Source organism: Scyliorhinus canicula, chromosome 4 (genome assembly GCF_902713615.1).
Source record: "Scyliorhinus canicula chromosome 4, sScyCan1.1, whole genome shotgun sequence".
Taxonomy (NCBI): Eukaryota; Metazoa; Chordata; class Chondrichthyes; order Carcharhiniformes; family Scyliorhinidae; genus Scyliorhinus; species Scyliorhinus canicula.
The window spans coordinates 204378883-204622675 of NC_052149.1; the positions used below are offsets into that span (position 1 = coordinate 204378883).

Below are 243793 nucleotides of genomic sequence, written 5' to 3' on the forward strand. Positions count from 1 at the left end.
GAGGGTCCAGGCAAGTATTGAGGGGTACCTTGAGGTGAATGATACGGGGGAGGTTCAGGTGGGGATGGTCTAGGAAGCCCTGAAGGCAGTAATTCGTGGGGAGCTGATATCCATCCGGGCACACAGGAAGAGGAGCGAGAGGAGTGAGAGGGATAGACTGGTGGGAAAGATGCTGGAGGTGGACAGGAGGTATGCAGAGGCACCAGAGGAGGGACTGTTGGGAGAGAGGCACAGCCTGCAGGCTAAATTTGATTTGCTGACCACTAGAACGGCGGAGGCACAGTGGAGGAAGGCACAAGGGGCAGTGTACGAGCATGGTGAAAAGGCGAGTAGGATGCTGGCTCATCAGCTCCGGGAGCAGGATGCGGCTAAGGAGATTGCTGGAGTGAGAGACAAGAGTGGGAATGTGGTGCGGAAGGGGGTAGAGGTGAATGAGGTCTTCAAGGACTTTTACGGGGAACTGTACCGGTCGGAGCCAACGGGGGAGAGGAGGGGAATGGAGAGGTTCCTTGACAGGCTTTCTTTCCCGAAGGTGCAGGAGGAGCAGGTGGAGGGGCTGGGTGCGCCGATTGAGCTGGAGGAGCTAGTTAAGGGGATCGGGCAGATGCAGTCAGGGAAGGCACCAGGGCCGGATGGGTTCCCGGTGGAATTTTATAAAAAGTTTGTGGACCTAGTGGGCCCCTTGCTGGTGCGGACACTCAACGAAGCGTGGGAAGGGGGGACTTTGCCCCCGACGATGTCGCGGGCGCTGATCTCGTTAATTTTAAAGAAGGACAAGGACCCCCAGCAGTGTGGTTCATACAGGCCCATATCTCTCCTCAACGTGGATGCTAAGGTGCTGGCAAAAATCCTGGCCACCAGGATAGAGGGCTGTGTGCCAGGGGTTGTACACGAGGACCAGACAGGTTTTGTGAAGGGAAGGCAGCTGAACACGAATGTGCGGAGATTGTTGAATGTCATCATGATGCCAGCGATTGAGGGGGAGGCAGAGATAGTGGTGGCGCTGGATGCGGAGAAGGCCTTCGATAGAGTGGAGTGGGGGTACCTATGCGAGGTGTTGGGGAGGTTTGGATTTGGTGAAGGGTTCATTAGATGGGTACGGCTGCTATATGAGGCCCCGATGGCGTGCGTGGCCACGAATAGGAGGAGGTCGGAGTACTTCCGGCTTTACCGAGGGACCAGGCAGGGTTGCCCTCTGTCCCCCTTGTTGTTTGCACTGGCAATCGAGCCGCTGGCGATGGCGTTGAGAGATTCAGAGAGGTGGAGAGGCTTGTTGCGAGGTGGAGAGGAACATAGGGTGTCGTTGTATGCCGACGACCTGTTACTGTATATGGCGGACCCGGTGGGAGGGATGCCAGGAGTGATGGAGTTGCTCGCCAAGTTTGGGACCTTTTCAGGTTATAAATTAAACTTAGGCAAGAGCGAGGTGTTTGTGGTGCACCCTGGAGACCAGGAGGAAGGAATTGGTAGGCTCCCGCTTAGGCGGGCAGGGGAGAGCTTTAGGTACCTGGGGGTGCAGGTGGTCAGGAACTGGGGGACTCTTCACAAGCATAACTTCACCAGACTGGTAGATCAGATGGAGGAGGAGTTCAGGAGGTGGGACATGCTGCCATTGTCGTTGGCGGGGAGGGTACAGTCCGTCAAAATGACGGTGCTTCAGAGGTTCTTGTTCCTTTTTCAGTGCCTGCCCATATTTATCCCCAGGGCCTTCTTTAGGAGAGTGACCAGCAGTATTCTGAGCTTTGTGTGGGCACATAGGACTCCGAGAGTGAGGAGGGTGTTCCTGGAGCGAGGAAGGGATAGAGGCGGGCTGGCGCTGCCCAACCTTCTGGGGTACTATTGGGCAGCCAATGTGTCAATGGTGCGTAAAATGGGTGATGGAGGGGGGAGGTACAAGCCTGGGTGCCATGGTAACGGCACCGTTGCCGCTCTCTCCTAAGAGGGTTACCACAAGCCGGGTGGTGGCGGCGACCCTAAGAGTCTGGGGACAGTGGAGACGGCATCGGGGGGAAACAGGGGGCTCGATGGAGGCTCCACTGGGTGGCAACCATCGGTTCATCCCGGGGAACACGGATGGGGGATTCAGGGGGCAGCAAATTGAGGGACCTGTTTATTAGCGGGAGGTTTGCGGGCCTTGGGGAACTGGAAGATAAATTTGGCCTTCCCCAAGGGAACATGTTCAGATACCTGCAGGTAAAGGCGTTTGCTAGGCGACAGGTAGAGGGATTCCCTTTGCTGCCCTCGCAGGGGACGATGGACAGAGTGCTTTCGGGGGTGTGGGTAGGAGAGGGGAAGGTGTCTGACATCTATAAAGGTAATGCAGGAGGTGGAGGAGTTGTCAGTGGAGGAGCTGAAGGCTAAATGGGAGGAGGAACTCGGGGAGCAGATAGAGGACGGGACTTGGGCGGAGGCCTTGGAGAGAGTCAACTCTTCCTCCTCATGTGCGAGGCTTAGTCTCATCCAATTTAAGGTGCTGCACCGGGCCCACATGTCCGGGACTAGGATGAGTAGGTTCTTTGGGGGTGAGGACAGGTGCATCAGATGTTCGGGGAGTCCAGCGAACCACGCCCATATGTTCTGGGCATGCCCAGCACTGGAAGAATTCTGGAAGGGGGTGGCGGGGACGGTGTCGAGGGTGGTTGGATCCAGGGTCAAACCAGGGTGGGGACTCGCGATTTTTGGAGTTGTGGTAGAGCCGGGAGTGCAGGAGGCCAAAGAGGCCGGTGTCCTGGCCTTTGCGTCCCTAGTAGCCCGTCGAAGGATTCTGTTACAATGGAAGGATGCAAGGCCCCCAAGCGTGGAGACCTGGATCAGTGACATGGCGGGATTTATAAAATTGGAAAAGGTCAAAATTGCCCTGAGAGGATCAATACAAGGGTACTATCAACTATGATGTGGAGATGCCGGCGTTGGACTGGGGTGAGCACAGTAAGAAGTCTTACAACACCAGGTTAAAGTCCAACAGGTTTGTTTCAAACACGAGCTTTCGGAGCACGGCTCCTTCTTCAGGTGAAGAAGGAGCCGTGCTCCGAAAGCTCGTGTTTGAAACAAACCTGTTGGACTTTAACCTGGTGTTGTAAGACTTCTTACTATCAACTATGGCAGCCTTTTCTGGACTTCCTGGCTCAGAGATAGGTAACTTGGTCAATAGCAGCAGCAACCCGGGCGGGGGGGGTGCATTATTGTAGTGTTTATTCTGTAACTTTATAGTGTGTTAATTTGCATTGTTGTTAAAATGCTGGGTTGTTCATGGGGATGGGGCGAATGTATATGATTGTTAATATTATTGTTATTTTCGGTATTTTACTAAGGTGCGTCAATGTTGTATAAAATCAACGTTTTTCAATAAAAATTACTTAAACAAAAAACCTAGGACAAAAGTTCGGCACAACATCATGGGCCGAAGGGCCTGTTCTGTGCTGTATTTCTCTATCTATGTGAAGGATAACATCTATTTCCCTGAACATAACAATGGTATCAAATGGGTTTAGGGGTCATCAATCCAGGAGAACAAAATTGAAATACTGTAAAGTCCCATCATTCGCAGGGTTTACGTTCCCGCAAAAGAGGAACATGTTTTTGAATGGGACTCAATTGGATAGGTTCCAGCCATGCAAGAGCAGTATTGATTTGCGCAGTTACAATATTCTCCAATAATCTGTATTTCTCTTCACTGAAGCTGTTAAGACCTGTTGTGTATACGCCCCATTTTTGCTTCACATTTCCGATTTCAAGCACTGGCAGTTTTATTCGACACCCACTTAAAAATCACGGTCAAGAAAACCTCAGGACCAACAAGGGTAAAATCCCCACGGTCAGAGAAACCAACCAAATAGGTGACATGAACCAATGATTAAAAATATTTATAAAAGACACTTTACATTTGGTAAGTCAGCACCCACCACACCAACCTGTATTAGTATTCCAGAGCTCTACTGCTTGGAGAAAAATCACCGGACATTCAGTCGATTTATAAATTATCTAATCCCACCCTCAAGCTATGCTCAAAGGATATGCCTGTCAAAGAACCAATGCAAAGATTTGGACATTTCAAACACAGATAAGTGAACAATGCTCACACAATGGGCGATGTGGTGTACAAAGTACAAAGCACAGGCAAGTGAAAAAGCAAACAAGAAAGTCACAAAAGGCAAGACCTTACTGTAGCTTTCCATATCTTGCATATGAGATGTCTTGCATAATATTCTAGCGTTTGCTTTTCTCCTTAGTATAAATCTTAGGTGACGTTTGTGGGTGATATTATGTTTCCAGTAAGTGGAATGGTCCCATTGCAGCTCAACAGTGCATTTGAATTACCACTAACCAACTAAAAAGATACACTGACACAAAAGCAAAATATTGCAGATGCTGGAAAACTGCAAAAAACACAGAAAATGCATGTATTATTAAATCCAAACAAAACAGACTGCATCTGCAGAGAGAAAGATAATTTAAAAGTTCCAGGTTGTGATGACCCTGTTTGGAGTCAATTTTTGTTTAGTTGTTTTTCTCATTTACCTTTGTTTAGTGATCACTTTTTGATCAAACAATGTTAATTCGTTTAGATAACGTCAAAGAGGTACACTAACCAAGCTGGAGAGGGTGATCATATAATCACAAGTGCTCTTGGTAGTCTTCCACGAACCAAAGTTCAATTAATTCACAAACAGCTCCATGCTAGTTTCCTCCCATGAGAACTTACAATGAAAAGACGGTTTTGATTTAATAAAGGGGTGCTGATAAGGAGACATTTTTTAGATTACTTCATGACCAGAAAGCAATGCTATTTCACGTAGCTATTTGCAATGTGGTTCTACAAACAGACAAAAGCAACGGGTCAACATCCCTCATAATAGAGTACCCAAAGAGCTGCTTTTGGGAGTAACAAGGCATACAGATCCTGAGAGATTATCTAATGCATATATGTCAAACTGAAGGCCCGCGGGCCAAATCCGGCCCGCGGTGGAATTATCTTTGGCCCGCGAGATAATATCTAATTACTTTTTTGTTATTTTAATTTTTTTTAAATTTAGATTAGCCAATTATTTTTTCCAATTAAGGGGCAATTTAGCGTGGCCAATCCACCTACTCTGCACATTTTTGGGTTGTGGGGGCAAAACCCACGCAGACACGGGGAGAACGTGCAAACTCCACACGGACAGTGACCCAGAGCCGGGATCGAACCTGGGACCTCAGCGCCGTGAGGCGGTTGTGCTAACCACTAGGCCACCGTGCTGCCCTAATAATATCTAATTACTATTAAAGCTGGCCCCAGCAATTGAAGCGCCTATGGCGTATGATATGGTTGATGCCGAGTTTATTCAAGTATAGTGTGAATCACAAAGTGTTGGCCTGTGGAAAAATGTTTTCATTAGAAATTACTCTGGAAAAGCTCCAGATAAAGCAATAAGAAATAAATGCAACTCATTTTTTTATTTATTTAATATTTAATGTTGTTTTTATAGGCAATAACCTAAGCTTTATTAGTTCCAGGTTCAATAAGTTCATTTCAATAAGTTTTGCAAAACAACATTGAACCAGTCCGGCCCTCGACTTGTCCCGATTTTTTAATTTTGGCCCACGGTGTATTTGAGTTTGACACCCCTGATCTAATGCATAGCCAAATTCTCTAAGTACACGTTTGTGCAGCTTTTAGGAAGGTAGGTTTTGCTGACTTTACTCAGCCTTCCAAACAAACCAAATCACTTGCAAGTGAAATCCACACAAATTGGAGTAACACATCACAAAGATAGAACTGTACAGAAATATAGATATAAAAAGACACAGACAATATGGGTAGCACAGTAGTTAGCACAATTGCTTCACAGCTCCAGGGTCCCAGGTTCGATTTTTGGCTTGGGTCACTGTCTGTGTGGAGCCTGCACATTCTCCCAGTGTCTGCATGGGTTTCCTCCGGATGCTCCGGTTTCCTCCCACAGTTCAAAGATGTGCAGGTTAGGTGGATTGGCCATGCTAAATTGCCCGTAGTGTCCAAAAAGGTTAGGTGGAGTTACTGGGATAGGGTGGAGGTGTGGGGTGTTCTTTCCAAGGGTCGGTGCAGGCTCGATGGGCCGAATGGCCTCCTGCTGCACTGTAAATTCTATGTCTATGTCTAATAAAACTAATAGTGCCTTCCATTTTTTTAATGAAGCTGCCATAATAGGGGCAGCAGGGTAGCATGGTGGTTAGCATAAATGCTTCACAGCTCCAGGGGTCCCAGGTTCGATTCCCGGCGTCACTGTCTGTGTGGAGTCTGCACAAGCCAAATCACTTGCAAGTGAAATCCACACAAATTGGAGTAACACATCACAAAGATAGAACTGTACAGAAATATAGATGTAAAAAGACACAGACAATATGGGTAGCACAGTAGTTAGCACAGTTGCTTCACAGCTCCAGGGTCCCAGGTTCGATTTTTGGCTTGGGTCACTGTCTGTGTGGAGCCTGCACGTCCTCCCCCTGTGTGCGTGGGTTTCCTCCGGGTGCTCCGGTTTCCTCCCACAGTCCAAAGATGTGCAGGTTAGGTGAATTGGCCAGGCTAAATTGCCCGTAGTGTCCTAATAAAAGTAAGGTTAAGGGGGGGGGGGGGGGGTTGTTGGGTTATGGGTATTGGGTGGATACGTGGGTTTGAGTAGGGTGATCATGGCTTGGCACAACATTGAGGGCCGAAGGGACTGTTCTGTGCTGTACTGTTCTATGTTCTAATGGTAATTCAATTAATATTAACGGGCGGCACGGCAGCAGTGGTTAGCACTGTTGCTTCACAGCTCCAGGGTCCCAGGTTCGATTCCCAGCTTGGGTCACTGTCTGTGTGGAGTCTGCACATTCTCCCCATGTCTGCGTGGGTTTCCTCCGGGTGCTCCGGTTTCCTCCCGGTGCTCCGGTTTCCTCCCACAAGTCCCGAAAGTCGTGCTTGTTAGGTGAATTGGACAATCTGAATTCTCCCTCCGTGTACCCGAACAGGCACCGGAATGTGGCGACCAGGGGCTTTTCACAGTAACTTCATTGTGGTGTTAACGTAAGTCTACTTGTGACAATAAATATTATTATTATTTCTAACAAGTCAACGTAAAAGGCGACAAAGAGAGACATACAGTAATTCCTTCAATTCTGCAAAAATGCCCCATTCAAAAAGCATTGGACAATTCATCAGTAAAACATAGATGATACTCGAGTAGCAAGGCTGGATTTTCACATTTCAAGATCAACACAAATTTGCACGCTTCATTGTTTTTAATACTACCAACACAAGAATGCATAGAAACAGCATAGCAAAACACAAACTTGCATGCAAGCAGGCCAAAATTTTACAAAGTAAATTTGTGTACTTCAATCTAACAGAAACATCTTGACTGAGTAAAGCACCAAGATTCCTTAGTGTCACTGAAGACAGTAAGGTTTAAAGCAAAAACTTTCCTGAAGCCACTCATACCTAACTTTTAAAACTTTTGCACGAAGGCAGCAACAATAAACCAGGCTAGACACGTCACACAAAGAGAACAAGAATAAATAAATAAATAAATAAATAAATAAGAGCTTAAAGAATATGATTTGAATTTTTTTTTATAAATCAGATAACTTGGAATCCCTGAGTTCACAAATAATTCATGGCACCAGTTTGAAAGGCCCAAGAAACATAACAAAACCTATAATAAGTTTAAACCATTCACTTTAACTCGGAGACTTTATGGCTATATAACAGGGAGCCCACAAGTAGCTTCGGATGAAATTCAGGAGGGGAATCCAAATGTATTCATCACAGATGTAAAAATTTAAACGGCAAATAAACTGCCTTTTGTAAGTTGTTGTAATCGTTTCACAATTCAATTTTTAAAGATAATCCTGGGGAGGAAGAAATCTTGTCGAGCTTGGTTTTGCCAATTGCAGGTGACAGGGTAAATGTGGATATCTCAAAATCCCAGAGAGCCAAGCTGGATTTATACAGAATGCATGTAAAAGACACTTCAATCATCAGCTGTTTATTATATGGTGAAAATCAATGACGCAGAATGATTCAGCAGTGTGAATAAGTTATATATTTTTTAATCTATGCTTATACAGAGAATAATTGTTTGGGCGAGGTTATACACCCACATAACTGTCTGCCCAGCACAATTCACTGGCGTCACAGGAGGAAGGAACAGAACAGATAAAACTGGGGCACAACACTTTCCATGGGCCGTGAAGAAACAATATTTGATAATGTTGCAGGAGGCTCAACACAATCCACGTCTTACTAAAGTTAGCAATCCAAAGTGTTCTACTTACTTTAATGGGGACAAACCATGCTTGGAGTTTAATAAATATTTCAAGCAAAAACTTTCACAAAGCTGATTCTACAACCATCATATTACTAAACTGTCACTGATTCAGGTTCCAGCCTATCATTTAAGTGCTGGCAAGTCACTCATTTAACACACCAGGAGGATCCAACACCAATTCTGCATCTATCACAGATTTTTTTCTTTCCATCTACATAATACATGAATTAATCGAATCTAAAATGTGCATGTTATAATCTCCCAGGATACCCAGTAAATGCACATGGGCAAACAAACTTAACCCAGTTTAGTCAGCAAAAAGTTTGCATAAATAGCAAGGAAAGCACATAAATAAATATACTGGTGTTAAACGTTTAAACAAAAAAGATCACCAAGGCAACATGAAACCAACAGTACGATGCATTCAGTGAAGTCTATGAAACCAACAAAAGTAAGACGGTGGCATGAATGGTATGCATAATATTCTATGAATTTACTGCTAGTGAAATAGATGGTATCAAAATATTTACACAAACACGTCAGCACATCCACCTCACAATAGCTGCAACTGCTTCCTAATCAGTCAGACTTAAAGCCTGCTTATAGATATTTATTGAAAACGTTTTGCTGCTGGCGTAATGACAAACCTGGCCGATTCATACCTAATAATAATGGAAAAAAAACTTTTAACAAAACAAGTTCTCTCCAACAATATGCAGTTTGCACAGCTGCAGGTATGCTGCCTTTGACCCAACTGCAAACCTTGCCTATCAATATGCTAATATGTACTGGAAGAGGAGGAATTAGATTCCCAGTGGCACTTCTACTCCCTTAAAATCATGTAAAACAGTTCTGAACGTGGAGCATTTATGTTTATAGACTTATCTATTTCTAGTATCTTTCAAATAATTTTATTGACAATTATGCACTTTTTGAAGCGTAGTCACTGGTGTAATGTAGGAAACTTGGTAGCCATTTGTTCACAGCAATGAAATAGTTTTTTTGTGCGATTCTATTTTGGAATCAATCTTTTTTTTTATAAATTTAGATTACCCAATTATTTTTTCCAATTAAGGGGCAATTTAGCGTGGCCAATCCACCTACTCTGCACATTTTTGGGTTGTGGGGGCGAAACCCACGCAGACACGGGGAGAATATGCAAACTCCACACGGACAGTGACCCAGAGCCGGGATCGAACCTGGGACATCAGCGCCGTGAGGCGGTTGTGCTAACCACTAGGCCACCGTGCTGCCCTTTTTGGAATCAATCTTGTTAGGGGTTTAAACTAATTCAGCAGGGGCATGGGAACCTGGATTGTAGTTTTGGGGAGCGAGAGATTGAGAGTAGAGAGGTCAGGAGCACAGTTTTGACTTCGCAGGAGGGCGGCAGTGTTCAGGTCTGTGGTTTGAAGTGTGTCTATTTCAATGCCAGGAGTATACGAAATAAGGTAGGGGAACTGGCAGCATGGGTTGGTACCTGGGACTTCGATGTTGTGGCCATTTCAGAGACATGGATAGAGCAGGGACAGGAATGGTTGTTGCAGGTTCCGGGGTTTAGGTGCTTTAGTAAGGTCAGAGAAGGGGGCAAAAGAGGGGGAGGTGTGGCGCTGCTAGTCAAGGACAGTATTACGGTGGTAGAAAGGATGCAAGATGGGGACTCTTCTTCCGAGGTAGTATGGGCTGAGGTTAGAAACAGGAAAGGAGAGGTCACCCTGTTGGGAGTTTTCTATAGGCCACCTAATAGTTCTAGAGATGTAGAGGAAAGGATGGCGAAGATGATTCTGGAAAAGAGCGAAAGTAACAGGGTAGTTGTTATGGGAGACTTTAACTTTCCTAATATTGACTGGAAAAGATATAGTTCGAGTACATTGGATGGGTCGTTCTTTGTACAATGTGTGCAGGAGGGTTTTCTGACACAATATGTTGACAGGCCAACAAGAGGTGAGGCCACTTTGGATTTGGTTTTGGGTAATGAACCAGGCCAGGTGTTAGATCTGGAGGTAGGTGAACACTTTGGAGACAGTGACCACAATTCGGTGACCTTTACGTTAGTGATGGAAAGGGATAAGTATACCCCGCAGGGCAAGAGTTATAGCTGGGGGAAGGGCAATTATGATGCCATTAGACATGACTTAGGATGTGTTGGTTGGAGAAGTAGGCTGCAAGGGTTGGGCACACTGGATATGTGGAGCTTGTTCAAGGAACAGCTATTGCATGTTCTTGATAAGTACGTACCAGTCAGGCAGGGAGGAAGGGGTCGAGCGAGGGAACCGTGGTTTACCAAAGAAGTGGAATCTCTTGTTAAGAGGAAGAAGGAGGCCTATGTGAAGATGAGGCGTGAAGTTTCAGTTGGGACGCTTGATAGTTACAAGGAAGCGAGGAAGGATCTAAAGAGAGAGCTGAGACGAGCAAGGAGGGGACATGAGAAGTCTTTGGCAGGTAGGATCAAGGAAAACCCAAAAGCTTTCTATAGGTATGTCAGGAATAAAAGAATGACTAGGGTAAGAGTAGGGCCAGTCAAGGACAGTGGTGGGAAGTTGTGTGTGGAGGCTGAGGAGATAAGCGAGATACTAAATGAATACTTTTCGTCAGTATTCACTCAAGAAAAAGATAATATTGTGGAGGAGAATGCTGAGACCCAGGCTATTAGAATAGATGGCATTGAGGTGCGTAGGGAAGAAGTGTTGGCAATTCTGGACAAGGTGAAAATAGATAAGTCCCCGGGGCCGGATGGGATTTATCCTAGGATTCTCTGGGAAGCCAGGGAAGAGATTGCTGAGCCTTTGGCTTTGATTTTTAGGTCATCATTGGCTACAGGAATAGTGCCAGAGGACTGGAGGATAGCAAATGTGGTCCCTTTGTTCAAGAAGGGGAGTAGAGATAACCCCGGTAACTATAGGCCGGTGAGCCTAACGTCTGTGGTGGGTAAAGTCTTGGAGAGGATTATAAAAGATACGATTTATAATCATCTAGATAGGAATAATATGATTAGGGATAGTCAGCATGGTTTTGTGAAGGGTAGGTCATGCCTCACAAACCTTATCGAGTTCTTTGAGAAGGTGACTGAACAGGTAGACGAGGGTAGAGCAGTTGATGTGGTGTATATGGATTTCAGTAAAGCGTTTGATAAGGTTCCCCACGGTCGGCTATTGCAGAAAATACGGAGGCTGGGGATTGAGGGTGATTTAGAGATGTGGATCAGAAATTGGCTAGTTGAAAGAAGACAGAGAGTGGTAGTTGATGGGAAATGTTCAGAATGGAGTTCAGTTACGAGTGGCGTACCACAAGGATCTGTTCTGGGACCGTTGCTGTTTGTCATTTTTATAAATGACCTAGAGGAGGGCGCAGAAGGATGGGTGAGTAAATTTGCAGACGACACTAAAGTCGGTGGAGTTGTAGACAGTGCGGAAGGATGTTGCAGGTTACAGAGGGACATAGATAAGCTGCAGAGCTGGGCTGAGAGGTGGCAAATGGAGTTTAATGTGGAGAAGTGTGAGGTGATTCACTTTGGAAAGAATAACAGGAATGCGGAATATTTGGCTAATGGTAAAATTCTTGGTAGTGTGGATGAGCAGAGGGATCTCGGTGTCCATGTACATAGATCCCTGAAAGTTGCCACCCAGGTTGATAGGGTTGTGAAGAAGGCCTATGGTGTGTTGGCCTTTATTGGTAGAGGGATTGAGTTCCGGAGCCATGAGGTCATGATGCAGCTGTACCAAACTCTGGTACGGCCGCATTTGGAGTATTGCGTACAGTTCTGGTCGCCTCATTATAGGAAGGACGTGGAAGCTTTGGAACGGGTTCAGAGGAGATTTACCAGGATGTTGCCTGGTATGGAGGGAAAATCTTATGAAGAAAGGCTGATGGACTTGAGGTTGTTTTCGTTAGAGAGAAGAAGGTTAAGAGGTGACTTAATAGAGGCATACAAAATGATCAGAGGGTTAGATAGGGTGGACAGCGAGAGCCTTCTCCCGCGGATGGAGGTGGCTAGCACGAGGGGACATAGACTTAAATTGAGGGGTAATAGATATAGGACAGAGGTCAGAGGTGGGTTTTTACGCAAAGAGTGGTGAGGCCGTGGAATGCCCTACCTGCAACAGTAGTGAACTCGCCAACATTGAGGGCATTTAAAAATTTATTGGATAAGCATATGGATGATAAGGGCATAGTGTAGGTTAGATGGCCTTTAGTTTTTTTTTTCCATGTCGGTGCAACATCGAGGGCCGAAGGGCCTGTACTGCGCTGTATCGTTCTATGTTCTATGTTCTTGTGAGACATCAGGAGAACTCCAGTATTTCTACAAAAAATCGTGCCAGAGTCCTTTTATGACCACCCGAGGAGACAAACAGAACCTCGGTCTAAATTGCAAAATATCTCCGTGCAACTCCCCTCTGCACTGTACTGATGGGCAACACGGTGGCGCAGTGGTTAGCATTGCTGCCTCAAGGCACCAAGGTCCCAGGTTCGACCCCGGCTGTGGGTCACTGTCTGTGTGGAGTTTGCACATTCTCCCTGTGTTTGCGTAGGTTTCGCCCCCACAACCCAAAGAGGTGCAGGGTAGGTGGATTGGCCACGCTAAATTGCCCCTTAATTGGATAAAATGAATTGGCTACAAAAGAAAACTGTACCGAATGCAGCAAACCCACAACCATCAGATACAAAGGAAAGGGGTATTTGCTACCAGTGAGCCAAAATGGACACCGACTCTGATTATGTGCATTTGCACAAATATGGTTTTGATTACTTACCTGAAGATATTCAAGCAGTATTGAGACTTCCGATGGAGGCCATGGTGTGAGCCGTCACACACAGGGCAGCTTCCACTCGAAGGTACATAAAAGAGCTCTTTTTACCCCATAATGGGTGGAATTTTGATGAAATGGGGTAGTTGAAGATCGAACGAGTAGCTCCCCCGGGAGGGGCATGTCCGCTGGTTATCAAATGCGGCAGAAGACGGTGCAAGACTGGGCTAAAGAGTTGGAGGAATCCTGTGGCGTAGCAGCCAGTGTAAGGATGGCAGAGGGGGACGGGCTGGTTCAACGTGGAAAGCCCCAGATGGAGCAGTTGATGGCTTTCATCAAGGAGGAATTCCACCAACATAGGAAGGAAATGTGGAAGGATCTCTCGAAGACCATCAAAGGAGTTGTGGTACCCCTGAAGAGTTTGATGGAACGGACAGAGAAGCCTTTTGACTTGCAGGGGTCGCAGATTCGTGAGATCGAAGGAGATCGAGAGGGGGGGGGGGGGGGGGGGGGGGGGGCAGATGACAGACGGTAGAGGGGATTGGAGGCATAAGCCTCTCGTAAGGCTGGTGACTTGGAACGCCCGGGGACTGAATGGGCCAGTTAAAAGGTCGCGGGTGTTCACGCACCTCAGGAGCTTGAAAGCAGGGATGGTCTTTCTGCAGGAGACATAACTCCGCGTGAAGGACCAGGTTAGGTTAATGAAGGGGTGGTCAGCAGGTTTTCCAGTCGGGGTTTAATTCGAAATCGCGAAGAGTGCCGATTTTAATGAGCAAAAAAAAAAGGTTTTGAGAGTGCAAAGGAGGTGAGGGATCCTGGTGGTAGATATGTGATTGTGCGTGGGGTATTGGAAGGGACGCCAGTGGTGTTGGTAAATATGTATGTCCCAAATTGGGACGATGTGGGTTTTATGAGGGGGTTTCAGGCAGCGATACCAGACCAGTTGAGCAAGGGAGGAGATTTTAATTGTGTCCTAGAGCAGAGGATCGATAGGTCAAGCCCCAGGTCGACGGGTAGGGTACGAATGGCAAGGGAGCTGGGTGGTTTATGGAGAGGATAGGTATTGTGGATCCATGGCGTTTTCAGAACCGAGGGGGAAGGAAGTATTCCTTTTTTTCACACATCTATAAAAGGTGAATTCAAGGATTGATTATTTTGTGGTGAGCCAGGAGAATTTGGTTAGGGTGGAGGGGACAGAGTATGCGGGGATACTTATCATGGACCATGCACCCCACTGGTTAGAGATTCAGTTTAGATCCGGACGAGACCAGCAGCTGAGGTTTGATTAGACGGATGGGGGTTTGTGATCAGGTGCGGGTGGCGATTAAGGAGTATGTGGAGTTGAATCAGAATGGGGAGGTGTCGGCAGACATGGTTTGGGAAGCACTGAAGGCAGTGGTCCAGGGGGAAATTATTTTGTTTAAGGCTCATGTGGATTGGGAAAGGAGAGAAGAACAAGACTGCCTAGTGAGCGAAATAGTGGAGGTGGACAGGGAGTATTAAAGTGTGCCCAACTCGAAGGGATTGGCAAGGAGGAAAACGGTGCAGGGACAGGTTGACAATGGGGACGGCGATCAGCAACTGCGTCGGGCAAGAGGGGTGCAATATGAGTATGGGTAGGAGGCGAGCCACATGCTGGCGCACTAGCTGCAGAGGGAGGCCACGTCCAGGGAAATATTGAAGATACAGGTTGGGGATGTAGTGTCGGAGCTGGGGAAGATAAACAAGGCATTTAGAGAGTATTACCAGGAACTATACGAGGCAGACCCGGGGGAAAGAGGAGAGGGACATGGTGCGGTTTCTGAACGAGCTGGAATTTCCCTAGATGGAGGAAGCAAAGATGCAGGCAATGGAAAGACCCTGGGGATAAGGGAGGTGTAGGATAGTATCAGGGGTATGACGTCAGCGAAGACCCCAGAGCTGGATTGGTACCCGGTGGAATTTTATACGGAATTTGCGATGGACCTGCAACACATCTGTTCGGGGCGTTTACCGAAGCGCTGAAGGAAGGGGAGCTGCCAGGGACTATGACGGAGGCAGTAAGCACGCTAATCCCGAAAAAGGGGAATGACCCAGTAGAATGTGGGTGGTATAGGGGCAGCACGGTAGCATAGTGGATAGCACTATTGCTTTAGAGCGCCAGGGTCCCAGGTTAGATTCCCGATTGATGGAACGAATGGCCTCCTTCTGCACTGTAAATTCAATGATTCTATATCACTCCGGAACATGGATGTGAAAGTATTGGCCAAGTTGGGTTTTTGGGGGGGGGGGGACTTCCGGTGGCGGCCATGGAGGAGTAGGTTGAACATTTGATAGCTCCCGCTTCTGACAGAATTTTTGCACCTTTTCTCCTCTTTTTTTCTGAATTTTTTTGGTAAACAGGTGAGGAGTGAATCAGTGAGGAGAAATCCACCACGAGTGTATGGAGAATTGGATTAGAAGTGGCCGTGTAAGAAGACAAAGTTCAACAAGAAAGACACAGGTAGAGCCGGCAAAGCGGGAAAACATGGCGGAGAAACAAGCCCGCAGGGAGACGGCACAGTGGTCGACGGAACAGCTGTTGAAGTTTTTTGAAGAATGTTTTGCCAAGCTTAAGAAAGACACGCTGGAGCCGATTAAGACAGACATCGATTGATCAGGTGGTGCAGGGTCAAGAAACCCACAGGCGTATGATTCAGGAGCTGGAGAAAAAGGTGTCCGAGCGCAAGGAATATATAACCGTGGTGGAGGCCAAGGAGGAGGTGATGAATGATTGCCAGAAAAGAATACAGGATAAGCTGGAGGACTTGGAGTACAGGTCCAGGAGACAGAACTTGAGAATCATCAGCCTCCCGGAGGGCAGTGAGGGATCGGACACAAGGGCTTATGTGGCAAGTATGTTGGAAAAGTTGATGGGGGCTAGGGCGTTTCCACGACCCCTGGAAGTGGATAAAGCGCATAGAGCCCTTGCGAAGAAGCCCTGAATGTATGCGCCGCCTAGGGCAATGGTGGTATGAATGCACCGGTTACTGGACAAGGAACATATTCTGCGATGGGCCAAGAAAGAACGGAGCAGCAGGTGAGAGAATTGTGAGTTGCGCATATATAAAGACGTGGGCGCCAATTTAGCCAACAGGTGAGCCAGGCCGGATTTAAAAATCGGGCAAAAATCGGCCCTCTTTAAGAAGGGAGCGAAGTTCGTGATGCTGTATCCAACCCATCTTTGGGTCACGTTTGGGGACCGGGAATTTTACTTTGAAACACCAGACAATGCATTGGCTTTCATCAAGGACAAAAGACGAGATGGGAACTAAAGACACTGAGAGGGGGGGATTGGCGCCATGGGCGGGAGCGATCAGGTCAGCTGACTCACGGATGCACATTGGGGGGAGGAGCAGGTGACAAGCTTGATATGGGGGGTTGGGTTTCTGGCACTGGGGCATGCCCGAAGCTTAGAGGGTTTTGGCAGGGGTTCACCAAGGCTAACTTAATGGTACTTAAAACACAGGTGGTGCAGAATCCAGAGGTGGCGATTTTTGGTGCGTCAGAAGAGCCAGGAGTTCAGGAGGCGAAAGGGGCTGAAGTCTTGGCCTTTGCCTCCCTGGTAGCCCAGAGACGGATCCTATTAATGTGGAGGGACTCAAAACCCCCAAAATTGGAGACCTGGGTTAGTGACCCAGCTGGATTTCCCAGTCCTGAGAAAATAAAGTTCGCCCTAAGAGGGTCAATGTTCGGGTTCGCCCGGAGGTGACAGCCATTCGTCGACTTTCTCGGAGATGATTAAAATGTCAGCAGAAGCAGAAATCCAATGTTTATGTTGCCGTTATTGTTATTATAAAAAACTATGACTACCCTAATAAAAATATTTTATATTTTTTTTTAAAAAGAGGTTGTTAGCGGGGAGGGTGGAGGATTATGTTCCAGTGGTGAAGATCAAGATCAAACAGGCTTTGTGAAGGGCAGGTAGTTAGTAAGTAATATAAGAAGGTTGTTGAATGTAGTGATGTATCCGTCAGGGGCTCTGGTACCGGAGGTGATGGTGTCCATGGATGCAGAGAAGGCATTTGATCGGGTTTAGTGGTGGTACTTATTCGAGATTTTGGGAAGGTTTCGGTTTGGGTCAAGATTTGTGGCATGGGTACAGTTGCTATATGTGGCACCAAGGGAGAGTGTGAGGATGAATAATATGAGTTTGCGAAGCTTTGACTTACACAGGGGTATGCGGCATAGGTGTCCGCTGTCGTCATTGTTGTTTGCGCTGGTCATGGCTCTTAGGGGTTTGGCGGAGTGGTGGGGGTTATGAGGGGACAGAGGGAGCATCGGGTGTTGCTCTATGCCGATGATGTTGCTGTATGTTCCGGATTCGCTGGAGAGAGTATGGAAAGGATCATTTGGCTTGCTGGGGAGGTTTGGAGGATTCTCGGGGTACAAACTGAATATAGGGGAAAAAAAAAAAAAGAGGTCTTCCCGGTGAATGAGCTGGGAGAGCGGGCTAATTTAGGAGGGGGGGGTAATGCCATTTCCGGTAGCGAGGGATAGGTTCAGGTAGTGAGGGGATGGACAGGGCTCCATAAGTGGAGCTTAACAAAGCTGGTGGAGGAGGCCAGGAGGGGGATCTTAGGAATTGGGATACACTGCAGTTGATGGTGGCGGGGAGGGTCCAAGTGTTGAAAATGAATATTCTGCCAAGTTTCTTGTTTATTTTTTAGGCTCACCCGATCCTTATACCAACGGCCTTTTTTCATAAATTGGACATAATCATTTCGGACTTTGTATGGGCGGGGAAAAGGTTTAGGGTCGGAGGACCCTGCTACAGAGGCAGAAAGGGGGGGGGGGGGGGGGGGGGGGTTTGGCGTTGCCAAACCTGCTTTATTATTACTGGGTGGCGAATGTGGATAAGGTGCGGCAGTGGTGGGAAGGAGATGTGGTAGAGTGGGTTAGGATGGAGGAGGAATCTTGTAAGGTGTCCAGTTTGAGGGCTATGGTGACGGCAGCGTTGTCAATGGCACCGACTAGGTATTCAGTGAGCCCGGTGGTGCAGTCCACAGTGAAGATTTGGAATTAGTTGAGGAGGCATTTTAGGGTGGAAGGAATGTTGGTGAAGATTCTCGCACAACAACATTATGAGTTTGAGCCAGGGGGCAGGGGGTTTCAGCAGGTTAGAGACCTGCGCAGAAGGTCTGGAAGAGGTTCCCTCAGTTGCCGGGATATACCCTGCTGGAACGACTGCTGCTGCCGGATGTGGAAGTGGCTGGGGGAGCAGGGAGGCAAACGGGTGGTGAAGATACAGAAATGGGAAGGGGAGATCAATTGGAGAGCACGAAGTGAGGCACTGCATAGGGTAAACGGGACCTCCTCCTGTGCAAGGATGAACCTGAAGGTGGTGCACAGGATGCACATGACTCAGACGAGAATGAGTGGGTTCTTTCAGTGGGTAGCATACGGGTGCGAGAGATGTGGGCGGGGCCAGCGAATCATGCACACATGGTTTCGGATTGTGAAAAATTGGAAAGATTCTGGGCTGGAGTGTTTGTGGTTCCAGCCAGGGTAGTAGGGGAGAAGGTGAACCCGGACCCTTTGGTGGAGATATTTGGGAATTGCCAATGTCATGGCCTTCATCTCGCTCACTGCACAGCAGCAAATATTACTGGAGTGGCGGTCAAATAGCCACCGGAGGGTCGTGGCTTGGTTGGGTGACTTGTGCAACTTCTTGCGGTGAGAGAAGATAAAGTAGGAGTTATGGGGCTCTGCAGAGGGGTTTGAGAAAAGGTGGGGATGTTGGTGACCCATTTAAGGCGGGGGGGGGGGGGGGGGGGGGGGGAAGAGAGAGATGATGTTGTACAGACTGCATAGTTGACTGCTCGGATGTATGTTTCCCGGGTGTTTATTTGCCTGCAACCTGTTTTCATACAAGTTTGTAATAAAATATATTTTTTAAAATAAATAATTCAAGTAATACTGCTCCATACAAATTTAAATTAAGGAATGACGTGAAAAACATATGGATGACAAAAGTAAAGTAGAACACACTACGCATTCAACTACTTCAAATATAATATGCCCCCTAGACATATAGGAGGCTCTATGCAAATCCTGGCACCACCTATTTTGTTTAACTGGCATCAACTCATATCCCATCATTACGTCTGTTAAAAAAAATACCGAAAGGAGACATGCATGCCTGAGGAGTCATAGAAAAAGCTCAGGTGTGGTGCCCACATGGCAGAATACCCTGCACAAATACTACCTTCAGGAGAAAAAGCGAAAAGAAAAAGTTTTTCTCTCCCCTGAAATAAAAGCTTTAATTGATATTGGAGTTAAAGGAGAAAATATTTTGTGCTCAACATTTTAAATCACTTAATTTCTGAAGATATGTTTTTTTTTAAAATATTTTTATTAGGGTATTTGCTAGTTTTTATAATAATAATAATAATAATAATAATAATAATAATAATAATAACAACAACAACAACAACAACAACGCCATGAATGTGGTACAATAAACATTTGCCCCCCATCCCAACCTTCACACACCCCAAACATGAAACAACAATCCGGCCCTCCACGCCCCACACACCCCCCAACCTTTGGAATACTGCTTCGGCTGACAGTTTAATTTTTCCCGAGAAAGTCAACAAATGGCTGCCACCTCCGGGTGAACCCTACTATTGACCCTCTTAAGGCAAACTTTATTTTCTCAAGATTGAGGAACCCAGCCATGTCACTAACCCAGGTCTCTAAACTAGGGGCCTCACGGTAGCATGGTGGTTAGCATCAATGCTTCACAGCTCCAGGGTCCCAGGTTCGATTCCCGGCTGGGTCACTGTCTGTGTGGAGTCTGCACGTCCTCCCAGTGTGTGCGTGGGTTTCCTCCGGGTGCTCCGGTTTCCTCCCACAGTCCAAAGATGTGCGGGTTAGGTGGATTGGCCATGCTAAATTGCCCATAGTGTAAGGTTAATGGGGGGATTGTTGGGTTACGGGTATACGGGTTACGTGGGTTTAAGTAGGGTGATCATTGCTCGGCACAACATCGAGGGCCGAAGGGCCTGTTCTGTGCTGTACTGTTCTATGTTCTAGGGGGCTTCGAATCCCTCCACATTAATAAGATCCATCGACAGGCTACCAGGGAGGTAAAGGCCATGACGTCGGGCTCTTTCGCCCCCTGAACTCCCGGCTCTTCCGACACTCCAAAGATCGCCACCTCCGGACACGGCACCACTGGTGTTTTAAGTACCGTGGACATTGCCTTAGCGAAACCCTGCCAGAACCCTCCAAGCTTCAGGCATGCCCAGAACATGTGGACATGGTTTGCTGGGCTTTCAATGCACTTGCCCTCTATCCTGAAAAACTTGCTCATCTGGGCCACAGTCATGTGTGCCCAGTGGACTACCTTGAATTGTATCAGGCTAAGTCTGGCACATGAGGAGGATGCACTAACCCTGCTTAGGGCATCCGCCCATCGACCCGCCTCTATCTCTCCTCCTAGCTCGTCCTCCCACTTGCCCTTAAGCTCCTCCACCAGGATTTTCTCTGCATCCCACAGCTCCTGGTAAATATCTGATACCTTCCCCTCTCCCACCCAGGTACTGGAGACAACTCTGTCCTGTATCCCCCGTGGCGGCAGCAGTGGGAAGGCCGGAATCTGCTTTCTCAAGAAGTCTTGCACCTGCAAATACCTATACCGGTTCCCTGCTGGCAATTCAAATGTATCCTCCATTTCAAGGCTTTCAAGCTGGGGAAGCTCTCATCTATAAATAGATCCCCCATCCTTCTAATTTCTGCCCTCTGCCATCTCCGGAACCCACCATCTAGCCTACCAGGTGCAAACCGATGATTATAAATCAGGGTCCAAATCGATGCTCCATCCACTCTCTTATATCTTCTCCACTGCCCCCAGATTGTCACAGCCACCACCACCACTGGACTTGTGGAGCATCGGGCCGGCGAGAATGGAAGATGTGCCGTTATCAGTGCTCCCAAACTTGTGTCTTTGCATGACTCCTCCATCCGTTCTGTAGCCACCTAAAATGGACGCTGAGCTACAAAGTAAGCCAAGCGCTAAGACTGCAGGGAAACAGGCAGTTTAGCCAAAACAGCAGTCTGCAAAGAGAGCATTTTGCATTCTGCAAGTAGCAGAAACCAGTTTGGGCTCAGGTGAGAAGACCTTAGCTAGGTGCAAATGGCAAAACGCTTTGCATGCTAATGAGGCAATCAGACCTGAACACCCACACAATAGAAACATTTGATTCTGAATGGACACATTTGAATCAAGGCCCAGACATCGAGGCACCAGAAACCTCCAAACAAAAGGGCATAAGAAACGCCCCCCCCCCATCACGGAGACCCCCTCGCATTGGGGAATTAAAACAGTATCGATGAGGAATTGACCCAATAGATAACCAAAGGTTAAAGCCCGCCCAAGAAGAGGGAAGGACAATGGGATCCCTATAAAAGACAGGGACCTCGTGTTGTCCGGTCTGTTATTCCGTGCTCCGGCCCTGACCAAGACCTTGAAGATACACTCTGACTCCAGCCGTCGAGCACCAGCCGCCGAACCGTAAGTGCCAGTACGACGCTCGCTACGCGAACTAAGCCCGCTAGAACCCCCAGTGACCAGAACGCTTGCTGAAGGTTGCAGCCCAAGACCAGGACGAAGGCCTCGCTCCCTGACCTTGCCTGTTCCTGTTAGATAAGTATTCTGATTACTTTAGTTTAGTCATAGCTTAGTCTCTTAGTGTGTGCATGAGTATTTATTATTACTGTATAATAAATATTATCGTTTGGACCTTACTAATCGGTGTATCGTCTTTATTACTTTGAACTTGACCTTGGAATACTCGTGACGGTGTCTATACGGCACCTGGCGACTCCTAAGCTGAATAAATACATAGAACAGAGCCTAGTGGTGTTAAGCACTTGGAAGTTAATACACCCCAATAAACACGTTTTGCCCACATACCAAAACGTGCAACAGTTCCCACACCAACCCCTCCCCCCACTACCCACTAATCATGGCTATATTAGCCGCCCAGTAGTAATTGCAGAAGTACGGCTGCGCCAACCCACCATGCCCCCGACTGCGCTCCAGCAACACTTACTTCACTCGTGCCCACACAAAGCCCAAAATAACCTTATTCACCCACTTGAAAAAGGCCTTTGGGATGAAGGTGGGGAGGCACTGAAAGACAAACAGAAATCTGGGGAGGACCGTCATTTTCACAGTCTGTCTTCTCCCCGCCAGTGATAGAGGGAGCATGTCCCATCTCTTAAAGCCCCCTTTAATTTGTTCTCTGAACCGGAATAGGTTTAACTTGTGCAGTGCCTCCCATTCCCGGGCCACCTGGGTTCCCATATACCGAAAGCTATTTCCTACCATTCTAAGCGGCAGCTCTCCCAGTCTCTTCTCCTGTCCTCTTGCCTGAATCACAAACATCTCGCTTCCCCCCCCCCCCCCCCCCATGTTCAATTTATACCCCGGAAAATTGCCAAATTCCCCCAGGATTCGTGTAACTTCCCCCATCCCCTCCAACGGGTCTGAAATATACAAGAGCAAGTCACCTGCGTAAAACGAGACCCAGTGGAGTTGCCTGCCCCTGACAAATCCCATCTGGTCTTCCCCTATCACCCTCGGGACACAGTCCTCTATCCTGGTGGCCAGTATCTTAACCAGCAGCTTGGCATCCACATTCAGTAGAGAAACTGGCCTGTATGACCCGCATTGCTCTGGATCCTACTCCCATTTCAGGATCAATGTCGCAGGCCTCGATTTCATTGTTGGGGGGAGGACTCCCTTCTCTCTCTTGCTTCATTAAATGTCCTCACCAGCAGTGGGCTCAATATCTCGGAACACTTCTTATAGAATTCCACCGGATAGCCATCAGGCCCCGGGGACTTGCCCGACTGCATGCCCTCCAGCCCCTCGATTATTTCCTCAATCTCAATTGGGGCTCCCAGCCCTTCCACCAGATCCTCATCTACCCTCAGAAACCTCAACTGATCCAAAAACTCCCTCAACACCAGCCGGGGGTTCCGATCTCATATAATTTACTATAAAAATCCTTAAACACCTCATTCACCCCCACTGGGTCCAGGACAGTATCCCGCCTCTGCTCTTTACTTTCCGCTCTATCCACTTCCAGGGGCCGAGGGAATGCCTCAGCCCCCATCAACTTGTCCAACATGTCCGTCACATAAGCCCTCGCATCCGATCCCCCACTGCCTTCAGGGAGGCCGACAATTCTAGGATTCTGCCTCCTAGACCCGTTCTCCAGGTCCTCCAGCTTCTCTGCATTCTTTTCTGGCGATCATTCATCATCTCCACCTTGGTCTCCAGCACAGTTATGTATTCCTTGTGCTCGAACACCTTTTTCTCTACCTCCTCGATCGCTCTTCCGTGGGTCTCTTGATTCTGCACCACTTGATCAATCAAAGCCTTAAATCGGGTCCAGCGTGTGCTTCTTCAGCTTGGCGAAGCAATCTTCGAAAAACTTCATCAGCTGCTCCGTCGAACACTGTGCCATCTCCACGCGGCTCTTGCTCTCCGCTATACTTTCGCACGTTGTCAGCTCTGCTCGTGTCTTCCTTATAGGACTTTGTCTTCTCACACGGCCACTTCTGGTCCAATTCTCCATACACTGGATGGAGATTTCTCCTCACTGTCTCACTCTTCACCGATTTATCCCATAAAATCCAGCGGGGGGAAAAGGTCCAAAAGTCCTTCAAAGGTGGGAGCTATCAAATGTGCGACCTACTCCTCCATGGCCGCCACCGGAAGTCTCCCTGAAGATATGGTATTAACATGTGCATAGTATATTAGCATTCAATAAATCCTGCTAACATAACCAATTGTTACGGACGCCCGATCTGCTCTCAACAGTGTCTATCCTGTGTTTTCCCACTAACAAGTTTATGTCTGACTGGGACAATTTAACTGGCTGTGCCAGTAGGTTTCTTATTCCCTCAGTCTGTTTAACCCCTAAATTGCCTGCTACTTGGGGTCTCATTTCTGGACTCAATTTCCTAATATCTCCTCACGTGTTACAGTTACTTAATCTGATTGTATATTTTCAAGTCATACAGCACAAAATATTCTTTAGCTTGTATAACTTTGGGAAATCCTGCATCAAATGAACTACAACTCAACAGTTAAGTGTATTACCAGCACAAGGACCAGTCTAATTTATTCCTGCCTGATCTGGAGGTGCCTCATTATATCAGCACATCCAATGCTCTAAAGGCAAGATGAGAAACCAACAAAGAGGGGGGGGGGAAGCAAGAGAAACAAAGCAACAGTGGCCGGAATTATCCAGTCATTGCGATTCAATTTTCCCACCAGAAGTTCAGATCGGCTGGCAAGTGGGTTTCACAGCAGCATTGGGTGGTTACAATGGGAAATCCCATTGACAATCGGCAAAGAGATAGAATCCCGTCACCAGCGAACGGCGTGCCGCCGAGAAACACGTGGCTGGCGGACTGAATAATCTCAGTGACTGGTCTGTCTCAAATATTTAACTTCCCCACAAGAATTGGGAAATGTTCACGTTTTAACACTTCATTTTAACAAAAGAACCAAGTTAATGACGTACACTGATGGTCACATTACAAGACACTCATCAGTATTTGTTAAATAAAGTGAAAATACACAAGGTAGGTATTGGAATCCTTTAATAATGGCAATACATTGTATACACATTCCAATTCAATCCCATTAGTTCATGTTTCATTTGTTATACCTGATCTGTTATACCTGTTCAGTAGTTTGTTAGAAGTTAGAAATTATTCAGTACTGTAACTTTAGGCTTACTTAATACAGTGCCTACATGTTAGAAACAAAAGAAATTTAAAAAAATTCAAGGCAGATTGCTTTACATTTTTGATAAGAATATAATCATCAGGGCAGCATAGTAGCAGTGATTAGCACATTTGCTTCACAGCTCCAGGGCCCCAGGTTCAATTCCCGGCTTGGATCACTGTCTGTGCGGAGTCTGCACGTTCTCCCCGTGTCTGCGTGGGTTTCCTTCGTGTGCTCCGGTTTCCTCCCATAGTCCAAAGATGTGGAGGTTAGGTGGATTGGCCATTCTGAATTGCCCTTAGTGTCCAAAAAGGTTAGGTGGGGTTACTGATTTACAGGGATAGTTAGATTGTATGGGCTTAAATGGGGTGCTCTTTCCAAGGGCCGGTGCAGACTCGATGGGCTGAATGGCCTCCTTCTGCACTGTAAATTCTATGATGATTCTATAACACATAGCAACTTTACTCTCAGAAGCCTTTAAGCGAGGACCAGATCTTAGAATGATACACAGAAGGAAGCCATTCAGCCTATTGTGCCAGCAGCTACTTACATAAAAACACATTAAGAAATCTTACAACACCAGGTTAAAAGGTCCAACAGGTTTGTTACAAACACTAGTTTTCGGAGCACTGCTCCTTCCTCAGGTGAATGAAGAGGTATGCTCCAGAAACATACATATAAACAAATTCAAAGATGCCAGACAGTGCTTAGAATGCGAGCATTTGCAGGTAATCAAGTCTTTACAGATCCAGAGATGGGGGTAACCCCATGTTAAAGAGGTGTGAATTGTTTCAAGCCAGGACAGTTGGTAGGATTTTGCAAGCCGAGGTCAGATGGTGGGGAATGAATGCAATGCAACATGAATCCAAGGTCCCAGTTGAGACCGTACTCGTGTGGAACTTGGATATCAAGTTTCTGCTTGTCGATTTTGCGTTGTCGCATGTCCTGAAGGCCACCTTGGAGAACGATTACCCTAAGATCAGAGGCCAAATGCCCCTGACTGCTGAAGTGTTCCCCGACTGGAAAGGAACATTCCTGCCTGGCGATTGTCGCGTGATATCCGTTCACCCGCTGTTGCAGCGTCTGCATGGTCTCGCCAACGTACCACGCTTCGGGACATCCTTTCCTGTAGTGTATGAGGTAGACATCGTTGGCCGAGTCGCACGAGTCGTCAGGCAGGAACGTTCCCTTCCAGTCGGGGAACACTTCAGCAGTCAAGGGCATTTAGTCTCTGATCTCTGGGTAAGCGTTCTCCAAGGCTGCCTTCAGGACGCGCGACAACGCAAAATCGCCAAGCAAAATCCTACCAACTGTCCTGGCTTGAGACCATTCACACCTCTTTAACCTGGGGTTACCCCCATCTCTGGATCTGTAAAGACTTAATTACCTGCAAATGTTCGCATTCAAAGCATTGTCTTGCATCTTTGACTTTGTCTATATGTTTCTGGAACATACCTCTTCATTCACCTGAGGAAGGAGTGTTCAGAAAGCTAGTGTTTGAAACAAACCTGTTGGACCTTTTAATCTGGTGCTGTAAGATTTCTTAATGTGTTTTTATGCAAGTACCTGCTGGCACAATAGGCCGAACAAGAGTCAACTCTTGGTCTCAGAGCAAAAAACAAATTAGTGACCCTCCTTCCACCACCTTGTGAAGCACAATTCCAAAGTCACACAACCCTCAGGAAGACGACCCCTAATTTTAAAAGTGCCTCCTCGTTCTGGACTCACTCACAAGGGTAAACACCCTCTCCATATCCACCTTGTCAATACTGTTCATGATCTGTACTTCAATCAAGACACCCCCTCACTCTTCTAATCCCTAGTGGAAGCAAGTCCAATATCCTCATAAAATAACCGGCTCATTTCAGCTATCAGTCTAGTAAACCTCCTCTGAATCACGTCCAAAGCATTTACATCCTGCCTTAAATAAGGAGACCAAAACTGCACATTTGAACTCAAATCATTTATGGCATTATGAACTGCAATGTCATCAATTTGTAGTGCAGCCTCGGCCTTTAGTAGAGAACACAGGAATTCAATTCTGTACCACAATATTGAGCCAATATGATTCAATTCTAGATTATCTGAGATTGAAGTTACAATAATTATGGAAAAGCAGTTAACCATATCCACCAAACCATCAGAAAAGCTTTAAAAACACAACCTGTGGTGTTTATCACAATATTATACCAACTTCTCATTGAGATTTGGAAGCATTAATGTCACACAGGAAGGCTGAACTACCAGCATAACACACACACATATCTCATCAGACTGACATTTTTTAATAGACCCACACAGGGGTAGCCACCCCCACCTACGTCAACACAAGACGATGTATGTTCTTGTAAGTAATACAGACAAAATAAACTAATATCGTGGATAAAACTGAACATTTCTGTTTGAACAGAATAAACTCCCACCACCCAAACTTCTTTCCCACGTCTAATGAATTGCTTGTAACATTTTGGTTTTCATAGTAGAGATACTGAATTCAGCATGTTGCACAAAGAAATGAAAATACATACTCCTTAAAACTTCCAGGACTTGACTAGTTATATTTTTCTTTTAGATCGAGTGACTGACTGTATTTTGGACACATATCGTCAAACACTGAATGCGCTCAATGATTGACTCACATGAAGAGCACTCGGTGTGAACAGGGTGTTTAAATGCGTGTGGGAACAAGCTTCGGAAGACGAAATCTCCACCCTTCCCAAATCTGAGAGAAAACAGATTATATGTCGGCACATAAAGAAACCAAGGCGGAGGGACACTGCCTTTAAATGGCCAGCGTGTGGTGCCTGAGGCTCTCTCTCTGTCTCCAGGAGCAAAGAATGGTTCAAGCAAAATGTAAAGTAAACTTACACTGACAAACAATAAACAGAAATTACCTGCTGGCTTCTTTCCGAAGGCTTTTTCATCAAAACCTGTTTGAAAAGCTGGTCCACGTAGGAAGTCATTATTTCCTCAGGAGTTGCAGACTTTCTCCCTCTCAGCTGAAGCAACACATCTCCCAAGTTTAAAAAATAAATCCAGAAATCCCGCCGCACGCCCAGATCTTTATTATCTTTATTAAATATCCTCCAGGTCTCCTGCAAGCCAGTCACTCAAAACTCAAACAAGGGGGGGGGGGGGGGACGGCTGCAAACTCCATCCGGCCCGGCGGCACATCTTCTCTCCCTCCGAAACAAAAAAAAACTTCAAAATAAATCACCTCTTTTCCCTTCGGTGAAAAAGGCGAATTCCCCCATGGGAAGTCGAAGTAAAATCAAATGTTGTTTTTCCTTTGGGTCAAAGTTCCCTTTTCCCGGTCCTCCTCTCTTTTAAAAAAAAAACACACCTTTTACATGATCAGATCTTACACACACGCCCAGCTGCCCAAGTGGGTCGTTCGGAGTTATTTTTGTTCGTGTGTGTGTGGGGGTTGTTTTCATGACTCTCCCTCCATGGTCTGTCTCTCAAACACCAACTGCCAACTTTACAAAAAAGAGGCGACTTGGCTGGGTGAGTGGGAGCCGCGCGCTCCGGGCTGCTGTCAATCAAACGGCAGGCGGCGGCAACAACATTCCCCCAACTTCACCCTGCTGCTGCTGCTGTTGCTTAACTTTCCCCGGCTGCCACTGCAGGAAATGCAGGCTGTCCGTTCGCGGGCATGGTTGGAAGTTTCCAGCTGACGCTCTCACTGTCTGTGTCTCTCTCTGTCTCTCTCCCCTCGGCGCAATATGCCCCACAGGCTCTAACTGCCGACTTTAGTGCAGCGCCAGCAACTGAAAAGGGCAACGCCTCTCGCGAGAGGTGCTCACTCCTGCAAACGGCAGAGACACGCATTCTTGTCATCTTTGGCTGAGATAGAGCGTCAGATCAGGTGTGATGCCTGTTCTCCTCCAGTATGTCCCCTTTTGAGGGGACTATGAATTGGTGGAGGTGGTGGCTGAGTGGTATCTGTATCTTCACTGGACTAGTGAACCAGAGGCTCAGGTTCAAATCCTGCCATGACAGATGGTAAGATAAAAATTAAGAATTGTCATTTAGTGCAGAAGGAGGCCATTCAACCCAGCACCAACCCAACCCCTCCTAAACTTTTTGGTCACTGAGCGCAATTTATCACGGCCAATCCACCTAACCTGCACACCTTTGGACCAGTGGCGGACTGGCCAGGGTGTCAGCTTGCCCGATGGCAAGTGGGCCCCTGATGAAGTGGGCCCCCTATATCAAATAAAAATGCAGTAAAGAAACAAACACAGACAACTGTTTTAGTAATAAAAAGGAATAAGAAAAAAAAGAGAACAGGACACAAATAAGCAGTGCATGAAAAGGAATGAAGCAGGGGAGGTAGTGGATGTGGAATAGGGGGGCCCGGGTCAGGCATAATCAAGGAAATTCCATGTTTTCAGCAAGTGTGTGAATTTAAAGATAAAGTTACAATTCGTGATTTGAGATGGTCAGCAACTTCAAAGGATATCAAGCAGTAGTCTTGGTTCAGCCGGTACATCGGTCAGGGGCCCAGAGAGCCAAGAAATCCAGTGAAAGTGAAATCCAGTGAAAGCCAGTGAATCTCTGAAGGGCCCTTAAAAATTATAATTAATTAGATAAATAAATCTCCAACTTCTTTCCTGAGATTTATATTCTAACTTAATAAAATATAATTGTTTTTAAAAAGAGCAATACCAAATAAAAATGCAATAAAGAAACAAACAAATAATCACTCAGTGTATGAAGGAATGAAGCAGTGTTAAACGGATGTGAAAAGGAGTGGAGGGGGAGGGGGGAGGGGGAGGGGGAGGGGAGGGGGTGGCTGGTTCACCCGGGTCGGACATAGTTGGAAATCCACGTTTTCAGCAAGAGTGTGTGAATTTAAAGATAAAGTTACAGTTCGTGATTTGAGATGGTCGGCAACTTGAAAGGATATCAAGCAGTACATAGGGTCGTGAGGTCACCGAAAAGGAGAAGCGGTACCTTTGACCGTGAATCATGAGGTCAAAGATATTGAAGTGATAAGCCATGATCGGTAAACTCAAAGGGTTGCGACTTGTAACACTACACTGGTATCAAACTGGACATGTTAACTTTGGTTGTGGGACCATTCTTAATGTCTTACTATAGTCGGACCAAACTTCTAAGTTTCAACAGTTGTCTCCGTTGCTTGCTGGTGTGAACACTGGACAGTGGATTGTCTCCTCTTCTGAAGCTGCATAGGCCACAGTAGTATTGACTAATGAACATAGCCTACTGAAGTGTAAGTAAGTTATTTTATATTTTTTTATCAAGTAGGGGTTTATCTGGCGTTCCTTCAAGTTATTCTTGCAATCATCAATATTAATTTTTCCCAATGTGGGCTATTTTTAATTAAGTTTTTATTTCAGGAATATTACCCCTACCAGCATGGAAAAGAAAAAGCATAAATCTGGGTCACTAAAACGCAAAGAACAAAAAGAAGCAGAAAGGAAGGAATCAGCCAAGCGATGCAGGCCTATTACAGAGTTTATAATACCACAAGCACAATTCACATCAATATCCAGTTCTGCAACAAATAATCAAGAAGCAAGAAACAATGCTCATGGTGATGATGCAATGACATGCGAGTTACAAGAACAGAGAAGAGCTACTTTGAATGTAGAGACAAATACAAGTATATCCATTACTAATCAACCCAGGCCCAATATTTCTTCTGGCTTCCTTGTTCCGGTATCTGTACTGCCTGTAGTTGCAACATCTGAACACATAGCTTCAACTAGTGACAGGGAATCAGATATTCCTTCAAGCATAAATGACTTGGTTTCTAAGCACATCCTGTAAATGAACCTACGCAACAAAATGAAAGACCAATTACTGGAATCTTCCAATATCCATCACGAGCAAAGCTAAAACAGTTTTTTGCTGAACATCCACTTCAGCCATTTGATGCTCGTTTGTATGAGAGGAAAATTATGAATGACTCATCCCAAGAAAATGGCTAACATATAACAAAGAAAATAGATGCTTATATTGTTCATACTGCTTAGCCTTTGAGTTTTCCAACACTTGTAATCCGTCACCCTTTGTATGTGGTTTTAGTGACTACAGGCGTATTAGCCAGAGCTTGACTTTACATGAATCGACAACAACACATGTCAGAAATGCTCAGAAATATATCAGTGTGGTTAATGATGGCACCTTAGATCATTTTTTTGCAGCATCACTAATTAAAAGGAAAGAAGTATTGAAGCAGAGAAGTATTGTCATGAGGATTACAGACATCATAAAGATGTTAGGCAAGCAAGCACTTCCTTTTCGAGGTCACAGAAATGAATCGGCCTATACTCTAGATAATGAGGTTCTGAATCATGGCAATTTTTTAGCTACAGTGCAGTTGATGGCAAAATATGACCCCATTATGGCAGCTCACGTTTCTGCAGTGCAAAACAAGTCTAAAGAAAGAATCAAACGATTAGAGCAACAAGGAAAGGCTCAAAGTAAAGGCTGTGGTGGACTTGTTACATACCTGAGTAAAACAACTATAAACATGTTAATCAAAATTATGAAGAATCTGATACAAGAAAGAATTAGTCATGAAGTTTCTCAAGCAAAATATTATTCTATTCAGGTTGATTCAACACAAGATAATTCATCCATCGATCAGTTTAGCATTATTATTCGGTATGTGCTTAAAGGTATTACCTGTGAGCGACTACTTTCAGTTGTGCCAAGTAATGATGGTACAGGACAGGGACTTTTTGATCTATTGATTGAAACATTACAGTATCTTAAAATTGACCCCCAAAAATGGTGATCTGTTGGCACAGATGGCGCTGCAAGCTACCATGGCCAGTATAATGGTTTACAAAGTAAAATTGCTGATGTGGCTGATCAACATGTTCATATATGATGCTACGCCCATGTCTTGAATTTGGTGATAACTGAAACAACAAAATGTTGTGTGCCTGCAGTTTCTTTTTTCAATTTTCTCCAGAATATAGCAACTTTTGTGAAAGCATCATACAAGAGAATGGCTGTATGGATAGAAGTTGTTGGAAAACATCTAGGACAAGAAACAAATGAAACTATTAAAGCTAATTGGTGAGACCAGATGGTCAGGAAAATCCAATACAGCAACAACTATATTTGGACGTTTTGATGATGCCGCTGCCAGTACATTCGTAAATCTATTGACATGCTTATCAATGATACAAGATTCAGAAAAGTTTGATGCAAAAACAAAACATGAAGCAAATGTTTTACTTCAAAGTATTCTAAAGTTTGAAACCATATTGACAGCATTTACTTGTATATATTCGAAACTACAACCCCGTTATCAAGTTATCTACAGACAAGTGGTTTAGATATGTTTACTGCATGGAGTTTGGTAGATTCAGCTACAACAAAGTTGAAGGAACAGACAAGAACATTTGATAACGTTCACAGCAAGGCTTTGGAATTTGTAAATAAATGTAATGACAGGATTTCACAGATGAATATGGATGAAAATCAAACATTGGAAATTGATGCGTTGGAAACAGCATTGCCAGTTAAGAGGCAGAGGAAGAAGAAAAGAATGGCAGATGAGCTTATTGATGATGAAAGAAATTCCTCAGATTCTCTTGCTGATTTTCGAGTAAATGTGTTTAACCTAATAATGGGTCGCATTGTCCAGTCACTAGAATCACGCTTTGTACAACACAAACAGTTGTATAAAGATTTGTCCTGCTTGGACCCAGCAAAGTTTAAAACTATTGCAGAGAAGGGCCTTGAAGATGAAGCATTGGAAGGTATTATTAAGCTGTTTCCACAAATCAGCAAAGATCAAGTAATATTGGAATTGTTTTCTTTTGCTTCAAACTTTGATGTATTAAAGCTATTGCTTAATGATGGTGAGAATATGGATTCCAGTTGTAACAATTGTAAAATTTGCAGCACTTGCCCATCGTGTGTACTAAAAATTCTGGCATCCAACAGACTTCATGACAAGGCATATGATAACCTTTATGAACTTTATAAAGTCATCTGCACACTATCAGTTACTCAAGTCCAATGTGAGAGGACATTTTCAAAGCTAAAGATCATAAAGACAAGGTTAAGAAATTCGCTGTCTGAGGAGAATTTGGAATCATACATGTTGCTATCCACTGAAAAGGAATTGTTAGATGAATTGGATGCAGAAGCAATTATTGGCAGATTCGCACAATCATCTAGCGAACACAAACGATTGCTCTTAATATAGTGGACTGCATGCAATGCTCTATTGTGCTTTTGAACTATCTGTTAATGTGTAAATTGTGCAGTAAACTATTTAAAAATATCAACCAATTACTTAAAATTTAAAAAAATAAATAAAAAATTCAATTATAACATTCTGTATTTACATTTGATATCTACTGCCAGTAATATGTACAGTACATGTACACTGTAATTACTAAGAAATACACATTTTTTTCCACAAAAATTTTAATTGTACCCTTTTTTCCATATGTATTTTTTGAAAATTTGATTTAATCGTTATGAAAATTAAATGATAGCATTGTAGTTGTGGGTGCCCTTTGTCTCCTGGCAACCAATATTTTTAGACCCAGTCCGCCACTGCTTTGGACTGTGGGAGGAAACCAGATACCCGGTGATGAAAATGCACACAGACCACAGGGAGAACATGCAGACTCCACACAGACAGTGACCCAGTGGGGTATTGAACCTGGGACCCTGGCGCTGTGAAGCCACAGTGCTATCCACTTGTGCTGCCCTGTAGGGAAGGAAATTTGCCACCTTTACCTGGTTTGGCCTACATGTGACTACAAACCCCACAACAGTGTGGTACATTCTTAACTGCCCCCTTAATGGCAATTAGGAATAGGCAACAAATGCACCAGGGACTCCAATGAATAAAAAAAACAGTTCAGTTTGAATTTGAATCGGATCTTGAGGCAAGCAGACAGATTAAGGGCCTGCCCTGTCCTGTCCACTCTGCGCACTGGTTTTGTCACTCTGAGAAAGGGAGAATAAATATTCCACCACACCGGAGATAACCCAAGTGATGCCATAAATTCAATCCTCCCATGTTCTGGCAGCATTGTGCCCGGATGCCAAATCTCACCTCTGCAACTTTTCTGAAAGGGGCTCTTTGGTATTTAAGTGTTCAGACGCAACTTATTATTTCTGGTTTATTTGAAAAATGTCATTGGAAATAAAACATCTTTGAGCCTTCTTTGTTTTCTACTGATGTGGTGCTGCAGCAAGTTGAGACATCAGCATGTGGTCCAGAAAGTGGTCAGCTGTAAATTTACAAAAATACTCTCGTGAGCTGCTGATCACAGACACCTACATCATTGTGGGAAGTGTGGTGGCATTTCACATAAAGCTTGTGCATTTTGGTTTTAAAACATGACCTATTTTGACATTCTGACGAAAATTAAGCAAAAAAAAAATCATTTTTTAAAAAATCTAACACAAAACAGCCCAGGGCCTAATACCATTCAATATGAGTTATTAAAGTGAAAGTGCAGAAGGACACATGACTTGTCATAAGACTTGTACACACAAACGCGCAATTTACACTACAGTGAACTTAGAATTTATTGAGGGGGTTTGTGAGTGCTGATGGTGTGAGCTCTTTTTTATTCATTAACAGGGTGCAGAAAGTACTGGCTAGGGCAGCATTTATTGCTCACCTCTAATTGCTTTCTTGAAGGCAACTGAGTGACCTGCTCAGCCATTTTAGAGGGCAGTTAAGAGCTATGCGCATTGCTGTGGGTCTGCTCTGGAGTCATATAGGGCAGACTGAGTAAGGATGTCAGGTTTCCTTTCCTAAAGCAACTTTAGTGAATCCAGTGCTATCTTTATCACAATCCAGTAATCTCATGGCCACCATTACTGAAGCTAGTATTCTATTCCAGATTTATTTAATTCAGTGGGTTTATATTTTCCAGGCTCCCAGGTACCATGGTGGAATTTAGACACGTGTCTCTGGCTCATTAGTCCAGGCTGGACCACTTGTCCAGTAACATAACTGATACGCTATTTTCAAATGGAGTCAGCAAACATGTGCATCTCCCCGACAAAATTTAGCGTTGGAAACACTCGTCTAAATCTTAGTGTCAGGCCAAAATGCGGGTCCCAAACCCACAGCCAAACCAAAGTGCCTCAACGACTGCTGACCGGTGCCCCTGGCATCTGTTATCATGAAAGCAGCTAGTCATGAGACAGATCAACGCCAGCCTCCCTGATGATCTCGATCCATTGCAGTTCGCCTATCGCCACAACTGGTCCGCAGTAGATGCTATCTCCCTAGCCCTACATTCAACACTCGAACACCTCGACAACAAGGACACCTACGTCAGATTGCTATTCATCACCATTCAATCTTCAATACCATTACCCCGACAAAACTAATAACCAAACTCTGCAATCTTGGACTTGACCGTCCCTATGCAGCTGGATCCTTGACTTCCTTAGCAACAGACCAAAATCTGTCAGGATAGGTAACAACACCTCCTCCAAAATAGTCCTCAACACCGGGCCCCGCAAGGTTGTGTGCTCAGTCCTCTACTGTACTCCTTATACACACACGACTGTGTGGCAAGATTTGACTCCAAATCTATCTATAAGTTTGCGGATGATACGACTGTTGGGTCATATCTCAAAGAATGACGAGTCAGACTACAAAAGGGAGATAGATCACTTGGTTGCATGGTGTACCGAAAACAACCTCTCTCTCTCTCTCTCTCTCGCAAAACCAAGGAACTAATCATCGACTTCAAGAAGCGTAATATGACACACGCCACTGTCTCCATCAATGGCTCTGAAGTGGAGATGGTCGATAGCTTTAAGTTCCTGGCGGTCACCATCACTAACAGACTGTCCTGGTCCACTCACATTGATGCAACAATTAAGAAAGCCCAACAACGTCTTTACTTCCTACGGGAGCTAAAGAAATCGGCATGCCTGCATCGACTCTCACAAACGCCTACAGATGTGCCATAGAGACCATCCTATATGGCTGCATCACAGCTTGGTATGGCAACTGGTCGGCCCACGATAGCAAGAAACTGCAGAGTGTGGTGAGCTCAGTCCAACGCATCACACAAGCTTGCCACCCTCCCATTGATTCTGCATACACCTCCCGCTGCCGCAGGAAGGCAGACAGCATTGTTAGAGACCCTCGCAACCAGGCTTTGCCGTCTCCCAGACTCTTCCATCAGGCAGAAGATACAGAAGTCTGAAGACCCATACTTCCAGACTTAGTAACAGGTTCTTCCCCATAGTTACCAGACTCCTCAATGACTCTCCCTCAGATGGATCTGTTCCTTATGAGACACTATTCACGACCCTCTGTGCTCTGGCTTATGTCGTATTTGCTTTGTTATTTTGCCCTTGTTCCATACTGTAATCAATTATTTATTTGTCGATGTACTATGTACTTTCTCGCATTCACTGTAACTGTCTACTATTTCTTTTTGTCCACCGTGTACGAACTGTGTATGTTTCCTTCACCACGGAAAAATACTTTTCATTGTACTTCAGTACATGTGACAATAAATAAATAAATCGACACTTGCTGGCAGCAGGAACTAACTCAATGACTTTACTGCAGGTGGGCTTCAGATGCTGCAGCCCCAATCAGAGATCTGGAAGCTCTGAAGTCTCAGCAGGCATCACTGGAGGAGATGAATGCTGCTGAGGCAATATGGAGACCTCATGAACATCTCAGGACCGAGGCCTCATCCCTCAGACAAATTAATAAAATAAAAAATTCAGGACAGTCAAGTGCAACCATTTCCGGAGGAATTGTTGGGGCCATGGGGGCTCCCATTCCTCCACCAGTTCCGTTGGCTCCCTGGGCTGCCACAGGGCCGTTACCTCCATGAAGGTGGCAGTCTCTTCAACTGGCAGAGGGAGTGCCATGCCATCAGCAAAATGCGAGCACTCCTGCTTGACGGTTCCTATCAGGGGATTTAATTATGAAAAGTGGCTGTCCGCCTCAGTGGCAGCAGGATAGTGACGGGCTACAATTCCAACATGGCTCCCAATTATGTTACCAGCCCTCCATCTCTGTTGTTAAATGTGGGCCAGTCAAATTTACCTCTTTATTGACACACACTTCAGCTTGCACATCTTCACTCAGGAAAAAAAAATACTTTTCTGACAGCAAAATCCCAATGTAGTCACGCTCGAGGTTAGTGAATAGTCTTGTTCCATGAAATAAAAACAGAAATCACTGGAAATACTCAGTAACTCAAGCAGCGTCATGTGGAGAGAGAAATTATGTTCGCCTAACCTGCTCGGTATTTTCACATTTTCTGTTTTTATTTCAGATTTCCAGCATCTGCAGTATTTTGCTTCTGTTTTTTTTAATGTAGAAACTTTCTCTTCCAGGCTTGGAATGTTTATAGTTTCAATTAAGGTTAAGTATGTACAGGTAGGGCGGCATGGTGGGGCAGTGGTTAGCACTGCTGCCTACGGCACTGAGGACTCGTGTTCGATCCCTGCCCCGGGTCACTGTCCGTGTGGAGTTTGCACATTCTTCCCATGTCTGCGAGGGTTTCATTCCCACAGCCCAAGATGTGTAGGTTAGGTGGATTGGCCACATTAAATTGCCCCTTAATTGGAAAAAAATAATTGGATACTCTAAATTTTAAAAAAAGTATGTACAGGTGGGGCTTTGCGGAGATTGGGATGTGCTGAGCAGATGCACAAAAGGTGGTTCTCCTGAAAACATGGAATTAGGCACTTTAAGCTCAAAATAGCCTGGTAAAATCAGGGGGGGAAACACCCTTCACCTTCTTCCAACAACACCAGGTCTAGATATGCTGAGCAGCAGCTGCTGCAGGGGCCAAATGGACAGAAAAGGCAGCAAAAGCCTGGAGAGATGTATGAAGGCCACACCTGACCGAGAGAGACCAGCAGGCCATGCACAGTGATCCCCCTCTCCAACGAACGGATGAAGGGAGTTCCTTACAAAGAAACTCCAGGAGCTCAATGAGGCAACGGTCAAGGTGGCGATGGCAGATGTTATGTTTGGTCCTTTGTACTTCACGAAGGAACTCACCAAACACTTCGACTTGTCCAAGCCAGAATATTTTATTTAGTCTTGTGTGGGAAGATAGCAATCTGATGCAGAGCACATTATCAGGGAGTTTGCTAACTACTCCTCTGGAACTTGCACCTAGCGTTGACCATTCACTTGTACCGCTTATTACCCTCTCAATCTTTTTCTGTGGATGGCCAGATGTGTCTCCCCTTATATCGGATTCACAACTCACATGACCTTTGGCTAGAGACCGCATGGTGTGTCTGTACCGTCACCTGCTGATTGGAGGTCACACACCAGACAACTACGATAGAGCCCATAGGCATATCACAGCAGAGGCACTGATCACCCTGGAGGGATGGTTGGAGATTTAGGACTTAAGAGAGCTGTAGAACGCCTTGACTGGTCAAAGTGACTGGATCGCCGCATTGGAAATGAAGATTGCAAGGGCCGGGCGGAATTCACCAGAGCCCTCTATAAGAATGGTGTGAAATTTGGAATGCTGCACCCACCCAAGATCTGACTCACCTTCCAGGGCAGAGAACATTACTTCACCACACCGGCGGACGTATTCGTCCTTAAACATGGGCTGGAAAGACAGCAGCAGAACGAGCGATGAAGCAGACACCCTGGTGGACTGGGACATTGAGAGACTGTTTGCGTGGGACTGCAACACCTCATTCTAAATGTTGGAGCTAAGGCTCAGGAAGGAGGGGCAAGAGCAGCAGGGAGCAGGAGGGGATGAGGAGGAGGAAGTTGGAAACAGGCATGCAGCGGGCAAAGGGGAGGATTATACTGACCCCAGGAGGGGGGGGCACATCACGAGCGGGTAAGCTAACGCCAGGAAGTACAAGTGGGGGGAGAGAGGGGATCCTGTGGAAGCTGGGGAGAGAACATTGCAAACGGGCGGTTAGCAAGCAGGGTATATGGGGGTGAAAATGGGGGGAACACTAGCAGGGGCAGGGGGGCGAAGGAGGAGGGAGCAGACTCAGCCGGAGAACAAAGGGACAAGGGGGGGAGGGCTCTAGCCTGGCTATAACAGATCACACATGGCAGCAAGGAACACAAAGGCACTGCAAACAGCCAATTTGGAGGGTCCCCAAACAAAGGGAAACCCTGGAGTGCAGGGACTCACCCACATGGCGTACACATAGTTGTCAGCCATCTTGGGTGGCTTCTGACAAAGGGAAACCCAGGAGCGCAGGGGCCCAGCCTCATGGTGAATAAGGTGACTGCGGCCATTTGGATGGCACCCTCACAAAGGGAAACCCCAGAGTGCAGGGGTGCGTCCACTCTATGTATGGTTGATCCCCCAGGAGGGAATGGCACAGAAACCCCCCATCAGAATAGTCACCTAGTGCATCAGGGGACTTAACAGCCCAGTGAAAAGATCCAGAGTCTCTGCTCACCTGAAAAGTATGAAAGCCAACATAGTCTTCCTCCAAGAGACACACCTGAGGGAGAAGGACCGACTACGGGTCAGGAAGAACTGGGTGGGACAGACTTAGCGTTCGTGCTACGGACAACAGGTAAGGGGATAGCCATACTGCTCAATAAGAAGACGGTGTTTACAGCAACAAAGACGGTTATGAGGCCAGGGGGGCGTACGTCATGGTTAGTTGGGTCCTGGAAGGGGCACCAGTGGTCCTTGTTAAGGTGTACGCCCCCAACTGGACAACATGGAATTCATAAAGAAATTCATGGCATAAATCCCCGACATAAACACACACTGACTCATCATGGGAGGGACTTAACAATGTCCAGGACCCACAGACAGACGGATCAAACCCGAAATTGGGGGTGAAAAAAAATCAAACATGGCAAAGGAACAAAGGCAGTGCACCAACTTCGCCAAGCATGGGATAACTTCTACGAACACGGAGATAAAGCTATTCGCCTGCCGGCTCACCAGCTGAGAAAGCAGGCAGCCACAAGGGAAATAGCGCAGGTTAGGTACAAACGGCTGGTTGGTAGCCAAACCGGAAAAGGTCAACAAGGCATTCAAGGCTTCTATCAGGGGCTGTACACTTCCAAGCCTCCTGAGGATACGGACTAATACCACCAGCTCTAAATACTTCCAGCTGTACAGAGGCATGAGGCAGGGATGCCCGCTATCCTTGTTGCTGTTTGTCCTGGCAATCGAGCCGCTGGTGATCATCCTCAGAATGGTGAAAGGCTGGAGAGGTATCCAGAGGGGTGACAGAGAGCAGAGAGTCTCACTCTATGCGGATGGTCTGCTCCTCTACATCCCGGACCTGCGAGCCAGTATGGAAGAGATAATGAAGTTCTTAAAGAGGTTTGGAGACTTCTCAGGCTACAAACTCAGCCTGAGCAAATGCTAAATCTTCCTGGTGAACCTGCAAGGGAGAGGTGTTAGATTCTGGCTGCTGTTGAGTAAAGAGTCAACAGTTCTGCTCTTTTTCAAAAACAGCCTAATTTTCCTTGAACACACTCAGTACAAAACTCTATCACCACATCACATGCCACAAAAGCCACCTGCAACCCCTCTACATAATCAGTGTCAATTATTGGATACTTAACATCAATGAGACATCTAATTGGAATGTCTCTTAACCCATTTTTTAACAGTCTCCCCTTCCTTGGAGAAAAAAAGTAATTTGGTAAATATTGGTTTCCCCGGAAAAACAAAATTACAAGAAACTCAAAAATATACACAATTCCCCCAACGTTTGTTTTGAAAAAGTCACAGAAACAGGCGCCATTCATTAATAATATCCAAATGTTTCTGTGAACTAGCCCCTCTTTTTCTAAAACAATCGGACAATTGATAGCTACTGTCGGCCCATTGAATTTTTCCTATCACCCTCTGTCCAACATCTGCTTCAAACTTGCGATGTCTATCCTTAACCTTTTCTCATTCACACCTTTTGTACAGTGCACATTTTCCCACAGGGATTTATTGTCAATGTGGCACTCAATGGATATGTTCCCCAAATCCCCTAATCCCAAAATGTCTGTCAATATCTGGGATGTATAAAAGGCTTAGCGTCTCAGCAGCCAAAGTGCTTTTGACCACTCTCCTTATTTTCTTTTTTTCCCACACAAGAGGGCAACATTTACCCAAAAGGAAAATTATAAAACCTCCTGCGCTTGAAACTTAATCACATAAATTTGCATAGGACGCATCACTATAAACTATGAGTTTCAAGTGCCTAAGATCACCTAAAACCGGGAACCTCAAAACACACACCTGCATTTTTAGTTTGACCAACGCTTTATTTGCCATCATTAGGTCTTTCACTTTAGGATCGTTAATTTTTGTATTAAACTCTAAGACATCAAAACTAACGTCCGGTCTAGTCTGTCTACCTAACCAATTTAGTTGCCCAATTAAACTACGCAGTTGCTCTTTTTCTATCTTGGAAACCAGTGCGTCTTTTTGTGAAACCCGACTACGACTAATTGCTATTGGGTTGACGCTCTCCAAATAAGATTGCTGATGTAAAGTTGCACCTAACTTAGTCTGTCCGATTTCCAGTCCAATATATTTAAATGCACCGGAAGCCTGACTTCCAACCCTGAATTCTTTCCTCAACCCAGAGATTAGAATAGCTTCGAAATCACGAGTCCCACCCCACACAAAATCATCGATATGCATCAAAAAGATGCCAGAAAGATTTCCATTATAGTGCCAGTAAAACATTGCCGGATCCGCTTTCAACTGGCAACAGCCTAACTTTAACAAAACTGACCTGACCGAAAAATACCGGATTCTAGATATGGCATTTAATCCATATACACATTTGTTCAACTTCCAGAGTACCCCTTCTGTGTTGGCTGCCTCTTGAAGAGGACAGAAAAAAATGTCTCTGTGAAGCTGATGCCCCTGCAAAAAGGCAGCTTTTATCTATATATTTGCATTCCCATACCTTTGTGGCTAATAGAGCCACAAAGATCTTTAAAGTAACCTTTCCTGCTGTAGGTGAATCTACCCTTAAATCCTGGTCTTCTATGTTTTCTTCAAATCCCCTTGCCACGAGCCTGGCCTTTGCCTTATAAGTTCCATCCGTGCAAATCCATCTGTGGGCTAGAGCTCTTTGTCCCCTATCAGGTACTTCCATGGATTCCCCAAATTCACTCCAACTATGCAGTTCTTGCTGTTTGTCACCTTTGATAATTTTTTCATTTAATTTATTGCAAGCCACCAAAATCTCACGTGCATGTGGGCTTCTACTCCTAGTAGTATTCGTAGTCTTAGCCATGTTCCGAAACCTTGACAAACTACGCCCCCTATCCTACTGGTATCTCACTCTGTACTGCTACTGCGTGATCTTTCCCTTCTGCTGTGGGATGTCCTTTCAATAATTCTCGACCTTTTCCTGCGAACCTGGTCACTATCCAATGTACTATCTGAACTGGCACTGTGTTTCTGTGACCTCCATTTTTGAACATTGATTTCCCAATCCATTGTCTTGACACCCTTCCCTGAATGCTGTACAGTCAACTAGTGGCCTTCCCTGCTCTACTAATAAATGTTGTATCCTTCCATTGACTAGACCCTTCAGGCAAGTATGTCACTTTTGTGCCAACTTTTGACGATTATCCTTTCGGAAAAATGGCCTGTTCTAATTCATCAGAAGAATTGCAAATGAAAATCGCTTATTGTCACGAGTAGGCTTCAATGAAGTTACTGTGAAAAGCCCCTAGTCGCCACATTCCGGCGCCTGTCCGGGGAGGCTGGTACGGGAATCAGCTGGCCTGCTTGGTCTGCTTTAAAAGCCAGTGATTTAGCCTTGTGAGCTAAACCAGCCCCTTTTTGTGTTCCTCTACAGAAAACCTGGACGAAATTCTTCCCTACCCGGCAGGGCGGGGGGGGGGGGTCCCGGTGTAGCGGAGTGGCGCCAAACACTCCGACGTCGGGCCTCCCCAAAGGTGTGGGAATCTCTGACGTCACCACCGGCGCATGCGCGCTGGGGGATTCTCTTCCGCCTCCGCCATGGTGGAGGCCGTGGCGGCGGCGGAAGAAAAAGAGTGCCCCCCACGGCACTGGCCCACCCGCCGATCGGTGGGCCCCGATCGCGGGCCTTGCCACCGTGGGGGCCCCCCCCCCGGGGTCTGATCGCCCCGCACCCCCCCCCCCCAGGACCCCGGGGGCCTGCTCGTGCCGCTGATCCTGCCGTCACAGAGGTGGTTCAAACCACGGCGGCGGGAGAGGCATCAGAGCGGCGGGACTTCGGCCCATCCGGGCCGGAGAATAATGGCAGCACAGAAACCCGTAGCCTCCCGCCGGCCCCCGCCATTCTCCGAGGCGGACGGCGGGATTGGCAGCACGCCGATTTTTTGCGGGTGGTAGAATTCTGGACATGGCAGGGGCGGGATTTTTGGTGGCCCCGGGCGATTCTCCGGCCCTGCTGGGGGTCGGAGAATTTCGCCCCCTGTCTCTATCAGTTAACTGATCCTCATAGTTCTGTAACATGTGCGTACCAGATGACCCTGGTTTCTCATCATGTCTGCCTGCTCTATCTAAATTTGAAAATTTATAATTTGTAACCTTTATCCTTGATGAATGTACCCCAATAGTCTGATTGGCATGTTGCAAAACAATTGTTTTGCCATCTATGCCTATGATCTTCCCTGGGCATTTCTATTCATTACAATTGTCTTTCTTATAGAATACTATGTTTCCTTGCTGAAAAACGGCATTTGATGGCCATACATTATGCCTTAAAGCTCTGTGAATTCTTTTGGAGACTTTTGCTTCCAAAAAGCTTTTCTACTGCTATGTAACTATGTCATGCATTTAAATGCTCAGCAAAGGCAAAGCTAATTGTAGTCCCTTCCCAAGCTGGAGGCTGGTCATCCAAAAGGGATGGAATTTTAGGATTTCTACCAAACATTAATTGATAGGGACTATAGCGCCCAACCATCTGCAATTAATTCTTTGCATGTACAGCTCATGCTAAGGCTGAATTTCACTTGCAATTTGTTCTATCTGCCAACATTTTCCGGAGCATGTCATCTATTACAGCATGGTTTCTTTCACACACACCATTCCTAAATGGGCTTTCCGCTGACATATTCATAATTGTGATATTCACGTTTTCACACATATCCCTAAACTCACCATTAGCAAATTCTCCCCCATTGTCTGTAAGGAATTTGCTGATGGGCCCATTCCTGTCCCTATCCATTTTTCCACGATCTGATCCAAAATAACTCTCTTTTCTTTACTTCATACAATGGTTGATTGACTAAACCTTGTTGTTAAATCTACAAAATGCAAATTAAATATATTGTTAGCTTTATCCCAGATCTTAAGGTCCATGGCCACAATGTCGTTAAAATTCCTGGCCAAAGGTAGGGTTACTATCGGTTGTGATGGTGTACTTCTGTACTTTCTACAAACCTCACATCGATCACTAACCTGTTCTATCAGCTTAGTATAGTCTTCATCCCTTACCCCTGCATCCGTTAATAAATTTTTCAGCCTCTGAGGTTTCGGATGCGCAAATTGCCTACGCAGTTTTAATACAACAATCTTTTTATTTATTTATTTTTTAAATTAAATTTAGCGTACCCAATTTATATATTTTTTTCCAATTAAGGGCCAATTTTGCATGGCCAATCTACCTACCCTGCACATCTTTTGGGTTGTGGGGGTGAAACCCACGCAAAGATGGGGAGAATGTGCAAACTCCACACAGACAGTGACCCAGAGCCGGGATCAATACAACAATCTTTTTATCAGATAAAGTCCCATTTCCAGCTGCCAATAACACATCCTTAACAACTGCACCTGAAATATTATTTGCCAGTAATGGAATAAAGTAGTGTCCCGACTGTGTAAATTGTAAGTCTACCGTCTTTCCAAAAACTGTTGCCTTATCCTGTTCCATATCCAGTTTCATATGTGCTTTCTTCATCGACAGTCTGCTCAGAAGTAAAGGTTCTGAGCACTCCAGCAATATTGCAAGGGATCACCACTCTTTTCAGTTACTTCAGAGTATTATCATCTGCAAACCGGAAACTTGTGGAACTTTCAAATTCCTTAACCTTTGTTGTCGATTTATCTCTACTACTTGGTCTTTTCTGTGGCTCTGTTCCAATTAGGGCAATCAGTGGTTTTGCCTTCTTTCTATATTGTTGATGTCCGAATGCCAGGTATTGAATGATACCACCACAAGTTTCAACTGGCGATCGATCTAAGAGCCAAACACCAGTTAGTTAAAGGTCAAGGGTGCTTTATTTACATACAATCAATCATGCAACATAAACGCTACGAGTTAACTACACCAATTAAGACAACCTGTACTTAACTTCAGGCACCCGGTTTAGGTCAGGAAACAGTGGCCGCTGTTCAGTTCTGGATCTCTCGGGTTCGAAGTGGTAACTGCTGCCCAGCTAGACTTATCCGTCTGGTAGTGGGCATGGAACTCGAACTTGCTTCTGGTGTTGCTGCAGTTGGCAATGGCCGTAATCGGGGTAGTAAGGCCAAAAGAGAGAGAACATATGGTGAACTCTTCCTTTATACGCCCCCCGCTTTCGTGCTCTTTTGGGCGGTCCTTCAATTTGGGCCTTACTAATTGGGTGATCCCTGATCACTCCGTTCGATTCCTTGACCAATAAGTGGGCGGGGATTTGGATGGCTGGGCGTGTCCCAAGCGGTCATTGACCCCGTTGTTCGCGTTTCCCTTGGACAGGGAGTGGCGGCGAAATGTCTGGAACTGTCCCGGTTGCTGGAGTCCTTTGTGTTCGGGGAGATGGGCCATCACCTGCTAATTGGCCTGATTAACATGCTAATGGCACAGAGTTTCGATGCCGTCTGGACTTTGCTGACCAATATGCATTTCAGGCTCTGAGCCGGCCTGACTCTTGGCTTGTCCATTTTACCCATCAGTCTTTGCGAGTTGCGCTGTACCTAGTTGGAAGTGGCCATCCCAAATGGCTACACCTTGTTACGATTTTCAGCATTCAAAGAGTCCAGATAACATTTTAACTAGTCAATTCCACACACAGTAGATGTACAGCCACTGTCCAATACAGCACAATTGAAAGATTCTGCAACCAACACTCTTGTTACTGAAGTAAAACTGCTCGTTGATAGGACAATGCCTTCTTTCTGGTCACTATCTTTTTCCTCTTCCGTGTCATGTGTAGCTTCAAGCACTCTATTATAACATGTTGGACAGTTGAAAGCATAATGGTATTGAGAGTCACATCGAAAACATCGATTTATCATACCCCGGGCATTTCTGGGGTTAATTTTCCTATTACCATTCTCCATGTCTCTCCTCCTGTTATAGATTTTAAATGGGTTTCTATACTCATAATGTCCAGGTCCCAATCTCTTTCCATATTCTCGTAACTGTTTGTAGCCGTACAATATCGCCATCCTGTCAGTAGTGCATCTTCCATAGTCTGCTTTATTGCTGACTGACCCATTTGTGTCAAAGGAGACATAAGAATTGAATGTTTCTTTAAGGCTTCTATCATCTGATCAAATAAGGTATCATTATTTGTAAACTTAACTCCTGTCAAAACTAGGAGCCTAACAATATTGGTCACTCTCGCATAGTCCAGTAACTTAAATGCCAACACAGACTGTGGAAATTCCAGGCAGTGTTTGTGCAGCCTTTTGAAAAGTCTGCTAAATTCCATTATATAGTCCTCAATAGAGATATCCTCTGTTTTCTGGAATCGATCAAATTCTGACCAGGCTTCAGACGCACTTAACAAGTCATTCTTTTGATAAATCTTATCCATAAAACGCAATAGAATCTCCAGACTTTCTTCTGAGTCTAACTCTTCCAATTCCAGTTCAGAAAACACTTTGCTTCGAATTTTACTCTCATAAGGTAGAGAAAGAGCCAGTGCCATACTTTGTTTCCTCCTTCCGCATTAGACCTTAGTCCACATAACAACTGCGCTTCTCCGTTGGTCATACGATCCCCTTTAAGAAAATAATGGTGGATAGTCATATCCAGACATCTTTATTCTAGTGTCAGCCATATATATATATATATATATTTTTTTTTCCTTCTCACTCACTCCTTGGTTAATGCAGAACATTTTTTTTCTTCTGGGAAAGTTGTATCTTTCAGCCCTTTACATTTGCACAGCAACCATCCTCTGCTACCACTGTTAGCTTCCGACTGCTGTTGAGTAAAGAGTCAAGAGTTTTGCTTCTTTTCGCAAACACCTTTATTTTCCTTGAACACACTCTGTACAAAACTCTATCACCACATCACAGGCCACAAGAGCCACCTGCAACTCTTTACATATCAGTGTCAATTATTGGATACTTAACATCAATGAGACATCTAATTGGAATGTCTCTTCACCCATTCCTTAACAAGAGGGGCAGAGCTGGAGGGATTACCATTCAAACAAGCCCAACACAAATTGCACTACCGGGGGATTTCAAAATGCTCACGACTGGATCCTGATGAGTCTGGTGGGCGGCACAGTAGCACAGTAGTTAGCACTGTTGCATCACAGTGCCAGGGACCCGGGTTCGATTCCTGGTGTGGGTCACTATCTGTGCGGAGTCTGCACGTTCTCCCTGTGTCTGCGTGGGTTTCCTCCCGGTGCTCTGGTTTCCTCCCACAAGTCCATAAGACGTGCTTGTTAGGTGAATTGGACATTCTGAATTCTCACTCTGTGTACCCGAATAAGCGCCATAGTGTGGCGACTGGGGGTATTTTCACAGTATCTTCATTGCACTGTTAATGTAAGCCTACTTGTGATATGAATAAAGATTATTATTATTGGTGGAGAAAGTTAAACACACTCCTACTCTTATTGGCAGGGAAGGTGCAGGTGGTCAAAATGAACGTACTGCCCAGTTTCCTCTTCCTGTTCAGATTCCGACTGATCAACATCCCCACGACCTTCTTCAACACAGTAGAAGATAAACTAATCATGGCATTTGGGCAAGGGTGGGGTGGGGGTTTGGGGGGGGGGGGGGGGGGGGGAGAACCCGAGGATCCAAAAAAGGGTCCTACATAGGAAAACAAGTATGGGAGGCCTGGGCCTTCCGAACCTACAGTTATACCACTGTGCGGCCACAGCAGAAAGATGTGGAGATGCCGGCGTTGGAATGGGGTGAGCACAGTAAGAAGTCTTACAACACCAGGTTAAAGTCCAACAGGATTCACCTGAGGAAGGAGCTGCGCTCCGAAAGCTCGTGTTTGAAACAAACCTGTTGGACTTTAACCTGGTGTTGTAAGACTTCTTACACAGCAGAAAGAGTGAGAGGATTGGTGAAGGAACCAAGAGTGGAATGGGTAGAGATGGAGGAGAGTTCCTGTTTAGGGACATCCCTCCTCGACAGCTCTCCCATCCCCCCCAAACAAACATTCAAGAAGCCCAGTGGTGGTAGCCACGCTCTGAACGTGGTATCAATTGAGGCAGCATTTCAACCTGACTAAAATGTCCACCATGGCCCCCATCTGTAACAACCACAGATTCACGCAACAATGGACACCACCTTCAAAAGGTGGAGAGAGGATGAGGGGACACTGACAGTTAGCGACATGTACATAGACGGCAGACTGGCGTCTCTGGGGGAACTCACGAAGAGGTTCCAACTACTCAAATGGGTGGTCCAGGCGAGTGGTCAGGAGCGGTGACTGGGAGAGCTGCCGTTTAGGTTAGTAGAGGAAAGCTTTAGGTACCTAAGCATCCAAGTGACACGGGAATGGGACCGGCTGCATAAATTGAATCTGGCTCGGCTGGTGGACCAAATGAAGGACGATTTTTGGAGATGGGACGAGCTTCCATTGTCTCTGGCTGGGAGGGTGCGAACGGTGAAGATAACGGTCCTCCCGAGATTCATATTTGTATTTCAGTGTCTCCCTGTCTTTATTCCGCGGTCCTTTTTTAAGCGGGTCAACAGAGTGATCACGGGCTTCGTCTGGGCTGGCAAGAGTCTGCGAGTAAGGAGGTAATGCTTGAGCGGAGTCGGGGAGGGGGCAGGCTGGCGCTGCCAAATTTGAACAACTATTACTGGGCGGCTAATATAGCCATGATCAGGAAGTGGGTGGTGCGGGAGGTGTTGGCATGGGTGCGTATGAAGGCGACTTCATGTAAGGGCACCAGTTTTGTAGAGTTGGTAACTACGCCTCTGCCGTTCCCACCGGCATGGTACTCCACCAGTCCAGTGGTGGTGGCGGCCCTGAGAGTTTGGGGCCAGTGGAGGCGGCATGTTGGAGCAGTGGGAGTATCGGTTTGGGCCCCTATCTGTGATAATCACCGGTTTGCCCCGGGGAGTATGGACGGGGAGTTCCGGTTATGGCGGAGAGCGGGGATTGAGAGGATGGCGGATATGTTCGTAGAGGGGAACTTTCCGAGAATGAGGGCATTGGAGGAAAAGTTTGGGTTGGCGAGGGGAAACAAATTCGGGTATCTGCAGGTGCGGGACTTCCTTCGTAAACAGGTGTCATCCTTCCCGCGCTCCTACCGCTCAGGGGGATTCAGGACAGGGTAGTTTCCAGAGAGTGGGTAGGAGAAGGGAGCATCTCGGACATTTATAACGAGCTTATGGGGTCGGAGGAGACGGAGACCGAGGAGCTGAAGTGCAAGTGGGAGGAGGAACTGGGAGGTGAGATAGAGGATGGGCTATGGGCAGATGCGTTGAGTAGAGTCCGCAACATGTGCCAGGCTCAGCCTGATACAATTGAAGGTTGTTCACCGGGCTCACATGACAGTGGCCTGGATGAGCAGATTCTTTTGGGTGGAGGACAGGTGCGCAAAATGTGCGGGAGGACCGGCGAACCATGTCCAAAGTTTAGGCGATTTTGGCATGGGTTTGCAGATATCATGTCCACGGTGTTAAAAACAAGGGTGACGCTGAGTCCAGAAGTGGTGATTTTTGTGGTGTCAGAAGACCCGGGAATCCAGGAGGAGAAAGAGGGAGACGTTCTGGCCTTTGCTTCCCTGGTAGCCTGGAGACGGATACTATTAGCTTGGAGGGACTCAAAGCCCCCAAAGTTGGAGACCTGGCTATCGGACATGGCGAGCTTTCTCTGTTTGGAGAAAATCAAGTTTGTCTTGATGAGGGTTAAATGTTAGGGTTCGCCCGGAGGTGGCAGCCGTTCGTCGACTTCTTTGCGGGAAATTAATCGTCAGCAGATGGGGGTGGGGGAGTAGTTTAGATTAGAGTAGGGGGTCAATAAGGGTGGGACCTGTGTGAGAGGTAAATGGTTTTTGCACTATGTTTATGGTTTCATCTATATTGTTTATTTTGTTGTTGTTACTATACCAAAAATACCTCAATAAAATGTTCATTAAAAAAAAACTACTCAAAGGGAACAAATAAGGCACATCCAGATCAAAAACTTACTCCGTAGGGAAACAACGACGCCCCCCCCCCCCCCCCCCCCCCCGGATGGCAAAACACTCGGTAGTTGAGGAACTGTTGGACGCAGCGACTTGTGGAAAGGGAACTGTGGGTCCTGTATGGGTGACTGTTGGAGGAGGTATACTCCCCCCTGAATGAGACTAGAAAATGAGACTAGAAAACGCCCAAAAAATGGGAGGGGGGGCGTGACTCTGGATTGAAGCACTGAACGGGCAAACTCCATCTCCACATGCACAGGGCTGAGCCTAACGCAGCTGAAGGTGGTGCAGAGCATACCTTTTTTTAAAAAAAAATGTATTTATTCAAATTTTACAAAACACTCCAAAAAGGAAAATAATTCAAAGAAAGAAGGGCAACATGCCAACAGAACAGAACAACTTAACCCTCTAAACGATAAACAGTTTAGCAAATTAACACCCAATTCAAAACAGGATAGAGCATGCGCCCCTTACAAAAAGGAAAAGAAATCCACCCTCATCCCCACCACTTTAGACATGGCCTCGAAGAAGGCTGTCCAGTACTCCACAAGTCTGGGGCAAGACCAGAACGTGTGGGTGTGGTTGGCCGGGCATCCTTGGCACCTTTTACACCTGTCCTCCACCTCCGGGAAGAACCTACTCATACTGGTTCTTGTTAAGTGAGCTCTATGTACCACTTTTAGTTGCGTCAGGCTGAGCCTTGCGCACATGGAGGTGGAGTTGACCCAATGCAGTGCTTCGCTCCAGAGTCCCCACCCTATTTCGATCCACAGAGCATACCTAACCAGAACCCAAATGAACAGGTTCTTCCCAGAAGTGGAGATCAAATGTGTGACGGTGCCGGCAACCACACCCACATGTTCTGGGCTTTCCACAGACTTGTCGGGTTCTAGACTCTTCTTTGAGGCAAAGTCCAAGGTTGTGGGGGTGAGGGTGGAGCCATGCTCAAAAGTGGCGGTCTTCAGGGTTTCAAATCAGCCAGAACTATTTATGGGAGGGGGGGGGGGGGGCAATGCCCTCATCTTTGCCTGACTAATCACCCACCGAAGAATCCTGTTTGGGTGGCAATTGGTAGCGCCATCCAAAGCTGCAGACTGGCTGTCTGACCTGTCGGAATTTGTCCAACTGGAGAAGATAAAATTTGCCACCCGTGGGTTGTAAGAGGGCTTGCACAGGATTGGGAAGCTGTTTACCAACTTGTTCGAAGCCCTGTTCATAGCCAGCAACCAGGCGTAGAGGGGAAAAGGGGGGGTTGGTGAGGCGCAGATGAGCCAGGAAATACAAAGGAAAAGGGGAGGAGGGAAAGGGAGCAAAGATATGAGGAAGGGGCAAAAACCCATTAAAAAACACCACAGACACAGGCAGCATCAGCGTAAAGGACAGGCCCGAGGGCAAGCGGGAATAATAGAGACAACATCGGCACACTGGGCAATACACACTGCGGCCAACATTGGGAGCCCAACAAAGGCAGAACGGCCAAATAGGGTCCACAGACACCGGGGGCGGGGGGGGGGAGCATGTAAATATTTCTAATGTTCCTTGTTTGACAATGTGGTTTTTCTCTCTTTCTTTCTGATTTGTGTGCTTTTTCTCATTTTTTCATTGGCCTATTGCATACTTGTAAATATTAATTTCTCTTTGGTTGCTTGGCTCAACAAGATGTGCGGTGAGAAACTCTGTAAACATAAAAGTACTAATTGGGATGTGTAAGATGAAAATGTGAAAACCAATAAAAATAATTTAAAAAGAAATATGTGCAGGTGGATTAATTGGATGGTTACTTGAGCAAATATAAAGAGATACTTACTGACACTAGAGACAAGAGACAGCGACCTGTAATGTTTCATTCTGAAAATAAATCTGTTCCAAGTAAATACTAGATCTGTTTTGTTCCTTCACAAACTGTTCTATCAAAAGCCTAACACAGAACTCCTAGCAATGTATCAGAAGGACTTTATCAGGCTCATATGCAAAATTTAGGACTAAGGTCCATAATTTATGGCAAAAAAGGAAGTAGTTTCAGGGAGGGGGTGCTGACCAATTTCTGAGTACTTAGAATGAGAGGTCAGCCTTAAAAAAAGTTATGAGTTTTATTTTAATTATGCTGACTCCACTGTATCCCTCCTAAAGCTATTTTAAAATAAAGATAACTTTGGATAGGATTAGAAAGTTAATTCAGGCAGGGTGTATAATGCAGTGGCAAAACATTATTTTCCATTTTGTAGCTCTGTTGAAGTTGAATTTTACCCAGAGTCTGCCAATTTAATTACTTAACTGAAATGTTCAAAGGAAGAGTCTTTAAAGCACGTACAGCTCGAGTGCAGGCCAAATATAGTATGTTGTCACGATGACTATTCTGTAACCAGTATTTAAAATAGTATACATCTACTGTATAAATAGAACACGTGTTTATGTAAACCACTCGTGTTGCAACTAACGTAAGTTGCTAATGCCTGCATCAGTCTTCATGGTCACCGTCAATCTCCGGTGCATTTGGAGTAAACTATCAGATGTTGACTTCACTTACATAATGGAGGTTTTTCTTTCATTCTTTGTCAAGAAATTATAAATGAGTTGCAACTTATTGCTGGAGCCACAAGTCAGAAATAACTGTTTCAAAGTATTTAATTCATCCTGTGAATGTATTTTATTTGAATTTCCTTTTTCTGTTGTTTTGTTATTAATATTGGTGTGAAGAAGAATAAATAATGGTAATTGAAGGCAGAGCAGACTGGAATGCACCTAATGGTTATCCAAAGAGCTAATTTATTTATTTATTTATTAAAAAACTTAGAGTACCCAATTTTTTTTTTACAATTAAGGGGCAATTTAGCATGGCCAATCCACCTAACCTTCACATCTTTGGGTTGTGGGGGTGAAACCCACGCAGACTTGGGGAGAATGTGCAAACTCCACACTGACAGTGACCCAGGGCCGGGATTTGAACCCGGGTCTACAGCGCCGCAGACCCGGTGCTAACCACTGTGCCACATGCCCTGTCAAAGTGCTAATTTATAACAATCTATCTTATGATTTGTACGAGGGAGAGAATAGATTTCTCAAAGAGTTGTGCTCTTGATATGCAAGGTGAATTTCCATATGCATGCTCCCAATTGTTTATTGTAGTTTCACCAGTAGAGCTGTGAGATCCATGTAAAATAGTATAAATGTCACTTTTGCAGATTTTCTGTGGTTTGTCACTGAAAATGTAGTGTAACACCAATATTCAAAGAGGAAGAGAGAAAGCAGGGTGATATGAGCTACCTAACCTGGCATGGTTCACCAGAAAAATGTTGTAATTTATTTTAAAGACGTTTTAACCGTACACTTAGAAACTATGTATGATCAGACAAAGTCAACCCAGTTTTATGAAAGGGAAATAGTGCTTGACAGCTTTTTTTCAGGAAGTATCTAGTAGGGTTGATAAAGAGGTGCCGGTAGATGTAGTATACTTTGATTTCAAAAGGGCAATAAGGTGCTACGCAAGAAGTTAATGTACAGAATACAGGCTCATGGAGTTGGTGTAATATATTCGCATAGATAGAGGAATGCTTAACAGACATGAACCAACGAATAGAGATAAATGGTGCATTTTAAGGTTGGCAGGCCGTAACATGTGGAGTGTCACAAGTATCAGTGCTGGGGCCTCAGCTATTTAAATTTATATTCATAACTTAGACAAAGAGACTGAGAGTCATATATCCAATGACAACGCAGAGGTAGGTGGATTTGTAAGCTGTGAGGGAGGTACAAAGGCTGCAAGGAGGTATGGACAAGTTAAGTAGTGGGCAAAAAGTTGGAAGATAGAGTATAACATGGTAAAATATGCAATGATTCGGTTTTGTAGTAAGAATAGAAAAGCAGAATCTATTTTAAAAGGTGCAAACCTTCCAAATTTTGCTGCAAAATCACAATACTGTGGATGCTTGAAATCAAGCGAAAGGGACTTCTGTGTCAGCCATTTGGGCTAAGTCTGAACATTGGTACATGAGGTGGAAAGCCACCATACATTTCCCAATTTGTCAAAACAGGATCTTTGTGATTTGTTTCAATTGATTTATTGGGTAAATATCCTCTGAGAGTGGTATTGAGCCATACAAATTAAAACATCCAGTTTCAGTGCCTGCCACCTAACCCCAGCTGAAGTGGCAGTATGCCAACACTAGGAAAAGGAAAACAATGGCAAGCTTCACAATGGTGATCCCAATTCAGTACCATCTTTAGAATGTGTATATCTGCAGAGTCAGGTAAGGAGTTTGACTGCAATGTCCATAAAGATGAACAACCAGCTAACATTAGCTACCAGCACCATCTCAAGGGTAATTAGGGATGGAAAGCAAACACTGACCATGCCAGTGACACACATCTCAGGTAAGTTTTAATATTAATGTAGATTTATATATGAGGTGGCCACTCAGCAGAAGGTACCAGAATGAATTCTGGAGAGGACAGGAGGAAACAAAACAGGTTTTACTGAAAAAAGACATGGGGGGGGGGGGCGCGCGATGCCGTTAAGTCAGGAGAATAGTGGGAGTGCCACAAAAGGGGAATCGCACTGGGTACCAAACAGTTTGTCATTGTGGCAGCACGGTAACATTGTGGATAGCACAATCGCTTAACAGCTCCAGGGTCCCAGGTTCGATTCCGGCTTGGATCGTTGTCTGTGTGGAGTCTGCACATCCTCCCCGTGTGTGCGTGGGTTTCCTCCGGGTGCTCCGGTTTCCTCCCACAGTCCAAAGATGTGCAGGTTAGGTGGATTGGCCATGATAAATTGCCCTTAGTGTCCAAAATTGCCCTTAGTGTTGGGTGGGGTACTGGGTTATGGGGACAGGGTGGAGGTGTTAACCTTGGGTAGGGTGCTCTTTCCAAGAGCTGGTGCAGACTCGATGGGCCGAATGGCCTCCTTCTGCACTGTAAATTCTATGTAATTCTCCCAAGGGAAGCAAGGAAGTGAGTCGCCCTCTCCATGTACCTCCATTCAGCTCAAAGACACAGTAGCTTCTGGCCAGGTGTTGCTCGGGGGGGGGGGGGGGGGGGGGGGGGGGTGGATCTTATAGAAACATAAAATTATGAATGGAATAGATAGGGTAGGTGCGGGCAGGTTGTTTCCACTGGTGGGTGAAAGCAGAACTAGGGGGCATAGCCTCAAAATAAGAGGAAGTAGATTTAGGACTGAGTTTAGGAGGAACTTCGTCACCCAAAGGGTTGTGAATCTATGGAATTCCCTGCCCAGTGAAGCAGTTGAGGCTCCTTCATTAAATGTTTTCAAAATAAATATAGATAGCTTTTTGGAGAATAAAGGAATAAAGGGTTATGGTGTTCGGGCCGGAAAGTAGAGCTGAGTCCACAAAAGATCAGCCATGATCTCATTGAATGGCGGAGCAGTCTCAAAAGGCCAGGTGACCTAGTCCTGCTCCTGGTTCTTATGTTGATTGTCGAGCTCAAGCAGAGACCTGCATGGTATCTCACAGTCATCCGTCCACACGTGCATCTGAAAGGCGATGGATGCTCTGTATGCCCGGACATTCAGTCACATCACCTTCAACCTGGACCCGGCCCATGATTGTCTATTGGTGGCATGCATGTCTCCCTGAGAGTACTATGATATCAGAGAATGCCCTCTATTAACAGAAAGGGCAGCCCCTCCCTGAATGTACAGATCCTGTGCAATCACCACCTCAGAATCATGCACATGTGTGCACACTATCCTGGAAACATGCATGACAGCTACATCCTAAGGGTCTCCGAGGACCACCCCAGGCTGCCGTGTTGGCTCGTGGGGCACAAGGAATACCCACTGAGGTCATTGGTGATGACGCCAGTGTGGAGGCCCCAGACCAAGACAGAGTCCCATTACAATGAAGCCAACGCTGCCACCCGTACTGTAATTGAGCGCTTCATCAGGCTGCTAAAAGTGCAGTTCCACTGCTTGGACCACTCTGGCGGTGCGTTGCAGTACAGCCCCTCTACTGATATGCATCACTGTATATACACAATGTAAATACACTACAATTAAGTAACCACTAGAGGTAGCGCCAGAGATGTACATATATATATATATATATACACAGGAAGTCGGGACACACTTCACAGGAACAGCAGCTGGTGAGCAGGACACAGACAAGCAGTTCAGATGTAACATAATATAAGCGCTGGAGAGAGAACAACGTCATACAAATAAAGCATCTACTTCAACTGTAAGACTATGAGCTTTATTGAGACACAGGGAATGATACATGATACCAGGAGACTTCAGAATGCTTACTAGAAGGTTACACAAGATGCAGACAAAGCAAGATCAAAAACAGAAGAAAACCCGTACGTGGGGAGACTTTGCTGAGTCGATGAAACTCATTGGAACTCCACCGCAGCTGGAAACAACCAATAATTTAACTCACAGATGGAAAATTTTTAAACAAACGTTCGAACTATATATCGTAGCTAATGAGTTGAGCACGGCCTCAGAAGAAATGAAAATAGCACTTCTACTAGCAGGACAGGAAGCTAGAGAAATCTATAACTTTTAATTATTTGAAAGTTGAAGACAACACCAAATTAAAAGTAATACTTCAAAAATTTGAAGATCACTGTAACACCAGTAACAATGCTGCTTTAAGAAATTCTTTAAAATGCTTTAAGACCATTTTTGCACTACGTGAGGGTCAATTGCCATCTGGATCATGGAGTCATTTTTCAGGAAAATCGCGCCCATTGTATGGGATTTATCACACAACCCGACTCATGGCTGGCAATGTGATCTTCTGGTCCTGCCTTTGTCAATGGGGTTTCCCGTGGAATGCATTCTTTGCTGCCAGGAAACCTGTGGTGGTGGTGTGCCGTCAGCGGGAGCGAAAGATCCTGCCGGCATGAAGGTCTGGAAAGTTCCCGCCATTTTATCAAAACTTTTTGGGCTGGATTCTCTGTCCCGCCGTGCCAGACTTTTGGTTCAGCACGCCAGCAGGATGCTCGTTTTCACTGTCTGTTCAATGGTTTCCCATTGTGGGACAGCCCCTCACCATTAGGAAACCCCCAGGCAGCCGGCAAAACGGAGCATCCCGATGGGGGAGAATCCAGCCCATTGTCTTTCACTCGACAGGACAATCATAAGAATACCAATGTCAGTGAAAATAAATATATTCTATGGTGCTGAGAATGAACCAGCTGATGGTGACAAACATTCCTCATTGTGACTTTATGGTGTAGGTAAGGTCAACAGTGAAGCAGCTGAAGATGACCGGGCCTAGGATATCGGCCCCAGGACCTTCTGCAATGATGTCCTGGCTGAGACAGTCGGTCTTCAACAAATGGAACCATCTTCCTTTATGCGAGTTAAAACCCTGACAATGGGCAGTTTTCTCCCTGACTTCAATTTTGCTGAGGCTCCTTGATGCCACATGCAGTCAAATGCTACTTTGAGATAAGATTTTGGTAATTGGACATTCTGAATTCTCCCTCAGTGTACCCGAACAGGCGCTGGAATGTGGCGACTCGGGGATTTTCACAGTAACTTCATTGCGGTGTTAATGTAAGCCTACTTGTGACAATAAAGATTATTATTAAGTAGGCTTACATTTTAAAAAAATAATTTTTATTCAAATTTTCACATTTTCACAAAAAAGAAAACAATAACAGAAATTCTAAGAACAAAAAAAACAAACAAAAAAACCAAATCCCCCCCCCCCCCGCCGTAAATACAAAAGAGAAACAATAAATTAACGCCCATCATTGGCAAAAAACAGATATTCAACCCAAAACAAAACCAAAGAGACAACACCCTTCACCCCCCCCCCCCCCCGGGTTGCTGCTGCTGCTGACCTTTTGTTTTCGCCGTTCTGCCAGGAGATCTAGGAATGGTTGCCATCTCCTGAAAAACCCCTGCACTGACCCCCTTAGGGCAAATTTCACCCTCTCCAATTTAATAAACCCCGCCATATCGTTGACCCAGGCCTCCACGCTTGGGGGCCTCGCATCCTTCCACTGAAGAAGAATCCTCCGCTGGGCTACTAGGGGCGCAAAGGCCAGAACACCGGCCTCTTTCGCCTCCTGCACTCCCGGCTCCACTGCAACCCCAAATATTGCGAGTCCCCAGCCTGGATTGACCCTGGATCCTACCACCCTCGATACCGTCCTTGCTACACCCTTCCAAAATTCCCCCAGTGCTGGGCATGCCCAGAACATGTGGACATGGTTTGCTGGGCTCCCTGAGCACCTAATACACCTGTCCTCGGTCCCAAAAATCAGGCTCATCCTTGTCCCGGTCATATGAGCCCTATGCAGTACCTTAAACTGTATGAGGCTAAGCCTCGCACATGAAGAGGAGGAGTTCACCCTTTCTAGGGCCTCCGCCCACATCCCCTCCTCAATCTCCTCACCCAGCTCCTCCTCCCATTTATCTTTCAGCTCCTCCACCGAGGCCTCGTCTACTCCTGCATCACCTGGTACACTTCCGAGATCCTCCCCTTTCCAACCCATACCCCCGAGAGCACCCTGTCCTGGACCCCACGCGGCGGCAGCAGGGGGAACCCCGCCACCTGCCGCCTGACAAACGCCCTTACTTGCATGTACCTAAAGGTGTTCCCCGGGGGGGAGCCTGTACTTCCCTTCCAGCTCACCCAGGCTCGCAAACTTCCCGTCTATGAACAGGTCCCCCAGCCTCCTGACACCTGCCCTGTGCCAACTCAGGAACCCGCCATCAATTCTTCCCGGAACAAACCGGTGGTTCCCCTGTATCGGGGACCCAATCGAGGCCCCCACCTCTCCCCTGTGCCGCCTCCATTGCCCCCGAATCTTGAGGGTAGCAGCCACCACCGGGCTCGTGGTATACCTCGTTGGAGGGAGCAGCAGCGGCGCTGTTGCCAGCGCTTCCAGGCTCGTACCCACACAGGATGCCATCTCCAACCTCTTCCATGCCGCCCCCTCCCCGTCCATTACCCACTTACGCACCATCGCTGCGTTGGCAGCCCAATAATACCCACAGAGGTTGGGCAATGCCAGCCCCCCCCATCCCTGACCCGCTCCAAGAACACCCGTCTCACCCTTGGAGTCCCGTGTGCCCACACAAACCCCGTAATGCTCCTGTTAACCCGCCTGAAAAAGGCCTTCTGGATAAGGATGGGGAGGCACTGGAACAGGAACAGAAACCTCAGGAGCACCACCACCTTGACTGACTGCACCCTACCCGCTAAAGACAGCGACAGCATGTCCCACCTCTTAAACTCCTCCTCCATTTGCTCCACCAGCCTTGTGAGGTTTAGCTTATGCAAGGCCCCTCAGCTCCTGGCCATCTGAACCCCCAAGTACCTGAAGCTCCTCTCCGCCTTTTTCAGTGGGAGCCTCCCAATCCTCCCCTCCTGGTCCCCCGGGTGAAGTAGACTTACATTAACACTGCAATGAAGTTACTGTTGAAAGCCCCTAGTCTCCACACTCCCGCCCCCTGTCCGGGTACACAGAGGGAGAATTCAGAATGTCCAATTACCTAACAAGCAGGTCTTTCAGGATTTGTGGGAGGAAACCGGAGCATCCGGAGCATCCGGAGGAAACCCACGCAGACACGGGAGAACGTGCAGATTCCGCACAGACAGTGACCCAAGCCGGGAATCGAACTAAGGACCTTGGTGCTGTGAAGCAACAGAAATCTTCCTTTTTTTTCTCTTTCTTTAAGCTGGTCAGTCATGTCAAGTATTTGACCTATTTGTCTATTTTCATCAAGACATTTCAGGAAATAGTACAGTTCGAAATGGAAATTTGGGGGGTCCCCTCTCACAGTGGATGGACAATTATGCTGCAACCAGGTTTCACAAATAACTTGAGCTGCAGCTTTGGTTTAAATGCAGTTCCCTTCCAATCACCCAACAGACACAACATTGAAACATATCACATTTAGAAGTTAATTTAAGAAGTTCAAATAAAAACCCAGCTCAATGAGCATTTGCTGTTTTTATTCCAGCCACATGAATGCTGTTGGCAATGATGTGTCTAGTATCTAATTCCTTTCGGAAACTCAGAAGTTCCTTATCCTACTACTTGTATCAGTAATCTGCTTCATGTAAGTATCACACTTTTAGTAAAAAATGCACCAGTTCTCATTTCCTTATATAACCCTTTGTGTTTAAATTGTGCACACAGCAGAATAGCATGGGGAAGAAGAATGGCATTCTGGAGCTCTCCTCCCCCCAGAAACTATGTGCTAAAGGAAACCAGGGACTGTGCCTTGAGAAGGACTTCTCAGTAAAACATTGCAGCTTCTGTTGCCAATTTGGCTCGGAGACGCCAATAATGTTGCTCTTTTTAACTGGATACTGATATGACAGTTATAAATGATGATACTGCTTTCAGAGTCGCCAGGTATCAGATGATACCACCACAAGGTTTAACCGGATATCAATCAAAGACCCAACAACCAGTTAGTTAGTTCAAGTTCAATGATAGTTTATTTACACACAAGAATTACTTCGGCATGCAACATAAAAGCACGACAAGCTAAATTAAACCCAACACTACAACAACCTGTACTTAACTTCAGACACCCGGCTTTATGCAGAGGAACAAGGCCTTTGTTTGGATCTTGCGTGGCTGGGTCTGGAGAAGTGACTTCGCTTCTGCTGGGATCATCTGTCTGGCAGCGATTGTTGGTCTTGAACTTGCTTCTGGTCGTGGTTCTGCAGTTGGTATCAGGCTTAGGCTGGGCCAAGAGAGTGCCGGTATGCCAGGGCCAAAAGAGACCGAACACAGGGCAGTGTCTCTTTTTATCCTTCGGGGGTTTCACGCTCTTTTGGGTGGTCCTTAGCTTTGGACCCAATAATTCGGCAGGCTTCGGTTACTACCTTCGATTTTAGCCAATAAAGGGTCGGGTGCTTTGATGGCTGGGAGTGTCCGGAACGGTCATTGACCGTGGCTGTTTGAGCTTCCTGGGGGAAGGGAGTGGCGCCGATGAGTCTGGATCTGTATCTGATACCTGAGTTTCTGGGGAAATGGGCCATTAGAATGTAAATTGGCTGAGGGTTTCGATAGTGTCTGGTTATCTAGTGGCAAATATACACTTAAGCTCTGAGTTCGTCTGGATTCTGCATTGGCCATATTTCCTGTGATTCTTTACAAGTGGCCATGTTTCCCTTTGTAAGTGGCCATCCCAGATGGCTACACTTCTCAGATGCCCATTTGTGAATTTACCTGGATCTCATTTATCCAACTATCTAAAGATTTTAAATAATTATGGTGCATAGCTCATTCTGTCTCCTTTTCCCCTTCCCCTTTTCATCGCCGAAAGATTAAATGCAAAGGTCAGTTCTTGGTTAGGTGGTAATGTAGTCCTGGAGCCTCATCTTTGGTTTTCTCAGACACCCAGAGTATGTGGTTATACTGATTGGTGGTATTGTAGTTTTTTTCTGGCTGGTGTCCTATATGTGGATGACTTGGAGTATTCCATCAGTATGTTCTTTAGTCTTTTGCAGGCTAGTGTCCTCATGTGGATAACCCAAAGCATTCCGTCAGCATGTTCTGTGGGTGGAGGGCTTGCTACGTTGGCCTCTGGAGGAGTCTCCGTGTCCACTCGTGTAAGGGGCCTGTGTCTAGCCTAAATGACTGGAGTGCTGTGTTATCTGTTGGTGCTGATTCCGATATCTGGAGGAGGTGATGGCAGTTGCATTCATGGTGGGCAATGTCTGAAGGGCTGTTCAATTGAAGGGCATCGCTGAACACCACCGCCAACTTGTCATGACCACGAGTCTTTTTTTGAAAACTTAAGAGTACCCAATTCATTTTGTTCCAATTAATGGGTAATTTAGCGTGGCCAATCCACCTACCCTGCACATCTTTGGGTTGTGGGGACGAAACCCACGCAAACACGGGGAGAATGTGCAACTCCGCAGGAACAGTGACCCAGAGCCAGGAGTGAACCTGAGACCTCGGCGCCATGAGGCGGCAACGCTAACCACTGCGCCGCCGTGCTGCCCCATAACCACGTGAAGTCTGCATCCTGACCGTTTGACCAGGAGTCAAAGGGCATTTTGATCATAGTGCGTTTATGCAATCTGCATGAGGGCATCATGCACCTTGGTTTCAAACTTGGGCTGCAGCCTCATCAACAGGAATTGTAGTCCGAGTATGTCTGGAAAAGAGTGATTGGGCTGACAAGGGCAGGTCCTGGTAGATTTTGCAGGCTGAGGAATGCAGCACAGTAGTCTGTGCAATCCTGTGCACATTTCTCTAGAAGATGCTTTGATGAACATACCACCCATTCCACCAGATGTTTGACTGCGGATAAGGGGGTCTGCTCGTGATATGCTTAAAGTCCCATGTGTGTGCAAAGCTACAAAATTCAGTGGAGATGAATTGACGAGAAATGTCTGTCATGAGTCTGTGCGGTGCTGAAAGAAATGAAATGAAAATCGCTTATTGTCACAAGTAGGCTTCAAATTAAGTTACTGTGAAAAGCCCCTAGTCACCACATTCCGGCACCTGTTCGGGGAGGCTGGTACGAGAATTGAACCGTGCTGCTGGCCTGCTTGAAAAGCCAGCTCTTTAGCCCTGTGCTAAACCAGCAAAGTGTCTCTTGGGTTTGACGATGACTACGTGTCATTTTTGGCAGGTAGTTGAGTTCAAACTACATGGAATATGAATAAGCAAACACTAAGGATGCGAACTAACCCCATGGCACAGTGGTCCTTTCGGAAGAGCTCCCGATGCAGATCACATGCCTGTGATGGGTGTCAGCTCGCTGTCAGCAGAAAGATATAGCATAGACTGAGGAGCATCACAGCTTACCGCACAACAGGTTATCATCATCTTGCTTTGTACATTGACCCATTGACAGTGTCAACACAGGCCTATCACTCTGTGGTGATGTTAAACAGATCCTGGGAGCATGGGGGGAGGGCAGAAATGTGTTGGTGTGTGGGGATGGTCAACGGGGGTAGGAGCTGATTGCAGAGGGGGAAGGAGGGATTAAAGGGAATGGAGGGATTAGAAGGGGAAGGGAGGATTGCGAGAAAAGGGGGAGTAGGGACTATGGGGTGAGCTGCTGGGCCAAGCCTCATACTAGGAGCAGGGGAGGATGAGGGTCTCCCTGGCCCTCCGGGCATGCTGGACCCTCAGCGCCATCTTTCCTCCTTCCTCCAGCTACTCTTGCGGGTCTCCCCAGACTAGTCCTCCAGCCTCTCCTGCTCAGGCTCATCCTCATCCTCCTCACACGAGGCCGCAAGTCCCTCCTCCTCCTCCTCCTCCAGCATGCCGCCCACTGCTGTGCCAGGTTGTGGAGGGCACAGCAGACCACCACAAAGCGGGAGACCCTCTCGGGGGTACTGCGATGCACTACCAGAGCGGTCCGGGCATTGGAATCACATTTTGAGCAGTCCGATACACCGTTCAATATGACACAGGGGCAACACTGGCTTTGTTATGTCAGATCTCTGCATCAATCTCCGGCCTATGCACTGACAATATCAGCAAGGACTTCAGCAGGTACCTCTTATCCCTCTTTTTTTTTTTTACAATGTAGAGTACACAATTTTTTTTTTTCCAATTAAGGGGCAATTTAGCGTGGCCAATCAACCTAACCTGCATATCTTTGGGTTGTGGGGGTGAAACCCATGCAGATACGGGGAGAATGTGCAAACTCCACAAGGACAGTGACCCAGGGCTGGGATCGAACCTGAGCCCCGATTGCCAAAGCAAATCTTCTTCGCTCAGCTCAAGGACGTCTCCCGAATAAGAAGAGGACAAAGGTAACACTTCAAAGACACTGTGACGGCTGACCTAAAGAAATGGAAGATAGACGTCAACACCCAGGGCACCTTTGCTCAGAAGAAACCTACTTGAAGGAACCTCCTGACTGAAGGGACACAGTTCATCGAGGACACCCGACGGCAAGAGGAGGCCCGGGAAAGGAGCCTGAGAAAGGAATTCCCGCAATCTAGAGTCCAAGGACCGATCCCACCTTCTGGAAACACCTGCCAAGTGTACGGTTGAAGATGAGGCTCTAGGATCAGGTTGACCAGCCACGCAAGGCCTCACAGAATCTGTAACCAGTAACACGGAGTTTCTTAGGTGGACAATCATATTCGTTAGCGAGTGATTTCTGAAGAACATAAGAACATAAGAACTAGGAGCAGGAGTAGGCCATCTGGCCCCTCGAGCCTGCTCCGCCATTCAATTAGATCATGGCTGATCTTTTGTGGACTCAGCTCCACTTTCCGGCCCGAACACCATAACCCTTAATCCCTTTATTCTTCAAAAAACTATCTATCTTTACCTTAAAAACATGTAATGAAGGAGCCTCAACTGCTTTACTGGGCAAGGAATTCCATAGATTCACAACCCTTTGGGTGAAGAAGTTCCTCCTAAACTCAGTCCTAAATCTACTTCCCCTTATTTTGAGACTATGCCCCCTAGTTCTGCTGTCACCCGCCAGTGGAAACAACCTGCCCGCATCTATCCTATCTATTCCCTTCATAATTTTAAATGTTTCTATAAGATCCCCCCTCATCCTTCTAAATTCCAACGAGTACAGTCCCAGTCTACTCAACCTCTCCTCATAATCCAACCCCTTCAGCTCTGGGATTAACCTAGTGAATCTCCTCTGCACACCCTCCAGCGCCAGTACGTCCTTTCTCAAGTAAGGAGACCAAAACTGAACACAATACTCCAGGTGTGGCCTCACTAACACCTTATACAATTGCAACATAACCTCCCTAGTCTTAAACTCCATCCCTCTAGCAATGAAGGACAAAATTCCATTTGCCTTCTTAATCACCTGTTGCACTTGTAAACCAACCTTCTGTGACTCATGCACTAGCACACCCAAGTCTCTCTGAACAGCGGCATGCTTTAATATTTTATTGTTTAAATAATAATCCCGTTTGCTGTTATTCCTACCAAAATGGATAACCTCACATTTGTCAACATTGTATTCCATCTGCCAGACCCTAGCCCATTCACTTAACCTATCCAAATCTCTCTGCAGACTTCCAGTATCCTCTGCACTTTTCGCTTTACCACTCATCTTAGTGTCATCCGCAAACTTGGACACATTGCCCTTGGTCCCCAACTCCAAATCATCTATGTAAATTGTGGGCCCAACACGGATCCCTGAGGGACACCACTAGCTACTGATTGCCAACCAGAGAAACACCCATTTATCCCAACTCTTTGCTTTCTATTAATTAACCAATCCTCTATCCATGCTACTACTTTACCCTTAATGCCATGCATCTTTATCTTATGCAGCAACCTTTTGTGTGGCACCTTGTCAAAGGCTTTCTGGAAATCCAGATATACCACATCCATCGGCTCCCCGTTATCTACTGCACTGGTAATGTCCTCAAAAAATTCCACTAAATTAGTTAGGCATGACCTGCCCTTTACGAACCCATGCTGCGTCTGCCCAATGGGACAATTTCTATCCAGATGCCTCGCAATTTCTTCCTTGATGATAGATTCCAGCATCTTCCCTACTACCGAAGTTAAGCTCACTGGCCTATAATTTCCTGCTTTCTGCCTACCTCCTTTTTTAAACAGTGGCGTCACGTTTGCTAATTTCCAATCCACCGGGACCACCCCAGAGTCTAGTGAATTTCGGTAAATTATCACAAGTGCATAGCAATTTCCCTAACCATCTCTTTTAGCACTCTGGGATGCATTCCATCAGGGCCAGGAGACTTGTCTACCTTTAGCCCCATTAGCTTGCCCATCACTCCCTCCTTAGTGATAACAATCCTCTCAAGGTCCTCACCTGTGATAGCCTCATTTCTATCAGTCGCTGGCATGTTATTTGTGTCTTCCACTGTGAAGACCGACCCAAAAAACCTGTTCAGTTCCTCAGCCATTTCCTCATTTCCCATTATTAAAACTCCCTTCTCATCCTCTAAAGGACCAATATTTACCTCAGCCACTCTTTTTTGTCTTATATATTTGTAAAAACTTTTACTGTTTTTATATTCTGAGCAAGTTTACTCTCATACTCTATCTTACTCTTCTTTATAGCTTTTTTAGTAGCTTTCTGTTGCCCCCTAAAGATTTCCCAGTCCTCTAATCTCCCAGCAATGTTTGCCACTTTATATGCTTTTTCCTTCAATTTGATACTCTCCCTTATTTCCTTAGATATCCATGGTCGATTTTCCCTCTTTCTTCCGTCCTTCCTTTTTGTTGGTATAAACCTTTGCTGAGCACTGTGAAAAATCGCTTGGAAGGTTCTCCACTGTTCCTCAACTGTTCCACCATAAAGTCTTAGCTCCCAGTCTACCTTAGCTAGTTCTTCTTTCATCCCCTTGTAATCTCCTTTGTTTAAAGACAAAACACTAGTATTTGATTTTACTTTCTCACCCTCCATCTGTATTTTAAATTCCACCATATTGTGATCGCTCCTTCCGAGAGGATCCCTAACTATGTGATCATGAATCAATCCTGTCTCATTACACAGGACAAGATCTAGGACCGCTTGTTCCCTCGTAGGTTCCATTACATACTGTTCTAGGAAACTATCGCGGATACATTCTATAAACTCCTCCTCAAGGTTGCCTTGACCGACCTGGTTAAACCAATCGACATGTAGATTAAAATCCCCCATGATAACTGCTGTACCATTTCTACATGCATCAGTTATTTCTTTGTTTATTGCCTGCCCCACCATATCGTTACTATTTGGTGGCCGATAGACTACTCCTATCAGTGACTTTTTCGTCTTACTATTCCTGATTTCCACCCAAATGGATTCAACCTTATCCTCCATAGCACCGATGTCATCCCTTACTATTGCCCGGATGTCATCCTTAAATAACAGAGCAACAGCACCTCCCTTACCATCCACTCTGTCTTTCCGAATAGTTTGATACCCTCGGATATTTAACTCCCAGTCGTGACCATCCTTTAACCATGTTTCAGTAATGGCCACTAAATCATAGTCATTTACGATGATTTGTGCCATCAACTCATTTACTTTATTCCGAATACTACGAGCATTCAGGTAAAGTACACTTATGTTGTTTTTTTTACCTCTGTTTTGAATCTTAACATCTCCAGTTTTATTCCTTTTGTTATTACTGGGCCTATTCACTGAGCTCCCCTCAGTCACTGTACCTTGTACTGTCGCCCTTTTAGATTTTTGACTATGTCTTCTCTGCCTTGCACTTTTCCCCTTACTTCCTTTTGCTTCTGTCCCTGTTTTACTACCTTCCAACTTCCTGCATCGGTTCCCATCCCCCTGCCACATTAGTTTAAACATTCCCCAACAGCTCTAGAAAACACCCCCCCCAGGACATCGGTTCCAGTCCTGCCCAGGTGCAGACCGTCCGGTTTGTACTGGTCCCACCTCCCCCAGAACCGGTCCCAATGCCCCAGGAATTTGAATCCCTCCCTCTTGCACCATCTCTCGAGCCACGCATTCATCCTACCTATCCTACCATTCCTACTCTGACTAGCTCGTGGCACTGGTAGCAATCCTGAGATTACTACCTTTGAGGTCTTACTTTTTAGTTTAACTCCTAACTCCCTGAATTCCGCTTGTAGGACCTCATCCCGTTTTTTACCTATATCGTTGGTGCCTATGTGTACCACGACAGCTGGCTGTTCACCCTCCCCCCCCCAGAATGTCCTGCAGCCGCTCCGAGACATCCTTGACCCTTGCACCAGGGAGGCAACATACCATCCTGGAGTCTTGATTGCGCCCACAGAACCGCCTGTCTATTCCCCTTACGATCGAGTCCCCTATCACTATAGCCCTGCCATTTTTCTTCCTGCCCTGCTGTGCAGCAGAGCCAGCCACGGTGCCATGAACCTGGCTGCTGCTGCCTTCCCCTGGTGAGCCATCTCCCTCAACAGTATCCAAAGCGGTATATCTGTTTTGCAGGGAGATGACCGCATGGGACACCTGCACTGCCTTCCTACTCTTGCTCTTTCTTTTGGTCACCCATTTTCTATCTCCCTCAGTAACCTTCACCTGCGGTGTGACCAACTCGCTAAACGTGCTATCCACGACCTCCTCAACATCGCGGATGCTCCAAAGTGAGTCCATCCGCAGCTCCAGAGCCGTCAAGCGGTCTAACAAGAGCTGCAACTGAACATACTTCTTGCACGTGAAGGAGCCAGGGACAGTGGATGTGTCCCTGAGCTCCCACATCGCACACGAGGAGCATGACACGGGTCTGGGATCTCCTGCCATATCTTAAACCCTAGGTTTAAGATTACATAGAGTCCCACTCTGTCCATTTTCGTTCCTTTTATGGAATTAACGTCTTTGTGACAAACCAAAGTTTAAAAAAATCTTTCTTTTACTTTCTGTAACTCCAAACTCACTTTATACATGAAAGTACTTTTTAGTGGCCTCATGACAAACTAAAGTAAAAAAAAATCTTTTTCTGCCTCACTGCGCCGAGGTCCCAGGTTCGATCCCGGCTCTGGGTCACTGTGCGTGTGGAGTTTGCACATTCTCCCCGTGTCTGCGTGGGTTTCACCCCCACAACTCAAAGATGTGCAAAATAGGTGGATTGGCCATGCTAAATTGCCCTTTAATTGGAAAAAATGAATTGGGTACTCTAAATTAATTTTTTTTTTAAATCTGTATTTCACTTTATGTACATTTTAAAGACGAAACACTAATATTATAAAACATGGCTCCCAATGTCTCTACCTCTGTTCGACGATTCTGGACCAAAAACAATGCAAATAAAAAGCATAAAAACTTACCTGAGATCGGGACAAGTTGGCAAAGTTTAAAAAAAATATATATTTTATTCTCCTCCTTTTTCACATTTTCTCCCAAATTTACACCCACCAATAAACAATAATCAGTAACGAATGTAATGTCATTCCCCATATCAATAACAACGATCCCATCCTCCCACCAAATTCCAGACATTGGCCCGCATGTTAACATAAACAAATGACAAAAAGGAATCAGGAATCACCCATAGTCACCATTAACACATACAGTCCCCCTCCCCCAACCCTCTCAGCCTCCAACCCCCCTAATGTTCGATGTGATCCAATTCTCGAAAGTGCATAATGAATAACGCCCATGAATTGTAGAACCCGTCCATCCTTCCACTCAGTTCAAATTTGACCTATTAAAGCATTAAGAATTCCAGCAGGTCCACCCGCCACACCAGGGCACAGGGTGGAGAAGTTGCTCTCCATCCTAACAGGATCCGCCTTCGGGCGATCAGCGATCGAAGGCTACACAATCTGCCTCCGCACCCGTTTCCAACCCCGGCTGGTCCGACACCCCCAATATGGCCTCCCGAGGGCCCGGGTCCAGTTTAAGTTGGCCAAGTTAACAGTGTCCCTTGAATTTTCATTGAGCTAGATCAGAGCAGCGCATGAAGAAAACCTAGTTTGAAACAAATGGGTCGGTAGTTTAAGCGTCAGCACGTATGTCCGTGTGTCGGGATGTCCGCACTATTCCAATGCGTATGTGCTATGGAGAATCTCCACAATCCAAAAAATATGAACAGAAGTTATGGGCCAATAAACAGGAGGATAGACCATATGGGCCTGTTCCACGATTCAATATGATTATTGTTGATCTTGGGCTTCAACACCACTCCCCGTTTCCCTCGATTCTGACACACCGTAGAACATAACAGCGCAGTACAGGCCCTTCGGCCCTCGATGTTGCGCCGACCTGTGAAACCACTCGAAAGCCCATCTACACTATTCCCTTATCATCCATATGTTTATTCAATGACCATTTAAATGCCCTTAATGTTGGCGAGTCCACTACTGTTGCAGGCAGGGCATTCCACACCCTTACTACTCTCTGAGTAAAGAACCTACCTCTGACATCTGTCCTATATCTATCTCCCCTCAATTTAAAGCTATGTCCCCTCGTGCTAGCTGTCACCATCCGAGGAAAAAGGCTCTCACTGTCTACCCTATCTAATCTGATCATCTTGTATGCCTCAATTAAGTCACCTCTTAACCTTCTCTCTAACAAAAACAGCCTTAAGTCCCTCAGCCTTTCCTCATAAGATCTTCCCTCCATACCAGGCAATATCCTGGTAAATCTCCTCTGCACCCTTTTCAATGTTTTCACATCCTTCCTATAATGTGGCGACCAGAACTGCACGCAATACTCTAAATGCGGCCGCACCAGAGTTTTGTACAGCTGCAACAAGACCTCATGGCTCCGAAACTCAATCCCTCTACCAATAAAAGCTAACACACTGTACGCCTTCTTAACAACCCTATCAACCTGGGTGGCAACTTTCAGGGATCTATGTACATGGACACCGAGATCTCTCTGCTGATCCATACTACCAAGAATCTTACCATTAGCCCAGTACTCTGTATTCCTGTTATCCTTCCAAAATGAATCACCTCACACTTTTATGCATTAAACTCCATTTGCCACCTCTCAGCCCAGCTCTGCAGCCTCTGTAACCTGCAACATCCTTCCACACTGTCCACAACTCCACCGACTTTAGTGTCATCTGCAAATTTACTCACCCATCCTTCTACGCCCTCCTCCAGGCCATTTATAAAAATGACAAACAGCAGTGGCCCCAAAACAGATCCTGGTGGTACACTACCAGTAACTGAACTCCAGGCTGAACATTTCCCATCAACCACCACCCTGTCTTCTTACAGCTAGCCAATTTCTGATCCAAACTGCTAAATCACCCGGAATCCCATGCCTTGGTATTTTCTGCAATAGCCTACCGTGGAGAACCTTATCAAACGCTTTACTGAAATCCATATACACCACATCAACTGCTTTACCCTCGTCCACCTGTTTGGTCACCTTCGCAAAGAACTCAATAATGTTCGTGAGGCACGACCTACCCTTCACAAAACCGTGTTGACTATCCCTAATCAAATTATTCCTTTCTGGATGATTATAAATCCTATCTCTTATAAACCTTTCCAAGATTTTGCCCACAACAGAAGTAAGGCTCACTGGTCTATAGTTACCGGGGTTGTCTCTACTCCCCTTCTTGAACAAGGGGACAACATTTGCTATCCTCCAGTCTTCTGGCACTATTCTTGCAGACAACGACAACATAAAGATCAAAGCCAAAAGCTCAGCAATCTCCTCCCTAGCTTCCCAGAGAATCCTAGGATAAATCCCATCCAGCCCAGGGGACTTATCTATTTTCACACTTTTCACGGTAGCAGGGGCCTCACGGTAGCATGGTGGTTAGCATCAATGCTTCACAGCTCCAGGGTCCCAGGTTCGATTCCCGGCTGGGTCACTGTCTGTGCGGAGTCTGCACGTCCTCCCCGTGTGTGCGTGGGTTTCCTCCGGGTGCTCCGGTTTCCTCCCACAGTCCAAAGATGTGCGGGTTAGGTGGATTGGCCATGCTAAATTGCCCGTAGTGTAAGGTTAATGGGGGGATTGTTGGGTTACGGGTATGCGGGTTACGTGGGTTTAAGTGGGGTGATCATGGCTCGGCACAACATTGAGGGCCGAAGGGCCTGTTCTGTGCTGTACTGTTCTATGTTCTATGTTCTACCTCCTCCTTATGAACCTCAAGCCCTTCTAGTCTAGTAGCCTGTATCTCAGTATTCTCCTCGACAACATTGTCTTTTTCCTGTGTGAATACTGACGAAAAATATTGATTTAGCAGCTCTCTTATCTCCTCGGACTCCACGCACAATTTCCCACTACTGTCCTTGACTGGCCATACTCTTACCCTAGTCATTCTTTTATTCCTGACATACCTATAGAAAGCTTTAGGGTTATCCTTGATCCTACCTGCCAAAGCCCCGTACAACTGTAGGAAGAATTATTTATTCCTGTACTCCAATCTCCATGCAATAAAGACCAACATGACATTTACCTTCCTAATTGCTTCTGTACCTGAAAGCTACTTTTTTGTAAATATGTACGAGCACCCTTTTGCAAAACATGGCTCCCGATGTTTCTGCCTCTACTCGACATTTACTTCTTTTTAAAAAGTATTTTTATTGGTTTTATATTTATAACAACATTGTAAGGAACATCACACAGTAATAAATAGATACTGACAAATTGGGTACACGAGGAAAAAAAAGAAAAAATGAGGAATATGAAGAGTGGTGTATACAACGGCAATGTGTGTACAGATGCTGGCGCCCTACCTTTGGGGCCCCAGTGATCGGTTACCGCACTGTGCCGTATTAGCTTTGAACACGTTGCCTCCTGGTATTAAAATATACCAGGGGTGTGTTTGGTGCTGCTTGGGCATACCTTGCTGGACATCAACATTTATCCATGTTTTACACATTTAAAACATATTCTGTTTTTCTAGTCTTATGACCAACAACACACTTCCCCTCATTAAACTCCAATCTGCCATCATGTTGTCCACTTTTCCTTTCTGAAATAGGCAAGGTTCCACATAGTGATTTTTACGTAGCTTTTGTTGGAGACCTGTTGATGGTAGGGTTATATCTGCTGCGCACACCAATCCTTACTAAGCAAATCACTTTCTACATTATAGTTGGTATCCTCCATGCTGCTGTTATCCAGAACTATGTTTGTTGACTTTGCCATGATATTCTTAGGATTGTACAAGGTGAAGGACTTAATTCTCTTCCCAGGTGATTTGCCAAGTTGTGTTCTCTTCTGCCAAACTTCCACCAGGTCTACTGTTCACTTTTGAGGCCAGTTCATCTGGCTATTTCAGCGTTTGTTATTGATCAATCCATCAGCCAAAAGCAGTCATTTAACTGCCTGTATTCCTGGGCTCAGGAGCCTTAGCAGGTCCAGCGCCTTGCTCAAGGATGACCTCCAAGCTAAGGTGGCCGAGGAAGCTGATTACTTCACTGGCAGCTCAAAGAGTCAACCCTCTGTGTGGGACAGCGCAGTCAGGATAGAGAATGAATACAGTGAATGGACAGTAAATTGTTCTCTTTCCAGATCTTTTTAACCTTTACAGTAAATTACCACGAACTTTAGTCGGTGGACAAAAAAATAATCTGCGATATGCACAGAATTATGGTGGCTATGACCATTGACCAAACACCCAGGTTTTTAGTGAGAGATGGTTAAGGACCAATAACACATTGTTTAAAGTAGATAAAGTTTGAGAGTCACGACACTTGCTAAGAGAATAACGCCACAAGATTCTATGGGTTTTGAACAAAAATGAACTTTACAATACAATGTCAAAAACATAAGACAATTTACAATATCCAATTTACTCTCTTTACATTCAAGGTTAACACAAGGTACATGTGAATTAACAGACAAACTTGTGATCAGACACATAACACTGTACAATAAATAGCAATGGCAACCAAGAGAGATCTCATGGGTTTCTTTGTAATACACCCAGGTGGCAGTAAACACAACTTGTTGAAACTGTCTCCCTCATGAGGGACTGCACTCTTTCACTTTCAAAGGTCAAGCCTCTGAATTCTCTCAAAGCCGCTCCACTTCTTTGACAGCCTCAGTGACTGACCAGCTCGCAGGGTTTCAGTTTCATCTCCTGTTCTTTTGGATTTCCAAGCCATTTTAATTTGTAAACGGTAGAAATGAGGCATAGTTCTAAGTTGGTTTAATTTAATGATTCTATGTAAGGAAGGGTAAAACCTTTAGTTAGATTCATGCTGGACAAACGATTTTGTATGTGTGGGAGTGGGTTCAGCTCTAACTTTGCTTCTATTCTGCTGAGAGGCGGTTACGGCATGAACAGCAAATAAAAGGCAGAAGCATGTATCTGTTGCTCAGCAACTGGTGACCTTTCAAGGTAGAAAGGTTTATAAATTTAGTTTTAAGCTGAATTTGCTTGCAGTTGAAGAAGGATACCAGGGAGTGAATATGTTTCAACTCCAACAGGAGAAGCTGGACAGGACAAGGGTAAGCTCAGACTTCCCAAAGAGCCAGATTTGGCCCAGATAACTAGGGAAGTGGAACAGAAAGTATATATGAATGAATGAATAAAAATCGCTTATTGTCACAAGTCGGCTTCAAATGAAGTTACTGTGAAAAGCCCCTAGTCGCCACATTCCGGCGCCTGTTCGGGGAGGCTGGTACGGGAATTGAACCGTGCTGCTGGCCTGCCTTGGTCTGCTTTCAAACCCAGCGATTTATTAAAAAGACTGAAGTTACGAGATCAGAGACCAAGGTATTGTTCACGAGAATTCAAGGGAAAAACAGACATGGTGTTGTGAATGAAAGAGACAGTTGCAGTAACCAGAGTTAAAGTGGGAAAGCAGATTTCAAAGATAAATCTTTTTTTAAAAATTGTTTTTATTAAAGCTTTTTTCAACCAGAGTGCCAGCATCCTACTTGCTTTCTCCCCATACTCGTAGACTGCCCCTTTCACTTTCCTCAACTGCATCTCCGCCTTCCCCTTGGTCAGCAAATCAAACTCCGCCTGTAATCTCCGGCGCTCCTTTAGCAGCCCCCCCTCGGGGGCCTCCGTGTACTTCCTGTCTACCCTAAGCATCTTTCCCACTAGCCTCTCCCTCTCCGCCCTCTCCCTCTTCGGGACCTAATAAGAGTTTAACTCCCTTCTGATGACCGCCTTCATAGCCTCCCAAACTGCTGCCGCTGTTACCTCCCCTGTGTCATTCGTTATCACATAGTTCTGAATGCTCATCCTTATCCGCCCACACACCTCTTCATCCGCCAGCAGCCCCACATCCAGTCTCCAGAGAGGGTGCTGCCCCTGCTCCGCCCCCAGTCACAGGTCCACCCAGTGCGGGGCATGGTCCAAGACCGCAATGGCCGAATACTCAACCCCCTCCACCCTTGGGATTAACACAAAACACGCCCTGTTTAACACAAAAAAGTCAATCCGCAAGTAGACTCTGTGGACGTGAGAGAAAAAGGAGAACTCCTTCTCCCTTGGCCACGCGAATCTCCATGGGTCCACGCCCCCCCCCATCTAATCCATTAACTCCCAGAGGGCCCCGGCCGCCGCCGGTCTCTTTTCCGACCTGGACTTAGATTGGTCTAGCACCGGATCCAAGACCTTATTAATGTCCCCCCCCCCATGATCAAGTTACTTGACTCCAAGTCCGGGATTTTACCCAACTTGCGCCTCATGAATTCCGCATCATCCCAGTTCAGGGCATACTCGTTCACCAACACCACCCGGGCCCCCTGTAGCTTACCACTTACCATTATGTACCTGGCCCCCTTGTCCGCCACGATGCTCCCTGCCTCAAACGCCACCGGTTTACTAACCAGAATTGCCACCCCTCTGGTCTTTGAGTCTAGCCCCGAGTGGAACACCTGGCCCACCCATCCCCTCCTTAACCTCGTTTGGTCAGCGAGTTTTAAGTGCTTCTCCTGTAGCATGGCCACGTCCGCCTTTAATCCCTTTCAGTGTGAGAACATGCGGGACCTCTTGACCGGCCCGTTCAGGCCCCTCACATTCCATGTGAATCAGCCTGGACGGGGGGGTTGACCCGCCCCCCCCCTTCCCTGCCGACTAGCCATCTCCCTTTTTCGGCCAACCCCCTGCTTGCTCCAGACCTCCAGCTAGAGGCTCCCCAACCCAACTCTCCATCTATCCCCAACAGTTGGCTCCCCTTCAGTCAGCAAAGCAGCACCGCTTCCCCCCCCACCCCGCCAGCGCCCCAATCCCAACCCCCCCATGCCAAGCACCCGCTTAGCACTGATTTCCCCCCCATTGTGCTTCCGTAAGTCAGCTGACTCATGCTGACCCTGGCCGCTCCCGCCTCTATCTCCAACCTTACTATTGTCTCCTCCTTCGGGTCCCCAGCCCCCCCCTCCCCCACAGGGTAAGAGGGCAAGAGCCATCCCGATCCTTCCTGTGACCAGACAACACAACCCGGGAGTTACCCCGCCCACTGAAACAAAAAACAGGAAAAGAAAAGCAAACAAACTTAAATTCTACGAACAAACTTACACCAGGCCAACACCAGGTTACACATCTCCGCCAGTGTGTTTCACCCACGTGCAGCTGCCCCCTAGTTCAAGGCCAGCTTTTCGTGCTTAATGAATGTCAGCCTCATCCGGCGTATCAAAATAATGGTGCCTGTCCTGGTACATTACCCAAAGTCTCGCCGGATGCAGGAGCCCGAATTTCACCCCTTTGCTGTGGAGGACCGCCCCCATCAGCGACCCCAGCATTGTAGTCACATACGTGCTCGCGTCCACCCCCTCCACACCTTCAGGGAGGCCGAGGATCTGCAGGTTGCGACTCCGAGACCTATATTCGAGGTCATCCAGTCTCTCCTGCCATCTCTTGTGTCGGGCCTCGTGTGCCTCCACCCTGACCGCCAGGCCCAGGATCTCGTCCTCATTCTCGGATACCTTCCTCTCCACCACTTTGATCACCTTCGCCTGTACCTTCTGAACCTCCACCATCTTTTCCATGGAGGCCTTCATAGGGGCCAGCATCTTCGTCTTCAGATCTGCGAAGCAGCTCCTCAGAAACTCTTGCTGCTCTCTCGACAACTGGGCCCACGCTTCATGATCCGTGCCGGCCGCCATTTTGTCCTCCCGGACCCGCTCTTCCCTGCAATCGCTTGTTTCACGGCCCCGCTCCTGGTTCCCACCATACAGCAGTGAGGGAACCTCTCTAGCATCCTTTCCCAAGCCAGTATTAGCCTTCTAAGTGCCGATGCCACCCCATTTAAATGCGCAAAATCCCGATCCCAGCGGGAGCTGCCGTGTATGCGACCTAGTCAGACATGGCCGCTACCGGAAGTCGACTTCAGAGATAAATCAAATGTTTGGTGCCATTTCCATAAATGGGAATTGATAGTTGAAGCAATTGTGAACAGCTTGTATAACAGTCAAGACTTCCTAAATGGTCTTCCTAAAAGGGAACAAAGTTCTCGAGCAAGCCACGTGTTTCTTGGCACTCGCAGTGTCGAGAAACACATGGCTATTCAACAAATGTGCTTTGAATAAGGGTCCTGAACAGGGAACCCTGCACATAGCCCCGTATGGGGAGCTCTGCAATATGGGAAGGTCCCCAACACCCACCCTGCTGCGCCCAACATCCATGACAGGCAACCCCAGCCCAATCACGCGTGTGCAAAGCTGCCAGCTTGGTACCTTGGCAGTGCCAAACTGGCACCATGGCAGTGCCCTGCCAGCTGGCAATGCCATTTGGCAGTACCAGGGTTGCACCCAGGTGGCATTCAGCATGGCACCAGCAGTGGCCAGTATCCCACTTTGCCCAAAGGGTATGCAGCTGGGGGCCTCCGACCCTCTTGGAGACCCCGGGTGCCATTCCGTCTGGTCTCTGTTTGTCAGGACCAGTACCAAACGGTGTTCCCCAAGTTTCCCGAGGTGAAGGGATTGAATCCCAAAGCCTCAGGTACCTTGAGGCTTACTGCCTTGCTCTAATATGCAGATTGCCAAAAAGTGATCCAGCCCATTGTGGGTGGGATTCACCTTGCAACGTCTCGCGAGATTCAATGCATTGCGAGCCGGGTGGATCTCGGGAACAGGATCCCCCGGCTTCGGTCACGCTGCGCTGTAGCGACCTGCTTTTCCGGTGCAGCATGCCCGGAGGATCGAGCCCAAAGAAATTCTAAAGGGGGAGTTGAAAATCCTGGATACTGTATTCTTTGTTAAAAGTGTAGCAGAAGCTTTGTTTAAAAGAGTCATTTGGAAAACCTGGACTGGATTTTGGAATGCAAACCACTGATCGAAGTATTATTGTGAAAGAAGGTATTAAAGCATGTTATTTGGGAGTGGAATTTGGTAACTCTCATGTGACAATCATCTGGGCAATTTTTAAAAATCCACAGGCATTCACTTGGGTTCAGAGTGAAGAGTGTGCTTTACCACAGCCAGTCTGTATGCTTAAAGGAACTGTGTTACTGACACCATTGCAGCTTTAAATATACTTGTAATCCATGTTAATCTTAAAATCTGTGTATTTGTGAAGCAAAGGGGGAAATATCAGAATCCAACTTTTTATGTTTATTTAATGTTTTTTCTTGTTGTTAAAACTAATTGACTCTGTTCCTCCCCGTTTTGTTTTTAAAAAGTAAAGGTTGCGGTCTTTTGAAGCAGAGTCTTCCAATGGTGGGTTGTCAATGGGTCAGTTTTTCTGCTGCCTGGTGGTGGGAATGCCATGTGCTTTATTTTGCATCTCACGAATGCTCATTAAAACAGATGCTCATCGGAATCTCCCCACACACCGCACAATCCTTCAAGTGGGAAATCATGCCAGAGTGACATGTACAAGACAGATCTCAGTTCGCTGGTGCAACATACATAAGCCTATCTGCCATAGCTTTGCGCTGCTCCTGCTGTGCTGAACGCCACTCTGCTGGCAGACCGGTTCCTGCTCTCCAGCTCCATGCCGAGCTGGTCTTGATGGGTAGCACTGTGCTGCTGGACCCATGGACCCCCCGCCGACTTCACCAACATGGATCAGTACTGCACCCAGAATTGGGGAGTGCAAGGGCCTCCTTCACCCAGTGCCACACACCATTTGTCTGTCTGGACAGCACTGTGCTGTGGGAGTCCTACAACCTCCATCCCAGTGGAGGTAGTTCACGGGCTATGTGAACCTCGCAATCCAAAGTCAAAGATAGGAGACAGTGCAAAAGTGCAGCGACCACGTAGCCAGGAGCAAACACTGGAAGCTGCAGGGAAGGACAAGAGCTGTGAGCTCTGCAGGAAAATTGCACACATTGGTGTGCCGGGCTATTGATGCCCTTGTAATTGGCGGGCTGTTTACTGAGCTGCAGAGGTATGGCGATGGCCAATGGGGGAAATATGCAGCCAATAGAAATAGAAGCCACAATATGTGGGTGGGGGACTGGGGGGTGGGGTAGTGTCACCTGTGGATAGAACAATGCGCACAGCCTCCAGGTCGGTTGGGTAGAGTTCCATGTAGGGCATATACACAGGTGACGGGCTTTGAGAGGGGTGGTGGTGTTTATGTTAATGTCCACTTGGGATCAAGTATAATTGGAGGCTGGAGAATAATGGGTGGCATCTCTACCTGCACACTGTGATCCGCCAGGTAAATCAGAGCCATCCGGACAGAGAGGGTGGGAGGGTTGAGCTCCATCCTGTCGCAAATGTGAAGCACCGCCGTTTTGAAGACCTTGAACAATGACGTCGTGCAAAGCCAAAAGCAATATCAGTTCAGCCTGGGAGGGTCATTAGGAAGTGTGGGAGTACCACTGCACGGGCTATAGGGCTCTTCTTTAGGACGCATACTCACTTGTTTCACTAGTGGACAGAATCCAGATCAGCAAAGGACAGAAACCTCGTTGTTCAGGAAGCAACAAGACAATAATGTCATTCTGTGCTGTTAAAGGGATCGGCAGAAGTCAATAGCCTCACCTCAGTTTCACGATTGACAGAGTGGTAGGAATGCAGCCTTGGAGAGTCAAGGTAATAGTGAAGGGTGCTCAGCTGCATCAATTCTGCTATCCCATCAGTGCAGAGGAGTGACAGGTTAACAAATAATCCCATTTAGCAGTGGCCAAACGGATTCCACTTCTCGACCATGAGCAACTGAAAGATCATAATGGAATATTGCTCACCTTCAGTGTGTGCTAGAGTCACAGGGGTAAGGTTGCATTCCGCACAATGCAACCAAGGCTCCCAAAAGCAGTGCAGCCTAATTGCAACCCCACATTTCACATAGGTCTCTCAATTGCAGCTTTCCTTTCTGCACCTTTTAACCATTATTGTCTTGAATATTCATTTTAATAGAGAAGGCAGAAGTGCAAATAAATCCAAGGTTCAATACTGCGTTTCTCAGAGTCCTCATTCAATGTTGGAGGTGAAGGAGGGAGAGGGAGTGATGTAAACAGCTCCAGCAGAAGGCACCACCTGGGGGACATGGCAAAGGGGAACCAGAGCATAAACAGGAGGCAGAGATGACCCACAGACAGCGGAGGAGTTTATTGTCGAAGTCTTCTACTTACAAATGAGTGAGAGGCAGTATCAGACACGTCTGTGATTGTCCAGAGACCTCATATATCACATATGCCACATTCTTCAAGAATACGTGATGCACGTGGGGTTGGAAGCTTCTCCCTTCCAGTTGCCTTGAAAGTGACAGCTGCACTCAAATTCTTTGCTTCTGGGTCTTTCAGGGATCAACAGGGGACTGTTCGGGATTCCTCAGTTGGCAACACATCGCTGTATAAAGGTGTGACCAATGCCCTTTATATAAAGGCCCAGCATGTCAGGTCTTCTCTGGATGATGAGAGGCAGGCTATGAGAGTCACCAACTTCACAGCCATCTCAGGCTAATTAAAAAAAAAAAAATTTAGAGTACCCAATTCATTTCTTTTTCCCAATTAAGGGGCAATTTAGCTTGGTCAATCCACCTACCCTGCACATCTTTGGGTTGTGGGGGTGAGACACACGCAAAAACGGTAAGAATGTGCAAACTGCACATGAACAGTGACCGAACCTGAGTCGTCCGCGCGTGAGGCAGCAGTGCTAACCAGTGCTTCTTAAGAGTACAGGGTGCACTAGACTGCAACCACGTGACTTGCTGGCAGCAGCCACTATTATTTATAAACTGCAAGGACTACAATTCCATCAACATGCTGCTAGTGTGTGATCATTGTAAGTACATGCTGCATGTTTGTGCACATTATGTTGGGAGTTGCCATGACTTGCACACGGAGTCATTCCCAAGTGCCTTGGACTTTCAAGGGACCAGAACGTCTGCAGGGATGGCTGCTGGGGAGGGTGGGGGGGGGGGGGGGGGGGGGGGGGGCAGAGAAGGCTTACTATCCACTTAAACAGTGGCTGATGACTCTGGTGCATCACCCTCAGATCAAGCTGAGGAGAGGTACAACGATACTGACACATCCACATGCTCCCTCATAGGGCAGACCATAAGAGTTCTGAAGATGTGATTCAGATGCCTGGACCTCTCTGGTGGCTCTCTGGAATACACACCGGAGAGGGTTTGCTTAATTACAGTTTGCTGTGTCCTTCACAATCTGGTTGCGCAAAGAGGGTGAGCTTGAGGAAATGAGAGCTCCACAGAAGAGAGATGAGGAAGTGCAGGAAGCTCAGTGGGCTGCTTAGGATCAGTATGAGTGTAGTGATGCTATGGAGGAGGGAGAATGTAGCAGATATGCCTGTGATTCTTTAATAGCTGACAGATTCCAAGAGGAGTAAAATTAAGTCCAGTCACAGAGAAATATCTCCGCTAGCCCTCCAAACCATTTCTGGTCATCTCAGGTGATTGCTGAACCATTACTGGGAGAACAAGTTCTGTATTCACTCTTGGGCGTCCTGACCTCATGACTCACTTGGATTTAATCCTAACTGTGGTCAGTGGTGACCAGCTAATGCTGCAATGAAAGTAACGTGGGAAGAGGCTCGACGCTTTTGACACTATTTAACGATGCAAAGATTGTAGCGATGGCGATGCGGACCAGCATCTGTTCCAGCATCAGTGCTGATGAGCTGCCCTCAATCATTGTTTTCCCTTGAGGAATAAGGGTTTGAAAGTTTGCCTTATACAGCACATCTCCCTGACAACACACAAGGGTCTGGAGACTAGTTGCGCTGAGTTTGACATCATATGATTGGTAATCTTAAAATGGGACATTCTGACTTAGTGAGAGGACGGCTGAACTTTGAAATAAGAGGATTCCAAGAAGCAAAATCAAAATGCGTTCGGCTGACCAGAATATTCTCTGATGAATGTAGGAATTTCAGATATACTGGATTATGTATTTGGTACAGTAAGGGTTAAAAGCCTAGGTTAGTGTGTGACTGCTGCAGTCATGTTTTTAAAAATCCTGGTTTGAAAGGCAGAGGACATTTTGGAGAGAGGTGCAATTGAAGCATCATAAAAGTTTGGTCCAATGGACTTTTGTTTACGTTAAGAGGGTTCCCACAGTAGATTAGATACTGTAGGATCTTCCCACAGTAGATCAGAGACTGTGGGTGCGATTCTCCGAAAGAATTTCTTAAGCGGTAGTGAGTGGTAATTGGAAGGCCAGCAACACAATTCAACATTAATTCATCCACTTAATGAGGACTCATGGGCTTTTCATCGCAAATGAAGGCTCGCCAGCTGATTTGCCAGCACCTTACTTGCCAGACCCTGGTTAACAGGGTCGAGCAGTACATAAGCTGCATTTGCTCAGCCAACGCCAGCCAGCTTGCAACAATGGCACCGAGGAAACTTGCCCCAAGATTCGGGGACGCTGACCTGGGGAGATTTCTGGACGCTGTGGAGGCCAGGAGGGATGTCCTGTTCCCCGGAGGGTGAGCTACAAGGCAATCACTGCTGCCTGGGATGAGGTGGCGGCAGTTTGATGTGATGAGGAGAACTGGCCCCCAGTGCCGGAAAAGGTCAATGACCTACGCCAGTCAGCACGAGTGAATGGACACCAACGCCCCCCCCCACCCAAGGGAGCATCCACCTCACCCAACACCTCAGCTGATGCCCAACCCTCCCTCTACCCCCTTCAAACCTCCCTCCACCCCCACCCTCCCTTCACCCCCCCACCCCACTGTGAGCCATGCTCGTGACTAACGATGTCCTCTCTGCGTCTCCGCAGAAAAAGCTCTCCCACAATCATTCGGAGGGGGCCTAGACTGGTAGTGGGGTGCCGAACATAAGGATCCTCACCTCCTTCGAGGAGTAGGCCCTGGAGGTGGCTGTGGACTGATCAATCACCCACATGGAGGCTGGCAGATGCCGCAGAGGGAGGAACCACCGGGCTCCACCTGTGCGACCGGTCAAACGTGAGTTGTTATTGCCTTACTGACTGACCCATTCCTCCCACTGACCACATGTCCATTCTCCTGCAGGTCCTCCAGCCAATGCCGCTGGCCCATCCAGGGCAGCACCCTCTCCAGACTCCGAGGAGAATCCCTCGGAGGGAAGCTCTGAGGATGCTGTCATCCCCACTCTCCACCAGTGCAGACACACATAGCTCGGTGAGAAATATGTTAGTGGTCAGGCTTCTGGGGCACAGTATGGTGAGCATCAACTGATGTAGATAGAGGCAGAAACGCCCAGGTGAGACAGCAGTCGAACGGCTGCTGGATCCCAGGACCCAGCTGGGCCCCATCCTGATGCTGAGCCAGTGGAAGTGGGTTACCTGGAGCTAATGGAAATGTTAGGGAGCAGCCGGGACGTTCAGAGGAAGTGGTCAGCGTCGCTCCAGCAGATCCAAAGCTTTTTTTTTTATATAAATAATTTTTATTGAAGTTTTTACAAAATACAAAATATAAACATCATAACTCTATTAACGTACACCCGCGGTAACACCCCGTAAACAGTGCCCCCCAGCTGCAAGAGCAACTTCAAACAAAAGGAAAAAAAAACCCAAATAAAAACAGAAACCAAAAGACAGAGAAAAGAGAAAAAGAAAAAAGACCAAGGGAGAGAGATAGCACCCTCCACAAACCCATGTGTACAGTTCTCCCTCCCCCCCGCCCTCCCCCGGGTTGCTGCTGCTGTCGGCCTATTTCCCTACCGTTCCGCCAGGAAGTCCAGAAAGGGCTGCCACCACCTGAAAAACCCTTGTACTGATCCCCTCAGGGCAAATTTCACCCTCTCCAATTTAATGAACCCTGCCATATCCGAGATCCCCAGGCCTCCACGCTTGGGGGCCTCGCATCCTTCCACTGGAGCAAGATCCTCTGCCGGGCTACTAGGGACGCAAAGGCCAGGACCCCGGCCTCTATTGCCTCCTGCACTCCCGGCTCCACTGCCACCCCAAAAATTGCGAGTCCCCAGCCTGGCTCGACCCTGGATCCCACCACCCTCAACACCGTCTTTGCTACCCCCTTCCAAAACTCCCCCAACGCTGGGCACGCCCAAAACATATGGGCGTGGTTCGCTGGGCTCCCCGAGCACCTAGCACACCTGTCTTCGCCCCCGAAAAACCTACTCATCCTCGTCCCGGTCATGTGAGCCCTATGTAGCACCTTGAACTGTATGAGGCTACGCCTCGCACAGGAAGAGGAGGAATTCACTCTCTCCAGGGCATCCGCCCATGTTCCCTCCTCAATCTCCTCACCCAGCTCCTCTTCCCATTTACCCTTCAGTTCCTCCACCGAGGCCTCGTCCACCTCCTGCATCACCCGGTATATGTCCGAGATCCTCCCTCCTCCGACCCACAGCCCCGAGAGCACCCTATCCCGCAACCCCGTGGAGGCAGCAAGGGGAACCCCTCCACCTGCTGCCTGGCAAACGCCCTCACCTGGATGTACCTAAACATGTTCCCCGGGGGGAGCCCAAACTTCCCCTCTAACTCCCCCAAGCTCGCGAACCTCCCCTCCACAAACAGGTCCCTCAACCTCCTAACCCCTGCCCTGTGACAGCCCCGGAATCTGCCATCAATGCTCCCTGGGACGAACCGATGGTTCCCCCGTATCGGGGCCTCCATCGAGCCCCCCATTTCTCCTCTGTGCCGTCTCCATTGCCCCCAAATTTTGAGGGTAGCCGCCACCACCGGGCTCGTGGTATACCTCGTTGGAGGGAGCGGCACAGCGCCGTTACTAGCGCTCCCAGGCTCGTGCCCACACAAGACGCCGCCTCCATCCTCTTCCACTCTGCCCCCTCCTCGCCCATTACCCACTTACGCACCATCGCTGCGTTGGCCGCCCAGTAGTACCCACAGAGGTTGGGCAATGCCAGCCCCCCCATCCCTGCCTCGTTCCAGGAACACTCTTCGAACCCTTGGAGTCCCATGCGCCCGCACAAATCCCGTGATACTGCTGTTGACCCTCCTGAAAAAGGCCTTTGGGATAAAGATGGGGAGGCACTGGAACAAGAACAAAAAAAACCAAAAAAAAAAAACCTCGGGAGCACCGTCATCTTGACGGACTGCACCCTCCCCGCCAGTGACAGCGGTAACATATCCCACCTCTTAAACTCCTCCTCCATCTGCTCCACCAACCTTGTGAGGTTGAGCTTGTGCAGGGCCCCCCAACTCCCAGCCACCTGGACGCCTAGGTACCTGAAGCTCTTCCCTGCTTGCTTCAGTGGGAGCCTACCAATCCCCTCCTCTTGATCCCGCAGATGCACCACAAACACCTCGCTCTTGCCCAGGTTCAGCTTATACCCCGAGAAACCCCCGAATTCCCCAAGGATCCTCATCACCCCCGGCATCCCCCCACCGGGTCCATCACATACAGCAGCAGGACGTCTGCGTACAGTGACACTCGATGCTCCTCCCCCCCCGCACCATGCCCCTCCAGTTCCCTGACTCCCTCAATGCCATGGCCAGGGGCTCAATTGCCAACGTGAAGAGCAAGGGAGACATCGTCCCCCGATGCAGCCGAAAGTACTCCGACCTCCTCCTATTCGTGGCTACACTTGCCATCGGGGCCTCGTAGAGCAGCCTCACCCACCGAATAAACCCCTCCCCAAACCCAAACCTCTCCAACACCTCCCACAAGTACTCCCACTCCACCCTATCGAAGGCCTTCTCCGCGTCCAACGCCACCACTATCTCCGCCTCCCCTTCCACCGCCGGCATCATAATGACATTGAGGAGTCTTCGCACATTTGTGTTCAGCTGCCTTCCCTTCACAAACCCCGTCTAGCCCTCATGTATGACCCCCGGCACACAATCATCTATTCTAGTGGCCAGGATCTTTGCCAGCAGCTGAGCGTCGGCGTTCAGCAACGAAATCGGCCTATATGATCCACACTGCAGAGGGTCCTTGTCCCGCTTCAGGATCAAGGAAATCAGCGCCCGTGACATAGTTGGGGGCAGAGCCCCCCCTCCCTTGCCTCGTTAAAGGTCCGGACCAACAGGGGGCCAAACAGGTCCAAATACTTTTTATAGAATTCCGCCGGAAACCCGTCCGGCCCCGGCGCCTTCTCCGACTGCATGCTCCCTATCCCTTTGACAACCTCCTCCAACTCGATCGGCGCCCCTAGTCCCTCCACCCGCTCCTCTTCCACCCTCGGGAAACGCAACCTGTCCAGGAAGCGCCCCATTCCACCCTCCTCCACCGGGGGCTCAGACCGGTACAGTTCCCCATAAAAGTCCCTGAAGACCCCATTGACCTCTACCCCCCTCCGCACCACCTTCCCGGCACTATCCCTCACTCCCCCAATCTCCCTGGCCGCGTCTCGCTTCCGGAGCTGGTGCGCCAGCATCCTGCTCGCCTTCTCCCCGTGTTCATACACCGCCCCCTGTGCTTTCCTCCACTGGGCTTCCGCCTTTCTGGTCATCAGTAGGTCAAATCTGGCCTGAAGGCTACGCCTCTCCCCCAGCAATCCCTCCTCTGGGGCCTCCGCATATCTCCTATCCACCTGCACCATCTCCCCTATCAGTCTCTCCCTCTGCTCCCCCCTCTCCCAATGGGTTCGGATGGAGATCAATTCCCCCCTCATCACCGCCTTCAATGCCTCCCAGACCGTCCCCACCCGAACCTCCCCGTTATCATTGGCCTCGAGGTATCTCACAATACACCCCCGGACCCTCCCGGCCACCTCCTCCTCCGCCAGCAGCCCACCTCCATGCGCCAGAGCGGACGTTGGTCCCTCTCTTCCCCCAGCCCGAGGTCCATCCAGTGCGGGGCATGATCCGAAATGGCAATGGCGGAGTATTCCACTTCCTCCACCCTCAACACCAGCCCCCTGCTCAGGACAAAAAAGTCAATCCTCGAGTAGGCCTTATGTACATGGGAGAAAAACGAGTACTCCCTGGCCCTTGGCCTCGCAAGCCCCCAAGGGCCCACAAGGGCCCACAAGGGCCCACAAGGGCCCACAAGGGCCCACAAGGGCCCACCCCCCCCCCCCCCCCCCCATCTGGTCCATAAATCCCCTCAGCACCTTAGCCGCCGCCGACCTCCTACCCGTCCGGGACTTGGATCGATCCAATGGGGGATCCAGCACAGTGTTAAAGTCTCCCCCCATGATCAGGCCCCCCACCTCCAGGTCCGGAATGCGGCCCAGCATACGCCGCATGAACCCCGCGTCGTCTCAATTTGGGACATAAACATTCACCAACACTACCCGCTCCCCCTGCAGCTTGCCACTCACCATCACGTACCTCCCGCCAATGTCAGCCACCACCTTCAACGCCTTAAACGACACCTTCTTCTCCACCAGTATCGCCACCCCCTTCCTCTTCTCGTCCAGCCGAGTGGAATACCTGGCCCACCCACCCCTTTCTCAGCCGGACCTGGTCCACCACTCTCAGGTGTGTCTCCTGGAGCATGGCCACAACCGCCTCCAGTCCCTTCAGGTGCGCAACTACTCGGGCCCTCTTGACCGGCCCATTCAGCCCCCTCACATTCCAGGTTATCAGCCGGATCCGAGGGCTCCCTGCCCCCTTCCCCTGCCAGTTAGCCATACCCCCTCCCTTACCCACCCCCGGCCAGCGTCCCACGCTCTGCCAGTTTCCCACGGCGGCACCTCCCCCCCCCCTGCGTCCTCCAGCTCCTTCCTGACCGTTTCAGCAGCAACCCGGTAACCCCCCCCTCCTCTCCCCCACCCAGGCTAGGACCCCTCCTAGCCGTGCCCCCCCCCCTCTACAGCACTCCCGTGAGCCAGCTATCTTCTGCTGACCCCGGCGGCTCCCGCCCTACTTTCGGCTCCTCCCAACGTGGGACTGCCCCTCCTCCATAGTGCCCATCAACCAGTCCACCCTCCCCCGCGCGGGAGAAGAAGACCCCGCCCCCTCCCAGCACGTAGCATATCCAAAGCTGATTGGAGGAGTTCCAGAGGCTACAGGCATAGGAGATGGTGACGGCAATGAATGGCACCGAGGCCAACACTGTTAGGGTGGCAATCGCACTGGAGAGCCTGGAGCACGACGTCGGCACCATTCGTGAAAGTGTCCAAGGCGTCGCGCAGTCGGTGAAGGCCATGTCCGAGCATCTTGGCAAAATGCCCGATTCGTCACCCAGTACCAGTCTGATTTTGAAGAGGTTCTGCAGGACATGTCCGGGTCTCAGATGGGAGGTGCTGCGGAGCTTGTCCCAGTCACTGCAATTCAATGCAATTCAAGCATTGCTCATGGCGTTGACACAATGGTGCGGACAATGGTGAACCGGCAGGGCTGGCAGAGCCAGATGTTGCAGGGGCAGCCAGGGCTCATACCAGCTGCCCCTTCATCCCATGTTAGATCCCAGGGTCCTATGGGCACCGACTGGGAGGAGGGGACGCTGACTGCCAAGCCAGACGTGCCCCATGGAGTGGCGACGGTGGCCACCAGCTCCCCAGAGTTCGACCTCTCTGATGAGGCTGCGCCTGGAATACGGGATAGGGCTGTGCACGTGCGTCCGACAAGTAGGCCGGGGCCCTCCGGCCCCAGAAGAAGCCCGCCGGGGCCACGGGACAAGGAGGCAGCTGGCAGCCTCCACCTCAGATGTGCATCCTGGGGAAACACCTAGACGGAGTGGGAGAGCTAGGAGGGCCAGGCCCACTGAGGGCATCGGGGAGGGGGCAGCACCAGTGGGAGTGAGGTATTGTACAGCACATTAAACACCTTTTTGCACAACCATGGACGCCTCTGTCACGTTCTTCCGCAATGCAGGCTGACCTCCGGCCCCTTTGTCCATCTCTTCAGACATCCCCGCCATCCCTCCTCTTCCCCATGGTGCTCACCCACCCTCCGGCCGTGGACATATCCCCGGAGCTGTGTCCCATCCCCTGGGTGTTCGGATGTTGTGTGTGGTGTTGCCTCCTGCAGTGTTCAAGCATGTGAATGGGATGCTAGGCAATTACTCCCACGTGCTACATGGCCCTCCCACCTACGGGAATCCACTTAGCATGTGTGAAGTGCTCATTTAGCCACGATTGCCAATTCCCGTGAAAGTTTGAGAGCCATGGTCACTTACGTTGGAAAACATGGCACCTAAAGAAAAACAATTTAAAATGAAGTAATTTTGTCTTGCGTGGAAAGGATTTGGGAAGGACAAAGTTAAAATATATTTTACAGAAAAAATGAATTTGGACAGCTTTTAAAAATAATGCATGTCGTTTTTCGGTGCACAATGACAAGAGCCAATTTATGTCATGTCACAGATGAATGTTGATCCCAAACTGAAGCAATGAAATTCACAGATCTCATCCCAGGTCTCAGGCCTGGAAGACCTCTATTCACTTAGAATGGCTGGTGCTTTATTCAAACTTAAATCCCGTTTTAGGGGACAGCAGGGAAGCTTTTATTGACAAGGCTACTGATGTGACTATTGATTGGATAAAGCATCAGAAGGACCTTCCCATTAACTGAGATAATCTGCGAGTAAATTGGGTCTGAGGAAGAAGCATAGCCGAGTGACGACAAACTCAATTGTGAAGCTCAATGCTAAGATCAGAAGACTAAGCAGTAACAAGTTAACAAGTGCAGCATTTATTCATTTTCTTAATCTCAGAGTTTTGTGGTTGGTTAAACCAGGGTGACATTTCTTTATAATTGTTATTCTGAACAAAATCACTCGCTGTTTCTAAAATAAATGAATAGCTTTTGTCTGGTCTCATGTTACTAATCTTTGTAAAGAATAGTGACGCATAAAAGAGCAAGTTTCCCCAGTTCTGTTCATTAAAAGGTTCCTATCATTTAAGGAATTAACACATGATTTACAATAAGTGTATATTCCTTTAAAGAACAGGAATAGAGATGTAACCGTGACTAACCAGAGAAGTTAAAGTTAGCATTAATCAAAGGAAGAGGCTCATAAAGCAACCAAAAAAGCAGCAAGCCCGAGGATTGGGAGCTTTTTAGTATTTAGCAAAAGTGAACCAAGATACTGATGAAGAAAGATGAAACCGAAATGAGAAAAAAAACTAGTGAGAAACATAAAATCTGACTGTAAAAGCTTTGATAGATTTGCGCAAAGACAAATGTGTGTTAATTACAGACAGAATTAATAATGGTGAATGAGGCAGCGAAAATAACCAATAATTTCTGTAGAGTATTTTTTTTTAAAGGGGCAGCACAGTAGCACAAGTGGACAGCACTGTGGCTTCACAGTGCCAGGGTCCCAGGTTCGATTCCCTACTGGGTCACTATCTGTGCAGAGCACGTTCTCCCAGTGGCTGCGTGGGTTTCCTCCGGGTGCTCTGGTTTCCTCCCACAGTCCAAAGATGTGCAGGTTAGGTGGATTGGCCATGATAAATTGTCCTTAGTGACCATAAAGGTTAGGAGGGGTTATTGGGTTACGGGGATAGGGTGGAAGTGAGGGCTTACGTGGGTAGGTGCTGACTTGATGGGCTGAATGTAACAAATTAACAAGTGCAGCATTTATTCATTTTCTTAATCTCAGAGTATCTCTTCTGCACAGTATGTTCTATGAAATTACATTTTGGGTTCCCAAATGTGATTATTAGATAACAGGCACTTCAGCATACTTCCGAATTTAAGCTTCTCACACAGGACTAACCAATAGCACAGTGCCAAAGATAATGTCCAAGGTAGACTTAATCTTTGTAACAGCTACTTCAGAAGAGGATGTACAGTACGTACAATTAGTTCTCACATGAAGTTGAAATCTGGCTCAGATTGTCAGCTGTAAAAACTTCAAATATAATTAGTACGGTTTCAACTTAATTTGTAGCAAGTTTAAATTCAGAGGACAAGGGTGACCAAAATTTTCTTAGCTAGTAAAAATTGGCAGGTTTGCAAATTAATTAATTTCAATTTATAGTTAAGAACAAAAGCCCCGTATATAAAGATAATATAATCAGTATCAGAAGTGTCATATATAATCAACAAGATGAACATTACCTTGATGTTGATAAGCCTGGGATGGCTGGAGTGGGAAACGTGAATCTTATAAAAGTCATTTAAAGGATGTGGGCGTTGCCAGCTCGGCCAGTTTTATTTTTGCACTTCCCCAATTGCCCGCGAGATGGTGGTGATGAGCTGCAGTCTTGAACTGCTGCAGTCACAGTGTTGACGATAAACCCAGTGTTGTTAGGGAGGGAGTTCCAAGATTTTGACCCAGCGACAGTGAAGGAACGGTGATATATTTCCAAGCCAGGATGGTGAGCTACTTGGAGGGAAACCTCAGATGGCGGTGTTCTCATGTGTCAGCTGCTTTTGTCCTTCTTGATGGTAGTAATCATGGGTTTGGAAGGTGCTCCGAAGGAGCCTTGGTGGTTTCCTTCAGTGCATTTGTAGGTGATACACACTGCTGCCGCTGTTTGCCAGTGGTGGAGGGAGTGAAATATACCTTCGTCCAGAAGAAGGTGCCCTTTTAAAATTAGGCAGCTTCACTCCAGTTAACTTACACTTCCAATCGCATGCATTTTTCCTGCCAAGTGTTCCAAATTCCATGAACCCTGATGATTTGTATAGATGTTTCCTAAAATTTATTAAAAACTATGCCTTATTCGAATCGAGTTCCCACATTTCAGCGAACTTCATGGAATGCAGAAAAAAAACTGAACTTTGAAATGCTATTCTTAAATTGGAGTGCTCAACACTGCCTCTGGCATGGAAGGTGAGAACGGAATATTATTTTTAACAGTTAGGTCATTCACTCTGGAAGAAGTTCAATATCCACCTGTCTCTCCCATGAATAATAACTTTTGTAAAATTATATTGGGGTTAATACGATAATAAACGTCCGCCATTAAACTGATATTATGCCAAATGATGAGACAATTTATTTTCTTTTACACATTTATTGCAGAAAAAAATTCTCAAAAAGTAACAAATGGGAAATATTATATAGTGCACACTGAGGGAAAGTATTTACAAAATGCCTGGATGTCTTGTACTATTTAGCCAATAACTTCCATTTGAGTCAAATAAATAAAAAAAAATACTGTAAAAGACATTACAATTGACAACATATTAAATACAATGATATCTTTCGGTGTACAATGGTCTTAAACTCAGCATTCATTGTTGCAATTATTTAGAAATTAACTTGTAATAAAGTTATTTTGAAAAGTTACACAAAATCTCCCTTAAGACTTTAAAACCATGACGCATTAAATGAAAAAGTGCAAGAGAAGTTGTGTTTATACAAGAGTACTGTCTTTGACTAGAGTAAAAGACAAGATCATTAGCATCACTCCCAGAAAATCCAAATATCCCTTATTAAAGTAAACACTCAGATTTGAGTTTTTAAAAAAGAAACTGTACCTTGCATCTTGCACATCATTACCTCAACCAAAATAAATTCATATCAGGTGTTTAATGTTAGCCAATGCCTCTCATCTTATATTCCCTATGATCAAGGCTGTGATTGAAGTAATGAGCACCAAAATCAATTCATACTGCAGCTGGCTTGAATACATAACAGAATAAACTCCAAGCAGTAGATTAAAGATAATTACTACTGTACTTCAGCAACATTGTACCTGTGAAACCAAGACACTAATTTTTAATTCACTCTTACTCCCATCCTCCCACCTTCTCTTATATTCTACACATTATTCCTTGACTAAGACAGCAAAGGGGTAACTGGAAATCAGGCTCCTGACAATACTGCAAGAAACATCATGCTTTTACTGCTCTCCAAATGGCTGCAGCTAGGATACTCAACTTACTGTGAACATTGCAGAGATATGGAGGAAAAACAAAACTAACCCATAGCCGACCAGACAAGGATGCACTGTGCCCACTAGCATAGACATAAATAAAATTCCTTATTAAAAACTTTTCATAAATCTGTACCAGATTTTAGTTTTCAGAGGCGGATGGTTAATTTTACTAGATTACATTTACTTTGGTTCTTTGCCTAAATTTCCCTCTTACTCCAACCTTTGCTCCGGAAAAGGTTTACTTGTAGCATTGGTGGAAGACTGAACTTCAAGGCAGCCGTTGCAGCCTACCAAATCATATCCCAACATTCTATTGAGGCCTCAACTCTAGTGCCAAACTGGGGATTTAAAAAGTAAAAAAAAAACATTATCATTGATTATGTACTAGATGTGGGCAACAGAATAAAGCTATCAGATTGTCTCATCACAATGTCCTTTGCAAGGCACATATTCAACCATCCACAGCCTGAATCACATGTTAAAATATCAATGTTCTGTTCTCACCAGAGAAGCAGAATTTCCGCCCCAACCATCCCCAATGTTTCCACTGTCATCAGGCTCACTCATTATTGTGACGCTCCAGTGCCCAATAACACTATTACATTCAGCACCTTCAGCTGAATGCCATGCATAAAATCAGAGAAGCGCAAAAAACAAAACTAAGCCAAGTTGGAATTCAAGAAACAGAACTGGGAGCAGAATAAAACCCTTGGTACAGCATTAACTGAGGTAGTACAGTACTGAATTGATTTCCCATCCCTATTAAAAACATTTTTTTTTGAATGATAGATTGGGGTCAGATCTGCTGACTGAAGAACTGTTACTGATAGAAACAAATGAATGCACTGCACCCTTGGCTGATGCTTTCCTATATGATTTTAATCGGCTATATCCCCATGTATCCATTGTTTCAATGCTCAAATGATAGCAACAGCAATCATAGATAATGATTTGACCAATTCAAAGGTAATGATTAGCACTGTTTAACTCTGTCAGTTATATCAATGTATTTCAGAAACATTAAAACAGACATTTTTGAATTTATTCTTAATAGGGCTTTTGTAAAAGTAAACGTACAAAACATTTTCTTTCCAAATACTCTGTCCATAAGAGTACAAAAAAATAAAAACACGTAAATATATTTTCAGGTTCAGTAAGAACAGGAGAGGTTAGTCTGACTTCCCTGAAGTCAAAAAGTTTCCAAATGTGCAAGGTCATGGTTCTAGATTAATTAGAAGACAAAACAGCAATTTCATGCTCTTGATTTCAAATAGTGGCTATTCAAACACTCGTACTCTGAAAAAGAATATTTCACTTTCCCTTTTGGTCTCCTAATCCAAAATTCTTCTTTGTTGGTTTGACTGCAGTCAGCATAAAGTGTTGAGAAAGGTGACTGTTTTGCTCTGAAACAGAGCCTCTTTTTCCACCCCCCAATCATGATTATGTGTATAGCATTTCCATGCAGCTAAAACACAGATGCTTTGTCACTTCAGACAAGAATGGCAAAACTTGGAGAATGTAGAGAATTTGGTGCTGTCTTCCAGTCATTTCCCTTGCAATTCTTTACATGACTTGGCAATTGAGCAATTCAAAGCAGTATCTGGGCCACATACGGTGAATGAGTGCTTGCTATAGCTGCCAGCAAGGGCAGGTCACTGGATTCAATCCTAAGGTAGGAGAAACAGAAGCAGTAGTTTCAAATTAGAGTTCTGTAAAGCAAAGCACACCATGCTGCTGCTAGTTACATTTTTACTGATAGGTGCATTTTCAAAGAAAATCTGTAACAACTGACAGCAGGTAAGTTATTTCTTACAGAATATGCTGGTGTTCATAATAAGAAGTTGGGTCTACCCAATGTTTTATAGAAATCAGTTTTTGAATCAGTTTTAGGAGGCTGGTGGAGCAGATGGAGGAGGATTTCAGGAGGTGGGATGTGTTGCCACTCTCCCTAGCGGGCAGGGTCCAGTCGGTTAAGATGATGGTGCTCCCGAGGTTTCTGTTCCTCTTTCAGGGCTTACCCATCATGATCCCGAAGGCTTTCTTTCGGAGGGTCAGCAGGAGTATTACGGGGTTTGTGTGGGCGCAGAAGACCCAGAGGGTGAGGAGGGTATTTCTGGCGTGAGGTAGGGAAGTGGGTGGATTGCCGCTGCCTAACCTGTGTGGGTATTACTGGACTGCGAACGTGGCAATGATTCGGAGGTGGGTGATGGAGGGGGAGGGAGCCGCATGGAAGAGGATGGAAGCGGCGTCCTGTGTGGGCACGAGCTTAGAGGCACTGGTGACGGCGCCGTTGCCGCTCCTCCTGGCAAGGTACTCTACGCGCCCGGTAGTGGTGGCTACCCTCAAAATCTGGGGGCAGTGGAGGCGGCATAGGGGGGGAAGTGAAGGCCTCAGTTTGGTCCCCGATATGGGGGAACCACCGGTTTGTACCAGGGAGGATAGATGGAGGGTTTTTGAGCTGGCTCAGGGCAGGTATCAGGCGGATGGGGGACCTCTTCCTTGACGGGAAGTTGAAAATGAAAAAATGTAAATCGCTTATTGTCACGAGTAGGCTTCAATGAAGTTACTGTGAAAAGCCCCTAGTCGCCACATTCCGGCACCTGTCCGGGGAGGCTGGTGTTACGGGGGTTTGTTTTCATGGTTCTACGCCTATTTCTTTTTCTTGTTAATTTATTGTTTTTGTATTTGGAGGAGGGTGGTTACTGTTTTTCTTTGCTGGGATAAAATTTGAATTAAAATTACTTATAAAAAAAAGTCTTTGCAGGTAATGAAGTCTTTACAGGTCCAGATGGAGAGACTGGAGAGAGGGATAATCACAGGTTAAAGAGGTGTGAATTGTCCCAAGCCAGGACAGTTGGTAGGATTTCACAAGCACAGGCCAGACAATGGGGAGGGGTGAATGTAATGTGACATGAATCCAAGGCCCCAGTTGAGCCGTACACGTGTGCGGAAATTGACTACAAGTTTTTGCTCGGCGATTCTGTGTTGTCGCACGCCGTGAAGGCCGCCTTGGAGAACGCTTATCCGAAGGTCAGAGGCTGAATGCCCTTCACTGCTAAAGCGTTCCCCGACTGGAAGGGAACATTCCAGGCTGGCGCTGGTCGCGTGATGTCCGTTCATCCATTTTTGAAATGTCTGCATGGTCTCGCTAATGTACCATGCTTCGGGACATCCATTCCTGTAGCGTATGAGGTAGACAACATTGGCCGAGTCGCACGAGTATGTACCATGTACCAGGTGGGTGGTGTTCTCGCGTGTAATGGTGGTATCCATGTCGATGATCTGGCACGTCTTGCAGAGATAGCCATGGCAGGGTCGTGTGGTGTCGTGGTCGCTGTTCTGAAGGCTGGGTAGCTTGCTGCAAGCAATGGTTTCTTTGAGGTTGTGCGGTTGTTTGAAGGCAAGAAGTGGGGTGTGCGGATGACCTTGGAAAGATGTTCGCCTTCATCGATGAAGTGTTGAAGGCTGCGAAGAAGATGTCGTAGTTTCCACGCTCCGGGGAAGTACTGGACGACGAAGGATACTCTGTCGGTTGTGTCCCGTGTTTGTCTTCTGAGGAGGTCGGTGCGGATTTTGGCTGTGGCGCATTGGAACTGTCGATCGATGAGTCGAGATCCATATCCCGTTCATATGAGGGCATCTTTCAGCGTCTGCAGATGTCTGTTATGCTCCTCCTCATCTGACTAGATCCTGTGTATTCGGAGGGCTTGTCCATAGGGGATGGCTTCTTTAATGTGTTTAGGGTGGAAGCTGGAGAAGTGACAAATCGCGAGGCAGGAATGTTCCCTTCCAGTCGGGGAACATTTCAGCAGTCAAGGGCATTCAGCCTCTGATCTTCGGGTAAGCGTTCTCCAAGGCGGCCTTTAGGACGCGTGACACCGTAGAATCGCCAAGCAGAAGCTTATAGCCAAGTTCTGCACACATGAATACGGCCTCAATTGGGACCTTGGATTCATGTCGCGTTACCTTCACCCCCCACTATCTGGCCTGGGCTTGCAAAATCCTACCAACTGTCCTGGCTTGAGACAATTCACATCTCCTTAGCCTGTGATTATCCCTCTCTCCAGTTGCTCCCTCTGGACCTGGAAAGACTTCATTCATCCGAGGAAGGAGCAGTGATCCGAATGCTAGTGATCCGAAACAAACCTGTTGGACTTTAACCTGGTGTTGTAAGACTTCTTACTGTGCTCACCCCAGTCCAACGCCGGCATCTCCACACCAGGCAATTAAGGATGGACACTATATAGTTGCAGATCACCAAATCCATAAAATACACAACTGTTGAGACTGTAGCTACCTGCAACTGAATGGACTTGATGCGCCAAGTCAAGACTCAAAAATAAAGTCATAATTTTAGCAATTTACTGTGGGCAATCAGTGCCATAGAATTGTACCCTTTTGTAGAGGGAAACAGAGAAAATACAAGAGAAAGAAAAGTTTCCAAGTATTTTTGTAAGCTTGCAAAAGAAACTTGGAAATACTTTTAAGCATATAAAGCAAGAACATCCCAGAGAGCTGGCTGAATCGTGATAACTGCAGAGAAAGTGAAACAATATCATTCAAAACACTGTATGGTGTGGTACTCTTCAGGGTTATTCCTCCAGAAGGGGTCTAGAATTCAGCTTTTGCCAGGCAGAAATAGGGATGCAATCTTTACATTAACATTAACTGCTGGAATGTGCCTTTGTGAACACAGACATACAGGTAAGAATCTTAAGGTACCAGAAATACACGGCACCATGTTCTCAGACCCCAGCATGAATCAATGTTTGCAGGGCAAAAGAAAAATAAAACAAGGGGGAAATGATTTTGAATTGGTCAGGGTGATGACCTGCTCTTTGGCCTTTGCTTTCATCATTAGGCAAGTATAAACGTGAGCTGGAGTGATGACACCACCATCTTTCCATTCCCAAAGGCAGCAGATCTAGAATTAGGAACTGGGTAACTGTCGGTGTGAAGCAATATTTCAAAGCTCTAAAGCAGCACTTCAACAAAGTGCACACTGCAACATTACACATTTAGCTATGTTATTCATGGATTGATTTGGACAGGACACAGATCGGAACTCCTTACCCCAATACCATGCCCAATTCCTTGACATGTACTCTCATTTGGCCCTTAAGATATTCTGACAACATCTTGCTTTTGAAATACAACTCCTGCAGTCGATCTTCAAGGTGCATTATACACTAAATGAAAGAAATTAAAGAAAAAACACAATCAGTTCAATATATTGTGTGTAAGAAAAATCAAAGATAATTTCATCATCTGAACCAATAATTGTGAAGGTAAATTGTTATTCCATCTTCTGCCATACTGAAATATACAATAACTGAGGGGTCAGCCTCTCCTTTTTATCTGGATTCAAATCCAAAGCAGATGTAACGGAACAAAATTATTTTCTACTAATTGAGACTATGCAAAACGAGCTTCAACATGTTCAATTCAGTTCTTAGTGCTGTCAAGCAGTATTTAAAGTTCATCTTACTTGGGGACCACAGTGGAGGTAAAAGGTTTACTGGTACAATTCATGCTGTGCTGTAAGAAAGGCAGTGAGGAGCAAACGGAATTCTAGAATCATTTCTCAAACCTCCTCACTGCTGAGTCATCACATGTTGTTCTGTTCCTCTAACACAGTATTACCTTGCACATTGCTTGCTCTCTGCAAACAAGCCTCTTCCACACCTAGAACCTCTCCCTAATAAGTGATACTTTAACTCTGAATTACAATCAGCAACTATTTTCTATTCACCATAGATGCTCCAATCTGTCTACTTCTTACACCATATTTGCAAATACCCTTGTTGAGGTATGCCACACACCCACGGGTCCTGTCTAGGCCTACTCATACATTTTCCAGGATCTTTTTAAATTTATAAACGATTCCTTTACTTCCAAATTGTTCCTCTGAGGACCTCTGTTGTTTACCCACCTTTCTGCACCTCCACACTTACTTTAATAAAAATCATTTCTGTTCTTTTATCTTATTGAGAAGCTGCTCATCCTTGCTGCTAACGTTCACTTAAACCGCTCTTCAACATTTTCCGCAAATTCTCTCTACACACAATCACCCCCATTTTTATTGTATAACGTTTTCACACTTCGGAAAGGTCCTGATCATTGGTGGGGCTATTTTTCAAATTAAACCCTTGAAATTTACAGTATTAGGAGGCATTTGGCTCAACACTTTGCTAAAGCAACCCGAAAGTAATCACACCACCTTGCTCGCTCTGTAGTGCTGTAAATTACTCAGCTTTAAACACTTATCTACACTTCCCCTGAAAAAAATGCAATAGCTTCATCTCAACTACTCCGTTATAAGCATTCCACGAAACTCTCAATATAAAGGCATTTCTCAATCTCCTTTTGCACTTATAGCAACAATTTTTAATTCATGACTGATCATTACTGACACCTGAATCAGAGAAAACAACCTTTTACTATTCATACCGTGTGCATACTTCTTAAACACATGCTCTTAGGCAAGGGAGAGAGTCCCAATAATTCTAATTTCCCCATACAACTATAATTATCTGATATAATTCTGACTAATTCAAACTGTGTTCTCAATAACCTGACAGCTAAAACTTAACTCTAGCTGCAGCCTAGATGTTGTTATGAACAAATCTAAATTGTAGCTTCACGTTTTTGTGCACCAAGGTTCTATTTTCAAAATCTAAAAGTGTCTTTATATCTTTGCACCTTGGACCTTCAATATCTTTGAATAGATATTCCTGTTCCTTATTTTTCCTACCAGCATCCATAACTTAGCATATTTTTTCACTGAATTATTTCTGACACACACAAACACACGTGATCCCCCCCCCCCCTCCAGTCTCTCTCACTCGCACATTTAATATCAAAAGAATGCGAAGGAGGAAGGACTGTGAGGCTGTTCCTGTTCATTAGTATGATCCTGCAGTAACAGGAGGATATGGTCACCAAGAAACAATACCACTTGAGATGCTCACATCTGTTTTTGGTGGTAGGCCGCCTAGCAGATTTTCATGTCGGTGGTTTAATTTACGGATCACCGACTGTTTCCGGAAATGGTCGTCATGGAGATAAGAGGCCATCCGGAATTTGTGGGATCAAAGGGTGAAGCAATGCAGATATAAACCAGATCAATACCAATATTGATGTTAGTACAGCAGTGTCAATCTCAAAGGCATTATAAAGTGGATTAAACTGGACTTTGAGGTGTTTATAGGTAGGTAAAAATTCATCATTTGAATATTCAAGAGCAAAGTATGACAACCGAATGCTAAAACTAAACATTTCCAAAATGCACTCATGTTATGTACAATGGAAAGTGGTGCTTGGCTATTTCCAACTACATTAGTGCTCATGTGTTATTTTCAGGAATTATCAGCAACAATGTTTCTGAAGAATTTCAGTTAGTGGATCCACCCATGTCTTATCAATATTATACTCACAAAGTTTGGTGAGAGATTTAACTTGTAGAGCTGCAGAGTGGAATGAAGCAAGTTAGATACTAAGCTGGATACAAGTACTTCTTTTCCAAGTTTGTTGCTGTCTGTGGAGCGCCTCTGGCTACTTGCAACCTGCACCGTCCACTTATCCACGTCCGCGATAATGCAGACAGCTTCTGCTATTGGTTCATCCAATACTGGATGCTGAACAGAAAGAACATGACATAAGTTTTTTTTTAAATGTATTTTATTACAAACGTGTATCAGAATAGGTTACAGCGAAAACACTGTGGGAAACATGTTTCCCTACAATAAACTACACAGTCTGTACAGATTTTTCCTCTTTTTCACCTTCCCCATGACGAACAGCCCCTCAAACACGGTCAGAAACATCCCCCACCTTTCCTCAAACCCCCCTGGAAAGCCCCTGAACTCATACTTTATCTTCTCTAATCGCAGGAAGTTGTACAGGACTCCCAACTAAGCCGCGGCCCCCAGTGGCGATGCCGACAAATTCGCCGCCGTGCAATCAGAGAGGCGAAGGCCAAGACATCGGCCTCCCTCCTCTCCATGAGCCCCGGCTTTTCTGAGACCCCAAATATTGCTACCAAAGGGTCCGGGTCCACCACCTACTCCACTAGCCTGGCTATGAACGCGAACACTCCCGCCCAGAATCTTCCCAATTTTTCGCAACCCCAAAACATATGTGCGTGATTTGCTGGCCCCCGCCCACACCTCTCACACTCATCTACTACCCCCGAAGGAACTCACTCATTCTCGCCCGAGTCATATGTACCCTGTGCACTACCTTAAACTGTATCAGGCTTATCCTTGCACATGAGGAGGTCCCGTTTACCCTACACAGTGCCTCACCCCATGCTCCCCAATTGATCTCCCCTCCCAACTCCGCTTCCCATTTCTCTTTAATCTTCCCGATCTGCTCACCTCCCTGCTCCCCCAGCCACTTGTATATATCCCCAATTCTTCCCTCCCACATCTGCGATCAGCAGTCGCTCCAGCAGGGTGTAGCCCGACAACCTAGGGAACCCCCTCCAGACCTTTCATGCAAAATCCCTAACCTGCAGATACCTGAACTCACTCCCCCTCGGCAGCTCTATCCTCTCCCTTAGCTCCTCCAGACTGGTGACCCTTCTTACAAATACAAATCCCTCACCTTGACCAGCCCCACTTCCCTCCACCTCCTGTATACACCATCCATACCCCCCCCAGCTCAAACCTCGATTCTCGCACAGCGGCGTTAGTAACGACATCCCTTCCACCCTAAAATGCCTCCTCAACTGATTCCATATCTTCACTGTGGACTGCACCACTGAATACCTACTTGGAGCCATTGGCAATGCTACCATCACCATAGCTCTCAAACTAGACCCCTTACAAGTTTCCTCCACCATCCTAACCCACTGTACCCCTTCTCCTTTCCACCACCGCCGCACGTTGTCCACATTCGTCCCCCAATAATAATGAAGCAAGTTCGGCAACGCCAACTCCCCCCGCCTCTGTAGCAGGGTCTGCCCCATCCTCGGCACCTTCCCCGCCCATACAAAGTCAGAAATGATCGTGTCCACTTTCTGAAAAAAGGCCGTTGGCATAAAGATTGGGAGAGCTTGAAAGATAAACAAGAATCTCGGCAGAATAATCATTTTCACCACTTGGTCTCTCCCTGCCAGCGTTAAGTGCAGTGTTCTCACCTCTTAAGATCCTCCCTAGCCACCTCCTCCACCATCGCCCATGGCTCTATGGCGAGCACAAAAAGCAGCGGTGACAGCAGGCACCCCTGTCTCGTACCCCTGTGTAAGTCAAAGTTTTGTGAGCTCATATCATTCGTCCTCACTCTTGGTGCCACACACAGCAACCGTATCATGCCACAAATCTCGGCCCAAACCCAAACCTTCTCAAGATCTCGAACATGTACCACCAATCCACCCGATCAAATGCCTTCTCTGCACCCTTCACGAAGCCTGTTTGAGCTTCCACCACCACCCCATGAACATAACTCTCCCTCCTTCCCTCCAACAACTTAGCCAATACTTTCACATCCGTGTTCCAATAGTGATATGGGCCTATATGACCCACATTTCACCAGGTCTTCCCCTTTTTTGGAATTAGTGTGATTACTGCCTGCGTCATCGTCTCCGGCATCACCCCTTCTCCAGTGCTTCATTAAACGTCCCTAACAGATGTGGTGCCAGGTCCATCGCAAATTCCTTATAGAATTCCGCCAGGTACCCATCCGGCCTAGGAGCCTTCCCTGACTTCATACCCCTGATATTTTCCAGCACCTCCCTCAGCCCCAGAGACTCCTCCAACGCCTGCCTCTTTGCTTCCCCCACCTGCGGAAATTCCAGCTTGTCCAGGAACCGCCCCATGTTCCCCCTCCTCTCCCCCCTGCGTCCGCCTAATAAAGTCCCTGGTAGTACTCCCTAAATGCCTCATTTATCTTCCCTGGTTCTGACACCACAGCCCCAGTCTGTATCTTCAATATTCTCGCGCCTTCTTCCCATACTCATATTGCACCCCTCTTGCTCTACGTAGTAGAACATGATGCAAGTTAATACATCTTCTAATTTGGAGCATTAAATATCAAACATCGTGTATTTCCATAATAAATACCATAAAGTGGGTATAGCAAACCTGTAATGGCGGAGGGCTGAGAATAGGTCATCTGCTCTCTACCATTTAGAGCAGATGGCATGAAAAGGTTAAAACAATCCTAAACAATGTAATATTTTATTTTCCAACAAGTCACTTGATTTTTCCAATAAATAACTTTTTTTCATAAGGCTTTTTAATCAATATGCAGTCAGTGTCAAGGTGTTTGACAAATATAATGCACAAGAGGTATCCATAACACTTTAGTAAAATAGGGTTTGATTCTAGTTACGGAGAATAAAAAAGCTGGGGTTCAGAAAAATCCCCAAACAACTCCATCTCCAACAAAATTGTCAACAGTCATTCAGGTTTATTATTGTAAATTACACTGTGCTTCAGTTGGCTTAGTGACCAAACTTCTGCAAAATAGTTGAATTGAAAGGCATTTCAGGAAATGAACCTGAGGCAAAATGATAAAATGAACGACCTACTTGTACAGCATGCGTTAAATCTGATGCCAAGCACTGCTTCAGCTTCTCGTCACTGCCTGTTCCATGCAGAACAAAGTCAGATACATAATAAGGGCAATAACCACCAAAAAGGGACCTTCCAAAATTTGCCATACTGGGTTTATTGCAGCTTATTTCAACTACATTTGACCTATAAGAGAGGAAGAGAGTGACGTTACATTAAGTTCCATCAAAAAAACTGCAGCTATTCAAAGCTTTTATTTGTTGGATTCTTTTTGACTGGTTAAGACCAAAGTTGAAAGAATCAAGTTCTCACTGGCTGGAAAGAGCAGCTAAAAATCTTTATTTCCAATTGAGCAAGGAACAGAAGTACTAATTTCAACTTGGGGATATATAAATTTGCAACCAGGTCAACTCTACGATTTTTACATTGGTTACCTTCTTTGGCAATTAATCATTGGAAAAGCCCAATCCCATCTCGACAAGGGAAATTTGTTGTCATTCCCAGTAACTGACTTCTCATAGAATTTACACTGCAGAAGGAGGCTACTCGGCCCATCAAATCCATACCAACCCTTGGAAAGAGCACCCCACTTAAGCCCACACCTCCACCATATCCCCGTAACCCAGCAATCCCACCTAACCTTTTTGGACACTAAGGGCAATTTAGCGTGGCCAATCCACTTAGTCCAAAGATGTGTAGGTTGTGGGAGGAAACCGGAGCACCCAGAAGAAACCCACGCAGACACTGGGAGAATGTGCAGACTCCGCACAGACAGTGACCCAAGCCAGGAAACGAACCTGGGACCCTGGAGCTGTGAAGCAACAGTGCTCACCATTGTGCTATCGTGCCACCCCCTTCTGAAGTGTAAGTAAAATAATGGAGTCTCCCCATAACTGATGCAAGATAACTTTGAAACAAGACAACTGACAAGACAAAGTCACACAACCAAATCAAGGTGAGGGGATAATTCCACAGTTGATTAACTGACATTCAGCTACCCTAAATTAAGTTTCTCTCTTTGTGTAATTCCCATGTTTGGCACACAATCTAATACAGAGGGATGATGTGTAAATCATTGGCAGCATAACACTTGTCACCACCTATTAGAATTCTAACACACTACAACCACTAAATAGACTTCAGGAAGCAGTGAGAGCAGCGGGACTACATTGTAACCAGGAGCCAGTCAGAACCTATGTTCTAAAAGAAAACAAAAACAAGGTGTGACATCACATGGAAGCAGGTAGGTGATTGACTGGTGAGTATTTTCTATTTATCGCATCTTGGAGGGCAGCAGGAAGAAACAAAACTGGGTAAGGCATAAAAATCAGCTGAAAGAGACTTCACTTTGGAGAATGGCGGCGGAGTAAAAGCTGGGAGTGCAGAAAGAGTGAACAATGAAATCAGCAATAAAAAAAGTGATGTCAGCACAGGGGAAGTGGCTGATTGATGAGTAGCTGATGAGCAATTCTACTTTTTAGTCACCAGTGTATAATAAATTGTCTGTAAAGTTGAGACACAATGGGCAGCACGGTAGCATGGTGGTTAGCATAAATGCTTCACAGCTCCAGGGTCCCAGGTTCGATTCCCGGCTGGGTCACTGTCTGTGCGGAGTCTGCACGTCCTCCCCGTGTGTGCGTGGGTTTCCTCCGGGTGCTCTGGTTTCCTCCCACAGTCCAAAGATGTGCGGGTTAGGTGGATTGGCCATGCTAAATTGCCCGTAGTGTCCTAATAAAGTAAGGTTAAGGGGGGGGTTATTGGGTTACGGGTATAGGGTGGTTACGTGGGTTTGAGTAGGGTGATCATGGCTCGGCACAACATCGAGGGCCGAAGGGCCTGTTCTGTGCTGTACTGTTCTATGTACTAACAGGGCAGCTCAGCTGCATGGAAAGCACACCTTGTGTTATGTGGGGAGAGTGTGCATGCTTCCCATGGCCTAGATGTCACGGAGGTATCATTAGCTGTAGAAACTTAAGCTCCAGGTTTCAGAATTCATAGTCGGAGTCATGCAGCATAGAAAGCGGCCCTTCGGCCCATCATGTTGAGCTTGCCATCAAGCACCTCTCTATTCTAATGCCATGGTCCAGCACTTGGTCCATAGCCTTCTACGCTATGGTGTTTCAAGTGCTCATCAAAATGCTTCTTAAATGTTGCAACGGTTCCTGCCTCGAACATCCTTTCAGGCAGTGACTTCCAGATTCCCACCAACTTCTGGGTTGATAAGGTTTTCCTCAGATCCCCTCTAAAACTCCTACCCATTGTCTTAAACCAATGCCCCCAGGATATTGACCCCTCTTTAATAATAATAATCTTTATTAGTGTCACAAGTAGGCTTACATTAACACTGCAATGAAGTTACTGTGAAAATCCCCTAGTCGCCATACTCCGGCGCATGTTCGTGTACACCGAGGGAGAATTCAGAATGTCCAATTCATCCAATGTCTTTTGGGACTCATGGGAGAAAACCACAGCACCCGGAGGAATCCCACACAGACACTGGGAGAATGTTCAGACCCTGCAGTGTGACCCAAGCCCGGGAATCAAACTCCGGACCCTGGAGCTGTGAAGCAACAGTGCTGAACACTGTGCAATCGAGGGGAAACGTTTCTTCTTATCTACCCTGACTATGTCCTTCACGTCCTCCCCCTGTGTGCGTGGGTTTACTCCGGGTGCTCCGGTTTCCTCCCACAGTCCAAAGATGTGCGGGTTAGGTGGATTGGCCATGCTAAATTTGCCCGTAGTGTCCTAAAAAAAGTAAGGTTAAGGGGGGGGGTTGTTGGGTTACGGGTATAGGGTGGATACGTGGGTTTGAGTAGTGTGATCATGGCTCGGCACAACATTGAGGGCCGAAGGGCCTGTTCTGTGCTGTACTGTTCTATGATCTATAATTTTGTACACCTCAATCAAGTTTCCCCCCTTCAGCCTTCTCTGCTCTAAGGAAAACAACACCAGCCTAATCAGCCTCACTTCATAGCTGAAACACTCCAGCCCAGGCAACATCCTGATTAATCTCCTCTGTACCATTTCTAGTGCAATCACATCCTTTCTATAGTGTGGCTACCAGGACTGCACACCGTACTCTAGCTGTGGCTTAGAGTGTTTTATGTAGCTCCATCATAACCTCTCTGCTCTTATATTCTACGCCTTGGCTAAGTAACCCATATGCCTTTTTGACCACCATATCTACCCGTTCTGCTGCTTTCAGGGACCTATGGACATGCCCCCCAATGCCCCTCTAGTCCTCTGTACTTCCTAGTGTATTCCCTTGCCTTGTTTGTCCTCCCCAAATGCATCATCTCACACTTTTCAGGGTTAAATTCCATTTGCCACTGTTCTGCCCATCTGATCAGCCCATCTCTATTGCCCAGTAATCTAAGGCTTTCCTCCTCGCTATTTACCATAGCACCAATTTTTGGGTCCACTTCGAACTTGCTGATCAATTTGAGTGTTGCCTGAAATCAATGACACAGCCACAAGACTCAGAACTAGGTGAATAGCACATTCATGGAGGCAATCGCACTGCAGATCAAGAGAATAAAAGTAAAGAGGGAATAGGTAACCGCCAGATGGTACAGGAGGACCAGGGTGGTATTGTAGAGTTCCAAGTCTATCTTGCTCACTGGCCCGTTTTCCATTTTGTATAGTGATGAGGGCAATGTTCTTTAGAGGAATGCAACCAGACCCAAGTCTGTAGCACCAAGGGTGGTTCAGTTGCACAGGAGGTGAAGAAGAAAATGGAAGAGTCAATAGTTTGGGGAATAGGCAGGCATTTCTGCTACTGTAACTTGACTCCAGGATGGCAAGCATCATGTAGCTGCAGGACACCCTATTGGAGAATGGTGAACAGCCAAAGTTCATGGTCCACATTGGTACTAACAACACAGGGAGAAAAAGGGATGAAGTTCTGAAACCAGATTTGACAGAGCTAGGAAAGAGATTAAAAAAGCTGGACTTCATGGGCAGTAATCACAGGTTTACTCCCAGGGCTACGTGCTAGCGAGTACAGAAATAGGAAGCTAGAGCAAATGAACACATACAATCAAAGATTTGACAGTCCAGAAGGAGGCCATTCAGCCCATCAAATATGTACTGGCCCTTGAAAAGAGCACCCTACTTCAGGACACACCTCCACCCTATCCCCGTAGCCTCACCTAACCTTTGTTTGGACACTAAGGGGCAATTTAGCCTGGCCAGTCACCTAACCGCACATCTTTGGACTGTGGGAGGAAACCGGAGCACCCGGAAGAAACCCACACAGACACGGGGAGAACATGCAGACTCCGCACTGACAGTGAATCGAACCTGGGACCCTGGAGCGGTGAAGCAACAGTGCTACCCACTGTGTTACTGTGCCGCATGGGCTGGTGAGATGGGGTAGGAGGGACAGCTTTTGATTTCTGGGTGTTGGGGTTGATTCTGGGGTAGCACAAGGGGACCCGCACAAGGAGGTGGATTTAGAAGGTTCAGAACCAGTGTCCTTATCGGCAGATTTGCTGGTGCTGCTGGGGAGGGTATAAATTAGCTTGGCAGAAGAATGGGAACCTGCGAGGGAATTCAGGTACGAAAAACCAGAAGGCGGCAGCAACAAAGGTCAGCATCAACAAAGAAAAGTGCAGCACAGGAACAGGCCCTTCAGTCTTCCAAGCCTGTGCCGACCATGCTGCCCGTCTAAACTAAAATCTTCTGCACTTCCGGGGTCCGTATCCCTCTATTCCCTATATATTCTCTATATCCTATTCATGTATTTGTCAAGATGTCACTATCTTCCCTGCTTCCACCACCTCCTCCGGCAGTGAGTTCCAGGCACCCACTACTCTCTGTGTTAAAAAAACTTGCCTCGTATATCTCCTCTAAACCTTGCCTCTCGCACCGTAAACCTATGCCCTCTTGTAATTGACCGCTCTACCTGGGAAAAAGCCTCTGACTATCTGTCTATGCCCCATATAATTTTGTAGACTCTATCAGGTCGCCCCTCAACCTCTGACGTTGCAGTGAGAACAAACCGAGTTTATTCAACCTCTCCTCATACCTAAATAGGGTCGAAAGACCGAAAAAATTAAAAAAAGCAAAATAAAGGCAATCTATGTGAATGCATGCAACATTCACAACAAGGCATGGGTATAATCTAATTGCAATTACAGAAACATTACTGAAGGTGACCGTGAATATTCAAGGTGTATTCAACATTTATGGATGGGTAATAAATGCTGACCCAGTTAGCACCCACATCCCATGAGAAAAATTAAAATTGAATCTACATGTAGATTGGATAAACAAAATTAACACTAATGCTGTGGAGGGCAATTTCCTAGAATGTATGCAAGACAGTTTTCTAGAACATTATATTGAGGAATCAACTAGGAATGGCCATTTTAGATTTAGTATCATGCAATAATCATGTTATAAATGAGCCTTTACAGAAATGTGGCCGTAATTATAGAATCATGGAATCTACAATTTACATTCGGCCCATCGAGTCTGCACCAGCCCTTGGAAAGAGCACCCTACCTAAGCCCACGCCTCAACCCTACCCCCAGAACCCAGTAACACCACTTAACCTTTTGGACACTGGGGCAATTTTTTAAAATCATGGCCAATCCACCTAACCTGCACATTTTTGGACTGTGGGAGGAAACCCACGCAGTCACAAGGAGAAAGTGCAAACTCCACAAAGACACTTTCGAGGCCGGAATTGAACCCAGGTCCCTAGAGCTTTGGGGCAGCAGTGCTAACCACTGTGCTGCCCTATGACAGAACTTTACATTAAGTTTGTAGTGATGTAGTTCAATCCAAAACTAGGGTCTTAAATCTAAACAAAGAATATTATGAAGGTATGAGAGGCAAGTTGACTGTGGGAGATTGGGAAACCACATTAAAAGGTATGAAAAAATGAAATGAAAATGAAATGAAATGAATGAATGAAATGAAAAATGAAATGAAAATGAAATGAAAATTGCTTATTGTCACGAGTAGGCTTCAAATGAAGTTACTGTGAAAAGCCCCTAGTTGCCACATTCCGGCGCCTGTTCGGGGAGGCTGTTACGGGAAGGCTGTTACAGGTATGACAGTAGACACACAATGGTAGCACTTAAACAATTTATAACATGGTTTAATATTTATTCCTTTGAGGCACAAATACCCAATTGGAAAAGTGATCCAAACATTGCTAATATTAAAATTCAATCAAAGGAATGGTCACTGTCCGTGTGGTGTTTGCACATTCTCCCCGTGTCTGTGTGGGTCTCACCCCCACTATCCAAAGATGTGCAGTGTAGGTGGATTGGCCATGCTAAATTGCCCCTTAATTAGAAAAAACTAATTGGGTACTCTAAATTTAAAAAAAGGAAGAGGCTTATAAAAAGTTTCCCCAGGGGCTGGTTTAGCTCACTCAGCTAAATCGCTGGCTTTTAAAGTAGACCAAGCAGGCCAGCAGCACGGTTCGATTCCCGTACCAGCCTCCCCGGACAGGCGCCGGAATGTGGCGATTAGGGGCTTTTCACAGTAACTTCATTGAAGCCTACTTGTGACAATAAGCGATTTTCATTTCAAATAATAGCATGAGGTATGGGATCATTTTAGAACTCCGCAAAGGAGGATCAAGAAACTGATAACTAAAGGTGAAATAAAAATGATAATTATGAGCTGCATAAAACTGGACTGTAAAAACTTCCATAGTTAAGAAAAAGTAAAATTCAATCTACATGTAGAGAAATTGAACAAATACTTTGTCGTTTTCACTGAGGAAGATATTAAAAACCTCCTTGAATGTGGGCGGGGTCAAGGGAAATGCTGATTCGAGAGAATCATACATTTGAGCCAGGAAGGTGGGATGGGAATTTTCGGAGAGGGGAGTTAGAGTATTAAAGGATTTGTTTCTGGGTGGCCGGTTTGCGAAGTTGGAGGAACTGGGGGAGAAATATGGGTTGGGGCAAGGGGAGATGTAAAGGTATATAATTTTGCCAGGAAGGAGGTATAGAGCTTTCCGATGGCACTGGCACCCACACTGTTGGAAGAGATATTGACGACAAGGGGAATGGAGAAAGGGGTGGCGATTTATGGGGTGATTCTGGGGTAAGATAAGGTATCGCTAGAGAGGATTAAGGCGAAGTGGGAGGAAGAGTTGGGGGAGGATATTGAGGAGGGGTCATGGTGTGAGGTGCTCCGTAGGGTTAATGCATCAACTTTGTGTGCGAAGGTGGGCCTGATACTGTTCAAGGTGGTGTATAGGGCGCACCTCACAAGGGCGAGGATGAGCCGACTTTATGAGGGGGTGGAGGATGTTTGTAAACGGTGTGGGGATGCCCACTAATCACGTTCATATGTTTTGGTCCCGTCCTGGAGGGGTATTGGATGGAGGTCGTTAGGGTAATCTCAAAAGGTGGTGCACATCAGACTCGAACCAGGTCCTCTCGAAGCCATATTTGGGGTGTCGGATCAGCCGAGGTTGGAAGCGGGTGCAGAGACAGTTGTCTTAGCCTTTGCCTCGTTAATCGCCTGAAGGCAGATTCTGTTGGGGTGCCTCGGCATGGCAGGGGGATCTGCTGGAGTTCTTAACGCTCGAGAAAGTAATGTTTGAGTTGATGGGGAGAATGGAAGGGTTTTACAACTCATGGGCGTTGTTCATTATGCATTTTCATGAATTGAATGACATTGAACATTAGGGGTGGGGGGGAGAAATGTACAAGTTATTGATGATTCTTTGTCATTGATGCTTTGTGTTCCAAACATTGGGAGCTGTTTGAGGGTGGGTCGGTTAAGGGGATTGTTGGCTTGGGGATTGCCATTGTTTTTGTTGTTATTGTTGATTATCTGTTATTGTACATTTTGATGAACATGTGAAAAAGGAGAATAAAAATATTCATTAAAAAACATCCTCCTTGAAATACCAAGACTCATGTGTAATAACTTTGGCCAGGCCTTTGAGATTGGCCAATTAGAATAAGAGTTCCCTGACACAATGGGCCTACTGGAACAGTCCTGTTTGTGGATGTCGGGGAGGAGGTAGAAGCAGGCCGTCCAGGGTTGGGAGACTGGAGGTTGGAAGCTGTGAGGGAAGATCTCCAGAGGAGATGAGGTCAGTGACAGTGCTGGAAATAATGGCTTGATGCTTGGTGGTAGGGTCATGGTCCAGGCAGAAGTATGAAGAAGTATCTGAGATTTGGCACTCAGCCTCTGTGAGGTAGAGGTCAGTATGCCAAACAACAACAGCCCCACCCTTGTCAGGGGATATGGTGACAAAGTCGGGGTTGGATCTGAGAGAGCGGAGTGCAGCAAGTTCAGAAGGAGTCAGGTTATAATGGTTGAGAGGAGCAGATTAGTGGCCCAATCAGGAAACCCCTTTCTGTGTATATAACAGGGAGTGCCAGATCCTCTACACTCCCGGTGTAGACAGCAGACTGAATGGTCATGGTTGTTCAGCTGTTGGGTTTGTAATAAAAGGAATTCTGGTGACGGGACTTTTGCCTCTGTGGACTTATTACACATGAGAATGAGAACCCGAAAGATATTAGTATTTCTACTAAATACTAGTATTTAGAGTACTAAATACTCCACTTAGAGTAATTAAACTGGAGAAATTAATTGATTTAAATTTTGTAAATCCCCTGGGCCTGATGATCCACATCCCAGAGTGTTGACATATTTGACTGTTGGGTTGAATTGGTGGTTGTTTTCCAAAGTTCAATCAGTTCTGGAATGGTTCCTGGCGACTGGAAGGCAGCAAATACAACATCACTATTTAAGAAAAGAGGAAGCTTCAGTCATGTTAGCCTGACAACAGTAGAAGGGAAAATCCTACAAATCACTATAAACGATGTGATAACTAGGCACTTAGAAAATAATAGTAGGATTGGGTAGTCAACATGGATTTATGAAAAGGAAATTACGTTCGACAGACGTGTTGCAAATCTTTTGAGGATGCAACTATCAGAAAAGATAAGGGGGCACCAACTGGTGTGGTGTATTTGGATTTTCAACAGGCTTTTTTATAAGGTCCAAAAACAGAGCAATGGGATTTGGTGGAATACAGCACACCTATCCTCCACCCCTTCAAAAAACCTGCTCATCCTGGCCACCAGGATATGCCCTGTGAACTACCTTGAACTGGATAAGGCTAAGCCGAGCAGATGAAGAGGATGCGTTCACCCTCCTCAAAGCCTCCTCCCACAACCCAGCCTCCACCTCCCTGTTCACAATCAATATCAATGATTGATCTGCTCCTCTCAACCGCTATAACCTGTCTCCTTCTGAACTTACCGTACTCCGCTCTCTCAGATCCAACCCTGACTTTGCCACCATATCCCCTGACAAGGGTGGGGCTGTTGTTGTTTGGCGTACTGACCTCTATCTCACAGAGGCTGAGTGCCAAATCTCAGACACTTCCTCATACTTCTGTCTAGAGTCTAGACTATGACCATACCACCAAGCATCAAGCCATTATTTCCAGGACTGTCACTGACCTCATCGCCTCTGGAAATCTTCATTCCACAGCTTCCAACCCTGGACGGCCTGCTTCTACCTCCTCCAACATCCACAAACAGGGCTGTCCCAGTAGGCCCATTGTGTCAGCCTATTCCTGCCCACTGAACTTATTTATTTCTATCTTGATTCCATCCTCTCCCCTCTTGTCCAGTCCCTTTCCACCTATATCTGTGATTCCTCTGATGCCTTACATATCAACAACTCCCTGTTCCCCGGCATTAACCACCTTTTCTTTACTGTGGATGTCCAATCCTTCTATACCTCCAGTCCCCACCAGGATAGTCGGAGAGCTCTCCACTATTTCCTCAAACAAAGGCCTCAGCAATCCCAATCCATCACTACCCGCCTCCGTCTGACTCAACCTGTCCTCTCACTGAACAACTTCTCCTTTAACTTGTCTCACTTTCTCCAAACCAAAGATGTGGCTATGGGTACCCACATGGGTCCCAGTTTTGTCTGTCACTTTATGGGGTATGTGGACCATTCCCTGTTCCAATTGTATTCCGGTCCCCTCCCACAAACCTTTTATCTGAACACTGCCGACTGTTTTGGTGTTGCTTCATTTTCCCTCTGGACCTGGAAAAATGTAGGAATTTTGCTTCCAATTTCTACCCCTCTATCACCTTCACACGGTCCATCTCCGACACTTCCCTTACTTGACCTCTCTTTCTCCATTTCTGGGGATAGACTGTCCACTACCTCGACTACAGCTCTTCACGCCCCACATCCCATTCTTCCAGTTCCTTCTCTCCCGTCACATCTGTTCCGATGATGCCACTTTCCAAAACAGTGCTGCTGACAGGTCTTCATCCTTCCATAATCATGGCTTCCTATCCACTGTGGTCAACAGGGCCCGCAACAGTGTCAGACACATCTCCTGCACCTTTGATCTCACCCTTACCCCTCCCTCCCAGAATCAGGATAGGGTCCCCCTTTGTCCTCACCTTTCCCCCCCAACACCCTCCGCTAGTTCTGTCAATTCCAGCATGATTCCACTACCAAGAACATCTCTTCTCAGCATTCCACAGCAGCTGCTTCCCCCAGGATAACCCGGAGCACTTCTGGTCCACTTCTTCCATCACCCCAATACCTCCCTCTCTTCCCACAGCACCCATTCAATCGCAGAAGATGCTACACCACTTTACCTCTTCCCTGCTCACCATCCCAGGACCTAAACACTTTTTTCAGGTGAGGCTGCGCTTCACGTGCACCTCCTTCAATCTGCATTCGCTGCGCCCAATGTGGTCTACTCTACATTGGAGAGACTAAACGCAGACTGGGTGACTGCTTTGTAGAATACTTTTGGCTCGTCTGCAAGCAGGGGGAGGAGGTGACGTGGTGGTACTCGTAATCTAGAGACCCAGAGTCATCCTCTGGGTACCCGGGATCAAATCCCGCCACGGCAGATGGTAAAATTTGAATAGAGTAAAAATTGAATTTAAAAAATCTGGAATTAAAAGTTTAAAGAGGAAACCATTGGTGATTGTCGTAAAAGCCCATCTGTTTTGGGCAGCACGGTAGCATATTGGTTAGCACTGTGGCTTCACGGCTCCAGGGTCCTAGGTTCGATTCCCCGCTGGGTCACTGTATGTGCGGAGTCTGCATGTTCTCCCTGTGTCTGCGTGGGTTTCCTCCGGGTGCTCCGGTTTCCTCCCACAGTCCAAAGATGTGCAGGTTAGGTGGATTGGCATGATAATTGCCCTTAGTGTCCAAAAAGGTTAGGAAGGGTTATTGGGTAACGGAGATAGGGTGGAAGTCAGGGCTTAAGTGGGTCGGTGCAGACTCGATGGGCCTAATGGCCTCTTCCTGCACTGTATGTTCTATGTTCTAGGACCCATACTTTTCTGTCATTTGCCATTTCAACTCACCGTCAAGCTCTCATGTCCACATGTCTATCCTTGGACTGCTGCAATGTTCCTGTGAAACTCAGTGCAAACAGGAAGAACAGCGCCTCATCTTCCCATTACGAATGTTACAGACTTCCTGACTTAACGTTGTGCTCAACACCTTCTGACTGTGAACTCTCTCCTTCACCTTCACCCCATTTTTATACAACAGTATAAATCTGAAACTAAAAGAGGAAATGCTGGAAAATCTCAGCAGGTCTGGCAGCATCTGTAGGGAGGGAAAAGAGCTAAAGTTGCGAGTCTAGATGACCCTCTGTCAAAGCTAAATGGCATAGAAAAAGTGGGAGATATTTATACTGTAGGGTGAGGGAATGAAAGATGAGTCATTGTCACAGAAACCAAGGGAAAAGAGGGCTAATGGCAGTCCCCAGAGAATAAAAAGGCGTGTAAGGCCAAACAGCAGAGAAAGTGATCCTATTTCCAGTTCTCTCTAGCTTTGACAAAGAGTCATCAGACTTGAAATATTCGCTCTTTTCTCTCTCCACAGATGCTGTCAGACCTGCTGAGATTGTCCAGTAGCTTCTGCTTTCATTGCCGATTCCAGCATCTACAATAATGTGTTTTTAATCAATGAATTGAATGGGAGGACCAAATGTAATATTTCTAAATTTGATGATGACATAAGACTAGGTGGGAATGGGAGTGTGAGAAGGATGCAGGAACTTCAAGGGTATTTAAACAGGCTAAGTGAGTTGACAGGAACATGGCCGATGAAAAATAATGTGGAAAAACATGAAATTATCCACTTTGGAAGAGAAAAGAGAAGTGCAAAGTATTTTTAAACGGTGAGAGTTTGGGAAGTGTTGATGTCCAAAAGGACCTTAGTGTCCTTGTACACAAGCTATATTAAAAGCTAACCTGTCTATACAGAAAGCAGTGAAGAAGGCAAATGATATGTTGGCCTTAATATGAACGGATGAATTAGAAGGAGTAGGCCATTCAGTTCCTCAAGCCTGCTCCACCATTAAATAAAATTATGACAGATCTGATGATGCCTCAATTCTACATTCCCATCCCTAGAAACGTTTGACTCCCTTGTTAGTCAAGAACTTATCTCCATCTGCCTTAAAAATATGTGGTGACTGTGCCTCACTGCAATCCGTTGTAAGAGGATTTGGGGACAGAGTAAAGAGGTCTTGCTGCAATTGTAGGCAGCCTTGGTGAGATGGTACCTGGAGCATTGTATACAATTTTGGTCTCATAGGAGGGAGTGCAATGAGGAAGGAGGGAGCTGTTCCGATGGGAAGGTTGTCACCTGAATCCAGCCTGGACCAGAGTCCTGGTGAATCACATAACGAGGGCTTTAAACTAAATATTGGGGGGTTGGGTTCAGTTGTATGGAAAATGAGAAAATCAAAATTAAAGGAGAGAGTGTAGGTTAATGATTAGGACTTTAAATGAGTTAAAGGCGCCGAGGGCTCAGGAGAGGTTAGTAAAGTTTCTGGAACACGTAATAGAACAGAATATAGAAAGTGGCAGGAATCTAACTTCAGGCACAGCAAAAAAGGGGACAGATATGAGAGGGGGGGGGGGGCGGTCAACGCAGGACTGAGGGTGTTGTGCCTAAATGCACACAGTTTATGAAACAAGGTTAATGAGCTTGTTGCTAACCATGAAATTGGTGTGTACGATGTTGTGGACATCACAAAGATGTGGCTGCAAGGGGATCAGGGCTGAGATCTAATATCCAAGGATATGTGTCCTATCGAAAGGACAGGCAGATGGGCAGAGGAGGCGGGGTTGCATTGTTAAGAAATTAACTTGGATAGTAAGAAGCCATCTCGGGTTGGAAGGGTATGGTAGAGTTGAGGAATGACAAAGGAAAAAAAGACTCTGATGGGAGTTATGTACAGGTCCTTAGCAGTAGTCACGTCGTGGGGCAGAAAGTAAATCAGGAGATCGAAAAAAAATACAAGAACGGCAATATTATAATAATCATGGTGAACTTCAATATGCAGGTGGACTTGGAAAATCAGGTTAGTAGCAGATCCCAACAAAAGGAATTTGTGGATTGCCTACGTGATGGTTTTTTGGAGCAGCTTATGATAGAACCCATTAGGGAACAAGCAATTCTGGATTTGGTGATGTGTAATGAGGTAGACTTGATTAGGGAGCAGTGACCATAATATGATAGAATTCACCCAGCAGTCTGAGAGGGAGAAGCTGGAATTAAATGTAACAGTATTACAATTGAATAGAGGTAACTACAAACACATGAGGGAGGAGCTGGCCAGAGTTGATTGGAAAGGGAGCCGAGCAAGGAAGACAATTGAACAGCAATGGCAGGAGTTTTGGGGACTTATTCGGGAGGCACAACAGAAATTCATCCCAAGGAGGGGGAAACATGCTAATGCAAGGACAAGGCGACCAAGGGAAGTCAAAGACAGCATAAAAGCAAACGAAAAAGCATACAATGTGGCAAGGATTAGTAGGAAACCAGAAGATTAGAAAGCCTTTAAAAGCAAACAGAGGCCAACTAAAAAAGCAATAAGGGGTGTGGGAGAGAAGGTGCAAAATGAGTGTCAGCCAGCTAGTAATATAAAAGAAGATTTCAAGAGTTTTCTTTCGATGTATAAAAGGTGAGAGAGGCAAGAATGGATATTGGACCATTGGTGACCACTGGAAAATGAGGCTGGAAAAGTAGTAATAGGGAACAAAGAAATGACAGAGGAATTGAATTGTTACTTTGTATCAGTCTTCACAGTGGAAGACACCAATGGCATACCAAAACGCAAGAGTCAGGGGGCAGAGGTGAGTGTAGTGGCCATCATTAAGGAGAAGGTGCTGGGGAAACAGAAAGGTCTGAAGGTGGATAAAACACCCGGACTGGATGAACTACACCCCAGAGTTCTGAAGGAGATAGCCGAGGAAATTGAGGAGGCATTGGTGGCGATTGTTCAGGAATCATTGGAGGCAGGGAGGGTTGCAGGGGGTTGGAAAATGGCTGAAGGAACACCTCTGTTTAAGAAGGGAGGGAGGCAGACGAAAGGGATTTTTAGGCTGGTTAGCCTGACTTTGGTTTAGGTAACATTTTAGAGTCTTTTATTAAGGATGAGATTGCAGAATACTTAGAAGTGGATGACAAAATTGGCAGAGAGTGGGGATTAATGGGGTCTTTTAAGGATGGTAGTCGGTGTCTAGTGGCATTCCACAGGGGTCAGTGTTGGGACCACAACTATTCACCATGTACATGAATGATCTGGAAGAAGGAATGGAGGACATTGATGCCAAGTTGCAGGTGATACAAAGATATGTAAAGGGACAGGTTCTGTTAAGGCAGCAGGGAGGGTGCAGAAAAACTTGGGACAGGCTGGGAGAGTGGGAAAAGAAGTGGCAGATGGAATATAATGTGGAAACGTGTGAGGTTATGCACTTTGGGAGGAAGAATAGAGGCATAGACTATTTTGTAAATGGGAAAAGGCTTAGGAAATCAGAAGCACAATGGGACTTGAGAGTCCTAGTTCAGGATTCTCTTAAGTTAACATGCAGATTCAGTTGGCAGTTAGGAAGGCAAATGCAGGGGCGGCACGGTAGCATAGTGGTTAGCACTGCTGTATCACAGCACTGAGGACCCGGGTTCGATCCTGGCCCCGGGTCACTGTCCGTATGGGGTTTGCACATTCTCTCCATGTCTGTGTGGGTCTCACCCCCACAATTCAAAGATGTGCAGGATAGGTGAATTGGCCATATCTTTTTATTTAAACAGGAAAAATATACACAAGGCCAAACAGTACAAACACTAATTTTGTGTTGGAGAAACAGGGTACCCTCCCCTCGGCACTGAAGTACAGGAGAGGGAGTAGGATACTCAGATCATTAAAACAGTTCACAACACAGTTGCACAAAAAAAATGGTACAAGCCACACTAAATTGCCCCTTAAAAAAAAAGGAAGACAAATGCTACATTAGCATTTATGTTCAGAGGGCTTGAATACAAGAGCAGGGATGTACTGCTAAGGCTGTAAAGACTCTGGCCATTTGGAATATTATGTGCAGTTTTGGCCCCGTATCCAAGGAAGGGTGTGCTGGCCTTGGAGAGGATCCAGAGGAGGTTCACAAAAATGATCCCGAGAATGATGAGCAGTTGGGGACTCTGGGTCTGTACTCGATGGAGTTTTGAAGGATAAGGCAGGATCTCATTGAAACTTACAGAATACTGAGAAGCCTAGATGGAGTGAGGATGTTTACACTGGTAGGAGAAACTAGAACCAGAGGGCACAGCTTTGGACTGAAGGGACGTTCCTTGAAAACAGAGATAATTAGGAATTTCTTCAGCTTGAGGGTGGTGAATCTGTGGAACCTACTGCTGCAGATGGCTGTGGAGGCAAATCACAGTGTCCTTAAAGAAAGAAATAGAAAGGTTCTTGATTAGTAAGGGGATCAGGAGTTATGGGGAGAAGGTAGGAGAATGGGGATGAGAAACATACCAGCCATGATTGAATGGTGGAGCAGAGTCAATGGGCCAAATGGCCTAATACTGCTCCTATGCCTTATGGTCTTAAGGTTCACCAAATTGATCCCTGGGATGGTGGGATTGTCCTATGAAGGAAAATGGAGCAGACTGGGCCTGTATGCTTTATAGTTTAGAAGAATGAGAAGCGATCGCACTGAAATATAGAAAATACCTACAGGGTTCGACACGGTAGGAGCAGGAAGGTTGTTTCCCCTGGCCAAGGGCTGGGGGGATCTAGAACCAGAGGACACCATCTCAGTATCAGGGTTAGACCATTTAAGACTGCGCTAAGGAGGAACTTCTTCACTTTGAAGGTAGTGAATCTTTGGAATTCACTACCCCAGAGGGCTGTGGAGGCTTAGTCATTGAGCATGTTCAAAACAGGACTCGGTAGATTTCTACATATTCAAGATACCAAGGGATATGGGGATGATCCGGGAAAATGATGTTGAGGTAGAAGATCAGCCATGATCTAGTTGAATGGTAGAGCCGGCTCAAGGGGTCAAATGGCCTACACCTGCTCCTATTTAATATTGTGTCAATATGAAAAGATCTACTTGGAGTTTTGAGCAATGAGACAGCCAAGGAACATTTATTTTCACAAGTAAATGGAGTTCTGTACTTAGTTTCCTCTAATCAGGGAACACGTGTCATGAATGTAGGGATTTCAGACATTGTATGTATTTGGTGCAGTAAGTAATTTAAAGCCTGGGTTAGTGTGTGTGTGACTGCTGCAGTAGTGTTTTTAAAAATCCTGGTTTGTGGCGGCACGGTGACGCAGTAGTTAACACTGCTGCCTCATGACGTCAAGGACCCTGTTTCGATCCCAGCCTCTTGCCCATGTGGAGTTTACACATTCTCCTCGTGTCTGTCTGGGTCTCACTCCCACAACCCAAAGATGTGTAGGGTAGGTGAATTGGCCACGCTAAGTTGCCCCTTAATTGGAAAAAAAAAAATCCTGGTTTGCAAGACAGCTTGGTGTTTTGGAGCTAGAAGCATACTTAAAGCATTGTAAAAGTTTGCTTTAATGGATTTTTATTTAAATTAAGAGGATTCCCTGCAGAATACTGAATTAGAAACTATGTTCAGTTTAGTATGATGATGTAGTTAATGGGAGGAGCCAAGGGTTGAAGCAGTCAGGTGTTAACGATGAGTTTTCAGCTGGAAAGTGAGCTGAGAAGATGTTCTGAAGAAATACGGCCAGAGATTCTGCATTATTCTGATAGGGGGGTAAGGTCTCTTTCTTATAATCAGTCTCAAACAATCTCTCTTTCTCAAAGTGGAGTATTCAAAACATCTATGTACAGCAAGTATTCCTAGGTGCTAACTGTATTTAAAAGTGGATCAGGATCGGAGAGGTTTTTTTTGTTGTTTGAGTGGAAATAAAGATAGCAGTTAAGGGTTATTGTGCCACTGTATTGATTCACATTGTTTAAGAGGTAATTGTAAACCATATACTTGTGTGATATTTTAATGCTGTGATAGTAATAAAGTTTTGTTTTAATATACCATATCCCTATTTTGTGTGAAATTACTCTTGGAGCAAGGTATCCTTTCCTCACATTCTTTCAAAATCAAAGTAAAATATTGGGGTTTCGGTGCAGCGTCCTTGCCACTGTTGGGGTCTGGTCTGGGATTGTAATACACTACATTGGATGTCTCGTACTTCAGAATCACACAGGACCTTTTATAGGGTAGAATCATACAGGAACACACACCGAATACGTTTTTAACCATTGAAGTGCAGCAATATAAATCCCAGAATCATTTCTGTCCAAATTACATGACTTCAATAAAATTGCTAAGATCTGGGTTGGTCATGGGAACTGGCATGACACACTTGGCAGCATAAATGGAAATGGGAAAAAAACCCAGAAAATGTTAAATTTCTCTAATATGCAAAACATAGTTAGAGTTCAAAATGCTGAGGTTAATTAGGTCCAGCTTTTGTAATCTGTACAAGACGTTTGGGAATTTGCCTCTACTTCAAGGTAATAAATCTCAAAATTATAAGCTTTGTGCCATTCCACAATACTTTGTTACATAGTAGGCCTGACAGTATTTATGGAGATAGAGACAAAGATAATGTTACAGGTCTGTGACCTTTCATCTGAACTGGCAGCAGTTCTGAAAGGTCACAGACCTGAAACATTAGCTGTTTCTTTGTCCACAGATACTGCCAGAACATCTGTGAATTTTGACCATTTCCGATTTTAGTTTAGTTTTCCAGTAGTCAAGTATTTTAAATTTTGTGTACATGGCACTGATGATAATGGTGATCTTTTTCTGCATATCAGCTAGTCTGTTGCTGTTTTATAACTATGCCTCCACAAGTTAATCTATTTCCAATATCTACTGAAACATAAGCCACAGAAAGTGTAATTTATATTACAATTCATTCACAGGTACCTGCAAACATTATTTTACTGAAAAGTTAAGTAGATATGCAAATTCCAGCAGGGGAGTTGCTGAACAGCAATCAGGAGTGGAATCCTGGGCCAGTTATCCCCTCCAGCATCTTTGTTAATTTAAGATTCTCAGTGTGTCTCAAGGCAAACCCAACTGAAGTTAAAGATCGAGAAATCTTATTTGCCTACGTAACTCAATATTGCCCACATACCACACAACTTGCATCCCTCAATTTATTGCAAGATTTTCTTGTTCAATGTAAGAGAAATATTGTGTCCTTACCCTGGGAAAGGTAACTCCATCTGTTCCAGCCAGTCATCCTGCTCTGTACTGTCAATATGTTTAGACAAGTCATGAGTTGCATCTTCATTCTCACTGTCACCCAAGGCACTGTCTGAGCTCTCATTTCGGGGTATGTCCCATTCAACTCCAAAAGGTGCTTTTTTCTGAAGACTGTCTTCTTCCCCACAGGGGTCATCAATAGAGACCTTGTCTCTACAGTTCTGCTCAGCAGAACTGAGTATTTGTGAATCTAATTCCATTCCATATACCTTACAAGTGCACAAGCAACGGTTCCCACTCAAGTCATGTTGCTGTTCATTATCCTGAATGCAAAGTCCTATTTTTGAAATATCTTGTTGCCCAACTTTCCGCTGATCCTCTTTAGGAAGATCATCGATGGTCTTTGTTTCTATTAAATTATCCTCAGTAAAATACTCATCAAAAAGGCTCATACTGCCTTCATGAGTAGAGTCCCATTTATAATTGGGTAATGGATCCTTTATCCTATGAGTTTTGTTTTGGTCCGGAGTAATAGGCAATACCTCATCTACCTGTGTTCTTTTGAGCTCCTCAATGCCTTTCTGCAGTGCCTCGTGGACCTCATTTCTCTTGGCTTCTGTATCAGAGTCAGGTGACATTGAATAACCAATCTGAAACGTGACCTTTTGCATTGAATTGGGACTGTTCTGGAGGTGATTTGCACTACAGGGTACAGAAGTAGACAGCTGTTTATCAGGGGGCAGTTTCTCGATTGTAGGCTCTATGGTAAGGCTTTGGCCTACAACAGCAGATTTGACAGACAGCACTGTTTCGGTCTTAGCTTCCTGAAGGTAGTTTGTGCTTTCTTTGTATTGCTTGATGGTATCTTCTCCGCTGAGAGCTGCAAGATTTGTGCTGTAACTACTCGGGCTGCTGTTGGGTTTCCAAAACTTCCTGTGACATCGTATGAATGCATCACTTGATCCTTCCTGCCTGGTGACATCATTCTGCTCTTTAGCAGCATGAAGGGGACACTTCTCACTCTGATAGATACTCGCAGCACTGTCCCGTGAGAAAGAGTTTTGGTTTTGCAATATGGTTGGAAAAAATGAACTTTTATTCCTGTGAAGCGTAACCACAACATATTCTGACTCTTCCACCTCTCCTTTCTCCAGAGATGTGGTCATTACTGACTCACTCACTTCAGCTTCACCATCCCCTTCTACCACCAGCTGGGTTTCCTGCAGCTCAGAACATCGAATGAAGTACGTGAGGAAGTGAAGGAGTCGCTGAACCAATTCCTGTCGTTTACCAATCACCACGGTCCGGGCTAATCGTACTGGAGATCCTATTGCACCATGTAGATCAACTATCAGAAAAATAAATAATTAAAATCAGAAGAATATTTTTGACATTTAAGTTATTTTGGGAGAGGGGAAAAGGTAAGAGGAGATGTTTTGTTTTGAGATACATAAATTTCAGTGTTTGAAAACCCTTTTTCACTTTAAGCACAAGACCGTTAGGTTTATTGTGAGCCAGATGCAAAGTAAAGCTTGCTTTTCTTTCTAAAAATGCAACTTTACTCTTCCAGTCTGTATTTAAATATCCCCAATGTGAATTTTCCTTTTCTCATTGTGGTCTCCAGTCCAGTACAAAACTAACAGATTGAATAATGTATAATCAAATTATGGACAGCTTTGCTCTAGAAATGCAAAACCATGAAGCACAAGATTTACAAAGTCTATTTTACAGGGCTTATCATGGGCAGAGATTTCATCCCAACGTGATCTAGTTGAATCCAAGTCCCAGGAGTGGAAGAAGGTTTAAGCTTGTCGCAATTCTTCCCTCTTCAATTCTGTAAGTTTCATCTGTCGTATTTGGGTTACTCGCTCATGATCTAATTTAAGTGTTGTTAAATTGTACAACTAAAGGACTTTTATGTTCCATGATTCCATTAATTATGGCTGAATGATGAGAGCAATTCATTCAAACTGATACACCTTTCATCAAGGAGACAGAAGAAAGAAGTGCAGCAGCCACAGCCACGCAGAGCATAGAAATAGAGAAGTAGCCACACCGGAATTTCAACAACCCCTGTTCCTAATTCTATATTTGACTTTTCATTCTTAAAACAATAATGGGATAGGGTTTCCACTTTCGGTGTAAATCAGAAAATTGCACCCAAAATCTGCTTGGAATTGCACTGGTCAGTGAGAACTTCAGCATTCTGCTAAAATGCATTTGCATAATCATAACCGTCAAACTTTTCACGGATCTGTGCAATCCGGTAACAAAATACAGCAAACCATTACTTTTTTTGTCTTTCCATTAAAATGTATTTCTTGATGTATTTAAAATGCAGTGCACTAGTGCAGTTTGATTAATACAACTGAAAATAACTTCACTTCACTCAAAAATATGGGTTGTTAATAATTGGTGTCCAGTCCTCCACCAGTGAGTAAGCCAATTTAAAAATCACTGAAAATAACTTTTCAAAAGAACTATTTATTTGTTTCATTGGTATAATCAGTTTCTTAGTAAATTAAATATTTTATTATTATTAAGCTTTTAAAATTTGCTCACTAATAGCCAATGCATCTAAGAAAATAAACGCGGGCGGCATGGTGGCCCAGTGATTAGCACTGCTAGCTCACGGCGCTGAGGACCTGCGTTTGATCCCGGCCCCAGGTCACTGTGTGGAGTTTACATAGTCTCCTAGTGTTTGCGTGAGTCTCACCCCAACAATCCAAAGATGTGCAGGCTCGGTGGATTGGCCAAGCCAAATTGTCCCTTAATTGGAAAAAAAAAGAATCGGGTACTCTAAATTCATTTAAAAAAAAAAGAAAATAAATGCAATTTGAAGAAACTCTCCGAATCAGTGTAATCGATGGAATTTTACAATTCCAACTGGGGTTGTTGCAGGTTTTGTAAACGAGGCCTGACTTGGGTGAATTATATTAAGATTGTTAGAAATAGGAGGATGCAGGACCCTTCAGGCCTGCTCTGCCATTCAATAAGATCTTGGCTGATCTTTGACTTCAACTTCACTTCACATAGGGCTGATTTAGCTCAGTGGGCTAGAGAGCTGGTTTGTGATGCAGATTAAGGCCAGCAGCGTGGTTTCAATTCCCGTACCAGCTTACCTGAACAGGCGCCGGAATATGGCGACTAGGGGCTTTTAACAGTAACTTCATACTTGTGACAATAAAAAATGATTATTATACTTCCCTGTCCTATTTCCATTTCCCTGATTCCCTCAGCACCCAACATTTTTTACAATTTAATTCATGAATATACTAAAAAAAACAGCATTGACAGACCTCTTGAGATTTCTATATACACATTCCTGCGAAGACATTTCTCATCCAAGTCTTAAATGGACAACCATGTTATGTGGAAGGGTTGATGGACTCGAAATGTTAACTCGGTTTCTCTTTCCACAGATGCTGCCAGGCCCGCTGAGCTTATCCAGCACTTTGCGTTTTTATTTCATGTCTAACCTCTAATAGTTTTTAGTGTGTGTTCAAGTGTATGGGCGAGTTAAATTTTTTAAAGTTTTAACTTAGAGGGACAACTTGCTCACAGTTTGCGTGGCAGTTCTCAGGTTGCTGCTTTGCTGTGGAGGGAACATTGCCCTTAATCTCTTACCCTGAGAGTACTGGATTGTCTAGCCAAAGGGAAGATCCTCTCAGCATTTACACCATCAAGCCGTCTAATACTTTAAAATCTTTGAACAAGATCACCGTACATCTTTCTAAATTTCAGAGAACATAAGCTCATTCTACTCCATCTCTCTTCGTACGACAACCCCCTCTCAGGAATCAATATAGTGAAGCTTTGCTGAATCACTTTCAAGGCAAGTTGTTATGGGCCAGGGTTTAGAGAACCCCAAAGTGTATCATGGAGTTTACTTGACCCACAACCTTTAATAGACTGCGGTATGGGGAGCACATGGCCCACTCTACAGGTGTGGTGGAGCAGAAATGGAAATTTTTTTTTTTTTTAAAAGCAAAACAATGTTTATTCTATGAACACTCAAGTTAACCTTTTTAAAACATAGTGAACAACTTAGCAACCATTAATTCAAATACAACCCCCAAAGAATACAACACTAAGTAATCCTTTAAGCTTTCCTTTTAACATCCATAAGACTTAAAATACCTTTTACCAGAAGCACATCAGGTTAAAGTCACTAATGTTATTAGTTTTAAATCACCAGGATCGATTCACAGTCTTTAAATTATATAGAGACTCTAATACACCTTCTGGCTGTGACTGCAGCTATCCAGCTCTGAAAACGAAACTAAAACACACCCTACAGCAAACAGCCTAAAATGAAAGTAAAAAGCTGACAAACAGCCCAGCGCCACCCACTCTTTGACATCACTGCAGTAATAAACACCCATTTCTTAAAGGTACTCTCAAATGACAAAGTACAATATCCTTCTTTGGGAAGGGGTTCAAAACAGTATTGATGGTGAGGTATCACCAAACCCAAGATGAATGTTAAGAGTTCTTTACTTTATATTCCAACCCTTCTCCAATAAAGGCTAACATATCATTTACCTTCCAAGATGTTTCCTGTGCGTGTATGTTAACATTTCTGTGATATATGTACTAGAACACCTAAATGTCTCTGTGTCTCAACATTTACTGTCTCCTGCTAACAGTTTAAATATATTCTGCTTTTCCATTCTACCTATCAAAGTGGATAATTTCACAATTCCCCATATTATAAAACATTTGCTGCCTGCATGTCCAATCACTTCACCTGTCTACGTCTCTTTGCAGACTCTTGTGTTCTCCTCACAGCTTACTTTTCCAACCTAAATTTGTATTGTCATCAAAGTTGGATTTTTTACACTCAGCCCCTCATTTAAGTCATTGATATGGACATTAATTAGCTGAGGCCCAAGCCAAGCACTGATCTTTGCAGAAGCCAATATTTTGAACCGCATAAAGAATTGCAGAAAACATGAGCTTGGGTGAAAACACACGCTCAAATTCCCTGATTTTTTTGCTCGTTCAGGAAATTCTGCCCAGGCTGCATTATGTTACATTTGTTTGCCACATTACAACCCCATATCGGCAGCATGGTGGCACAGTAGTTGGCGTGTTGCCTCATGGTGCCGAAGACCCGGGTCACTGTCCTTGTGGAGTTTGCACATTCTACAAGTGTCTGGGTTGGTCTCACACCCCACAACCCAAAAGATGTGCAGGGTGGGTGAATTGGCCACACTAACTTGCCCCTTATTTGGAAAAAAATGAATTGGGTACTCTAAATTTATTTTTAAAAATTACAACCACTTATCTATATTACACAGTAAGAAGTCTTACAACACCAGGTTAAAGTCCAACAGGTTTGTTTCAAACACGAGCTTTCGGAGCACGGCTCCTTCTTCAGGTGAATGGAAAGGCTTGTTCCAGAAATGTTTATATAGACACAGTCAGAGATGCCCCGGAATGCGAGCACCTGCAGGCAATCAAATCATCAAAGATGCAGAGAGAGAGGTAACTCCAGGTTAAAGAGGTGTGAATTGTCCCAAGCCAGTTCAGTCGGTAGGCCTCTATATTACAACAATCAGTACACTTCTGTGTGGTGTTTTGAAACATCCTGCCGTTGTGAAAGGCATTATATCAATGCAAGCATTTTCAGTGCTGAATTAACTGGTGGAAATAAGTGCAAACTCAAGCCCAATCTACCCACCCTCCCAATTATGCTACATCCGCAAACATACTTTGCAGAGTAGGACTTACCTAATTGGGCCCAAAGGGGGTTATATGGGTTTGACTTCGATAGCATATCCACACTTCGCGAGGAATGTTTTTCCAAGAAAATCTTAATAGGTGGTTGACCATTTGGCATTACTGTTGGGACCCAGGCAAGATGATTTGTGAGGACAGCAGTAATCAGGGCTGGCAGAAACCTGATTAAAGACAAGAAACAAAATTGAGCAATTCAGACAGGTCACATATATTAATTCTACTTTCAAATGGAATTTGTACATTAAACAGTAAGTCCATTTTTTTTGTCTCAGAGCAAAGAGGAAATGCACAACTGAGGTACAAATGATGGCATTACAGTAGAGGGATAGAGGTTCAAACCCCAATTTACCAAGTTCCCTATTTTAGTCTAGGACATTCTGTGGTCCCAAGAACTCCTACAAATACTTACATACTGCCTAGCAAGCTACTCAGGTCAGACTGCCATTGAAAATTATAATAAAATTGGGTGGACCATCTGGCATCGACCAAGGCAATAGATTCAGACAAAATATTATTGACTAGGCTAACCCAGCCTAGTCAATATTATCCGGTGATCTGTGCCAGAATTAGGAGGGCTGCCCATCAGATTACTTGTCTGACAATCATACTCAAAGAATCACACTTTTAGCCAATGTCCTAGACATTTCCATAACATCCCTGGGTATGCCCAGTTTCACTGGCAAGACGGACTCACCAGAGATGCAAGTCAGGAAGAAGTGGCCCTGATATTCTTCACGATTGACTCCAGGCCCCATGAAGTCTCATGGCATCAGATAAAATTTTCAAGGAAATGTCCTACGAATTAACACCTAGCCCCATCACACAGCTAATAAAATCAGTACTCCTCCATCTTGAATAGCACTTCGAGGCAACATTGACAGTGACAAGGGCACTCTGGCAGTGGGGGAGGTGTCTTAAATTTTTAATCACCAAGGTGGCGTGGTGCACCATTATTGACCGAGTTGCCGGATTCCTAAAGTACATATCTGCGGCCTGCAGCAGATAGCGAGAACACCAAGAGGGAAAAACCACCTTGGCCTCATCCTTGCCTGTCCTCTTTCGCAGATGAATCTGTCCATGACAGCATGGATGGGAATGACCACAGTAGGGTCTTTGCAGAGATAAAGTCCCCTCTTCACATCAAGGATTACTTCCATTGCATTGCATGACACCACCATTGTGCGAACTGGGATAAATATAGAACAGATCTAGCAAATTAAAACTGGGGATCAATGAGACGGTATCAGCAGAATTGTATTCAACCACAATCTGTAACCTCAAGGCCTGGAATATCCCCCACTCGATCATTACCAGCAAGCCAGTGGACATCACTTTGTTCAATGAGGACTGCAGAAGAGCATGCCACAAGCAGGAGCAGGCATACCTAAAAGTGAGCTGTCAATCTGGTGAAGATACGATACAGGACTACATGCATGCTAAACAGCAGGAGCAGCATGCGATAGGCAGAGCTAAGCAATCCACACCAGCAGATCAATTCAAAGCGCTGCAGTCCTGTCACATCCAGTCACGAATGGTGATGGGACAACCAAAATAATTAACAGGAGTCATCGTCTCCATTAACATCCCCAATGAAGACAAAACCCAGTATGTGAATAAAAATACAAAGCTGAAACATTTGCATCCACCTTCAGCCAGAACTATCAAATTAGTGGTCTGTCATGACCAACCCGAAGTCCCCAGCATCACAGATGCCAAACTCAGTAATTTACATACAGTTATTTAAGGCACAGAAGGAGGCCATTTGACTCATCGAGTCGAGGCAATTTGGTTCATTCCAAGTGATATCAAGAACTGGCTGAAGACACTGGTTGCAGTAAAGGATATTGGCTGTGACAACATCCCAACGGTAGTGCTGGAAATGTGTTTTACAACTAGTCGTGCCTGAGCCAAGCTGTTCAGATACAGCGGCAAGACTGGAATCTACCTGACAGTGGAAAATTGCCAAGATATTTCATGTCCACAAAAAACAGGACAAATCCAGTCTGGCCAATTACTGTCCCATCAGTACATAGGATCAAAAGAACATAGGACTTGGAGCACGAGTAAGCCATTTGGCCTTTTGAACCTGCTCTGCCATTCAATAAGGTTGTGGCTGATCTAGTTGTGGTCTCAACTCCACCTTCCTGACTGGCCCCACCATAACCCTAGACTCCCTTGTCTATCAAAAATATTTCTAACTAAGTCTCAAGTAAATTCAATGTCCCAACCCCAATGCTTCCTGGGAAAGAAGATTGTACATGCTAAAGATCATCAAGTAAAAATGTATCCTTTCATCTCTGTTTAAAACGGTGTCTCCTAGTCTCCCCTACTTGAGGAAACATCTTCCTGGTATCCACCCTATCAAGACCCTCAGGATCTTGTATGCTTCATTAAGATCACCACTCAATCTTCTAAACACCAATGGGTATAGGTCCAAACTGTTCCACTTTTATTCATAAGATACACCCTCACCCCAGGAATTAGTTTGAGTGAATTTTCTGGAGTCTACACTCAATCACCAGCAAAGTGATGGAAAGGGTTGTCAACAGGACTATCAAGCAGCATTGAACACGCCAATGTTCAGTTTGGGTTCCTCAGGATTACTTGGCTCCAGACCTAATTACAACCTTGGTCCAAACATAGACAAGAAAATTTAATTTCAGGGGTGTGGTGAAAGTGACTGCCCCTGACATCAGGGGAGCATTTAATCAAGTGTGGCATCAAGATGTCATAGTAAAATTGAAATCAGTGGGAATCTGGAGAAAACTCTCCACTAGCTAGCTATACTTAGTACAGGTTATTGGTTCTGGTTATTCAAGGTTAATCATCTCAAGGCCGAGACATTGTTACTTGCAGGAGCTCCTCAAGGTAGTGTCCTAGGTCCAACCATCTTCACTGCTTTATCAATGATCTTTCCTCCAACACAAGGTCAGGCATGGGAACATTTGGTAGTGATTTCAGCGTTCTCTCCATTCATCTTCGCACGGATTGAAACAGTCCATGACCACGCAGCAAGATCTGAACAACATTTAGGTTTGGGCTCATAAATTGCAAAGATTTGTGCCACTAGATGTCAGGCAATGACCATCCCCAAGAAGAAAACGTCTAACAATCAGGCCTTGATATTCAACGGTATAACTATTGTTGAATCCCACATCATTGACATTCTTATAGTCACCATGGATGAGAAACGTAACTGTGCCAGCCACATAAACGCGGTGGCCAACTGGTATGAGTGACTCACCTCCATACTTCCAAAGCCGTTCCACCATTTGCAATGCTCAAGTCAGGAGTGTGATGGAATGCTCTTCATCTGCTTGGATGAGTACAGCTTAAAAACTCAAGAAACTTAATATCCAGGACAAAGCTGTCCGTCAGACTGACCCTATCTGCTACCAGCAGATGTGGCTGCAGTGTTTCAAAGAACAAAGAACAATACAGCACAGGAACAGGCCCTTTGGCCCTCCAAGCCTGCTTCGGCCATGGCACCTGACTAAACTAAAATCAAATGCACTTACGGAGTCCGTATCCTGCCATTCCCACTCTATTCATATATTTGTCCAGATGCCCCTTAAATGCCCCCATCGTACCTGCTCCCACCATCTTCCCAGGCAGCGCGTTCCATATATTTACCACCTTCGGTGTAAGAAACTTGCCTCGCACATCTGTTCTAAACTTTTCCCCACGCACTTTAAACCTATGTCCCCTAGTACTAGACTCTCCTGCCCTAGGAATGATCATTTGACTATCCACTCTGTCCATGCCACTCAATCTTATAGACCTCTATCAGGTCACCTCTCAACCTCCGTCATTCCAGGGAGAACAGACTGAATTTATTTAACCTTTCCTCATAGCTAATGCCCTCCATACCAGGCACTTCCTAGTAAATCTCTCCAAAGCATCCACATCTTTCTGGTAGTATGGGGACCAGAATTGTACACAGTATTCCAAATGAGGCCTAACTAAGGTTCTGTACAGCTGCAACATGACTTGCAAATTTTTATATTCAATGCTCTGACTGATGAAGGCCAGCATGCCATATGCGTTCTTGACCACCTTATCCACATACATTGCCACTTTGTGATCGGTGGACATGCACACCCAGATTTCTCTGCCCATCAGTACTTGCAACAGTTCTACCATTTATTGTGTTGGCTCTGAGTGTTGGTTTTACTTTCGCTTTTGAGTTTGAACTGGTTTTGTTCTGTACAGGTTGAATGAAGGCTTTTTCTCTATATGCATTTTAAAAGCAGTTTCCAGACTGCTTGATAACTTGAAAAGAAATAACTGCTTTCTGGAAGAAATTCAAACCTGCTGTTTTGGAAAGGAAACAGGAGCATCCATACCAGGTCTCGAGTGCTGTGGGCTGGGCCGCACCTTTGAAAAGGGATTTTCTGGTTTATGGGAACTTGTTATTAGATTGGAACAGCTAAAGGGGGAATTCATTAAGGGTTATACATAGAGCAGTGTAGCTGTGTGGGGTATTTACGTTGGATAAAAATGCTTACTGTGTGTTTTTATAAAAATGGTAACTAAATTTGTAGAACAAACTTTGTTTCTGATTAAAAGGCTCAAGGCCTCTGTTGAATAACACCTGAAAGGCAGGCCTTTCATCGTAACCAAAATCAATGAACAGTTGTACGTCAGGTGAACTCCATGATATACATTGGAGCTTTCTAAACCCTGGCCATAACAAACTGCAACTCCACCAATTTTTGTGTCGTCTGCAAACTTACTAATCAGACCAGCTACATTTTCTTCCAAATCATTTATATACACCACAAACAACAAAGGCCCCAGAACTGATCCCTGTGGAATTTCGCTAGTCACTGTCCTCCATTCAGAAAAGCACCCTTCTACTGCTACTGCCTTCTGTGCCCGAGCCAGTTCTGTTTCCAACTTGACAGCTCGCCTCTGATCCCCTGCGACTTCACCTTTTGTACCAGTCTACCATGAGGTACCTTGTCAAAGTTTCCTATCTACAAGGTGCATTACAGCAATTCTCCAAGACTTCTTCAATAGAAACCTCCAGATTTGTGATCTCTGCCAAGGACAAGGGCACTGGATCATCATCCCCTCCAGATTTCTTTCCAACTCACACACTGTTATGAGTTGGAAATATATTGCTGAACCTTCAGCATCACTGGGTCAAAATCTTGGAACTACCTTCCTCACAGAAGTATGGGAGTACCTTCACCACATGCACTGCAGCAGTTGAAGAAGGGAACTCATCGCCACCTTCGCAAGGGCAATTAGCGATTGATAGCAAATGGTGGTCTTGACAGCGACACTTGTATCACACGAATGAATAAATAAAATTTCTGCCCGAATGTCTGAAAGACAGGGTCAGCAATGCAAATTAAATAGTGAGATTGTGAGATCCAGAAAGAAATTTTAATTCTTGTATAGACACAGTAAATCACCAAATACAGAAATTACATTTTTGGGATCGTCAGCATCTCATGTTCACCCAAACGAACTAAATCCGATGACTTGTGGACCAGCCAGATCCTGTCATGCACTCCAGTTTGAAAACCAATGCTCCAAGGAGCCACTCCCACATGAAGTCCATGCGCTCACCAACAAGAAGGAAGACTTCTTCCCTGGGTTGTTGGATACCTCATTGATTATCTTGAAAACAGGTCACCCCTCCAGGTGCTGGAGTCAAGTTCTTCCGCTCACCCAAAAGGTGGCAAGGGGGCAGGGTGGATAGAAGAGAGGAGGGGAATCGTGGTCATCATAAAGTTAACAAAAATCAATTGTTACCCAGTATAATAAAGTAAAGAGAATAATTATTCACATTTGTGTAACACAAATCTGTATTTTTAGGCATCAATAATGAACACTGGAAGATTCAAATTAATCCTTGCAAATCACAGAATTGTTACAGACAGGGGGCCATTCAGCATCATGTTCTGCACTGGCTCTCCAAACAAGCTATTAATTTAGTGCTATTTTCTCACCTTCTCCCCATAGCCCTGCACATTCTTCCTTTTCAGATAACTGTTTAATTTCCTTTTGAACCTACCTCCACATACTCTCAGCCTTACATTCCATACCTCGACCATTTGCCACGTGAAAAAGCTTTTCCTTATATCACTTTTGCTTCTTTTACCAATTACTTTAAATCTTTGCCCTCTCCTTCTCATGAGTGGGAACAGTTTGTCCCTATCTACTCTGTCCAGATCCCGCATGATTTTGAATACCTCTATCAAGTCTCCTCTCAGCTTTCTTTACTCCAAGGAAAATAGTCCCAATTTTCTAATCCATCTTCGTAACTGAAGTTCCTCATCATAGAATCCTTACAGTGCAGAAGGAGGCCACCCGCCCTATCGAGTTTGCACCAACACTCCGAAAGTGCTCCCTACCGAGGCCCAATCCCCTGCCCTATCCCTGTAGCTCCAGCTAATCTTTGGACACTTAGGGGAAATTTAGCATGGCCAATCCACCTAATTTGTGCATTTTTGTACAGCCCTGGAACCATTTTTGTGAATCCTATATGATGAGTCCCTAAACCTACTGACTCTGAAGAATCTGGGGGACTTTCACAGCAAGAATTGAAAATTAAAATGTATGTGTTATTATCTCCTTTTGTCTCCTTACAGTCAGGTTAAAAGTAGCAAGAAAAGTAGCAAACAAAGGTGCTTCTAACTCCTGTCCGCAAAAAGGGTATGAAAAGTAAATCCTTGAGGGTTGGAAACTCTTTTGAACTCAAAAGAGAACATGTAAGATTTTTACTTTCTCTCGTGATTTTTCCTGCTTTATTCTTTGGTTGAAAAGGGGAAAGCAGGTAAGAGATAAACTCTTCGTCCTTTGCAAGTGCAATTTTATATTCCACCACTGGATGGTGCACAAGGGGCATTCGACGGCATCAGACTATTTTTGCCTCTTTGCCCACTGAAAATTATCTGACCCTCACTTTATGCCTCCCCCATTATAAGGTGAAGTGCAGTGGATCGGATCTCTGCCCATTATTACATATTCTAATAAAGGTTGTTTTAAAAAGCAAAATTGAACTTTCCTCCAGGCAACTAAATATTGAAACAAATCAAAAGTAAGAGAAAGAAAATCTGACCAACAATATTTAAGCAGTTGATGGATTACTGATTTCACCTGCTTCTTTCTTGCAAACACTACACAATAATTGTGAAATAAAAATGCTGGAAATACTCAGCGGATTAACCAGCATCTGTGGAGAAAGACACGCAGTTAACGCTTCAAATCGGCGACCATTCCCCGGTACATAGTTATTTTTCTCCTTCCCAGCTTGCGAACATCCCCCTCAATACTCAACTGGTTCTTTGATGTTTGTTCCATGAGTAAAGCAAACTCCTTCATAAACTGTTGGCAAAGCAGGTTTTTTTCAGGTGTTCCAGACATCATGGTTAACCATACAGGTTCTACAATCCTTGGCATTATGTAAAGATTATGTATCGCAGTCCTAATTTTGGGAAACGGGAGGGGGAAAAGAGGAACAAAGATCAATTTTCTTTGGGATCTGAGCAAAGCAATTTTTCTTCAGAAAATACACCCTTCTGCTTTAGTTGTGTCGGCATCAGACAAATAAGTGTATTCAGCCAACAATTAAATGGGCAGTGCTGACTAAAACATTCTGAAATGGTCATGCTGATAATGGAAATTTTCAAATGAAAATTATCTAAAGATGGGTCTTGAAGATGTTTGATGGGGCTGCGACTGGTTCCTTGGGCAGCTTGTTCCAGTGTGGGACACCCATTGGAATCACTTATCGTGAGCTGTCCTGCCCAATGTCTTCTAATGTTACCCAAGTGTACAATATATTGGAAGTATTTGTTGTGCTTAGAGGAGCTGATTATATTTCATAGCAAGCAATGTACAACCTGCTATTCTTAACGGTTTTTGGCATAAGCTGAAACTGATATATGCTCCCCTGGCAGTTATCAAATTCCACTGGCAGTGAGCCAGCAGACATGTGACTGGCAGAATGGAAAGCTGCATCTCAAACATTTTAAAGTCTTTAATCCAAAAAAAAACTCACTGGAAAAAGTCAGCACAGCTGTGGCAATTCTCTTAAGCGGTTTCAAATTGAAAACACGTAATAATTTTTTCCCGTTGATAAACATAATAACGCAACAAAAATACAGGAAGTGAAAGGATCTTCCACTCAAGTATAAACTCCTCTGCTACAGTAGCTTGTCCAGATGACAAAGCTCAGCATCTGACCGAAGACCAAGATACATATTTTTTTATGCACCTCATGCAGAATTCAAAGAAAGCCTTCCAGCTAAAACAAAGTTGGTTGAAAGTTGCAAAGGACTGCAGCAATTCATTGCTGGCAATGCTATTTATAGCCAAGGTAATAACTTACACGTGGGATCTGAGGAGGCTGTGACAGTGGTAAGGTAATCTCTGATTGAAGGACAAAACCCCGAATATGCCCTCAACCAAAGTGTCTGCGCTTAATTAACATAGGCAGATACTGAAGTATCTCATTCGGTGCTGTTTTAAGAATATTCCATTGCAGATGCATGCTATGTGGTAGATCCTGTGAAGGATTCTTCAGAAGAAGCCACTGACTATGGCGTGTTCATTTTTCCTGTAGATGTTGGGTGTTTTTAATCCTAATAATTACAACTACAATAACTACACTCAGTTGATCTGCGGCCATTATATCCACCTCGATTTAGCTGTTACGTGAGACTTTTGAACAAAACTCTATTTCTGGTTTGTGAAGCTGCCCTCAATTGAATAAATATCGCACCACGCATATAGTACAAAAAGACATACTTCACCTCAGACTACTCTTGATACATCAGCAGCAGCTACAAAATGACAGTAAGAAAACCCTGGCAGCAGCTGACCGGTTAAATATCCTGGGTGGCAAATCACATGCAACCCAAGGAATTGTTGAAGGGGTAGCGAATGCAAAGAGTAAGAGGGAACATTAACTTCAAATAAACACATCATGGCCATTTTGTACCTTATAAATTCTTCAAGGGAAAAGCAACAGTGTGTTTGGGCAATATTGCTAGAGGATTCAGTTTACCACCATCGAGGAGGCCAAACACCAGAATTCATCATGCCATTCACAATTTAATTTGTATTTTATCCACATGATAATTTTTTTGGGTAGATAAACAAGATACTAGGTGTGGAATATTATGCCAACACTATAAACATTCTTTTGTAAAAAAAATATTTTTATTCTCCTTTTTCACATTTTCCCCCAAATTTACACCCACCAACAATGAACAATAATCAGTAACGAATGCAATATCAATCCCCAGATCAATAATAATCCCATCCTCCCACCAAACCCCCGAACAGCAACCCACATGATAACATAAACAAAAAGGAATCACCCATCATCACCATTGGCACATACAGTCCCCTCCCCGCAACCCCCCCCCCCCCCAACAAATGCTCGATGCAATCCAATTCTCGAAAGTGCATAATGACTAACACCCATGAAAATGAATGAATGAAAATCACTTATTGTCACGTGTAGGCTTCAAATGAAGTTACTGTGAAAAGCCCCTAGTCGCCACATTCCGGTGCCTGTTCGGGGAAGCTGGTACGGGAATTGAACCGTGCTGCTGAATCCCTCCATCTTTCCCCTCAGTTCAAATTTGACCTTCTCAAGAGTCAGGAATTCCAGCAGGTCCACCCGCCACGCCAGGCCACAGGGTGGAGAGGTTGATCTCCAGCCCAATAGGATCCGCCTTTGGGCAATCAATGAGGCGAAGGCTACAACATCTGCCTCCGCACCCGTTTCCAACCTCAGCTGGTCCGACACCCTGAATATGGCCTCCGGAGGGCCCGGGTCCAATTTCATGTGCACCACTTTAGAGATTACCCCAAAAACCTCCTTCCAGTAAACCTCCAACTTTGGACCGGACCAAAACCTATGAACCCGGTTCTCCCCCCCCCCCCCCCCGCAATGTTCACACACATTTCTACCCCCTCAAAGAGCCGACTCATCCTCAACCTTGTGAGGTGCGCTCTATATACCTCCTTCAGTTGTATCAGCCCCAACCTTGCACACGAGGTGGAGGCATTCACTCTCCGGAGCACCTCACACCAGAACCCCTCCTCCATACCCTCTCCCACTCTTCCTCCCACTTTGCTTTGATCCCTTCCAGCGGTGCCTTCTCCTCTCCCAAAATAGCCCCGTAAACCACCGACACTACCCCCTTCTCCAGTCCCCCGCCACAGCACCTACTATAAGCATTCTTACGTGGAATATTTCACCACCACTGCAATTGCTTTGGCCACATGCTAAAATAAAACACTGATTTGACAAATAACCATGATGTGTCATTCCAATATATTGCCATTGGATAAATAGGCAGACATGCAATTTACATAAACAAGAGGTCAAGGGTCACATCAGAGGGCAATAAAGATTTAAAAATGAATGTTTTCAGCATTACGAGGCATTTTACAACCAATTACAGTGTGATGCTGGCAATCTGCGAGGCATTCTTAAACAATAAAGGCTTAAAAAATACATTTCCACTGTATATAAACATCAAAATGGTCACCTGAATTCATTTAAAGCATCTCCAATTTTATAGTGACCCAGAATACGTTGGTTTGTCTCAGAAATTCTATTTCTCATTTTCATCGCCTAAAAAGAACAAGAATATAAACTGTGTTCAGCAGGTGCGCCCAAACATGCAAAATTCCTGTTAGTTCTAAGGAAGGTTATGGCTTTATTCCCGATTACAAAAGTTCCAGAAAAGCCTGCTTACATGGTTTTCATTGATTTTCTAAGTAGAGATTTCTGCAGCTCCTGAAGAAGCTAGAGACAAGGGAATACATTCCCAAATTTTGGGATTTCAACCAGATCCTAGGTCTATGAAAGGGTAAGATGTTACGGACGAAAAGTGACTAGAATCAACAGACTTCCTTAAGTGCAGAAGGAAGCCATTCGGCCCATCGAATCAGCACCATCCTTCTGAAAGAGCACTCCACCTTATCCCAACAACCCCTTAATCTAGCCTAAGGACAATTATCATGTCCAATCCACCTAACGTGCACATCTGTGGACTGTGGGGGGAAAACCGGAGCACCCGGAGAAATCCACGCAGACATGGGGAGAACGTACAAACATCCACATGAAGCTGGAATTGAACCCGGGTCCCTGCTGTAGCGGGGCAGCAGTGCTAACCACTGTGCCACCCCACTACATTTAGTTAATTATTGCCGAGTCTTCTTAGGACACTTGAGACATGGTAAACCATGACATAAATTGTGGCATTCATTCAGTCGGCTGTGACAGTGGTATGTTGAGAAGTGGCAAAGGATATTTTGGACTTGTCTTTCTCCAATGCAAGATAGGTTTCTGGTGTATTAGACAGAAATCCAAATAGTCTTTTTCTACTGATCAGAATTCTCAAGTATGGACTTCCGGTTGCGGTGATACGGAGCTAAGCCGCACGTTCGGTAGCTCACGCTATTTTTGGTCTTTTGGGCTCTTTTAAGGGCCTGTAACGGTGCTGGTTGGACTTTTTCCCGTGTGGGAACACATCCACTGTGCTTATCTGCCGGTGGACGGACTGGACCAGGAGCGGAGCGGTCAGAAAATCGGCTTTGGAGCAGAGAAAGGTGCGAGGCAGGAAAAACAAGATGGCGGCTGGTGGGGAACCGGCAGCGTGGCAGCAGTGGGCGCAGGAGCTGCTTCAGAGAGCTGAAGGGTGAGATCCTGGAGCCGTTTAAGGCCTCGCTGGACAAGCTCATGGCGACTCAGACGGCTCAGGGTGCAGAGATCCGAGAGCTACGGCAAAAGGCCTCGGAGAGCGAGGACGAACTCCTAGGCCTGGCAGTGAAGGTGCAGTAGCACGAGGCGCTCCACAAGAAATGGCTAGCGAGGATGGAGGAGATGGAGAACCGCTCCCGTCGGAAGAACCTGCGGATCCTGGGCACTGGAGTGCTGAGCTTGTGGCATTTGAGTGCTACAGTGAGAGTTTGGTGACTGAGGGAGTGCTGAGCTTGTGGCATTTGAGTGCTACAGTGAGAGTTTGGTGACTGAGGGAGTTAGGTGAGGAGGGAGTAAGGTGCTCCTTACATTTCATTTCCTATATTTATCAAAGAACGTGAAGGGAGCCAGGAGTTTAGAGTACAGCTGACTGGAAGTAGAGTCGGAGGGCGGAGGTCCAGTTGGTCCAAGGGGCAGCTAATTCTGTAAAGTAAGAGGGGCTGGAGGCTAGAGCAGTTGCATGCTCCTCCTGTAGGATGTGGGTGGTGAGGGAAACCACTGGTGTCCCCGCTGACTATACCTGCGGGAAGTGCACCCATCTCCAGCTCCTCAGAGACCGTGCTAAGGTACTGGAGCTGGAGCTGGATGAACTTCGGATCATCCGGGAGGCAGAGGGGGTTATAGAGAAGAGTTACAGGGAGGTAGCCACACCAAAGGTACTGGACAAGAGTAGCTGGGTTACAGTCAGGGGAAAGAAAACTAACAGGCAGACAGTGCAGGGATCCCTCATGGCCGTTCCCCTTCAAAACAAGTATACCGTTTGGATGCTGTTGGGGCGGATGACCTACCGGGGGAAGGCCCCAGCGGCCAGGTCTCTGGCACTGAGTCTGGCTCTGGGGCTCAGAAGGGAAAGGGGGAGCATAGAAAAGCAATAGTAATAGGAGATTCAATGGTTAAGGGAATAGATAGGAGATTCTGTGGTCGCGAGCGAGACTCCCGAAAGGTATGTTGCCTCCCGGGTGCCAGGGCTGTCTCGGATCGTGTCTTCAGGATCCTGAAGGGGGAGGGTGAGCAGCCAGAAGTCGTGGTGCACATTAGTACCAACGATGTAGGTAGGAAAAAAGTGTGGAGGTAATAAACAAGTTTAGGGAGTTAGGCTGGAAGGTAAAGGCCAGGACAGACAGAGTTGTCATCTCTGGTTTGTTGCCGGTGCCACGTGATAGCGAGGCTAGGAATAGGGAGAGAGTGCAGTTGAACACGTGGCTGCAGGAATGGTGTAGGAGGGAGGGATTCAGGTATTTGGATAATTGGAGCGCATTCTGGGGAAGGTGGGACCTGTACAAGCAGGACGGGTTGCATCTGAACCAGAGGGGCACCAATATCCTGGGGGGGAGGTTTTCTAGTACTCTTCGGGAGGGTTTAAACTAATTTGGCAGGGGAATGGGAACTGGATCTGTAGTCCAGCAACTAAGGAAGACGATAGTCAGGACGCCAAAGCACGTAGTGATGCAGTGGGGAAGGAAACAATGACAAAGGAGAGTACTTGCAGGCAAGGAGATGGGTTGAAGTGTGTATACTTTAATGCAAGAAGCATCAGGAATAAAGTGGGTGAACTTAAGGCATGGATCGGTACTTGGGACTACGATGTGGTGGCCATCACGGAAACTTGGATAGAAGAGGGGCAGAAATGGTTGTTGGAGGTCCCTGGTTATAGATGTTTCAACAAGATTAGGGAGGATGGTAAAAGAGGTGGGGGGTGGCATTGTTAATTAGAGATAGTATAACAGCTGCAGAAAGGCAGTTCGAGGGGGATCTGCCTACTGAGGTAATATGGGTTGAAGTCAGAAATAGGAAAGGAGCAGTCACGTTGTTGGGAGTTTTCTATAGGCCCCCCAATAGCAGCAGAGATGTGGAGGAACAGATTGGGAAACAGATTTTGGAAAGGTGCAGAAGTCACAGGGTAGTAGTCATAGGTGACTTCAACTTCCCAAACATTGAGTGGAAACTCTTTAGATCAAATAGTTTGGATGGGGTAGTGTTTGTGCAGTGTGTCCAGGAAGCTTTTCTAACACAGTATGTAGATTGTCCGACCAGAGGGGAGGCCATATTGGATTTAGTACTTGGTAATGAACCAGGGCAGGTGATAGATTTGTTAGTGGGGGAGCATTTTGGAGGTAGTGACCACAATTCTGTGACTTTCACTTTAGTTATGGAGAGGGATAGGTGTGTGCAACAGGGCAAGGTTTTAAATTGGGGGAAGGGTAAATACAATGCTGTCAGACAAGAATTGAAGTGCAGAAGTTGGGAACATAGGCTGTCAGGGAAGGACACAAGTGAAATGTGGAACTTGTTCAAGGAACAGGTATTGCGTGTCTTTGATATGTATGTCCCTGTCAGGCAGGGAAGAGATGGTCGAGTGAGGGAACCATGGTTGATAAGGGAGGTTGAATGTCTTGTTAAGAGGAAGAAGGAGACTTATGTAAGGCTGAAGAAACAAGGTTCAGACAGGGCGCTGGAGGGATACAAGATAGCCAGGAGGGAACTGAAGAAAGGGATTAGGAGAGCTAAGAGAGGGCATGAAAAATCTTTGGCGGGTAGGATCAAGGAAAACCCCAAGGCCTTTTACACATATGTGAGAAATATGAGAATGACTAGATCGAGGGTAGGTCCGATTAAGGACAGTAGCGGGAGATTGTGTATTGAGTCTGAAGAGATAGGAGAGGTCTTGAACAAGTATTTTTCTTCAGTATTTACAAACGAGAGGGGCCATATTGTTGGAGAGGACAGTGTGAAACAGACTGATAAGCTCGAGGAGATACTTGTCAGGAAGGAAGATGTGTTGCGCGTTTTGAAAAACTTGAGGATAGACACGTCCCCCGGGACTGACGGGATATATCCAAGGATTCTATGGGAAGCAAGAAATGAAATTGCAGAGCCGTTGGCAATGATCTTTTCGTCCTCGCTGTCAACAGGAGTGGTACCAGAGGATTGGAGAGTGGCGAATGTCGTGCCCCTGTTCAAAAAAGGGAATAGAGATAACCCTGGGAATTACAGGCCAGTTAGTCTTACTTCGGTGGTAGGCAAAGTAATGGAAAGGGTACTGAGGGATAGGATTTCTGAGCATCTGGAAAGGCATTGCTTGATTAGGGATAGTCAGCACGGATTTGTGAGGGGTAGGTCTTGCCTTACAAGTCTTATTGACTTCTTTGAGGAGGTGACCAAGCATGTGGATGAAGGTAAAGCAGTGGATGTAGTGTACATGGATTTTAGTAAGGCATTTGATAAGGTTTCCCATGGTAGGCTTATGCAGAAAGTAAGGAGGCATGGGATAGTGGGAAATTTGGCCAGTTGGATAACAAACTGGCTAACCGATAGAAGACAGAGAGTGGTGGTGGATGGCAAATATTCAGCCTGGAGCCCAGTTATCAGTGGCGTACCGCAGGGATCAGTTCTGGGTCCTCTGCTGTTTGTGATTTTCATTAACGACTTGGATGAGGGAGTTGAAGGGTGGGTCAGTAAATTTGCAGATGATACGAAGATTGGTGGAGTTGTGGATAGTGAGGAGGGCTGTTGTCGGCTTCAAAGAGACATAGATAGAATGCAGAGCTGGGCTGAGAAGTGGCAGATGGAGTCTAACCCTGACAAGTGTGAGGTTGTCCATTTTGGAAGGACAAATATGATTTCGACTTGGGTCGCTGTCTGTGTGGAGTCTGCACATCCTCCCCGTGACTGCGTGGGTTTCCTCCGGGTACTCCGGTTTCCTCCCACAGTCCAAAGATGTGCAGGTTGGGTGGATTGGCCATGAAAAATTGTCCAAAATTCTATGATTAACCTAGGACAAAAGTTCGGCGCAACATCGTGGGCCGAAGGGCCTGTTCTGTGCTGTTTTTCTCTATCTATCCCGGAGGGTCTCCAAGGTTCTGACTTGGGGGCCTATCTGGCCGTGATGCTGAACTTGTTAATGAGCGCGGGGTCGTTCCAGGGGCCCTTATTGGGAGAAAATGTGTTCAAAAATTTGAATAAAAATTATTTTGAAAAAAAGAATTCTCAAGTATGAAATGCAAGAGCTCCCTCTGCCTTTTACAAAAAGATCCAGCACAAAGATATGAAATGGATTTGCAGCCAAAGGGAAAAGAAAGCAATTGAGAAGAAAAGGGTTCTGGAAAGAGGCAATGACATGTACAACTCTTTGCCAAAAGCACTTGCACCTAGACAGGTGCTGGAAGGCAGGCAAGAGAGCAATACCAGGTTCATTAAGTACAACGACTGGAATGCAGATAAGCAAGCTGCAATGGGAGTTTCAGAACTCCAAATGGTGTAACATTTATTCAACAGGATGTGGTAACTGTTCAAGTTGTATCTAAGAGTAAAGTAGCAATGCATTTACTTTTAAAAAAAATAGTAAGTCATATTGCTCTATGTTGTTCAGGAGGAGCTTTGAATTCTTGCTGTACCCTCAACAAGGTTTCAAACCCACAATTTTGAGTTTTCTCATGAATTAATCAGTGACAAGCTTTTCGGAGAAAAGTGGGACAGAAAATCTCGGCCTTCCTCAAGGTGCACTGGCTCAGAGTTGATATGTCTGCAAATGGCAATTAGAAATTTTCTACAAAATTGTAATTTCATATTTGAAACAGCAAATTAATTGTCTGCCAAGGCAGTCATGATAAGACTAGTTAGCCTGGTAAATGCGAACCGGGTAAACTAGTCACTGAAGAATAGGGTACATCCCACCTTACCCTAGATGTCCAATTCTCTATTTGGTAGGGCAGTCCTGCAGGAAGCTTTTCTGTGCTTGTTCTAATGGCAAGTACAATTTTAGCTGATTTAAAATTCTGCACTATCCCGATATATACTTCAGATCCTTCAAGGTCTCAGCTCTGCCAACCTATGCCTAAGCGGTCTGGACATGGGTAAATGAGGAGTGCCCCAGTTGGGAACACATCACTTCTGAATGGCGTAAACAGAAACTTGACTGTTGCAGATTTATTAGTAGCTGACAATAGTGATAAGTCTCTGTGTATGGCAACAGCTGGCTTATTAAATACAAGAATGGAGCGAGAGTGCAACAAAGTTTGCAAAGCTTATATTGGAGTGGAGTAGGGAAGTATGAGATTCTTTACACAGTGAGAGTTCAATTCAGCGGTTTAAAGGAGATACTAGTTGCTTCTCGTTCCACATGGAGGTATAGTCAATCAGGCTGCTCACGTGCACTGGCTAGCAGCCAGTTCCAGAGCAAGGCTGGCTGAGACATTAGAGTTCTCAATTGGGGCATAATGTGCAATAAAGGCAGATCGAGTAGACAAGGGTGCAAACACTGATGTATAATGTTCCCTTCCTATCCACACCACCTTCATCTCACGAGGCATTTAAAAAAAAGATTGAACTATGAAAGGAAATTACATTCACTAGAGCACAGAAAAGTCAAACTTTACATTTACTATGCTTTACATTTTACACTGAGAACTCCCCCCCCCAATAATATCATAAATATTTTCCTTTACACAGATGTACATGGCTTAAAAAAGAATTCTCAGCAGATTAGGTGTTACGAAGGCAACAGAACCAGCAAGTGGCACCCGGCCAGCAAATGACTCAGGCAAAACCATACGGCATCACTTCCAGATTAGCAGAAGGAGGAAGTGCGAGTACCTGCTCAATTGCAAACTTCAGTCTGTTCACATGACTCTCAAAGAGAGGAAAATGAGCAAAGAAGAACTCGTGAAACTTGTTATTCTCTTCCTCATCTTGTGACAACGAAAATATAATGCCAATAGCAATCTTCTTTTTTCGAACAATGGAGGGATTCGAACTGCAGCTTTCATCAGACATATTAAAGCTCTCTTCTACTGACCTGAAAAAAACAGAAAAACTCAGAAGCATTATAGCTAATAGATGAATTTAATATATTATATTCAGAAAAGCTTCAATGAATGTTAACAACTCAATATGAAAATGGCTTCACAAAGGAACTTAATTTAGCAAAAACTTTTGTGGCAAAGAACAGCAAAAGTGCTTTAAGATAGCAGCTGACACTGACTTAAAGGAGGAGTGCTATTCAAATTAAGTTTTAGCTTTTCTGTCAAGTAGAAGCATCACTTTAAGCGTTGTGCAGCGAAGCACAGGAAATGCAGATGATACACAAGCAGAGTCCACAACATTTGGCTTCAAAGCTGAAAGTCAGAAGCTCTGTAGGTGGTCAGCTGCCTGGATCAAGGATGGTGTACAGAATGTGACTCAAGAGAGAGTGTGGGGTGGGCAAGAGGGAAAACAAAAACAATGGAAAAAGGGAGATTTAGCCAAATAACCTGCCACTCCCAAAAAATTATCAGAACAAATCTCTGTGACATGCAGACAGATCAACAGTGCAATTCAACACAGCATTTTATTTTATTTTAGTTTTAAACACCAAGACCAGAATTTTTTTAGCCTTGCCTCATTTATTGAATGGGTGGAAGATCACAGGTTGGCAAGATAAGTAGTACAAAAGCTTGACCGATATTTGAATATTTAAACTTCAAGTTAAAAGAAAAAGTATCGGGGGCAGTACGGTCACGCAATGATTAGCACTGCTCCTTCATGGCGGCGAGGACCCGGGATCAATCATATTGGGTGGCGAAGGGGGCAAGGCATACAATACCTGCACATATAATATGCTGAAAAGCAAGTTTTGCTTTTTCTTTAAGAAGAATTCCAGACTTACCATCTGGGGAAAACTCCATTTTCAAGACTAGTATTCTGACTCCGGCGCCAACGACGATGATAGCTGCTTGCACAACTATTTGGAAGTGAGGAGCTTGGTGAAGGGAATGGAGTGATAAGCAGGCTGCTCAAGGAAGCTGCAGACATTATCAGAAGAGATTTGTGACTTATCTGACAACTGCTAAAGTAACTTATGAAAAATACAGCTTAGGTCATTTTAGTACATTCTGGTACAACATGCATAATATCACTAATCACTTTTGCAGTTACTTTAAAAGTGTTCCATTACTATCTTAAAAGAAAACAAGAATTCAATTACATAACCAATGCATTTTGATGCTTGCTTCAAAATTAGAAAATTGTACTTTTAATTGATCATATTACAAAAAGAAACACCAGCAGATTTAGGACAGTCACGTTGTCCTACTCCTACATGGCCTGAAATGCCAAAATTTAATTTGCACAATGATTTTATCAGTTTATTAGGGCTTCTCTGAACAGATTCTGGACAACGCATCGCACACCTGTCCTCTCTTTTAGCCCGTTCACTGTAGCATTGTCAGACTCTGGTGATTAGTTTTGTTTGGTTGAAGATGGTTATGCGCCTAAGGAAATGACCTTGTTACGAGGCTCAATAACCTTAAAGGCAGTCAGCTTGGAAATATCAAATAATATTTGAAAAACTCTATGGGATACAGTTTGCAGCATTGACATTAATCAAGCTTTCTGCATTTTATAGGAAGCCATTTAAATTAATTTGAACTAGATTATAGTTATAGCCAAATGCTTTCCCATGTCACAAAGTGAAGGAAGATTGCATTGTACCCATGGTAAGTTTCAACAATAAGTTGCTCAAAGTGTATTTATTAGAATTCATTTTTGCTAATGTAACAGTTATGAAAATCAATTGTGACAAGTACTTTGAGACATTTCAATGTAACAAAGAGCTATGTATAGGTAATTATGAAAAACATTACAAGCCTTGCTTCAGGTTGACAACTGTAAGATGAAATCACGCATTCAATTCTCACCAGATCGCGTTATTCCACTGTCTCTGTCTTCATTGATTCCTCTACTGGGCATGTCCATTGGGGTGCTGTGAACTATAAATATCAGGAATGTGAGAGAATCTACCCTCTAAATAGGTTAACCTGATGCAAGTAAAATACCAACTTGTGGAACAGGGCAAGCCACTAACTATTGCACAATCACATGGTGCAAAGCAGCATACATGCTGGAATCACTGCGACGTATCATGCGCATGAACATGCAAGTTATCAGCCAACAACAAGAACGGAATTTCCAATATTACTAAACAACCACCACCAAAATCAAAACAGAATTGAACTAAATCAAGATCAGCTTTTTTGATGATTTGTGATGACAGATTTGATAGAATGTTACTTGGCAAATTAACAGACTAATTATGCTTTTGGTTGCAAACATTTTGTAACGCATAATAAAGATAATTCAATAATGATATTGTTTTAACTCCAAGGTTGAAACACGATCTTCTCTGCTGGATTCCTCACGTTAATAAGCAAATAAAGTCTCCCACCACAGAAAACAATTCTGAATAACTAGCCTCCTGCCAAAAAATTGCAAGAAACTAAATGGATTTTCTACTCATTATTTGTAGGCAAGAAACATCTTTGCTTCCCCTCTCCTACCCTACGACAGGCTAGTTCACTTGTGGCTAGAATACAGGGGAATATGGCAGCAATCTTAATTCACTGGACTAGCAATCCAGAAGCCCAGGCTAATGCCCTAAGGGCCAGGGTTCGTTTAAAGTCAAATAATAAATCTAGAATACAAAACTAGTTTCAGGAATAGTGAGCATGCCAGCCATCGTTGATTAGTGTATAACCCCATCTGGTTCACAAATGTCCTTCAGGAAATAAAATCTGCCATCCTTACCTGGTCTGGCCGATATGCAACAGAAACGTGGCTGACTCTTAAATGCCTCTGAAATGACCAAGCAAGTCATTCAGCTCAAGAGCAATTAGGGATGGGGAACAAATGCTAGTTTTGCCAGCAAAGCCCACATCCCATGAAAGAAAAAAGAGACATATAGGGAAAGCAGCTATCAACGTTGGCCAACTCACTAATCATGCACGGTATAACATCAGGCTCACACTTAGGAACAAGCTATTGTTTTTTGAGACTAGTGTTCTTAGCACCTTGTTATATGGCTGCGAGAAATGGATGATTTCTAGATGTTTAAAAAGGAAGCTCAATAACATCCATCATTGCTGTTTGTGGTGCATTCTGGAAGGACAAAATCATGAAAGCTGCAGTCCTCTCAAGTATTTTCGCATTCATCAAGCAGAGGAAAGTTTGTTGGTTCAAACATGTTCGCAGGATGGAAGATGGTTGCATAATTTTAGCATTTTCTGTAAGTTGAGGTAGTTAGAGCTAGACGACTAGTAGGATGCCCAAATATCACTTTATAGATGCTTGCTAATGTGACATGAAGGCTCTAAACATGCATTTTTGTTCCTGGGAGATGCTAGCTGACAAGAGAGGAAAATGATGACATCACCTGCAGGCTGGCATGTGCCATCGTGATTGACAACAGGTGCAACGTCACAGACAACAATGTGATAACCGTTTCATGTGTGCACTTGTGAAAGAACCCATCTCACATTGGTCTCTTCAGCTATCCACAAAACTGCATCATATGAATCTACCCCACCCCAAATGGATTTGCTGCATGTCCATCAGGTTACATAGATGGAAAGATTGCGATTACCGATATGCACCAAACACACTCAAAAGCTGAGGATTGGTGGCAAGATCTTCAGAAAACTCATTCACTGCACTCTGTAATATACATAAACACAGCAACTACATTTTCTTTGGAAAACAAGCCATTAGCCACGCTAAAAAGAGATGAAAACCTAATTTGCAATTAGGCAGAAGTACTTCAAAAATGCGTTTTTTCCTTGGGCAGCACGGTGGCGCAATAATTAGCATTACTGCCTCACGGTGCAGAGGTCCCAGGTTCGATCCCGGCTCTGGGTCACTGACCCTGTGGAGTTTGCACATTCTCCCCGTATTTTCACCCCCACAACCCAAAGCTGTGCAGGGTAGGTGGATTGCCCCTTATATTATATGAGGGGGGGGGGGGGAATTGCCCCCCATGCTATATTGCCCCTTAATTAAAAATAAATGTGAGTGTGTGAAGTGATTTAAAAAAAAAAGATTTCCTTGCATTACTGAATCAAATAAATGTTGTCTTTCTCGGCTGGATAGAAACATGTTTTACATCAGATATTGGACACGTCACATATGGAAAATGATGATTGGAGAACAAATATTCACCAATGAGTTTAGAGACAGAGAGGAAGAAAAGCTTAATTTCAAAGAGTGAGTGTTGGCCAAAGCTGTTATGACATCAACAACAAAAAGGAGTGTGAGATCCAAAAGAGAAGACAAAGAACAAATTGGATAATTGTGTCCATCTAATTCTATTTTCTAATTGTGTATTCAAATACTTAGATTGTAAATCAATATGAAATTGAATTGTCATTTTACCAGCTAAAATATTTTGTTTTAAAGCATTTCTCTTCCTTTTAAGCCTTTTATTACAACAGAACTAGTGATCAAAGCTGTTGGCAGTGCTGCTTAAAACCAGCCATGGAAAAGTTTATCCCCAACATCTGCAAATTATCCAGGGAACCTTTCACAGTCTCACTGCACAACGGATCATTGTGCACAAGATCAAAGCAGCTCTATTGCTGGAAAAAGAGTAACTGCGCAGTGTAATTCTGACATCCACGGCATATCAAGAATAGTAAAAGATTTCATTAGGTTTGGAACAGGTGCAACATTTTATCAATAGCATTTTGAATCTTCCAATAGTAGCAATTAGAGCAGCCTGCCCAATTGCATGTGCTGGGTGCTTTCCTTTTCCAGTAGCTTAGAGAACAATGCACTTGTGCTTGGAAGAAGAGTGCTGCAATACATTAGAACTGCTCAATCTTCTACCTGGTATTTTCTCTATCACGATCAATTCTTCTTCCAACTTTCTTCTCTTTAAGATATTGATTCTTGATGGTGCATGGCTTGTCCAAGTGGCCATGATTCTTGTGTGGGCTGAAGACAATTTGCGTTGCAAGACTGTTCGACTATTAAGAATAACTAGCCAAATTTAACTTCCCCTCATGAACCATCTACATGGTGTTTTTAATTTAAAAGCAAACATCTTGAGACATTACCCTAACCATACCAAGTTAGTCTCAAAGTCATTGCTTTGAACTCAGAACCTATCTTGGATGACAAGGTCAACTGCCACAAGGCTAAGCCACAATTAAATTACAGTCTCCTAGTCTCATTCAGAAAGACTAGGGGCGCGATTCTCCGATCGCGGGACAGAGCGACCACGCCGTCGTGAACGGCGTTGCATTTCACAATGGCACAAAACGGGCGCGGGCACTGGTGATTCTGGCCTCCACAAGGGGCCAGCACGGCACTGGAGCGGTTCATGCCGCTCCAGCTTCACTTCCTGGCACGCACTGGGGGCGGCACCAACCTGCGCATGCACAGTGGCAAGATGCCAGCCCACGTATGCGCGGTAGCTTTATGGAACCCGTCGGCCCGACGCAACATGGCGCGGGGATTCTGGGGCCAGACGCGCAACAAAGTAGGCCCGGGGGGGGGGGGGGAAGAGAGAGAGAGAGAGAGAGAGAGAGAGAGAGAGAGAGAGAGAGAGAGAGAGAGAGAGAGAGAGAGAGAGAGAGAGGGGGGAAAGTGGCCGGCCCGCCAATTGGTGGGCCCTGATCGCGGGCCAGACCCCATCGGAGCCCCCCCTCAACCCTTCGTGCAGAGTTCCCGCTGGCAGCGACCAGGTTTGGACCGCGCCGGCAGGACTCTGCTTTTTCCGCGCAGCCGCTTGGCCCACCTGAGCCGGAAAATCGGCGGCCCAGCCTCGTACAGCGGCCGGCGACGCACCCATGCCAATGCCACTAATTCTCTGTACCTCGGAGAATCGCGCGCCGGCATCGGGGCGGCATGGCGCGGTTGCGGCAATTCTCCGGCCCGGCGCGGGGCAGGGAAAATCAAGCCCTAGGTTCTTGTTCATAGCAGATGGTATGAACTGATCAGTAGAGCACACTTTCAGCATTTTTGCACAATAACTGTCCTGAAAAACCGCAGTCAAAATGTGTTGGACTCAGGCTTGCTATTCAAGAGGCCATGTACCAGCCTGCCATTACTCAACAGTGGTTGGAAGAAGCACCAGCCGTAACAAAATAAAAAGACATGAACTAGCAACCAGCAGCGAATTATCTGAAACATTCTGAAAACCTCAGCAGTCACCCTGAAGAAATATCAGAGTATCTTGATGTTGGAAATTTGGTAAATGAAGTATTTTAAAAATAGATTAATCCTTGAATAATATTTACATTTAAGTCGGTACCATTTTCCAAACACTTGATTCTAATGAGAAACAATAACCAGCACATGCAATGATTTCCTGCAGGTATCTTAAATTATTTATATAACCCATTTCATGTATGTGGAAATGAGGTTTACACAAAGCCCATCAAATCACAGGCCAGTTGAGGAGAGTGCCTGCAATGCACAGATTATAGCTATTGGGATAGGTTGAACAGGTTGGAGACCTGAAAGAGGTGCTGATAATTATGAATGGCTTAGATAGCTGGATGTGGAGAGAATATTTCAATTTGTTAATATGAGGGGGAAATGAGTGTAAAACAAATTGGAGCTGGGAGACAGAGAAGGAAAGGGAGGAGAGACTGAGGAGACCCAGTGTGATAGGAAGAGGGTGAATAATATATCCACACACATTGATATTTTCCTTTCACATAATCAATGTAGCTCCAGGGCATCTAATAAGCTATGAACATATGATCTCCTAACATCACCTTTAGGAATAATCAAAAGATGGCGAACTGGCCTTTTTTGGAACTTGCCAAACATTCTCGTTTTGTCCGCTTACAGAAAGTAAGAACCTCATTTCCACAGTTGCAAATAGTTTACATGCTCAGCTAATGCATCCTGACACAGAGTCCAGAACCCACAGACGCTATGCAAACCTGCAAAGAAAGAAGCGCTCCGGATCAGGCGGAGCGGTGCTGGCTCAGAAACACCAGGTGCCCGCCTAGGGCTGCAAAGCTGTGAAAAACCTATGGAGCACAATTGTAACAAAAATAGAAAAAAAAAACACAGACATGGGATTAGTAAAGCCATCAAACATAAAAGTTAGAAGACCACATGGAGTTCCTTTTGAAATCAAAAAGAAAATTAGAGTTAAAAAATATACACCAGAACAGAATTATATCTGGGTCAAAATTTACTTTTTCCACTCACTCCACATCAAATGCCTGGTTTGAAAAGAAAAAAGGCTCAAAACAAATGAACTTTCATTCATATCTAAACAGCATGCTCAGTTGTGACAGAAAATTAAATTGTTTGAGAAATAAAATTCACCAAGTTCAAATGAACAAACAACAGACTTTTTGAGGATCCCTTAAAAACGTGTACAAAAGCAAATATGAGAAAAAAATACCTCACTATTTTATGTTAAAAACGGACTCATTGGAGAGAAAGAAAACGTATTTCATTATGACTTAGCAATTATGTAAGATTGTTTTCATTGAATATAAATTCAGATCATAAATTTAAGGTACAAAAAAAAGCCCCTCCCTATTTCTGCCCGCCAGGTTATAAGTCCCTCCCTATTTCTGCCCTCCAGGTTATAAGTCAATCTTTCCCCGTCACATTTGCTTGGAACAAAATACAACAACAAAAGATCAGGTGGATCAAGCTACAAATCTATGCACCTGACTAAAAGTTGGCATAGAACATAGAACAGTACAGCACAGAACAGGCCCTTCGGCCCTCGATGTTGTGCCGAGCCATGATCACCCTACTCAAACCCACGTATCCACCCTATACCCGTAACCCAATAACCCCCCCCTTAACTTTACTTTTTAGGACACTACGGGCAATTTAGCATGGCCAATCCACCTAACCCGCACAGCTTTGGACTGTGGGAGGAAACCGGAGCACCCGGAGGAAACCCACGCACACACGGGGAGGATGTGCAGACTCCGCACAGACAGTGACCCAGCCGGGAATCGAACCTGGGACCCTGGAGCTGTGAAGCATTTATGCTAACCACCATGCTACCGTGCTGCCCTGTAAAACCAAAGACGTTTTTCAAAATATTCTGTATTATTCACAACTCAAAAGTTTTCAATTCTTCAAGTCTTCAATGGATTAACAGAAATTTGGAACAAAAAGCTCGAAACAGGGCAACAAAAACAAAAAGCAATGTTACTGCTCTGGGCATAATTGAATCCACGTGAGACAATGTATTTTCATCCCTTCACTACCTCATGAAAAAATACACCACGGATTGTATTTATCTAGATTCTAGTCTGTGCTCTGCCCGTTAATCTTTTTGATTAAATTAGTACCAGATCTCACTTCACAGTAAAAGTCAAGGTGTCACAACATCCTGAAGGACCAATGCATGTCACTACACATCATCACTGACATCAGTTAGTCGGAAAGCTTGCGCACTAGTCTTGTTAACTGTGGTCACTCCAATACTGTAGAAACGGAGAAAGAATAGATCAAAGGGACGTTTCATCCTTGGGCTGTTTTCTGTTAAGTACCAATGGTAGGTTCAGAATGAGACAAAGGCCTGGAGAATGGAACTTATCTACCACGCTAACCATAATGAAGAAGGAGAGAAAAAAAGTTATCTTTTGAATTTGGAGGATAAAACACAGATGCACAGGCTACACACCATCGAATCACAGAAACCTTCAGCCCATAACTACCCCATTCAGTTCATCTTTGTCGGTATTGGCTTTGAAACACAGAACATCACACATTACTGACACAATGGTTGGATACAAGTACGTGTGCAGCATCTCAGATTGGCGAACCTCATCTCTAAAAGAAGCGGAGGGCTTGGCATACCCTCAAGAAATGTGTGGAGAAAAATGAAGTGCAGGTTGGCAGCAGCTCAGGTCTGTGGACATCTCTATCCCCCACTCTTTTTGTATAGGGATGCCATTAAAGGGTTTAACCAGTTAAAACTGTGCAGTTTACCAGAATACAGGCAAAGGTAAGCTAGGATTACCTTACAAGACAAGGAATAACGTTGGTCAATTATCTGAGCAGGAAGAATTGCAACCATCAGTAACAGGCCATCTCATCAAATCTTAATGGTAAACCAGATTGCCTGGTCCATTAACAATCCCTTGGTACACTAAGGACTGGCCTGGTTCAGGTATCAGGCTGAACTAGTTCTATGCTACCATTATAATGCATGTCAGTTTAGAGCAACGGACTCCAAACGACCCCACATTCCAAAGCAGATAATAGCTATCAAGAACTGTTTAGGAGCACAGTAAGAAGTCTTACAACACCAGGTTAAAGTCCAACAGGTTTGTTTCAAACACTAGCTTTCAGAGCACTGCTCCTTCCTCAGGTGTTTCGGAGAAAATTAATGAGCAGCATCTTAAAAGTACATTCAGATGGCTGACTAAATGGCAGCTCCATCAGGGAGAAGCAGAGGTTAGCAGCAACTAATGGCCATTCTGAAAATTATGGTGGGACAATTATTGAGCACTTTGCTCAAATAAATCAATGGCAAGGATATCCCACCATCCAAGTAATATCTCCCAATCGCAACTGGGTCAATCTTCAGAATTTTTTCATCAGATTTCTGAGGTCTGCCACCATAATGTGCCAACATAACAGATGTACACAGACAGCACGTGATAGTCACACACAACATACTAAGTCAGTGTTGTACAAGCTTACTACCTGCTAACTGCCTAGTTGAGGTCCTCAACTAAAGAGCATCATTATAGAGTCACAACTGTAATCTTGACTCTCTCTCAAATGAACACATCTGAATATGTCAATATTTACATACCTCAAAACTGATGAACTTACCTATAAGACTGTTGATCAGAACATTTTGATCTGGGTACGGTTTTGAAGCAGTAGGGTCCTGATTAATAAATTCCATGCTGTCTTGTAACCTTAAAACAATTAAAAATACACACATGAATCTTCACCAAAGGACATCAACAAAGTAACCTGAAACAAAGAGCAAAATGTGAATTATGAATTGTTCCACACTGCTCAGTTGAAGAAAAAGTACCATCCTTCTGAAATGTTCCACATCTTTAAAGGCTATTAAGAGAATAGCAGTAAACTTAAAAATGCCTAAATCGCTTCCATTTTTCTCAATTTATGCTTTAAAGCTGTTGCCTTTGGGCAATGTGAGAATAAGCAGTGCGACTGCATCTCTCACACTAACTTTATCATAACATGAGGTGCTACAAACTGTGCGATCTATGAAGTCAAGGGAGATTCCTACACATTTCTACTGCCAAACTGCCTCTAAGAGGAAACATTAGAGCAGGCTGTAAATTTATAAATAGTGGTCTGTGCATCGATGTGACCTGAAATATGAAGAAAGATATAAATGATCGAAGTAGGAGCAGGGTAGGCCATTTTGCCCTTCGGATCTGTTCTGCTACTTGATAAGAGCATGGCTGATCTGACTGTGGACCATTCGTTTGATAAAAATCTCACTCTTAAAGGTAAGAATTGTTATTAGGCTTACTATTACAGGAAACACATCAAATGTGGTAATATCATACTTTTGGTGTCTGGAATTGACTCCACAATGCAGTGTACTGGAGCCCTTTTTATTAACTCCCTTTTCCTCTTTACACGGGAATACGTGTGAGAAAGGCAAGTTCAAAAGGGAATGTATGTATTTATTGCCATGATAAGGGAATGTTAATTTTTTCCATTTGAGAGAGGAGGACAGGTCGCTCTGATTTTGCTGCTCATTAGTCTGTTTCTCCTCTTCAGATGTTCATTGCATTCCACTGCTAGTATTGACATGCTCCAGCTTTACTGTAACACACCAATATGTGCATTTGCCTCAATGAAAAATTTAAACAATAATTATTTTTTGATGAGTTGTGGACTTAATGAGCAGAAATGTTAAACAATGTACAAACATTAAAATACAAATTAAGGATCTAAATAAAAAGTGGAAGACTTAACTATCTTTGCAGAAGCTAACAAAGGACAAAGTGTCAGCATGATTTCACATTTAACAAAAGAGATCGCCAAGTTTTGATTAGGTTATTCCCCAGTGGGATTCAAGAGTTACTTAAACACGGTAACCTGCAGCCAAACGCATTGGGTAAAATTTTAAAATAAAACAAAGCAACAACAGTGAGATTTATTCATCCAACAAATAAAGTCTCTTAGATTAAAATCCTTCTCTGGAGATAGAGGTAAAGGATAAACCAACTGAAAGTATTTAATCAAAATTCATGTGATGTCTATAAATAAAGAGCATTAGCTTCCAGGTTTATTGGAGTAGTAGGAATTTTGAATGTTGCCATTGAAGTTGATCATTTCAATCAAATTGTCACAATGAACTAATTTTGAGATATTTTTGAACTAATTAATAATAATCTTTATTGTCACAAGTAGGCTTACAAGGAAAGGGTAAAGTAATAACAATCATGACACAAAGTCATATCTTGCAAAACTCAGATAAGTCATCCGAGCAAAATAGCATTATACCTAGGGGAAATTTTCCCAGTGTCTTGAAGACAGATTTGGAAGAAGGTGCGTGATTGGGCCAGCTCCCTGCTGTCTTCCCATCCCTGGCTGCTTTTCCCAGTGGCATGCTACTGCTAAATGGCAACACGTGCAACAGTGAGGGTGGGATGGGCGGAAGGGAGAGAGAGACACACATTTAAGACCATTACAGCACAGATTATCCAGCATTTGCCTCGGGCCCTGGCAGTTTCTCATAGATGGATAGAACCCCAATGGTCTGCAACCCGTCTCCTCAGAGATGAGAGCACAGGGGGATGTCAGAGTGCCACAAAATGATTGTGGAGCTTGATTTTTAAATACAGATTTCCTTCAGCACATCCTGGGGGATTTACAATGAAACAGACCGTGCCTAGGCATAGGGTCCTGACCAACAGGTGGACCCTGCTGCCGGCTGCTCTGTTGTACCGCCGGACCCGGTTGGAGTCAGCTCAGCTGGAGTGCACATGAAAATGGCCAAAATTAGCAGGGCTTCCAATCAGAGGCGGATTACTCACTGCATTTGGTGCTGATAGTCTAGTATCTTGATGTCGCGAGGAATTAAGGGCTACGGGGAGAATGCTGGTAGGTGGAGTTGAAATGCCCATCAGCCATGATTGAATGGCGGAGTGGACTCGATGGGCCGAATGGCCTTACTTCCACTCCTATGTCTTATGGTCTTATGATAGGCCCTTGAGCCTTTCAGCAGAAAATGCGAAGCAAAGTTCAACTTTGATTGGGTGAGAACCAAAGAGCAGGAAGGTAAGTAACAATTACGCATGCGTGAATGAGACCACAAGGTAAGGGAGAGGCGCAGCAGCCGGCCACAAGGAGGGAAGCCGAGGTTTGTGCCAGCAACAGACGCACGAGTAGTGAGAAAGAATAGAAGTTTCAGGTCGATAACCCATCACCAGATTCTTTGCTTTGGTGGTTTGCTTAGTTCTTTGCAGATCCAAGTTATTCCAGCCCGTTTTGATGCGAGTTTGGTCAGATGTGTTTGTGTGTAACACTGAAGAGCAAAGTGATTGATGGTTTACCATCTGCAGCGGACTGCTTGTTTAACATAATGAGATATGAAAATGAAATTCATGTTTAGCTGTTTTTAAAACAGGGGCCTCATGGTGGTTAGCATCAATGCTTCACAGCTCCAGGGTCCCAGGTTCGATTCCCGGCTGGGTCACTGTCTGTGTGGAGTCTGCACGTCCTCCCCGTGTGTGCGTGGGTTTCCTCCGGGTGCTCCGGTTTCCTCCCACAGTCCAAAGATGTGCGGGTTAGGTGGATTGGCCATGCTAAATTGCCCGTAGTGTAAGGTTAATGGGGGGATTGTTGGGTTACGGGTATACGGGTTACGTGGGTTTAAGTAGGGTGATCATTGCTCGGCACAACATCGAGGGCCGAAGGGCCTGTTCTGTGCTGTACTGTTCTATGTTCTATAAGCCCACTCTCCTGACTTTGTCGCTGTCGTGTTGGACATGGCAGGCAGATCTGCACAGATGCAACACTGACATCGCACTTGAAGACAAAACGTGTCCCATTTCTTTGAATCAGTGCCAATTGCTTTACAAGGTGGTATTGTGAATGGTCCGACAGTTCATGCATACTCGAGTTTAAGTTGTAAAACGCCTGATATGCAGAAATCCTGTCTGTTTGCATGCAGTTCCTCTCATTTTGGCCTCTTGAATATCCCCAATTTTAACCCATCCACGATTGCCCAAGAGGGTGGCACATTGGTTAGCCTCACAGCGTCATGGACCCAGGTTTAATTCCGACCTTGGGTGAGTGCCTGTGTGGAGTTTGTATGATCTCCCCGTGTCCGCGTGGGTTTCCTCCAGGTGGATTGGGCATGCTAAATTGCCCCTGGTGTCCAAAAGGTTAGGTGGGGTTACAGGATAGGGTGAGGGATGGGGCATAGGCATAGGTAGGGTGGTCTTTCAGAGGGTCGGTGCAAACTCGATGGGCCAAATGGCCTGCTTCACACTGTAGGGAATTTCTGACTCTATGCTCGTCATGCCTTCAGCTTCCTTGCACCTAGCCCTTGAATTCTCTCTCAACCGCTCTCTCATGTTTCTCCTTTAACATATTCCCTAAATAATATTTCATTGACAATATTTTTTTACATCTGATGTCATATTTCCTCGCATCTCCGATGTTTTATTATGTTTCATTGAGGCTCCTTGGAATGATTCCATATATTAAATGTCACATCTAAATACAAGGTATTGTTGTCTTGACGTAATTCACTAGATTTCCCCGTCCAGATCTAATGATTGTGTACATTTCATTATCAGCGTGGTTTATGTGGTGTGCCCATGGCATATCACTTGATTGCAGGGCACCAAGGGAAAGGATCTGCTTAATGGATGGTTGATTGGCGCTCATCATTTTGTGCATGATGGTTCTGGGCCTTCTGCATTCTATTCTGTGTCGCATTTTGAGAAGCTGAAACTGATTTTTCATCCACGGGATCCTTCAGTCAGTGCAGCTAACTGCTTCTACAGCTGAGCAATATTGAATGTCCCTCTTTGCGAATGGATGTACAGCAGATCAAGATCAAAAATGGACATACAAAAGTATGAATTAGGAGCAGGAGATTGTCCAAGGCTCTGCCACATTTAATGTATATTTTGTGGCTTCCACCGTTGCATTCTATGGGGAGAGGGTGTGTGGGGAGGGGCAAGGTTGGAGCAGGAGGCAGAAATGAAGGTGAGCACAGGGCCCCACTAACTCTAAATCCGCCTCTGTCTCATCTGCTGGCAAATGTTTTCAAGTAGGAATGTTTCTCTGCAGACTGACCTAGCTGATAGTTCTGGGTGTTGGGATTTTGTCTGCCAGCCCAACATTAGTAGCATGCCTTCATCTTGTGGGACCCTTTCCCTCATCCGAGCATTATTCTGAATGGGGCTGTCAGCTGCCCTTCTCTTCGGCTGCTCTGACTTGCCTCTCCATGTCTGGTGCATGCCCACCATCCCCAATTGGATGAGCTCCCAGAGGTGCCTTCTTAACCAGCTACTTTTGGGATGATCAGGCAAGAAGGTCTACCACCTGCAGAGAGAAGGGTCAAGATCGAGAAATGAGTCAACTCTCCAAAATTGTGCGTGGAGTAAATTCCGGCCATTGTTTCTACAGTCAAAGATAAATGGATAAAAAAAGAATGGCATGACTGGAGAACGATTTCAGATCAAGAACACTACATGTGGGTTGCAAATAATGGAGAAACCAAGTATAGATAAGATTTAAAAAGGTTGCTATATTGAGCAACACAGTAGCATAACACCATTGAATTTAAGTAACAGTCGGAGAAATGAGGCATGATCGTTGTTTAGTCAGTATCCAGGCTGTCCATATGCCCAGTCTGCTGCTTGCACTTAAATACTTTGTAATGGTTAATCGGCACAACTGAAAAATAAAATAATTTTTAACTCAAGAAGATAATAATTCTATTTTGATTCTACCCACTGTATTGTGAAGATGATTCAATCATAAGCTACTTGATCAAAGCATTTTTTTTTTTTTTTTTTGCAGACCTTCCACAAGCTCAGGTTTCTTTTTATTAGATAATGGGATATGGGCACTGCTGGCTCAACCAGCATTTATTGCCCATACCTAATTCACTTAGACAGGGCCATTAAGAGTCAACCACATTGCTGTGGAACTGGAGTCACATGTAGGGCAGACCAGTTAAAGATGGCAGATTTTCTCCCGAAAAGGACAGATAGGTTTTTACACCAATTGACAATAGTTTTATGGTCATCATTAACCTTTGAATTCCAGTATTTTCTGCTGCCACCTCCCCCAGGAGAATGAGATGACAGGATGTAGAGCATTTGCCTAGGTTCAAAGTAAAGCAGATCCAAAAATCTAGAAGCAGCAAGCAACAGATAAGTAATTGTTCGGTGGGGTTACGGGGATAGGTGGGGTTGGGGGGGAAATCTCTCCAGATGTTGAAGGCCTGGGGGCGGACAGCATTGAATCTTTCTTTTTAAAGCTAATCTCCTCCTGGACAAAGAAGTCAACTGCTAGAAATGAATAGCAGATCAGTCAATGTCTGAAAATGAGACTTGTTAATGTTGCAAGTGAAATATTCATTCAAAATATTAATTGGCATTACATTCAGATACCAAAGTCCAACAATGCATTTTCACCTCTTGCTGTTTTTATCACAAATTTCTTGAATGGACTTTTGCTTCCCTTTTTTCGATGGATTTAAAACAAAACAAGTTTAAACCTTGACATTGGGTTGATTACATTTATTGAAAAAAGTTTATCCGATAGAAATGATACCCACGTATTGAGACTTCCAGTGACACTACCTCCAGTGCGAGCTGTGAAAACTTTGCTAAGCATTAGTTGAGGTGGAGACCTGAAGAAGAAAATCAGCAAGATTATTTAGAAAATAACAACTGAAAATCAAACATAATTTCCCACTAAAGAGGAGAAATTCCTTAAAATGTGGAAAGTGGTACCACTGTATATTTTAGATCAAATATGCAGATGGCAGACTTCGTCTCAATTAAGGCCTTCTGAACAGCTTATTTCCTGGGACCACTAAAATTGAGAGTGGAGTATGTGCAAGACCCTTAACAAAGTTTAATTTTACACTTTAAAGTTGAAGTGTTTGAAAGCACTGCACTTAATGCACAATTCTAAGAACAGTCACACAATTTTAGGAAGGTCAATTCTACTAAGTGGCCTCTGAATTTCCAACTGACAGAGGGAGGGCAAGGCCGAAAAGACCTCAAACGTTCTGGATTTCAGGAAGCTTCCCCTCACCCGAGGAGGGGAAAAGGGGATGGTTAGACATTTAAGATTTAATCCGTTGTGGATAAATTTCACATCTACAATCCCTGCTCCTGGCATAGAGGACATTTCTGGGTGAGTTTTCAGGCTCAATAAATTCCACCCATGCATTTTGCCCCAACCACTCATGTCAGTTGAAAACCTTAAATTATCCCAAAAGTTTATTGAGGAAGAAAGGCTTGTACCAAAGAGTATCAATTATTTTCGCCACAGCCACTTTGTTCAATAGAGCGAATAAGACAATGGCAACATTTTTGGGGGTCCTTACCAGGTCCCCTCTCCTCGCTGTCAGAGTGAATGACATTCGCTCTGACATTCCAACTGACCTGTTGGATCAAGTGCCTTTAAGCATTCTTGCAGGTGCAATGTGCTCAGCGAAGCATTGACTCAGTCCTTCCAATTTGGGATGGGTTCTGGGCCTTTGCACACAGACAGGAGTTTTGCTGTACTTGAGAGCGGGCAACAGGAATTTTATACTCAGATATTTTCAGCAGCTTCTTATCCTTAAAACAGCATGAGGACAGTTCCATATATCATGTGAAGCCAGAATGATGCCTCGGGCCAGTTTTTACCGTTTGTCATTCATGGTGATATATGGGGTACAGATGGTGGCGGTTAGAAAGCAAAATTAATCAATATTTGCACATAAACTATACAATGACTGGTGGCTTCCAATCAACAAATCTTAAGCATAGTCACAAGGTTTGACCGAGTCACACTGGCTAGAATGCACAAATCATCTTGTAGAATTTATGAATTAAGGTATACTATACAGCTCCTTTATGGAGCCAGTTAAATAGGTCTAAAGCAATGTTATAAAATGGACTCAGTTGTGAACATTAAACAAAAACTTTTTTGGCTGGGCCAATCTTTTACCTAGTAAATCCAGCCAAAATAAAACTTCTGCTTTCAACTTAAAAGAGCTTTAGAAATACAGAGTGTACTGGTTACATAACAAACATTTAACAATTTGTTAGAACGCACAGTCCTCTCACCGTATCTGGTGGATTTTTAATGTGGAACCTTTGTAGCTCATTGCCACGGAGCCAAACATCATTTCACCAAGCATGTTGGCATCTGAGGATGGTCGAGAGTTCTGTAAAGTCAAATGATCAAAAGTGAACACACTGACATTTAGTTCAAGATGTCTTAAAAACAGACCACTAGTTAGATATTATTTTAGGGTTGCACGTATTATAAAATATATATGCGTCACGTAAATCAACATACCTTGAGGCTCAAGTCTCACTCTGAGACACTGGAAAATACATTTTAAAAAAAAATTTAGTGTACCCAATTCATTTTATCCCAATTAAGGGGCAATTTAGCGTGGCCAATCCACCTAACCTGCAAATCTTTCGGTTGTGGGGACGAAACCCACGCAAACACGGGGAGAATGTGCAAACTCCACACGGACAGTGACCCAGAGCCGGGATCAAACCTGGGACTTCGGCGCCGTGAGGCAACAGGGCTAACCTACTGCGCCACCGTGCTGGCCAAAAATACATTTTAATAGGATGGTTTAGTTTGCAACTCACAAACTGTTCCTGCCTTTAAACAAAAAACATGAAAAGCACAATACCTACAGAGCATGGGAGAAATCTGTAATAATTATTCAACTATTAACATATCAAAGTTGAGTCATGGAGCACTATGTTCAAATATTGCAAAAAATATTATACGTTGGCAGATTGCTCGCTCACGCGTTGCTGAAAAACCTAACCCTTCCACCCAATTGAGTCAATATTTTTGGCAGTCAAAAGTAAGGAATGTTAACTTGCGTAGATTGCCACTGATGAAGAAAAGCATACCCAGTGCACAATGGATGAGTACAGATCACAATGTGGGGCATCTTTTTATCGGGATAACAAACCATAATTCAGTAAATATTGAATCAGTCAATAATCTTGATATTTAACCAGAATGCTTTGGACTGGTATTAGCATTTCTTTTTCCTGTCCAAAAGTTAAGCTGTCTGTTTCCTTATGAAACAAATAAAAAGATGTATTCATACACTTTTGCCTCATGAAACTCTGCAACGTTTCATATTATATAGGTTTTTTTTTAAAATCAGCAAAGCAATCATTATTTACCTCGGCTGGATGCAGTTTCATCTGAGCAATTAGTTGATTCTGATATGTATGGACTACAATGGGTGTGCACTGTCTCAGGGACTTTCTCACCATTTTAAAATTTCTAGTGCATGTTATGGGAGTTTTAATGAAGATGCCTGCATTTCTATTACTGGCACCAAAGCATGGAACGATTTCACAAAAATATGTTAAATTCCCAATGCACAGATGGGACACACTTCACTTTGATACCAGAAGTATAAAGAGAGGCTTCAAACATTGTTCACTTTATTGTTCCAACTGGGGCAAGGGGTATTAGTTTTGATGTGGCACTTTAGACATTTAATCTTAACATACAATACAGCCCGAATTATATCTTAGCTCCAAACTAAGGTCAATACCACTAATTACATATTTTATCTATAAATTGTCTAAACTATGCTTTTTAAAAGTATTATTTCTGCAAGATTGAATTCAATTGTTTCTGGTTTAATATTAACAGGATGAATTCAGCTAGTTGTCAAAGTAATTTGAAATATTCATCAGATAGCTTGAGATATGCCACAGAAATTTCTTACTTATGCAAGTTTCTGTAGCATTGAAACAATAGGAAGAAAACTTGAGCAAGTTGGTGCGTTAAAATGACCAGTCAAGTCCCCGCAGGTGAAGAGGGTGATGCTTGAAAGGAGCAGAGTAGAAGGGGGGCTGGCGTTGCCGAACTTCAGCAACTATTACTGGGCGGCCAAGATAGCAATGCTAAGGAAATGGATGGTGGGTGCGGGGTCGGTTTGAGAGCGATGGAGGCTGCTTCGTGCAGGGGCACTAGCTTAGCAGCCCTGGTCACAGCGCCTCTGCCGCTTCCGCTGGCACGGTACTCCACCAGCCCGATAGTGGCGGCGGCTCTTCGGATCTGGGGCCAGTGGAGGGGGCATGTAGGGGAGGTAAGAGCATCGGTGTGGACCCCAATCTGCAGCAACCACCGATTTGCCCCAGGGAACATGGACGGGGGTATCGACTGTGGAGGAGGGCGGGGATTGTGAGGATGGGGGATCTGTTCCTGGAAGGGAGCTTTCCAAGCGCAAGGGCGCTGGAGGAGAAGTTTGGGCTGGCGAGAGGGAACGACTTTAGATACTTGAAGGTGAGGGATTTTGTATGCAGACCGGTGCCGTCCTTCCCACGTCCCCCGCCGAAGGGGAGGCAGGGCGGGGTAGTTTTTGGGGGAGAGGTGGGAGAGGGTAGAGTTTCAGACGTCTACAAGGAGCTAATGAGAACTGAGGATACGCAGACCAAGGACCTGTGGGAGGAGGAGCTCCGGGGGGGGGGGGGCGGGGGGGGGGGGGGGGGTATTTGGGCAGAAGCCCTGGGGAGCAGGAGGACGGTATTTGGGCAGAAGCCCCGAGCAGAGTAAACACGAACATTCACCAGGCTCAGCCTGATCTACTTTAAGGTCGTGAGGCCCACATGACGGTGGCCGGATGAGCAGATTCTTCTGGTTGGAGGACAAGTGTGCTAGATGCGCCGGAGGGCCGGCTAAACACGTACACATGTTCTGGTCGTGCCCGAATCGTGGCAGGGATTCGCAGATGTCACGTCCCGGGTATTGAAAACTGGAGTGGTAATGAGCCCGGAGGTGGCAATCTTTGGGGTTTCGGAGGACCCGGGAGTCCAGGAAGAGAGAGAGGCCGACGTTCTGGCTTTTGCTTCCTTGGTAGCCCGGCGACGAATACTGTTGGCATGGAGGGACTCAAAGCCCCCGGCGGCCGAGGTATGGCTATCGGACATGGCGAGCTTTCTTGGCCTAGAGAAAGTCAAGTTTGCCTTGAGAGGTTCACTACTAGGATTCGCTCCAAGGTGGCAGCCATTTATTGACTACTTCGCAGAGGAGTAAGTGTCAGCTGGGGGGGGGGGGGGGGGGGGGGGGGGGCAAGGGTAGAGTAGAGTAGAGGGATATTGAAGCAGGTCGTGCGTGAACAGAGCCGTGGTTTGCACTATGTTTATTTTGTAATTTGTGTCTTGGCTTTCTTTTTTTGTACTGTACATTGTCACTTTTTCTATATGCCTAAAATACCTCAATAAATTTGTTTGTTAAAAAAAAAATGACCAGTCATTGACAAGTGCTAAAAGGTCATCAACAAAGATTATTTTTATTCATTGCTGATGTCTAGTGAGTAACCATAAGAGGTAAATTGTTTTACCATAGTGCTAGGAATAGGCTCAAAATTATTTACCAATCTCATACAGCTGAGAATACCATTGCTCCAGATCTAAATAACGGGGAAAACCTGTATTAAAGGTATTTTTACAATTGAAAAGCTTCACATATCCAACAGGATGGTTAGTTGCCATCTCAGTTGACATGGCAAGCACACGTCATCGCTGCCACTTCAATAACAGTACAAGCTTCAGTACGATAAAACCTGTTCGCCACTTTCTAAAAATAATTCTAAAACAATGAATTGAATCAACTAAATGAACAGAATTTTCTGATTGCAGTTTTCAAAGAGAAGCAACAAATGTCAGGGTTAAATGTCGCATATTCAGGCCTTACCTGGCATTTAGAAGATTGATCTTTAGAATTAGGAGCTGAAGAAGTTGAGGAAGAGAGACTGTCTGAAGAGCTGGTGCATGTACTGCATTTTGTAGGACAGTATTTCTCAAGAATCTTCACTTGAATATCACTGCACACTTTCTGTGAGGAGGAAAATGTTAAGAGTTAGCGCTGTTCTACTAGATCATTTAAAAACAGGTTTAAAGTGATTGGTACAAGAACCAAAGGTGACAGACATGAGGAAAAGTTTTTACCCAACAACTGGAGAAAGCATCACAGGAATATGTGGAAAGATCAGGAAAGTGGGACTAACTCGATTGCTCTTTGAAAAGAGCTGCCATGCCATGGGTCAAATAATATACTTCTGCGCTGGAACTTTTGCTGGCTGTTATATATTGATGACTATTATATATTAAGAGTTGAAGACTCAGGATGCCAATGGTATAAATGCCTCTAGGTAGCACTGCAACAGTAACATTAGATGAACATAGTAGTCCATACAGCTCATCAATACTGCTCCACCATTAGTAGACAAGGAGATAGCACTGTGGCTTCACAGCACCAGGATCCCAATTTCGATTCCCCACTGGGTCACTGTCTGTGCGGAGTCTGCACATTCTCCCCGTGTCTGCGTAGGTTTCCTCCGGATGCTCTGGTTTCCTCCCACAGTCCAAAGACGTGCAGGTTAGGTGGATTGGCCATGATAAATTTCCCTTAGAGGCCAAAAAGTTAAGGAGGTTGGGTTAATTGGGTTACAGGGTTAGGGTGGAAGTGAGGGCTTAAGTGGGTTGGTGCAGACTCGATGGGCCAAATGACCTCCTTCTGCACTGTATGTTCTATTTTCTATGAACAAGGCTGATTTGGACTTCAACTCCAAGCTCCCACACACTCCACATTTCCTTTGGTTCCCCGAGATACCTGCCAATTTCAGCCTTAAATATATTCAGTTTAAAAAAAAATTCATTTATGGGATGCAGTGCTAGCATTTGTTGCCCATCCCCAACTGCCCTCCATTTCAGGACGTCTCAGAGTCAACTACACTGCTGTGGATCTGCAGTCACATGTAAGCCAGACCAGGTAAGGATGGCAGATTTCCTTTCCTAAAGGCCACAGTTTTAAGATAAGAAGCAGAGGCAGTGGTGTTGTGGTACTTTCACTGGACTAGTAATCCAGAGACCCAGGATAAAGCTCTGGGGACCCCAGTTCACATCCCATCACAGCAGAGGATGAAATCTGAATTAAATAACATCTGGAATTAAAAGTCTAATGATGACCATGAAACCATTGTTGTAAAAACCCATCTGCTACACTAATGTCCTTCAGGGAAGGAAATCTGCCTCCTTACCTGGTCTGGCCTACTTATGAATCCAGGGTCACCATGTTAACTTGTTCTGATCATACTATGCTTTCCAAAGTGTATCGTTAAGACTTTCTTAGTGATAGATGCCAGCATTTCCCAATGACTGATGTCAGGTGCATTTGCCAATAGTTCTCACTTTTCTCTCCCCATCTTTCTTGATCTGAGTTACATCTGTTAACCTCTAATATGCTGCAACTATTCCTGAATCCACTGTATTTTGGAAAATCATAGCCAACACATACACTGTTTCTCATCCCCATTCTCCTGCCTTCTCCCTGCAACCCCCAATCCCCTTATTAATCAAGAACCTATCTATCTCTGTCTTAAAGACACTCCGTGATTTGGACTCCACAGCCTTCTGCGGCAAAGAGTTCCACAGATTCACCACCCTCTGGCTGAAGAAATTCCTGCTTATCTCAGTTTTAAAGGATCGCCCCTTCAGTCTGGGGCTGTGCGTTCGGGTTCCAGTCTCTCCTACTAGTGGAAATATCTTCTCTACATCCACTATCTAGGCCTTTCAGTATTCCCCCTTCATCCTTCTGAACTCCATTGAGTACAGACCCAGAGTCCTCAACCACTCCTCTTATGACAAATCCTTAATTCCCAAGGTCATTGTGAACCTCCTCTGGACCCCCTCCAAGGCCAACACGGGGCCCAAAACTGCTCACAATATTCCAAATGGGGTCTGACCAGAGCCTTATACAGCCTCAGCAGAACATCCCTGGTCTTGTATTCTAGCCCTCTCGACATGAATGCTAACATTGCATTTGCTTTCCAAACTGCTGACTGAACCTGCACGTTACCTTTAAGAGAATCATAAACAAGGACTCCAAGTCCCTTTGTGCTTCTGATTTCATAAGCATCTTCCCATTTAGAAAATAAGTCTATGCCTCTATTCTTACTTCCAAAATGCATGCCCTCACACTTTTCCATATTTTATTCTATCTGCCACTTCTTTGCCCACTGTCCTAGCCTGTCCAAATCCTTCTGCAGCCAGCCTCCTTCCTCAAAATCACTTGTCCGTCTACATATCTTTGGATAATCTGCAAACTTAGCAACAATGCCCTCAGTTTGTCATTCCAGGTTATTAAAGTATAGCGTTATTCATTGTGATCCCAACACTGACCCCTGTGGAACACCACCAGTCACCGGCTGCCATCCTGAAAAAGACCCTCAGCACGGTAGCATTGTGGATAGCACAATCGCTTCACAGCTCCAGGGTCCCAGGTTCGATTCCGGCTTGGGTCACTGTCTGTGCGGAATCTGCACATCCTCCCAGTGTGTGCGTGGGTTTCCTCCAGGTGCTCCGGTTTCCTCCCACAGTCCAAAGATGTGCAGGTTAGGTGGATTGGTCATGATAAATTGCCCTTAGTGTCCAAAATTGCCCTTAGTGTTGGGTGGGGTTACTGGGTTATGTGGATAGGGTGGAGTTGTTGACCTTGGGTAGGGTGCTCTTTCCAAGAGCCGGTGCAGACTCGATGGGCTGAGTGGCCTCCTTCTGCACTGTAAATTCTATGATCCCCACTCTCTGCCTTCTGCCAGTCAGCCATTCCTCTATCCATATCTATACCTTGCCCTTAACATCATGGATTCTTATCTTACGTAGCAGCCACCTTTTCAAAGGCCTTCTGGAAATCCAAATAGATCACATCCACTGGCTTGCCTTTATCTAACTTCCTCATTACCTCGTCAAATAATTCTATCAGATTTGTCAGGCATGACCTGTCCATGACAAAGCGGTGCTGATTCAGCCCTATCTTATCATGCACTTCCAAGTACTCATCCTTAATATTGGACTCTAAAATCCTACAAGGAGTCATACCATTCAGATAACTTCACAGGCAGCACTACCACACCCCTGGGTTTGTCCTTTCCCACTGGCAGGTCAGATCCAGCAGAAGTGACAACACAGTGGTATACAGTCAGTAGGGAGTTGCCCTGTGAGTCCTCAAAATTGACTCCGGACCCCATGAAGTCTCATGGCTTCAGGTCAAACATAGGAAAGGTAATCTCCTATAGGTTACCACACACCATCCACTGTCAGCTGATAAGTCTGTACTCCACTTGGAGGAAGCACTGAAGGTGGCAAGGGCACAGACTGAACTCTGGGTGTTGACTTCAATGTCTACCACCAAGTATGGTTCGGTAGCACCACTACTGATAAAGCCCTAAAGGATATAGCTGCTAGACAAGGACGTTGGCAGGCTGTGAGGGGACCAACAAGAGAAGCAAAAAAATACTAGAGCTCATCCTCACCAACCTGCTTGCCGTAGATGCATCTCTCCATGACAGCATCAGTTGGAGTCACCATCACACAGTCCTTGTTGGAGACAAAGTCCTGATTTCACTTTGGGATATCCTCCACCATGTTATGTGGCAATACCATTGTGCTGAATGGGATAGATTTAGAACAGATCTAGCAACTCAAGACTGAGCATCCATGAGGCGCTGAAGGCCATCAGCAGCAGAAATGTACTCAGCCACAATCTGTAACCTCATGGTCCGGCATATCCCCCATTCTACCATTATCACCAAGCCAGGGGATCAACCATGGTTCATTGAAGAGTGCAGGAGGGCATCCCATGAGTAGCACAGAACATACCGAAAAATGAGATGTCAATCTGGTGAAGCTACAAGAGCAGCAAGACGGAATCCACAACCAACGGATCAGTTATAAACTCTGCAGTCCTGCCACCTTCAGTTGCGAGTGGTGGTAGACAATTAAACAACTCACTGGAGGAGGAGGAGTAGGCTCCACAAATATTCCCATCCTTCATGATAGAGGGGCCCAGCACATCTGTGCAAAAGATAAGGCTGATGCATTCGCAATCACCTTCAGCCAGAAGTACCGAGTGGACGATCCACCTCCGTCTCCTCCGGAGGTCCCCAGCATCACAAATGCTAGTCTTCAGGCAATTCAATTTGTCACACGTGATATCAAGGGCTGAAGGAACTGGATACTGCAAAGGCTATGGGCTCTGTCAATATTCCAGCAATAGTCCTGAAGACATGTGCCCCAGAACATTTTTTAAAAATAAATTTAGAGTACCCAATTTTATTTTTGATTAAGGGGCATGTGGCCAATCTACTTACCCTGCACATCTTTGGGTTGTGGGGGTAAGACCCAGGCAGACAAAGGAGCATGTGCAAACCCCACTTGGCAGTGACCCGGGGCTGGGATTGAACCCGGGTCCTTGGCGGCAGGAGGCAGCAGTGTGCCACCATGCCACCCTTATGCTCTAGAACTTGCCATGCCTTGAGCCAAGCAATTCCAGTACAGCTACAACACTAGACTCTACCGACGCTTAATATTGCCCACAAAAATCAGGAGAAGTCCAACCCGATTAATTCCCATGCTACTAGTCTATTATCAATTATTAGTAAAGTGATGGAAGGGGCCATGAAATGAAATGAAAATGAAATGAAAATCGATTATTCCCACAAGTTGGCTTCAAATGAAGTTACTGTGAAAAGCCCCTAGTCACCACATTCCGGCGCCTGTTCGGGGAGGCTGGTACGGGAATTGAACCGTGCTACTGGCCTGCCTTGGTCTGCTTTAAAAGCCAGCTCGAGCCCTGTGCCTGCTATCAATCGGCACTTACTTAGCAATAACCTGCTCACTGATGCTCAGTTTGGGTTCCTCCAGGGGCAGTACGCTTCTGACCTCATTCCAGCCTTGGCTCTAGCATGGATAAAAGAGCTGACCTACAGAGATGAGGTGAGAGTGACTGCCATCAACATCAAGGCAACATTTGATAATGGTATCAAGGAGCCCTGGAAAACTGGAGTCAATGGGAATCAGGGGGAAAAATCTTCACTTGTTGGACAATGAAGATGATTGTCGTGGTTGGAAGTCAGTCATCTCAGTCTCAGGACATCACTACAGGAGTCCCTCAGGGTAGTGTCTTTGGCCCAACCATAAGGTCAGATGTGGGGATGTTCGGTGATGATTGCACAATGTTCAACACCATTCACGACAACTCAGACACTGAAGCAGTCCATGTGCAGATGCAACAAGATATGGACAATATCCAGGCTTGGGCTGACAACTGGCAAATAACATTTGCATCACACAAGTGCCGGACATCTCCATCTCCAATAAGAGAGAATCAAACTATTGCCACTTGACATTCAATGGCATTACCATCACCGAATCCCCACGATAAATATCCTGGGATTACCATTGATCAGAAATTGAACTGGACTAGCATTATAAATACTGTGGCTGCAAGAGCAGATCAGAGGCTAGGAATCCTGTGGCAAGTAACTCACCTCCGGACTCCCAAAAGCCTGTCCACCACCTACAAGGCAGAAACCAGGAGTGTGATGTTATACTTACCACTTGCCCGGATGAATGCAGCTTCAATAACGCTCAAGAAGCTGGATACCATTCACGACAAAGCAGACCACTTAATTGGCACCCCTTCCACAAACATTCATTCCCTCCACCACTGACACACAGTAGCAGCAGTGTGGAACATCTACAAAATGCACTGCAGGAACTCAATGCCCCTTTGACAGCACCTTCCAAACCCACGACCACTACCAACGAGAAAGACAAGGGCAGCAGATACATGGGAACACCACCACCTGAATGTCCCTTTCCAAGTCAGTCACCATCCCGACTTTTGGCATCCCGACTCACCATTCTGACTTTTGGCAGAAATTTGGCTTGTCTGCATCGACTCTCACAAACTTCTACAGAAGTGCGATAGAGAGCATCGTAGCCTGGATATGGCAACTGCTTGGTCCAAGATCGCAAGAAACTGCAGAGTGTGGTGAACTCAGCTCAGCACATCACACAAGCTTGCCACCCCCACATTGATTCTGTATACACCTCCCGCTGCCTCAGGAAGGCAGACAGCATTATCAGACACCCCTACGACCCAGGCATTGCGTTCTTCCAGACTGTTCCATCAGGCAGAAGGTACCCAGGGCAGCACGGTGGCGCAGTGGTTAGCACTGCGACTGTGGCGCTGAGGACCCAGGTTCAAATCCCGGCCATGGGTCACTGTCCATGATTCTGTATACACATCCAGCTGCCTCAGGAAGGCAGACAGCATTATCAGAGACCCCTCCCACCCAGGCATTGCCTTCTTCCAGGCCCTTCCATCAGGCAAAAGGTACAGAAGGTACCCAGAGCAGCACAGTGGCGCAGTGGTTAGCCCTGCGACTGTGTCGCTGAGGACCCGGGTTCGAATCCTGGCCATGGGTCACTGTCCGTGTGGAGTTTGCACATTCTCCCCGTGTCTGCATGGGTTTCATCCCCACAACCCAATGATGTGCAGGTTAGGTGGATTGGCCATGCTAAATTGCCCCTCAATTGGAAAAATAATAATTGGGTATTCTAAATTTATTTTAAAAGAAGTCTGAAGACCCGCACATCCAGACATAGGAACAGCTTCTTCCCCACAGCTACAAGACTCCTCATCAACTCCCCCTCTGACTTATCTGCTCCCTGTAAGAACATTATTCACGATGCCCTATACTGCTCTTGCTCATGTATTTGCTTTGTTTGGCCCCTTGTTCCGCACTGTAACCAATCATTGTTTGTCAATGTCCCATTTGTCAATGTTCTCTGTTGATTATTCTTTAGTTTACTATGTACGTACTGTGTATATTCCCTCGGCCGCAGAAAAGTACTTTTCACTGTACTTCGGTACATGTGACAATAAATCAAATCAAATCTGAAATATATCGCCGTTTCTTCACTGTCGCTGGGTCAAAAGACTGGAACCGCCTCCTTAATAGCACAGTGGGTGTACCTCCACCACATGGACTGCAGTGGTTCCAGAAGGCAGTTCATCATCACCTTCTCAAGGGCAATTAGGTATGGGCAACAAATGCTGGCCTAGCCAGTGAAGCCCACAGACTGTAAAAAGAAAAAAGTCCTTCTGTCATTCTTTATCAGGATTACATCGAAAGCATTTATCTCTATTTGTACCACTAGTTCATCTATCCTGTTGCAGGAGCTCCATGCATTCAAATAAAGTGAGTTCAATTATCTTTACTGCTATCCCCTGCACTTGTGAAGAAATCCAGCTGTAATGAGGAGTTATAAGATTAAAACAACTGATTCTGTGGATTAAAAAGAGTGAATCTGCAACGTAGGGATAAAAATTAAAAGCAGAGTTCATCTGCTGGACAAGAGTTTAAAAGTTCCTAAACATGCCTGGGTATAATACTGTGCTCAAAGACACCAACATTCGGTGGCATAGGATATGGAATATCCTCTAATATGTGACAGTTCCTGACAAACATGGATCATGATGTATGACAAATCATGGATACATCATAAGGCATTGATAAAGATACATCAGCTCAGTCATAAATTGATAAACTGCAACCTGCCACAAAGAAACATTGGGTAACTTTGATGCCGCTAAATCAACAGTTGACTAAATCTGGGAAAACAAGTTCTAAGTTTAAGAGACAACTCTGTAGCAAGGAAGTTATCTCCATCTGCATTTCTGAGTATCCTATTTGCTTGAATTAATGCTGCCCTGTACGTATGCTCAATATGCTTCCTGCTGGTTCTGTTCTTTTACGGTACGGGCGGCAGTAGCACAGTTGTTTCACAGCTCGAGTCCCAGGTTCGATGTGCAGGCTAGATGGATTGGCCACGCTAAATTGCCCTTAGTGTCCAAACAGGTTAGGTGGGATTGCTGGATTACGGGGATAGGGTGGAGATGTGGGCTTGGGTAAGGTGCTCTTTCCAAGGGCCAGTGCAGAGACTTGATGGACCAAATGGCCTCCTTCTGCACTGTAAATTCCATGGCACATACATTGGAATGCCACAGTAGATTGGTCGCACTATGGTTAGCACTGCTGCGTCACACCACCAGGGATCCAGGTTCAATTCCGGCCCTTGTCTATGTGGAGTTTGTACGTTCTCTCCGTGTCTGCATGGATTTCCTCCGGGTGCTCTGGTTTCCTCCAACAGTCCAAAGATGTGCAGATTAGGTGGATTGCCCATGCTAAATTGCCTCTTAGTGTTCAGAGATGTGCAGGTTAGGTGGGGTTACGTCATTGAGGTGGAGGAATGGGGTTCGAGTAGAGTGCTTTTTCAGAGGGTCGATGCAGATTCTATCGGCTGAATGGCCCCCTTCGGCAAATCTCTATGATTTGTTGGATTCACTCCAGCATCAGTAAATATATTAGCTATTGCAGTGTAACAATTATTGTTTCCCCCTTAATTGGGATTGAAGCATTAAACAAGACTATTTAGCTTTCTGCCCGCGTGTACTCAGGGGTCGGTGCTGGGACCACAATATACATTAATGATCTGGAGGAAGGAACTGAAGGCACTATTGCTAAGTTTGCGGATGATATAAAGATCTGTACAGGGGCCGGTAGTATTGAGGAAGCAGGTGGGCTGTAGAAGGAGTTGGACAGGCTAGGAGAGTGGGCAAAGAAGTGGCAGATGGAATACAATGTGGAAAAGTGTGACGTTATGCACTTTGGAAGGAGAAATGGAGAGGCAGACTATTTTCTAAATGGGAAGATGCTTAGGAAATCAGAAGCACAAAGGGACTTGGGAGTCCTTGTTCATGATTCTCTTAAGGTTAACGTGCAGGTTCAGTCAGCAGTTAGGAAAGCAAATGCAATGTTGGCGTTCATGTCGAGAGGGCTAGAATACAAGAGCAGGGATGTTCTTCTGAGGTTATATAAGGCTCTGGTCAGACCTCATTTGGAGTATTGAGAGAGTTTTGGGCCCCGTATCTAAGGAAGGATATGCTGGCCTTGGAAAGGGTCCAGAGGAGGTCCACAAGAATGATCCCTGGAATGAAGAGCTTGTCATATGAGGAACGGTTGAGGACTTTGGGTCTGTACTCGTTGGAGTTTAGAAGAATGCGGGGGGGGGGGGGGGAACTTATTGAAACTTACAGGATACTGAGTGGCCTGGATAGAGTGGACGTGGTGAGGATGTTTCCCCTTGTAGGAAAAACTAGAAGCAGGCGACACAATCTCAGACTAAAGGGACGATCCTTTAAAACAGAGGTGAGGAGGAATTTCTTCACTCAGAAGGTAGTGAATCTTTGGAACTCTGTGCCGCAGAAGGCTGTGGAGGCCAAATCACCGAGTGTCTTTAAGACAGATAGATAGTTTTTTGATCTATAAGGGAATCAGGGGTTATGGGGAGAAGGCAGGAGAATGGGATGAGAAAAATATCAGCCATGATTGAAGGGCGGAGCAGAGTCGCTGAGCCGAGTGGCTGAATTCTGCTCCTATGCTCCTATCTGCTCATATTCCCTCAGCAGAACCTCTTTCGTAATCCTCTCTATGCTGTTCGTACATACATGGACCACAACAACTGGATCCTCCCCTCTTCATTGAAATTCCTCTCCAGCCTGGAGGAGATTTCCTTTATAGCTCTGGCACCAAGCAGACAACACAGTCTTCAGGACTCAGAGAACTGCATCTATCTCCCCCCACTTGACTATCATCCTTTGCAACAACTGCATTATTTTTTATTACTCAACCCTGAATGGCTTCCTGTACCATAGTGCCATGGTAAGTTTGCTTATCCACCCTGCAGTCACTGCTTCCCTCCACACAATCTACAAGAACCTCGGGCCTGTTGGTCAAGAACCAAAGTTCCTCCATTGTTACCTTCTGGGTCCCCATACCTGCCTCACTCGCAGTTACACTCTCTTGTTAGCATTCAGTGTTACATGATAGCCTCAGAACAGGAGCTTCAGTAATGTCCAGTATGCATTCAAATCTAAAATTTCCATTTATGCTGTCTGAGGAACTGGCCAGGGCAAACAAATCACAAGACACATAAAAATTGATCATTAAAATGCCTGTGTTCACCAAGACTTGAAAGCACTTGTAGTGATTGCTGTCCTGAATTTTATGGATTCCATTTGTGTCAGTGCATTGTGTATTTGTGACTGGACACAAGCCAACCCCGTCCTTGCCAAGGTGCAGCACCTGGTGCTATACGATGGCCAGCATCGACAGCTGTCAAGGGAGTTGAAGGCTTTGCACAGTGTATCGTTGGCACAGTAGTTAGCACTGTTGCTTCACAGTGTCAGGGTCCCAGGTTCGATTCCCGGCTCGGGTCACTGTCTGTGTGGAGTCTGCACATTGTCCCCATGTCTGCGTGGGTTTCCTCCGGGCAATCCGGTTTCCTTCCACAAATCCCAAAGACGTGCTGTTAGGTAATTTGGGCATTCTGAATTCTCCCTCTGTGTACCCGCACAGGGGCCGGAGCGTGGTGACTAGAGGCTTTTCACAGTAACTTCATTGTAGTGTTAATGTAAGCCTACTTGTGACAATGATAAAGGTTATTTTCCTTGGAACAAAGGCAAGTGAGGAATGATTTAATTGAGGTATACAAAATTATGAGGGGAAGTGATAGAGTGGACAGGATAAAATTGTTTCCCTTGATGGAGAATTCTAGAACCAGGAGACATAGATTCAAGATAAGTGGCAGAAGGTGTAGAGGGGACATGAGGAAGAATTTTTCTTATGCAGAAGGTGGTAGAAGTTTGGAATTTGCTGCCGAGGTTGGTGGTGGAGGCAGAAACCCTGAATTATTTTAAAACGTACCTGGATCTTCACTTTCCATGATGTAAACTACAGGGCTATGAACCGGGTGCAGGTAGGTGGGATTAGAAAGGGCACGTGGGTGTCCTCAGGCTGGTATGGACAAGATGGGCTGAATGGCCTCCTTCTGTGCTGTAACTTTTCTATGGTTCTAAATCTGTTTTTAATCCAAAATACACGCAAATCGAGCTTTGAAATGTTTCACGTGTAATTTATCTAAATTTTTCGAACTTCATCAATATCGTTTTGCAACATTTATGCTCCTATTCACACTGCTTACCATGTCACTGAGCTTTGCAACATCAATAACCTTGGATATATCTTTTTTGAAATTCGCTGATGGGACGTGAGCATCGCAGGCTGTGCCAGTATTTATTGGCCACCCCTAAATGCCCTCAAGGGCAGGTTAAGAGTCAACTGCATTGTGGGTCTGAAGTCACATGTAGGCCAGATCAGGTAAGGATAGTAGATTTCCTTCCCTAAAGGACATTAGTGAACCAGAGGGGTTTTTATGACAATGGTTTCATAGTCATAAGACTTTTCATTCCAGATATTTTATGGAGTTTAAATTCTATCACTTACCCTGGTGGGATTCAAACCCAGATCATTTCCCTGGGTCTCTGGATTACTAGTTCAGTGACAATACCACTATGCCACAGCCTCCCCGTGGCTCTGTGTTATCCAAGCAGTTAATATAATGAATAGGTGAGGCCCCAGTGTAGATCTTGTGGGATAGCATGAGTTACTCCCTTCCAATTTGAGCACATATCTATTATCCCAAATCTGTCTTCTACCCTGGCCAATAAGTTACCTTCAATTTAATTTTGGCTGAAGTCTCTTATATGGAAGCTTATTGAATGTTTCCTGGAAACCCTTGTTAATGTTACTTCCTCAAAAAATTCAATTAGTTCTGTTTGACATGGCCAACATTTTGTAAATCCGCATTGGTGCCCAGGTCAAATTTCTCTAAATGCTCAGTCACTGTTCTAAATTTTAGGTTCTTAAACCTTCCCCACAGCAATTTATCGGGTATATACATTTCCGAGGTTTTCGCTCACCTATCTTAAGTAATGGAGTTGAATTTTTGTTTTCTGATCTGAAAGAAACAAATTCTTGAACTGAGAGCACTTTGGAAGATTATTGCTGAAGTATCAGCAATAGTCTTCAAATGCGTCAGTTTTGGGAATTTGCCATTCTTTCATGCCACAATTGCTTCTAATCCTGCTTTCTTTCACTTTATTGAGTAGCAATTCTTGATTCGCCATTAGTTTCCCTGGAATGCCAGGAATGATATTCTCGCTGCCCGCTGTGAAGACTGACAGTGACTATTCAACATGTCTGTCATTTCCTTTTTCCATTTGCAATATTACCACCACTTGTTTTTAAAGTGTCCACATTTCTTGAGAGCAGCCCTTTCCTTCTAATAATTAAAAAACAAATGCTAGTCTTGATATTCCCCCTCAGGTTTCCTGGCATATTTTTAAAGTCTGCAACCAACGTCTTCTTTTGCTGTGTTTCTCTATACTGCATTAGCGACTACAATTGCTGTGATATGTTTTGGGATGTCCTCTGGTCATGAAATGTTCTTCAGAAGTGCACATTCACTCCTTATTTCTGGCCACCCTACTGAGCATTATTTCAGCTCAGAAATACTAAATTAACCCATCATCCCCAATGCACAGAAAAATAACTAGCTCTATTGTCTCTTTATCCAGGAGCAACTCCCGAAAAAAAACCAGATGTAATATTGCCCTTCCTCTTCTGAAAGCAAACGCACTTTCTTCCAGCCAATGATTGAATTGAGCTCGAGCAATTTTACACCTGCTACCCAGCACCCGCACCCCACCTTCAAACCCACAGAGTTACTGACCTTGTGATAACTAATCCTTCCCTGGGCGAAACAGTGGCACAGTGGTTAGCACCACTCCATCACGGCGCCGATGACCCGGGTTTGATCCCAGCCCCGGGCAACTGTCCGTGTGAGTTTGCACACTTTCCCCATGTCTACATGGGTCTCCCTCCCACAACACAAAGATGTGCAGGGTAGGTGGATTGGCCATGCTAAAATGCCACTTAATAAAATAAAAAACCTAATCCTTCCCTATCCATCAATGCCTCAGCCTATGCACCCCGACCACCTATTCCTCAGCATTTCCATCTCCTTCACCTTCCCAAGTTAAGAAATGGACTTTGGCCAATAGCCGCACAAGTATTCATTGACCTAATTGTCCCCTTTCCTCTTCCCATCTCGCCTTTCATCCCAAACTTTCCCCCATCACAGTCCGGTTATCCTATCACTTTCTCACTTGTTTGTTTGACCTGAATAGCAAGTCTCAACTCTCCATATGGAAGCTGGAAAATTCAACCATGCCTTTTTAATATTAAAATTTACTGCATAAAAGATGGGCTGATTCTCCATTCCTGAGACTAAGTGTTGACACCGGCACGGGAAGGAAGCTGCCATCCGCCGCCTGGGTGCAGTTGGCAGAGGCAGTGAGTGTCGGAAACAACACCATCTGGACCAGCCTGCAGTGCAGTAAAAAACTGCACGGCCCCCTCAAGGTGGCCTGGGTGAGTAGGCAGCACTGTGCCTCTGGCATTAACCCCCCTCCCACACACGGATAACCGTACCCCTTCCCCCCACTTAGAGGACGGGTGAACTCCCACCTGCGGGGTGGAGATGGGTCGCGGGCGAGGAAGCGAGACCCTGCTTAGTTGCGGTTCGCGGTGATAAGTGTGTTAACCCCCCCCCCCCCCCCCCCCCCCCCCCCCCCCCCCCCCCCCCCCCCCCAAAAACAACCCCCACACCACCCTCACCCTACCCCGGGCCTGCGGTCTGATCATCCGTCCGGTCTTGTGTCTTGCAGCACCTGCTGGTAATGGGGTGGGTCAATCAGGTGTTTCCCACCCACAGCCGGTGCCGCAGTCAGAGCCCCGGGTGCCGAGCAGCGATGAGGACAGCAGCACGGAAGCGAGCCATGGACCTGAGACCCAAGACACCGAGTCCAAGGATGACACTGATCTCCCATCACAGCTGACTCCAACATACTCCACCACCTCAGAGACACTCACCTCGGTTGGGCACTTCAGTGAAGAGGCTCCAGGGATACTCTCTGGCGCTCACCACACAGCTGATCCGGTACATCAGGTGGAGATAGAAACTCCCAAGGGGGGAGACGTTCGGAGGGTGGGCCAACCCTTGGAACTAGCTGCTGTCCAGACAGGCTCCAGGCTTTCGGAATGGACAGTCCCATCGATTGTGGAGATGCAGTCGCAGAGCCAGGGACTACATGAGGCGCTGTCAGCGAGCATTGAGCACTTGCAAGTGCAGGTGGAGGAGTCCAACCGCATGCAGGAGCAGGAAGTGGTGTCGACTATGCGTGCCACCCAGGCCAACACCGCACAGGTGGCGGGCGTTCGTGGTGGAGGCATGGGGAGCGAAGATTGAGGCTATGAATTAGCATGTTCAAGGTCTGGGGCATTCTGTGCAGGCACTGGCCGAGGCCCAGGACAGGGTTGCCATCTTACAGGCAGCCATGTCCGAAAGCCGCCTGTAAATTGAAGCGGTGCTCTGAGCGTGGCCCAGTCACAGTGGGCCTTGGCTGAGAACGTTGGGGGCATTGCCCAGGCACTGGCTGATATGGCGCAAACACAGAAGGAGGTGGTCCAGTCCCACAGGGAGATGGTGCATTCACTGGCTTGTAGGCTGGGGGGGGGGGGTCTGTGCCGCTGGCCAGTTTGCCCCCCCCCCAATCCAGGTTGGTGAACCTGGAGACGATCAGAGCATCCCGTGCGCGTTGGCACCGGCATGCACGTCGTGCGCCCTCCCGTGGCCCCATGTCCTACCCATTTTCACCCTCTCCCCTTGTCAGACGAGGACTGGTGTTCATCCTCCTCCTCCTCGAGCACGACACCCCTCTGCAGTGCAATGCTGTGGAGGACGCCGTGAGGAGGATGCAGGAGGCTGCCATGTTGCTGGCAACTCTCTCAGTGTCATACTGGAGGGCCCCTCCAGAGCAGTCCAGACAACTGAACTGCATCTTTAGGAGACCGAAGCACCACTCGATCACGCCCCTGGTCGCTGCATGGGCATCGTTGCAGCGGGTCTCGGCGTCAGTCTGTGGCCTCCGGGTAGGCGTCATATGCCACAACCGCAACAGACAACCCGTCACCCAGGAGCCAACCCCCCAGTTGGTGGGGCGTCTCGAACGTGTCAGGAATCATCGAGTGTGCCAGGATGAAGGCATCGTGCACAATCCCCGGATATAGAGCGCAGATGTACATCTGATGGTCACATATCAGCTGCACGTTTATCGAGTGGAACCCCTTTCGGTTTGTGAAGAGCGACCCATCATCTGCAGGTGCTCATAGGGGGACATGCACCCCGTTGATCAACCCCTGGACCCGGGGCATGATGGTGATGATGGTGAACCCTGCTGCCCGGGCATCCTGGTGGGCTCAGTCCATATTAAGTGTATGTACTGTGCCGACTGGGCGTACAGGGCCTCCATGACGGCGCGGATGCACCACTGCACAGAGGTCCAAGAGATCCTGGACAGATCCCCTCTTGGCGCTGGGAAGGACCCCGTGGCATAAAGGTTCAGGGCGACCGTCATCCTTGGCAGCCAACGGAGTTGGGGTCCTGCCCCCTATCCCTGCGGTGCCAGTTGTGCAATCATCTGGCATATATGTCGCACTATCTCCCAGCTCAGCCAGAGTTTCCGACAGCTTGCCCAGCCCAGTAGATCCTTGAATGACAGGCGCTGCCGGTACACACAAGGCCGCAATCAGCGTCTCCTTTGCAGCTCCTCCTGCGCTACCTATTGGGCGACTGGCTCTCCATCCTTAGCAGCTGCCTCCTGTTCTTCTGGGGCAGGCTCCACTGCTGCAGCTTCCTCCTCCTCGAGTAGCGCCAGCTTGTAGAGCCGCAGGGCTATTCCCCAAGGCTGTGGCGAACAGCAGGTAGGCCATCATTGCTGGTTGAATTCCAATATTCATTGTCTGCAGGGGGTGAAAGGCTGACATGTTAGCAGGTGCATACCTCTGTGCCCAACCAGGTCCAATGGGCTACATAGTGCCCGTTTGGCACTGCAGGTTCTGCTCCGCATGCCTCCAACTGCCACCCCCACACTCCTGGCTCCATCAGAACCCGGCACCGTGGGGGCCTCGGCCCTGGCGCCCATCCCTGATGCCAGGGGTACCATTGGCTGGCATGCCTTTGCCAGGGGTATGCTCCGCAGCCCTCACCTGGCACCCTGTAGGGGCTACAGTGGCATTGCCCTCGAGTGGGCTGGCAGGAGGCAGCCGGTTGGGTGGTGGGCAGTGTGGGAGCTTGGGTGCGGCCAGTGTCACTCTGCAGAACCAGGGGCCAAAGTGGGTAGTCAGTGGATTGCGCAGCAAGATGGCTGCCTTTCAGGCCACAGTAATGGCAGTCCATGCCTGGACACCGCCCCAGTCATGTGGGGAGTCACCCCGGCCACACGGTCTGTTTCCCAGTTACCTGGCAGGCCCCACCCCAGTCAGCCCGACCAGTGTCTGACCCAGCAACCCACAGTCACCCCTCTCCATGTCCGACTTCCCCTCTCTCATCAGCCATGACTGACATTTTCACGATTTTTAAAAGCACAAGTGAACTGTGCCATTGGGAATTCGGCCCAGAGGTGGAGAATCACAGAGGCCCCGGAGAATACCAGATCAGGCCCACTAATGATATGCAAACGGTGTTTACTATACATGTGTTCCGGAGCACATTGCCACCATTGTCGAGGCAACGGATAATTGCGATTTGGTGTCAAATCAGTGCTCGGCATGATTTTGGCGTTGGAACCGATTCTCCGCCCATTCGCGTGTCCCTATTTCGCCATTGGAATATTATGACTTTTTTTTCAATTTCTACATCCATCGTATTAACTCCTTGCCACACCTTAATGAGCCCCTTTAATAAGGAGCCACAGTAAAGCTAGATGGGCAACTTAATACAAAACAGTTTTCTGTACGGAGGAAAACTCCTGCATGCATTGAAACCATATTTTGTATTTTTCAAGACATAAAACAGTTTCCAGATCATTGGCATAACTTCACTTACAAATACAAGTAGGCCAGTTAAATGATAATCACTTATTTAAGAACTCGTGAATTAGAAAGGCGCTGAGGGCAGAACAAAATCTATCTTGCATCGCAGTGTCATATGATGAAACCATACATGCACAAACACAAAGAAAATGGGGAACTAAGCTTCTAGTGCACATAAACAGGCTGTGACACTACCAAACCTTTGAACCTTTGCATTCCCACCCCCCCCACAGCAACACTTTCCATAAATTTGAATTTTACTGCTTTTCTTAGCAAACAATGGATCAGCAGCACACAAAGAGATTGTGATCTGATGAAGTGTAATTAATTACTTTTTTTATTTAATAAATTTCCAGATATATCCGAAACTAGCATTTGTTTATATGCCACTCATGTGCTTCGGATTCCGCAAACTGCCAATTGTTTCTTTAACCTGAAATATTAACTCTTACATCTATCTCCTCCACAGATGCTGGCAGACATGTTGAGTATTTCCAGTATTATCTGTTTTTATTTCAGATTTTCAATATCTGTCGCATTTTGCTAATGCTCACAAAATGGTTCCTGATTTAGAGCAAATGATCTTTAGGAGGGTGGGCGTAAGGAAACACAACAAGTGCATGATTTGAAAACTTCTGCAAGAGCCCATAATTCTGGATCACCTTCCCAAGGTGGTAGGAAGTCATAACATTTCAACATGCATGTTTCTTCTGTGTTCACTCCAACCTCAATGCAAACAGCTTATCCTAGATTCTTGAGCCGGTGATCTTCTCCACAATTATGGTCAATTCTCTGTCAAGGCTCATCAGAAGCAAGCATGAACAATACATAAACTGAGGACTTTATTCACTCTTTAGGCTCAATAGATTGCCTGGACTCCACATAGCTACCAATAAATTTATGCAACAACTGCAGAGAAGGGTTAAGTGGCAGTTAAGTGGACAGCCATCGCTGGGATTTGGCACGTACAACATTTCTATTAGGAAACAAAAGTTCTATTAGGAAGCGAAAGTAACGACATTGCGCATTCTACCGGTCACATTTTGCCTGAAAGGCAGCACGGCGCAACCAGTAGATGCCAGGGGATCTATCCGGCTTGCCCTGCCTCGCGAGATCTAACTGGATTCACCCACCGTTGCAGAAAACGGGACTAAGTGCAGGCTTGTTGGGGAGTTCCCTGCTGAGGTCCTGAATCTATCCGAATGGGAAGCGTCCCATTCGATAGAGTGGGGTTTCTTGGGCTCAGAATGCTAGGAAACACCCAGGTAAACGGCACTCATTATGGGACTCTTTTCCCATTTGGGTAGATGCGGCCCATTGTCTCAAGTCTGTTTCTGTTGTCTGGAAGATTTCAGATGTAATTTTAAAATGCAGGACAACATATTTCAAGATAGGTAAGTCTACTCTTTTCTCCCTCTCCTATCCATTCAACTAATAAGGCTAGAAAAGGTTAGCACAAATTGAACTAATGTACAGATGATTTTTCGCACTGGAACAGATCAAGCTTAACAGGCATCCATTTGACAAAGAGAAATATAATTTCCAACTTACTGAAGCTGAAGTTTCTTCAGTTTTCTTTGCTGCTTTAGAGTCGAACAGAACATTTCTCCCTCGTCGCTCGCAATCTTGGTAGACAATAAGTCTTATCTGGCTGGGATTGAACTCCGGAGCTGGCCAGCTTGAAAGAAAAATGGTGACACAGTGAACAATAATTCCAAGTCAAACAAAAACTTGCATTCACAACCTATTCATAACTTCCCATCATGGTGTAGTCTCTGCCCAAGAAGATGACATCCATGAGCTCTTGGCCTTAACCAGTGCAATTGGCATCCCAGTTTTTCATGGCTCTGCAAGCATATCTCAAGACTCCTCACTGGAAGCCAAACTATGGTTACGAGGGGATGTATGAAAAGAGAGATCAGAAACATTTTGACACAAGCCTTTACAGATACTAGTTAGATTGTCAAAGACTTCTTTCTTTGTATGATATTGCATGGAAATTCATTTTAAAAGCTTGGAATGTTTTAAATGAATGTTTATCCCCCACAATCTTTTTTTAAACTATTAATGACTAGCTTTCCTTCCCAAGTATCCTCTTTCTTTTGGCCCTGTTTACCATTTTGCAGTATACTGCCAGGTTGCGTCTGGTATTGTTGGTACATGAGGTGACCCCCAGAATGCCAACATAAAGGGAATGCTGCCCTCAAAAATATCAAAGTGAGGTTGTATTAAATTAGTTCTTGCCCTTTTATATTCCCAAAAATTAGCTTGGGGAAAGAATTAAAAAAACAAAAAATCATATTTTGAAATTAAGATTTTTAAGGTTAAGTTAGCACCCTGTATTTACATTTATAAAACTTAAATTTTTTCAAATAATTGCGTTGGCTTCATTAGTAATTAGTTTTAAGCCAAATTGAAGTCACTCTTTAAAGTGGGGTTGTTGGGTTACGGGTATAGGGTGGATACGTGGGTTTGAGTAGGGTGATCATTGCTCGGCACAACATCGAGGGCCGAAGGGCCTGTTCTGTGCTGTACTGTTCTATGTTCTATAAAGACAAGCAAAAAAAATTCCAAATATTTGGTAATATACGCATTTCTCACTTTATGCATCAGGTTGTAAAGCTCAAAGACTTTCTGGCAAAATAGGTCGGTCCGACAAACTTCTATTCAGTAAATACAAAAAAAGAGCAAACTGTTCTTTCCATAAATTGCAAATGCAATTGAAATTCGGCCCCATGTTAGCTTTGACCAAATCCAACTTGCCAGAAAATAAAATACACATTTAGTTAAAAAAACGAATGATCTTTTCGAAAGGGAACTCTCTTTTAAAGGAGTAAAGCGGTCAATCTGTTATTTCAGCATTTTCTTCTAAAATACTTTTCATGACCATTGGACATCAAAAAGCACTTTACAGCCAATGAAGAACAGCCAATGAAGTACTTTTGAAGAATAGGCACTGCTGGAATGTAGGAAATGCAGGTAGCCAATTTACACACAAGCTCCACGAACAGCATTGTGAATATTAACCAGACAATCTGCTTTTTTGAGAGGTTGGTTGAGGGATATTTGCCCTGCACACTGAAGATAGCTCCCTTATTATTCTTTGAAGGATAAATATATAAATGCCTCAATATAAAAAAAAATATATATTTAAGTTCTTTGAAGGGGTGCAGTTGGTTATTAACATCTACATGAAAGGGCAGAAAGGGGCTTTGGTTTAACACCTCATTCAAAAGACAGCACCTCTGGATTGCCTCACTCCAGAGTACTACACCAGAGCCTCAAGACCTGGAGTGGGACTTGAACTCTCAACCATATGTCTCAGAAGCAGGACAGCTAATAATTGAGCCTCAGCAACAAGCTACTTTCAATATGAAATCCCCTGAGGGAGGTTTTGGCACCTCTTCATGGATTTTACCAAAACGTTTTCATAACCATTACTGTGAAATGGACGAGCACTGTGGCTTGGGAAATCCCTTCAATTTTCTTCAGTGATAGGAAAGAAACAGATAATTTAAATCACTTCTGCTTTGTCAACGTTCACCAATAGTAAAACACTAATAGTTTTGCAAATAGGATTAATGCAAGGTTGGCACAACTTTGCAGCTCTTACTCTCAATCTATTGGAAACTGCTTTTTTTTTTTTAAAAAGAAAAAGCAACACACGTTTGGTCCACGTATTATATGTATTAGATAGTATTTTAAGATAGATTTTTCAAAAATCATTCGTAACAACATAGCTTTATATAGCACCTTTAACAGGGTCAAGGGAAATGGCGATTCGGGGGAACCACAGATTTGAGCCAGGGAGGTGGGATGGAAATTTTCGGAAATGGGAAGAGTAGGTGATTAAGACACTGAAAGATTTGTTTCTTAGGTGTCAGTTTGCAGATCTGAAGGAGCTGGAAGCGAAGTATGGGCTGGAGCAGGGGAAAATGTTTAGATACATGCAAGTTCGAGATTTTGCCAGAAAGGAGATACAGAACTTCCCGGAGGAGCCGGCCTCCACATTGCTGGAGGAAGTGCTGACGACAGGGGGGCTGGAGAAGGGGGTAGTGTCAGCAGTTTACGGAGCTATTTTGGAAGAGGAGAGGGCACCACTGGAAGGGATCAAAGCAAAGTGGGAGGTATAGTTGGGAGGGCATATGGAGGGGTTCTGGTGTGAGGTGCTCCGGAGAGTGAATGCCTCCACCTCGTGCACAAGGTTGGGGGTGATGCAGCTGAAGATTGTATACAGAGCACACTTCACGAGGGCGAGGATGAACCAATTCTTTGAAGGGGTAGAAGATGTGTGTGAACGTTGCGCGGGGGGGGGGGGGGGGGGGGGGCGCTAATCACGTTCACATGTTTTGGACCTGTCTAAAGCTAGAGGATTACTGGAAGGAGGTTTTTAGGGTAATTTCTAAAGTGGTGCACGTGAAAATGGACCCGGCCCCCTGGGAGGCCATATTCGGGGTGTCGGACCAGCCAGTGTTAGAAACGGGTGCAGAGGCAGATGTTGTAGCCTTCGCCTCGTTGATCGCCTGAAAGCAGATCCCGATGGGTTGGAGGGCAGCCTCTCCACCCTGTGCCTTGGCGTGGCGGGGGGGGGGGGGGGGGGGGGGGGGGGATCTGTTGGAATTCTTCACTCTTGAGAAGGTTAAGTTTGAACTGAGGGGAAGGACAGAGGGGTTCTACAATTCATGGGCATTATTCATTATGCAGTTTCAAGAACTGGATAACATCCAACATTAGTTGGGGGAGGGTGGGTGAGAGGGTTGGTGGGAGGGGGCCAATGGGTGTTAATGGTGACTATGGGTGATTCCTGATTCCTTTTTGTCATTTGTTTATGTGAACATGTGGCCGAATGTTTTGCATTTGGTGGGAGGATGGGATCGTTGTTATTGATATGGGGATTGACATTATATTTATTACTGATTATTGTTTATTGCTGGTGGGTGTAAATTTGGGAGAAAATGTCAAAAGGCAATATTTAAAAAAAAATATAGCACCTTTAACTAAATAAAACATTCCAAAACATCACAGGAGCCTTATAGAGCACAATTAGGCATCAAGCAACATAAGGAGATTTTTGGCCAAATGTGTAATCAAATAGGTAGGCTTTAAGTTAGCTCTTAAAGCGGGGAAAAAAAATAATAAGAAGCATTATTATTGTTGTCACAAGTAGGCTTACATTAACACAGCAATGAAGTTACTGTGAAAATCATCTAATTGACACACTCCAGCGCCTGTTCGGTAACACTGAGGGAGAACTCAGAATGTCCAAATTACCCAAGTCTTTTGGGACTTGTGGTCGGAAACCGGAGCACCCGGAGGAAACCCATGTGGACTTGGGGAGAACGTGCAGACCCTGCACAGACAGTGACCCAAGCCCGGAATCGAACCTGGGACCCTGGCACTGTGAAGCAACACTACTAACCACTGTGGCTACCGTGCCGCCCAAATAAGAGGTAGGAAGTTTTAAGTTGGGAATTCCAGAACTTAATGTCTAGACAGCTGAAGATGGTGGAGCAATTGTCAGCACGAATCCTCAAGAAGCCATAATTCTGACCTGATATCTTGGGAAGGATTACGGGGCTGGAGGAGATAGGAGAGATTGGGAAGTGTGAGCCATGAAATCAAGGATGAGAATTTAAGAGGCATTGATTAACTGTGAACTAATGTAGGTTAGTGAGCACAGAGATGATAGCAAAATGGGATTTGGTGCAAGTAAGGCACTAGTTCCTAATCTGTGTGTTACGACCCCAATTGGGGTCACAGAAACAGCAAATGGGGTAGTGAGAAATAAAATCCCATTGATTTCTCGCCCCCTCACATTGTCACAATAGTGAATTTATTCTTCTAATGTGACTATCTTTCAGTGCTCTGATTAGCTGTTCCCTTGCATCCTGTCCCATGACTGCTGGTTTTTATAAAGCTTCACAGGAAATTGGCAGCACAGTTATTTGGAAGGAAGTACTTTCCCATATGGAACCTGAAGGTCTTTTTCTATCAATCTCTCTACTCTCCATTCAATCAATCTAAAAGTATTTTTTAAAGTTAACAGCAGAGAAGGAAAGCTTTTGGCTTGGTGTCAGATGTGGTCAGCTTAACTTCAGTGGGGTGGAAGCTTCTAGAAACAATTATTCCGAATAGAATTAGTTGTCACATGGAAAAACGTGGGCTGATTAACAGCCAGCATGGATTTCTAAGGGAAAATTGTGTTTAACTAACATGCTGCAGAGGTAACAGAAAGGGTCAATGAAAGTAATGATGTTGATGTAGTGTTCATGGATCAGAAAGCATTCAATACAGTGCCACACAAACAGACTTGCGGCAAAAGTTATAGCCCATGGAGTAAATTGGGCTGTAGCAACGTGGATACATAATTGGCTGAGTAGTAGGAAACAGAGTAATGGTCGATGTATATTTTTGGGCTGCAGGAAGGTTAGTAGTGGAGCTCCCTTGGGTCGATATTGGGACCCTTGCTTTTACTGATACATATTAATGATTAAGAACTGGGTACTTCCGGTGGTGGCTATGAAGGAGTAAGTCGCACATTTGGTGACTCCCGCTCTGGTCGGACCTTTGGACCTTCTCCCCCGATTTTCTAACGGACTTGAATTGTAGAACGGATGTTAGTCGCAATTCTCTACTGAATTCCCACTTCGATACATGGAGAAAAGGACTAGAAGTGTTCGGAAGAGCAGAAACAAGAAGACAGAGAAGATGTGGGCTGTAGTTGCAACAGGGGACAGCATGGCGAAGGGGCGAACCTCTGGCTTGTCGACCCAGCAGTCTATGGAGCAGCTGATGCAAATCATCCAGGAGGGCTTTGCTACGCAGAAACGGGACTGTTTGGACCTGATAAAAGTGTCGATTGAGCGGTTGGAGCTCAGGTTGGACGCCCAGGATCGGCGATCCAGAAGGCGGAGAAGGCACTGACGGAGCAGGAGGAGCATCAGACTGCGGTGGAGCTGGAGGTGGGGATGCTGAGGGACCAGCAGAAGAAGCTCCTTGTGAAGGTGGAGGACCTAGAGACTAGGTCCTGCTGGCAGAACCTTTGAATTGTCGGGCTCCCGGAGGGGTCCGAAGGAACGGACGCTGGGGTATACATCGCAGGCATTTTTGAGAAGCTGCTGGGGGATGGGGCATTCTCCCAGCTCTTGGAGGTGGATCGGGCTCACAGAGCACCTGCGTAGAAGCCGAGTATGGGAGACCCCCCCCCCCCCCGCCCCGCGAGGGCTATGGTGGTGAACTTCCACAGGTTCTCGGATAAGGAACGTATTCTGCAGTGGGCAAAGCAGACACAGAGCTGTAACGGGGACAATAGCATCCTGTGGGTGTACCAAGACCCGAGTCTGGAGGTGGCCAGGAGGAGAGCAGGCTTCAATCAGATCAGGGTGATCCTTTTCAAGAAAAAGGTGAAGTTTGGACTGCGATACCCAGCCCGTCTCTGGGTCACGCATGAGGAACAGCACTTTTACTTTGAGTCGCCTGAGGACGCGTTGGACTTTGCAAGAAAGAAAGGGCTGACGAAGGACTGAGAACTTTTGAAATTGGCTGCAATGTTCGTGTTTCTGTTTTGTTTCTCTGTTTTTGTAAAATGTTTCTCGTTTTGCTTGGAACCAGCAGTGGAGCCGAGTCAGTTTAGGTTTTCATTTGCAATGTTGGGGGATGGAGGTATATTAGTTTTGATCTTGGTGTTTTTCGGTTGGGTAATTGTGTGGGGATTGTTTGATGTTGGAGTTTGTTTGCATGAGCGGGGGTGGGGGGGGGATGAGGGAACGATAGGTGGGAGACTATCTGGCGTTGGGGATGGGGCCCACCAAGCTAGCTGGGTGAGCTAGCTCTCGGAAGCACAGCGGGGGGGGGGGGGTGTGCATATGTTTGGTTTAGGGAAAGGATTGGGTTACAGGGTGTTGTTCCTGGCGAGGGAGGGATTTGGGCTGAGGGACAGAGAGGAGGTCGGGGGCTGCCTGGGGATGGACCGGTGGAGGCCTGGATCACGGGCTGGTGGCGGGCCTAAAAAAAGGGGATGATTGATCGTCCGGGCGGGGGGGGGCAATGAACCCTCCAACTAGGCTGATTACCTGGAATTTTGAGGGTTAAATGGGCCGATAAAAAGGGCACATGTGTTCACGCATCTTAGGGGATTGAAGGTGGACGTGGTAATGTTGCAGGAGACGCACCTTAAGGTAACGGACCAGGTTAGACTGAGCTAAGGATGGGTCAGCCAGGTGTTTCATTCAGGACTACATTCAAAGACTAGAGGCGTCGTGAACCTGATTAATAAGCGGGTGGTGTTTGAGGCGGGTAGAATTGTCTCAGGCGTGGGAGGTCAGTACATTATGGTCAGTGGGAAACTGGAGGGGGTGCAGGTGGTATTAGTGAATGTATATGCGCCAAATTGGGATGATGTGGAGTTTATAAAGCGGATGCTGGGGAAGATACGGTACCTGGATTCGCACAGGTTGGTCATGGGAAGGGACTTCAATACAGTTATGGACCCTGGCTTAGACCGGTCAAGCTCGAATACAGGCAGGGTGCCAGAACTAAGACTGTTCATGGTGCAGATGGGGGGGGGGGGGGGGGGGGGGGGGGGGGGGGGAGGAGGTGTGGATCCATGGAGGTTTGGGCAGCCGAGGGCGAAGGAGTTATCCTTTTACTCACACGTGCATAACGTGCACTCCTGGATTGATTACTTTATTTTGAGCAGGGTCTTTCTGGCTGGGGTAGTGGACACGGGGTATTCAGCGATTACAATCTCAGACCATGCACTGCACTGGGTTGACCAGCAGGTTAGTAAAGACAGTAATCAGCGCCCGCACTGGAGGTTGGATGTGGGACTTTTGGCGGATGAAGGGGTGTGCAAGCGGCTGAGGAAATGCATTCAGCACTACCTGCAGATCAATGACATGGGGGGAAACTTCGGCAGCGGTGGTTTGGAGGCACTGAAGGCGGTGGTAAAGGGGGAGCTGATCTCGATCTGGGCTCATAGGGAGAAGGTTGACAGGGCAGAGACGGACCGACTGGCAAAGGAGATATTACAGATCGATAGGAGGTATGCGAAGACCCAGGAGGCAGGGTTCCTGAGGGAACGGTGGAGGCTGCAGGCGGAGTTTAGCTTGCTGACCACAGGGAGGGCGGTGGAGCAGCTGAGAAAGGCGAGGGGGGCGATTTATGAACATGGGGAGAAGGCCAGCAGAATTCTTGCACAGCAGCTTAGGAAGAAGAGGCAGCGAGGGAGATAGGGAAAGTAAAGGACGGTGAGGGGAACCTGGTTGGTGATTCAGTAGGGGTGAAGAAGGCGTTTAGAGATTTCTACAGCAGGCTGTACAGGTCGGAACCCCCTACGGGGCCGGAGGGGATCAGGCGCTTCTTGGAGGGGCTGAATTTCCCAACGGTGGACGGAGAGCCGGTAGAAGTGCTGGGGGCCCCAATTGGGCTGGAAGAGATAGTGGAGGGCTTGAAGGCCATGCAGGCGGGTAAGGCCCCGGGTCCGGACAGGTACCCAGTGGAGTTTTTTTATAAAGTTCTCGGGGCCAGTGTTGTTGAGGATGTTCAATGAGGCAAGGGAAAGAAGGGGTGCTGCCCCCAATGATGTCACAGGCAATTATTTCGCTGATTCTTTCGCAGGACAACAACCTGGAGCTGTGTGGGTCCTACAGGCCGATCTTCCTGCTGAATGTGGATGCCAAGTTGCTGGCCAAAATCTTGTCGTGCAGGATTGAGGACTATGTTCCGGATGTTATTGGGAGAACCAGACGGGGTTTGTTAAGGGTAGGCAGTTGGTGGCCAATGTAAGAAGGTTGTTAGATGTGATCAAGATGCCCTCGGAAGGTAGGGAGGTTCAGGTAGTGGTCGCAATGGATGCAGAAAAGGTTTTTGATCGGGTAGAAGGGGATTATCTGTGGGAGGTACTGGAACGGTTCGGATTCAGGCGGGGCTTTATTGACTGGGTCAGGTTACTGTATCAGGCTCCTGTGGCAAGTGTGCAGCCGAACAGGACAACTTCGGACTATTTTAGACTGCACTGGGGGACGAGACAAGACAGGGATGCCCCCTCTCCCTACTGTTGTTTGCGCTAGCTATAGAGCCGTTGGCAATTGCTCTGAGAGCTTCAAGGGGCTGGAGGGGACTGGTCCAGGGGGGTGGAACACAGGGTTTCGCACTATGAGGATGATCTGCTTCTGTACGTTTTGGACCCAGTAGAGGGGATGGAGGAAATCATGAAGATTTTAGGGGAACTCGGCCGGTTTTCGGGGTATAAGCTAAACATGGAAAAGAGCAAGATGTTTGTGGTTCAGGAGAGGGGACAGGAGGGGGGGGGGGACTGGGAGAGCTGCCATTTAGGTCAGTAGGGGGAAGCTTTAGGTACCTGGGCATCCAAGTGGTGCAGGAATGGAACCGGCTGCATAAATTGAATCTGGCCCAGCTAGTGAACCAAATGAAGGACGATTTCCAGAGATGGGATGCGCTCCTGTTGTCGCTGGCTGGGTCCTATTTGTATTTCAATGTCTCCCCATTTTTATTCCGCAGTCCTTTAAGCGGGTCAACAGGGTGATCATGGGCTTCGTCTGGGCAGGCTTGCACTGCCAAATTTTAGCAGCTATTACTGGGCGGCTAACATAGCCATGATCAGGAAGTGGGTGGTGGGGGAGGGGTTGGTGTGGGTGCGTATGGAGGCGGCATCTTGTAAGGGCACCAGTCTGGGGGCGTTGGTAACTGCGCCTCTGCCGCTCCCGCCGCGGGGTACTCCACCAGCCCCGTGGTGGTGGCGGCCCTGAGAGTTTGGGGCCAGTGGAGGCGGCATGTGGGAGCATCGGTCTGGGCCCCAATTTGTGATAACCACCGGTTTGCCCCGGGGAGTATGGATGGGGGGGGGGGTTCCGGGTATGGCGGAGAGCAGGGATTTAGAGGATGGGGAATGTGTTCATAGAGGGGAGCTTTCTGAGTACGAGGGTGCTGGAGGAAAGGTTTGGGCTGGCAAGGGGAAACAAATTCAGATATCTGCAGGTGTAGGACCTCCTTCGTAAACAGGTGGCGACCTTCCCGCTCTTACCACTGAGGGGGATTCAGGATAGGGTTATTTCCAGAGGGCGAGTAGGAGAGGGGAGCGTCTCTGACATCTATAAAGAGCTTATGGGGTCGGAGGACTCGCAGACCGAGGAGCTGAAGCGCAGGTGGGAGGAGGAGCTGGGAGGTGAGATAGAGGATGGTTTATGGGCAAACTCGTTGAGTAGAGTCAACGCGTCTGCAACATGTGCCAGGCTCAGCCTGATACAATTTAACGTTGTGCACAATTTAAGGTTGTGCACCAGGCTCACGACAGTGGCCCGGAGGAGCAGATTCTTTGGGGTGGAAGACAGGTGCACAAAATGTGCGGTGCACAAAATGCGCGCGAGGACCAGCAAACCATGCCCACATGTTTTGGACATGTCCAAAGCTTAGGGCATTTTGGCAGGGGTTTGCGGACGTCATGTCCAAGGTTTTAAAAACAAGGGTGGCGCTGGGTCCAGTGGTGGCAATTTTTGGGGTGTCGGAAGATCCGGTAATCGAGGAGGAGAGCGAGGCAGATGTTTTGGCCTTTGCTTCCCTGGTAGCCCGGAGACGAATACTATTGGCATGCAGGGACTGAAAGCCCCCAAAGTCAGAGACCTGGCTATCGGACATGGCTAGCTTTCTCTGCATGGAGAAAATTAAGTTCGCCTTGAGAGGTTCGCTGTTAGGGTTCACCCGGAGGTGGCAACCGTTCGTCGACTTCCTTGCGGAAAATTAATCGTCAGCAGACGGGGAGGGGGGGGTAGTTTAGGTGAGAGCAGGGGGTAATAAGGGTGGGACCTGTACGAAAGGTAAACGGTTTTGCACTATGTGTATGGTTTCATGTACGTTGTCTATTTTGTTGCTGTTTCTATACCAAAAATACCTCGATAGAATGTTTATTAAAAAAAAATTAACGATCAAGAACTGGATGTTCAGGGGACAATTTCAAAGTCTGTAGATGATGTGAAACTTCAAAGCATTATAATCTGTGAGGAGAGTGTAAACTTCAAAAGAACATAGTCAAGTTGGTGGCGTGTGTAGTAGATAGATGGCAGATGAAGTTCAATTTGGAGAAGTGTGAGGTGATGCATTTTGGTAGGAAGAACATGGGCAGACAATATAAAATAAAGGGTAAAATTCTAAGCAGGTTCAGGTGCAAAAGGACCTGTGTGTAAATGTGCATAGATCATTGAAGCTAGCAGGACAGGGGGAAGAGAGCAGATAATAAAGCTGATAGTATCCTGGACTTTATTTACAGGGCCATAGAGTACAAAAGCAAGGAGGTTCTGCTGAACCTCAGCTGGAATATAGTGTACAATTCTGGGCACCATACTATGAGAAGGATGCGAACGCAAGGGACAGAGTGTAGAAGAGGTTTACAAGAATGGGTCCAGAGATTAGAAACTTCAGTTATAAGGATAGATTGAAAAGGTGGGACTGTTCTCCTCGGAGAGAAGGCAGCTAAGAGGAGATTGATAAACATGTTCAAAATCATGTGGGGATGGACAGAGTAGATAGGGAGAAACTGTTCCTGCTCGTAAAAAGACCAAGAACGAGAGGCAGCGATTTAAAATGAGAAGCAAAAGAAGAAAATGTAATAGGATGTGAGAAAACATTTTTTTCACACTGCGGGTGTCCAGGTCTGGAATGCACTTCCTGGAAGTGTGGTGGATGCAGGTTCAATCAAGGCATTCCAGAGAGCATTAGATGATTACGTGACTAGAAATAATGTACAAGGGTACAGGGAACAGGCAGGAAAATGGCATAATGTTCACTTGGAGACCGGTGCAGAAAAGATGAGCCAAATGGCCTCCTTCTGCATTGCAACAGTTCTGTGATTGAATCTAAACTGGCGAGTGTTCCTGATTTTCACAGTTCTTGATTTTTAAAAATAAAGAATATTGACAGTACACAGACAACACTTATGCTGGATTATCACCATCTCTGGTACCTTGCCCAACTGATGGTTCATGTCGGAGTTTAGATCATTAGTAGTAAATATCTCATCAACTAAGAGAGAAATTAACCCAACAGCACCAAGTCCCCTGATATTTCTGCAATCTTTAAAATTGCAATCCAGTACAAGGCAATGTCTATATATAAGTCAACATTATTTAAAAACAAGAACTGTAGAAAATGAAGAACCATTATCAAGTTGGATTATACTAAAAGAGCCAAAAGCTTTACTTCTCTAGACTTGAGGGTGCAGAACTTTCATCACTGATTTTCATAGTCATATGCTGATATTATATAAGGATCTACAATATACAAACTTCAATAATTATTCAATGTCATTATACTACTTTATTTCTGTCTCATTTTTGTTGGCATCTGGGGTGACTTCAAATGTTAAAATGAGTAATGTCGGGGAATGACTTTGAAAGCACTGCGGGGAGGACAGAGGCAGTGGAGCTTTGGAATTAGCCTCGTAGAACATGGGAGGCCAGATAGGAGTGCATTGGAAATCAAATCTGGAGGTAACAAAGGCACAAATGCGGGTTTTAGCAACAGATGAGCCGAGGCAGGAGCAAAGTCATGTAAAATTGGGGAGGTATAAACAGACTGTCTTAGCTTTGGTTGGATACGAGGTTGGAAGTTTATTGTGGGGTCAAATATGTTATCAAAGTTGCAAACAGTTTGGTTCAGACTCAGACAGGGACAGGAGTTGGAGAGGGGACTAAAGTCAATGGCTTCAGTCACTCGCATCTTTTATTAAAGGAAATTTCTGCTCATCCAATACTGGATATCAGGCAAGCAGACTGATAATTTAGCAACAGCAGTCATTGCAAGAGGTGCTGGTGAGGTGGAGCTGGGTGTAGTTTGTGGTGATATGCTTATGGGCTATATCAACAAGTGGCAGTGCAGACACACCATGCAGTCTCTAGACCAGGGTCATATGACTAGTGGCTCCCATATAAAGGGAGACACATCTGGTCATCTTCAGAAGACTGAGAGGGTAATCAGACATACCAGTGAATGGTGCTAGGTGCAGATTCCAGAGGCGTAATAAGCGAACTTCATAATAAACTTGCTCTGTAACAGATTGTATCTTACCACACGAGACTCAATAAAAGATTCTGGTTTGGACAAGTCAGAGTATTTGGCAGATTCCTTTGTAAGGTATAGAGGACCAAACACAACATCTGTACAGACTGTATAGTTGATTGTTGGGAAGTATGTTTCCCGGGGTGTTTATTGGCTGTAACCTGCTTTGATAGATGTTTGTAATAAAATACATTTAAAAAAGAATAATGAGGAAGATCACAAGAACTTTGATGAAGCACTTCGATAAGCATTGTTCCCCGAAGAAGAATGAAACATTTGAGCGCTATATGTTTCATATGCATACCCAGAGATCTAGTGAATCATTTGACAGTTTTGTCACGGACTTGAGGCTGAAGGCCCAGTTGTGCAACTTCAGTGACCTGAAATCTTTGTGAATCAGTGACAAAATTGTCTTTTGGGATAGCTGATGACAAGCTTCAGGCGATATAATTGCGGGAGAAAGATTTGGGCTGGTGCTGGAAAAGGCAGTGAAGATTTGCCAGGCAACCGAGATAGCTGCACAAAGAATAGGTGCACTCTATATATGGGAGCCACTAGTCATATGACCCTGGTCTAGAGACTGCATGGTGTGTCTGCACTGCCACTTGTTGGTTGGAGGTCGCCCACCATCCATCCATGATATAGCCCATAAGCATATCACCACAAACTACACCCCGCTCCACCTCACCAGCACCTCTGCTCAAAAGTTTTTTGCGCCAATGTGGAAGAAGAAGCCAATGAAGAAACATGGTCTCAGTGCAGGTGGCCATTTTAAACCAGCAAGTGGCAAAAGTGTGGCATTTGACGTGCCCCACGGCAATGCCCGGTCTTTGGAAAAGTTTATTCCAGGTGTGGCTGTGTTGGGCACTTTTCAAAATAATGTTTTGCGTGTTCTACCATGGACCATGCACGAGTGGTGCATGCAGTTGTTAGATAAATATTGAAAAACAGTTTTTCACTGATCTAATCATGGCGAGAAACCAGAAGAGTCTGAAAAACAAAGATGAAAACAAAATCTAAAGAAAGAATGAACATAATAAGAATGTTCTGAAAACCTTTACGTCCGTATTGAAATTGATGGCGATGCTGAATGGTGCTTTCATACGTTGTGACTTTGACCCAAAAGCGAAGGCCAAAACAGTTGACAGTAGCAAACAGCATCTTGCAAGGAAGCGAAAGAGAAAACAACTAGTAACACAAGTATGAAGTCTTACAACACCAAAAGTCCAACAGGTTGATTTGGAATCACTAGCTTTCAAAGCACTGCTTCTTCATCAGGTGACTCACCTGATGAAGGAGCAACGCTCCGAAAGCTAGTGATTCCAAATCAACCTGTTGGACTTTTGGTGTTGCAAGACTTCATACTGTGTCCACCCCAGTCTAATGGCAGCATCTACATATCATAACACAAGTATGGAAGTCATGGGCATGACACAGGCCTTCCCAAGGCACAGAGCGAAGAGCAAGAGAAACAAGACCCCGGTAAGTAAACCAGTCTCTGAAGAGGGAGGCACAATGCAATTGGTACAAAGGAAACGGACACTTGTCAGGCACAGCATGTTTATGGACACCTTAGTAAAACACATTCACTTTACTAGCCACATATAATGAATGTATAAAGTTTAATGTTCAACGTTGCCTGAAAAAGTATATTAACATTTTGTGAGGAAAGGGGATATGGTGATATACTTTTGGGCTATATCACAGATGGATGGTGGGCGACCTCCAATTGTTCACTGGGCTCAAATCAAAACAAAAATTTATGCAAAAAAAGGTGAACCCGTTTAGCCAGGCTATATTTACAAACAGAGGAGCTTATTTTTTGGAGTATAGTATTTTTAGTGGAAGATTTTGATTTGGCCCACCTAGATTCTGCTGCAGGCGGATCTGCCTCTACTTTTCTCCTGTTCGTTATATAGTAGTTTAGGCCTTATTGCAAAACTTGCTGAACACATTCTCATACTGTTTCCACTCCATGGTGGAAAACATAGTGAATATAATGAAAATGGTTCTGAAGGAGAATATCAGCTTGTGCTGAGAAAGATCATTTTGAGATAGCAATACTCTTGTGAATTCTGGCTAGTTGATCTGGTACAGTCTATGATAATAATAATTGTAATAATAATCTTTATTATTGTCACAAATAGGCTTACATTAACACTGCAATGAAGTTACTGTGAAAACCCCCCAGTCGCCACATTCCGGCGCCTGTCCGGGTACACCGAGGGAGAATTCAGAATGTCCAATTCCCCTAACAAGCATGTCTTTTGGGACTTGAGGGGGGAAACCGTAGCACCCGGAGGAAGCTCACGCAGACATGGGGAGAATGTGTGGACTCTGCACAATCACCCAAGCGGGAATCAAACCTGGGTACTTTGAAGCAACAGTGCTAACCACTGTGATACCGAGATAGATCAGGTTAAACTGTATAAGGTAAAACTAAGCCAGCTTGTACCTATGCCCTTCTCATGACCAGTTATGACTTTACTTTGACGATTTCTAGAATTTCTCCTTGCTGCCAAAAGAAAGAGAAAGCGAACATCTCCAAAGCTTACTCCTATTTGAGGAGTTCTGAGATGAGGGGAGAGGAGGGGGCCAGGGATCACCATCGCAATAACAACATTTTAAAAGTCAGTTTATCCTCAATGATAGTACTGCACTAAGACAGTAAGGAGGAAAATACATTTATTTTCCAAATAGACACCAAGAGACTCTTTCTAGCGTATTTCAGAAGCTTTTCACAACTATTACTATTAATACGCATTCATTAAAAAAGTGTTGCAAGGCAGCGGCTTATTTGCCTTGTCTAGTTCACCATTTTGACTACAGCAGTACTTTAAGCGATAATATTTTTGCTGTTCTGATATATAGTCCATTGAAGAGCCGCACTTTAACTGAAGCAACAATTCAGCAAATAATATGGGGCATAGGAAGGCAAGGGGGAAAACATTTCAGCATAGTAAATTTGGGGTGTGGCAACCTGAACAAGATGCTCTACAATTACTGCATGCAACTAAAATTAGGGAGAGATGGTGGCATAATGATAAAATCACTGGGGTAGGAGACTGGATCGACTGGGCTTGTACTCACTGGAGTTTAGAATGAGAAGGGATTTCATAGAAACATAAAATTGTTTCTATGAAATTGTGACTGGCAGCAGCACGGTAGCATTGTGGCTAGCACAATTGCTTCACAGCTCCAGGGTCCCAGGTTCGATTCCGGCTTGGGTCACTGTCTGTGCGGAGTCTGCACATCCTCCCCGTGTGTGCGTGGGTTTCCTCCGGGTGCTTCGGTTTCCTCCCAGAGTCCAAAGATGTGCAGGTTAGGTGGATTGGCCATGATAAATTGCCCGTAGTGTCCAAAATTGCCCTTAGTATTGGGTGGGGTTACTGGGTTATGTGGATAGGGTGGAGGTGTTGACCTTGGGTAGGGTGCTCTTTCCAAGAGCTGGTGCAGACTCGATGGGCCGAATGGCCTTCTTCTGCACTGTAAATTCTATGATAAACTCTATGACTGGACAGGCTACGTGGGAAGAATTTTCCCCATGTTGGGGACGTCCAGAACTAGGGTCACAGCCTAAGAATAAGGGGTAAGCCATTCAGGACTGAGATGCGGAAGAACTTCTTCTATCAGAGAGTTGTGAACTTGTGGAATTGTCTACCACAGAAAGCGGTTGGGGCCAGTTCATTGGATATATTCAAAAGGAAGCTGGACGTGGCCCTTGCGGCTAAAGGGATATGGCGAGAAAGCGGGAGAGGGATACTAAATTTGCATGATCAGCCATGATTCATATTGAATGCTCGTGCAGGCTGGAAGGGCCGAATGGTCTGCTCCTGTACCAATTTTTTCTATGTTTTTATGTAATCCAGAGACCCAGGAAACATGCTTTGGGGACACGAGTTCAAATCTTACCACGGCAGCCGGTGGAATTTAAATTCAATTCATAAATCTGGAATATATAGCTAGTCTTAGTTCTGGTGACAATGACAGCTATTGTCCATTGTTGTAAAAAAACATCTGGTTCACTAATGTCCTTGAGGGAAGGAAATCTGCTAGCCTTACCTGACCTGGCCTACATGCAAGTCCAGACCAACAACAATGTGGTGGACTCTTTAACTATCAAGAATGGGTAACAAACGCTGGCCTTGCCAGCGACACCCACATCCCATGAAAACAGTCAGTATATATACAATTTTAAAACATTTCAGTAATGTTATAAAAATGTTTATTAAAATTAGTATTTTTAGCAGAACCAAACAAATCCTCATTTTAGGAATATAATAATTCTCTGCTATGGATTAAAACAGATGCAGAGGGTTGTGCGCCCAGGAACGTTGAGGGGAATAAGAAAGCATGTTGTATTAAATGAATTCAGTCAATGCTGGAATAGCACAAAGCTCAAGATTCATGCAGTACAGAGAACGACTTTCATGGTTAGCATTTATAGCTTTCCAGCCCACCCATATACTTTATCCCTTACAATGTTGCTTGCGCTTTTCCATTCAGAACCAACTGCAATGTTCTACTTCTTAAAAATATAAAAAAAGTGGGCTCTGGGTGGTAGAGGGAATTCAGACAGCTTGTTTCTCATCTCCCACTATTTCACACAGTATTGGTACAAATTAAAGAGTGATTCGAAAAAGCATTCTCCATCATCCTACTGCGAGTATCTGACGAGTTTGGACAATTTGAATTTAATAAATTGTGCTGTTCATCTGAGTGCACTAAAGGCACCATTAAGTGGCTGGGAAACGTCAAACTGAAAGTTGCACTTAGATTTGGTAGAATGGAAGGAGTTTTTAAAATCTGCATTTATATTACAGCACTACCTTCTGAAATAATCTTGCAATACTCATTTTAGATTATGGGTAGCTTTCAACATAGGCAGTAATCATAGGCACTTTAGCTATCAGTGGTTAAAATCTCTCTTTTTCATTTGTTTTTGGGATGTGGGCATCGGTGGCTGGGTCAGCATTTGTTGCCCATCCCTAATTACCCTTGAGCGGCTTGCTATGTCATTTCAGAGGGGGGCAGTTAACAGCCAAATACATCGCTGTGTGGGATGGCAAATTTCCTTCCCTAATGGGCATTAGTAAATCAGATGGGTTTTTATGACAATCAGCAATGGTTTCATGGTCATCATCAGACTTTCAATTCCAGATTTTTATTGAATTCAAAGTTGACCATCTGTCATGGTGGGATTCGAACCCGGGTCCCCAGAGCATTACCCTAGGTCTCCGGCTTATTAGTCCAACGACAATACCACTACACCACCACCTCCCCTCCTCTCCTCTCTTGCTCAACTAACATGTCACTCTGGATATGGATTGCCACAGAGAGCCACAATTTTAGAAAGGCAAAACATCCCATTTGGTTTGTCCTACCCTGCCTATCAAAATACCAAATTCAGTTAGTTAACAACATTAGGGTATGCAGTGTCAAAGCAAAGACATAACTTGTCAGTCTTTGACTGTCTGATAAGATAGTTGTGACTGATGCTGGGTTCCAAAAGTGAAAAAAGTCTATTCCCCAGAATTGATATGCCTCATGTTGATAAGTAAGAAGATGCACATGTGCAATATTTCAGTTCCAGTGCAATCAGATTAAATCTGGCAAACCAAATGCTATTATAATCACTGTTCTTTATGTGAACCTCAAATAAAGGACATTAAATCTACATTCAAATTTAGAAACCCAAGAAAAATCCTGTGAGAATGTGGGGCAGCAGGGTAGCATGGTGGTTAGCATAAATGCTTCACAGCTCCAGGGTCCCAGGTTCGATTCCCGGCTGGGTCACTGTCTGTGTATGTGGAGTCTGCACGTCCTCCCCCTGTGTGCGTGGGTTTCCTCCGGGTGCTTCGGTTTCCTCCCACAGTCCAAAGATGTGCGGGTTAGGTGGATTGGCCATGCTAAATTGCCCGTAGTGTCCTAATAAAAGTAAGGTTAAGGGGAGGTTGTTGGGTTACGGGTATAGGGTGGATACGTGGGTTTGAGTAGGGTGATCATGGCTCGGCACAACATTGAGGGCCGAAGGGCCTGTTCTGTGCTGTACTGTTCTATGTTCTATGTAATTAGTCCACAGTGAAAGCAGAAATGCAGTGTTTGCTCTGCACAACTCCCAGTACCATTAATCCTCTCAGGACCCTTTTCCAAAAGAGTTTACAGCTTCATTAACCTGGCACACGAGATACATATTTTGTCTCAGATGCTAACTCCCTCCACCCCACAATATCTACATTATGCAAACCTTACAACAAACCTCCCGAGAACTAGAAGCATTTCCCAGTTACTTATGGCTCACACGGAGGAAAAACACAATTTCAGTAAATGGAATGTATAAAATAACATCGTCTACTGTATTTAGCTTAAAGTGTTAACCTAATTTCCCTTTCCAAGATGGGAGGATTTCAAACAGATATTTTAAAATTGGCAATTCAGTACAACCAAAAGTTTAGTGAAAACATTTAGCCTCTTCTCCAAGAAAATATATATATTTTTAAAGGATTACATAAGCAGCTCTAGCAAAACAAGGAGAGAATATTTAATATATAACTTCCGACTTATTACTGTTATTTGAAAAATAAATTACCTGGGCGACATCGTCCTGTTGATAACCCCGGCAATGTAATCCACAGAAAGGTTTCTTTGCTTGCTAACCCTTCCTAATAATAGCTCTGTATTAGGTTCATCCTGAAGCACAAGGTTGTCAGGTGACACACACACAGATATGAACAGCACTCTGTCAAAGGTAATTCCATGTTCAAACACAAACTGCACAGGAGCGTATAATTGTCCAGATTCTTAGAGACTTGGTTACAGCAGATATCATTTAGTTTAATCTCTTTACTAACTAGAAAGCATTACTTGTTTCCTGAATAGAATGCCTCATAACGTTGCTTACAGCAGCAGACTCTAGTTCCATAACGGTCAGGCAGTCCGAGTTATTAGCAGCAGCAAAGAGCACCTCCCCCAGCTCTCTCCTCTTTTCCCCCTCTCCCCAGCACATTCCTTGATGCATCAGGATGCCTTCAATCTACAGCAGTGATAGGCAGCTTCTGTTGACTGAAAAACGGGCACGAAAAGTAATCATGTGACTTCACTCAGTGTACCACCTGGGTCTACACAGACGCCTGCCAACCAATCTCCGCACTAGCAAGCTCCCTAGAGTCTGCACTCTTCCAATTGAACCCTCTATTTTCCATCATTTTACTCAGTAACAAAAACCTTGTACATTCGCCCAGCTGAACACAACGGCACTTGTTCAACATCCTTTGTCTAACACAATACAATAAATAAGAAGCAGCTTACCAAACAATCCTATGCAATACTGGCTGGTACTGATTATTTTCTTCTATCACAACAAACATAAAAACAAACTATACTTCAATTTAAACTAATACTTTTCCTTTTTGTCAAATTAACCTTTAATTGGTCATTGTCGCTAAAATCATACCACTCAATCTATTCAGGACATAATTTAATAGTCATGAATTTTCTTTCCCCATTTAAAATTTTCCTCCTCCCTACTGACATCAGCATTAAATGGCATAAGTTGTCCTCTCTAAAATGTCAGAGGATTAGTAAATGAGGAGGCTGACAGAAAATATACATGCAGCTAAAACTTACAGCACTTTTAAAAAGGCACAGGGAAAAAGGACACGTTACGGTTTATATTAGATCAAATTAGGTCATGATTTTTTGCAGTAGAATTCTTCAATTACATAATCTGGATTAAAAAAGTAACGCTCCTAAAATGGAGAGTTGCGCAGGCAGACTCAGATGTTGGAATGCCTGGTCGCCAATGACATTAGAGCAAATGAAGTATCATTACAATGGTCACAAAACAGATTAATGGCACAGCAGTGTTGGAATGGCGTCACTTTGTTTCGTATTCGCGAGTGGTGTTGCATGGCTTCACGTTGGATACTTTAGTCACTTTGGTACTTCACTTTCAACTACATGAACAACCTGAAGGAGCTTTAATCACTGACATTAGGATGGACTGTGGTGCATCTGTTCTCTCAGTAACAAAACCTTGTAATTACTGTAGTGAAATAGCCAAATGTTTTATAGGAGCATTAGCAATTAGGAGATATTGGGCACGAAAGAAAAAGTTTCCAAGTATGGTAGCGAGCAGGAACTGCTGTGAGCAAAAAGTTAAATGACCTCCACTGGGCCGCATTGGCTCCCGGCCCGGCTGTCATTCTCTCTCTTCCCCCCCCCCCCGCAACTGACAACCATGCCCGGGCAATGTGTGACTTCAAGGATGCATTTGTGGCTGTTAGTTGGGAGATGCCACACAGGTCTCCTCTGGAGTCCTGGAATGATCCAGAGGCGTAAACGTTCAGGGCTGCAGTGACCTTAATGGCCACCAGGAGCGGGTCCTTCTCGACCACGCGGTGCCAAGTCTGCAAGGACATGGCACAGGTGCCGCACCGTCCCCCTGTTGAGGCGGAGCCTCCTGTGGCACACGCTTTCCGTCATCAGTTCAAATGACCAGTGACGCTTGTACACCCTGGGCCGTTGTTGGCCTGTCCCTCTGGGTCCCTCCCTGGCCTGATGGGTGGCCGGGTCCTCAGGTTGTGGGGCAGGGCGCTGCACGTGAGCTGTCGCCTCAAGTCTCTGTTGATGGTGCTACCTTCTTCAGCGTCTGGCCATTTTGTCTGCCAGCAGCACCTTGAGGGCAGCCTCCAAGGGGTCCCCTGTAATATCTGTAAGTAATTGACAAGGGTGGGGGATGGTTAATCAGCGATGGCCTCCAGCCCTGTACATTCCAGTTCCCCATAGCTCTGTCTCTCACATCCGCTGGCATTCCTCAGGGTGCATCCAATATGCCTTGCACACACACCCCAGGCCACATCGGAGCTCCCGGGCACCAGAACGTGTACTCCAGAGACCCCTTGGTAATCTTATTTGGACTGAGCACTGGTTCCCTCCCTGGTGCACACACCGACCCTTTGGTTGCGGGTATTTTGCCAGTGCTAGGGCCCAGCACTTGGGTGTTGAAATATTGCTTTCTTCCTCTGCAGAATTGAAGCCTCTGGTGTTCAGGCAGAGCATCCAGGCTTCATGGTCTGGTTGGGATGCGAGGCAGTAACTCTCAAGCTGTGACGTGGCACGTGTACCCACAGTAATCCACTTGGGGTCTGTGAAGTGCTCACATGAATAAAATTGCCAATTCCCTATTAGCAATGGCCTTCAGCTGTGCACTCAGAGGCCGCCACGGTCAGTGGGGGTCATGAGTGGTTGGTGGGGCAGATAGCCAGTAGCTGCCCTGTTATGGGTACAGGCGAGCCGGGGGTGGCATGGTGGACCCGCAGGCCCTGGCGCATCCTACCGGAGCACTGGGCCAGCAACCCCAGTGCCCTGGATTGATTGCCCAGCTTTGAAGATGGCTATTCACCTCTTCGGAACCCTACAGCAGTTACTCCGCCAGCTTCACATTTTCAAAAGTCAATCGGCACCCGCATGACTTGCTGGGGAGGAGGTTAGATCAAATGAGGCCGTTAGATAGGAGTGCCATTCCTGTTAATGGTATCGAGATTGGCCACGGCGGGATCCTGATTTCACCAACAGGAACAGGCCGGTTGGATCGCAAACCGATCAGTGCCCGGAGTTCCCGATCTCTCCCGCGATCCAAGCGAGACCGTGACGCGGCTGGTACATTGCACCCATTAAGACAAGTGACCCAAACAATCTGTCAAAGAGGTAGGGTTCATAGAATGTCTTAAAGGAGGAAAGAGGTACATCATGGGATAAAGTAGACCCAGACTATATTGTGAGCAAATCAAAACTGTTTAATATAGAACAGTACAGCACAGAACAGGCCCTTCGGCCCTCAATGTTGTGGCCCTCATCGGTTGTTGGAAAATTGTTAGAATCAACTATCAAGGACGTAATATCAGGACATTTGAAATGAAATGAAAAAATGAAAATCGCTTATTGTCACGAGTCGGCTTCAATGAAGTTACTGTGAAAAGCCCCTAGTCGCCACATTCCGGCACCTGTCCGGGGAGGCTGGTACAGGAATCGAACCGTGCTGCTGGCCTGCTTGGTCTGCTTCAAAAGCCAGCGATTTAGCCCAGTGAGCTAAACAAAGCCAAAGCGCTATCCATCAGAGTCAGCATAGTTTTATGAACGTCAAATCATGTTTGACTAACATGCAACAGTTGTTCGAAGATGTAACAAGCAAAGTGGATAATGGGGACCTTGTAAATGTAGTATATCTGGACTTCCGGAAAACATTTGATAAGGTACCACACAGAATTCATATGCTTTTTAGGGGTGAGCTAGCTGCTATATTTCTGCTCCTAACATTCAAAATTGTTCAGGGAAAAGTTGTTGCACAGCACCAAAGAATGAGACAAGTTCAATTTCTCCAGCTTCACTCTAAAAATTGCATTAGCAGACTTCTGAAGGATATCACTTCTCAGTGCAGTGTTCAGAAAGGTCCAAGAAATTACAGGGAGATAATGGTGTCCTTTATTGGAGGTTCAAAACACCACACTGAGAGTCAGACAAGTTACTCCTGCATTGGGAAATGTGGGCATTGAGAAATGTGCGGGTCAACCCCTTTTGCAGGTTGCTCGCTGCTTCAATATTTAGACTAAGTGAATCTTTCTTTTTAAAACCTCCAATGAAGGCTTTGTTATCTTTGTAACTTCTGGAGATGCTGCACTGAGAAATGGTAAGCTGTCAGAATTCTGTCAAGATAATTTGGACATTCTGAATTCTCCCTCAACGTACCCAAACGAATGTGGCGACAAAGGGCTTTTCACAGTAACTTCATTGCAGTGTTAATGTAAGCCTTTCCTGTAACAATAAAGATTATTATTATAATTCCATAGAGTGGAGTTGGAAAAATTTAACATTTTTAATTGTTCAGTGCTGTGCAACAACCTGTGCTCCATTTTACCGTTGATAAAATGTACCCACGTTTACCATCTCGTCAGGCCAGTTCCATAAGTATTGCTTAAGCAGGATGAAAAAGCAACACTGTCTACACAACATCTCTACACTTCCATTAACGCCAGCCAACCTGCAAGCAAAATTAAACCAAAGTCAGCCGTTCCTTTTTCCTCTCAAGATAAGACAATTCACTTTAACTTAAAATTTCTGAATGGCTCGACTGTTGACAGGACAAAACACCGAAAGGTAGGAGACATTTTAGTGTGAAGCTCTAGATCTCAAACTTTAGGTGGGCATTAAATTATGTTACTTATCAATGCCATCAGACCAAATATTTGATTTAAAAATACTACACTTCTGTTATTTTTGGGTATAAGTGCACACAATGTTTTGGCTATGCATACACAGCTTAACAAACCATATTTTAAAGACCGAAATCTACTTGGAAGATTTTGCAATATTTTTAAGCTAATTTTCATTTGCTGCAATTTTGGTTAGATTGCAGCAAGCCTCTTGCCACAAAGAGTTTATTTTAAAAAGTGCATTCCAAACAGCATTGTAATTGAAGGTGTGTTGTGTCTATCTACCTCACGTGACTCAACACTTGTGATGTGACTCAATGTCACAAGATAGAAACCAGCTGTCAATAAAAAAAAACAAGGATACAAGTCCTGAACCTTTGATTATGATAAAGTGTATATGTTTACAGCCCAGGTGATGTATTCTTTCAATTTCTACAGATTACCTTTCAACATATACATAACACAAAAATCAGATGCATAACACGAAATCAGGCAAATAGAATATTTTTCGCAAAATGATTTACACATTCTCTGCTAAAGTACGTATTCAACTGAAAAGGTAATGAAGTATCACCTTGGAGAGCTGAATGGAGATAGGAACTAGTGTGAATATTTTATGGCACAGCACACCAATCTATTTACCCACTTTACTCTGACCACCACCTAGCTAAAGATTACCGTAGGGGTGGAAAAGCCAGTGGTGAGGGAGTGTAATGTACTTAATATTGGGAGTGTTCACCTGTGGGTGTTCCAACGCTGCGGATCCACTTAGCAGGTGGGCAAACTGCCACAGAGTAATATATATTATAAAAATAAAGTACATACACCCACACGCTGTACTCACGGTCGTCAGCAGTAATGCTTTGCATAGTTCCCCATCCTTACTACGCAGTACCTACATTCTGCCGCAAGTAAAAATACTTGATTGAAACATTAGCCTGAACACAGTTGTGCACCTTTTAGGTCCCATATTCAAAGTGATATGGAGCTGTCATTCCAACTGTGGATCTTGTGCGGCAAAGCAATGACCATGAAAGTGAGGGTGTGTTTAAAAGTAAATACATTTTTATTTAAAAACACTGGATTTAGTTGTTGAAAAGTGGCATCTGTGAATTAAAATTTTTCAAAATGTTAACAGTCTCCCTCTCACCTTCAAAGGTTCACATGCCTTTTGCATCTTAGAGTCATTTGATTTTGCTCCAAACTCAGCTACAGCCCACATGACTATTGGTTTTATTTATTTACTCTCCTCTTATATTTTTCCTTCCTACCTCCCCCACGAAAGATAGACAAAGAACCACCAAAGAAAGTAAATCTAACAAGGAATGCGATTATTTTCTAGTCTTTTTTCTATGTTCCATTTTCTTTCCCCCTACAATACACCCAAACAGCTCTGAATTCCAGAAAAAATACATAACAATGCAGCTGGATCATGGCAATGGCCATGTACAATTTCACCACCAATCCAGAGATTTGGATAAATCTATGAGCACAGTTAAACAAAACCATAGATCAATTCAAGTAAACCAAATTCAAAATCCAAAACAGAAAATATTGGACAATCTCAGATCTCACAGCATAGAACATAGAACGATACAGCGCAGTACAGGCCCTTCGGCCCTCGATGTTGCACCGACATGGAAAAAAACTAAAGGCCATCTAACCTACACTATGCCCTTATCATCCATATGCTTATCCAATAAACTTTTAAATGCCCTCAATGTTGGCGAGTTCACTACTGTTGCAGGTAGGGCATTCCACGGCCTCACCACTCTTTGCGTAAAAAACCCACCTCTGACCTCTGTCCTCTATCTATTACCCCTCAATTTAAGGCTATGTCCCCTCGTGCTAGCCACCTCCATCCGCGGGAGAAGGCTCTCGCTGTCCACCCTATCTAACCCTCTGATCATTTTGTATGCCTCTACAGCATCTGTGGAGAAGGGAGCCAATGTTGAGTCGGGATGACTTTAGAAACATTAGTCCAGCTCCAGTGACTCCACACCCCCCACCAGAGATGGAAGTGGTTGAGCCAATCATAGCTGAGCTCACTTCTGCTTTTTGGGAATTTTTGTTTCAGTTTGAAGAAAGCTTGGGTGTAGCTGTGAGCTGCATTGCTGATGATCTCTGCCATGAAGGACTACCTCTTAATCCTTTGGTGAAATCGGAATTGTAAAAAGGTCTCAGTATTGAATACAAATCTAATGTCCTTCTGTTTGAAGGATTTGTTAAGTCTTTTGAATGTGTAAAGGAACAGTTTGCAGGATTGGGTAGTGTTGTATTATTTTCAGGGTTATCTTTGAAGTAAGGGGTGTTAAGAGATCCAATGTTTATTTAAAAGGTTAATTTGAGTTCATGGAATAAAAATGGTTTTGTTTTAAAAACCACGTGTCCATAATTGTAATACTACACCTGGGGAACAAGCCGTATGCTTCAAAAGGAACAATCCATTAAAGGTGGGGGTTGGTTGAACGCCATGATACATTTTGGGGTTCTGGAAACACCTCTCCCATAACAGATATCTTCAATACTTCACTTCACCGCTCCGAGGTCCCCACTTGCTTAAAGACCACGATAATACCCGTACCAAAGAAGTACAAGGTAGCGTGCCTCAACAACTACTGACCGGTGGCTCTGACATCCGTTATCATGAAATGTTTCGAGGGGCTAGTCATGAAACGGATCAACGCCAGCCTCCCAGATGGTCTCGATCCATTGCAGTTCGCCAACCGTGGCAACCAATCCACAGCAGATACTATCTCTCTGGCCCTCCAATCAACACCTATGTCAGACTACTGTTCATAGATTACAGCTCCTCCTTCAACACCATTACCCCAACAAGACTAATATCCAAACTCTGCAACCTTGGACTTGACCCCTCCCTGTGCAGCTGGATCCTTGATTTCCTCACCAACAGACCAAAATCTGTCAGGATAGGTAACAGCACCTCCTCCACAATAGTCCGCAACACCGCGGCCCGGCAAGGATGTGTGCTCGGTCCTCTACTGTACTCCCTGTACAAACAGAACTGTGTTGCAAGATTCAATTCCAATTCAGGCATGTAAACTCGGCATGTCTGCATCGACTCTCACAAACTTCTACAAATGTGCCATAGAGGGCATCCTATCCTGCTGCATCACAGCTTGGTATGGCAACTGCTCAGTCCAAGATCGCAAGAAACTGCAGAGTGTAGTGAACTCAGCCCAACGCACCACACAAGCTTGCCATCCTCCCATTGATTCTGTCGACATCTTCCGCTGCCTCAGGAAGGCAGGTAGCATTGTCAGAGACCCCTCACATCCAAGTTTTGCCTTCTTCCAGACCCTTCGATCAGGCAGAAGATACAGAAGTCTGAAGTCCCGCACATCCAGACAGAGGAACAGCTTCTTCCCCACAGCTACTGGACTCCTCAACGACTCTCCGTTGGACTGATCTGTTCCCAGTAAGAACACTATTCACAACGCTCTACGCTACTCTTGTTTGGTTCTTGTTCCGCACTGTAAGCATTCACTATTTATTGATGTACCATTTGTCAATGTACTCTGTCGATTATTCTTTTGTCTACTATGTACGAACTGTGTATGTTCCCTTGGCCGCAGAAAAATACTTCTTACTGTACATCAGTCCATGACAATAAATATAAAATCAATCAATCAGATCCCAAAGAATGATAGAAAAATATTTAAAGGCAGTGCACAACATCTTTGAGCCCATGAAGGAGTTAAGAAAATCAGACTAAATTATTTGTTTGAACTACTTGCTATCTTAGTTTTTGATTTCAACAAATAATTCGCATTGTGTTAATGCACTAGAAATTAAATACAGAGACAAAAGGCATGGCTCAGCAATGTTAGCGAACTACGGATAACTTACACTATTATTGAATTTTCTTGTGAATAATTGCAGATTTCTTGATAATGTTACAGTGTTAATTAAATTGCATGAGTATGATCATGATCACGTAGCACAAGATATAATGGAATTAACACAATCCTTCTGTAAAATTAAAACTGTAAATATTATAGTACTCAGGATCAATATCACAGCTCTAATCTAATCTTGAATTTATGGTGGGAACAGAGACTAGTTTCGCTCTGTGCTTTATGATGCCACATGAAAGCTTCAAGGAAGTTCAGCCCAGGCATCTATAATTCCAATGTTAACAGAGAAAGGGCAACATTGAGGTAATAATCACAATAAACCAGAAATTGCGGTGTACTGAGAATTTCTGCACCAGTGAAAAATGTTAATGACAAAATATAATATGCTTGATGTTTCCAAATAATTCTAATAATACTCCTTATTGTCACAAGTAGGCTTACATTAACACTGCAATGAAGTTACTCTGAAAAGCCCCTAGTTGCCACATCCCGGCACCTGTTCAGGTACACAGAGGGAGAATTCAGAATGTTCAAATTACCCAACAGCACATCTTTCGGGACTTGTAGGGAGAAACCGGAGCACCCGGAGGAAACCCACACAGACATAGGGAGAATGTGCAGACTCCGCACAGACAGTGACCCAAGCCGGGAATCGAACCTGGGACCCTGGAGCTGTGAAGAAACAGTGCTAACCACTGTGCCACTGTGCCACCTTGCCAGCCACAGTGGCTGTTTTATCATAGAATTTACAGTGAAGGAGGCAATTCGGCCCATCGAGTCTGCACCGGCTCTTGGAAAGAGCACCCTACCCAAGGTCAACACCTCCACCCTATCCCCATAACCCAGTAACTCCACCCAACACTAAGGGCAATTTTGGACACTAAAGGCAATTTATCATGGCCAATCCACCTAACCTGCACATCTTTGGACTGTGGGAGGAAACCGGAGCACCCGGAGGAAACCCACGCACACACGAGGAGGATGTGCAGACTCCGCACAGACAGTGACCCAAGCCGGAATCAAACCTGGGACCCTGGAGCTGTGAAGAAATTGTGCTATCCACAATGCTACCGTGCTGCCCGTGAAGCAGAACGGATCTCAAGAAAAAAATTGTATCCTTTTCATTTATCTATGAAGTGAATATAACCACTAGCAGGAATTCAGTGTCCAGGAAAATATCAAGCATAAGCTTAATATTTACATTTCAACATTTGTGGGGGGCACCCCTGGAGAAGTTTTTGTGCTAGAATTTGCCTGATATCAAAGTTGGAGTGAAGGACATTAGAATTGATTTGTCATTTCAATATAACACCGCTACACTGAAGCAATATTCTCTTTGTATGATTCAATTACACTACGGTCCACACTGAAGCAGTATTCTCTTCGTATGATTCAATTACACTAGGTTTCATTAAAAGATGGACATCAAGATGTAACATTTAAAAATGAATTTCAATGCAATTAAGAAAATTCACTGGAAGGCTGTTGAAACAAACAAATCAATGTGATCAGTATGTAATCAATAACTCCTCCCCGACAAAGAACTGGCAAGATCCAAGACTAGCAGAACCATGGTAACGATTATCGTGGCTGTTATCCTTTTATTTCCCTTTTAAGTTAGTGTTTGGTCATCCTTCTACTGGCATTTCCTATCAGATGATTATAATGGGATGTTGTCCATTTGGTAGTACAGAACTAGAGTATTGCTGAAACAAGGCATTTTGTCAAAGCTTTTGTTTTGTCCTGATGAGTGCAAGATGAAAAGTTTCGAAAAAGTATTTTTTTTTAGCAATACTCAAAGTTCAGTTCATTTCACATTTCTGCAGTCTTGGACATCACAAATATTTCTGTTGGATAAATCAAATTTCATTGCAAATTTTGAGGTCAATTCATGGCTATTTAAAAAAAAAGGAAAATTTGTAATTAATTAGAATTTTGATCATCTTGAAACACCGGCAGGCAGAGACAGGGACACACTCCTAACTCCAACTTGCTGCTCCAAAACCCAATATTTCCATCGGATCTCAATTTCGGAGGCATGGGAAATGAGGATCTGACTTTATCAGCTCTTTGATATGACTGGAAGCTCAACTGCTGAAAATGGTTGCAAATAATTTGCTGTGGCAAATAAATCAAAACAAATGCACAGAATTGTTTACAAAGTCAATTGCATTACCACGACAGCCTTACAGCTCCAGATTTGACTACCAAAGGCCACCAGCAAGCAGACAGTAGTATTTAAATTGTGTTAATGCCACAAACCTGCAATATACAGGTCACTATTGGAATCAATATCCTGGAGATTATTACTGACCAGAACCTTAAATGGAGGAGCCACATAAATACCGTGGCTACAAGAGCAGGTCAGAGACTGGGAATTCTGCACAGAGTAACTCACCTCTTGACTCCCCAAAGCCTATCCACCACCAACAAGGCACAAGTTAGGAGTGTGATGGAATGAGTGCTGCTCCAAAAACACTCAAGAAACTTGGACACCATCCAGGAAAAAGCAGCTCACTTGACTGATACCCATTTACCTCGAATATTTACTACCACCACCGCTGGCAGACAGTGGCAGCAATATGTATCTAAAAGATGCATTACAGAAACTTACCAAGGCTCCTTAGGCAGCATCCTCCAAACCCACGACATCTGCCTAGAAGGGCAAAGGTGGCTGATGCAGAACACCAACACTTGTAAGTTCACACACCATCCTGATGTGGGAGTTATATCACCATTCCTTCATGGTCACTGGGCCAAAAACCTGGAACTGATCTCCCTGACGGACCTGTGGGTGTACCTACTTCAGAAGGACTGCAGCGTTTCAAACTGGTGGCTCAACACCACCGACACAAAGATAATTAGGGATGGGCAACTAATGCCAACAATGCTCTCATCTGATGAAAGAACAAAAGAAGAGTTGACTGGAGAGAAACGAAGTGTGGGAACACTGGCTTCCTCCCCAAGTCTAAGTATGTGGAGACCAACAGCATCGCGCCAGTTGAAACATCAAATTGGGTGGTTTGTGGAATGGGTATGCAGAAATGATGTATAGGAACACACACCATTTCCTTCCCTTTTATTGTATTATGAAATGCCCTATACCTTCAGACTCGAGATCTAATCAGCTGCTATGTTTTCTTCTTGGAACCGATTAACTTTGAAACTGCATGCCCAATTTGTTTTCAGCTTTTGTTTTAAAGCAGATCTTTCCTGTGAAACCTGAGCAATGCCCAGTTTTTCTCCGCAGCTCAGTCCCTTTGCCTGACACCTTTATATCCAAGAGTTGAGCACATGGTCTGATGTCAAGCCCTCATATGTGTGCCACCCCACCCCTCCGATTATAGAGTTATGACTCTCACTGCTACCCTTCCAGCCCTGTCCCAATTTTATTTTTCTCCTGAATGGGAATATTGTCTCTTCACCAAAAGCTCAGATGAGCAATAATTTGGAACAGGAAGTAAAAATTAACCGTATATTTTTAGTTAATAGGCAAATGTAACAATCCTGTAGAGGAATACAAAACATTTAGAATATTTTTTCCATCTAAAGAAAATAGATGGGAAGACAGACCAATCACACACATACAGTTGCATTTCAACTTTGGGTAAGGTGGCCTGTCAAGTTTGGCAATAACCGTATCATGAAGTTATTGTATAAAGACAAAATATTTTAAAACCTCCTTTGTCTTTTCATTATTTCAAGACAGAATATTCTGACTTAAAATAAGCTTGTGCTAAAACTCCAGAATCTACACGAATATTGCTCATAAATCACTATGCAAATGGTTATTTCTGCATTTCTTACTATCAGAAAACTATCAGCTGGATCATAAAGGCTATTCCATAGCATGATCACTGGAAATTCACCACGATGTAGGGCTGGTTAAATAAATAAATGGTACTTTGATAGCTATGTTAAGTGGAGTACAAGCTTCTTCGATCTCTCTGGAAATGATCCCACTGGCATAAAACAAGTTTTAAACAGGTCAACCTTCCACACTGTGGAGTTTAAGAATAACACAGTTATGATGAACTTGGATAAAGTTCTGAGATGTCAGCACACCTTTCAAATACTGGTGACTTCCTTCTGATACACCAAACTCATCTTTTTAAAAAAGAAATTGACATTGGGTCATCAAAGATGTTCACAGCACTCATCTATTGCACACAGAAGGTAAATGTTTAAATTCTTCTGCTGACCCAAGGCTTCACCGACTCTACTGTCAGACAATGACATGCTGAAGCATCCATATTTATCTCTGGTTATATTTAGAAGGAGCCAATCCAGTGGGTTAGTGGGTACATGAAACATGTGACATGATACGGAGTAATATAGGTCAGGATGGTGTTAGTGTGTATTGTGCTGAGCTAAGCTACCTCGGCCAGCCATAAAAATGGGACCAATGTCACAACTGGTCTTACTTAGCATGCCCAAACGAGGAGGGGGAAAAATGTTATTGCCAAGCTTTACACTCCCGATCACTATTGAGCACTTTTGTTGTTAGTAAATACACATGGGTAGGTTGGTTCGAGTTTTGTTGTCAAGATTAATCCTGATATTTGTGATGAGTGATGGTGGGGCACTGCACAACCTGACATCTACTTACAGAGACCTCCAGTTGCAAGTGAAACCAGGTTTTGCCTAATTGGAAGTAGAGTGACTGTTGTCAAGTACAGCAGTTTCATGTTTATTGAGCAGCATAAAGGTAATCTCTATTGGCATAGAACTGTTTTTCTTAGCTTATATAACGAAGGACATGGAAAGATTAGTTGACCCCGAGCTGTAGTGCATCACTGTTCAAACCTACACAGCTGGTGGGTTTATTAGAGTAAACTTTACAACTATGACTATAATGTCACCAATAGTCAGCCACAGACCAAGCTTACGCATGAAAAATAGTTTCTTCAAAAATGCACGAGAGAGTTGCCAGCAGTCAAAGAGCTGCAGACCATGAGTCACACTTTTGGGAAAGGAGACAAAGGAGCATAAGAGGTAACTCCCAAGTTTTAAAGTGCTTCCCTATAAACTATGCACTCTTAACTACTGGTGCCTATTTCTCATTTGCAGAAGGAAAAGGGGAGTGCCTCAACACTCTTAGTCATGTGTCTTAGAACTTGTGACAATACATGTGACTCTGACAGGAAGACAGTTAAACCAGCACTTACAGCAATGTTTGATTTAGTAATTAAAGCAGGAAAGAGACTTATTCTCGTGATATAAAGAGGAAAAAGGCAAGTTGCTTCATCACTTCTTCAGCTTTTCTGTAAAGCTGCCGCAGCACCGCAAGCAACTAATTGCTATCTTTTAGAATGCCAGAATTAGCAGAAAAATACTATTTAGTACAACTGCCAGCACTGAACATTTAACAGTAGAACCCAATTAATTTAGTAGATACGTAGAAAATAAAAGCAGGAAGTGGCTGTTCGGCACTTTAAGCCTGCTCCCACATTCCATTATGATCATGGCTGGTCAAGTTCGATACCCTGATCCTGCCTTCTCCCCCTATTTAGAGCTATTTCTAATTCCTTCTTGAAATTACACATTTTGGCCTCACCTACTTTCTGTGGTAGTGAATTCCACAGATTCACCACTCAGTGAAGAAATTTCTCCTCACCTCAGTCCAAAAAGATTTACCTCTTATCCTCAAACTATGACCTAGTTCTGGACTCCCTCACCATCGGGAACATTCTTTTGGAATACACCCTGTCTAATCCGGTTAGAATTATATAATTTTATAAGTTTCTAGGAGATCCCGTCTTGCTCTTCTAAACAAAATGAATATAATCCTAACTGACTTACTCCTTATGGCACCATCCCAGGAATCGGCCTGCTAAATCTTTGCTGCATTCTCTCCATAACAAGAAAATCCTTCCTCAGATAAGGAGACCAAAACTGCACACAATACTCCACGTGTGCAGTTCAATGCCCTATACAATTGCAGTCAAACATCTCTATTCTTGTACCCATGAAGGCCAACATACCATTAGCCTTCTTTACTGCCTGCTGTATCTGCACGCTTAATTTCAGCGACTGATGCACAAGGACACCAAGGTCTCGCTGAGTATCCACCTTTCTCAATTTACACCCATTCAAATAATAATCCACCTTCCTATTTTTGATACTGAACTGGATAATCTCACATTTATCCACATTACACTGCATCTTCCCTACTACCAATGTTAGGCTCACTGGTCTATAGTTCCGTTTTCTGTCTACCTCCCTTTTTGAATAGCAGGGTTACATTCGCTACCCTCCAATCTATAGGAACCAATTCAGAAACCAAAGACGTTTGGAAAATTACCGCTTTATTTCGGGGGTCTCTTTATTTAAGGAGTTTGTGGATCACTTTATATGGGTCTCTGGTGGGGGTTCTGGTCTGCAGTTCTTTTAACTGTGGCGAAGGGGTGGGGGGGGGGAGTGGCCCTCAGATGGAGTTTGGGGGGCAACTCCCTTAAAGAGTCAACCCCTTAGTTTATTGTGTCAAATACAGGTGTCAGAATCAGCACCAATTCTCGCCCTTCTGATTCCCGCCCCAGAGGACCGGAGAATCATGTGGGCCCAGAGAATATAGTGCACGACATGCTAATTGGATGCAAATGGGTCTTTGGGACTGCTAAATGTCAGCAATTGTCTTCCATTATAATGAAAGCATTCACAAATGTAACAAAATTTAATACTGATTTAAAATAAAAGGATGAGAGGTAATACAAACTTTACAAGTAACTGGATACAAGTGTAAGCAGGGGAAGAATGGGAAATGCAATATCAAACCCTACAATAGATAAACAAAGTGTATTAGTTCAAAACCAAAAGATGACAACTACCATTATTGCAGTTTGCACAAGAGTCGACCACACTTGTATGGACTGAAAAGATTTATGTTCTAAGACAGGAAAAAAGGAATTCCAAGGCTACCATTTGGCAGATGGGCAGGCGCTCCACCTGACCCAGATTGGCTGGTAACCATCTGGGAAAATGTTGATACAGCAGCTCAAATGGGTTGAAAAGTTGAGAAAGTCCGTTCTTCTATTTCCCAATTTGGTAATTTTCTCCACCTCAGCATTGGAAAGACATTGGTGCTCACCACAAATCTGCTCCCTAGTTACTGACTTTTCATTTCTCCCTGGAAACCAAACCCAAAGGGTGGTTGTGGAGGGTTGTTTATCAAACTGGAGGCCTGTGACCAGCGGTGTGCCTCAGGAATCAGTGCTGGATCCACTGTTATTTGTTATATATATATATTAATGATTTGGATGAGAATGTAGAGGCATGGTTTGTACGTTTGCAGATGACACCAAGATTGGCAGCATAGTGGATGGTGAAGAAGGTTATACGAGATTGCAACAGGATTTTTTTTAAAAATAAACAATTTTAATGAGGTATTTTTGGCATTACAAACAACAAGAGTATAAAAACAGTGTACAAAGAACAAGAAACAGTGCAATCACCGACTCCCATCCCGTCAAGACCCACCTAATTGACCCCCTATTCTACACTACCCTAACCCCCCCTCCCACGCCCCCCCCCCCCCCATGATTAAATCTCCACGAAGAAGTCGATGAATGGTTGCCACCTCCGGGTGAACCCGAACAGTGACCCTCTCAAGGCGAACTTAATCTTCTCTAGGCCGAGAAAGCTCGCCATGTCAGTTAGCCAGGTCTCCAACCTCGGGGGCTTTGAGTCCCTCCAAGCTAACAGTATCCGTCTCCAGGCTACCAGGGAAGCAAAGGCCAGAACATCTGCCTCTTTCTCCTTCTGGATTCCTGGGTTTTCCGATACCCCAAAAATCACCACCTCTGAACTCATTGCCACCCTTGTTTTCAAAACTCTGGACATGATATCCGCAAACCCCTACCAATATCCCCCAAGTTTTGAACACGCCCAGAACATGTGGACATGGTTCACTGGTCCTCCCGCACATTTTACACACCTGTCATCCACCCCAAAGAATCTACTCATCCGGGCCACTGTCATGTGGACCACCTTGAATTGGATCAAGCTGAGCCTGGCGCATGTTGCAGTCATGCTGACTCTGTTCAACGCATCCACCCATCGGCCATCCTCCATCTCACCACCAAGCTCCTCCTCACACTTACGCTTCAGCTCCTCTGTCTGCGTCTCCTCCGCTCCCATGAGTTCTTTGTTGATGTCCGAGAACTGCCCTCTCCCATCCATCACCTAGACACTACCCTATCCTGGATCCCCCTTAGTGGCAGGAGTGGAAAGGATGATACCTGCCCTCGCAGAAAGTCCCGCGCCTGTAAATATCTAAATTCATTCCCCCTTTCCAACCCAAACTTCTCCTCCAGCGCCCTCAAGCTAGGGAAGCTCTCCTCTAAGAATAGGTCCCCCATCCTCTCAATTCCCACCCTTCGCCATACTCGAAACGCCCCATCCAAGCTCCCCGGGGCAAACCAGTGATTGTCACATATTGGGAACCAGATCGATGCTCCCACTGCTCCAACGTACCTCCACCATTGACCCCAGATCCTCAAGGCTGCCACCACCACTGGGCTGGTGGAGTACCGCGCCGGCGGGAATAGCAGAGGTGCCGTTATCAATGCCCCCAGACTGGTGCCCCTACATAAAGCGGCCTCCATCCGCTCCCAAACCAACCCTGCCCCCACCACCCACTTCCTGATCATGGCTGTTAGCTGTCCAGTAATAATTATTAAATTTCGGCAGCGCAAGATTCCGCTCGAGCATCACTTTCTTTATTCGCGGGGACTTACCCGCCCACACAAAGCCCAGGATGATTTTATTAACCCTCTTAAAAAAGGACCGTGGGATGAAAATTGGGAGACACTGAAATACAAATAAAAATCTCAGTAGGACCGCCATTTGACCGTCTGCACTCCCCCAGCCAACGACAGCAGGAGCGCATCCCATCTACGAAACTCGCCCTTCATCTGTTCAACCAACTTGTGTAACCGGCCCCAGTCGCGCACCACTTGTATCCCTAAGTATCTAAAACTGTCCCCTGCCAAGCTAAACGGCAGCTTCCTCAGCCGACCCTCCTGACCCCTCGCCTGGACTACAAAGATCTTGCTCTTTGTCATATTCAGTTTAAACCCCGAAAACCGGTCAAATCCCCCCAAAATCGGCATAATTTCACCCATCCCTGCCCCTGGATCTGATACGTATAAGAGCAGGTCGTCCGCGTACAGCGAGAACCTATGTTCCACCCACCCACCCCTCCCCCCGGTCCAGCCCCTTCCAACCCCTTGAAGCTCTCAGAGCAATTGCCAGTGGCTCTATAGCTAACACAAACAGCAGTGGGGAGAGGAGGCACCCCTGTCTCGTCCCCCGATACAGTCTAAAATAGTCCGAGATCTTCATATTCGTCCTTACACTAGCCCCCGGGGCCTGGTACAACAGCCTGGCCCAGTCGATAAAGCCCCTACCGAACCCAAATCGTACCAGCACCTCCCATAAATAATCCCACTCCACCCGGTCGAACGCCTTTTCCACAACTACCTCAACCTCCCTACTCTCCGGGGGCATCATAATCACATTGAGCAGCCTTCTTATGTTGGCCACCGACTGCCTGCCCTTGACAAACCGGTTTGATCCTCCATAAATCAGATCTGGCACACAATCCTCAATCCTGGAGGCCAAAATTTTCGTCAGCACCTTGGTGTTCACATTAAGCAGTGAGATCGGCCTATATCAGTGTTCTTCAAACTTTTTTTCTGGGGATCCATTTTTACCAACCGGCCAACCTTCGCGACCCACCATTTTCTCTTAACCTGGTTTGCTGCTGATAAAGATGGAGGAAATGGTTTTGGGTCCCTTTGGCCCTAGTACACTTTCCTCCAATGGAACCTGTTGGATGAAGGTGAAGCCTTCCAATGTCGGAAAGTATGGAGTCTCCATCTGTCCAAAGTTCTGCATTTGTTTCCTGTAAAATTTTATCAAATAAACCCCCCTCCGAACTTGTAAAACAAAAATAAAAAATAAAATAGGTAAAATAAATGAAAGAAATAAACATTAAATTAATAAAATAAATGAATAAAAAACCCCCGAACTTGTAAAACAAAAAGCTGCGACCGTTTTTAAAAATAGCGACGTGGGAGGGGCCGGAGTCACAGAGAGAGGGAGCGAACCGGGCACCGGAATGGGCACCCGGGGGGGGGGACACTGGGTGGGAGAGAGGGCAGGATGGGGATGGGGGAGGGAGAGAGAGCAGGATGGAAGTGGGGGGGGGGGGTGGGAGACAGGGCACACTGGGTGAGAGGGCACACTTGAGATGGGGGTGGGTGTAAGAGGGCTGCATGGGGGTGGGAGGGAGAGGGCAGGATGGGGATGGGAGGAGGGAGAGGGCAGGATGGGGATGGGGGGGAAAAGAGGGCAGGATGGGGATGGGGGGGAAAGAGGGCAGGATGGGAGTGGGGGGTGGGAGACAGAGCACACTGGGCGACGAGGCACACTAGGTGTGGGGGGGGGGGGGAGAAAGAGAGAGAAGGGTGGGAGTGAGAGGGCAGGATTGGGGGGGGGGGGGGGGGCTGGGCCACTGATCCGGGCAGAGAGGGGGAGCAGCCCCGCCGAGAGGCCGGTGTGTTTGGGGCGGAGGTGAGGGAGCTGTGGGGCTGCCTGTCGCTCGGCAGCGCGGCCCCAGGATGAGGCGCCCCCTGGCCCGGGACAAACCCAAAACAATTCAGCACCGAGGCTTCGCTCACCACAACCTGCAGGCAGCTTACCCACTCTAAATCCCGCCTCACAAAGCCCACTGCAGCGTCACCGCTTCAAACAAACCCCGCCAACAGCGCGCTTCTGGGGAGGGATGGAGAGACCCTCACACTGAGACCCTCACACTGAGACTCCCACCAAATAAATAAATAGCGGCCGTACTGCGCATGCACGCTGATGATATAGTGCAGGTGTTATTATACCTCATTCATCATTCATTCACCAACACAAAAAAAATCTGATTACTATCTCATTTATTGTTTGTGGGACCACGCTAGGCGAAACGTTGACCAACAAAACCGGGACTACTCTTGGCTTTGAAACACTTTGGAAGGTGCTGCATCATTAAAATCCTTCCTATCTATCTGCAGACATGAAAAACTTCCAAACTGCAGGTGAGTAACTAGAGTGCGGAACATGAAAAAAAACTGAGCTTCAGCCATTGGTGCCCTCACACCTCACCTCGAGATCTTTTTCACTCTTGGGTAGGCAATATATCTCATGAACAGTCCGATTCCTCACCTTTAATTCAATATTGAAACCAATGACATTATTTACACTCAATTCCGAATGCTCACAGTTTAATAGTTCTGTTAAGCCTAATTTTGTCAAACATTCTGCAATTCCAAAGACGTGGGCCGGGATTCTCCAATCTTGCGGCCACGTTCTGATGCTGGCGTGAAAAGCGGCGCTAGCCACTCCGGCGTCAACGGGCCTTAAGTGGCGGATATCCACTCCTTCCTAGGGGGCTAGTACGGTGTTGCAGTGTTGTCCGCAGCTCCGGTGCCCAGAAGCCGGCATGCCACGGCCGGCACGAGTTCGCGTATGTGTGTGGGTTCCCGGCTCCGCACCGGCCGGAGGGCAATATTGCGGAGCCCAACAGGGACATAGGCCCTGCCAGCCCCGGCAGCTTCCCATGGTCTGCATCATCATTCAATGGATCAATTAACGTTGAATAGCGTTGCCAGCCTTACTCTGCCAAGCACCGGGAAGCTCGCGGCAGTTCCCGCTCGCTACCACACTCAGAAATCCTTCCAGAGAATCGCGCCCTGTGTCCTCTGGTTCTAGAGTTACCAGTCAGGCACAAACATCCCACCCAAATCTACCAAGTCAGGCTCAATTTTCAATTAGATCACCTCTCATTCTTTGAAACTCAAAAGAATACAGGCCCAGTTTCCTCAATCTCTCCTCATAATGCCATTCTGCCATCCCTGAACCTCCATTTCACTGTCTCCTATTCTAAAGTAATCCAAAGTGCTTCCCAGCGAATGGAACATCCCAAAATCATTATTGTAATCTTATTTGCAATTCTTGATCATTGATCGGTGGCGAATTATTCAGAGAGATATTATCACCATCATCAAGTACTTAAGCAAGTATATGAAATTTGATCAGTTTCCATTTGTCTCAAACGGTCTCATTGGTAACCTCAGTAAACGTTTAAAAAATGTTGTCCCTTTACTCCCCGATTTCATGAATGGCTATTAAGCTTCAAAAATAAAAAAGCATAAGTATTTAATACTTAACATTTCAAAACAACTGAAAGAGATGGAACGATTTGATACTTGGTCTTGAAAATAAATCATTCACCAGGTTACATTGATCTTGGAAATATCATCTCATCTCCAGATTTGCTTTTGAGAATGATTTAAACAGCATAATTTGTCATATAAATAAGTCTCTGAATGGGAGCAGTCCTGTGTGTAGTAACCATCAGCACAATAGTTGGGCAGAATAGCCCGTTTCTGTGAAGCACATTTTATTTAATAATGGAAACACTGGTCACATCACAAGCCTGGTTCCCTGGAGTGACAATACGCTGTAACAAATGCAAAAAGATGTTAGCATGACCAATGCTTTGCTGCTAAAAATTCATGGTCTAGAACAATGGTCCAGTGATTGCAAGACAAGGTTATCCTGTTCACAGTTTGAGCACATAGTGAGTGCTCTTTTGGTCTATGAATATCGAGCACTTGCTGCTACAGAAACTGAATTTGGAACAGCAGAACTGAAAATTAATGGTTACTGGTCTACAGAGCAAGTCTGTTGGATGCATTCATCCCTTCTCTTTACGACGTAAATACAATTCTGGAGACTGTATCCGTTAAGGACAGGCTATCCCCGAGTAGCAAAGTTCACTTTCTCAAGGGAGGAGGAAGGGTTGTGAGGCCAGTTAAATTAGGTAGGAAATGCCAACTGGATGCAATGCTGATTGCATTTCCATTGTTGGAAAAAACTATTCTCTGCCCCACTCCTGAGAAGGTCTGTTCCATGCACCTGTTTGGCTAAGTGATGTCAGGTCTCTTTTCTTCATGATCTTAGAAAGCTATTGCAATTTGCGGGTTAACTTTTGGATCAACCATCGACAGAACTTTTGCCAATATCATCGAGGTAAGGAATTCAAGTGTGTAAAGAACAGTGGGCACAAAAATCACATTACACTAATACTGGAGAAAACTATTTCCCACACTATCTATTCTATGGTTGCAAAATATGTAAAACATAAGGAATTAGAATTGTAGACCATTTTTCCACTTCAAGCTGGCTCTGCAATTCACTTGATCAAAGCTCAATTCCACCTTCCTGCATCATTCCCATATTTCTCGATTCCCTTAATATCCAAAATAAGAGGGCAAAGTCTATGTGCCCTCAGCCTCTAGGTAGAAAAATCCAAAGATTCACAATCATTTGAATGAAGACATTTCTCATGTCAATCCTAAATAGCTGATCTCTTATTCTGAGACTGTGACCTGGAGTTTGAGACTTTCAGGAAACCGAAACACCCTCCCAGCATCTACCTGCCAAGACTTTTAAAGTATTTTATCTACGTTTCACAGAATCTACAGTACAGAAGGAGGCCATTCGGCCCATCAAGTCCACACTGGCCCTTGGAAAGAGCAACCTACTTAAGCTCCACCCTACCAGTAACCCCACCTAACATTTTATTCACTAAGGTACAATTTAGTATCTCCAATCCACCTAACCTGCACATCTTTGGATTGTGGGAGGAAACCGGAGCACCCGGAGGAAACCCACGCAGACATGGGGAGAAAGTGCAAACTCCAAACAGTCACCCGAGGCCAGAATTGAACCCGGGACCCTGGAGCTATGAGGCAGCAATGCTAACCACTATGCAACCCCTATTAGATCACCTTTCAGTCTTCTGAACTCTAGGCTATTTAGGAGGTAGTCTACTCAACATCTCCCTGTAGGTCAATCTCCTTGTCCTAGGAAATAGCCCAATGAACTTCAGTTGCACTCCCTCGAGAAAGTATAACCATTCGTAGATAGGGAGTGAGTCAAAACCTGCACTCCGTACTCTAGCTGTGGTCTCAGTTGCATTAAGACTTATTTATTCATATTCCAATCTGTTTAAGGCAAATATACCATTTACTTTCCCAACCACTTGAAGAGCCTGCATGTTGACTCTCTGGATTGTCAGCTTCTGGCTACTGTTGAGTGAAGAGTCAAAAGTTATGCTCCTTTTCACCAACACCTTTATTTCCCTTGAACACACTCTATACAAAACTCTATCATCACACCACCTCACATGCCCAAGATCCACCTGCAACCCCTTTATATATCAGTGTCAATTATTGGATACTAACATCAATGAGACATATAATTGGAATGTCTCTTAACCCATTCCTGAACAGTCTCCCCTTCCTTGGAGAAAAAAAAATAATTTGGTAAATATTGGTCTCCCCCGAAAAAACAAAATTACAAGAAAACACACACAATTCCCGCCCCTTTTAAAAAAAAAAGTCACAGAAATAGATGCCCTTCAATAATAACATCCAATAGTTCATGTGAACTAGCCCCTCTTTTTGTAAAACAACCGGACAATTAATAGCAAAAACAATTAAAGGCATCAACTGTAGCTATCTCCCCTCTCTCCAACATCTGCTTCAAACCTGCGATGTCTATCCTTAACCTTTTCTCATTCACTTTTTGCACATTGCATTTTCCCACAGGATTTATTGTCAATGTGACACTCAATGGGTATGTTCCCCAAATCCACTAATCCCAAAATGTCTGTCAATATCCGAGATATATAAAAAGCCATATCCACCGTCTCTACAAGGCTTAACATCTCAGCGGCCAAAGTGCTTTTGACCACTCTCCTTATTTTCTTTGTTTCCCACACAAGAGGGTAACATTTACCATTGTTCCCCAAAAGGAAAATTATAAAACCTCCTACGCGTGAGACCTCATCACATAAATTTGCATCGGACGCATCACTATAATCTATGAGTTTTAAGTGCCCAAGATCACCAAACTGGGAACCTCAAAACACACTCCTGCATTTTTAGTTTGAACAACGCTTCATTTGCTCTCATTAGGTCTTCCACTTTAGGATCATTCATTGTTGTACTCAACTGTAAGACATCAAAACTAATGTCCGGTCTAGTCTGTCTACCTAACCAATTTAGTTGCCCAATTAAACTACGCAGTTGCTCTTTTTCCATCTTTGAAACCAGTGCATCTTTTAGTGAAACCCGACCACGACTAATTGCTATTGGGCTGCTGCTCTCTAAATAAGATTGCTTGCGTAAAGTTGCACCTAACTGAGTCTGTCCAATTTCAAGTCCAATATATTTAAATGCACCGGAAGCCTGACTTCCAACCCGGAATTCTTTCCTCAATCCAGAGTTTACAAGAGCTTCAAAATCACTAGTCCCACCCCACAAAAAATCATCGACATGCATCATAAAGATGCCAGAAAGATTTCCATTATAGTGTCAGTAAAACATTACTGGATCCGCTTTCAACTGGCAACAGCCTAACTTTAACAAAACTGACCTTACCGAGAAACACCAGACTCTAGACGCATCATTTAATCCACATACACATTTGTTCAACTTCCAGAGTACCTCTTCAATGTATGCTGCTTCTTTAGAAGGACAGAGAAACATGGCTCTCTGATGCTGATGCCCCTGCCAAAAGGCAGCTTTTATATCTACAGATTTGCATTCCCATGCCTTTGTAGCTAATAGAGCCAAGAAGATCTTTAAAATAACGTTTCCTGCTGTAGGTGAATCTATCCTTAAAATCCTTAAGTTTTCTTCAAATCCCCTTGCAGAAAGTCTGGCATTTGCCTTATAAGTTTCACCTGGAAGAACCTTTTCCATGCAAATCCATCTGTGGGAAAGAGCTCTTTGCCCCCTATCCGGTACTTCCGTGTATACCCCAAATTCATTCCAACTATACAGTTCTTGCTGTTTGGCATCTTTGATAACTTTTTCATCTAATTTATTGGAAGCCACTAAAATCTCACATGCACATGGGCTTCTACTCCTAGTAGTATGTGTAGTCTTACACATGTTCCGAGACCTTGACAAACTACGTCCCCTATCTCACCTGGTATCTTGTTCTGTACTCGCTACAGCTTCATCTTTCCCTTCTGCTGTGGGATGTCCTTTCAATAGTTCTCGACCTTTTCCTGATAACCTGTTCACTATCCGATGTACTATCTGAACTGGCATTGCGATTCTGTGCCTTCCATTTTTGAACTTTATGTCCCCAATCCATTGTCTTGACACCCTCCCCTGAATGAACATTCAACCTGTGTTTATACTTTCTAGTCACCTTCCCTACTCTACTAATAACAGTTGCATCATTCCATTGACTAGACCCTTCAGACGTATGTCACTTTTGAACCAACTTTTGGCAGTTTTCCTTTCGGAAAAATGGCCTGTTCTAATTCATCACAAGTATTGTGTTCCTCTACAGAAACCCTGTCTAGACCAGTTAACTGAGCCTCAGTGCTGTAACACATGCGTACCTGATGACCCTGGTTCCTCATCATATCCGTCTGCTCTGTCTAACTTTGAAAATTTGTAATCTGTACCCATGATCCTTGATGGATGTACCATCATGTTGCAAAACAATTGTTTTGCCATCTATGCCTATGATCTTTCCTGGGCCTTTTCATTCATTACAATTGTCTCTCTTATAGAATACTATGTTTCCTTGCTGAAAAACGGTGTTTCATGGCCGTACATTATGCCTCAAAGCTCTGAATTCTTTCAGAGACTTTGGCTTCCAAAAAAGCTTTTCTACTGCTATGTAATGCATTTAAATGCTCAGCAAAGGCAGAGATAATTGTCATCCCTTCCCAAGTTGGAGGCAGGCCCTCCAAAATGGACAGAAATTTAGGATTTCTACCTAACACTAGGGACTATAGCCCCCAACCATCTACATAGAATTCTTTGCATGTACCACCCATGATACGGCAGAATTTAATTTGCAATTTGATCTATCTGCCAAAGTTTTTCTGAGTATGTCATCTATTACAGCATAGAATCATAGAATTTACAGTTCAGGAGGAGGCCATTCGGCCCATCGAGTCTGCATCGGCTCTTGGAAAGAGCACCCTACCCAAGGTCAACACCTCCACCCTATCCCCATAACCCAGTAATCCCACCCAACACTAAGGGCAATTTTGGACACTTAAGGGCAATTTATCATGGCCAATCCACCTAACCTGCCATCTTTGGCATGGTTTCTTTCACAACACACAACATTCCTAAAATGGGCTTTCCGCAGCCATATTCATAACTGTGATATTCACGTTTTCACAAATATCCCTAAACTCATCATTGGCAAATTCCCCTCCATTGTCTGCAAGGAATTTTGCCAGTGGACCCATTCCCCTGTCCATTTTTCCACGATCTGATCCAGAATTACTCTTTTCTTCACTTCGTACGATGGTTGATTGACTAAATCTGGTTACCAAATCTACAAAATGCAAAATAAATATATTGTTAGCTTTATCCCAGATCTTAAGGTCCATGGCCACAATAGAACATAGAAAATAGAACAGTACAGCACAGAACAGGCCCTTCGGCCCTCATGTTGTGCCGAGCCATGATCACCCTACTCAAACCCACGTATCCACCCTATACCCGTAACCCAACAACTCGGGCCCACCCGTAACCTTAACCTTACTTTTATTAGGACACTACGGGCAATTTAGCATGGCCAATCCACCTAACCCGCACATCTTTGGACTGTGGGAGGAAACCGGAGCACCTGGAGGAAACCCACGCACACAGGGGGAGGACGTGCAGACTCCACACAGACAGTGACCCAGCCGGGAATCGAACCTGGGGCCCTGGAGCTGTGAAGCATTTATGCTAACCACCATGCTACCCTGCTGCCCAATGTCGTTAAAATCCCTGGCCAAAAGTAGGGTTACTATCGGTTGTGATGGTGTCCTTCTGTACTTCCTACAAACCTCACAGCGACCCCTAACCTGTTCTATCAGCTTAGTATAGTCTTCCTCCCTTACCCCTGCATCCTTTAATAATTTTTTCAGCCTCTGAGGAGACAGATGCGCAAATTGCCTATGCAGTTTTAATACAACAATCTTTCTTTTTTTTTATTAAATTTAGCGTACCCAATTAATTTTTTTCCAATTAAGGGGCAATTTTGCATGGTCAATCTACCTACCCTGCACATCTTTTGGGTTGTGGGGGTGAAACCCACGCAAATACGGGGAGAATGTGCAAACTCCACATGGACAGTGACCCAGACCAGGATCAATGCAACAATCTTTTTATCAGATAAAGTCCCATTTCCAGCTGCCAATAACACATCCTTAACAACTGCACCTGAAATATTATTTGCCAGTAATGGAATAAAATAGTGTCCCGACTGTGTAAATTGTAAGTCTACCGTCTTTCCAAAAACTGTTGCCTTATCCTGTTCCATATCCAGTTTCATGTGTGCTTTCTTCATCGATGGTCTGCTCAGAAGCAAAAGTATCTCACTTAATACAACATCAGTGCTCATGAAATGATTCACTCTGGCAATATTGCAAGGGACCACCACTCTTTTCAGCGACTTCAGAGTATCATCCCCAAACCTGAAGCTTGTGGAATTTCAAATTCCTTAACCTTGTTATGATTTTTAGCATCAAAGAGTCCAGGTAACATTTTAACCAGTCAATTCCACACACTGTAGATGTGCAGCCACTGTCCAATACAGTGCAATTGAAGGATTCTGCATCAACACTCTCATTACTGGAGTAAAACTGCTCGTCGATAGGACAATGCCTTCTATCTGGTCACTAGCTTTTTCCTCTTCCGACTCTGCCATGTCATGTGTTGCTTCAAACACTATTATAAGGTGTTGGACATTTGAAAGCATAATGGTATTGAGAGTCACACCGAAAACATTAATTTATCATACCACGGGCAGTTCTGGGGTTCATTTTCCTATTACCATTCTCCATGTCCCTCCTCCTCTCCATGTCCCTCCTCCTCTCCATGTCCCTCCTCCTCTCATAAGTTTTAAATGGGTTTCTGTCCTCAATTTACAGGTTCGGATCTCCTTCCATGCTATCGTAACCTGTTTGTAGCCATATGATCTCGCCATCCTGTCAGTAGTGTATCTTCCATAGTCTGCTTTATTGCTGACTGACCCATTTGTGTTATAAGAGCCATAGGAATTGAATGTTTCACAGTGGTTAGCAGTGTTGCCTACAGCGCTGAGGATCCAGGTTCGAATCTCAGCCCTGGGTCACTATCCGTGTGGAGTTTGCACATTCTCCCCGTTGTGGGTTTGGTCCCCACAACCCAAAAGATGTGCAGGGTAGGTGGATTAGCGACTCTAAATTGCCCCTTAATTGGAAAAAATAATTGGGTACCCTAAATTTAGATTTAAAAAAGGAATTGAATGTTTCCCCATAAACATCTTTATGGCTTCTATCATCTGATCGAATAAGGTATTATCTGCAAACTTAACTCCTGTCAAAACTAGGAGCCTAACAATATCAGTCCAAAGATGTGCAGGTGGATTGGCCATGCTAAATTGCCCTTAGTGTCCAAAATTGCACTTAGTGTTGGGTGGGGTTACTGGGTTATGGGGATAGGGTGGTGGTGCGCGGTTGGGTCAGGTGCTCTTTCCAAGAGCTGGTGCAGACTCGATGGGCCGAATGGCCTCCTTCTGCACTGTGAATTCTATGAATATTGGTCACTCTAGCACAGTCCAATAACGTAAATGCCAACATGGGCTGTGGAAATTCCAGGTGGTGTTTGTGCAGCCTTTTGCGTAGTCTACCAAGTTCCATTATATAGTCCTCAATAGAGATATCCGCTGTTTTCCAGAATGTATCAAATTCTGACCAGGCTTCAATAGAATATCCAGACCGTCGGCCGAATCTAACTCTTCCAATTCCAGTTCAGAAAACACTGCGCTTCGGATTTTACTCTCATAATGTTAGAGAAAGAGCCAATGCCATACCTGGTTTCCTCTTTTCCAAGGAAAGTCCACATAACCTGAGTCCACATAACAACTGCGCTTCTCCATTGGTCGTACGATCCCTTTTCAGAAAATAATGGCGGATAGTCATATCCGGACACCTTTATTCTCAGTTCAGCTAAATTAATTTTTTTTTCTCTTCTCACTCACTCCTTGGTTGATGCAGTATTTTTTTTCTCTCTTCTGGAAAAGTTGTAGCTTTCAACCCTTTACATTTGCACAGCAACCGTCCTCTGCTACCACTGTCAGCTTCTGGCTGCTGTTGAGTAAAGAGTCAAGAGTTCTGCTCCTTTTCACAAACACCTTGATTTTCTTTGAACACACTGTACAAAACTCTATCACCACATCACATGCCACAAGAGCCACCTGCAACCCCTCTACATAATCAGTGTCAATTATTGGATATTTAATTGGAATGTCTCTTAACCCATTCCTTAACATGGATGTGCACATAGATCTCTCTGAATACAAACATTTTCCAGTCTCTGACCATTTAAAAAATATTCTGCTTTTCCATTTTTGCTACCAAAGTGAATAACTTACACTTGCCCACATAAAATTCCACCCATCATGTTCTTATCTGGTCACTTAACTGGTCTGCAGCACTCGACAGTTTATTTGTTCCCTTGTCATAGCTTACATTGTGGATAGCACAACTGCTTTACAGCTCCAAGGTCCCAGGTTCGATTCCGGCTTGGGTCACTGTCTGTGCGGAGTCTGCACGTTCTCCCCGTGTCTGCGTGGGTTTCCTCCGGGTGCTCCGGTTTCCTCCCACAGTCCAAAGATGTGCAGGTTAGGTGGATTGGCCATGATAAATTGCCCTTAGTGTCCAAAATTGCCCCTAGTGTCGGGTGGGGTTGCTGGGTTATGGGGATAGGGTGGAGGTGTTGACCTTGGGTAGGGTGCTCTTTCCAAGAGCCGGTGCGGACTCGATGGGCCGAATGGCCTCCTTCTGCACTGTAAATTCTATGATTTCCCACCTCTATATTGTCAGCGAAGTTTGCTACATTACACTACATGACAAGGCAGCAGAAGGAATAAATATTTCTAATTGCATAACAAATGAAAATCTAAATTACCATGTGAAGAAACATTCATACTTGGTTTCTCCAGATGGCCAGTTGCCCTTTTTTGCCAATATAACCAGGAGATATGGCAGAAGTCTGTTGGTTCTGCATTGCTAAATGTATTTAAGATTGAGATTGATTTTAGTTATTATGGGAATTCGTGGATGTGGGGACCAGGTGGGAAAGTGGAGTTAAGGCAGAAGATCAACTATTATTGCACTGAATGGCTGAACAGATTAGAGGGGTCAAGTGGTCACAATTTTAAGGTCATGGCAATTACATCTCTCAAACCACCAGTTGACAGAGATCATGACATGGAATTTGCTGGAAAAGTGTATTCGACCAGAAAACGGCGATAAGTTGAATCATTGCGCATCCTGATCCGACAGTGGTACATGTTGAAGGACTCATAAGAATACAGCACAGCAAGAACAATGGCCATTGGCTACGCCATTTCTGAACTGCCGATGTCAGACCATCTCAAGCGAGCAAAGCATAACTGTACGAATTGAAATACTTTTCCAGAGTTAAATATCCAAGGATATACACGAGCCAAATAATCACCAATCTGTAGGGAATTGCAGAAGTCCAGTGAGTAACCAGGCAGCTAGGATATACTGGAGATATACCTCTTTTGCTCCCAAATAGGATGACTGAATCATTATACTCACAACAACTCTAGGTTGTCTTCTTAAAAAGACAAAGCACTTAATATTTGCAAAGGGATCAATCATCATCTTTAACTACAGGTTGACTAGTTCAGCTATCTGAATACAGAAGTCTTAATTTATGTTTATTTTATTCCATATAATTGCCAGCAAGTATGAAACTAACTCAAGTCAGTGCCTTTTCCAATTTGTTAAAAGTTCTTCAACGAAACACTGCCACAAGTGGCAGCAGTGATCAAAGCAGCATTAATACAGCAACAAAAACAGATCAGCAGGTCTGACAGCATAATATAGCAAGTTGGACATTGCCAGTAATTGAAATGGGAAAGGACTATGAAGAGCAGAACAATGGTGAAAATATTCTTGTTTTCTCTTTTGAGCTGAGCGCAAAGCAGTGCACAAATTTTGAAGCGGTACAAGTAATGACTGGAGTTACTTAAGCCACAATATCCTGGAAAATGTATGTTGTAGTAGATAAACTGAAATTACAGTGGATCTTTTGAACAGTATTCTCTGCCCCATCACCCAGACTCTCTTCTTGGCTATTAAAAACAGTCTGCCATGAACCAATATAGTCATTACTGTCATTGTGTCCAAATGTTCCTGCTTCGGAGCCTCGCAACGGCTTCCAATGGTCATTAATTCACTCTGGTGGCATGGCTTGCTTCGAGCACAATGTTTTTAAACTGCACAAAAGATGGCTGAAAAATGATTGGTGAAAAATGATTGGTGTAAAATTCAATTTGTGCTTAAAATTCTGACAAGTTTTGTGCCGGTCCCACCAATATCAGGGGATTTCATGCCAGACAAAAAGAAGGAAATGCCAGGTTACACTATTTTATCATAGGAAATGAAAATCAGGTAACAACAAAAAAAAGTCTGTCACATTTTTATTGATGATTAATGTGCTTTCATTAGGTCACCATCTAAAAATGTATAATCATGGCCATTTGGGAATAATTAATCAGGCTGTAATTTCCCCAAAGGGTGCAAATTATATCATGCGCCGCAAGAGCAAAGCAAGGGTGGTTTGGGGATGAGCCCGGAGGTTACATTTAAAAAAACTTATCTATCTTTATAACACCAAGTTAAAAAAGTGTTCTATATTCACAACAGAAACTGACTATATGATTCGTAGGGAAACACATGGGAATTAGTTGGAATATTTCTTTAAAATCTTCATTCATGGGTTGTGGGCAGCATAGGCTAGGCCTGCACTTACTGTCCACCCCAAATTGCCCATGAGAAGTTGGCAGCATGCTGCATTCTTCAACCACTGCAGTTCACGTGTTGCAGGAACAACCACAGTGCTGTAAGGGAGTTCTCGGATTGTGACCCAGTGACAGTGAAAAAACAGCAATATAGTTCCAAGTCAAGATGCCGTGCGGCTTAAAGGTGAACTTTCAGGTGGAGGTGTTCCCATGCATCTACGGCCATTTATGTGTTAAGAGGTTGCAGCTTTGAAAGATGCTCTCAAAGGAGCTTTAGCGAGCTGATGCACAGCACCTTGTAGGTGATACACACTGCTGGCACTTTCCGTCAGTGGTGGAGGAAAGGAATTTTGAAGGTGGTGGATAGGGTGCCAATCAAGCAGTCTGCTTTGTCCAAGATGGTATTGGACTTTGAGTGCTGTTGGAGCAGCACTCATCCAGGCAAGTCAAAAGTATTCAATCATACCCCTGACTTGTGCCTTGCAGGTGGTGCACAGGCTTTGGAGAATCAGGTTACTCTCTGCAAACTTCCCAGCCTGAGACGTGCTATTGTAGCCATAATTCAGTTTCTGATCAATGGTAACCCCCAGGGTGTTGAGTGGAGGATTCTGTGATGGTAACACCTTTGAATAGAAAGGGGAGATGATTAGATTGTCTCTTGTTGGAGATGACCATTGCTTGGTACTTGTGTTGTACAAATGCTTTTTGTCACTTGTCAGTCCAAGCCCTAATATTGACCAGGTCTTGCTGCATTTGGAAATGGACTGCTTTAGTGTCTGACCATAGTCTTTGAACATCCCAACTTCTGATGTTAAGATGGAGAGATGATGAGTCAACAAAGCCCTAATAATAATCTTTATTAGTGTCACAAGTAGGCTTACATTAACACTGCAATGAAGCTACTGTGAAAATCCCGTAGTTGACACAATACAGCACCTATTGGGGTACACTGAGGGAGAACTCAGAATGCCCAACTCACCCAAAAGCACGTCTTTCAGGACTCGTGGGAGGAATCTAGAGCACCCGGAGGAAACCCACGCAGACACGGGGAGAATTGTACAGCGATGCTAAATTGCCCCTTAGGTATCCACACAAAGGTTAAGTGAGGTTACAGGGATAGGGTGGAGTTGTGTCCTTAAGTAGGGTGCTCTTGCCAAGGGCCGGTACAGACTCGATGGGCCGAATGACCTCCTCCTGCACTGTAAAATCTATGATTCTGTGTGTTCATTTGCTCTAGCTTCCTATTTCTGTACTCGCTAGCATGTGGCCCTGGGAGTAAACCTGTGATTACTGCCCATGAAGTCCAGCTTTTTAAATCTCTTTCCTAGCTCTGTCAAATCTGGTTTCAGAACCACATCCTTTTTTCTACCTGTGTCGTTACTACCAATGTGGACCGTGAACTTTGGCTGTTCACCATTCTCCATTAGGGTGTCCTGCAGCTACATGATGCTTGCCATCCTGGAGTCAAGTCACAGACGCAGAAATGCCTGCTATTCCACAAACTATTGACTCTTCCATTTTTCTTCTCCGCCTCCTGTGCAACTGAACCACCCTTGGTGCTACAGACTTGGCTCTGGTTGCATTCCTCTAAAGAACATTGCCCTCATCAGTACCCTGGGTCATTCTGCAGGGTCTGCACATTCTCCCAGTGTTTGCGTGGGTTTCCTCCGGGTGCTCTGGTTTTCGCCCACGAGTCCCAAAAGACGTTGGATGAATTGGACATTCTGAATTCTCCCTCAGTGTACCTGAACAGGAGCCGGAGTGTGGCAGCTAGGGGGTTTTCACAGTAACTTCATTGCAGTGTTAAATGTAAGCCTACTTGTGACACTAATAAATATTATTATTATTAAAAAGGGGTCAATATCCTGGGGGCATTGGTTTAAGATAATGGGTAGCAGTTTTAGAGGGGATCTGAGGAAAACCTTTTCCACCCAGAGGTTGGTGGGAATCTGGAAGTCACTGCCTGAAAGGATGTTTGAGGCAGGAACCGTTGCAACATTTAAGAAGTATTTTGATGAGCACTTGAAACACCATAGCATAGAAGGCTACGGACCAAGTGCTGGACCATGGCATTAGAATAGAGAGGTGCTTGATGGCCAGCACAGACATGATGGGCCGAAGAGCCTCTTTCTGTGCTGCATGGCTCTGACTATGAATTCCAAAACCTGGAGCTTAAGTTTCTACAGCTAACGATACCTCAGTGACATCAAGGACATGGGAAGCATGCACAGTCTCCCCACACTTTTTTTTTTGCAAATCTGCATATTAGAGCGAGACAGTTAGTCTCACTCTAATGTGCAGATTCCCAAGGTACCTGAGGCTTTGGGATTCACCCTCTTCGCCTCAAGAGATCTCAGGCGAGCATTGTTCAGCACTGTTCTCCATAAACGAGGACCACGTGGATTAGCACTCATGGGGATCTCACTGGGCATCGGAGGCATCCTGCTGCATGCCCTTAGGGAAGGGTGATATCCTGGCACTGCTGTTGCCACCTGGGCACCCAAGCATTGCTAGCCTGGTGTTCAGGTGGCACTGCCAGCTGGCATGGGCAGTGCAGGTTAGCGGTGCTGAGCTGGCATTATTTGCATGTAATCAGGCCATGCGTGCTCTGTGTGGACGTTGGGGGATGGAGGTTTCCTTGCACATGTTTGACCTGATGTCATGAGACTTCTTACAGTCCAGATCAATGATGAGTCCTCCCGGGGCAACTCCCTCCAGACTATATACTACTGTGGCCATCTCTGGTGGCTGTGTCCTGTTGGTGGCACAGGATGGTGATGGTAGTGTCTGGGACATTGTCTGCAAGGTATGATTCCGTGAGTATGACGACGTCAGGCTTTTCTTTACTAGTCTCTGGGACAGCAAGGGGGTTATGATTGCGCTGTATAAAATGCTCGTCAGTACTCTTGGCCACAGCTCGAGTACTGTGGTCAGTTCTGGTTGCCACACGATAGGAGGGATGTGACTGAACTAGGAAGGATACACAGTAAGAAGTCTTACAACACCAGGTTAAAGTCCAACAGGTTTGTTTCAAACACTAGCTTTCGGAGCTAGTGTTTGAAACAAACCTGTTGGGCTTTAACCTGGTGTTGTAAGACTTCTTACTGTGCTCACCCCAGTCCAACGGCGGCGTCTCTACATCATAGGAAGGATGCAGTAGAGATTCACCAGGATATTGCCAGGGCAGGAATGTTCCAGATGTGAAGACGAGACTGGTTAGGCTGGGGTTGTTCTTCTTTAGAGCAGGAGAGGCTGGGGTAAAAATTAAGGTGTACAAAATTATGAAGGACTTAGGTAGGGTAGAAAGTGAGACATTTTTCCCCTTAGTTGAGAGGCCAATAACCAGGGGGTATAGATTTAAGGTAATAGGCAGGAGATTTGAGGAAATCTTTTTCATCCAGAGGGTGGTGGGAATCTGGAACTCTCTGCCTGAAAGGGAATCCTCGCAACATTTAAGAAGTATTCAGCTGAAGACTTGAAACGCCATAGCATACAAGGCTACAGACCAAGTTCTGGAAAATGGGATTAGAGTAGAGGTGCTTGATGGCCAGCACATAGATGATGGGCCAAAGGGCCTTTTCTGGCTGTAAAACAATGACTCTATGATGTGCTCTCCTGATTCTGGCACAAGCCTAAAAGTTAGTAAAAAGAACTTTGCAGGTTTGACAGGGTTGGGTTTGCCATTGTAGTTTCCAGTGCTTAGGTTAGGTCAATGCCAGGTGATCCATGTGGTTTTATTATTCCTTTTAGACTTCATAAAAAGGAGAACTGAATGGTTTGCTAGTGCTTTTAAGAATCAATGATGTTGTTGTGGGCCTGAAGTCACATGTAGGCCAGACCAGCTGAGGATGGGAGAATATCTTCCCTAAAGGACATTAGTGAACCAGATGGGTTTTGTGACAATCAACACATTAGACTCTAACTTTAATTCTAGATTTGTTAAATTCTACCTGCTGTCATGGTGGGATTTGAACCCATGTCCCCAGAGCATTAAACCAGCAACATTAACACTATACCACTGCCTCTCCTTCATATTCTAAAAGATATATTAAGGACATGAGCAGACATACATACCAGGCTATCAGATAGTAAAACAGCTCATTCAAGAAGAATGCTCATGTCCAGATTTGGTGAAAAACATTATCTCCGCCAATAAAGTTGCAATAATGACAGTCTACATAAATGCTGATAAATCAACAAAGTTAATAAAAATTAATACATATATAATCACAATACTGTAGCTTTAAAATTGAGAATTGATAAAATAAAATGCATTTCTACAATTACAATTCACAGCGAAACACCACCAGTGTGGTTCACACTAGCCCCATTTCCAGCCATTAATGTATCACAGAATACTACAGTGCAGAAGAGGCCCTTCGGCACATCGAGTCTGCACTGACGCATGAAGGACCCTGACCCGTCCACCTAATCCACTACTACACAATTTAAACATTCAAAACACTGCATGATCTGTTCTCGCACTCCAACAACACCAATGTGAAATGTACTGCTGAGCAAAATAAGATTCCTGAGGAAATACATCACTGCAATTGTATCATCTGGCGTGTAGAATTGTGGTTAGTCTTGGCTTTTGGGGGTGAGGGAGATGAGAAGGAGGTTAAAACAAAGAGGAACAGCAAGGTAAATTTAAAAAAATCAAAATCTCATGTATCAGCAAAGCAGTAATGGCAATAAAAACAGAAAATTCTAGCAACACCGAGTCAGTCAGGCAGCATCTATGGAGAGAAACCAAATTACCAACTCAGGTCGATGATCTTGCATCTGTTTGATAAAAACGTAATGACCCAAAACGTTAGTTCTGCTGCTCTCTCAATAGATATTGCCGAGTTAGTGTTTCAGGTCAGTGACTTATCAGAACAGATGAACAGACATCAACCTGAATCAGTAATTTGCTTTCTCTCTCCACAGATGCTGCCTGTCCTTTCAGTGTTCCCAGCATTTTCTCATTTTAATTTTAGATCTTCAGCATCTTAAGTATTTTGCTTTTGTGTATTAAAGCAGCAATGCTCCCTTTAACTAGGCAAAGATCCTGACCTTTATTGTAAAAGGAAAAAGTTGCTAATTTACAGCAAAACAATTCAAGGTACTGATCCATAGTTTGTTAAAGTTTTTGTTTCCTTAGATTATGGTACAAAAGGTACACTGTAGACTCTTTCCATACTGGCTTTTACATTTCTGCCACACAAGGAAGGAATCAACAGATCCCTCGCAGACCTTCCAACCAGTTCATAATAGCATACACCAATAGATTCAAAAACAGCTTCTTCCACGCTGTTACCAGACTCCTGAATGGCCCTCTTATGGACTGAACTGATCTTTCTATGCATCTTCTCTACAGATGCAGCACTATATACTGTATACTTCACCCATTGTCTATGTTTATGTATTTTCATTTATTGTATGTTCTATATTTTCTTGTATGGAGAAACCTGCCGAGACTGTATACAGAACAATACTTTTCACTGCACCTCGGTACACGTGACAATAAATCTAAATCTAGCAGAGACAGGAACATGTCAGGAGTCGGTTAGAAAAAATTCAGGTGGAACATTTATACCAAAGTATAACCTCGCTTTCTAATATTTTCAAAACTGTGTCATCGATATTCCCAATCACAACAAGATATTCTCATTTCCACACATTAATAACTCCAATTGACATCAAAGATTAGTATACAGATTGAAAAAAATCTTACAAACGCAAAGTGGCAAATATTCCAAATAACTGTTAATAAGCAATAACAAAATAGTTTAAGTTCATGAAAATGCCATATTTCAAAAGACTAGATATTTCACTCTCAAAACTATAAAGTTATTTGAAGTCAAGAGTACAATATTTAAATAATAGTTTTATGTAGCTCATTTTCTGTTTCCTCGTTGCTGTCAGTGTGGAGTTGTCACATTCTCCCAGTGTTTGCTTGGGTCTCGCCCACACAACCCAAAGATGTGCATGCTAGGTGGATTGGCAATGATAAATTCCCCCTTAATTGGAAAAAAAATTAGTACTCTTAAATTTATTTATAAAAATAAAAATAAAGCAATGGTAATGGGTTGAAGAGTTCTGGAAAACAGGCAGGTCGGTCGGGGGGGGGGGGGGGGGGGTTGAGGCCAGGATAAGATCAGCCATGATTGAATGGCAGAGCCGACTCAAATGTGGTGGCACAGTAGCACAGTGGTTAGGACTGTTGCTTCACAGCTCCAGGGTCCCATGTTTGATTCCTGCTTGAGTCACTGTCTTGTGTGGGGTCTGCATGTTCTCCATGCGTTTCCTCCAGGTGCTCTGGTTTCCTCCCACAAGTCCCGAAAGATGTCCTATTGGATAATTTGGACATTCCGAATTCTCCCTCCGTGTACCCGAACAGGTGCCAGAATGTGGCAACTAGGGGTTTTCACAGTAACTTCATTGCTGTGTTAATGTAAGCCTACTTGTGACAAAAGATTATTATGGGCCAAATGGCCTAATTCTGCTCCTATATCTTATGAACCAGGTAGTTGGTTACCTTGCAAAAAAGGCAAACTCATTTGCATCAGAAGTGAATCACATCAATCCTTCTCTTGCATTACCTTTTTGGAATAAATGTTTGTAAACACTTGGGGAGGAAAACTTTAATTTTATGACATTCTAGCAAACATTGTTCAAGTTCAACAATTTAAAGAAAGCTAAATTATATTTGAAACAATTGGCTGTGCAATGTACATTTGGGGTGAAATATCAAGCTTATTGAAATTAACATGAACATACATCCATAGGGTCACTAAATAGTATTCATAAGTGTTCATGAATGGGAACGAGAGGTGATGACATTTCTCTCAAAACAAAAATACGGAGAATAAGGGTCAATTGTAACTTTTCAACAACTACACTAGCCGAGACCTACTAAAATCAGTACAAGTAGAAGATTTAATTTAGGCCCCTTTTGTTTGCATAGTATCCATCATGAGAAAAATAAATTGGGGAGAAACATTTGTCATTTTTTACATTAATTCCCATCTCCATTTACTCTCTCAACAAGTCATTTTGTGAAAGTTCTCTTCTATTAACTGGGCCCTTCTGACTTAAGGCTAGGTGTAAAATGCGCATCTGAAAACATTACTTAATTCAAATGCACAGTTCTGGTACATTCCCACTTTAAATAGCTAATTTTTCACTTTGCTACAACATTAATAAACATCATGTTTATTATCCATTTCATTTGTTAGTATTTACATTCGATCCCATAAGATTGTTTATACTCTCCACTCCATGCAACTCCATTTAATCATCTACTTTCAGTATGATGCAGCTTGAAAAAGGAAATTAGCAGTAAGCCAAGATATATCTTGGACATGCCATATCGGTGCATCATCAGGGGGAAAAACGTCAACCAAAAAAACTGTTCGATATAAAAGCTGCATTATTTTGAAGATGTTCATTTTTAGAAGGAACAATTCTGTAACAGATCATACATCCGAAACCACACCGACCCTCAATATCGTGAATATTTTAATGTAAAGAGGCTTCAAAAAGGCTGATGTCAAACCAATGTCAGTGTTTTTCGCATTTATTTTTACTTGGAATTCAAGGCGTTTTCCCCCCTTTGATTTCCAGCCAAGTCTTTATCTCAATAATTGTCACAAGATGAAAAAGCACGTGTAGGTCCACCCAACCACTCAGAACGACACGTACAAAGACGTTCTTTCCCCAAAATAAGGCAAAGAACAACAGACGCGCAACGAAGCAGTTCTCAGAATAAGCACTATTACAGCCTGTGCACGTACGAAACTCAAAAAGATACAAGAATCGCGCAATTCAGCGCTGGAACACACTTCCGTAATTTGGATACAGTGTATCTGCGAGCTCTGCGCTACACTCTTTCACTCACTGTATCAATTCAACTATCGATACTCTTTGGTATAATTCTTCAGTAACAGGAGAAAGGATCAAAACGCGTAAACGCAGTTCCTACCTGAAAGCATTGTCTATCTTCGAACCTTTGGGGGAAATTAAACCATTCCGCTTATTAAAGAGTTTCTGAAATAAAGTCGGTGGCATTTTGTTTCCTATGGGTGTGAGAATTGGAGTGCAAATCACCACCCCATCGAGCTTCACTGTCATATGACTGAGACTGGCTCAGTGCCGCGGCTTCAGGGAAACTCCGAACGATTTATTTCATTGGCCCTCTGTCCACAGACCTGCTCTGTACCGAAAGTACTTATTGGCTGCTTCGTGTCGTGAAACCACATGCTTGGTGGTTTTTTTTCAATGTTTTGGTTTTTTTGAGGAGAGTGTACAATGTGTGCAAGGAGCTGATCTTCCAATCCCACAGTACATACTTTTCAACTTCTTAGCATCATTAACGACTCACATATAAGCATGCACGAGGAATACAGCAATTATTCCAGTGTACTATTTTCGAACCGTATAAAAATGATCAAAACACGATGTTAAACGCATTAATTTCACAGAGATGACGGGATTGGTTATGTGCCGCTTTGTGTGAAGCCCGAGTTTTATCACGAAATGGGGCTGGCGCTGGGAGAAGCACTGCGGCAGCAATTTTCAAAATTAACCCGAGGAAACATTTCAACGTATAGAATTTTACAACACTAAAGGATAATACCCAAAGCTAACAGTTATTCACTTTATCATCTTTCCATATAGTTTCTAAAAACTAAAAACATTTAACTAATAATGTAATAATCTTTATTGGCTCAAGCAGGCTTACATTAACGCTGCAATTAAGTTACTGTGAATGTTTTTTGAAAGTTATTTTATGTTCATTTCTGTTTTTCACGAGTTGTTTCAGGTTCTAACAATTCTCTATTCTTTTCGTGATCTTAAAATTTACTCCAGTTACTAATGTATACAAAATACCCCTCATGAAACCTGGCATGAAAAAGGAAAGAAACCGGACAGACCACCCATCATCGACCTAGGCACTGGAATCAACAGCAAACCCAGCCCTGTCAACCCTCCAAACATCTGGGGCATGTCACAAAAGTCAAGCAACAACTTGACATAATCATACTGACAGAATCATACCCTACAGGTAACACCCAGACACCACTATCACCATTTCTGGGTATGTCCTGTCCCACCATACAACAGGTACAATGGTACACAGTCAGGAGGGAGTTG

General features: G+C 45.1%; 2 protein-coding genes across 18 annotated transcripts in view; both read right to left on the minus strand.

Moving 5' to 3' along the window:
* LOC119965324 (rap guanine nucleotide exchange factor 6-like) overlaps positions 1–28462 on the minus strand; it is a 498093-nt gene extending 469631 nt beyond the window's left edge. For 11 of the 12 annotated variants that reach the window (XM_038795925.1, XM_038795924.1, XM_038795922.1 and 8 more), the window contains exon 1: positions 27668–28460. In XM_038795925.1, the coding sequence (XP_038651853.1) occupies positions 27668–27736 (69 nt within the window). In that variant the 5' untranslated portion in view covers positions 27737–28460. Of the gene's footprint in view, positions 1–27667 lie in introns of all 12 variants that reach the window. The other variant, XM_038795930.1, reaches the window with a different exon arrangement.
* Positions 28463–91506: 63044 nt separating this feature from the next.
* On the minus strand, positions 91507–242789 carry fnip1 (folliculin interacting protein 1). Of its 6 annotated transcripts, none has more exons than XM_038795932.1 (18): positions 242622–242789; positions 184141–184267; positions 165603–165743; positions 161978–162078; positions 160471–160545; positions 154509–154597; positions 151628–151717; positions 146600–146671; positions 145570–145705; positions 144519–144720; positions 137710–137795; positions 134481–134627; positions 127178–127347; positions 121442–122789; positions 102928–103096; positions 99830–100030; positions 97467–97582; positions 91507–94060 (listed from the first exon to the last, which is right to left on the minus strand). In XM_038795932.1, exons 1-18 carry the CDS (start codon positions 242768–242770, stop codon positions 93982–93984), a joined length of 3498 nt encoding a protein of 1165 aa, XP_038651860.1. In that variant the 5' UTR covers positions 242771–242789; the 3' UTR covers positions 91507–93981. The 6 variants fall into 6 exon arrangements, with proteins under 6 accessions (XP_038651860.1, XP_038651862.1, XP_038651863.1 ...); XM_038795934.1 differs by lacking the exon at positions 242622–242789 and adding an exon at positions 214362–214601; XM_038795935.1 differs by lacking the exon at positions 242622–242789 and adding an exon at positions 203249–203665.
* Between the last annotated feature and the right edge of the window lie 1004 nt (positions 242790–243793).

Bases quoted from the DNA above. Each gene is read 5' to 3' on its own strand.
- fnip1 (XM_038795932.1), bottom strand. From the start codon at position 242,770: ATGACAGTGAAGCTCGATGGGGTGGTGATTTGCACTCCAATTCTCACA. The intron at 137,796-144,518 runs GTACTCGCACTT...TGTTCTTTTTAG, and splicing joins TGAAGTTTGCAATTGAGCAG to GCGATGAAAATGAGAAATAG. The intron at 97,583-99,829 runs GTGAGTATAATA...TCTTTCATTTAG, and splicing joins TAAATCTCTCACCAAACTTT to TGTATAATGCACCTTGAAGA.